Genomic DNA, 288358 nt, shown 5'->3' with positions numbered 1-288358 from the left:
TTTGCCAGTCTTTATAGTCTAGTCCCTCCTTTTAGTGAGCACCCTCGCTCTGCATTCCTGCAGGATATACTAGTCAAAAGTATAGAGTTTTAGTTTCCTGGCAGACCTACTATTCAAGGCATAGCTTATCCAGGAAGGTTGGATTTGGCAGTTAGGGTTGAAAGGACCTGAGTCCAGTCCCTGCTCTGCCTCATTAATTCCTAGGCATCTCCAGTGAGCAAAACAGGCTTCAGTGGACACAGAACATCCTCAGACAGAGAAGTGCAAGGACTAGCCAGGGAAAACAGGCCCTGTGAACTGTTGGGGCAAGGGCGTAGGGGCGGCACTGACCCTATTTGCTTACAGTCTCACAGGAACTCAACCTTACTGAATAAAAGGAAAGGATTATCTCACCTTCCCATCCCACAGTGCACCTGACTGAGACATTGTATTGACCATCTCCTTCCAAGGCAGGCTATTGAGCTTGTAAGGGGTGGGGGAGAATTTCCTGCCCCCTTCATTGTCTCTCTAACTGGACTAAGAATCAAATTGCTGTGAGACAGATTAACAGGAGAAAATCAAACTTAATTTTGTACATATGGGAATACACGCAGACATGAAATTCCAAAGACAGGCAAAATGAGACATGTATGTCATCCTGAACTAAGGAGAAGGGGGGTAAGTGTCTGAGACTTTAACAGGAAGGAATGCAATTCGGGGGGGTGGGCACTAGATGTTTGCTAATTAGATATTTACCTGCCATATAGATGGGTCATTCAGTTAAAATTTATCTCTCATAATAACCATTATTCTGGGAAAGACCCTTCATTTAGATTCTTTTATGTAGGTAAGGGAGGGGTAAAAGTTTTTCTTGAGCCTGCAGGGTCTCAATTGCCTTCACCTCAACAAAAATCTTTATGCCAAAGTGAGCCATCTTGCGATGGTCTGCCCTTGGTGCCTACAAGCTTCAGTAATCAGGGAACATTCCAATTTTATGTGGACAACTCAGCTTCCTTTTGGTGTTCCAGCAAGATCCCCAAACATAAATGAAGCTCCTACATACTTTGTCTTTTTCATTTCTCAAGATAGATCTAGAATCTTGAAAAGGTGTCCTGTGTTCTGCAATTCCTCATTTCATAGAATCATCACATCAATGCTCTGTGGGCAAACAGCCTATTATATGATAGACTGTTTCTTGTTCCTAGGAAGGAGCCTCTAAACCCTTGGAAATTCTTGAGTAGCAAGAATGTCTTTGTTGCTTATGGTGGGGGCCCCTTGGGCCATACTTGAGTTTATGCTTATGAAGTGACTCTGGTGGACTCCTAGTTTCAAGATGGGGGCAGTCCATGCTGGAAAAACCAACCATATTATTGGAAGGTCACATGATATCAACCCAACCTCTTAGGGGGGGAAGAGGGTCTGGTCATTGAATGCAGTCATGTGGCCAATGATCCAATCAATCATAGCTACATAATGAAATCATAATAAAATATCTGGACACCCAAATCTCAAGTGAGCTTCCCTAGTTGGTGATCATACATTAATGTGTCAGGAGGGGAACATGGCCTGAGGACATGCAAGTTTCACTTTTGGGACCCTTCCAGACATCAGCCTGTGCATCTCTTCATTTGGTTGCTCCTCATTTGTATTCTTTATTTAAAAGCTCATAATTAATTATAAGTATAGCCCTTTCCTGAATCTGTGAGATATTCTAGCAAATTATCAAGCCTGAGGGCACCGTGGGAATTCCTGAATTTGTAGCCAGTTGGTCAGAAGTGCAGGTGGCCTGGGAACTCCCAAGCTTGGGGCTGGAATCTGAAGTGAGGGCAATCTTGTAGAGGAGTTTGCCATTAACCTGTGAAATCTGACCTAACTCCAGATAGTTAGACTCAGAATTACACAGTGCAGCCTGAGAAGTTACACAATTCATCTAAGGTCCTTTCAGCGCTAAGTGGGGGCAGACTGCAACACAGGTCCTCCTTGCTCTAATTACAAGTCCTTCCACTACACCCTTGCTGAATTTTAGCATATGTCAGGAGGGTTTAGGCTAGGATCAGGGAATAGTGTAGTTAAAGCTGACTTAAGATCTCCAAGAATAGGGGCGCCTGGGTGGCTCAGTGGCTTAAGCGTCTGACTCTTGATTTCAGGTGGTGATCTCAGGGTGGTGAGATAAACCTCACGTTGGGTTCAGCCTCATGTTGGGCTCCACACTCAATGGGGAGTCTGCTTCAGCTTCTCTCTTCCTCTCCCTCTGCCTCTGCCCCCTCCCCATTGTCTCTTTCTCTCTGTCTCAAATAAATATTTTTTTTAAAAAAAGACCTCTAAGAATATGATGTGATATTTCTAAAAATATACAAAAATAACTATAAAACATATAAAATTTCTTTCAACAAATAAATCTATACATGCAGTTACAACAATGCCAAATCTGTTCTTAAACTGCTATAGCCTGAAACTTAATCCGGGAAACTGGGACTGATATTGCTCTAAAATTAAATATCAAAGCATCTAGAGTTTTTCCTTACAGCGTCCCTGCCGTCATATTTTGGAAGTTTTCCAGGTTCACTAATTTTTGTTCACTTTCTTTAGCAAAAGTACAGGAAGTAAAGTCATATTTTTGCTCACACTAATCACAAGTGTGCAGAAAAAAATAGGCATTTTTATTTCTTTATGATTAGCTTCATGTTTTTCCCAAGCTGCTGGGTGTGTGTGTGGTATTTCATTTTGTGGGGTAGAGTGTAGATTACTTGTATAGATTTTTTAAGTCATCTTTTCTTAAAGTATAATATGAATACAGAAATACATAGAAATTGATGTGGGGCCGGGAGTGAACGGTCAGGAAAGAATTCTTGAGACGTTTTTGGTGCAAAAAGGTGTTTTTATTATAGCACAAGGACAGGGCCCATGGGCAGAAAGAGTTGCACTTTTGCTGTGTGAAGCTGGTGATTATATGCTTAGTGCTCAAAGAGGTGGGGATGTACAGGGAGCATTCGATCATAAATGTTTTCTTCGAATTTCTACTTGTAAAACTACTTCTGCAAGATTTCTCTGGTGCTTATCATTCAGCTCAGTATTAACTACCAGTGAGATGCACAGGCTGTCATGAGACCCTTTAAGAATGTAACAGCCAGCACCTATTTGATCCTTATTGGAACTATGAGGCTATAGGGCAGCCTTCTGGGCTAAAGGTGGACATTTTTCTGCTTCTATCCCTCATCACAAATCATAGTGAATTTTCAAGATTCTTACTTTGTGGAAAGGGTGAGGGGACCCTGGATTTCATTCAAGGGCTGAATATTACTTTTTTCTCTTTAAATATCCGCTATAATTCTAATCTTAATTTCTGTTTTCCCCTGCCACCTCTCTATTTCCCTCCTTTGAATAAAAAACAAACAAAAAACCCCTGCCTCGGGAATAAGAGAGAGGTGTCATTTACACAGAAACATGCAATCAAAAAACATATTCAGATATTTCAAAGTATTAATAAGAGATGCAAAGATTAATTTGGGCATATTTCTTCCAATACAGAACCACCCTTGATAACTAATGAGTTCTAATTCATCAACTGCAGAAGGATTGGGCCAAGTAACTCTGAAAACAAAAGGGAAACAGTAGTGGCTTGCCTTTATAGTGTTTGATAGTTTGCAAGATGCTTTTTAATACCTTCCTTATTTTAGCCTTAGGAGACTTTGTGGGAGATGTTTTACTACCTTCAGGTAGAGGCCTGGAGCAATTCAATTGCTTGCCCCCAACGTACAGCCATAATTCAAGAAAAAACAACATATTTTAAGCATGCCTTTCTTGTGGTTCTAAAGGTAGAAATGAAAGGTGTGTTTGGGGCGAACTTCCTAGGTTTTCAGAGGAAACATTTTTAACACACCCTGTCTGTCGTTCAAATGGTTATCAGACACAAGCCAGGGCCAGTGTCCTGGAGAAACACTCCATAGGTGAAGTCAAGCTAGACGCAGACTGTGTGTCCTGGGAAAGAAGTGTCCGGTTTAGAAACATAAAGAGCCACCATCTTTACAGTACAGTACTCCCCTTACAGGTTATTATGATGGGAATATGTTTTGTTTTCTGGTCGGGAGTCAGCAGTCTTGCACTCTGAAACAGCTTGAAAACTTGGACTCTTGAGGTAGGAGGGCAGAAAGGGCCCCAGAGAAGAAGCAAGTTGCTGAATTCTAGAAAAAGGGATCTGGTATTTTATTTTGTTTCCCTTTTCTGCATCATAATTTCCTTATATTATCTTTAAATGTTGAACTCAAAAGCCATGTGTTAGTCGTTCTTTGGGAAATCATCGCTGTCCACATTCTTTGGCAGAATGGGCCAGAGAGAATAACTACAAGAAGGAAAAGGGATTCACAGCCCTACAAGGGCAGAAAGAAGGAGGAGGTGAGCCTTGGTGTGCAACATGAGGTGCCCAGGGCACAAGTGGGCCTGAGGAACATTCTGGTACTCCTCAGGGTTCTCAGAAACACCTGCTATTACCCAAAGGGGACTCCGACTTGGGACCACTGGACAGTAAAGGAGAGAGGGCCTCCCACAATGCAGGGAAACTGAGTACAACTACAATTAACAAAAGGGACTCAAATACCTGATCTAGATCCCTGTCCACCCTTCTTGCTTGCTGTGGGGACCAAGGGCAAGTTGTCCCAAAATGCACCAGTTTGGCATATTGGTTATTTTAAACAAAAGTTACTTAAGAGAGCCTGTGTAAGAAGAACACTCAGACCCTCCTCTGCCCCCTGGAAGCAGAAAATGAATCTCCCATATGGAAGGTACCCTCTCTGTACCAGGAAGTAAAGAGCCATCCTCATCACCAGAGATGGGAAATTCAGGGCCGAGAAGGCTTGATAACCCTCGTGACTTTTTACTAATTCAGTATCCCAGCCCAAATTCTGTTTAGGATTCCTTACCAATTGAAGCTCTCTAAGTTAAGTTTCTTTTAACCTGTCAATTCCTCACAGATCTATTGTCTCTCTATTTAAAAAGTACAAAAACTATCTGCTGTGGTCATTTCTTGGGGTCTCAATTTTATTACTGGGGCTTCATGTATACATAAGAAAACTGGGGTTTTTTGTCCTGTTAATCTGTGTCATGCCAATTAAGTTTAAGAATTAATTAAGAATTAAGTTTAATTCTTAGTCTAGCTGGAAGACCTTGAAGGGTAGAGGAAGAATTTTTCCCTCCCTTCATTACCAACTACCACAGAGGGAAAAGGACATTTTTTAAAATATCAGAGTTGATATTTCATTTTACTACAACAAAAAAATAAGGTAAATACTATGAATATGTCTAAACTCAGATCCAGTTCTGTCCCTACAACCCTGGACAGACCACCTGTCCTCTAGTAGTCAGATATTTCATCTGTAAAATGGAGATATCCATATACCTCATGGGTGTTTTATGGGGATTAAATGAGATAATTTAGAAACAGTGCTTAGCATGGGCTCTCGTTGCCTGACAGTAATATTCTGATTTGTAATAAATATGTATTTAATCTTCATCTCAGTTGTTTCTGGCACAACTTTCCTAAAACCCTTAGAATTTCCTGAGTGATAAAGGTGTCTTACTATTCGTTACAAACCCCTTTCAACCACATCTGCGTTTATGTCAATGCAGCAACTTCTGGAAAGCACTTGAGGATGGGACTGGTTGCAACAGAACCAATCCTGTGATTAGAGGATTGGAACTTTCAGTCCCACCCTTGATTTCCAGGGAGATGAGAGCGGCTGGAGATTGAGTTTAATTGCTAATGGCCAATGATGTAATCAATCATGCTTATGTAATGAAACCTCTAGAAAAACCCAAAAGGTTGGGGTTCTGAGAGTTTCCTTCCCAGTTCAAGAACACAGGGAGATTTGGGGAGAGTAGCCGTGGAAGCTCCCCACCCTATCCCCATTCCTTGTCCTATGTATCCCTTCCTTTGGCTATGAATTTGTGCCCTTTAATACCCTTTGTAACCGGTAATGTGGTAAGTAAATTTCCTGAGTCCTGTGAGCACTCCAGAAAATGAATCAGGAAACCTCTGATGTCTAGCCTGTTGGTCAGAAGCACAGGTGATGACTTGGACTCGTGACTGGCATCTGAAGTGAAGAGCAGTCTTGTGGGACTCAGCCCTTCACCTGTGGGATCTGATGCCATCTCCAGGTAGACAGTGACAGCATTGAGTTGAATCATATCTGGTATCAGAGAATTGCTTGCTGTGGGGAAAAGAGCTACCACATTGGAATCAAGTGCAGAATTGTACTGACCTTAATTAATAAGTGCTCCATGAGTGGATTTTCTGCTGAGGACAGTATCACACACCAGTCCACTGTTATTCAAATATATTTTAGGAAAAATGAAAACTGCAAGTTAATTGGAATTAAAATGTTCTGGCCCCTCGTGTTTTGGAATTATAATAATACTGTTTTTCAAAATGATAGAGGGGGGAGACTCCTCTGTTTGCTTTAGGAGCAGCCTCCAGCTCTTCTCGGTTGGCATGTGCATTGGTCTAGTGATAAATCTGTCCAGGATGCGAGTAAACAACTGCTTGCCTCCAGTTGTATATTCAGTTACACCAGATACATAATCTGATGTCTGGGAGCCCCAGACTGCCGAGGACAGTGTTGTCTTTGTGGGGTTATTTAAAGGAGATCTTTGTTTATCTGCTCCCCAAATGTCCTCGCCTCATATATTTTTTGCAGTCTGACATGTTCCCTTTCAATCCCAAAGGCTCTCTGTGTTCAAAGCTCCTTATCTATTATAATGCAAATGTCCCTGGGAAAAAAATTAATAGCGCTTTATCAACTAATATTTCAAGGAGAACCATAGCAACAAATGCCAAAGACAATTTCTTGGGAGCCTAAGATATAGGAGAGGCGTATATAAGAAAGGGAGGGGAGTGTGGGAGGAAGGAAAACAAGACAATGGATAATCTCGAAAAGTGGAGACAGATGACAAGGATGGGTTTTGAAATAGGCCAAGGCTCAGATTCCCATACAGCCAACGTCCATGACCCTCAGTTTTGCTTCCTCATTTGTAGAGTGGGCATAACATTATTTATCTTACGAAGTGGTTTTAAAGATTAAATGAGGCAACGTGCAGACCTTGCCTGTCCTACCCATTGGAAGGAAGTGATGACCATTAGCTCCACCTCTGGGCTCTGGGGTCTGAGGGACCTTCGTTCAAGGCCTCATCTACCACCTGCTGGCAATGTGACCTCAGGCATTGCTGCTAGGTTCCCTCTAGGTAAAATGGGAACAGGTCTTGCCTGCTGGCCTACTCATGAAGAAGGAAATGTATGAGGCCCATTTTTTAACATCTAGTTAGCTAGCTATACAAATCACTCACGTCAGCTGCATTATGTTGGCCATCTGAAGAAAGAGGTCATCTAATGACACTAGGTGAGTGGCTTATTAACTGAAGCAGAAATAGCCATAATAATAATTTATTATTAGCCAGAAATAAGTTTATCTGTGGTCACTAAAGTTAAAATATTACTTTCTTATAGCTATGCTGAAAAGGACTGCTGAAGAAATGTGACATATAATAATAAAGGGGATGAGTAAAAATGAAGGTGGAATGAGCGGTTCAAGTTTCTTGTTCTCAGACTCCAGGCCACCGCCCCCCATCCCCCCCACCCCCCGCAGTTGCCCCAAGGGCTCCATTTCTTTCTTAGTGGAACGCCTTTTTCTGTCTCAGCCACAAGATGTCAGCCTAAGCTTAGTCATTTCTGTATTTTCATTTCTGTATTTTTCCAGGCCATATAGAATTTCTTCATCCCTTCCGTTCCTCTTGTTTTCTTTATGGACTCTGACCTTTATGGACAAGTGCTCTTTGGCTTGTGGACACTGACAAATCACAACTGATTGCCTTGAGTTCTAACAATTGCAGAAGGGCCTCTGCTAAGAGCAGTGTCCCGCCTCCGAGGGAGCTGCCTTTCCTTCCCACCGCAGGCCCCAGGCCTGGGAGGACACTGACCCCTTGCCCAGTGTGTTGGCTGGAGCTTCCTGCATAAGGACAGGAAACCAGTGTCCCTGATTTCGGAGAAGACACCATATACCTGCCTCCCGCCAGTGCATGAAGGCAACTCTGGAATGACTTGGTAGCTCAGTGCCTTCATGGACGAAAATGCTTTCCCAGCCTGTCCTCCCCAGGGTGTCAGCAGAACCTTCCCTCATGGGTGTGAGATGCCTGCAGTAGCTCCAAGAACCACGTCCTTACCACACAACAGAGGAGAAAAAAGATGGTTTTTCCTTCCTTCCCTTGTGGATTCCTGTGAGCCCCCTGCCGCCCCCCACAAGAAAACCTCTTCCAGACACCTTCCAGCAGATGTAGGTGTGCAGCTCACTGGCCAGCCTGTCCCGGAAATGGTCACCAGCAAGAAGAGTGGGGGACCCCATGATTGGTTCCGATTGGTTAGACTCATTCCCTAGGTCTGGGGAAGGTTTACCTTCCTTAAACACAGTACTCATACCAGAGATCCATATTCCTGGGCTGAATTCTAGGGCCTGGGGTGATGAATCTGAAGTCAGGACACTGACCTATCTCCCAGGGGCCCGGTAAGTGGCCGCCCAGGGAGGTCTGCGGTATGCTAGAGCTTCCCCAAAGCAGAGCAAAGAAACCACCAGCCATGACAGTTTATATATAAACAGCTGCCCTTTGCTGAAGGAAGGGGGAAAAGAAACATGCTGCTGTGACCTGCCAGGACCCTGACATCAAGAAGCCCCCCAGGGTCAGTGCAGGGAGCACTGGGCCAAGGGTCAGGAGCTTGGGACCTGGGACTCGCTCTGCTCAGACTGAGAACTTGAGAAAATGCCTCTTCTCTCTGGGCCTGTTTCCTTCAGAGAAATGCAACCTGTTCCAGGAGGTGCAGCCTTGCACAGCATCCGCCTGGGCTACTGCCCCTCCTTGGGAACAGCTGGGCTCGGACCCCTGTTTGTTGGTCTCTGTCGGTGCCCTTAAGCCACAGAGTCATGGTAACCCATACTGTCCAACCAAATGATCTTCTCTGCTTGTGTAAATATTGTGCACCACTATCGGCAGGCATCCTTCTGTTCCCTTTCCTATAGCTGACCAGTGGGGATAAAATACCCAGACAAAGGTAGGATGTCCTGAGGAAGTGGACCTGGAAGGGACATGAACTGTGAGGCCATTGATGTGCAGGCCTATAAAATGGGAGACAAGCTGACATTGTTCACTGGACAGGGGTGTGTAATAAAGAGTATTCAAGTACCAAGTCATAGTGTGCTCCGCCTTCAAGATCAAGGTCAACTCTGGGAAAAGGATATAGGAATGGTGATTGGATTTTGGTTACATGTGTTATGATTTTTCTCCTGTAAACCACTTTTTTTTGGCAGAGAAACACAAGTTGTTTGTCAGGATGCTGATGTCACACGAACAGTCACTACACCCTCGCCTTGGTCCAGCCCCTGCTTGGGGCTCAGGGTCTCAGAAACACTAAAAGCCACAGAGAACCAGGCTTCCTGCAGACACACTCTAGGAATCAACCCCATTGCAACTTCCATGGGTGGAGAAAGATATTAATTACATAGGGCTCGACCAGGAGCCATCCAGCGTCCCCTGGGACCAGGTAGATAAGTCCGTGAGAAACTCCATTACATTCAGAGGAATTTCAGGCTCCACCAGGAACAAGTCAGGCATGTGAGCCACCCTTGGCTTCAGCCTTGCTCTTATCCCATAGCTTTGTGCAAAAGAGAACTTGGCATCAAGGAGAAATGTCACATTTTGAAGGCGCCTCTGCCAGGGCTGGACAGTACAATTTTCTGTTCCACTCACTGCGCTCACCTTGTTCTGTCTCTTCCCAAGAGGGGAATTCAAGAAGAGGAGCCGACGGAAAGCTCTGTGTGTGGAAGGACAGGGATTGGGCCAAGTTCGTGCTGGGACCCAGATCATGGTGTGTAAGAGCAGGGATCCTGGACCCAAATGCCCCAGGGCCCAGCTCCATACTCCCCTCCTAGCTCAAAGACCGGGGGCAGGTTTCCCGAGTATCTGTATAGCTCAGTCTCCCCCTTGGCTAGCAGTGTTAACAATAGTACCTGCTTCTGGGTTGTGAGCTTAAAATCATAAAGGATTCAGAAGAGTGCACAGCACAGTGAGTTCTTAGTGTATGTTAGTTCTTATAATTTTTACTATGATTTACCAACTACTCTGATTTTGAGCAGATGATTTCTCTGAGCCTCGGTGGTGCTCCTTAGACCTTAAAGCACTATCCTAGGGCCCAAGGAGATAGTGGGTAAAGATTTTACAAGGACCACCTACTGCAAAGTTGTAATGAAATCCAGACCCTCACCTGAGTCCCATTGGCACAGATAAGGGATTTCCAACCTGATCTCTGCATCAGAATCACATGAGGATTTTATAAATAAAAATATTTTTTAATAGAATGACACCACCATAATATTTTAAATAGTTCATGTTAATTATTTATACAACAAAGGGAAATAAACAGTTCAATCAGTGGGAGGTTACAACTTGATCTTGTGACTTGGGATCATCCTCTTTGGTGATAGTTTTAATTTTTTTTTTTTAATTTTATTATGTTATGTTAGTCACCATACAATACAGCATTAGTTTTTGATGTGGTGTTCCATGATCCATTGTTTTCGTATAACACCCAGTGCTCCATGCAGTATGTGCCCTCCTTAATACCCATCACCGGGCTAACCAATCCCCCCTCCCCCCTCCCCTCTAAAACCCTGTTGTTTGTTTAATTTTTTTGAAACCAGTCCTTGGAAGTGTGTCTAACTGTTGCAGAAAAAATAAAAATCAGACCGGCGAGAGACCAAGTGACACTCGGAAAAGTAGGAGAACTCGGATTTATTTTACGCCAGCAGACCTAGATGAGCTCGTGCTCGAAGTTCTGGGTCCCGGGCAATGGGGTTATATATAGTGCTTTTATAGAGGACTGCAGGCAGTCAGGTTCCAAGAGCTATGCGGACTGCTGGTAGATGGGTTTAAACTGGGGGAGCAGGGGCTGTTTTAGGCGGGGACAGTAGTGCCGGGACCCTGTGGTGGGAAGCCTGTTTACAGAAGCAGAAATGGCTGGTTATTTCTTGCTCCCAGTAGGGCTTCTGGTTATCTCTAGCTTATTGTTAGTAACTTTCCATCTTCTGGGGCCTCCTGGCCTGGGCCTGCTCTGGGTAATTTTCCTCTTCATAACCAGTTACCCAAGGATGTACCCTCAGAAGAGTTCTTTATTCTACACTGTCAATGTCTTCCAGCCAAAGACCATCAGGAACAGACCTGTGATTGAACAAGTTGAATTTATTTCTCATCAAAATGAGGGACAACACCAAGGGGAAATGTGGAGTCTCTCAGTAAGAACATGGTAGAGAGGATACGATATTTGGGGCTTGAGTTCGGTGCTTCAGGGGCAGGCTTGAGGAATCAGATCTTTGCTCTGCAGTGGATGCTGTCAGGAAGTAGAGTTTAATCTATGACCGAGTAGCTTGAAAAATCTTATGTACAATTTGGGAAGATGTGAGACTAAAGCTATGCTTGGTAAAGCAACTGTTAAACGTATTAGCCAAGAGGGGTGTTTGCTCAGTTTTATGGTTTGGACTATGTTCATGTTTCTGACTGCGTTCAGACATGACTACGGAGGGGTTTTCTTTTTGCCATGACCCATCGGAGTTGCAATGTGACCTTCTCTAATGTTAGTATCGTGTGAAATTATTTCTACTGAACAGGAGAGTGTTATGTCCTAGCTGTGAGGGCCAGATCTGCTCCTGGCAGCACTGAGCCTAACAGATGGTGCCAGGCCAGTTCCCAAATGTCAGGGACTGTGTCTCTCTTTCTCAGTACCTCTTTCAGCCAAGGCCAGACTGTCAGGTTTCAGGACATAAATTGATGATCTTCACCATTGCTGAGACGTTGCTAGTCATGTGTTTTTCCAGAGTGTGCTGCCTATAGATGATCTCTCCTGCTGCTTTGTTGCAGGATGAGTCATTGTATCATCGGACATGGCCATGACTGCCCAGGAGCATTTAAGACTCTGGATGGGATGTATCAGTTGACTGCATTGCCAGCAGTTACCGGAAACAGAAATGGTTATTAGTCCTTTCAACAGGCCTGTGCAAGGGGCCTAATCATCAAACTGAGGCCAGGAAACTCATCCTGGAATCCAACAAGGTCAGTGGTGGAGAGCTGGGTATCTTTTCCTTTAGCCTAATCACAGGCTATGTTATTGCCTGGTGTACGGAGGTGCAGTAAGAAGTGTTGGCTACAGTACAAACTCTCTAGTGGCTAGTTAAGAGAAAATTCACGTCTTTATGATTATCCATGATTGTGACTAGTAAACTTAAACTAGTTTGTAGGGTTTCCAGAGAACAAATTGTGTAACTCGTGACATCTGCTAGACATTAATATCTATTCTTCTGAAACTGTTCCAAAAAAATAGATGTCACGAGTTACACAATTTGTTCTCTGGAAAAAAAGTAACTTTTCTAGTTGCATTATCCCTACCATGGGGGTTGCTGTTCAAATACTATGCATGGAAAAGTCACTTATGCTTCTTGGAGTTCTCCCCAAGTAGATTCTGTTTGCCTCTTTCTGGAGGTTTCTGGATATATTTTTTGTTCAGAGAAACATGATCCACTGGAGGGGTAGTAGTTTTAAATATATGAAAGTCGATAACAATTATCCTGAATATGCAGGATTAGTATGTAGTGGTCAATACACACTAAGTAATCTTTGTACTTAGGATAAGCCTGATGGCCACATAAGCAGCAGATCCTAATGGGGCATGAACTGTATTGAGATTATAAGTATTATTTTGCAATGTTATTGACCAAATACTCTATTCCCCAAGGAATTCATCAGTTCCTGCAAAGCAGCCAAGAGTGTATCAGACTATTGGACCAAACTCAGTCCAACATTAGTCCCCACTGGACTAGGCTTTTCTGAGAGGGTGGTAATGGCTTTCACAGAAGCATTTTGTTGACATGGGTCAAGGTCCAGTTTTCAAAAGACTAAATTTGGAATCAGTTATGTGAGAGAAGCTCATGTACTGGAAAGATCAGTATAAGAAAATTTACCTTGAGGGGGGTGGAGCAGGATGGCAGAGGAGTAGGAGACCTGGATTTTGTCTGGTCCCAGGAATTCAACTGGATAGGGATCAAACCATTCTGAACACCTACAAACTCAACAGGAGATCGAAGAAAAGACTAGCAACAACTCTCTGAACAGAAAAGCGACCACTTTCTGGAAGGTAGGACGTGCGGAGAAGTGAATCTGAGGCGATATTCGGGAAGATAGATGGTGGGGGAGGGGGCCTCCGTCGGCCACTTCTGGCAAGTGATAGAGCCCTGGAGCACAAAATCAGAACTTGTAGAAGTCTGCTCCGCTGAGGGACATCACTCCAGTGGCTAAGCGGGGGGTGGAACCCTCGCTGGGACAGTGTGGTCTCAGGACCCTCGGGGTCACAGGAAGACCGGGGATGCCTGAGTGCAGCAGAGCTCCCAGGTATCAGAGCGGGGAAGGCGGCTGCAGAGACGGAGCTGAGGAGTGGACTCTCAGCTAGGGGTTGCCGTAAACTGTGATCCACAGTACAGTCAGGCCACTGCTCTTCCAGCAGGGACCCAACAAGCGGTAGATCTGGGGAGACTACCCTTCGTCCCCCAGGAGGAGTGGCGCAGGAGCACACTGCAGGGATCTGCTGGGTTTGGGGACTCCACACGGGGTCAGGTGCCAGAGATAGAAATGCTAGGTCACAGGCCGGGTGAGCACGGAGTGCAGCCAAGACCTGGGAGATGGGAGTGACTGACTGCTTTCCTCTGGGGGCTCACTGAGGAGCGGGGCCCTGAGTTCTCAGCTCCACTGGAAAGGAGATTGGGAGGCCGCCGTTTTCACTCTTGTCTTCCAAAGCTGCAAGGAAAGCTTGCAGGGAACAAAAGCTCCCGAGAGCAAACCCGAGCAGATTACTTAGCTGGGACCCAGCAAGGGCGGGGCAATTCCGCCTCCAGCAAAGACATTTGGGAACCACAGCAATAGGCCCCTCCCCCAGAAGATCAGCAAGAACAGCCAGCCAAGACCAAGTTTACCAATCAATGATAATGGCAGAACTCCAGCGCTAGTGGAATACTGCACAAAGAATTCATGGCTTTTTTACCATGATTCTTTAGTCTTTCAAAGTTATTTTTTTTAACTTTTTTTTTCTTAATTTTTCTTTTTCCCTTTTTCAACCAACATCTTATCAATCCCCTTTTTAAAAAATATATTTTATTTTTCTTTTTTAGAGTCATGTTCTATCCCTTCATAGAAGTTACCCTTATTTTTGGTATATATATATATATATATATATATATATATATATATATATATATATAAGTTGTTCTCTCTTTATAATTTTGAGATACAGTTTCTTCTAACAGATCAAAATATACCCTAAATCTCTAGTGTATGGCTTTGTTCTAGTCTCCTGCCTGATCACATTCTCTCCTTTTAAAAAAAAAAAAATCCTCCTCTTTATTTTTCAACCAACTTCTTATCTTATCGATTCCTTTTATAAAATCTTTTATAATTTTCATCTTTACAGTCATATTCTATCCCTTCATCGTATTAACCTTATTTTTGTACATATATAAGTTTTTCTTTCTTTAAAATATTGGGAGGCACTTTCTTCTAACAGAAAAAAATATGCCCAAAATCTAGTGTGTGGCACTGATCTATGCACCAGCCTGATCATATTTGATCATATTCTGTTTTGTTTTGTTTTGTTTTTGTTTGTTTTTATCTTTATCTTTTTCTTTTTTTTTTCTTTTTTCTTTATTTCCCTTTCTTTTCCCCCGGTTTCAGGTCTTTTCTGATTTGTTTAGTGTATCTTTTCTGGGGACGTTCTTACCCTCTTAGCTGTCTCATTCATCTATTCTCCTCTGAACAAAATGACAAGACAGAAAAAATCACCTCAACAAAAAGAACAAGAGGGAGTACCGACTGCCAGGGACATAATCAAAACAGACATTAGTAAGATGTCAGAACTAGAGTTCAGAATACTGATTTTAAAGATACTAGCTTGGCTTGAAAAAAACATGGAAGTTATTAGAGAAACCCTTTCTGGAGAAATAAAAGAACTAAAATCTAACCAAGTTGAAATCAAAAAAGCTATTAATGAGGTGCAATAAAAAATGGAGGCTCTAACTGCTAGGATAAATGAGGCAGAAGAAAGAATTAGTGATATAGAAGACCAAATGATGGAAAATAAAGAAGCTGAGAAAAAGAGAGATAAACAACTACTGGATCACGAGGGCAGAATTCAAGAGATAAGTGATACCATAAGACAAAACAACATTAGAATAATTGGGATCCCAGATGAAGAAGAAAGAGAGAGGGGCAGAAGGTATATTGGAGCAAATTATAGCAGAGAACTTCCCTAATTTGGGGAAGGAAACAGGCATCAAGATCCAGGAGGCACAGAGAACCCCCCTCAAAATCAATAAAAATAGGTCAACACCCCGATATCTAATAGTAAAACTTACGAGTCTCACAGACAAAGAGAAAACCCTGAAAGCAGCTCAGGACAAGAGATCTGTAACCTACAATGGTAGAAACATTAGATTGGCAACAGACCTATCCACAGAGACCTGGCAGGCCAGAAAGGACTGGCATGATATATGCAGAGTACTAAGAGAAAAATATGCAGCCAAGAATACTATATCCAGCTAGGCTGTCATTGAAAATAGAAGGAGAGATAAAAAGCTTCCAGGACAAACAAAAACTAAAGGAATTTGCAAACACAAAACCAGCCCTACAAGAAATCTTGAAAGGGGTCCTCTAAGCAAAGAGAGAGCCTAAAAGCAACATAGACCAGAAAGGAACACAGACAATATACAGTAACAGTCACCTTACAGGCAATGCAATGGCACTAAATTCCTATCTTCCAATAGTTACCCTGAATGTAAATGGGCTAAATGCCCCAATCAAAAGACACAGGCCATCAGATTGGATTAAAAAACAAGACCCATCGATATGCTGTCTGCAAGAGACTCATTTTAGACCCAAAGACACCCCCAGATTGAAAGTGAGGGGGTGGAAAACCATTTACCATACTAATGGACACCAAAAGAAAGCTGGGGTGGCAATCCTTACATCAGACAAATTAGATTTTATACCAAAGACTATAATAAGACATGAGGAAGGGCACTATATCTTACTTAAAGGGTCTATCCAACAAGAAAATCTAACAATTGTAAATATCTATGCCCCTAACATGGGAGCAGCCAATTATATAAGGCAATTAATAACAAAAGCAAAGAAACACATCGACAACAATACAATAATAGTGGGGGACTTTAACACCCCCTCACTGAAATGGACAGATCGTCTAAGCAAAAGATCAACAAGGAAATAAAGACTTTAAATGACACACTGGACCAAATGGACTTCACAGATATATTCAGAACATTCCATCCCAAAGCAACAGAATACACATTCTTGTCTAGTGCCCATGGAACATTCTCCAGAATAGATCATATCCTAGGTCACAAATCAGGTCTCAACTGGTACCAAAATATTGGGATCATTCCCTGCATATCTTCAGACCACAATGCTTTGAAACTAGAACTCAATCACAAGAGGAAAGTCGGAAAGAACTCAAATACATGGAGGCTAAAGAGCATCCTACTAAAGAATGAATGGGTCAACCAGGAAATTAAAGAAGAATTAAAAAAATTCATGGAAACCAATGAAAATGAAAACACAACTGTTCAAAATCTTTGGGATGCAGCAAAGGCAGTCCTAAGAGGCAAGTATATAGCCATACAAGGCTTTCTCAAGAAACAAGAAAGGTCTATATACACAACCTAACCCTACACCTAAAGGAGCTGGAGAAAGAACAGCAAATAAAGCCTAAACCCAGCAGGAGAAGAGAAATAATAAAGATCAGAACAGAAATCAATGAAATAGAAACCAAAAGACATAGAACAGATCAATGAAACTAGGAGCTGGTTCTTTGAAAGAATTAACAAGATTGATAAACCCCTGGCCAGACTTATCAAAAGAAAAAGAGAAATGACCCAAATCAACAAAATCATGAATGAAAGAGGAGAGATCACAACCAACACCAAAGAAATACAAACAATTATAAGAACATATTATGAGCAACTGTATGCGAGCAAATTAGATAATCTAGAAGAAATGGATGCTTTCCTAGAGATGTATAAACTACCAAAACTGAACCAGGAAGAAATAGAAAACCTGAACAGACCTATAACCACTACGGAAATTGAAGCAGTCATTAAATTCTCCCAACAAACAGACGGCTTCCCAGGGGAATTCTACCAACCATTTCTTTTTTTTTTTTTTTTAAAGATTTTATTTTTATTTATTTGACAGAGAAGGACACAGTGAGAGAGGGAACACAAGCAGAGGGGGTGGGAGAAGGAGAGGCAGGCCTCCCACCGAGCAGGGAGCCCTATGTGGGGCTCGATCCCAGGACCCTGGGATCATGACCTGAGCTGAAGGCAGACGCCTAATGACTGAGCCACCCAGGCACCCTCTACCAAACATTTCAAGAAGAATTAATACCTATTCTTCTGAAACTGTTCCAAAATTAGAAATGGAAGGAAAACTTCCAAACTCATTTTATGAGGCCACCGTTACCTTGATCCCCAAAACAGACAAAGACCCCATCAAAAAGGAGAATTACAGACCAATATCCTTGATGAACATAGGATGCAAAAAATGATGCAAAAATTCTCACCAAATACTAGCCAATAGGACCCAACAGTACATTAAAAGGATTATTCACCACGATCAAGTGGGATTTATCCCTGGGCTGCAAGGTTGGTTCAACATCTGCAAATCAATCAATGTGATAGAATATATTAATAAAAGAAAGAACAAGAACCATATGACTCCCTGAAAAGATGCAGAAAAAGCATTTGACAAAGTACAGCATCCTTTCTTAATCAAAACTCTTCAGAGTATAGGGATAGAGGGTACATACCTCAATATCATAAAAGCCATCTATGAAAAACCCACAGCGAATATCATTCTCAATGGGGAAAAACTGAGAGCTTTCCCTCTAAGTTCAGGAACACGGCAGGGATGTCCACTATCACCACTGCTATTCAACATAGTATTAGAAGTCCTAGCCACAGCAAGCAGACAACAAAAAGAAATCAAAGGCATCCGAATCAGCAAAGAAGAAGTCAAACTCTCACTCTTTGCAGATGATATGATACTTTATGTGGAAAACCCAAAAGACTCCACCCCAAAACTGCTAGGACTCATACAGGAATTCAGTCAAGTGGCAGGATAGAAAATCAATGCACAGAAATCAGTGGCCTTCCTATACACCACCAACAAGAGAGAAGAAAGAGAAATTAAGGAGTCGATCCCATTTACAATGGCACCCAAAACCATAAGATACCTAGGAATAAATCTAACCAAAGAGGCAAAGGATCTGTACTCAGAAAACTATAAAATACTCATGAAAGAAATTGAGGAAGACACAAAGAAATGGAAAAACTTTCCATTTTTTCCAATCCATGCTCATGGATTGGAAGGACAAATATTGTGAAGATGTCAATGCTACCTAGAGCAATCTACACATTCAATGCAATCCCCATCAAAATACCATCACCTTTTTTCAAAAAAATGGAACAAATAATCCTAAAATTTGTATGGAACCAGAAAAGACCCCGCATAGCCAGAGGAACGTTGAAAAAGCAAAGCAAAGCTGGCGGCATCACAATTCCGGACTTCCAGCTCTATTACAAAGCTGTCATCATCAAGACAGTATGGTACTGGCACAAAAACAGACACATAGATCAGTGGAACAGAATAGAGAGCCCAGAAATGGACCCTCAACTCTATGGTCAACTAATCTTTGACAAAGCAGGAAAGAATGTCCAATGGGAAAAAGACAGTCTCTTCAACAAATGGTGTTGGGAAAATTGGACAGCCACGTGCAGAAGAATGAAACTGGACCATTTCCTTACACCACACACAAAAATAGACTCAAAATGGTTGAAAGACCTCAATGTGAGACAGGAGTCCATCAAAATCCTAAAGGAGAACACAGGCAGCAACCTCTTCGACCTCAGCGGCAGCAACTTCTTCCTAGAAACATCGCCAAAGGCAAGGGAAGCAAGGGCAAAAATGAGCTATTGGGACTTCATCAAGATGAAAAGCTTTTGCACAGCAAAAGAAACAGTGAACAAAACCAAAAGACAACCGACAGAATGGGAGAAGATATTTGCAAATGACATATCAGATAAAGGGCTAGTATCCAAAATCTATAAAGAACTTATCAAACTCAACACCCAAAGAACAAATGATCCAATCAAGAAATGGGCAGAGGACATGAACAGACATTTTTCCAAAGAAGACATCCAAATGGCCAACAGACACATGAAAAAGTGCTCAACATCGCTCGGCATCAGGGAAATCAAAATCAAAACCTCAATGAGATACCACCTCACACCAGTCAGAATGGGTAAAACTAACAAGTCAGGAAACGACAGATATTGGCGGGGATGTGGAGAAAGGGGAATCCTCCTCCACTGTTGGTGGGAATGCAAGCTGGTGCAACCACTCTGGAAAACAGTATGGAGGCTCTTCAAAAAGTTGAAAATAGAGCTACCATACAATCCAGGAATTGCACTACTGGGTATTTACCCCAAAGATACAATTGTAGGGATCTGAATGGGTATGTGCACCCTGATGTTTATAGCAGCAATGTCCACAATAGCCAAACTATGGAAAGAGCCAAGATGTCCATCGACAGATGAATGGATAAAGAAGAAATGGTATATATATATATATACACACACACACACACACAATGGAATACTATGCAGCCATCAAAAGGAATGAAATCTAGGCATTTGCAATGACGTGGTTGGAACTGGAGGGTGTTATGCTGAGCGAAATAAGTCAATCAGAGAAAGACATTATCATATGACCTCACTGATATGAGGAATTCTTAATCTCAGGAAACAAACTGAGGGTTGCTGGAGTGGGGGGGGTGGGAGGGATGGGGTGGCTGGGTGATGGACACTGGGGAAGGTATGTGCTATGGTGAGCGCTGTGAATTGTGCAAGACTGTTGATTCACAGATCTGTACCTCTGAAACAAATAATACATTATATGTTAAAAAGAAGAAGAAGAAGAAGAAGAAGATAGCAGGAGGGGAAGAATAAGGGGAAGAAATCAGAGGGGGCGATGAACCGTGAGAGAGGATGGACTCTGAAAAACAAACTGAGGGTTCTAGAGGGGAGGGGGGTGGAAGGATGGGTTAGCCTGGTGATGGGTATTAAAGAGGGCACGTTCTGCATGGAGCACTGGGTGTTGTATGCAAACAATGAATCATGGAACATTACATCAAAAACTAATGATGTAATGTATGGTGATTAACATAACACAATAAAAAAAAATTTACCTTGAGTGTTTAAAGGAACAGAAGCCATGGTCTGAGAAAAATATGCCAAAGTTTTTTGTTTTTTTTTCCTTAAATGGTAAAAGATCATGGCATGGGGAAGGGGCAGTCAAATTTAACAGGATGAAGATGAGGGAGATCATATTAAGAGAATGACATAGGACAACACTGGGTGTGATTTGATTAATGTAGAGAGAGAAAAGGAAAGGGGCACTGAAAAACAGAAAATTTTTCTGGTTCTGACATCTTGGGTCTTGGCTGAAAGCCGTCCACCTCTGCACTCAACATGATCTAGAAAATTTCTAAGAACCTTCAGTTTCAAGTCTCCTGATGGAGTGGACATCCAGTGGACAGGAGTAAGTCTTTTAAGTTGGGAGACATGGCCTGAAGACCCACATCTTGGAGTTTCACTGTGACAGTCATTCACAGTACTTGATAAGGTCTTTTCCCATTGAGGTTCAAGAGCAGTTTTTCTCTGGTGCCTTTGTCAGAGGCCCAAACTTCCAGGTCTCAGATCATGCAGCAGCTGCTTCAGTGGTTGTTAAAAATTGTTTGTACCTATTGGTGATAAAGTCAGAGGTATTGTATGAGTTCCCTAGAGTAATTATTCATATCAGCATATAAGACAATAGAATCTAGAATGGGAAGTAATTCTCAAACTCATGAGGCAGCCTGTTATTAATGCAGAAGGGGATAACTTCTGAGCCCTATGAGAAATGGATCTTATTGCCATCAAGGCTAATGGGAATAAGGCCTTAGAAGTTTGAGGGTTTTTGAGAGCTTTGATCATTATGCTTTTAAAATTCTGTTACTTTTTATTTTCCCTGAGGTTTATGGATGATAAAAGGAAGTTTCTGAATAAAAGGTAAGGCTTACAGAGTTCTTAACAGTATTGTCTGTGAAATATGTGTCCCCATTACTGCAGAGACAGGTTAAGATTCTCCAAGCCCAAAATACAAAATCAAACAACAGTTTTCCCCCTATCATTACTGCCATAGCTTTCCAGAAGGATAAACCTCAACCATGCCCATGTCCTACCTTTGTGGTCTTCCTGGGGTTGTGTCATCAGCAGGTGGGACAATACCAGAAGCATCCTCAGTAATACCTTATGCTCTTGTGGATAATATCATGAAACATTTTTTTAAAACTCTATTTCCATTACAACTTATTATAACTTTAGATAAGACTAAAGCATCCCAGTGTCTCCAATGCACTGTCCTATATTGGCCAGGACATCTCTGTTCCTAAAGCATTTTAAAATCATGAGCTAACCTAAAATCATACCTACTCTCAGTATAAATGTTTACCTCTTTATGTTCTATCAGCCAACAAGTCTGGGTAAGGGCAATTAATTTAGCCATCTGGAATATTTTATTTCTGGGTGAAGCTTATAAGTCAAGGGCAAATTCAAGTTTCTGATGGCATACCCAGCTTTGTTACTTTTTTTTTTTTTAAGTATGAGCCATATAAAACCACAATAAAATCAAAGTTATCTCATCTAGAAGATCTATGCCAATGGTAGATAGTTCCCAAAATGATGTTATGTAATTGTTTAGTTCTCTTTCTTCAGGTAAAGAAAAGAGGGTGGTCAGATTTTAAAATGATGCAGCAGTGGATAGAGATCTTTGAAGAGCAAAGTAGGTGGTCATGGCTACCAGAAGAGTGTGGATCCAGTGGTTCTTTTATACCAGGTCCTTTGTGAATCTTTCCATGGGGCATGGTATTACCAGCCTCCAAAACAGAAGAGGCTCCCAGTGCATATAAGATGTCATCAGTGTGTTACATTGCCTTTGACATGAGAGAGAGAAAAAGAAATTTGTGCCTCCATTAGGTCAAGATTATCTTAAATTAAAGAACCAAATCATAAAGGCAAAGAGACTCACTGTCAAAGAGCTGGGTTTCTGTGTCCATGTGAATTACTCTCAAGATAATCATTACATGCCTTCAGGTGTTAGACTGTGAACAGTAACCAACCCCTGGTCCAGACCTCATGGGTAGCCTCTGAGCATAAGTGAGTGACTAAGACTTCTCTGCTGTCCAAGCGCTTTGGTGTGGGGACAGGAGCATTTTCAGCCAGGACAACCCAGGCTCTTCACCAAAGGCTGCTCTAGGCTGGTGGTGTGCCCACAATAATATAGTGATGGCCAACTGCTACTTGTGTTTCTCTGATGATTGTGCTTCTTATTAATCCTCTGCCATACTTTGGTAATTGTACCACTTTGTAATTGTAACCACTTTAGCTCAGATGTTGTTCTTTCAAAACCTTTGTACCTATACAATAAGTATGCAGTGTTTTTCTCTTCAAAAAAGTTTCTATGAAAAGCTGTAAGAATTGGCTGATGGAAATTCAAACTCTCATGGGATTATGTTGTTCTTTCTGGAAATCCTGAAGTTGCTCTTTTCATCAACTAAGCATTGACACATTTTACTAAAAAGTATAGGTCTTCAAGTTATTCCATGGACACTTTTTTTAGATTGTAACTTATTTCAGATACAATAATAATTTTGAAAATGTTTTGAGAACTTCTTCTGTCTCCTGTCAGGGACTTAAAAGTTAATGCATAATATTACTATCACTATTTGAAAACTGAAAAAAAAAAATTTAGAACCAAAACAAGTTACTACTGATGATTATGTGAACTATTCACTTGCAACTGCCCTAAAGCCATGTGGCCATAGCACCCTACCACATAGGCATTTGCTTCATTACCTCTTGATGCCTGGAGCAAGAGTTTCCAGAGCCAGGTGCTACTATTAGGCATCTGCAGAATTTATCACAGAGAAATCTCTGAAGGGTTTATATGTTGTCTTCTCTGGAGTTAAGTGCAAAGGAGGGGTGGGTGTTGTAGCATTCAAATCACAGCATGACTTGGCTTGCCTATGAATGCTTGGCTCCAAGGCTTGCCATAATTGGATATGTTAGGGGCAGTAAATATATAACCTAGTTAACTGTTTTCTTTGTTTTTGAAAGGTTGATAAACCTGGTATGAGGTCTGATTTTAGTCTATTAAATCTTAGAAAAATATATCAGAAGGAACATGTTGAAAATGTAGCCAGTTTTAAAACCTTTTAATTTTTTTAAGTGCTAATGTGTATTTTTATATCTTCTAAAGTATGATAAAGCTTTAAACTGTAAAAAAAAAATAAAAAAAAGAGAGAGTCTCTATAGAATGAGAACTAATTAAATGTAGTGGGGAACCTGGAACTAAATCAATGGACGTTTTCTTTTTTCTTTTTTCCTAAATCAATGCAAGTTTTCATGCATTTTGCTGTTGTACATATTAAACAAGTTAGATATGGCTTGGCCACTGGATCTAACAAAACACTGAAATAAGCAGGAGGTCTCTAATGATTCTTACGTAACTGAGTCAATACTCCTACCACTTGTTCAGAATTTTCATGAGCAAGAAGCAAAAGGGATTTGTGAATCTAGAATCCTGGAGCAAATTTTTTTAAAAGATTTTATTTATCCATTTGAGAGAGAGAGAGAGTGCCACAGGAGAAACAGAGAAGGAGGGAGAAGGACAAGCAGAGTCCACGCAGAGCACGGAACCCGAGTCGGGGCTCGTTCCCAGGACCCCGAGATCATGACCTGAGCAGAAACCAAGAGTCAGACATTTAACCTACTGAGCCACTTAGATGCCTGCAAAATTTTTTGATAAACAGTTATTGTTCCAGTTTTTGTGCTTAAACATGAGCCTGCTGCTTATAAATTGAAAAGTATACAATTATTAAAAGATAGTTCTATTAATACATTCTACTTATAAACAATTCACCTAGGAAGATCAGCTCTCTTTTGGATTTGTCTGGTTTTATGGGGTTTGTTTTGGGGGGGGGGCTGTTTTTATTTATTTTATTTAAATTCAATTAGCCAACATATAGTACCTCATTAGTTTCAGATGTAGAGTTCAATTAATTCATCAGTTGCATATAACACCCAGTGCTCATGACATCACATGCCCTCTTTAATGCCTACCACCCAGTTGCCCCATTCCCCCACCCATCTCCCCTTCTGCAACCCTCAGTTTGTTTCCCAGAGTCAAGAGTCTCTCATGGCTTATCTCCCTCTCTGATTTCTTCCCATTCAGTTTTCCCTCCCTTCCTCTATGATCCTCTGCACTGTTTCTTATATTCCACATATGAGTGAAACCATATGATAATTGTCTTTCTCTGGTTATTTCACTTAACATAATACCCTCCAGTTCCATCCATGTCGATGTAAATGGTAGGTATTCATCCTTTCCAATGGCTGAGTAATATTCCATTGTATATATAAGCCACATTTTCTTTATCCATTCATCTGTTGAAGGACATCTGGGCTCCTTCCACAGTTTGGCCATTGTGGACATTGCTGCTGTGAACATTGGGTGCATGTGTCCCTTCTTTTCATTACATCTGTATCTTTGGGGTAAATACCTAGTAGTGCAATTGCTGGGTCGTAGGGTAGCTCTATTTTTAATGTCTTGAGGAACCTCCATACTGTTTGCCAGAGTGGCTGTACCAGCTTACATTCCCACAAACAGTGTAAGAGGGTTCCCTTTTCTCCACATCCTTGCCAACATTTGTTGTTTCCTGCCTTGTTGATTTTTGCCATTCTAACTGGTGTAAGGTGGTGTCTCATTGTGGTTCTGATGTGAATTTCCCTGATGGCTAGTAATGTTGAACATTTTTTCCCTCTCTGTTAGCCATTTATATGTCTTCTTTGGAGAAGTGTCTGTTCATGTCTTCTGCCCATTTATTGGCTGGATTATTTGTTTTTTGGGTGTTGAGTTTGAGAAATTCTTTATAGATCTTGGATACCAGCCCTTTATCCATAATGTCATTTGCAAATATCTTCTCCCATTCCGTGGGCTGCCTCTTAGTTTTGTTGACTGTTTCCTTTGCTGTGCAGAAGCTTTTTATCTTGATGAAGTCCCAACAGTTCATTTTTACTTTTGTTTCCTTTGCCTTTTTTTTTATTGTTCTTAAATACCAAGGTTGGAGGACAAAGTCTCATTGTAGTTTTGAATTAATTAAAATCTGAAGATTTTTAACAAACCTAATTATTCCTATTTCCCCTTGCTTTGTACAGCAAAATAATATAATTATTATTCTGAATTTTGGAAGGGCAAAATAAAGACTAATAGCACAGAAGACAATATAAATCATAACTATCTAAAATCGGAAATAATTTTAGAACATTGTAAAAATACACAATAATAATTGTAAGAACAAAATTAAGAAAAACACAAAGAATTTTAAAAAACTGATTAAAGTGTAAAGAAAGCACTGATATTTAACAGAATAATTAAGTTACAAAAGGAAACTCCACAATCTAAGCATACAAGTTTATTCCTGTTTTACACTACTTATGTAATAATTTGGATCAAAAGATTTATTATTGTACTTTTATATGTATATACTTAAGCATACATAGATCTATAAAGAGGTAATTACTTAAGCTTTTACCTGTAGCTTTAAAATATAATTAATCTATAAGTATATTAAAAATGTAGATATATTAAATTTATCCTATGAATAAGCTGTTATAAATTTCTTAAGCAGAAATTTATATGTATTTTATATATATTATTTATCTTATATAGTTAACCATTTATATTAAAATCATCTTTTTAAAAATTTTATTTTATTATGTTTAAGTTAGTCACCATACAGTACATCATTAGTTTTGATGTAGTGTTCGTTGTTTGCATATAACACCCAGTGCCCTCCTTAATACCCATCACTATGCTAACCCATCCCCCCCACACCCCCTTTCCTCTAAAACCCTCAGTTTCTTTCTCGGAGTCCATAGTCTTTCATGGTTCGTCTCCCCCTCTGATTTCTGCCCTTCATTTTTCCCTTCCTTCTTCTAATTTTTTTTTTTTTAAAGATCTCATAACCCTGAGATCAAGACCTGTGCGGAGACCTCGAGTCACACACTTAACCGACTGAGTCACCCAGGCGCCCCTATATTAAAATCATCTTTAATAAAATTAACCAACCCAAAAAAGAACTACAGGACAAAAAACAAGAATTGTTTCACTATTTTTTCTTTATACACATATCATTTTAACAATTGAAGTGGATGGATTCTCACACATATAAAAACATACATATTTATTTCTGTCTGTATAATTTGAATGAGATAGATGTCATCCAAAGACAATTGTATATTTTGTTGTTAATCTATTGCAATTTAAAACAGTAAGAGTAGAAATTATGTTTATTAGTAAGTGTTTTGTGTCTGCTTTTAGAAACTTCTCTAGCTTTCAAAATTTAATTAACTGACTCATTTGTCTAAGATCTTAAGATTAAATAAGGATTGGGAAATTATAATTTTGTTAAATCTGTAGCTTTATAAAAATTTAATAAAGTTTAAAACTTTAAAAAGACATCCATTGTTATCATTTCATTTCACTACGTATATACATAAATTTTAATTTATACACATAGTTTTTTTATTTTAAACTGATTGTGTAAATAGTGGTAACTTATCTAACTCATAAATCCAATAAAGGAAATTTATAGTTTAAATCATGGGACAATGATCTTGAACAAACAAAAATACTGTCCTGACATTATATTTATATGGTAAGCTAGTTTTTTTTAAGCATACCAATTCCAGTTTAGTTGGAGAATATACTCTGATTTAGATCATCTAAACTTAGTGTTATTTTTTGGCATGGCATATGGTATATCCCAAAGAATGTTACATGTGCACTGGAAAATAATCTGTATTTTGTAATCATTGAGTAGTGTTCCATCTATCTCAAGTTAGTTGATTGTGTTGTTCGAGTCTTCCATATCTTTGTTAATTTTTTGTCCAGCTATTCTAGCAATTATTCAGAATAGGGTATTGAATTTTCCAACTATAGCCAGTGAATTTTCCATTGCTCCTTTCAATTTTAACAGTGTTTGCTTCATGTATTACAGACTTTTTTATTAGATATCTATGCATTTATAATATATATTCTTGATGTGTTGAATTTTTATTGTTGAGATGTTTCTCTCTCCAATAATATTTCTTGTCTTAAGATCTATTTTATTTTATTTTTATTAAAGATTTCATTTATTTATTTGAGAGTGAGAGAGGCAGAGAGAGCTGGGGGAAGGGGCAGAGGGAGAAGCAGACTCCCCCAGACTTCCCACTGAGCAAGGAGCCACAGGTAGGGCTTGATCCCAGAACCATGGGATCATGACCTTGGGATCATGATCTGAGCTGAAAGTAGACGCTTAACCACTGAGCCACCCAGGCACCCCTTAAGATCTTTGTTATTGATATAGTCATTCCACCTCTCTTATGGTTACTATTTGTATATCTTTTACTTTCATTTTCAGTCTCTTTGAGTCTTTAATTTTTTTTTCGAATAGACAAATGCTTTTTATTTGTTGCCATTATTGCAAATATTTTTCCTGTTTGTCATTTATCTTTCCCTTTTACTTATGGGTTTTTTTGTGTGTGTATTGTAAGTATTTTATTCCTTATTATGTCCAAGTATTTGTTCTTCAAATAAAAACCAATATATTTCACTGTAGATAGTACAAAAAATATAAAATGCAAAGAAGAAATTTAAAGCACTTGTAATTATACCACTAAGATATTAACAAAGGAATAGAACTGAAGGTTTCTATATGTATATTTATGCATGCATGTATGCATATATATAAATTTTCATTTCAAAATAAATGTCTTACATTGAACCTACTATTTTGTAGCCTAATTTATCAACTTTGCAAACTTATTAAATATTTTCCCATGTTATTTGATATTCTTACAACATATTTTAAAATTACTTCATACTATATGATTTCACTCATATGTGGAATTTAAGAAACAAAACAGATGAACATAGGGGAAGGGAAGGAAAAAGAAAATAAGATGAAAATTGAGAGGGAGGTGAACCATAAGAGATTCTGAACTCTAGGAAACAAACTGAGGGTGCCGGAGGGGAGGTGGGCGAAGGGAAGGGACAATTGGGTGATGGGCATTAAGTACAGCACTTGATGTAATGAGCACTGGGTGTTATATGCAACTGACTAATCACTAAATTCTACCTCTGAAACTAATAAAAAAAGTTACTTCATAGCATTCCATAGTACAGATGTACTACAATTTATTTCACTGATCTATTTTTACATATTTAAACTATCCTTTATTGTTTGTTTCAATTATCCTTTTCTTTAACTTTTTGTTGTTATGTTAATCACCATACATTACATCATTAGTTTTTGATGTAGTGTCCCATAATTTATTGTTTGTGCACAACACCCAGTGCTCCATGCAGAACATGCCCTCTTTAATATCCATCACCAGGCTAACCCATCCTCCCACCCCGCCCAGAACCCCCAGTCCACTCTTCAGAGTCCATCGTCTCTCATGGTTCGTCTCCCCCTCTGATTTCCCCCCTTCATTCTTCCCCTCCTGCTATTTTCTTTTTTTTTTCTTAACATATATTGCATTATTTGTTTCAGAGGTACAGATCTGTGAATCAACAGTCTTGCACAGTTCACAGTGCTCACCATAGCACATACCCTCCCCAGTGTCCATCACCCAGCCACCCCATCCTTCCCACCCCCCACCACTCCAGCAACCCTTAGTTTGTTTCCTGAGATTAAGAATTCCTCATATCAGTGAGGTCATATGATACATGTCTTTCTTTATTGACATATTTCGCTCAGCATAACACCCTCCAGTTCCATCCATGTTGTTGCAAATGCAAGATCTCATTCCTTTTGATGGCTGCATAATATTCCATTGTGTGTGTGTGTGTGTGTGTGTGTGTGTGTGTGTGTGTGTGTATACACCACTTCTTCTTTATCCATTCATCTGTCGATGGACATCTTGCTTTTTCCACAGTTAGGTTATTGTGGACATTGCTGCTATAAACATCGGGGTGCACGTACCACTTTGGATCCCTACATTTGTATCTTTGGGGTAAATACCCAGTAGTGCAATTGCTGGATCGTAGGGTATCTCTATTTTCAACTTTTTGAGGAACCTCCATACTGTTTTCCAGAATGGTTGCACCAGCTTGCATTCCCACCAACAGTGGAGGAGGGTTCCCCTTTCTCCACACCCCCGCCAACATCTGTCGTTTCCTGACTTGTTAGTTTTACCCATTCTGACTGGTGTGAGGTGGTATCTCATTGAGGTTTTGATTTTGATTTCCCTGATGCCGAGTGATGTTGAGCACTTTTTCATGTGTCTGTTGGCCATTTGGATGTCTTCTTTGGAAAAATGTCTGTTCATGTCTTCTGCCCATTTCTTGATTGGATCATTTGTTCTTTGGGTGTTGAGTTTGATAAGTTCTTTATAGATTTTGGATACTAGCCCTTTATCTGATATGTCATTTGCAAATATCTTCTCCCATTCTGTCGGTTGTCTTTTGGTTTTGTTCACTGTTTCTTTTGCTGTGCAGAAGCTTTTTATCTTGATGCAGTCCCAATAGCTCATTTTTGCCCTTGCTTCCCTTGCCTTTGGCGATGTTTCTAGGAAGAAGTTGCTGCCGCTGAGGTCGAAGAGGTTGCTGCCTGTGTTCTCCTTTAGGATTTTGATGGACTCCTGTCTCACATTGAGGTCTTTCAACCATTTGGAGTCTATTTTTGTGTGTGGTGTAAGGAAATGGTCCAGTTTCATTCTTCTGCACGTGGCTGTCCAATTTTCCCAACACCATTTGTTGAAGAGACTGTCTTTTTCCCATTGGACATTCTTTCCTGCTTTGTCAAAGATTAGTTGACCATAGAGTTGAGGGTCCATTTCTGGGCTCTCTATTCTGTTCCACTGATCTATGTGTCTGTTTTTGTGCCAGTACCATACTGTCTTGATGATGACAGCTTTGTAATAGAGCTGGAAGTCCGGAATTGTGATGCCGCCAGCTTTGCTTTGCTTTTTCAACGTTCCTCTGGCTATGCGGGGTCTTTTCTGGTTCCATACAAATTTTAGGATTATTTGTTCCATTTTTTTGAAAAAAGGTGATGGTATTTTGATGGGGATTGCATTGAATGTGTAGATTGCTCTAGGTAGCATTGACATCTTCACAATATTTGTCCTTCCAATCCATGAGCATGGATTGGAAAAAATGGAAAGTTTTTCCATTTCTTTGTGTCTTCCTCAATTTCTTTCATGAGTATTTTATAGTTTTCTGAGTACAGATCCTTTGCCTCTTTGGTTAGATTTATTCCTAGGTATCTTATGGTTTTGGGTGCCATTGTAAATGGGATCGACTCCTTAATTTCTCTTTCTTCTCTCTTGTTGGTGGTGTATAGGAAGGCCACTGATTTCTGTGCATTGATTTTCTATCCTGCCACTTGACTGAATTCCTGTATGAGTCCTAGCAGTTTTGGGGTGGAGTCTTTTGGGTTTTCCACATAAAGTATCATATCATCTGCAAAGAGTGAGAGTTTGACTTCTTCTTTGCTGATTCGGATGCCTTTGATTTCTTTTTGTTGTCTGCTTGCTGTGGCTAGGACTTCTAATACTATGTTGAATAGCAGTGGTGATAGTGGACATCCCTGCCGTGTTCCTGAACTTAGAGGGAAAGCTCTCAGTTTTTCCCCATTGAGAATGATATTCGCTGCGGGTTTTTCATAGATGGCTTTTATGATATTGAGGTATGTACCCTCTATCCCTATACTCTGAAGAGTTTTGATTAAGAAAGGATGCTGTACTTTGTCAAATGCTTTTTCTGCATCTTTTCAGGGAGTCATATGGTTCTTGTTCTTTCTTTTATTAATATATTCTATCACATTGATTGATTTGCAGATGTTGAACCAACCTTGCAGCCCAGGGATAAATCCCACTTGATCGTGGTGAATAATCCTTTTAATGTACTGTTGGGTCCTATTGGCTAGTATTTGGTGAGAATTTTTGCATCATTTTTTGCATCCTATGTTCATCAAGGATATTGGTCTGTAATTCTCCTTTTTGATGGGGTCTTTGTCTGTTTTGGGGATCAAGGTAACGGTGGCCTCATAAAATGAGTTTGGAAGTTTTCCTTCCATTTCTAATTTTGGAACAGTTTCAGAAGAATAGGTATTAATTCTTCTTGAAATGTTTGGTAGAATTCCCCTGGGAAGCCATCTGGCCCTGAGCTTTTGTTTGCTGGGAGATTTTTGATGACTGCTTCAATATCTTTAGTGGTTATAGGTCTGTTCAGGTTTTCTATTTCTTCCTGGTTCAGTTTTGGTAGTTGATACAACTCTAGGAATGCATCCATTTCTTCCAGGTTATCTAATTTGCTGGCATACAGTTGCTTATAATATGTTCTTAAAATTGTATTTCTTTGGTGTTGGTTGTGATCTCTCCTCTTTCATTCATGATTTTGTTGATTTGGGTCATTTCTCTTTTTCTTTTGATAAGTCTGGCCAGGGGTTTATCAATCTTGTTAATTCTTTCAAAGAACAAGCTCCTAGTTTCGTTGATCTGTTCTACTGTTCTTTTAGTTTCTATTTCATTGATTTCTGCTCTGATCTTTATTATTTCTCTTCTCCTGCTGGGTTTAGGCTTTATTTGCTGTTCTTTCTCCAGCTCCTTTAGGTGTAGGGTTAGGTTGTGTATATAGACCTTTCTTGTTTCTAGAGAAAGGCTTGTATTGCCATATACGTGCCTCTTAGGACTGCCTTTGCTGCATCCCAAAGATTTTGAACAGTTGTGTTTTCATTTTCATTCGTTTCCATGAATTTTTTTAATTCTTCTTTAATTTCCTGGTTGACCCATTCATTCTTTAGTAGGATGCTCTTTAGCCTCCATGTATTTGAGTTCTTTCCGACTTTCCTCTTGTGATTGAGTTCTAGTTTCAAAGCATTGTGGTCTGAAAATAGGCAGGGAATGATCTCAATCTTCTGGTACCGGTTGAGACCTGATTTGTGACCTAGGATGTGATCAATTCTGGAGAATGTTCCATGGGCACTAGAGAAGAATGTGTATTCTGTTGCTTTGGGATGGAATGTTCTGAATATGTCTGTGAAGTCCATTTGGTCCAGTGTGTCATTTAAATCTTTACTTCCTTGCTGATCTTTTGCTTAGATGATCTGTCCATTTCAGTGAGGGGGTGTTAAAGTCCCCCACTATTATTGTATTGTTGTCGATGTGTTTCTTTGCTTTGTTATTAATTGGCTTATATAATTGGCTGCTCCCCATGTTAGGAGCATAGATATTTACAATTGTTAGATATTCTTGTTGGATAGACCCTTTAAGTAGGATATAGTGTCCTTCCTCATTCCTTATTATAGTCTTTGGTATAAAATCTAATTTGTCTGATGTAAGGATTGCCACCCCAGCATTCTTTTGGTGTCCATTAGCATGGTAATTGGTTTTCCACCCCCTCACTTTCAATCTGGGGGTGTCTTTGGGTCTAAAATGAGTTTCTTGCAGACAGCATATCAATGGGTCTTTTTTTTTTTATCCAATCTGACAGCCTGTGTCTTTTGATTGGGACATTTTGCCCATTTACATTCAGGGTAACTATTGAAAGATAGGAATTTAGTGCCATTGTATTGCCTGTAAGGTGACTGTTACTGTATATTGTCTGTGTTCCTTTCTGGTCTATGTTGCTTTTAGGCTCTCTCTTTGCTTAGAGGACCCCTTTCAAGATTTCTTGTAGGGCTGGTTTTGTGTTTGCAAATTCCTTTAGTTTTTGTTTGTCCTGGAAGCTTTTTATCTCTCCTTCTATTTTCAATGACAGCCTAGCTGGATATAGTATTCTTGGCTGCATATTTTTCTCATTTAGTGCTCTGAAGATATCCTGCCAGTCCTTTCTGGCCTGCCAGGTCTCTGTGGATAGGTCTGTTGCCAATCTAATGTTTCTACCATTGTAGGTTACAGATCTCTTCTCCTGAGCTGCGTTCAGGATTTTCTCTTTATCACTGAGACTCGTAAGTTTTACTATTAGATATCGGGGTGTTGACCTATTTTTATTGATTTTGAGAGGGGTTCTCTGTGCTTCCTGGATTTTGATGCCTGTTTCCTTCCCCAAATTAGGGAAGTTCTCTGCTATAATTTGCTCCAATGTACCTTCTGCCCCTCTCTCTCTTTCTCTTCTTCTGGGGTCCCAATTATTCTAATGTTGTTTCGTCTTATGGTATTGCTTATCTCTTGAATTCTGCCCTCGTGATCCAGTAGTTGTTTATCTCTCTTTTTTCAGCTTCTTTATTTTCCATCATTTGGTCTTCTATATCACTGATTCACTCTTCTGTCTCATTTATCCTAGCAGTTAATGCTCCCGTTTTTGATTGCACCTCATTAATAGCCTTTTTGATTTCAACTTGGTTAGATTTTAGTTCTTTTATTTCGCCAGAAAGGGTTTCTCTAATAACTTCCATGCTTTTTTCAAGCCCAGCTAGTATCTTTAAAGTCGTGATTCTGAACTCTAGATCCGACATCGTACTAATGTCCGTATTGAGTAGGTCCCTGTCAGTCGGTACTACCTCTTGTTCTTTTTGTTGAGATGATTTTTTCCATCTTGTCATTTTGTCCAGAGGAGAATAGATTGATGAGAGAACAAAATGCTAACAGGGTAACAACATCTGCAGAAAATATACTCTAAACAAATCAGAAAAGACCTGAAGCTGGGGGAAAAGAAAGGGAAAGAAAGAAAAAAGAAAAAGAAAAAGATAAAAACAAACAAAAACAGAACAAAAAAAAGAAACAGAATATGATCAAATATGATCAGGCTGGTGCATAGATCTGTGCCACACACTAGATTTTGGGTGTATTTTGGTCTATTAGAAGAAAGTGCCTCCCAATATTTTAAAGAAAGAAAAACTTATATATGTACAAAAATAAGGGTTGATATGATGAAGGGATAGAATATGACTGTAAAGATGAAAATTATAAAAAATTTTATAAAAGGAATTGATAAGAAGTTGTTTGAAAAAAGAAAGAAGAGGATTTAAAAAAAAAAAAGAAAAAAAAAGGGAGAGAATGTGATCAGGCAGGAGAGTAGAAAAAAAACATACACTAGAGATTTAGGGTATATTTTTATCTGTTAGAAGAAACTGTATCTCAAAATTTTAAAGAGAGAACAACTTATATATATATGCCAAAAATAAGGGTAACTACTATGAAGGGATAGAATATGACTCTAAAAATGAAAAATAAAAATATTTTTTAAAAAAGGGATTGATAAGATGTTGGTTGGAAAAGGGAAAAAGAAAACTTAAAAAAAAAAAAAAAAAGACAGTTAAAAAAAAATTAACTTTGAAAGACTAAAGAATCATGGTAAAAAAGCCATGGATTCTATGTGCATTATTCCCCTAGTGCTGGAGTTCTGCGGTTCTCATTGATGGGTAAACTTGGTCTTCGCTGGCTGTTCTTGCTGATCTTCTGGGGGAGGGGCCTGTTGCCGTGATTCCCAAATGTGTTTGCCGGAGGCATAATTGCCCTGCCCTTGCTGGTCCGGGCTAAGTAATCTGCTCAGGTTTGCTCTCAGGAGCTTTTGTTCCCTGCAAGCTTTCCCTGCAGCTTTGGAGGACGAGAGTGAAATGGAGGCCTCCCAGTCTCCGCCCCAGAGGAGCTGAGAACTCGGGGCCCTGCTCCTCAGTGGGTCCCCAGAGAAAAGCAGTCAGTCACTCCCGTCTCCCCGGTCTCCAGCCGCATTCCGTGCTCACCCGGCCTGTGACCGAGGGTTTCTCTCTCTGCCACCCAACTCGGTGTGGAGTCTCCAAACCCAGCCGATTCCTGCGGTGTGCTCCCGTGCCTCTCCTCCCAGGGGAGGAAGGGGAGTCTCCCCTGATCTGCCACTTGTTGGGTCCCTGCTGGAGGAGCAATGGCCCGACTGTGCCACAGATCACGGTCTATTGCAACCCCGAGCTGAGAGCCCATGCCCTGGCTCCATCTCTGCAGCCGGCTTCCCTGCTCTGATACCTGGGAGCTCTGCCGCACTCAGACACCCCCGGTCTTTCTGTGACCCCAAGGGTCCTGAGACCACACTGTCCCACGAGGGTTCCACCCCCTGCTTAGCCACTGGAGCGACATCCCTCAGCGGAGCTGACTTCTAAAAGTTCTGATTTTGTGCTCCACTGCTCTATCACTTGCCCATAGTGGCTGACGGAGGCCCCCTTCCCCCGCCGTCTATCCTCCCGAATATCGCCTCAGATTCACTTCTCCACACATCCTACCTTCCAGAAAGTGGTCGCTTTTCTGTTCAGAGAGTTGTTGCTATTCTTTTCTTCGATCTCCTGTTGAGTTTGTAGGTGTTCAGAATGGTTTGATCCCTATCCAGCTCAACTCCTAAGATCAGACGAAATCCAGGTCTCCTACTCCTCTGCCATCTTGCTCCACCCCGAGTCTTTAAATTTAAGGTGTGTCAGCAACACAGGTTGGGTCAATCAGAAGCTCCATTCAAAGCACAGTATAATCATTCATCCTTCAAAATCTATTTTCTTATTTTATTTATTTATTCCAGTTCCTCACTCCCTTTCTTCCTAAGCTTCCCCAAAGGAAATCATTATATATTTATTTTCTCTTTTATTTTGTATGAGTTCATATAAAATGTAGTTTTATAATGTGTACATGTTTTAACTTCAGTAAATGCTACTGTATTCTTCTTCATTTTGTTTCTTGCTCTTTTATTCCGAACTTCCTCTAGACCACGCCAAGAATGTGGGCCTTGCTGGCACATTCGTGATCCTTTTTATTAAAAAAAAAAGGATCCAACTAGATTAGTCATCAGCAACTACTGCTGGCAGGCCTGATCTGGCCTGTGCTTTTTTATGAAAATAAACTTTTACTGGAACACAGCCATGCCCATTCGTGTGTGTACCATCTATGAATATTTTCATGCTACAATGGTCAAGTCTAGTAGTTGCCATAGAAACCATACAATCTACAGAACCAATGATATTACTATCTGTGCCTATACAGAAAGTTCACCAGACCCCTGAACTGGATGATCCATTACAGTCCTCATACTCTCATTTGCCAAAATCTTCCTTTCTCCTGCCATTCTTACTGAGCTAATGGAGGAAGGCAAACAAGCAAACATTTACCATGACTGCAGAGATTTTCCGAAGGCAACTTTCCACTTCAGAAATCCCACTTGTGGTTACATGATGAGGCCTTAGCACTGGCAGAGCCTGTCACACGTTGGAAATGTTCCTTCTACAAGCTCCATGTTAACTCCTCTGGATATTATGGACTTGAGCAATTAAGTCTTGGTGTTTAAGACTGCTTTTTAAATCAGTCCCTTAACTAATGTTGAGTAAAAAAAGAAACTGATTTCAGTGAGAACTGTTTCTCACTCTTTATACTGACAGTGTGCCCTTATATTTTTTAATATTGTTACCCATATTATAGATTACTGTAAAAGGCTCCAGGCTTTGGGAAAAAAATTAAAAATACAGAAGGCACAGACTCTTGGGGATTAAAGTAAGGCAGGTGGACAGAGGACCCAAAGGTCTTTCAGAGCATTATTATTACTGTTCTTTGTTCATTATTACTCTTTTGTCTTTCTATCCTAGTCTAAACATCATCTCTTACTGGTGAAGTTTAATAAAAACTCAATTGACAGAGGTAAGGTTACTGTGTAGTACACTTCTAGGCAGATAGTAGACACTCATTAAATATCTGTTAGATGAATGAGTGGCCATGATGGGTGCTTTCAATGTAATCCAAGCCCTCTAGAAGCTTTAAATGTTAAAGAAAGTACTGGCACAAGCATTCAGTGATGGGCATCCAGATGGGCAACCATAGCATGAGAGGAGTCCAGACCTGAATGGACAATGAATTATGCTAAAGACATACACAATGGCCACAGGTTGCAGGGGGAGCAGTGTAGGGGGGACACCACAAAAAATTGAAATGACTAGCTTCACTGCAGTTATATTTACACTCAGTTGATGTAATTAGCATCAGGTAAACTGTCTTGCCATTATTACCCCTATGAGTGTCCTTTAGTAGTACTTGCTACATGAATTCTCATAGTGCCTTTGGATTTCACTTGTCTTCAATTCCTTGGCAAGTGTTCAAACTGAATCAAGACCTCACCATACAAAATTTATATATTCAAGGCAAAGGGCCACCTTACCAAGTTAACAAATAAACATTTTTCTCAATAAATATATAAATACCTGGTTCATGAATATGTTATTCATTCTTTACTTCTGTTATTTGGTGCTTTTGTGCTTGGTTGTGCAATATTTAATATTTACTGAAAGACATAAAGAATAATATTGCAAACATGCATTTACACACTACCCGACTTGACAAATAAAGCATTTTCAATCCAATCGAAGCTCCTAGTGGTCTCATCCCTGATCACAGAACTCTTTCTCCCCACTAAATGTAACAACTCTCTAGACTTTGGGGATTATTTTCATGTGTCTCTCTATACTTTTCTACATATATTTTCATCCCTAAAACATCCAGTATTTTCTATACACTTATAACCTACATGTAATTGTTATCACAATTTAAGTGTTTTGGGTTTTTGTTTTTTGTTTTTTTTGCAAATCATTTTACTTCAATCAGTATTATATTTTTGAGTTCCATCCATAGTGACACAGTTAGCTCTTATATAATGTTTTATTGTAGGAATACAGCATTTTTTTTTATCAATTCCATTTTTTATTATTTAGGTTCTTTCCAACTTTTTTTTTTTTTGCTATTACAAACAATATTTTTGTGAACACTCATATACGTGTCTCCTTGTGGACATGTTCAAGAGTCTCTTTAGGGTGATACCGAATAATGACAACATTGAGACTACTGTTACTAGAAATAGAACCTGCAACTTACTGAGAGTTGCAAAATGTAACTTCTAAGTATGTCAGATATATTAAATCATTTCATCCTCACTTCAACCCAATAAAATAGATCATTATTATCCTCGTTTTATGCATACAGAAAACATAAATGGACAGTTGATGGGTCATGTGATGTGTAAATTTTCAATTTTACCAGACATTGTAAATTATCCTTCAAAGTTTTATAATAATTCCCATGTCCATTAGAGATGTATGTCAGTTTTTATTGGTCTATATTCTTGCAGCACTTAATAACATCAGACTTTCAAAAATCACTCTAGAGATAAAAATATATATTTGTGTGTTATATGTTATTTATTTGTGCCGATAGCTCAGATGAGAAAGAGAGAGATCAAAATAAATTCTGTCTTAACAGTATAGATGAGTAAGGAAACCCAGAGCCTGGGAGTTTGAGAACACAGTAAAATGCCCCACAGAGAGTCAAACATTATTGATTGTTGGCACACGCCTGTCCGAAGGATGGAGCCATACACTAGTGACAGCTCTGTTTTCCTAACACTCGCAGGGCTATTGAACGCAAAAGGGAAAGTCTCAATAAAATTCAGAGTATAGAAAGTCTCACCTCTAACTTTCAATTCTCTCCCAGCTTGAACATATATAACTTTACAGTGACTGAGGTATCCTAAACACCCCCACATTCTCTTTCCTAGTTGTGAGTGATTCAAATAGCACAGAAAAAATCACTACCTTTGTTTAGAAAACCTAAAATGGCCGTTTCTCCCCAGAATTGGTTAATTTTTTTATATTTCCTGCAAAAGGAAAGAATGTTTATTATGGATGTTTGATTGATGGAGAGATATACTAAAATTATGAACATAAGGAGATTAAGGATCTTTAAAATTGTGGTGAAAGCAGATAAAAATAAAAGTTTTCCAGTTCATGGAGGTTGTGGAAAATGCCATTTTCAATGAACACACTTACATTAACACTTCAAGTGCACCGAGACTCAAAATCCCACCAAATGGAAAATTCCCACGTTGTGGGAAGTGGGCTTCTTACCACATGGGCTGCTGATTCCCTCCTCATCAATGGGCCCTTCTGTATTCAGCAGATTTCAGAGATTCTAGTATTTTTGTGAGGGGGTTATGCAAACATACTTGACTGAGTAAAAGCATAAGATATGTTTTGCAAAGAAATGAAGTTCAGACCATTAAATTTAGGATATGCTCACAGCAGCAAAACAAACTATATTTTAGTCACACAGCCTATGTTTTTGTGGCAAACTCCTTTCCCCACAGAAAATTTAGAGGTACTATCTCCTCCATAAAACAGCAGCCCCTCCTCCTCAAAGGCAGCATTTCAGAACTCTGAAAATTCTGATTCCCTATTGAATTTTACAGAAGAGGTTTTAGGACGCCATGAAGCACCCCCTTCTGGTTCTGCAATTCCAGAGAAAATATCAACAGTAACAATAGAAGCTTCCTTCTTTTGTTTCTCCGTCCCACCCATGTTGAAAAGATCTCTGAGTTCTTCAAACATCAACCTGGATTATCTAGTAGAAAAAGCGAGAGAAATAAATATCTCTTCTGGGCATTCCAGTTAAAAAGAGAAGCCTGGGCTTAATGTCTCTATTATCGACCAAATCCCCTCAGCTCAGGGATAGAACGTCTTCTCTTCCTCTTGCTTGGAACTAAGAAAACATATTTCATGGTAGGATCTTGATTATGAGGGTTTGGTTTCTAAGTGATTTAGTGGTTACAAGCCAGTCCTTATTTTTCCGTGAAATTACTTGAAAGTAGATGGAGTCTGCTATGATATTTAAAAAAAAAAAAAAAAGTAATTCCTTTGAAAATAAATATTACCCTTTTTCTGTGTTTTGATTTAGCCACAGTGTGTCTATTCTCTATTAGGAAATTTGTTCCTGAGCTGTCCTAAGATATCTGAGATCTCAAGCTCTATATAACATATGACTGCCGGAGAGCCCATCCTACGAAAGAGCATTCTAATTAGCAAGGCTTTTGCTAATGAAGTACTCAGAAGCCAAAGTCTTTTAAATTAACTTAATGCCAAACAAGAGATATTACAAGGCATGCTGTCATTCAAGAGTATGTTTGTACTATTACACGTTTCCAGAGGAGTCATAAGTGAGGTGGGTAGTTGGGGTCCCTGGGAAGACAAAAGATTAGGGAAGGAATGTGAAGAGATAAAAGGAAGGGAAAGAATGGGGAGGTGATTGATGGGAGAGACAGAGGAATTACACAGTAGAATGAATCTCATCTATTAAAATAGTTCATGGCTCCCTGATAAATCAGCACATTCGGAAATCTCTTTTCCTTAAGGAAATCTACATTTTGTTATCTTGAATACAGTCTAAAGTTATTTCTTTGAAGTTATACGGAACTCCAAAGAATCATATTTGGGGAGGAGGAGCAACCTAGATGATACTAAACAATAATGATTGCTGGCTAATTGAACATAATAATAAAAAAATAAATTAATAAAAAATAACGATTACTTTTAGAAAATATGCTCTGGATACATGCATGTATCTACCAAAACAAACCAATACCCCATTCCCAGCTCAGTCTTATAACCTTTGATCCATGGCCCATGGCATGGACAGTAAGGAAAAAAAGCCATAAATTAGGCAATAAACTCAATTTCAAGAGTCAAAAATTAGAGCCAATATTGTTGGTCTTTGTCTTAGTTTGGGATCCACCAGAGGCAGATGTTAAGACAGGGATTTGAGACTGGCTTCTGAAGGAGAGGAGGGGAGAGGTTGCCAAGAGACTGGAAAGGGGTGCTGAAGAAAAATGGTGGGAGGCAAAAGGTGGGGGAAGGGAGAGAGGTAGAGCTCCGGGGAGTTAAATACCTAGAGAAAAGCTCTAAAGAGAGCCTTGAGGACAGCCTACAAATGATGAACTAGAGAGGGAAGCTGGGAGGAGCATGGGTGGACCCAATACTAGGGTTTAGGGAATTTTAGGTGAAGAGGGGCAGGCAAGGTCTGCTTCCCAACTAGGCATCATCAATTTTAGAGCTCACATAATATTAAAGGGTCAAGTTCAGAAGATCAGAGTCATCCCTGGAATTGGGGTCGGGTTCCATCTCTTGAGATCATGAGCTCAGGTCCCTTCTTAGCTCAATCCAAAAGCCATGGGCAAATACTTGGCAGCAGCCGACTCTTGAGAGAAAGAACTGGGATGCTACCTGCTTATGCTTACATGCCAAGGGAATGAGAGACAGGACAGGCAAACCCAGAGGAAAAGGTGGGCATTAGAAGTACTTTTACCTCTCCCCGCTTCTTAGTGGTTCCGTGACTGTTTCCCCTGACCCTCTTCTGAAATTATGGTGAATGTAACCTCTTCATGATTCCCTATTAACTTCTTCAGGAAAATAAAGTCAGATACTAGTTTCCCTTGCTGCTTGAAACATCTACCCCAAGTCTAGGCTTACTCCTTCGATTTATAGTTGAAGCATAAGAATCAGAGTAATGATGACCATTAATGTTTTTAAGAGCAGAGAGGATTTTTTAAGTTATTTTTAAGTTATTTTTCCCTAGGTCTTCAGCTTTTCCTTTGTGCACAATGGGGGATGTTCTTTCATTCTTTCATTTTGGCTATTCTGGAGACAACTCGGGGCAACAAACTCAAAGAGAGGTTGAAAGGAACTTGAGTTGGACTGCTGCCTGATGCCCCCACTGTGGTAGGATGAATGTGGGGGTGGCACACAGTGAAGTAAACCCCAGCACTCGAGTGATGAATAGCTGGGGCATCTGGCTGGTCTAGACCATCTTGGTAGGACTGCTGCATGTGGTTCTACTCAGCATCCCCTTCTTCAGCATTCCTGTTGTCTGGACCCTGACCAATGTCATCCATAACTTGGCTATGTATATTTTCTTACATACAGTGAAAAGAACACCCTTTGAGCCCCTGGCCGAGGAAAGGCTCAGCTACTGACACACTGGGAACAGATGGACTACGGGCTCCAATTTATGTCTTCCTGCAAATTCCTCAGCATCTCTCCTGTTGTCCTCTACCTCCTGGCCAGCTTCTACACCAAGTATGATGCCGCTCACTTCCTCACCAACACAGCCTCATGGCTCAGCGTACTGCTGCCTAAGTTGTCCCAATTCCATGGGGTTTGTCTCTTTGGCATCAACAAACACTAAGGGATGGGGCTGGGGATGACACTGGACCAAAGGACTGTAACATCTTTCCTTCTCCATACTGTCTTCTGTATCTTGAAAGCCTGAGAACTATACAACATTTCCCAATTCTGGGAAGAGAATAGATTGGAAAATGGGGTTCTCTGGGCCCAGTCCAGCAAAGAGCAGGTTTCTGTGAAACAGGAAAAGTGGGAAAGATAAGGGCCAAATCACTCTCCTCCACAGCAAGAAGCCATGTTTGGGCAGCTTGTTTGGTAATTAAGTTTTTCCAGATCTTCCACCCCACCACCTTCCAGCTCTGTTTTACTGTGTATTTTCCCTATAATAAAGAAATTTTTTTAAAAAAAAGAAAAAGACAGGGATTTGAGGCAATTAGTGTACCTGAGAGGCAAAGGAAACAGGGAATAGGACAGTGGAGAAATAAGACAGACAAGTGAAGCCACCCTATAATGGTTATGACATCAGGCCAGCTACCACTGAAGTACCTGGAGCTTTAGCCTATTGGAGAGCCCAGAGAGTCAGAGTAGAACACAGCCTCAGTGTTATCTCTCTCCAGGGGGTAGGGAGCTGGGATATTGATTGAGTGCTGCTTCAAGGGGCATTAATTCTCTGACTCTGCAGCACCTTCCATGAGCAGGCAGAGCCAGCCTCACTGGCCAGAAAAAAACCCCAGCCCAATGACACAGGAGCTGGGAGTTAGATGCTACGGGTGTGTGGTAGCAGGGAGAAAACTGGGTGAGCACTAACATGTCAGCTGCAGGGGTGCAGGGCTGAATATAAAGAAAGAATTATCCTACTCCCAGTTCACTTCCATGCAGCACAAGCCATTAATATATATATATATATATATATATACATATATACATATACATATATATAAAATTCACTACATGTGGCAGATTATTAAGCACCATTAATCAAAGGCCAATTGAATTCTTACAGTTTTCCAGTTTCATAGAGAAATAATTGACATACATCACTATATAAGTTTAAGGCATACAGCGTGATGGTTTGATTTACATATACTGTGAAATGATGACCACAATATTCAGCTGACATCTGTCTTCTCACATAGATACAATAAAAAGAAAAAAAAAAAAAGATCTTGCAAGGGATGTTGTTATCCAAGAGTAAGTAGGTTCATCCTATGATGGGTTTCTGGAGGAGTCATCGGATACTTCTTTTAAAGTAGGAAGCAAAGTCGAATTTTCTCCTTGTGATGAAAACTCTTTCATAGTTATTCTCTTAACTATACATAGTTCCTATACATCATACAACAGTGTTAGCCATGGTCATCATATGGGTCACATACCTAGTACTTCTTTATCTTATAACTGGACTTTGTATGTTTTGACCACCTTCCTCCAGTTCCCTTCCCCCCACCCTCCTCTGTCTCTGGTAACCACAAGTCTGCTCTCTTTTTCTATGATTTCTTTTTAGTTTCCACATATACGTGAGATCATACAATATTTGTCTTTCTCTGTTGTAAATGGTAGGATCTCCTTGTGTTTTATGGCTGAATAACATTCTACTGTGTATATATATATATATATATATATATATATATATATATATATCTCACAACTTTTTTATCCATTCATCCATCCATGAACACCTAGGTTGTTTCCATGTCTTTGCTATTATAAATAATGCTGCTATGAACATGGGAGGTGCAGCAATTGCATTTTGCCAATACTGCTTCCTTGAGGCCATCTAGCAAGGACTACATTCCCAGAAATATGAAGCTACCGTAAGAGTTATGGAACATGGACATGTTCGGTCTTTCATTTCTCCACACAGATATGCAATCATCAAGAGATATCTTGTGAATGAAGATTTTGGAGGACTTAAACGTGTAGCATTTCCTTTATTCTCACTGCCAGGCTGTAGGGTCGTCAGATGCGAAGATTTTCTCACTGGAGAGAAAGCAGCTTGAGAGATTATGTGGTTCATCTGACCCGTTACAACAGCTGAAAGGTATGGACTTGACCCACTTTCTCCTTTCCACTATACCTGGCTGTATGTATTATGAGACTACTGCCAATGTGGAGAACATTTTAATTAAAGTTCTTTAAGACCTCCAAGAATATTAGAAAGTATGTGGTATTTCCAATAATACATCAATATAACACTAACTACTAACGTAGCTATAATGATAGTATGCAGCTATAATGACAACTAAATCTCCTCTTTAATTTCTGTCACTTGAAATTGGTTCTAGATAACTTCCTACTTGGGAGAATATTAAACGTAGAACTAGCCTAAGTGTTTTCTAATGGTGCCACTGTCATTGTATTTGGGAAGTCTACCGTGTTTATAGATTTTTGACCTACTTTCTTTAGCAAAAGCACATAAAGTAGATTTACACACTTACACTGTGCTCAAATGTATGAAGAAAGGTGGTATCTTTTTTCTCTAAAATTGATTTTTTTACTTCTCACAAGTGCTACCTGCTGCATTGTATGTGTGTTTCCCTGTGAATGTGCCTGGAAGTTCGGAGGCATTAGAATTTTCATGCAAATTTTTTTGGTGAAGAATAACATATATAATGAAATGTGCAAATATATTTCACAAAATAAACATGAATATGGAGTCAGCACCTAGATTAAGAAATAGAACATTACCAGTACCCCAGAACCACCTGCCATGCCACTTCCCAGATACTAAACCTGAAGTGGGAGACAGGGGTAATTGATTCAATCACCCCTTTCTCCCTTCTCTGCACTCATGATCTGGGTGCATCACTGCAGAACTTAATATGATGTGAATTATTGCTTTGCTTCCTCAGAGAGGAATCAGAGGCAGGACTTGCGTTCTTTCACTCTGGAAGACGTTAAAAACTTGGACCCTTTTGGGAGCAAAGCACAGACCTTGGTAACATGGCATCATGCTAGGAGCTATGGCCAGTAGAGAAATCACAGGGAAAAGGTAGCTGACAAATTCCAGGAAAATAAAAGTTCGAGTATTATTTTTAAGTTTCCCTTTTATGCACTGCAGTTTCCTTATGTCATCTTCAAGTGTCAGAAAAGTCTGTTTAATCCACAGCCCTTTTGTTAATTATGATTGGAGGGATCCTCTTTGTCTACATTCTTCAGCAAAACGGACCAGAGGGAATAACTAGAATGTGAAAAAGATGTCAGACCTGCAGAAGGAGACAGAGGAAAGGGACTGAGCCTGAGCCTGAGCCTGGAACATGAAGCGACCAGGGGCACAGGTGGGTTTGTGGAAAGGTCTAACGCTCCTCAGGGTTCTCAGAAATACCTACCAGCACCCATAGGCTGCTCAGATTAAGGACCACCAAACAGTAAAGGGAAGAGGATCTCCCATATGCTAGAAATTAATTCGATGTAGAATTCGTCATTTTTTTAATAACTTCTACCTGTGTCATCAGACTAGCAAATATATATATGACATATATATAATATATATATATTCTTAATATTCAAATACATATATTCTTAATATTATCTTTTCATAGATATCCTTTAAAATGCAGTTAAAGAATATCATCAGACAATTAGAAAATATGAATTGGTCTTTTTTTTTGTTTTTTGTTTGTTTTTTAGTTAATTGTTTTTTATTATTTGCTGTTCTCAGGGCCCCTCTCTTCCCACTCATTCCCTGGCTGAGGGAATTTCTTCCTGAAGCGCCTATTTCACACCCAGCCACAAGATGTCAGCCCAAGCTTAGTCATCCGGCATTTTCCCGGCCCACAGAATAAGCTTTCTTTTTTTCTCACCAGAAGTAATTTGGAGGCCCTCAAGACCCTCAGGGTCAGGAACAGCAACCACAGTGGCCGATTGCCCCGGATGCTCTTCATGGGTGAAACCCCTGGCCTTCTTGGTTCTGAGCAGACCAATAATCTTTGGCTTGTGGACACTAACAAATAACAACTGATTGCCTTGAGCTCTAGCAATTTCAGAAGGGCCTCTGCTAAGAGCAGCGTCCAGTCTCCGAGGGAGCTTTCCTAACCACCGCGGCCCCCAGGGCTGGGAGGACATTGGCCCCTTGCCCAGTGTGTTGGCTGGAGCTTCCTGCGCAAGGCACGGGAAACCCGTGTCTTCGATCTGCGAAGGGGAAGCCCCATACCCGCCTCCCCACCAGCAGCATGAAGGCTACTCCAGGTCTGGTCCTGCAGCTCGATGCCTTCGTAGATGAAAATGCTTTTCCACTTGCAGCACGCCCTCTGCAGGGTGTCAGCAGAACCTTTCCTCCTGCGCGCGAGATGCCCGCGGTAGCTCCAAGAACCACCACCTTTTTGCCACACAACAGAGAAGGAGGGATGGGAGAAGGTGGCTTTTCTTGTGGATTTTTGTGAGGTCTGAAAAAACAAACAACAACAACAACAACAAACCTCTTCCAGACACCTTCCAGCAGATGTAGGCACAACCCACCGCCCAGCCTGTTCCTGAAACAGTCGCCAGCAAAGGGAGTAGGGACCTGGTCGGTTTAGATTGGTTAGACCCAACCCATGGAGCGTGGCATTGCCCAACTTGAACAAAATGGGCTCCATTATCCAGGCTGTTGGGGAGGCAGCTAGCAGAATCTACTTCACAAGGTTTAAAAAAGGAAGGAAGGAAGGAAGGGAACTGCTCAAAAAAACAAAACCAAAAACAAACGAACAAAAAACAAACCTGCCAAAAGTCCATATGAAATCTATTCTCAATAAAATTTATTTTCAGTAGGGCGCCTGGGTGGCTCAGTTGGTTAAGCGACTGCCTTCGGCTCAGGTCATGATCCCGGAGTCCCGGGATCGAGTCCCACATCGGGCTCCCTGCTCAGCGGGGAGTCTGCTTCTCCCTCTAACCCTACCCCCTCTTGCGCGCGCTCTCTCTCTCTCTCTCTCTCTCAAATGAATTAAAAAAAAATTTTTTTTTTTTTCAGTAAATCAACATTTTAAAGGTGTACTGTGCAGGTAGCTTATCATCGTGAAACCCTTTTTTTCTTTCTTTCTTTCTAAATGCCCTTTTATGTAGCTCTACTAACTACTTACAGGGTAATTTGTGAAAATTTTATTATTTTGAATGCATTGGTGGCCAGTTCATTAAGTCTCAACATAGTGGGACAAAAACAAGAAAAGGTTTTCTATTTCCCACACTGTGACTCTCCTTGGATTTCTACTGGAGTTCCCTGTCCAGTCCCTTAGGTACCTCCTGGGCAGATTCCCTAAATTTCTAGTCACTTTCAATTACCAAGATTCTATTCATTTAAATTTTTTTTAATTTAAATACATATTTAAATCTCATCTCTCTCCTTCTCCAAAGGTTGAGTTTTCAAAATGGATGAGACTGTGGTCTGCTCTTTCCTTCTGCTTTGGCATCTTGGACTCAGTAAATAGGAAGACACAGTCCATCTCTGGAATCCCTCTTTGTCCTCTTCTTTCTAGTCTCCGGCTACTCTGATGTTGGATGAGGAAGAAGGGATCAGGGAAAACGGTAAATGCCTTTTGTTTTTGTTGTTTCCCTGTGGTGGTTGTTGCTTCTGAGTTACCACCGACTGGCTACCAACACACTCCCAAGTGAAAGAGACTTTCAGACATTGCTTCACAGGTTACATGCACAAAATCTTTCCAAGGCCTTATTGGGGTTCTCCCTACCACACAATTTGCTGATGTCATGGCTCACTTCAACCCCTTTCTGCTCTCCCTTATTATATTTTCCTGGTAAAAAACCCCACACACTTGTTCCTGGTAGGCAGCCTTTGTCTTTTGAGCAACCATCTTCAGTGGAGAATTGACAAGATGACACAAAACTGGCTTTTTTCTGTAATGTCACAGGAAATTCTGCATCCCAATTGTGGATGTATGAACATCTCCACCATTGATCTTTGCTGTCTATCCTGCTTTTCTCTTCCTCCTCAGTTAGGCTGTGGGGCAGAGGGCAAGGATACTTGCCTTGGGAGATGCCTATCTGGGAAAGAGATCCAGCTTTTCCTTTTTGCAGGCAGCCCTGGTCTTTATGTGTGATTCTCTTAGAAATCCCATCACTTGGCTTTGGAGATGAGAAAGCATCTTTATCATGAACATTTGCTTCACCAGGCTGACACGCACACTTCTTATGAATCTACTACTTCTCTCAATTCTTTAATAAGATAGGAAGGGGCATTGGCTGACTCTCCTCGATAGTAGGGATGATGTGTCTCCTCCTGGTAAGCCTGGGGCAGGGCCTGGTCCCTATGGTATTTTAGAAGGTGGATATGTAACTCACGCTATCCTTAGGTTGGGTTCATTGTTGCCAATATGGGGCCATAGTGAATATCCTCCTAACTGTCTTTTAAATTTTACTTAAAGAACAATTATTAAAGAGAATTTTAAAAGTTTGATTTGTGGATCAGCATTCTGTATTAAATAAAAGAAGAAAACTCTAACATGTTTTGAGAACTTCTTTCATCTAATTGTCACAACAAGACAATGAAGTACTATCATTCTTACTTGATAAAAAAAAGAAAAAAAAGAAAGAAAATTTAAGCTCCAGAAGTATTCAGTGACTTGTTCAAGGTCTCACAGTTAATGAGGCAGAAACACAGGTATGTCTGATTCCAAAGCCCATACTTTTTCACTTCTGCTACTTTTTATACAAACAATGTCTGGTAAGTAGGTCTGATAGCCTCTCTAAATAACTAGTTTTAAATAAGCGAACAGCAAGACAAAATTCAATTAAAAAAGAGTGGCCACCACTGATCATGAACAGCACTCACATCTCCACTTACAGCACTTTCAGCTTATTCAGTCCTTCAGTGAAGAGTTATTCAGGGCCCACGGCAAACAGAGAAGAAATAGGATATGTATCCTTGCCTTCAAACTAGTTTGTAACTATGAAGGAACCTAAATACATACAGGAAATGAACTATAATAAAAGGTGAAAGTGCAAATCCTAAAACAAAGGCAAAAACTCAAATTCTAAAAGCATTCTCAAGTTCCATTTCATGTTTGGAGGAGTGGATGTCATAAAAAGTTGCAGAGTGTGCCCCTGGGTGGCTCAATTGTTAAGCGTCTGCCTTCAGCTCAGGTCATGATCCCAGGGTCCTGGGATCGAGTTCCACATCGGGCTCCCTGCTCAGCAGGGAGTCAGCTTCTCCCTCTCCTGCTTCCCTTGCTTGTGTTCCCTCTCTCGCTGTCTCTCTCTGTCAAATAAATAAATAAAATCTTTAAAAAAAAGTTACAGTATGAGCTGAGTGCTAGGGAATGGGCAGCCTAAGGGGATGAGCGATGTCAGGGAAAGGTTTGAAGGTAGGGAACAGTGTGAAGAAAATCAGAGGGAGAAATCATCTAGCAGGTTTGGGGAACAGCCAGCTATAGCTAGTTTGGCTGGAATGTGAGGTGTGTGGAATTTATGTACTAGAGATTAGGAGATAAAATTAAAAATTTATGTAAGGGTAAGATCACAGAGAACTTTCAGTGTCAGGCTAAGGTAATAACTGAAACACCATTGAAAGAAGTCGAGCTGAGTATTATCTCATTAGAGCTGAGTCTTAGGACGGTGAACCTTGGAGTACCGTGTAGAATCAATTAGAGCAGGCGAAATTGAAAAAGTCAGGGCTCCTGGGTGGCTCAGTCAGTTGGGCGGCTGCTTTCGGCTCAGGTCATGGTCCCGGGGTCCTGGGATCAAGCCCCACATCTGGCTCCCTGCTTGGCGGGGAGCCTGCTTCTCCCTCTCCCTCTGCCTGCAGCTCCCCCTGCTTGTGTGCGTTCTCTCTCTGTCAAATAAATAAATAAAATCTTTAAAAAAAAAAAGTCAAAAGAAAAGATAGAACAACCGGGTAGCTACTACAATTATCATGTGATGCACTGTCAGAGTAAATACTAGCAAAGATGTGGAGCAACTGGAACCTTTGTATACTATTCTTGGAGTAGAAAGTGGAACAATCATGTTTCAAAGTTGTTTGGCAATTTCTTATAAAGTTCGCCTTATGACCCAGTAATTTCACTCCCAGATACTTACCCAAGAGAAATGAAAACATATATTCACAAAAAGACTTGTATAAAAATATTGCCAGCTGGAGCACCTGAGTGGCTTACTTGATTAAGCAGCTTACTCCTGATTTCAGCTCAGATCATGAGATTGAGCTCCACATAAGACTCCATGCTCAGTAGGGAGTCTGCTTGAGATTCTCTCTCTCTCCCTCTCCCTCTACCCCTCCCCCTGTTCACATGTGCATGTGTGTATGCACACGCTCACTACCTCTCTCTCTCTCTAAAAGCATAAAAGGAAGGAACAAGGGAACGAAGGAAGGAGAGAGGGAAGGAAGGAAGGAAGAATATTGCTAATAATATATTGAAAAGCTGGAAATAACCCAAATGTCCATCAACAAAAAATTTAAATAAACAAATTTCAGTATATACATAATGGAATATTACTTAACAATTAAAAAATGAGCTACTGCTAGACACAATAACATGGTTGAATCTCAAAAATATAATGTTAAGGAAGCCAGGTAAGAGTATGTACCATGTGATCCCATTTATTTGAAGTCCAAATTCTGGGAAAGTTAATCTGTGGAAATAGAAATCAAAGAGTGGGTTTTGGGGGAAGGAAATAAAGGGAAGTGTGGAGAATGGACTAGAAAGTTGCATGAGGGAAATTTCTGAGGGATGCAGATGTTCTGTATATTATTTCTGGTGGTGATTACCCATATCACACAATTGTCAAAAACTCGTCAATCTGAAAATGTGGCATCCCTGCATCTTATTGTATGTCAATTATAACTTAGTTTAAAAAAATTCTAGGGCACTGAAAAGGTAACATTCACGCAACCTCCCTGGAAAAAACAAACTAACAAATCACAACACTCCCATACATTACCTGAGAAATCAATCAAAATAAAATGGTGGAAATAATGGTTGAAAAGGGCATAAGGGTGAGCAATAAAAGCAATAAAAACCTACAGTAAAAACAAAATAATAAGCTTAGATTTAAAAAATTAAGGACTTTTGTAAGAGATAATGAATGCTATAAAATTAATACATTAATAGTTGCCTGTATCTCAAAGGCTAAATTATGGTCAAAAATTCTGAAAAGTCAGTGGAAAAAGATACAGCAGTGGTGTGTTTAAAGAAATCTGTAATTTAAAAAGGCTAAAGGCCTGCTGCAGAAAAAGCCAGTATTATGCTCAAATGACATATTTATACACTTAAAACAATTTATTGTAAATTCTTTAAAGAATATTTTTTCAATTAAGTTCATGGTTCATAAAATTTGCTTTGGAAATAAAACCCATTTGGCTGCATTTATTTCTCACCTAGAGGTAATATAGTGCTTGCTGAAGCGTGTCCTCCTATCTGTCGGGGAAGTAGAGCTCATGTAAAAAAGGCAGCATGTAACTTTCTGTAATTAGCTTAGGAAACAAAATTAATTACTATTCATTATATCTTACCCAGATAAACTCTAAGAAGTATATACTTAAGGTTACTTGTTTGGGGAGTCAGAAATTATATTTCCTATTCAAAAGCAAGATAGAAATCTGTAAAATATGTCATTCTGGTGACTTGCTTAGGAAGCAAAAGTGAGTTAAGAGTAGTTGAAAGTCCATTTGAGAAGGAAAATATAGCCTTGCACCATGATAATTCATGTACTCTTCTCTAGAAGGAAAGCTAAGCTGTTACCTGGAGATGTATTTTCCAGTAATAAACAGGTCATAGTTCTGTGCAGAGATGCCAGAATTCTGTACAGATAGAGAGTGACACACAGTGCAAACCCTTAAAATACACTATGATAATTTGGATCTCACCAGCTCCCCACCCACTCTGGATACTTGTTAATTCTCTGGGTTTCTGTGACTCTAAGATACTAACACATGGTTACTAGAAATAAGTGGAATGACTCTTAATGAGCAAACAGTTGACTAAATTGTGGTTAATGTCTACAAGGAAATATTAGATCTGTATTGACATTGTATTGTTTATATGTTAAATGAAAAAAGTAAGTTTCAGAATCACACGTATTGTAAATATTCATTTTAGGTAAAACAAATCACAAGGGATTTGGGGTAAAAAGTCCCAATATAAGATAAGAAAACAGAGCAGTAAATGCCATACTAGAATATGGAATAATATTGCTCATATTTAAAAAAAAGACATCACTGATCTGTTTAAAACGTACATGACAATTACTATAAGGAAATCGCTTTGGAAATATATGTACTAAAAAAAATTCGGGAAAGATGCGTTAACATGGGTGGATGGACGGATGGATGGATGGATGGATGGATGAGTCGGTAGACTGATGGATGGAGAAATCTGGAAGCATTTTTCCATTATTTTTCTAGTATATGATGTTTCCAATGATAATTCTGTTGCCAAAATCCCTTTTGTTCTCCTTATCTTTAGCGTTCTGACATTTTTGACAGTCAGAATGTGAATAGAAATCTTTTCTATTTAAAGAATTCTATTCCCCTTCAGCTCTGAAAAATACCCTCATTGCTTCTCAAGTCATTGAGACCTGCTTTATTTCCTCTGTTCTATCTTTGGGGCACTACTACTTGCTGGCTGTTAGATCTCCTGGGTAGATCTCTGTCTTGATTTCTCTAAAACATTCCATATCCTTTTCATGTTGCTCAACATTTTGATAATTTTTTTCATTTTCCCCCTTTTTTAATGAAAGGTTCACTTTATAAGTCAATCAGAGAAAGACAATAATCATAAGTTTTCACTCATATGAGGAATATAAGAAACAGCACATAGGATCATAGGGGAAGGGGGGGAAACTGAATGGGAAGTCATCAGAGAGGGAGACAAACCATGAGAGACTCTTAATTCTGGGAAACAAACTGAGGGTTGATGGAGGGGAGGTGGGTGGGGGTATGAGGTAATTGGGTGATGGGCATTAAGGAGGGCCTGTGATGTGATGAGCACTGGGTGTTATATGCAACTGATGAATTATTGAACTCTAAATCTGAAACTAATGATGTACTATGTGTTGGCTAATTGAAATTAAATTTAAAAAGGATCATTTTGGTCTCTATTTATGAATACAATATCTTCTTAAATTGGTATGTTTCTTTCTCTCTGTGCCCTGAATTATCTCTATCCTCTTGGGTCAGTTTGTGTGTATGTGTGTGATTGTATTATCCTAAAACAGTGAAGAGAATAGGGAGTGAGATTACAGTTACAGGAGAAGAGATGTCTACAGATTTCTGGAATATAGAAGATATATTAAGAAATGCTGATGGCAGAGGAAGAGGTAAGGAGGGAAAGCCACTTCTTAGAATATATGCTGAGGAACATACATGAAAGAAGCAGCCAATTCACCTTGCAGACATGGGTGACAATTCCAGCATACTGTTTATTACTCAGATGGTCCTTGGTATTGTACTTCATTCAGAACTTGCACTATTATTTAATAGATCAAATATACAAGGTATGAAATACGTATGTATTTAAGGCATATCTGTGTTTATCATTTATAACCCTAATGTACATATGGTAGATATGTATCCTTTGTATATAATTATATTTAAGTTATATATGTTTACAATTTTGTTCTGCTTGGTTTTGAACTTACATAAATATAATTATGCTATAAATATTATTCTAAGATTGTTTCTTTCATTCAATACTGTTTTTGAGGTTCATCCACATTGAGGCATGTGGTTGTCATTTAATCACTTTCACTGCTGAATTTTATTCCATTGCATGATATATTACAATTTATTGATTCAGTCTGCTATTATGAAGATTCAGTGTTTGGCTATCATAAATCATGCTGCCATGAACATTCTTATATACATATTCGTTTATAGGAGTGCACAATTGTCTCTTGGCATGGACTATTACATTACAGAAATGCATAGGTTCAATACCACATTTGATACTAAACTGGTTTCTAAAGTTGTACGATTACACCCAAACAAACAGTGGATGAAAGTCCTGGTTCTTCTACATCTTAGTGATTATTTAGTATCTTCGAATATTCTAAATCTTATTGAGCTGGTAGTGTGCAACTATGTCTCATTTGGGTTTTAATTTGTATTTCTAGTATTGCAAATGAATGTGAGCCTCACTTTCTTGTGTATTGTGATTTTTTGTCTGTGAGCTACTCATTTTTTATCTATTTTTTTTGTGGGAGTTTTTTTAACTTGAGTTTGAATTTGAGGTTTTACAGAAAAGATATGCATTTTCATCAGCAGGCACCTAAGAGTATTATTAGAATGAGGTCACTTCAATTAAATGATCTGAATGAAATTTTCCAGACCACAAAGGTAGTGTGAATATGGACTAAAACCCATGTGAGAGCTGGCTTACATATTTTTAGAGGAGATTTCTTTTTTATCTAGTACCAAGTTCAAAAAAGACAAGTTTTATCTATGCCCCCTTCTTCAGGGTGAGATTTCTTTTTAGTTCACCTTGCCACCAAGGGCATAGCCCTTAAGAATCCCAGGCTTATGAGATGTCCCAATAGACTTCTACTTTGGGTGGACCCTAAGATTTGCCTCTGTGCCCTGTATTCCATAAAGCCAAATCAGAAACTCAATTCTCCAAGTTTCTTAGCAACTCTTGGAGAAGTTCCAGCTTCGACATTTAATCTAACTTACAGGGTTCCTTCTTTCACTTTAGTTTGAAAACTGCAGATGTCTTTTTTTAAAATATCAGCTCAATAAGGCTCTTAAATTAAAAAAAAAAATCCATCCAACACTTTCATTATTTCAATCAGGAGTGTCAATCAGCATATAATCTGGTATATTACATAACGCTGCTTCTTTAATCTTTACCAAATAGACTAGTGTTGCCCAACGGAACATTCTGTGATAAAGGAAATGTTCCATGTCTTCACTGGCCAATATGGAAGCCACTAGCCACATGTGGCTGTTGAGCATGTGAAATGTAATTCTGGTGGTTAAAGAAGTGAATTTTAATTTTTTTAAAAGATTTTATTTATTTGACAGAGAGATAGAGAGAGCACAAGTAGGCAAAGCAGCAGGGAGCTGAGAGGGGAGACTGACACAGGACTCGATCCCAGGACCCTGGGATCATGACCTGAGCCGAAGGCAGATGCTTAACGACTGAGCCACCCAGGCGCCCATGAATTTCAATTTTTACTTAATTTTAATTGTTTTCTTTTTTTTTAAGATTTTATTTATTTGACATAGAGACAGTAACAGAGGGAACACAAGCAGGGGCAGAGGGAGAGGGAGAAGCAGGTTCTCCACTGAGCAGGGAGCCCGATGTGGGGCTCCATCCCAGGACCCTGGGATCATGACGTGAGCTGAAGGCAGATGCTTAATGACTGAGCCACCCAGGTACCCCACTTGTTTTCAATATAAATTTAAATAGCCATCTGTAGCTAGTGGCTACCATCAAACAGCAGAGGAACAGACCTTTATTCACCCATACATAACTGCTCTTATAAGGTGTAACTATTAGAATTATATATAAACTAGAAGATGGGATTATTTGCTACATGACTAAGAATGCATAGCCAAAGGAAAAGCAGTATAAAATCAAGTTTAAAAGAGGGCTGGTCTTCAAACTACAAGGTTCTATAAGAACTAAGGACATGGAGTTGTAGGGTTACTTCATTATCTGCAAACTATTTCCCCAACACTATTACACATAACTCAGCAATGAAAACACTGGATAGAAGTGATCTATATGCAGGAGCACCAGCAAGTTAAACCAACAAAACCATAGCTGTGGTAAAACCGTAGCTATTTCCCTACCAGAGGTAGGTTTAAAGGCCTACTGATTTAACAGTCGAATATCGTATCTATAACTTCATCCAGACTTTTATCATGATGTATTGGCAGCTAAAAATGTTATTACTGGGGACCCTGTCATATTAATTACACTGGAGCTGGTACTAACATCAGGCACAGCAATGTTAAACACATTAATGCCCAAAGTGACCCTGGTATGCTCCAAGGTCTTTTCTGGCACAGCAACTGTCTTCAGTTTCTTCTCCCCATTGGCCATAAAGGAATTTTGGCAGCACTATGTATACAATCTAAGCAGGCTTTGCGGTTTGATAACAAGGGCAGAATTGGCCGTGGCATGTTAAGAACACTTGGATTTTGAGCAGCATGCCCATATTTACACCCTTTCTTTTTTTTTTTTTATACTGCTGGAAAATTTCCAATTTCTACATTTATCATCTCTCATGAGATCTGACATATGTTGAAGTTATGCTTTGTTTTGGCACACAGTTTGTTCAATGATGGTTATTCACCTGGTACAAGACATGGAGAAGAAACCTTTGGACACAGAGCAGATGACACCACTTTCTGTTTTGTAATGCGTCCTGATGTCATTTTCTGTGAATGTGGTCAGGTAGAGTTGTTTTTTGTTGTTGTTGGGCTTTTTTTTTTTCCTGTCTCGTTTAGTGGGGTGGGGTGAGCTAAAGTCGCAGGAAGAAAAATGTGATGTATGTGCTCAGTATGTACCATTTTGGTTTTGTTTTGCAAGAAGACTTGAACTATTTTTGATAACAAGAGTAAATGGTAGGAAATGATTCTTTAAATAAAAAAAAGAGTCAGTCTTCCTCCTGAAAGTATTAAGCTTCCAGCCTCTTTTTTTTTTTTTTTCTTTTTTGGGAAATAATACTGGATGTGTGACATCTACCTGACTACATCACAAAAAGAGTATTTAACATAGTTTGTGGATTGCACAAGTCAAAAACATAAACAGCACAGGAAATGGCATGAGGCACTCCCCAAAAGATTTCATTAGGCTAAATCTTATCTCAGCTGCAATTGCTCTGACTCAGACGAGCTTCTTGAATTAATATCAAAGCCAGTACATTCTCACAGCTGGGCTCCCACCATGCAGCCTCTTGTTTTTGTTATTTATGGCACTAGACCTCTCCTTGGAACTTCAGGGAATCAACTATTTGGCTCTAGACCCATTCATAGAGAGACTTCTCCCAATATTATTGCTACCAGACACATGATATTTATTTCCTTTTAAGAAATGGAGGAGTATTTAAATCATGCCTCTTTGCAGAGTTATATTCTGCACAGAAGAAGCACAGTCCTGTGAAAAGAGTACTGGACTTAGGGTCAGGAGAAATGGGTTCTTACCCTAACTGTGCCATTAACCACATGTGTTCTTCCTGCACAAGCAGCGCAACTTTTCTGGGCCTTGGTTTCCTCAGCTGTAAAAGGTAAGGGTTCTACCACAACAACATTAAGATCCCATATGGCAGGGGCGCCTGGGTGGCTCAGTTGTTAAGTGTCTGCCTTCGGCTCAGGTCCTGGGATCGAGCCCCGCATCGGGCTCCCTGCTCAGCGGCAAGCCTGCTTCTCCCTCTCCCACTCCCCCTGCTTGTGTTCCCTCTCTCGTTGTCTCTCTCTCTGTCAAATAAATAAATGAAATCTTAAAAAAAAAAAAATCCCATATGGTAGTTTAATTGGGAAGGCTGAGTTACCCAGAACTGACCCATGTAAACAAGTAGAAGATAGATTGGGGGTTCTATTTCCATGCTGCTGGATCCTCAGAATAGGTCAACCCCAATGGAAAGAAAGCCAACCTTTTTTGCACTTTTTCCTCAATGACCTGTTTTCTAATTTAGGAAAGATTAAATACTCATAGTTCATGAGAGTGTTTCTGGGTCAGTTTGTAGGGTCTGTGTCTTCTTTATAAGGACACTATTTTATATCCCATTACCATGCATTTCACATCATAAATGAAAACCTCTTACATTTATAGGGTATCTGAAAAGGTGGAAACCATATGATAACCTTATTTTAAGCAAGTATGTCAGTTTTATTATCAAATAATGGGCATTAAATTTAAAACAATGGGTTTAGGGGTGCCTGGGTGGCTCAGTCGGTTAAACACCTGCCTTTGGCTCAGGTCATGATTCCAGAGTCCTGGGATCAGATTGAGCCCCGCATCAGGCTCTTTGCAGTGGGGAGTCTGCTTCTCCCCCTCCCTCTGCTCCTCCCCCCACTCATGCTCTTCCTCGCTCTTTCTCTCTCTCTCAAATAAATATATAAAATCTTTACAAAATAAAATAAAACAAAGGGTTTGTTAGTTGGCAAAAAGTACAGTAAATATGCCAGAGAGTCTGGAAACAAGAGAAATGGTGTTTTTGTTGTTGTACATTATACAGATAGGAAAATTGAGTCTCAGAATTGCTAAGAGCTCAGAGTTCATAAGGAGCAGATCAGATCCAAAATTCAAGCCCATATTGGTCTGCCTCCAAAGGTATGCAGCTTGTTCTCCATTAGGTATAAGCATATCAAATCAAAACCAGCTTCCTAACATATTTATATAACTTTTCTCATTGAAAGCTTACAAATAACAATCCAAGATTCCAAACAACCCACTTTGAAGGAGACTGGATAAAGTGGTCTAGAAGCTTTTGATGTATGATGGAAGAGTCTAACTGAGCCTTGGTCACTTTAAGACAAAAAGTTTTCATTGTTTTTTCAGAACTTTTTTTTAAATTATGTTCAGTTAGCCAACATAGAGTACATCGTTAGTTTCTGATGTAGTGTTCAGAATTTTTCTTTAAGAATTTTCTGAAAATATCTGTATACTTTTCAAACAAAAACTTTTTATCCTGAAGCCCATTCTGTGTATAATGAACATTTCTTCATTTTATGACATTAAGTAAATGTGCATATCAATGTCCTCTGCTTAAAGTAGAAAACTAATTGCAGGGTGCTGTCACTTCTACCTCGTTTATACAACATATGGCACAGTACCCTGAACAGCTACGCTGAGCTACACGTAAAGTCTTCAAATGTTTGGACTGGATGAAAGCTTGTAATAGGCTACTCTAACCTCCTCACTTCACACTTGAATTGACTAAGGCTCATTCATTCAGTACACCTTTTCCAACACCTACTGTATGCCTTTCATAAGATTCAGAACAATGGGTGATCAAAGGATGAATCAGCTCAGACAAGTCCAGCGATTGCCCAAGGACACTCACAGCTCCATGCCACATCTAGGACAACTGGAGCAATGGTGATCAGAACACAAGACTGAAGTAAGTCAGCACACATCTGTCATTATTTATAAAGGTGCTAAAGGTAGGAAGCAGGATGAATGCAAACCCAGTGAACATCAAGGGAAGGAAATCTGGGGAAAGTTTTTAAATATTTATATGTGAGGACTTCAAAGAAATGCTTTAAAGCAATGCCACTTAAGTTGAGGGATATGACCTGATGGAACAATTTAGCAACTGACAGAGTATTTTTCAGAAAAAGACAGGCTTTGAGGTGTATGGTGTTCAAACAGTACAATGTGGGGGCGCATTAAACTCTCTAGCCTTCAGACATCAAAAAGTAACTTCTGGGTGGAAACAGTGGCTCCACAGACTCACATCTTTCTATCTCCACTCTAGTCTGCAAGTGAAATCTAACAGATACGGAATTACAAGTGAAATCTGGCCTCCTTGGGAAAACTAAGAGGTTACGTGGAAAAAAATAAAAACAAAATCTCTTCTATATCACCTCCCTGACAAGGCAGCAAGCCCACAATAAGAACAGAGTAATAATGGTTTCAATGAAAACCTCCCACTCTTGTTCTGGAAATGACGAAGAGACAACTCCAGTTCACTGGGATTCCCAGGATCACTGATTCTTCTAGGGGACCCTTAGCCTCTAGGCAGATCCAATTTACCCTTCAAGAAGAATGAGATCATAAGGAGACTAAATTGCCATTGTTTATCCCTCCAAAGCCTACTCACTATGAACTCTAGGGGAATAGGGGTTTTTTACCTGGGCAACTTCTCCTCTGGATTATTTAGGGCTTCAAGAAGGTTGCCTTTGGAACTGGAATGCTTCTAGTGACTGAGAAGCCAGTCTGTGTAGAAGGGGTCCCGTCTAAGTCCAAACTATATATGTTCTAAGGACTCCAGTATGTCTGGACATATTTGAAGGGCTTTTAAGATGCGACCACCAGGACAGATTTTAATGAACATGTCCCAAGGTCCAAACCACAACTTTGGTTCAAAAATAATGGTGCAGGGTCATAGAACAGTGGCAGTGTGGTGGAGGAACTTCAGTGTAGCTCCGGAGTATAGTGGAGACCTAAGCATAGATAGAGACTCTCGTAAAAGCGCAAGTGGAAAAGTAAAGTCACTTCAAGTATATTTTCCACAAGACTAAGAGAACAATTAGCCAACAGCACCAGGTCCAGCAAGACCAGGAATTGGCACCCTCAGTGCAAATGTTGGCACCCTTGTATCATGGATCTGCTGCCTCTGTGAGAACATCGACAAGCACTGGAGTAGTGGCAATGCCCCAGGACAGAATGGGGAAGTGATTAGCACAAAGAATCAGAGCATTGAGAGGAGATGGGGAGTCTGGGTCCTCACACATCTCCTTCCTCAAGACAAGAGGATTTATCTGCAGAATGCATTTGAGAAAGACTCAGGAGGAATTTGAAAGAAGTTCCTTGCCATTCTTGTAGAGACATGGGAAATAGAGCCAGAAAAGTACTGTTTAATGACTATTGTCATAAGCATTATTTATTCCTACGCTGCTGCAGCATCGAAAATACAAGTTAAGAAAGAAAAAAAATCGGTGCTTTTTTTCTTTAATGAAATGTGTAACTGTGGAATTCTCGAACTTGATAAACTATGAAATGTTAGTTCTAGCCTTTTCTTCTTCTTGTGGCTCCTCCTGCAGCTTCTCCGAGTATTGCCATGTGAATTTCCTCACAAAAAAGAACCAGGCTGGATGAGAACAATGATTTCTTGGAGTAGTGCAATGTCATGGATTCTGAAAAGAAGGTGCCACATTTCTGCTGCATTGATGCATCCCTAAAGAAGCTACATAATTTATTCTGTTACTGTCAAAACCTATCTGCTGCCCTTAAGCATTTTACTTAAAAATTATCTTTATGATTATTGCCTTTACTACAACCCTGATTAGCTTTTATGTGACGATAAATGCATATATGTTTGGGTTAATATATGCCACATATATATTTCCATTCATTTTCTTCCCTTGGTGAGTGTGTTTATGCACTCAGTTTCCAACACAAACTACACCACTAGCACCCATACATATGGATAAGAAACAGAAGGGGTTAGGTGTGGAATGCCATACCTTCTTGCTCTAATTAAGGACAGCAATGGAATAACCAAACTAGGGAGGTTCTGGGCTTTAGGCAGATAAAATTCACAACTGATAAGCGTTCAGAACTATCATCCCTTTCCCCATACACTACTGAATAGGGGAGATTGCTTCTCATACTCCCAGATAAACCTGTGCATACCTTCATTCACAAAGTAAGACCTTGGGCAATGAGCTTAACCTCTTTGGATGCAATTTTTTGATTCATAAAATAAAAAATAAAATATCTGCCTGTCTGTCCCTCATAAGACTTTCTATCACATAAAATAGAAAATTACAATATAGATATATTTTTGTTTTATTTCAATTACCTTCACTTTTTTTTTTCTTTCTTTCTTTTTTTTAGAGAGAGAGACAGAGAGCACATGTGTGGGGGAAGGGGCAGGGAACAGAGAAAGAATCTCAAGCAGGCTCCATGCTCAGCACAGAGCCTGATGCAGGGCTTGATCTCACAACCCTGAGATCATGACTTGAGCTGAAATCAAGAGTCAGATGCTTAACTGACTGAGCCACCCAGGCAACCCACAATTAGCTTCATTTTTAAAAAAAGAAATTATCACTTAAAATAAAATGGTCCCTGGAAACGTGAGTAACATCTGTAAGAGGGCAGAATAAGAAATCCCAGTCTTTGATCCCCCACAGAAACAGATATAACAATGATATATAAACCAAAGTACTTTTATGAGAGGTCTAGATTACATTAAGATGTTATAGTACTCAAGATGAGCACACCTTGTAGAATGGTTATCTTAAAAAAAAAAAAAGATAACCAGTGTTGACAAGGATATGAAGAAATTGGAATCCTTGAACAATGCTGGCAGGAATATAAAGTGATGAAACTGTGATGGAACTGTATGTGGCTTCCTCAGAAATTAAAAATAGAATTACTGTATGATCCAATAATCTCACTTCAGGGTATTTATCCAAAAGGGTATCAGAATCTCAAAGAAGTTTATGCATCTCTATGTTCATTGGGGCATTATTCACAATAGCCAAGATGTGGAAAAACTAAATATCCATTGATGGATGAATGGTTACAGGAAATGTGATATTCAGCCATAAAAAAGAAGGAAATCTTGCCATAGGCAACAATATGGGTAAACCTTGAGAACACTATGCCAAGGAAAATAAGCCAATCAAAGAAGAACAAATACCGTGTGATTCCACTTATATGAGAAATCTAGCAGAGTCAAACTCAAAGAAAGTATAATGATGGTTGCCAGGGGCTGGGAGGGGAAGTGAAAGTGGGGAGTTACTATTCAATGGGTATATAGTTTCAGTGAAGCAAGATGCGTAAGTTCTAGATATCCACAGTACAACATTGTGCTTAAAATTAACAATACAATAGTGTACACTTAAAAGTTTATTAAGAGAGGGGTGCCTGGGTAGCTCAGTTGGTTAAGTGTCTCCCTTCAGCTCAGGTCATGATCCCTCCTGGGATCGAGTCCTGCATTGGGCTCCTTGCTCAGCAGGGAGTCTGCTTCTCCCTCTGCCTGCCTCTCCCCCTGCTTGTGCGTGCACACTCTCTCTCTGACAAATAAATAAATAAAATCTTTTAAAAAAATTTATTAAAAGAGTAGATCTCATGTTATCTGTTCTTACCACAGTAAAAAATGTATTAAGCATGGGTCCTTTTAGGACAACTCCCTCTTACAACCTAAAATATTGGAATGCCAAATTCCAAAGTGATTTTTAAATAAACTTTGAAAACTAAGCTTTATCATGAGTTAAGGACAAATAGGATATTTGGGGGAACAGGAGGAGGAAGTTTAGGTCAGATGTTCCCTGAGACCCGAGGCAGTAACTCTTCTTTTTCTATAATTTGGGCACTTCATAACTCAGTGTTATGTACAACGTAAGTCCATGTCCTATGGTTTGGAGGATGAAGAGGCAGAAATCATGTCAGAGTTTTCTCACCTGAATAATAAACACTGAAAAAGAAATGCAGGTTAAGAAAAAAATCAATCAAGTTTGAGCCCATAGGTAACAATTTTTCTGGCGCATCAACAATGCTCCACCAGCCCTCTTGGCTGACTACATGAGATCCTTGGTCAGACAATCTTTTGGCAAGAGGAACATGTGAATCTTAGGACCATTGATTGCTATAGATCCTGGGGGCCAAAATGCTCTCTCTATTCTCTTAATGGTTCCTATACTGTACTTGCTGGAGGACTAAGAGCTCTTATAGCATCTTTCACCACTAAGCAGATGGTTTCTGGGGACAAGGCTGATGCGAGCCCTGCCCCTTCAAAAAAGCAAAAAAGCAAGTTTGGACACAGTGAACAGGGTTGAGAATTGGGGAATGCCAGAAGTCACATCTGGATACTAGTCCAAGTTTCTGCCCCACCCCATTCTAAGTAAACAAAGGAAGGAGTGTCAGCATTTTACCAACTGAAGGTGAGGCTCAAATATTTGTGGATGTCGGAAATCAAGAGATGCTTCTCACTTTCATTTTATCCCATGACATTGTTCTTGGATAGCATTTAGGAAAATGTCATATTTAGTGAAAAAATTAAGGATGATATAAATTCTCATCTTAAAAAAATGAAACATTAAAAATAGTTCTCATTAGCACAAAAATGAGCATTCAATAAAATGAATATTCATAATTGGTTTTTCCCTTATTTTAGAAGTGTTTGTATTCATGGAACTGAACAAGAGGAATCATATGTAGACTCTAAATGCCATTTGGTATTAGATGAAATAGCCTCATTAGTAATAATTCTATACCTAACAGTTTGTTATGTCAGAAAACTTATTGATCAGTATTCAAATATAAGTGCTTTGGGAAAATCATTGGCTTAAAAAAATATCTTTTTTATTAAGTTCCTTTTCAGAAATTATGCAATAACATCTACTCAAATTCACAGATGTAAAGATACATTATGAAAAAGCTAATATTTGCCCAGGTAACGAGAATAATTTCACATAATTCCGAATGCCGCACAAGTGTGTATGATGTTTTATAATACTTTTACAAAACAAATTTGTATTATTCACATTGATCTTTAATCTTTTCTTCTCACTTAGCAACCATTCATGAGTGTGCCTCTGAGTCAATCTGAGAAATCTCAATCATTCCTCACTATAGTTGCAAACCTTTCATTTATAGCTGTACCACAATTTGTCCAATCATTGCATAGCTAATGAACATTCAGGTTGTTCCCAGATTGGTTTGCTTGCTTGCTTGCTTGCTTGCTTGCTTGCTTGCTTGCTTGCTTGTTTTTCTACCACAAACAATGCTGTGACAAATTGATACATTTGATACACATATCTTTGAGTCCTAGTACTTTTATTTACATGGGGTAGATTTCTACAAGCAAACTTGTTGGTCAAAGGCACATGCATTTTTATTTTATCAGTTAATAACTTGCTTGTTTTCCAGAGGTTGTAGCAGTTTTATACCCACCACCAATGTATGAGAGTACTCATTTCCTTGAAGCATTGCCAACATTGGAGTTTGCTGGACTTTAACATTTTTGTCATTCTTATAGTTGTTGGGTGACTTTTAGATTAAAAAAAAAATAGGTTTGTGGTTTCTTTTTGTACTCTAAAAGTCCTGACTGTACTGTTATAAAATGTTCATTTTAAATAGAAAAGCTTACATGTTCTTATTTTGCCCATTGGATTTTTATTACAGTAACAGTTTTACAACATAACAGATATAGAAAGCAACCAACATCACTCCATAACTATTTTTCCATTTTAGTCCATGTACATTTGAGGTTCATGAAGACAAGATTCTGTATACTGCAATTTTATACTTTCAATTTTTACCATGCATTACAAGATAAATATTTTCCTTGTTATTACAGAATCTTCCCTTTTAACAGCTGCTTGCTGTCCCATGGTTTGTATCTATACACTAATTAATGCTTCATCTGTTACTGAGTGTCTGACATCCACAAAGCTATTTCTGGTCTAATAATTACAGATAACTGAAGTGAAAATATACATAAATATAAATAATCCCTGTTAAGCAGATTTTCCTTGGATAAAACTCCAACAGAATAGAATAAACATGCTAACAGATCTTGAGACATTGAACCAAATTATTTTCCAAAAGTATGGTACCTATTTATCCAGGCACATTACCCTTATGCATGACATTTAGAGACTTCTAAATAAAGACCCAGCAATCTTTATTTTCAATGAGCTTTTTGACATTTTAAAAGCACTCTATGCTTTTAAGATATAATGGTTGTCCTTGGGAAAGGTAATGACTGGAAGGGGGAGCAAGTGAGGTTCTGGGCCCTCGTGAGGTTCTGTCTCTTGATGTGGGAACTAAGAAGTCAGATGTGTTTAGTTTGTGAAAACCAGAAATGCAGCACACTTAAGATTTGAGCACTTTCTCTATGTGTGTTATAGTAAAGGTTCAAGAAATGTGTTGCGGCAATTTCATGGAATATCTGTTGTGCTGCAGAAAGACATATGAACAATCTGGAACATTTTGCCAAGTATCACTTTGGACTGAAATTGGGTATTGAAATATGCTCACGTATTTTGCTATAAACCAGCAACGATGTTCCAAAGCACCAAGTCTATGGGTATTAGAAAATCACTCCAAGTCCCAGATGATCATACATTCTTTGTTTTCTAAACTTTGGCAGCAGTCTGACAGTGGCACTGTTGGGAAAACTAGGTCAACCTGGAGCTTACTGTTGCTCAAAATAAACTTTGAGGAAGTCAGCTGGTGACAGGGCCCCGGGAAGTAGTGATTGATCTGAGACACACAGTTAACTAGTGGCAGAGCTAGAACTGAACCCAGGCCTCCGGTTTACCCATAGTAGGGCTTTTCCCAATGTAGCAGGCTGCCTCCTCTCCAGCCTGAGACAAGTATCAGACAAAATAGTTGTTGATTAAAGTCTTTCTCTGGTTTTCCATAGGACCTGCTATAAGTTCTCTGATTCTGTATTTCGTCCTTCCCCCAACTCTGCTTTTTTAGAGCTTTTTTTTACATATTCTTTTTTTAAATTTTATTTTATTATGTCATGTTAGTCAACATACAATACATCATTAGTTTTTGATGTAGTGTTCCACGATTCATTGCTTTCGTATAACACCCAGTGCTCCATGCAGTACGTGCCCTCCTTAATGCCCATCACCAGGCTTATCCTGGGAAAACTATGCACTTTTATGCTTTGCACCTGTTGCCTACTTCTCCTAAAAGATGATCCTGTGTTCAGTCCTTTGTATATATGACCTCATTTTAAATAGTCCACACAATAATCTCATAAAATAGGCCTTACAAACAAAAGCTTATCCAAGAGCACACAGATACAGACTTTTCACCCAGTTCTGTTTAATTCCAAACCCCTTATCTAAACCACTCCTCCCTGCTGCCTCTGTTCTTGCATTCATAGCATTTTTGAGTCTTGATAGTTACATGCATGTTTGCATAGGCAGTGTCTCATTTACCCTTCCTTACAACCTCCTGAACTAAACATTATTTTTGTGCCCCTTTACAGATGAATAAATGAAAGCTTAGAAAGGTGAAGTGACTTGCCCAAAGTCACACCATAATTATAATCCATACCACATAATTTAATTCCTGATTCAACATTAGCTTTTAGGTAATTACATAAATATTTATTGAAGACTTACTTGTGGAGCATTAAATTGGATACTCTGAGAATTAGAGAGATTGTTCATAATTGCTTCCTGTGTTAGATATATCTGTTCTATCTAGTTTATAAGATCCTACCCAGAATAGAGCTCAGCCTGCTTGTAACAGCCTCCCATAATGCTTAGACCAGCCTGGGGCCCAGAATCACTAAGTACATATTATTAGACTGATTACTTTGGATCTTCTCATCTCGGCTGCCAGGATAACCAGATGCCAAACAGTCACCAAACATTCTTATCCTGTGGCTGATTCCAAGGTCATTCATCTCCTGGTCACCCTGATTTCCTTTGTTAGGAAAAAAATTCCATTTTATTTTAAGAAAATATTTTTTTCTCAAACTAGCCGTAGGTAGTAAGAGTGAATCCCAACCTCCCCAAAACATATAGAAAAATCACTGAGTGGTCTGACATTAGAAATTCTTCCTTAAAATGATGGTAAACATATCAAGTTAAAAAAAAAACGAATTTTTAAGCATTAACAATTCAAAAGTTCTTCAAAATCCTATTGAAGAATGAAGTTCAATGGCATAAAAGCACAAAAGAAAAAGAAAAACAGATAAATTAGACTTCATCAAAATTAAAAACTTCTGTGGGGCACCTGGGTGGCTCAGTCGGTTAAGCGTCTGCCTTCAGCTCGGGTCATGATCCCAGGGTCCTGGGATCAAGCCCCGCATCGGGCTCCCTGCTCAGCGGGAAGCCTGCTTCTCCCTCTCCCAGTCCCCCTGCTTGTGTTCCCTTTCTTGCTGTCTCTCTCTCTCTCTCTGTCAATTAATTAAATAAATAAAATCTTTAAAAAAAATTTAAAACTTCTGGTGACTCATGATGACTATACTTACTATAGTGAGCACTGAGTAGTATACAGAATTGTCAAATCACTATGTAGTACACCTGAAATAATATAACATTGTGTGTCAACTATACTTCAATCGAAAAAGAAACTTTTGTGCTTCAAAGGATACCATAACAAAAGTAAAAAGACAATCTACATTATGGGAGAAAATATTTGCAAATCATATTTATGAGAAGGGACTTATATCTTGAATATATAAAGAACTACTACAACTTAATAATAAAAAGACAAATAACTCAATTAAAAAATAGGCAAATGATCTAAATAGATATTTCTACAAAGAAAACATACACATAGTCAATAAACACATGAAAAGATGTTCGATATCAGCCATCATGGAACTGCACATTGAAGCCATAGTGAGATACCACCTCATTCTTTCTAGAATAGCTAGATAGATAATAACAAGTATGGTGAAGATGCGCAGAAATTGAAACCTTACATTGCTGGTTATACGGTAAGATGGTTTTTAGAAAACAGTCTGGTGGTTGTGAAAAATGGTTAAACAGAGTTAATATATGGCCCAGCAATTCCACAACTACATATATACCCAAGGGAAATGAAAACATATTTTTACGTAAAAACCTGGATACAAATGATCACAGCAACATTACTCATAATAATCAGAAAGCAGAAATAATCCAAAATATCCATCAGCTGATGAATGGATAAGCAAAATGTAGTATATATATATACATATACATGTATATATACATTTTGTGTATATATATATATATAAGATGGAATATATTTATTTGTGTATATATATAAATACATATAAATTTGTATATATATTTGTGTATATATATATAAAATGGAATATATATATATATAATGGAATACTATATATATACATATATATATATAAAATGGAATATATATGGAATGGAATATATATATATTATATATATATATAGTGGAATATTACTCAGCCATAAAAAAGAATGAAGTAGTGAAAGAAGCCATTGACAAAAGGACATATATTGTGTGATTCCATTTATATGAAATGTCCATAAAAGGTAAAACAATAGGGACAAAGAGTAGATTAGTGCTTTAGTGCTTGTCTACCTGGGGACAAGCAAGGGGAAGGAGGAGATTGGGGTACCATGAAGAGTGACTGCTAATGGTATAGGGTTTCCTTTTAGGGTAATGAAAATGTTCTGAAATTGTGGTGGTGATTGCACAAATCTAAGTATAGTAAAAATCATTGAATTGTATCCTTTAAATGAGTGAATTATATGGTATGTGAATTATCTATTAATAACACTGATAAATAAGGAAATAAAAAGAATAAAGTTCAGTCTTGAAAACTTCAAAAACATTGGAAGAAAATATTTGATGACATATCCCTGCATTCAAAACAAGTTAAGATACAATTGATGCACATCTTATTTGTGGTCCATTTCTGTGAATTTTTCCATCTGTCATTATGTATGAGTGATGTCTTCATATTATCACACCAATATGGCAAGAAGTATAAACCAACTAATTGGAAATGGAATGAGGGAAAGTTGTCAGGTTCCCAGAACTGGAACAACAGGTTGAATATAGATTTGGTATGTCAGCAGCTGAAGTTTCGTGCACTAGATCATCACAAGAAGAAGAAAAACATTAGCCATTTGGAGAGGAAGATGGTGGGATAAAATGCGTCAACCAATATCTTCTGGAGATTTAACACTTGTGGCTACTGGGCAACCAACACTCTGTGCAGAGGTCAAAATCAGTTAAAATACAAGCCCCACTTTCCCACCTCCTTTTAGAGTAGATTGAATTCATCACAGCGTGTGTGTGTGTGCATGTGTGTCCATGTCAGAGAAAAGATCTGGGGCAAAAGGAAATGTATTCTGATACTAGTGGTAACAATTTTAAGGTTTTATAAAATGAATGTTGTCCAGAAATAAAAGCAAAGAAATTACAATTATGTGCAATGATATGGGAAAATCTCACAATCACGATGTTGAGCAAAAGAAGTCAGACACAAAGGAATACATTCTTCATGATTCCACTAACATAAATTCAGAAAGAGACCAAACTAATCTGTGCTGTTGGAAGTAGGGGTAATGGTTACCCTTGGGAAAGTCATGGTTGGGGGAGCATGAATGAGATTCTGGGGTGCTGGTAATGTTCTCTTTCTTGTTTGAAAAAAGGGTCCACATTTCCATTTTGTATTGGGCCTGCGAAGTAGGTGGTTAATCTTGCTCTTAGGTGTACTCATATTTACTCTGTCAGGAAATTCAAGAAAGAATGTTTATGGCAGCTTCACAAAGTATCATGAATCATGAGTTCAGGGCAGGAAAAAAAAAAAAATCAAGAGAAGCCAGTCTGAAGAAAGAAAGAATTCTTATAAACATTATAAAAGTATCCCAGTAATGGTACCATTCAACTTTGAACCACACCTTCCTTTTGGTTTGGAGAAGAGAGAAAAGAGAAAATAATAAAGGTGAACTGATCAATTTTGTACCCAAATGCCAAGCTGATAGAAAACATTATCTTTTTTCCCCCAGTTTTAGTGAGATATAATTGATACACATCACAATATAAGCTTAAGGTGTACAGCATAGGGTTTGAAGTACATATATTGTGAAATGATGACTACAATAAGTGTTACTAGCATCTATTGTCTCCTAGAGATACAATAAAAATAAAAAGCAGAAAAAGAAAAAAAAATTTCCTTTGGTAAGAAGTCATAGGATCTACTCTATTAACAACTTTCCTATCTATCATGAAGCAGTAAAACTAAGTCATCATGTTGTACGTTATATTCTTTTTTTTTTTTTTTTAAAGATTTTATTTATTTATTTGAGAGAGAGAGAATGAGAGAGAGCACGAGAGGGGTTAGGGTCAGAGGGAGAAGCAGACCCCCTGCCGAGCAGGGAGCCCGATGCGGGACTCGATCCAGGGACTCCAGGATCATGACCTGAGCCGAAGGCAGTCGCTTAACCAACTGAGCCACCCAGGCGCCCTGTACATTATATTCTTACTACTTATTTATCTTGTGACTAAAAGTTTGTACCTTTTAATCACCTTCCTATAATTCCCCATTCCCCCACCATCTCTGATAACCACAAATGTGATCTCTTTTTTGATAAGTTGGGGGTTTTGTTTGTTTAGAGTCCACATATAAGTAAAATTATACAGTGTTTGTCTTTCTCTGTCTGATTTCACTTTGCATAGTACCCTCCAGGTTCATCTGTGCTGTTGCAAATGACATTTCCTTGTAAAATGTTATTTCCTATGCTCTTCTCTTTCCCGCCAAGGAGAAGAATAATTTATTTGATCTCAAATTACTAATTAATCGTGATGCCTCATTTATTACCTTTCTGAAAACTGTTGCTTAGATCTTTTAATCTTACGGGTATTTTTCATTTTTCATTTTATACATCCATGGTGGACTGGTGATTGTTAGCCTCTGTTAGCCATACGATACTCAATCATAGACTCCTTGATGCAACTGATATCTGCTATCCGAGGTCCTACAGGCCACCCTCTGTAAATTAAGGATGCAAAAGTTATAGCTAGTCAATTTTTGTATCTCACCCAATGTCGCTTTGAATTTAAACCTCCAAAATTAACATTTTGCTTTTCCTTAAAAAAGCCTATAATGAGGACCATAATGTCTTCTAATACTTTTAATTTTACAGGTAGACTGTATAGTCCTGAGCTATTTTGACTTTAAAATGGACCAAAGTAATGCAGGATAAAGGAGTTTAAAGCAAGCTCGATATTTATTAAAAGCACAGCTATATTATATAGTACTTTTTAACAACCTGGGAGCTACAATTAAACAAGTTATTCCCTGAGCCTCAGTTCTTAATGTGTAAAATAGAAATTTGATGGCCTATCATTGTGAAGATTATTTTGAAGACCACATGAAATGTGGACAAATCCTGAGAAACTATTTGGAACATTGCTGATGGACCTAACACTGTAGTAGCAATTTAGATGCCAAAGAAACAGCTTATACTACAAATGACTACAGCGTAATTTTCAAAATGTAAAAAACCTGACTTTCAAATATAAAATAAACACATATGAAAGGTTTTACGCACCTTTTTAGTTAATTCATCAACAATAATATGCTAAGACTGGGCCAAAGGAGAATTTGAAGAACAGACAAGTATATTTAGATGTACATAGATATATAGAGAAAAACAAGAATGTGGACATTAATATTCTAATAAATATAAAATGGATAGTGTCCTCTAAGGCAATGCAATTTAATGTTTGGGGACATTTTTTCAAATTGGCAGAAATCAGTTGTATCTTTACCAGGGAAAATCCATTTGCATTGCTTTTCACGAGAATCATTAGCATTTCTATCAGTTTTCTACACATTAACTTTAACCCTACAGAACTTATAAAATAGTCAACAGAAAATCAATCAAAATGTGCATGCTCTTACAGAATCAGATAACCCCTGAGTGTTCACCGGACTATGTCCTGCAATCCAACTGAAAGGACATTTTGTTATTTCTTTTGTCCATTTCCAAGTTGTGCACGTATCTATAGTGTATGTGTATAGTGTCTATAGTGTATGTGTACATGTGTATGTGTCTGTATGTGCATACGTGTCTGTACATGTATTTATGTATATATGTATGGAGCTGGATGGAAACCATTTGAAATGCCTAAACTCATGCACATTCATTTCAAATGCTATAGTGGGACGATATGTTTGCTTTCTTTCTTTGTATGTATGTGCCTATATGTCGTAAGGAAGATAGGCAGGTAGGTGAATTGTTGTTGTAGAATATTACTCTAATATAGTAATTGATGGGCACATTCTCCTCCTCACCCCTGTTCAGCTGCTCTATTCTCATCGAGCCAGGAGGAGGAAGTTACAGAACAGTATAGAGAGGAATAAAAAGAACCTGCTCTGGACTTTTGTGTTCCAAAAGGGAAGATCTTGGGGAGCACAAAAGACTCACATGAGTGACAGCAAGAGGTCTGAGAAGAGAGGGATATCCTGGGGGACTAGAAAAGAGATGCTTCCAAGTTTGGAAAAGGGAAATCAGAAAGGAAGTAGTGAGAGTAGAGACACAAGTCGAAGGCAGGGGGAAGAGGTAGTGCTCCTTAGAAGAGGGAAGTTCCTGGAGAGAGAATAGTTACAGAAGGAATCTAGGTGGATAGGACCACAAAAAAACTTGTAAGGATCCCTGATTTCTAGGCTGGCAAGGAAAGAGGAGTTTGGTTCTTTTGCCTTCCCACATGGCACAGAGAAAGCACAGAGAAATCCACTGAAGCTGAAGGGGGTAGAAGTGCAGAATGAGAAGATGCTCTGTAGCATATGTCAATGACCAAAGTTATTGTCATTCTTCAAGTCTTCTGTTTCCAGAATAATCTGAGTTCATGAACGCCACCCATAACTAGACTAATGGACTAATATTATCTCAACCGCCTGATGGAATGGGAGTGGGTCCTCAAGATTAAATTCTCAGAAGAGTTACTTTTTTTTTTTTTTTTTTGCACAGCTGAGTTGTGGGCTGTGATTTATGTGTGCTATATTTAAGATTGCTGTACTTAGAAAGATTCAGCCCTCTGACAGGTCCAGTGCTCATCATCAACTAGGATCCATAATACTGAACCTCTTGTTGTCAATATCAGAAAGGCTCAGCCACAAGCCCCTTGGAAGCTTAGAAAAATTTTCCATCCCAAGTTACTAGGTTTTACCTCCAGTGTCAGACCATCCCAGGATGGGTTTATCCTTCAAGTGTCTGGAATGAGGAGGGCTTTTTAAACTATACTGTGCACGGCAGGGGTGTAAAGTGACTCAGTCACACTTAGGAGTCCAAATAAACTGCCTAGCAAATTGAGACAGGCTACATAAATCCGCACACTGATCCTTTGCATTTAAGAAACTTAGGAATAGGTTTTAAACAACAGGCCTAAAGGCACTTTATGAATATTTTTTGACAGCCTCTGGTTTTTACCTACATTGCTTCCACAGTGATGTGGCTACAGTTATATTCCCATGAACATGGGAAAGGTTACCCTGGGTCAAGCTATCGTCCATCTGTGGCCAAGGTGGCTTAATGATTGTCAAAATCTACATTCTTCTCTTCTTCCCACACACACAGCTAGATGGCATTTCCCAGCATCCCTTCCAGGTAAGGGTGGCCAGGTGACTGATTTGCAGCAATGGAAATAGGAAGAAGTGATATGTTCTCCTTCCACACCTGGACCATAAAATCCTCCCTCAGGCACTGCTCTATGACTTTTCTCCTTTGGCCAGGGAAATGTGATAACCATAGTGGTTTTGGAAGACATGGTCTGAGATGACAGAGCTTAAGTTATTTCAGTGTGAACATCACACTTGAACTGGATAATGTAATCTTTGTCAATGTTGGCACACCCCCCTCCTGGTTTCTTGGGTAGAAGTTCTAAGAGGATCAGGATGATTTGGAGTTGTAGTCCCTCCTACTGAACTTTCTTGATGGGTGATCTTACGTCAATCAAATTTACAGCTTGTGGTTTTGAACCTTTCTTCTTAGCTCCATAAATGCCATTATGTCATCACTAACAATATTCATGGATAAAGGAGGAAGAGAGACTCTAAACTTTTGTATAAGGAGCTTTCCGATGTTCTCTCATGTAATGTTTATGATAGCCCTAGGAGACTGTTACTATCTTTTATAGATGGAAATAAATAAGCTTCAGAAAAACTAATTTGCCTAATCCCAGCAGAGCCACTTATTCATACCACCCAGGCTTCATGAGACACATATTATTGAAATAAAAGTTGAGTCTGTTTCATTTGACAGAGAACATCCAGGCCACCATCTTTTTACAAGCCAACTGTTTGTTTTGTTTTTTTTTTCACCATCTTTACTTGCAGGCAAATTAAAACTACATTGCACATTTCCTGTAGCAAGTTAAGTATGAAGCCTCAGGACCTGTGTATGTCAGGGGCATGAAGAAGAATATTTTTTAACCATGACATACATACCTAGCTGTGCATGACTCATACAGGAATATGACAAGAACCAAAAAAAAAAAAGAAAGAAAAAGAAAGAAAGAAAGAAAGAAAGAAAGAAAGAAAGAAAGAAAGAAAGAAAAACTATTTTGAAGTCAGAATGCTCTTGGCTGCAGTCTTATCACATACTTGTGGTTTGGCACCAGCAACAAGAGGCTGGAGCCAAGCAGGCAAACTCTCTTGATGCTAGACTACTATGTAATGTTACTGAGACTCAGAGACTGAGGCTCTGCCCTTCCTTTTCCTGGACAAGTGTCCCTTGGGTAAGTAGATAAATGGCTTCTCAGGTCAACAACACATACTAACTTAATCAATCCACATACTAACTCAATCCAACAGTCCACAGACCCAACTGAGTGCTTGCCTCTGCCTGAGTATTATGCCTGACACAAGAAAGAATGTGTTAGGAGCATGTAGTAAATACAGTTTTTTCTCTTCAGCCACAAGTGATTTAATTCCCCTGAAATCTTCTTGATAGGAAAATTCCCCATTAAACAGCTTGGAACCTTAAAGTTCAAACAAGCTTAAGGTTTGATAAAACTCATTCAATTGTATCCTTAGGATTTGTGCATTTCACTATTTGTAAATTCTACCTTTAAAAAAAAACAACAACAAACCACCAGGAGATACAACTACACACTAGAATGTATAAATTTTTAAAAGACTGACCATACCAAGTGTTGGTGAGGATGTGGAGCAACTGGAATGTTCATGGTACAAACACTTCAAAAACCGTTTGTCAGTATCTTCCAAAGCTGAACACACATACACTTTATGTCCCGTGATTGCATTCCTAGATACATACTCAAAATTGATGCATATATATGATTACCAAAAGATATATAGATATAGATATAGGTATATAAATATATAGATATATATTCTATAGCTATCTTATAGATATATATAGAAAGAGAGAGAGAAAATTCATGGTAGTAATAATATTAATAGCTAAAAGCTAGAAACAACTCAATGTCTACAGTAGAATGGATAAATGATGGTATGTTTATAAAATGGAATACTACATACCAGTCAGGGAGAACAAGTTCCTGTTACACACTACAACATAGAAAACTCTCTTAAATGCAATAATTGAATGAAAGAAGCCACATATAAAAGAATATGTACTGTATAATTCTGTTTATTTAAAATTAAGAGGCAGAACTGATCTATGGTGGTAAAAATCAACATGGTGTGTTCTTTTGGGGAGAAGAGAGTAATGAATGGGGCAGGGCATGAGAAGATTCTGTAGGCTAGACTGTCCTATTTCTCCATTTGGGTGATGATTCCTAGATGTGTCCACTTTTTGAAAAATTGAGTTGTACACATAGTGTTCTTTTGTCTAAGTAATTCGACTGCAATAAAAAATTCCTATAAAGGGGCAACTGGGTGGCTCAGTCAGTTAAGCGTCTGCCTTTGGCTCAGGTCATGATCCTGGAGTCCTGGGATTGAGCTACGCATTGAGCTCCCTACTCAGAGGGGAGTCTGCTTCTCCCTCTGCCTCTCACCCTGTTCTCTCTCTCTCTCTCTCAAATAAATAAATAAAATCTTTTTAAAATGTTATAAAAAGGTTTGGGATATTCAACTTGAGGAATAAACCAATGAAAGCCTTTACAAACACACATTTACTATATTCCTTTTTTTAAAAGAGTAATAAACTAAATTAAGTGACCCTCTTGCCCCTATTAGTAATAGGCAGGCAGAATAATGGCTTTCCAAAGATGTCCATACCCTAATCGCTGGAAACTGTGAATATGTTACCCTATAGAGCAAAAGGGATTTTGCAGATGTGATTGAGGTTATTCTGAGATTATCTTGGATTATCCAGACAGTCACAATCTAATCATATGATTTCTGGAAAGCAGACAACATTTCCCAGGTGTGGTCAGCACTGATGTATAACCAAAGAAAGGTGAGAGAGATGTAAAATTGCTGGCTTGGAAGATGGAGAAAGGAGGCCATAAACCATGGAATGGGGGTGGCCTCAAGAAGATAGAAAAGCCAAGGAAACAACTTCTCCCCTCAAAGCCTCCAGGAAAGAATGCAACTCTGCTAATACCTTGATCTTAGCCCAGTAGGACCCATGGCAGGCTCTTGACTTAACAGAACTGCAAGATGATGAATTTGTGTTGTTATAGCCAAGTTTAGGAAAATTTGTTACCACAGCGGTAGAAAACTAATAGAGATAATGAGCATACAATTTCCATTTATCTTCCCTGGTTAGCTAGATACAAAAGGATTTTTTTTTTTTTCCCATCAAAGCTTTAGAGAAAGGATAGAGTAGTTTTACATTTTATGCAGATAAAACACATTTTCTGAGCCCTTTCCTCATTCAAATGCTTAGTGCTTTTATGATGCTATAACTCAAAATTTAGGACTTTCCTTCGCCAACTAGGATTGTAGAGACTCTCTTTTTATATATGTCCCACAAACCTTTCCTATGGAAGACAGAAGAGTGCAGCTTTTCTGCTTCTCTTCCAAGTTTGTTGAGGTTTTACTCAATAACAACATTGAGTTTGTCCATATGCTGTCTCTCTTAATCTTCAGGGCAATCCAATATTGATCTTTCAAAAGATACATTGGATCTCTGATCAACAGATTGGTGGACTAACGGGGGCTCATTTGTCCTTCTTTAGGTTCCCCCAAACAGATTGTGAGACAAGGATTTGGGTACAAGCATTTATTTAGAGGGTGCTTCCAGGAAGACTGGATAAGTAGAACAATGAAGGGAGGAAAGCTAGTAATAGGTGTTTTCATAAGAAGCTTCCTGCTGAAGGTAATAGGGACTTAGTCCCACTGGAGAGACTTGAGAGACTATGAACATACCTCAGAATTTTCCCATAGAGAAGAAGAACACAGGCATTTATGCACCAGCTCTTGCCCTTCATTGGTTGAGGGTTGCTCCCAAGGGTCTGAGTACCCAGCATGGCTAACCACGCTGCACAAGCAGAGCACCCATCCGATGATCAGAGAACCCATGCAGTGTAGAGAGACATAGGAAGCAGTTGGCATGCAAGAACAGTCTGTCAATGCCCCAGGGGACACCGAGAGGATCTGAATGAGGCACAGACTGTCTCTGCCTCAGGGGATTTGATCTACTTCCGGGCAAAGGCCTGTGGTGAGAAAAATGATAAATAACGAATTATTCATGACTTTCCCAATCACAGTTGTACAAAAAACCCAGAGATGTGAACACTAACTTCATTAAGAGTAACAATTTCTACCCCATAGCAGACAAACTGGCATGGTCACTCTCTGGGTTTTCTCAGAGGAATGCAATAACTTCTTGGCCAATTCAGACTTAATGTTCAGTCACGTGTAGTATGTTTTCCCTTTGCTTCTCTCTTTCCCATTCTAGGATTGCCCACACAGAAGTCCACTGTGAAGGAAGTAGAAAGTGAGGGGCCATATCTCCACTCTGCTGGGTTTGCGTAGCCTTTCCACAGTGTAATGCATCCAGTCTTGCTCTCTGCAACAGTGAGGCATGGCATCTCCCCAAATAGCATCCTGGGTGTTCTGTGGCACAATTCACCACACTACTAGGCTGCTCAGTACTGACTGGTTTCACTAAGATACAACAGGGAACCCTCCCTAGCCGTCCATGCACCCATTGGCAGCTCTGTGATTTCCTGGAAGCCTTGCCAATTCTACCTCACCCTCACGGTCACTTCCCAGCCTTGCTTGGGTCCCAGTAAAATGCCTGCATTTCCTCCCAACCACTTGGGGGCCAGGGTCAATCAAGAGGGCTAGGACGTTTCCTACAATCACCTGCCTATATCCTTTCCACACGCTCGTCTAGGTCCACATATCCCACCCGCCATTTGGAAAAGACCTCAGATTTACCTCCTCACTTGGAAGAAGTTGATCTGCCTCTCCTCGCTGTTATGTGACTCTTTTGTCACATATTTTCCCACACAAGCCTCACATTTATGCTTTCTTGCCACTCTCTCTGCCTGAAACATTCTTTCCCCATCTTGTCTCCTGATACTCACCTACTCATGTACCAAGGCCTGGTTCAAATCCTGCTTCTGATACATGGTTTTCCACATTAGGCAAAATTATTTGTTCCCTCACCTGTGCTCCCTAGTTCTCGATTCTCCTCTCACATTAGACTAGAGCTCTCTGAGTGTCCCTCTTGCCCACAGTTCTTTGAGCACGGACTGTGTCAGATTCATCTGGGATGAACGGGTTTTCACAATCATCCATTTCAACCATTAAAGGGATAACAAAGTAAAGCTTTATCAAGAATTCAGGTCAACAGAATTCAAGAATTCAAGTCTCCAGTAATTTGCGTATAACATTCTACTTTCAGAATAAAAAAGCAAATGTAATTAAAATAAACTTATCTCAGAGACATAATTTTTTAAATCCAGATTATGACCCACATTTGGTTTCTATTCAATCTAGTTACACTGTTAGGAACCTCAACCTCACCAAGAGGTACACCTGTTCCTTAAAGTTGGGTAATTGTGGGGGAGGAGCAAGATGGCAGAGGAGTAGGAGACCTAAATTTTATCTGGTCCCAGGAATTCAGCTAGATAGGGATCAAACCATTCTGAACACCTACGAACTCAACAGGAGATCAAAAAAATGAATAGCAGCAACTCTCTGAACTGAAAATTGACCACTTTCTGAAAGGTAGGACGTGCGGAGAAGTGAATCCGAGGTGATATTCGGGAGGATAGATGGCGGGGGAGGGGGCCTCCGTCATCTGCTTCTGGCAAGTGATAGAGCCACGGAGCACAAAATCGGAACTTTTACAAGTCAGCTCCACTGAGGGACGTCGCTCCAGTGGCTAAACAGGGGGTGGAACCCTCGTGGGACAGTGTGGTCTCAGGACCCTCGGGGTCACAGAAAGACTGGGGGTGCCTGGAGTGCAGCAGAGCTCCCAGATATCGGAGCGGGGAAGCTGGCTGCAGAGACGGAGCCAAGGAGGGGGCTCTCAGCTTGGGGTTGCCATAAACCATGATCCGAGGCACAGTCGGGCCACTGCTCCTCCAGCAGGGACCCAACAAGCAGCAGATCAGGGGAGATACCCCTTCCTCCCCCGGGAGAAGTGGCGCAGGAGCGCACCACAGGTATCTGCTGGGTTTGGAGACTCCACACGGGGGTCAGATGCCAGAGATAGAAACACTCGGTCACAGGCCGGGTGAGCACAGAGTGCGGCCGGAGACCAGGGAGACGGGAGTGACTGACTGCTTTCCTCTGGGGGCTCACTGAAGAGTGGGGCCCCAAGTTCTCAGCTCCTCCGGGGTGGAGATTTGGAGGCTGCCATTTTCACTCTTGGCCTCCAAAGCTGTAGGGAAAGCTTTCAGGGAACAAAAGCTCCCGAGAGCAAACCCGAGCGGATTACTTAGCCCTGACCGGCATGGGCGGGGCAATTCCGCCTCCGGCAAAGACATTTGGGAACCACGGCAACAGGCCCCTCCCCCAGAAGATCAGCCAGAACAGCCAGCCAAAACCAAGTTTACCGATCAATGAGAACAGCAGAACCCCAGTGCTAGGGGAATACAGCATATAGAATTCATGGTTTTTTTTTTCCCCTGGTTCTTTAGTCTTTCAAAGTTAATTTTTTTAATTTTCCTTTTTTTTCTTTTTCAACCAACATCTTATCAATCCCTTTTTAAAAAATCTTTTTTATTTTTCATTTTTAGAGTCATATTCTATCCCTTCATAGTAGTTAACCTTATTTTTGGTATATATATAAGTTGTTCTCTCTTTAAAATTTTGGGATACAGTTTCTTCTAACAGATCAAAATATACCCTAAATCTCTAGTGTATGGCTTTGTTCTAATCTCCTGCCTCATCACATTCTCTCCTTTTTTTAAAATTCCTCTTCTTTCTTTTTTCAACCAACTTCTTATCAATTCCTTTTATAAAATTTTTTATACTTTTCATCTTTACAGTCATATTCCATCCCTTCATTGTATTTACTCTTATTTTTGTACACATATAAGTTTTTCTTTCTTTAAAATATTGGGAGGCACTTTCTTCTAACACCAAAATATGCCCCAAATCTAGTATGTGGCACTGATCTATGCACCAGCCTGATCATATTTGATCATATTCTTTATTTTATACCTTGTTCTTTTTCTTTTTTTTTTTTTTTTTTTCTTTCCCTTTCTTTTCCCCCAGTTTCAAGTCTCTTCTGATTTTTTTAGTATATATTTTTCTGGGGTCATTGTTACCCTGTTAGCATTTAGTTCTCTCATTCATCTATTCTCCTCAAAATGACAAGATGGAAAAAATCACCTCAAAAAAAAGAACAAGAAGCAGTACCGACTGCCAGGGACCTAATCAATATGGACATTAGTAAGATGTCGAAACTAGAGTTCAGAATGACGATTTTAACAATACTAGCTGGCTTGAAAAAAGCATGGAAGATACTAGAGAAACCCTTTCTGGAGAAATAAAAGAACTAAAATCTAACCAAGTTGAAATAAAAAAGGCTATAAATGAGGTGCAATAAAAAATGGAGGCTCTAACTGCTAGGATAAATGAGGCAGAAGAAAGAATTAGTGATATAGAAGACCAAATGATGGGAAATCAAAAGCTGAGAAAAATAGAGATAAACAACTACTGGATCATGAGGGCAGAATTCGAGAGATAAGTGATACCATAAGATGAAACAATATTAGAATAATTGGGATCCCAGAAGAAGAAGAAAGAGAGAGGGGCAGAAGGTATATTGGAGCAAATTATAGCAGAGAACTTCCCTAATTTGGGGAAGGAAACAGGCATCAAAATCCAGGAGGCACAGAGAACCCCCCTCAAAATCAATAAAAATATGTCAACACCCCAACATCTAATAGTAAAACTTACAAGTCTCAGAGACAAAGAGAAAATCCTGAAAGCATCTTGGAACAAGAGATCGGTAACCTACAATGGTAGAAACATTAGATTAGCAACAGACCTATCCACAGAGACCTGGCAGGCCAGAAAGGTCTGGCAGGATATATTCAGAGCACTAAATGAGAAAAACATGCAGCCAAGAATACTTTATCCAGCTAGGCTGTCATTGAAAATTGAAGGAGAGATAAAAAGCTTCCAGGACAAACAAAAACTAAAGGAATTTGCAAACACGAAACCAGCCCTACAAGAAATCTTGAAAGGGGTCCTCTAAGTAAAGAGAGAGCCTAAAAGTAACATAGACCAGAAAGGAACACAGACAATATACAGTAACCGTCACCTTACAGGCAATACAATGGCACTAAATTCCTATCTTTCAATAGTTACCCTGAATGTAAATGGGCAAAATGCCCCAATCAAAAGACACAGGCCATCAGATTGGATTAAAAAACAAGACCCATCGATATGCTGTCTGCAAGAGACTCATTTTAGACCCAAAGACACCTCCAGATTGAAAGTGAGGGGGTGGAAAACCATTTACCATGCTAATGGACACCAAAAGAAAGCTAGGGTGGCAATCCTTATATCAGAAAAGTTAGATTTTAAACCAAAGACTGTAATAAGAGATGAGGAGGGACACTATATCCTACTAAAAGGGTCTATCCAACAAGAAGATCTAACAATTGTAAATATCTATACCCCTAACATGGGAGCAGCCAATTATATAAGCCAATTAATAACAAAAGCAAAGAAACACATCGACAACAATACAATAATAGTGGAGGACTTTAACACCCCCTCACTGAAATGGACAGATCATCTAAGCAAAAGATCAACAAGGAAATAAAGACTTTAAATGACACACTGGACCAAATGGACTTCACAGATATATTCAGAACATTCCATCCCAAAGCAACGGCATACACATTCTTGTCTACTGCCCATGGAACATTCTCCAGAATTGATCACATCCTAGGTCACAAATCAGGTCTCAACCGGTACTAAAAGATTGGGATCATCCCCTGCCTATTTTCAGATCACAATGCTTTGAAATTAGAACTCAATCACAAGAGGAAAGTCAGAAAGAACTCAAATACATGGAGGCTAAAGAGCATCCTACTAAAGAATGAATGGGTCAACCTGGAAATTAAGAATTAAAAAAATCATGGAAACCAATGACAATGAAAACACAACTGTTCAAAATCATTGGGATGCAGCAAAGTCAGTTCTAAGAGGAAAGTATGTAGCAATACAAGCCTTTCTCAAGAAACAAGAAAATTCTCAAATACACAACCTAACCCTACACCTAAAGGAGCTGGAGAAAGAACAGCAAATAAAGCCTAAACCTAGCAGGAGAAGAGAAATAATAAAGATCAGAACAGAAATCAATGAAACAGAAACCAAAAGAACAGTAGAACAGATCAATAAAACTAGGAGCTTCTTCTTTGAAAGAATTAACAAGATTGATAAACCCCTGACCAGACTTATCAAAAAGAAAAGAGAAATGACCCAAATAAATAAAATCATGAATGAAAGAGGAGAGATCACAACCAACACCAAAGAAATCAAACAATTATAAGAACATATTATGAGCAACTCTATGCCAGCAAATTAGATAATCTGGAGGAAATGGATGCATTACTAGAGATGTATAAACTACCAAAACTGAACCAGGAAGAAATAGAAAACCTGAACAGACCTATAACCACTAAGGAAATTGAAGCAGTCATCAAAAATCTCCCAAAAAGAGCTCAGGGCCAGATGGCTTCCCAGGGGAATTCTACCAAACATTTAAAGAAGAATTAATACCTATTCTCTTGAAACTGTTCCTAATATAGAAATGGAAGGAAAACTTCCAAACTCGTTTTATGAGGCCACCGTTACCTTGATCCCCAAACTAGACAAAGACCCCATCAAAAAGGAGAATTACAGACCAATATCCTTGATGAAGATGGATGCAACAATTCTCACCAAAATACTAGCCAATAGGATCCAACAGTACATTAAAAGGATTATTCACCACGACCAAGTGGGATTTATCCCTGGGCTGCAAGGTTGGTTGAACATCCGCAAATCAATCATTGTGAAACAATACATTAATCAAAGAAAGAACAAGAACCATATGATCCTCTCAATAGATGCAGAAAAAGCATTTGACAAAGTACAGCATCCTTTCTTGATTAAAACTCTTCACAGTGTAGGGATTGAGGGTATATACCTCAATATCATAAAAGCCATCTATGAAAAACCCACAGCGAATATCATTCTTAATGGGGAAAAACTGAGAGCTTTTCCCCTAAGGTCAGGAACGCAGCAGGGATGTCCACTATCACCACTGCTATTCAACATAGTACTAGAAGTCCTAGCCACAGCAATCAGACAACAAAAATAAATCAAAGGCATCTGAATTGGCAAAGAAGAAGTCAAACTCTCACTGTTTGCAGAGGATATGATACTTTATGTGGAAAATCCAAAAGACCCCACCCCAAAACTGCTAGAACTCATACAGGAATTCAGTCAAGTGGCAGGATATAAAATCAATGCACAGAAATCAGTGGCATTCCTATACACCAACAACAAGACAGAAGAAAGAGAAATTAAGGAGTCAATCCCATTTACAATGGCACCCAAAACCATAAGATACCTAGGAATAAATCTAACCAAAGAGGCAAAGGATCTGTACTCAGAAAACTATAAAATACTCATGAAAGAAATTGAGGAAGACACAAAGAAATGGAAAAACGTTCCATGCTCATGGATTGGAAGGACAAATATTGTGAAGATGTCAATGCTACCTAGAGAAATCTACACATTTAATGCAATCGCTATCAAAACAGCATCAACTTTTTTCAAAAAAATGGAACAAATAATCCTAAAATTTGTATGGAACCACAAAAGACCCCGCATAGCCAGAGGAATGTTGAAAAAGAAAAGCAAAGCTGGTGGCATCACAATTCCAGACTTCCAGCTCTATTACAAAGCTGTCATCATCAAGACAGTATGGTACTGGCACAAAAACAGACACATAGATCAATGGAACAGAATAGAGAGCCCAGAAATGACCCTCAACTCTATGGTCAACTCATCTTTGACAAAGCAGGAAAGAATGTCCAATGGAAAAAGACAGTCTCTTCAGCAAATGGTGCTGGGAAAATTGGACAGCCACATGCAGAAGAATGAAACTGGACCATTTCCTTACTCCACACACAAAAATAGACTCCAAATGGTTGAAAGACCTCAGTGTGAGACAGGAGTCCATCAAAATCCTAGAGGAGAACACAGGCAGCAACCTCTTCGACCTCAGCCACAGCAACTTCTTCCTAGAAACATTGCCAAAGGCAAGGGAAGCAAGGGCAAAAATGAACTATTGGGACTTCATCAAGATAAAAAGCTTCTGCACAGCAAAAGAAACAGTCAACAAAACCAAAAGACAACCAACAGAATGGGAGAAGATATTTGCAAATGACATATCAGATAAAGGGCTAGTATCCAAAATCTATAAAGAACTTCTTAAACTCAACCCCCAAAGAACAAATGATCCAATCAAGAAATGGGCAAAAGACATGAACAGACATTTTTTCAAAGAAGACATCCAAATGGCCAATAGACACATTAAAAATTGTTCAACATCACTCAGCATCAGGGAAATCCAAATCAAAACCTCAATGAGATACCACCTCACACCAGTCAGAATGGCTAAAATTAACAAGTCAGGAAACGACAGATGTTGGCAGGGATGCGGAGAAAGGGGAACCCTCCTACACTGTTGGTGGGAATGCAAGCTGGTGCAGCCACTCTGGAAAACAGTATGGAGGTTCCTCAAAAAGTTGAAAATAGAGCTGCTCTACGACCCAGCAATTGCACTACTGATTATATACCGCAAAGATACAAATGTAGGGATCCGAAGGGGTACGTGCATCCCGATGTTTATAGCAGCAATGTCCACAATAGCCAAAATATGGAAAGAGCCAAGATGTCCATTGACAGATGAATGGATAAAGAAGAAGTGGTATATATATACAATGGAATATTATGCAGCCATCAAAAGGAATGAAATCTTACCATTTGCAATGACGTGGATAGAACTGGAGGGTATTATGCTGAGTGAAATAAGTCAATCAGAGAAAGACATGTATCATATGATCTCACTGATATGAGGAATTCTTAATCTCAGGAAACAAACTGAGGGTTGCTGGAGTGGTGGGGGTTGGGAGGGATGGGGTGGCTGGGTGATAGACATTGGGGAGGGTATGTGCTATGGTGAGCACTGTGAATTGTGTAAGACTGTTGAATCACAGACCTGTACCTCTGAAACAAATAATACATTATATGTTAAAAAAAAAAAAAAAAGATAGTAGGATGGGAAAAATGAAGGGGGGTAATCGGAGGGGGAGACAAACCATGACAGTCTATGGGCTCTAAGAAACAAACTGAGGGTTCTAGAGGGGAGGGAGATGGGGTGATGGGTTAGCCTGGTGATGGGTATTAAAGAGGGCATGTTCTGCATGGAGCACTGGGTGTTATACGCACACAATGAATCATGGAACACTACATCAAAAACTAACGATGTAATGTATGGTGAGTAACATAACATAATAAAATAAAATAAAAAGTAAAAAAAAACTCAAGAGAAAAAAAAACTAGGTAATTGTATTTTGAGTCCTGGGAATATCGAAATTAATAAGGAGGTGATAAAGAAACTCAAACTCATAGTATTAATATTTGCCTGTTAATTTAGGAATAATGCGTATGTGTGAATGACCTAAAAAATCTATAATATTAAAGGTGCTTTCACATAGCAGTCTTGTAATTTTAAGTTGAGACATCTAACAGAATACTAATTAATTCATAGACAACACGGGATAGTGAGGAGAACTTGGATTTGCCATAAGTTTATTTAAATTTATTTAATTTATATAAGCCATTTTTTTTACTTGGCAAGGTTTTGCTTATTAAGGCTAGAAGTATCTCCAGTAGCCTTTTGAAGTGCTTAAAAGAAAATAAAATACAAGTGTTGTTATGTTTTAAATTTTAAAAGGATTTAATTAAGTTTTACATATTTTAAGGCATGCATTAACTGAGTTTATAAATCGCACTCTTTGTTTCAGGAGAATTTAGCCTACTCTGCATGTATCAGTCAAATATTAGTGAATTAATAATCACAAACACAGTTTTCTTATTTCACACAAAAGTCATAACAATTTGTAGATTGAGGGAAAAAAAGATTTATAGATTGAACTTAACTAGGTTTTCAATTTGTAATTTAATATGCCAAATATTAATATAAAACCCACTTAAGTAAATTATCATTGCTTTGTGCAAAGAATTTCCTAAGGGAACTAAGAAACTCTAGTGACGAAAATAAAAAAATTTTTTTTGATTAACAATATTAGGTAGCTTTCACCCAAATTCAGTGGCTTTGAGGAGTTCATCCCCCAACATCTGGAACAGCCAGGTTATAGTAGAGGCTCTGGAGTACTTCTGAGAAGTAACTAGTTTGATGTTTTGAGAGTCTCAACGCTGAAAATCTGGCGGCTGAAAATCTGGCGGGGCGGGGGGTGGGGGGTGGGGGGGTGGGGTGCGGTGGGGAGGGGTTGTTGCAGTGTAGTTGACACACAATGTTAACATTACAATGTTACATTAGTTTCAGGTATGCAATGTAGAGATTCAACATCTTTATATATTATGCTATGCCCATCACAAGTGACAATGCTATTATAATACCATTGACTATATTCCCTATGCTGTGCCTTTCATCCCCATGACTTATTCATTCCATAACTGGAAGCCTGTACCTCCCACTCCCTTTTACCCATTTTGCCCTTCCCCCAACCCCCCCGCGCCCCCCCCCCCCCCCCCCCCGCCTACAGCAACCATCAGATTGTTCTCTGTATTTATGGGTTTGTTTCTGCTTTTTGTTTGTTTATTCATCTGTTTTATTTTTGGGGTTTCCACATATCGTATGGTATTTGTGTTTCTTTTTCTGACTTATTTCACTTAGCATAATAAGTTTTGGGTTTTCTTTTAACAGATGTTTCATAGCCAAAGACTCCAAACATCTATAGGTTGGGGGAGACACCTGTTCATTGCTAGGGGTATTCTGAAGGTAACTGCTGCCCCAAAGATTCAGGCACACACTCCCCAGAAGATGATATAAATGAAGAAAAGCAGAATTACTCCACTGTTGCTGACTTTGGAGTAATAGTCATCAATAACAGGGTTTTTTCTAACTTCAAATAGCATTGCCATTCTATTAGCCAATGTTCCTAAAGAAATAAAAAAAAAAAAAACCCAAACTGACACTTGACATCTGTAACATTGGTATCTGGCCTTCTGATGTTATGGTGTTTACAACCTATTGATAAGAAAACATTTGGATCTGAATTATCTCGATACTGAAAATTTTCTAGACTGAATTCTTTAGGAAATTTAAATACTTCTCTGTAGAGGAATCCCAGACTATCAAATCCCAGGAGGTATTGAGATGTCATTTGATTTTTGCACCTATTTAATAGACATAAGATTTTCATGGATCAGGAAGGAAAATAAAAATTTATTTCTTATTTGGTCAGTTCAATAAAATGTCTCAAACCATAACAATTTCTGTTATTTCTTTTCATAGTGGTCGATGGTTGTCTGAAGGAGAGCTATCATGATGTGTGGGAAAGGGACTTGCTCCAGACCCAGAGATTCTAGCCTGAGTTCACGCCTGCTTCTGCCACATGGCCCTGGGCTTGTGGAAAGTCACTTAACGCTTTTGCATCAGCGTCACACTCCAGTACATAAGTAAAGATCAAGTCACAGAGAATGAATAGATTTCTAGACACTGGACAATTCTGACCATTTGTTTTGCTCATTTCCTCTCTTTTCTGCCAGTGTTTTCAGAACATATTACCAAGCCTCTGAACATCGCTTTCTTGCCTTCTTCTATAAGTAGGCATCTGGGCCAAAAATTCCCTTCAGAGAACACCACAAGGTCATGGTTAACTAATTTTATCTTTGCTTTTAATACACGAATGGACAGGTTTCTTTTTACTTTCACTAATGAGATATCTTGAGTAGAAGGTATGAAGGTGCTGCTAACCCTTAGTTCTGTGAGGTTGGAGACTGCTTTTGTCCCATTCATTGTTGTATGAAAAGGCTTAGCAAATAACTTAATATGTCACAGTTGTTCAAATATTTATTAAGTTTACTGGTTGATCTGAAGTGTGCTTCATTATTCAGAGACACTAAATCATACCCAATATTTAGTTGGCATTTTAGTGTTGATTGATGTCTTAGTATGATCAGGCTGTTATAACAACATACCATACACTGGGTGACTTATAAACAACAGAAATTTATTTCTTATAGTTCTGGAGGCTAGAAGTCCAAGATCAAGGCACTGGAAGATTTGAGCCTACTTCTTAAATGGCTATCGTTTCACCAGAACCTCACCTGGCTGAAGAGGCAAGGGAGCTCTAGTCTCATTTATGAGGACTCCCCCAACACGACCTAATAACTCCCAACTGCCCCACTTGCTAATCACCTTGGTGGTCACAATCCCAGCCTATGAATTTAGGGGGACACAAAGATTCAGACCATAGTAATCAATGTCCTTAAACTCAAAGCTACAACTCAACTCAAAGAGACTTCCACACTTATTTTGACTGAAGAAACAATGAGTCACCATGATTACACATATCCACAGTACCTGACGCTAAATGGTTGATGTGTTGAGATGATTTTGTGCATATTACAATTCACATATCCCAACATGACAAGTAAAGTAGAAAAGTTTCAAGAGTGAGAACATGTAGTAGATATTTCCTAAAGGTTGGTGGGTGAGTACCTAACATTGGTAATTGAGATGAGGGGGGAAGAAAAGTGATGCAGATTTCAGTTTTGTTTTAAGATGTTTTCTTTATATACAGTTTTTGTCTCCTTGTAAAAAGAAAATAAAGAAAAACAAAAAGAGAAGGAGGAAGAGACAGAAGGATAGGAAGAAAGGAAAAAGAGAAACTCGAAACATGAAAGGGAAGAAGGAAGAAGAAAAGAAAAGGAGGTGGGATAGAAACATCTAATGTTCAGAAATTTAGTTAGTTTTATCTCAAAATCTTTATTCCAAAAATAATCTTGTATGGATCATTAGAGCTGGATCAAGATAACACCGTGTCTTCAACTTGTCTTCCTAAGTAAGCTGGGGCAGTCAGGCCAACAGTTATCAGTGTCCCTCCCTACCTTTTCATCTCCCTTTTGCATAAGTCTAGAAGGAAATAGCCAACACAAATTTAGCCCCTGACTCCCAGCATAACAGCCATAGAAGAGAGAGACCAGTGAAAAGCTAGTTCTGCTCTGAAGACAAAATTGGAAGAAATGCAATAAAAAGTCTGAGCTTGAGACACAAAAGGGTGGGCACACTTGGGATTAGCCCCAGCCCATCATTTAGCCCAAAACCTTATCTTATTCCTATAGCTCTCCCTGGGGCGGAAAAAAATGGCAACCCTCCTATGCAAATCATGGTTAGAAGAAGCATTATCACCACCTCCTCCATAAACCACATCTTCCTGGAGAGGAAACAAACCTTATCCAAGAGAGCTGAAAGCCAAGAAATGAGGCTCTGACAACAGGGGCCATCTCTGTTTTTCTCTTCTTATTTTTTGCTGATGTGTGTGTCTTTGTTTTTGTGCACTGACCCAATAAATGGCTGGGGTTTTTATTCCTAAGTGCATGATGTTAAAGAAGTCTCGTTCAGGGGAACCATAACGGTGGGTTTGGGAGGACTGAACAGGCTGTAAATGATTGACACTGTCCAACAAAGCACAATGCCATCTGATGGTGATAGAAGAACACAGACGCCTAATGCACTGAGAGAGAAAGAGTTAATGAGTAAACCACAGGTGTTCAGGACTGGGACACCTAAGTCACCATCTGCCTCACAACACCTGTGTCAGTAACAAACCCAAGCCACACTTTTCTTTTCCTGCTACCCCACTGGACGTTCGCCCACCAAAAATGTTTAGTCTCTTTAGCTGAACAAACTGAGGCAAAAGGAGAGTAAATGGCTCTCCCAAAGTCACATGATAAAATATTGCAGCCTTAACAAGAAACCAAACATTCTGTCTCCCAGATTTGTGCGCTACTGGAATGCTTGATGAGTTAATACCTCTCATTATATCACTGGTTCTAACATCAGGTGGGTTCTGAATATTATTACTTTTTTGCCATTTTTGAATTATGATAAAATCCACATCACACAAAATTTCCCATTTTCACTGTTTTTAAGTGTACAGTTCAGTGGCATTAAGTACAGTCACACGGTTGTGCAACCATCACCACCATCCACGGAACCAACTGAAACTCTGTGCCCTTGAAACAGTAACTTCTCATTCTCCTCTCCCTCTGGGCAGTCCTGGCAGCCACTGCTAAGTGTTTTTTCACAGAAAAAAAAAAAAGTTGAGCTAGGTTTACAACCAAAAGTTGTAATTAGATACAGGAGGGCGGGGGTGGTGGTAGACATAAATTCGGAACTGACTACAGGTAGGAGACAGGAGACCGTGACTGTGCTGTGTGTGTGTGGTGTGTGTGTGTCTTTAAAAGATGCTCCACCTCCCAGCCCGCCTCCTCGCAGTTTGCCACTGGGGTTTTGCAGTCTCCTGATTTCCTCTTGCCCCCCAAGGAGCCAGCATGGGCAATATCCTTTGTAGTTTCAGAAGCAGGTCTGTTGCCCTGAAGGTCACATTCTGAGCCGAGGAGTATAAAGGTAACCACTTGTTTTTCCTTTCAAAGATCTGCCCCAAAGATAGGCTGTTGCTCTTCTGGAAAGCCTGATCGGTAGGATTCCTTCAGGGGCTCAGCCCAAAGTGCTTCCTCCCATCCCCTCACCAACTTCAAAACCAAAGCTTGCCAAGACCTCTGGAGGAAAACCTGCTGGATTCCACCATTTCACACAAATGGCTAATCCTGGAGGTGGTGCTGTTTGCAATGGAAATCTGCACAAGCACGAGAAACAGAGCGACGGCTCACCCAGTGGAAACTGCGCAAAGAATGGGATAGTGAAAGAAGCCCAGGTAAGAGGCAAGCCCTCTCCTGTACTCTGAATGACTTGGACATTTCCCTCTTTCTCTCTGGTGCTGTTTGGAGCTGCCGAACTGAAAGTCCTTTCTATGAAGTGTTTTATGTGTTTTGACACTTCAGCTAATTTCAAATGCTTGGCTATGAAAAAGTTGAGCTGTGGATTAAGGGGGAACATGTCTTCTCTGTACAAGAGCGGACACACAGACCCAAGAGCCTTAAACTCCCCAAAATACAAACATATCTACTAGACTTCTGTTCTCTCATGAGTATTTTAGGGGGCAAAGTGCTGAATGCTCAGACCCGTCAGCTGAATTTCTGTGCATCAATCACAGAAGGCTACACTCCTCAGGCTTCAGCAGGAAAAAGAGCGGTGATAGTAAATGTGCTGAGGTGATGTGGTGTGGGCGGCATTTTTCCCCAGTACGTGAGAAATGCCTCTCTGGCTGAAAGGCGAATTCTTTGTGCTGTTTAGTGGAGCATTGTCATGGCTTACAGCTTGATTTGGGGCCAGAGTCCTTCTTTGAAAGGACATCACAGGCATTCCTTTCTGAGACACTTCAGAAAGGGTGGCTTATTGTTCACACTGCACACAGGAACTAAACAGACTTTTCATTGTTTTCCCATTTGATACTTTTTTGTCTTACTTGGCTCTTGGCGTTGACAGAATGTTTGATGGGGATGTACTGAGGAGGAGGAGGAGGAACTTCGGAAATATTGTCAGTGTATTCAAAGAGGGAGCCCCGGTGTATGAGGTACCCATAAAAAGGCAGTGCCCTCCTTCTCACATAATGCCCTGTGCTAAAGCTGCACAGGTGAGCTCACCTGCTTCGCGAGCAAATTAGCATAGCCAAATAGGTGGCTTCGCTCTTGGGAAATGTGAAGTTGGGCAGGGAACCTGTGCAGTCCTGCGTTACACATCCCTTAGGAACCAGTATCCACCCAGGGAGAAGGTCAGGTTGTTCTAAGATCACAGGACAGGCAGAGCTGGCTGGGGGCCAGCCCACCACTCAGTAAATTAAATTTGTGCTTCCGGAAGAGGTGGGTGGGGAGGGGTGCTCTGGCACCTGGGGTGTGTGTGAAAGGCTGTGGTCCCAAAATGTGTTCCCCTCTTAACAACAGGCATTACCCTAGGCTTGGACATATCCACCAAAAACCTCAGGCCTGGCCTCTCCCAGCTGAGTATCTGAAACCTATTGCAGTATGAAGAGAAAACATTCATCTCCTATCTTCCTCATGAGGACAATCCTAATAATATCCACCATCTATTTGTCAGTAAGTGTTGATTCAGACTGCTAACCACCCAAGATGCTCCTTGACCCTGAAATGCTGGAAACACTGGCCACACACCCACTCACCCTCTCGGCCAGTCTGACGCTGAGGCCTCTCATTTGCGCAGAAGGGCCTTCAAAGCCGTTCTTATGTTTCTTCACCTCATCTTGGTTTTGTAACCACCTTCTAGTGTCTGAGATTAGAAACTTAGCTCAGTGGTTACAACCACTCCTAAGTAAAGATGAAACTCAAGATCCTAAAGATTCATTACTAAGTACTCCTGTAAGATTGAAAACACCTTGGACATCAAGGCCTCTCTTAAAGCAGCAGGAAATAGGAGGACGGCGATTGCCTCTTCCAACAGCTCACTCTGAAGGGCCATCCAGAACCTGTTGGTTCAGATATATTTAGGTGTTACTAAATTGAAATTGGCTTTCACTGAAAGTTTCAGTTATGACTTGAAAAATATTTTCCAGAAAGAATAAACCCTGCTGAGATCTTGGTGCAGGAAGACAGACAAGGGCCTATTTTCCCCTTGAGGAGGATGCAGTCATCTTTACTACATGATCTTCTGTCACTAGTTTTAGTACATTTTGCTTTGGAGACCTTTACCCGACAGGTCTTAACCAAAACCCTTGCCAGTTGACAAGAACAATTCATAAAGTCTTACAGATATTCCAGGCCAGTGGTCTTCCCAACATGGTCTGCCAGGCTTAAAGTCCTATGAAGTGGGATCTAAGATTCTACCAGCTTCTCCCAAGATCCCTTCATACTTTCTCTTCCTGCTTCTTTGCAATCATACGGCAATACCTCTGTTTCTTTTATGTGTCACAGGACCCTGTAGGGCTCTGAACAAAGGGTTGTTTGGCGTAAAAAAGAATATGAAAATCACTGTTAGGCACTCTCTCCAGAACCCTCCTTCTCTTTGTTCCAGTGTAGCCTGGTTTTGACACCCTCGCACTAGAGTCCAGCTCACATACCCAATCTCAAGTTTAGCAAGGCATCCAGACTCCTTCTGTCTGGAAAACTTCCAATTCCTTTCTGGAGCTTTTCAGAGCTTGACCCTATCACATGTTGTCTTCTCTTTAAACCCCACATGACCTAGGATGCACTGATCCTTGGTTTTCATCACTGATTAAGTCCATGTATTTGTTCACTTGTAATATGTCATCCTACCTCTTACTTCTGACAGATGGAGCCTCAGTCAGTAACAGAACACTCTTGTCCTAAAGGATTTGTTTTCCCTCCTCATGAGCATATCTGTATAAATGATGGAAGGGCCCTTAATATCTTAACTCAAACTTGATATTTCCTATTGATTTACTTAATTCCCATAAAATTAATTGGGGTTTAGTATTCACATAATTGCTTTTTCACTCCCACTATTTTTGACCTGGCTATCCATTCGTATTAACAAAGGCTAAACCTGGGGAGGTAGTCCTAGCGTCTTCATTGTTCTGAATACTACATCTCCTCCAAGTTATCCTTTCGTGGGATGGGATCTGGGATCAAGGAAAACTGTTGAACTTTTCCCTAATCATTCCTTTCCTAGAAAACAAAAATGTCCTGACATTAGAGTTATTCTAATTCACTGAGTTCTTGATCGTGAATGTTGTACTTTACAAAGTATAGTATAGACAGCCCTGAGAGGTAGTCATTCTTTCCACCATCTATTCATTCATGCACCAATATTTATTAAGAATCTGTTGTCCTTGGGACATATAAAGATGTACAAGAAGAGACGATTTAGCTATTAGGAGAAAGCTTATATTAAAATTGCACAGTAAATACATTAAGTTAAATGATGGCACAGGACAAGAGCTGTCACAAAGCAAGCATGATTTAAGGACAAATGAGTGATACAGATATTAAATACCAGAAGTTCAGAGAGGAGGAAAACAATAGCATGTATCAGTGGTGTGCTACATACCAGGACTCAGCTAAACACTTTATGTAGACATCTTCTAGACCCTCATTACAGCCCCATGAAGTGGTAGCATCATGCCCAATTTACAGATGAAGAAACATAAGAGATTAAGGAACTTGTGCAGAATTACAAGCAGCATAGTCAGGATTTGAACCCAAAGCCATATTGGCCCAAAGCCAGTTCCCTTTCTGCTACATTCTAAGAAACCCCAAGTTGGGATGGTCGGTGATGGCTTTGTAGAGCCGGGAGGACTCACACTGAATCTGGAGACATTTGAAATGGCAGAGCAAATGGGGAGTTTATTCCTGGGGGCCAAATAAGGAAAAGAAGGGAGAGGAGTCCCACAGATGAATGTAAGCATTGCTAGGTGAAGGGCCAGGAAGCATAGGTCATAAATCATTCCAGAAAGGAATGGGGGGAAAAGCAAAGGCTGTGAGGCATGACAGAGTGCAGAGCATTTGAGAGATTTCTCAATTTGGTGAGGCTTCAGCGTAAGAAGGAGTGGGAGTGCCATGCCCAGCTGGTGCTCAGTAAATGTTACATAAAGGGGAAAGATTAGGCAGGTTCGTGGAAACTCTTCCTAGCTCTATAACCATTGAATATGAGCCTTCTGTTCTCCTCATTTTTCATATCCTTCTGAGGCCCACAATGTCCTGGTACATCTGCTTTTCTGTTACAGTATAAATGTCTGGACAGTGAGAACCATAACTTACAGTTTAATTGCACACAGTGGTAGCTGTCTGACAGACCCTTGTAAATATTCATGTCTGTGGGGGCTGTCTAGGCTGCACACTGATGGAAACAGAGGTCAATAATCTCACCAATTATAAGGAGAACTCATAAACTCCAAGTTTTGCAGATCCCTTGGAATTGCTCTGAATGTTCATCCACTCTTGTCTTCCACAATCATTCTCTAGTACCTTTTGTTTTTTGGTTCTCATTTCCTTTAACAAATCCTCAATGTGACAAAGTTTCTCTGTGATCTCCTTAAAGAGTCCTATTTTTTCATGGGCTCATCATTCTAAAGCAATCCCATATGTCAGGTGTTACAGCTATTCGAATGAAAATATTCTGTCTCCATTTATAGTAGCTCACCAATGTGGCAGATAAGTAAATAAATAATTATAATATTTAATGACAAGTTCTATAATAGATGTTGCAATTATCTACTACTGTGTAACAACTACCACAAAATTCAATAGTTTTAAACAATTGCTGATTATTTCTGTGGTCTAGGAATTCAGGAAAGGTTTGGTAGGGATGGCTGTCTGTGCTCCATATGGTGTTTAATGAGCATCCAATATGGACCCACTGAGACCTTGGTACTGGCTGTTGTCTGGGAACCTTATATCTCCTTCACAGGAATACCCTCTCCATGTGGTCTCTCAGTATCAACAGAGTAACTCAAGCTTCTTTAAATGAAGGCTGGTTTCCAAGAGAGTGAAAATGGAAACCACACATCATCTGAAGGCTTAGGCTCACTTCTACCACATTCTGTTGTCAAAGTTAGTCACAAGGCCAGCCCAGATGCAAGGGGAACGGAAATGGGCTCTGCTTCTTAACAGGGCAAGTTTGCAAAATCACATTACAAAAGGTTGTGAGGGATTGGAGAATTATTGTGACCATCTTTGGAAACAGTCCATCACAGCAGAGATCTATGAACCATGTTTGGTAATACAGAAAAGGAGGCATCTGACCCAGGATAAGAAGGCAAAGAAATCACTCTTGGCCTGACTCTTAAAGGCAGAGTAGCCAGGCACACAGTCATGGAAAGGCATTCTAACAGAAGGAAACACTCTTAGAAAGATACAAAACATCAAGACATGATGTGTTTGGTCATTGGATGTTGGGTAAATGGGACTAAGTTTAGGATGTTTAATGAAGATAAACAGGTAATAAGCCTGTAGAAGTAGGTGGGATAAGATCATAAAATATCTTTGTCTTAGTTTATATTCCCCAAGAAACAGACTCAGACATAAGGATTTGAGGCAATAAATTTATTTGGGAGGTGAACCCAGGAATTAGGAGAATGGAGAAGGGAGACACAGAAGAAAAGAAAGTCAATACATTCGTGAACAGGTTACCACTGTTGGCAACCAGAGCTCAGATTTGGGGGGGGAGGGGGCAACTCAATAATGGTGTAGAATATGCCTCAAAGTTGTCCCAACTAAGTCACAATAAAAAGAGGTATGTGTCAACTAACTACTGTCCATCATCAGTTGAGGGATTCTCCCAGGAACATCAACCACAGAGCACTACATATGACCAGAGAAAGCCCTCAAACTGAGCTATAGGTGCTTGCAGTAAGAAATCATCAGAATGCCAGAGGATCTGGATAGCAACAAGAGCGTATAGCCATATATATTTGTAATGAGGGAGCTTTGAGAAGAGAATTGGCAAGATCAGATGTGGCTTTCTTAGGCTGTGTGGGTTTTATCTCTGGCAACTTTTAGAATATGGCATTATGGATTATCTTTGGCCTAATGGACTAGTCATCATGGAAGACTAGATTATGCTATTAAGCAACATAAATAGAACCTCCTCCTACTGTAGCTGGCAATGGAGAAAACAAGTGGAGTATGTCAGGATTGAATATCATTGCCACGATTTTCTCCCTTTGCACTAAAAGAAAGTGAAAAAGTAGAAACTATGAAGAAAAATTTAGTGAATTTTATCTACATAAAATAATCTAGGGGCACCTGGGTGGCTCAGTCATTAAGCGTCTGCCTTCGGCTCAGGTCATGATCCTAGGGTCCTGGGATGGAGCCCCGCATCGGGCTCCCTGCTCTGCAGGGAGCCTGCTTCTCCCTCTCCCAATCCCCCTGCTTGTGTTCCTGCTCTCACTGTGTCTCTCTCTGTCAAATAAATAAATAAAATCTTAAAAAAAAAAATCTAAAACTCTGTATGGGAAAAAACATAAAGAACAATGAATAAAAATCAATTGGAAAATGTAATTGAAATAAAACTCTATTTACACTAGCATCAGAAATATGTTGTACTTGGGAATAAATGTAAGAAGTGAAAATCAGTTTGAAGAGAAAATCAATTTTGAAGAGCAGTATTTAAATGCTGCTGAGGGACATAAAAGAAAACTGGAATAAGTGAAAAGACATACAATCTTCATGGATAGGAAGACTCAAGATGAAAGCTATGTTACTTCTGCCTAAATTAATCCATAAATTTCATGTGAGCCCAATAAATGAAACATCTTTTTTTGAACCAGAAGAATGACTTTTAAAAATAATATGGAAAAATTAACAAGCAAGAATAAACAGTAAATTTATGAAAAAGAATGGTATTGAGAGGGAACCAGCACTACCAACTAATAATGCATGTTATTCAGCACAAGAATTAGAGTGGTTTTATACTAGCACATGGAACACACAGATAAATATTATATTTAATTGCTAAAAATATAAATTTTAATAATATTTGCATGTAGAAACTATAATATAATATTCAGAAGCCATAAAAGAAGACATTGAAAATTTGGCTACATAAAAATCAAATATTTCTTTCTGCAAGGCAACAAAACAAAAATAGCACCATAAAATAATCAGAAGGTAAATTACAGACTGGGAAAAATGTTTACAATTCATATCATGAAATGCAATGTCTTAGTATATAAAAAACTTTTATAAACCAATACAGAAAAATGTACAAAACCAAAGCAAAAAGTATAGGGAAAGATATGAAAAAAGTCCAAGTGGAAATACGAAAGGTAAGAAATGGGAAGAGAAGATCAGGGAAGTGAGGAAAGGGAAGGAAAGAATATACTAGAATCAGTTTCCATGAGAAGGGAAAGAAAAGATCATTTTTCATGTTGTGTCTGTAAGGTACAAAAGCAAGTTAAAACTTAATTGATATAATCATTTTGATCACTTCGATAATAATAGTAAGGCCAATAAATAACATTATTGGTAATCGCTCTCTGCCAGGTCCTTTTATAAAATTTGCCTCATTTAATTCTCATAACCATACTGCCAAATGGATATATGAGCCATGTTGGTATACATGAGAAAATTGAGGCTCTGAGAACATAAATAACTTCTCAAGGGCACACAGCTAGAAGAAAACTGCGACATAATCTCTAGATCATACCCCTTCGCCAATTTCTTTTTACTCCAACACTTTGCCCTGGACCCCATGGTATTATCTGCTTTCGATTAAAATAAGCCTAGAAACCTTTACTTTAAGAACAGACCTGTACCAGGGCGCCTGGGTGGCTCAGTTGGTTAAGCGACTGCCTTCGGCTCAGGTCATGATCCTGGAGTCCCGGGATCGAGTCCCACATCGGGCTCCCTGCTCAGCAGGGAGTCTGCTTCTCCCTCTGACCCTCTTCCCTCTCATGCTCTCTGTCTGTCATTCTCTCTCTCGCAAGTAAATAAAATCTTAAAAAATAATAATAATAATTAAAAAAAAAAAAAAAAAGAACAGACCTGTACCTCTGAAATAAATAATACATTATATGTTAAAAAAAAAAAGAAGAAGATAGTAGTAAGGGTAAAATGAAGGAGGGGAAATCGGAAGGGGAGACAAACCATGAGAGACTATGAACTCTGAGAAACAAACTGAGGGGTCTAGAGGGGAGGGGGATGGGGGAATGGGTTAGCCTGGTGATGGGTATTAAAGAGGGCACGTATTGAATGGAGCACTGGGTGTTATATGAAAACAATGAATCATGGAACACTACATCAAAAGCTAATGATGTAATGTATGGTGATTAACATAACATAATAAAATTAAAAAAAAACAGAAATAGTAAAAAAAAAAGTTTATACTTATATAAGAGGACAAGCATATAAGATTGGAAACACACAAACCAAAATTCTAAAAAGCGATATAATGTGCAAGCATTATGGGTGTTTTTTCTTCTTTTTAAGGTTTTAGTTCTAATATTTCAAAATGAAAAATATAACCTAATGTAAATAAAAAGCTTTATCATAACTATTAAAAAAAAAGAACTGAAAATAGTTCCAGTTGCCTAAGTTATCAAAGAAAAGAAAGAGGCTTATGCTTTCATTGTAACCACAAATAGTCTAGAATATCATTCTCCCACTCCTAATACATATTGGTCTATAGTTAAGAACTTTTGGAGGTAACCAAGAAAATAATAATTATGATAATCCCCAACATGTATTGAGTCTTTCTAAATGCCAGGCATTCTAAGTGCTTTGGATTCATCATCTTGCGACATTCTTCTAAGGTAAATACTATTATTATCAGACCCATTTTATTTTATTTTATTTTTTAAGATTTTATTTATTTATTTATTTATTTATTTATTTATTTATTTGATAGAAAAAAAGCACACAGGGGTGGGAGGAGCAGGGAGGGGCAAAGGGAGAAGTAGAGGGACAAGCAGACTCTGCAGTGAGCCTGGAGCTGAGGAGGACTCTATCCCATGACCCTGAGATCATGACCTGAGCTGAGATCAAGTCAGATGCTTAACCCACTGAGCCACCCAGGCACCCCTATCAGACCCATTTTAGAGGTCTGATAGAGGAAACAGAAAGTTTAAATAAGTTAACCATGGTTCTCAGCTCACAAGTATCAACTCTGGGTTTGGAAACTAGGTTTGTCTAATTCTAGAACCCAAGTCCTTAGTCTACACTGCTTCTCTAACCACAAGATATTAGTAGAAATGGGATTCATACCTCCTTCCAGAGGGAAGGGGCAAACTGAATTCAGCCTTCAAGGGTAGAGCCAGTGTGGGTTAAAGGTATTGTGGATTGTTTTGCTTGCTTTCTTTATTGTTCTTAATGAGAATTTAGCTTAGCACCAAACAGTCACATACCAGAGCTTTCAATATGCAACACAGTCCACTCATGGACAAACTACATCACTGCACTGGCCACCCCCCACCCCATTCTTCACTTTAAACAGCTCTGAATTTAAAGAAAATCGACCCATATAACTCTAAGTCATATGGATTCAGACTGAACCCCAGATGGAGCTCTGGAGATAATTTGGTTTTCAGAAGCTTCTTTAAGGGCACATGGCCACCCTTGAATAGGCAGTTAACTTAGCACAGGATTTCCTTGTAATAGTGATACCTTGGACATGTGATGTGATAGATGGAGGATACTTGCAAATTCTTTGAGGTATTTCCCATTGAGAGATGAAATCTATTCCACTCCCTTTGAATCTGGGCTGGACCTAATGACTTACTTGGCCAACAGCATGAGACAGAGGGGATAATATGGAACTTCTGAGACAGTTACAGGAAGCCTTGTGGCTTGAACCCAGTCCTCTTAGAACACTCACTCTTGGAACCCAGCCACCATGCTTGAAGAAAGCCCAGGCAGTCCCAAAGAGAAGCCCAAGTAGAAAGAAACCAAGTGTCCTTGCTGTGTCCCTGGCTAAGATGCAGCACCAATGTAGACTGTGTGAGTAACCTATCTTGGAAGTAGGTCCTCCAGCCCCGGTGTCTATCTGCTCCTATTGATACTTCATGCAGTATAGATGTGTTGTCCCTACTGAGCCCTGCTCAAATTATAGATTCCTGAGCAAACAAATGACGTTTTAACTGTGACAATGGTTTGTTAAGCTACAATAGATAAATGAGCATGTGGATATTCTATTTCTTTAAAATGCCTAGAAAAAACACTCTGCAATCTCACTTAATAACCATTTTTAGTGCTGGCATTTGCATTTTGAGGGAAGAGTTTGTTTGGGCCATCCATTTGCATTTAACCTGTGGCAAAAATGTCTTTCCTGAAGCTGTACACTTTTATTTTGTTTTGCTTGTGTTTTGAAATAAGGACTATATGCTTTAAGATGAGTGTCTGGTGGGTATATCCAAATACCAGATACAATAAACTCAAATATCACCAGTGCAAAAACACAATCATTTGGACGCTATTAAGTCTGATGTGTAATTATTCAACCTGAGGGGGCTGTAATTTACTGCATTATCTATGAAGAAAGAGCTGACTCAGGACCACGTGTGTGTTCAGGTGCAGATGTTTTTTATTAATTAAAATAATACATGTTTTTAATTAAATATATTTAATATCTGCCAATTAAGTACTAATTTTATCTATTTGTTAAAGTTTCCTAGAACAACTTTCCCTTTGGAACTACTGCTAGAGATAGATTAATATTAACTTAATTACGTGTGAGAGATCAACTACATTTATTTTTAAATACACTTAATTTTTTTACTAAGTATTGCCACATTTGTCTCAGTAGGCCTGAACTAATGTAGTTTTTCTGGAATTCTGAAGTATCCCAACCTATAAATTCATGTGAGAAGGAGCTGTTGCCGCCAAATTAGAAACAAATTAGATTAACCATTAAAAAAAAAAAAAAAAAAAAAAAACACTGTAGGCATAGCTCTGAGTATTCAAAATCCTTTTCCACAATCTACTTTATCCATCACACTGCCAATCTGAATATTGCTGCCTCAAGAGTTTTACCATATTGGTTGACCTACCATATGATTTTCAAAAGAAGCTGGAAATCCAAATGGAATGGAAAGAGATGAATCCAAATGGGATGGGAAGAGGTGCCAAGGAGAAAAATATCCTGATTTTTAAGTATTGGCATCTAATCTTTAAAAATTCAAATAGTGTAGATTTCAAAGAAACATTGCTACTAGACAAAAATCTGTAACCTCCGAGCAATCAGCAAATAGGATGAGAAAACTAAGAGGTCATTAATTGAGTGTTCTTTTCTCATATACATTAGGGAAAATGGCTCAGGGAATTTGGCTCTTCTTAATTTAGACTTTATATATTTTTTTATTTATTTATTTGACAGAGAGAGAGAGAACGAGAGAGGGAACACAAGCAGGGGGAGTGGGAGAGGGAGAAGGAGGCTTCCCGCTGCGCAGAGAGCCCGATGTGGGACTCGATCCCAGGACCCCGGGATCATGACCTGAGCCGAAGGCAGACGCTTAACGACTGAGCCACCCAGGTGCCCCTAGACTTTATATTTTTAAAAAGCAATAGATGAGTCGCACATCTTCATTTTCCTGAATTGTTATATCAACATTTGATCCTGGGATGTGCAATTTGAGGAATAATTATGACCAACCACACATACTTGATTTCCCTGACCAAATATTAGGTCCCATTTGTTGAAATGTCTGAGAACTGACAATATTTTACTGGTCAAATCTCATCTCTCAAGCTTCATAGGAAGCGACATACAAACCTTTTGTTAGATAATGCAATCATAAGGCCTGGTCACTATTATTGTTCTCTATATATGCTATAACTGGGCCTTCAAAAGTTGCCTCAGAAAAAGGTTATGTGCAAGTCATGATTATCCTCATAACTACAAGTTATACCTGACTGTTTTTTCTCTGCCATGTTGGGCTTAGGCTCTTGGAAGTCAAGGATCCTCTTGAGAAGCTGATAGATACTTCCTATGGAAAGATCAATTATGTCCATAATCACAAAGCTTTCCACGTAGAGAATTCATGCCTTCCCTGACTTTCTCAGATCCCCAGGTTAAGAACCTCAGTCCTGGAGTGCCTTTATTAATTACCCTACATCTGCTCTCACAACCCAACCAGAAAAACCAGCAAATCAACCTCTCAGGAGAAGATAGGGTAAGGGATTCACAAGTTGATTCACCAAAGAGAAAAACACACTTAACCCAAAGCCATTCAGGTGACAAGCCCCACATGTGTTATTTATTTATTTATTTACTTATTTATTTATTTATTTGGAAAATTTATGTTAGAATTTTGCTTTCTAAAATACTACAATGCATTCATATTTCTTTTACTATAAAACCACTTTTAAATCCTCCACTTAAAACCTTGAGTAAAACTGAACTCAAAGTTAAAAAGGCATTTTCTTTTCTGGTGGCTTTTCACACCCCAGCACTCATCAGGATTTCCCAGGTATCCTTACAGAGGAATGGATAGCAGGAAGACCAATATTCAACATCGCGTGGAACCGGGTTTGAGTCCCAGCTCTGGGCCTTACTAGCTCTGCCACATTGGGCAGATAACTTCGTGTCTCTGATCTATACCCCACAAGGCAATGGTGAAGATTAAATGAGATAGAATATGTAAGGCTCCCCCATAACTATCAGATATATAGTAGATAGTCAATAAATGATAGATATTATCTATTAAAGTTAGGCTAAAGCCATCTCTTTCTCCTCTGCTGCTATTATAAGAGTGTTTGGTACAAAGCCTGGTATATATATATATATATATATATATATATATATATATACTCAATAAATGATAGTCTTAAACCCTCAAATGCCATCATCCAATGGTGCCTCCTCAGACCTCATTTTACTTGACCTGTCAGCAACATCTGACACAAGTAATCACCCCCTCCTCCTTAAATCACATTCTTCTCTTGGCTTCTAGGATACAACACTCCTATATCATTAACTATTCCTTTATAGTTTCCATTCCTGGTTTCTCTTCATCTCCTTGACCTTTATACAATGGAGCGACACAAGGCTCAGTCCTTGCACCTCTTCTCTTTTCTGACTGTGTTTAATGATAATCTGATCTTGTCTCATCATTGTGTGTGTGTGTGTGTGTGTGTGTGTGTGTGTGTGTGTGTGTTTCATTTCCAACTACCTACTCTCCATCTGGGTAATCAAAAGGCAACTCCAACTTACCATGTCCAAAACTGAGCTCCTGAGACTCCCACCCTTCACCTTCAAACCTGCTCCCCTTATAGTGTTTCTTGTCCCAGGAAATGGCAACTCTGTCCTTCCAGTGGCTCAAATCAAAACTCAAGTATCGTTCATGACTTTTCTCTCTCATTTGACATTCAGTCAGTCAGCAAATTCATGATCCTACTTCCACAGTATATCCAGAATCTACTTCTCACCTCCCCACAGCAACCACCCTGGTCTTAGCCACCATTACCTCTCACCTGAATTGTTACAGGAGGCTCATCTCTTCTCTCTGTGTTCCAGTTACCTATTGCTTGCATAACCAACCATCCCAACACATAGTGGCATTAAACAATAATCATTTTATTATGCTCATAGATTCTGCTGGTCAGGAATTCAGAAAAGACACACCAGGACAGCTCTTTTTCTGTTCTATGATATCTGGGGCCTCAACTGGATGACTCTTTTGGTTAGATAGATCTGGAACAGCTGGGCCAGAAGGATCTGTCTCCAAGATGGCTTCTTCACTCCCAGGTCTGACATCAGGGCTGGAATAACTGAAAGAAAAGACAAGTAGGGATTACCAACGTGGCCTCTCTGGCAGGAGGGCTTTAAGAGTGTTTTCTAGTAAATGGAGTAGAAATCTCATGGCTTTGTGTGGCCTAGCCTCAGAGGTCAGCTTCACTTCTACCCTACTCTATAGGTTGAAGTAGTGACAAGCAAGCCCACGCGGTTCAAGGGGAAGGGACCTCCTCCCACCCCAACTTCTTAATGGGACGAATATCAAAGAATTCATAGATAAATTTTACCTTGCCTTCCCTTCCACCACCACCAGCAAGATTGTTTTCAACAGAACAGTCAGAGGGATCTTGTTGAAATAGAATCCAGAGATTTCACTCTTCTGCCCAAATACTTCCCATGGCTCCCATTTTATTCAAAAGACAAAATCCTTACAATGGCCTAATAAGGCCCCGTGGCTTGGTCCTCTTCCACTCACCCCCTGCTCTTTTTCCCAGTGCTTAATCTATTCCAGCCACACTAGAGCAAGCAGGCCATACATCCTCCCATTTGGGGACATTCACAATTCCTCTCCTGTATGCACTTCCCAGATGTCCACATACCTGCACCCTCCCTGCCCTCAAGTCCTCACTCAAATGTTAGCTTCTCTGTGAGATATAAGCTCACGACCCTATCTAAAATTGCAAACCTTCTCACCCCCTCCCTTACTTCTTGATTGTTTCCATTAGTCCGTAACACTGTGTACACACACACACACACACACAAATTGATTTCCAATCTCTTATCTGTTTCATCTTCTAGAATATAAGCACCATGTGGGCAGGGATTTCTGTCTTATTTATAGCTGAATCCCCAGCACCTAGACCAGAGCCTGTACATAGTAGGTGCTCGATAATATTTGTAGAATGAATAAAGACCACCTATTTGTGTTAATCTATTGTTTGTAAGAATCTCATTTCAGTTTATTTTGTTTGCTATTTCAATTGCTATTTGCTTTCCATATGCCTACTTCTTTAAAATATGGGGAAAGCCCCACTTAATGTGATATACAGGCTTCTTTGTAAATTTCAAAGTGTACAACCTCTTACTGATTAATTTATAGGTCTCTTAACCTTTGTTGGAGAACGTGGCTACTATTCATTGTCCTCTTTAAAAATCACCAAATCACTAGATTATTTTGTATGACCAGGTAGCTACATGCTTTTATACTGACATCCAGATACTATATATACTCTAGGCCTGGGGTCAGGGAACATGCTTTAAGCAAGTGGAACTTTTTAAAGGAAATGAAAACAAATTAAATATCACTGACGCATCCTGATGATTCCTGCCTCTTAGTAGGAGATGAAACATACCTGGATTAGAGAGAAAATGACAAATACCTCAGGGTATATAAGCCTGTCATCTGGTTTTAATAAAACTCTGCATTCTTAGGGTTGAATGTCCAAATTTTCCCCTACCAATGTCCCTGTATATAAGATGATTTTTAAAATATCATTTAACAAACGTTTACATCACACTACATGCTAAGAACCTTACAAATACTACTAACTCACTTGTTCCTCACAACAAATTTATGAGTTTGATACTCTTACTCTATCCCATTTTTTAGATGAGTCAACTAAACATACAGAAATTAAGTAAATTTGCCTAAAATTAAACCTCTAGTTAGTAGTGCAGGCTGGCCCCAAGTTCTGTGTTTTTATCACTAGAAAAAAAAATGCCTTTGTCTCAAACATCTTACTGTGAATATTTGCAAAATCACATAAAAATTAAAGGAGTTCTACAGTAAATATTCATATGCCTACCACCTAGATTCTCCAATTGACATTTTACTATATTTGTTTTATTGCATGTCTATCCATCTATCCATTCTTCTATCCACCTATCAATCCTTATGTTTTATGCATTCCAAAGAAAGTCATAGAATCCGTACACTTCACCCCAAATCCTTCTGCATGCATATCATGTGGCTTCAATAGTTGTCTACAATTCTTTTCTTTCCCCTTTTGAGGTAAAATCTACATGTAATGAAATGAACAAATCTGAATTACACCACTCAGTAAATTTTGACCTACATTGCCTTTTGATTGTTCTTATTGGGAAAAGTTTCATAATATAGTTTTGACTGTGGAAAGATGTTATAAAACTGTCCACTTAACATTGGAGAGTTTAATCTCTGGACAAAATGTAACCAAACTAAATGAGAGTTCATCCACCCGGTGTGCAGCAAGCCAAGAAAAACTGACACGGAGCTTGCCTGTGAAGGAAGATGGGCTATTTATTGGGTGGTGTCACCCAGAAGAACAGGGAGCTAAGGCTCAAAAATCCCAAGCTCCCCAATGGTGCACAAGTCAGGGTTTTTAAGCACAAAATTGCGGGCAGGTGTCTTCTGAGAAGGTGGACACTGTTTATCGGAGGCCCATGAAGTCATGTTAATAGATGTTACCTACTTGCTTCTGGTGCCCCTCTTCTGGTCCTACAGAAGTGTATTGCCTCTCAAAAGACTTGGAATCTGAAAAATACCTTTGTTCTTCATGTTGGATATTCTATTAGGTACATCTGGTGCCCGTTTGTTCAGGATAGTGCTGCCTGTATGTGCTCAAACTAACTACTTGTACATGCATAAGCTAGTGAGGTTGCATTTCTGTATGTTTCTTTGAATGACAAAGAAGCATTCCTATCTCTTGAGCCTGGGTCTGCATGTCCCCTGGCTGGTCCATTCATGCGTGGGAATGATATCACCCCTATGTTCATTCTTCCATTTGAACTAGCAAGATGAACTTATCATCAACTGATATAGCCAGCAGCTTCAAAAAGAAGCAAGTAATGTGTAAATTGGCATCTCGTGAGGTAAAGGAAGGGCTCAACAGAAGGCTTGTCTAGAGAAACTCCCCCATTGTACACATAGAATTCCAAAGGGATCAAGAGTCATTTTCCTTTTTTGACCTTAGTATAATCCATCTGGCAGAAAGGGAATTTAGTTTAGAAATCCCTATAATTCCACTCCATTTTTGTCTTCTTACAGATGGAGGAATGAAGGTCAACAAAGCTAAGTGATTACCTCCAAGTTCACACCAGTGTGAGGACCCCTCCTCAGCCACACACTGCTAAAGCAAATAGCTAGGGGCCACAGTATTTGAAGACTTAAAATGATATCTGTTATTTCAAATTCATTAGCTTCCCCTTTAAAAATTAATATCTCAAAATGGCATTTGTCTAATGTAAGAAGTAAAGGTGTGCAGCAAGCCAAGAAAAACTGACACAGAGCTTGCCTGTGAAGGAAGATGGGCTATTTATTTCCTAATTCCCAAAATAAAAGCCACACGTGGAAAGCTTTTTTTTTTTTTTGCGTATCTGAGAACAGCATGTCAAAGAAATCAATATTAATTAGAGTGAATGATTGCTACCACATGTGTTTATGCTTTTTTAAAATAGTATTGTTAGTCCTCACAATGGGTTTTCGAATTTCACACGTAAGGATTCAAGGTTTGAAGAGGTCAGACAATCACTCACATGGCTGGTAAGTAGTGGAACCAGGATCATCTGACTCCTAAGGTCACATAACCTGTTGCCACACCCCACAGCCCTGCTGCCCTAATAAGCTGAATCATCACATAGAGATCGGGAGTAGGGCTTCCTGTTGGCACTGTGTAGGCTTGAATTCTAACTTCACATTGGTAGCTCTGTGACCTTGAGCAAGGGCATAAAAAAAAATCCCTTTGTGCCTCAGTTTTCCCATCTGGAAGTGAGGACCAGTTGCCCACAATAGTAAATGGCTTGACAGCAAACTCGTCACTGGTTTCCTTCCCTTCCCTATCTCATTCCCCTCTCTACCAGTGCTTCCTGGGGTCACCTTCTAGATAAGCAACTTGCATTTGAATCCTTTCCTCAGGGTCTGCTTCTGGGGAACCCGAAATTAAGACAATGGTTTCTTAAAAACTTAACCAATTCTTTGCCCTTTTAACCCTCAGCAACCAGTACCCAGATCCTTATAACTGTACAATCAACCTATATTCAGGATCTTACTGAATCCGTACATCAATGCTGTAAAGCAGACAGAATGACTGTTATTGGCCCATTTTAGGGATGAAAAAACCAGGGCTTAGAAAAATAATGAGACCAAAGCCACATGGATGATGGGAACAGAGCCAAACAACAGTCCCAGACATTCTGACTCTAAAGTTCAAGGATGTCTCAAAGGACTGGCTGCAGCAAACATTTATCCAGCCCTTATTCAGTGCATAACTCCATCAACTGCTTCTAGCAAGAACATGTGGGAAGTGAAAATGATCAAGGCATCTTTCCTTCAGTAGTTTAATTCACAAGGAAAAAGAGTGCTATTTTTGTTATTACACTTACTCAGAAGAACAGCTTTAGGGGTCAGTCTTAGTAAATTAAAAAAAAAAATCCACAAGATTCTAAAAGCCTTGAAAAATGTTAATTTCTACCCTAGCTGTCCATAGTCAGATAGCAAAGTGATTTTACATGGTACGTCAGATAGCACAACTTCCTATAAATCTTTCTTTTAAAATCATTTACCTTTGTCTTCACATCCTTATGTTATATAGCGTATGTATTCCTCAAAATTACCTTTTCCTGAGCCCTTAATCAACCTCAAGTTCATTTTCGAACACTTAATATCATGAACGCTTGCTTCCAGTCAGTTCACTTCTTGGTTCCTTTCCTGAGCTTGCTCAAAGCAATGACATTGATGACATGGTAGGAGCTCTGGGGTTCTTGCAATATAGCATGTTTCTCAGTTACCTACTCCATCAAGTTATTCCTAAAGAAAGTAGGCTCCAGATCGTCTCAAACACTTGAATAATAATGGCAGAACTGATCTCAAATCTCAGAGAAGCACGTTATCTCATTTTCCAGATCTTATTGACACATTTCTCAATAGACAACTGAGACTTGAATAGGTGTCCTCACTTGCCCAAGACCTCAACATGGCCAATCCAGAGCAAGACACACTTCTGTCCACTGCCAGTTTCTAGCACCACTACACACTGCCTTTCACATCACAGATGTGACAAACCCCATAGGAGCTCTTGGCACGAACACCTTTTTGCCAACTCATGCAAATAATTTGGGGCACCGGGAAAAATCCCACAACTGATATACCTCAGGATTTGGTTTGTTAGTTATGCAAAAGGGGCTGGCATTTTATTTAAAGGGCCATGCTTGCCACTGGCCAATTCTTTTTTTTTTTCTTCTTAAGTAAATTCTATGCCCAACGTGGGGTTTGAACTCACGAACCCTGAGATTAATTGCATGTTCTACTGACTGAGCCAACCAGGTGCCCCACCACTGATAAGTTCTTAGCAAGACCATTGATTCAGGTGACTACAGACTGAAAACAGAAGTACTCCACATGGTGGCTTTAGAAAATGACTCAAAGTCTGAAAAAACCAGGTCATGAACAACAGGAGTTTGTTGTTGTTGTTGTTGTTAAGTGTAATTAATCTTTACACCAATCAGACAACTCAGATCTTTCACCCATTCATTATTTAAGGGCTCAGAAACTGATGACTAAAAATTCCTAATCTACTTAGTTGGTTGATATAGGAGTACAGATAAAAACTAGTCAAGATTAGGGGCACCTGGGTGGCTCAGTCATTAAGCGTCTACCTTTGGCTCAGGCCATGATCCCAGGGTCCTGGGATGGAGCCCCGCATCGGGCTCCCTGCTCAGTGGCAAGCCTGCTTCTCCCTCTCCCACTTCCCCTGCTTGTGTTCTCTCTCTCACTGTGTCTCTCTCTGTCAAATAAATAAATAAAATCTTTAAAAAAAAAAAAAAGCTAGTCAAGATTAGCCTTTCTCTTGGAGAAGTTACTTTTTTCTACATTGTATGTCACATGCTAAGAAAAATTAATCAGATAATTATAGACCATGGATATTATCAGATTTTTTGGAAGCAAAGAAATAAGTTGTTGTTGGTGGGAATGCAAGCTGGTGCAGCCATTCTGAGAAACAGTATGAAGGGTCCTCAAAAAGTTGAAAATAGAACTACCCTATGACCCAGCAATTGCACTATTGGGTATTTACCCCAAAGATACAAATGTAGTGATCCAAAGGGGTACATGCACCCCAATGTTTATAGCAGCAATGTCCACAATACCCAAACTATGGAAAGACCCAAGATGTCCATCAACAGATGAATGGATAAAGAAGATATGGTATATATATAAAATGGAATATTATGCAGCCATCAAAAAAAGAAAAACGAAATCTTGCCATTTGCAAGTGGATGGAACTAGAGAGTATTATGCTAAGCAAAATAAGTCAATCAGAGAAAGACAAGTATCATATGATCTCACTGATATGAGGAATTCTTAATCTCAGGAAACAAACTGAAGGTTGCTGGAGTGGTGGGGGGTGGGAGGGATGGGGTGGCTGGATTATAGACATTGGGGAGGGGGTGTGCTATGGTGAGTGCTGTGAATTGTGTAAGACTGATGAATCACAGACCTGTACCTTTGAAACAAATAATACATTATATGTTAAAAAGAAAAAAAAAAAAAGAAGACAGTAGGAAGGGAAAAATGAAGGGGGGATATCAGAGGGGGAGACAAACCATGAGAGACTATGGACTCTGAGAAACAAACTGAGGGTTTTAGAGGGGAGGGGGGTGGGGGGATGGGTTAGCCCGGTGATGGGTATTAAAGAGGGCACGTATTGAATAGAGCACTGGGTGTTTTACGCAAACAATGAATCGTGGAACACTACATCAAAAACTAATGATGTAATGTATGGTGATTAACATAACATAATAAAACAAAAACAAAACTAATGATCATAACAATAAAATAAAATTTAAAAATAAAAAATAAAAGAAATAAGTTGTTATGGTATCATATTCTTGGTGAATGGGTTGTTTGGAGACAGTATACTTATTTTTCCAAGGAGAAAAAGGTTTTCATGGACAATAAAATAATATGTGCTGCCTTCCACAGAAACAAGATTCCAGCCAGGAAATGTTAGTAATGTTCAACTAATCTCTTTAAGGACACATCCTGGGGGTGCCTGGGTGGCTTAGTCAGTTAAGCCTCTAACTTTTGATTTTGGTGCAGGTCATGATCGCAGGGTCATGGGATTGAACCCTGGGTTGGGCTCCATGCTAGGCATGGATCCTGCTTACGATTCTCTCTCTCCCTCTCTGTCTGCCCCTGCCCATCCCCACCCCATCTGTTGGCATGCATGTGCTCACTCTCTCTCTCTAAAAAAAAAAAAAAAAAAAGACACATTTTGTCTTCAAAGGCCAGCAAAAGATGAACCAGGTTATAGGCTCCTAAGCTGCTCTTGACATGCATAAAATGTGTGTGGTTTTATAGAGTAACAGGCAGAGAAAGGGAGGAGAAAAGCAAGGAGAATAGGTATGTGCAACCACGAACCAAATACTAATAAACACATAGAGAAGGAACACAACTGGATCCTTGGCAAGTTTCTCTCTTTCTAGGTAGCAGGGCCTTCTGCTTCTTCATGTTGCTAAAAGTCAGGCACTGTTTGGCCTTGCTTCACAGAACACGAGTTTTGGGTGCGGCCCAAGTACGTAGTTCAGCATCACTGAGGTGCAAGAAAAAAATAGATTCACTTTGATTCAAAGAGAAAAACCATTGTTTGTAATCCAAGTTCAGTCCACTGAGCTCAGCCAAATGACTCCTAGAACCACATTTTGTGCACTTCCAAAAGCCCCGCCCTTGTTAAAACTTACCTATGAGTCACTGGCTGCCTGGCGTGGTAAAGAAATACCACAGTGCACACCTCACCTAGTGTCAAAGCACAACTCTGTTGTTGGTTCATTCCCATGCAGATTAAGAGATTCCTTTTGATTTGGGGTTGTAAATTAAAAATTTCAGAATCACCTGAATAAGTTTGCTTCATTAAATCTTCCACAGTAGATACAGGAAAGACTTTAAAATTACCAACCATATGACCACAAATCACTGTGAATCACTGAATGTGGGTGCTCCCAAAGATCTGTTCTTCACCCAGCTTCCAAGGGCCTTTTGAAAACACACATCTGATCACATTCTTAAGCCACAGATTTTCTTAAACTCATCAGTGGTTACCTTGTTAGGATCAGGGCTGAAATCCTAAACTTGATTTATGAGCTCTCCATAACCTCCCTGGGCTGTTCATTCATTCATTCATTCATCAAATATTTATTGGATATCTACTACATATCTGACATCATTCTAGGCACTGATGTACTATCAATGGACAGAGTGGATGGACTCCCCCCATGCCCCAGAAATGACCCTTGACCATGCCTGCCCCCTCACTGTCCATGCCTACCAAATACTGTGCCCTCTCCCCATTTCCCACAGTTCTTCAGGCTCTTCCTTCTGCTGGGAACATTGTGCCTGGTAAACTCCTACTGATTATTCAGATCTCATTTTAAACACTGTCTTCTTTAGGAAGGTCTTTCTCTTTTCCTAAACTAGGTCAGATTCCCAACCTGTCCATCCCACAGCACTCTTATGTATTCATCATTTCCCTTTTTGTAAGTATTTGTTATGTGTCTGTATTTCCATCTAGACCAGGGGTTGGCAAAATTTTTCTCTAAAGGGCCAGATAATAAATACTTTCTCAGCTCTGTGGGCCATACAGTCTCTGTCCCAACCATTCAATTCTGCCGTTATAGCATGAAAGCAGTCATAGACAATACATAAACAAATGGGTGTAGCTGTAGTCCAATAAAACTTTATTTATAAAAGCAAGTGGTGAGCCTGATCTGGCCTGTAGACCACAATTGGCTGACCTCTGAACAACAGAATTTCCGGTGGTAATGGAAATGTTGTATATCTGCTCCCTTTCATAAGGTAGCCACCAGCCACATGTGGTTATCGAACACCTGAAACGCAGCTAGAGTAACTGAGGATCTAAGTCTCTAAATTTATTTAATTGTAACTATTTAAATTTAAATGTAAATAGCCACATGTGGCTGGTGATTATTTTTTGGATAGCACACACACACAGACCATGAGGTCAGAGGCTGTGACCCCTTTGGTCATCACCATGTCACTTGGACCTAGCACAGCAGCTGGCACAGGGTAGGTAGTCAATATTTATTTGCTGAATGAATGAATAAACAAATGTATAAGGATGGGATGACTTATCAAACTTCCTGCTTGCTTTTTACCACTGCTATACACTTGATGAGATGTTGCCACTGAATACTTCTTACTCTCCAGTCCTGAAATATTATATTTTTGTATGCAAATTTTATCTCCCCATTAGCCCATGAGCTCTATAAAGATGGGGTTATAAGAGAGACTCCCTGAATGATTCTCCTGGTGTCCAATACAGGTACATGCCCATGGTAGCCAGCCTTCCTACAGAGTGTTTGCAGCTACCAGTACTTACCTGGAAAGGGAAAAAATTCAGCCCTATAGCTATTTTATTTCTGAAATATATTTCAATATATCCCAAAGGACTAAATTCAAGCTTTTCTGCTTCAACTTTGTTATTGTAAAGTTGAGAAATTCAACTTTGCCCTGACCTGTCCTGCCTTCCCCAAGCAACTGTGGGGAAGTTGCTTAATGCCGTATGTCTCTCTTATTAAGTAAAGGTAATTCTAGTTCTATTACAGTTGTCCACCACCTACCTCTTAAGAATATCATGTAAATAAATAAGAACATGGTCATAACTCTTTGAGCACCTCAGAGAGAAGCACTCTTCTTACATGGCACATTATAAATGATCAACAAGATAATAGATGTTAGTGATTCTCAGTGATATTAAATTACTGGTATATTGTTTTCTTTGGTTTATCGGGATAATTCAGTAAAAGCTTTGTGTTCCTCAAGTAAGCCAGCTGGTTGTAAATAGAAGAATACAATCATTGCAGGGTGGTGAAGGACAGCCATTTTGTTTGAATTATGTCAAATTGATTTTAGAGCCTCCCCTCCAGCTGTCATCCCAAGTAAGATCTAAGGATCCTCCAAACCTTTCTGCCCTGTATTCCTCCTGCAGTTCTGATAATGAGGCATCCCAATGAAGGCACACCTTTCTTTCACTACTATCTGAAACAGAAATTCTAGCTTACCTTGCCATAGAAGGCTCATTCAATGCCGGTGGGCTCCATACATCTCATCTCCAAGTAGGTAACACACGAGGTCCAGCCAGAGGTCCATGCGAGGTTCTGTTTCCACCCACCAACAAGTGCCCATGCTGGTCCTCCTGTCCTAGAAGGTCCTCCTCCCCTCTCCCAGCCTTTCCCAAGCTTGGCTCTCTCCCTCTCATTCACTCATTCCTACAACAGATATTCATTGAGCACTCTACTGGGGGACTCTTTACATCCCTCCAAGCAATCCTGCCCTTTATTTTGAATCCTTCATTTCCCAATCTGGGTGTATCCTGTGGAAGCCTATGGCTCTCTTGATGGGCTGTCCTGACCTATTAGCTACCTTTTCAGATGGTGAAGAGGAAAGCCAAGACAGTGGGAAACAAATTTAACCTCACAAGAACTGAACTTGTTCATCAATAGAAAAAAAAAAAAAAAAAAAAAGGATTGAAGTAGCTATGTATAAAGATCTTATCCCCTGAAAAATTCCATCTTTATAATCTTGTCTCTCTTTCTCTCTGATGTCTGTGGCCACTGAAGCCTAAATCATATAATATACAGAGATGCTCAATGAATCAAGAATTTCATTTCCGTTAATTTTCTGGCATAAACTTCCCAGATTTAAATTTGAATTTTGGTCAGCCCAGATGGGTCCTGATACACATGTTTCCTTAGGGAGCTGACAATTCTTAGACTTCTCCCAAACATATCTAAGCAAGGGCTAGAAACAAAAACATTTTAATAGAATCCTTATAGTAAGTATTCATTAACATAATAATAGGTGTCATAATAAATGAGCCACCAAATCTCAATGGCATAACCCAATAGAAGTTTATTTCTCAGTTGTAGTAGGTCTAATTGACAGTGATAGGAAGCTGGAGGAGAATGTGGTGAGGACTCTGCTCATGCAGTTATTCAGAGAATCAGACTAACAAAATTTCTGCAATCTTTAATGTGTGGCTTTCAAGGTCACCTTGGCTATCAGCATTCAGAGGGCAACAGGAGAAAAAGAGAAAGAAATGGATAACGAGAGAGGCTTTTTTTATGGGCCAGGCATGAAAGCGGCACATTTCGCTTCCACCCATTTCACATTGGTCCACATTCAGTCACATGGCCATTTCTGTCTGCAAGGGATGAGGGCAATGTAGCACAGCTGGGAGGAAGAGTAAAGAGAAATGGGTTTGGTGAATAGCCAGTCTTTGCCACACTGGACAAACAACAGGGTTAAAATATTTGAAATATTTGAAAGGCCTGAGTGCAAGATAATGAAAGCTATTATTTTACAAGTGATCCTTTATTTTCTGTCCTTTTATTAAATGACTTGTCTTCTGAAAATATTATTGTAACACAATGTGGTGAGTATAATGTTGGTGTTATGCCGTGAGAACATCGAGCCTGGATCTTTTTACGAAGTGAAACAGCCAGAGCTGGTCTTAAACAGGGGCTATTAGGCAAGCAAAGGGTATGTGTGTGTGGTGTGGGGAGGGGAGGGGCAGTAGCAGAAGACAGTTATGGAAGGGAGTAGAAACTGAAGAAATTACAAGAAAGTGGCGGCATGAGAAAAGTTGTGGAGGAGATAAAATCAGGGTGTGAAATGAAAGTTTAATGTTGCTTAAGCAACAAATGCAAGGCAGGAAACGGGAGGACTTGAGGCAGGTCATTTCGGTGCTAAGAAACTTAGCTTTATGCTGAAAACCAACACTTCCCAAAAAGAGTTTTGTCATGGCCTGGGTAGATTTATATGAAAGGTGAAAAATACATTTGAATTACATGTGCTGGATTTCCCAAAGTTAAATGGTTTATTCATTAAGCTGATTCAATGAGCAAGTATTTATTCAGCACCTACCATGGGAAGCTGTGTGCTAGCAATAGGGAATAACAGTGAAGAACAAGAAAGATGGCTCTTATATCCTAGCTTTTGTAAACTGCGAATACCCAAGAGACACAGAGGTATATAGCCTTTCCAAAACCCTTTCTGTTAATGGCCATCTCTAGGGAGCACTTTGGAAACTCCGTGACAAATGGATTTTAGAGCTAAAGTTACCTAAGTAGCTGCAGATTGGAGGAGTCAGGATGGAAAAAGGAGAGCATCCAGGAAGTGATAGGGTGATTGCAGTGGTCCCGGGGATGGGTTGATGAGTATCTCCCCTGATGCTTCCAGTTCTAAGTTGGGGATCTTTCTCTCCATCCATTCCTACTGCCCTTATCCTTCCTGCCCTCATCTTTCAAGCCCTTGGTCAAAGACGTTCTCATTCATGAAGCCTCCCCTACCTTTTCTAGCCAAGGTTAGATACAACCTTATCCCAGTTCCCATGGAACCCTGAACATCTCTCTGTGGTAATAGCTGTCAGCCTTTAGTCTGTCTGTGGGCGCATCCTGGCAGATGCTCCTGGCAGAGCATTTGGTAACATGGGCACTCAGTAAGGCCTGGTTTAGTGTTGAAATAGAAGAAAACAACAATAACGAGGTACACTTGAGGCTGGAGTTTGAAGACTGTGTGGAAAAAAAAAAAAAGTTTTAACCTAAGTTGTCACATGTTCATGTATCTCAGTGACCTGAACAATTTGAGTTGGCTGAGCAACTGTTTCTTTTACAACAGCTATCCTCCTGGAATACACCAGATAAGAGGTTTCCACTTGGCTTTTATCATGTAAAAAAAAAATCTGGTTTGCCAGTAGTTAATGATTAATTATACCAGGTGTCTGTAGAAGTCAGAAATAAAGTTAGTAAGGTGCTTATGCCCAAATTAAACATGACTGTAAACATATAGAACCAAATGATACCTCTGAGCAGAAGAGTCTCACCTATTTGTGACAAGATGATAGGACTTAGACCAAACTGAGACATAAGAGTTTCATAAAGCATCTCTAAACATTTATACCTACCAAACACATGATATAAGGCTGTGGTTAAAGTACTCATTTGTTAATATCCCCAGACAACTTTCAGGCATGAAGTACCTTCCAAATAAGGTGGAATTGTGTATGCTCATCATTCTTGTATCATTCCACTTTTATGAGCTTTCAGGCTGTATCATTTGTATAATTGACATTCCAAAGTATTTTAGAAGAGAAATAAATGGGAACTTGGGAATCAATAAAACACTCAAATATTTTAGAGTAAAAGTAAGAGTTCTACTGAAGAAAGAGCTGCTTTGAATTTTATTACCTTAAGGATGATAATTTTTTTAAAAAAAGAAAAAATATATATATACTAGCCATACACACACACACACAAGCAATAAATAAATGTTTCTTCATTTGCTGTATGTCCTTAAGACAATTCCAGGTACTTTACATGGTTGTATTTTTTTAATTTTTACCAGTTATGCTTGTTTTACTGCTAAGATGGTCCATGGAAGCTCTTCATGGCACCATTGTGGAAATGGTCTCCCCTCCCATAGATTTTTAACCAACTCCCACATTTGAGTACAACCTAATCACTGGAATAAGTGTCCTTTTTGATATCATTCACAGTGGTTCTGTTTCTCTGCTCAAAACCTAGCAACTACAATGTAGGTAGACACTCAATCCCAAAATGCCAGTATCCTCGGAAGTTTTTGTTCTACCCAGGAGACCTCAGAGGAGGTCTACCCAACTCTCATAATGTGGAAAATTCTGCATACATTCCACTTCAGAAAGGAAGATGGCCCTCTCCTTATCCCCAGTGCTCTAAATTCCCTTTAGCATTTTGTCATCCCAGAGACTATCTTACTCCCAGACTTCCTATCCCCATAGTGACCAAAACCTGACAGTTTCTTCAAACTCATCTTGGCTCTTCTTTCCATGGACCAACCCAGCAGGATAATGGAATGTGCCGTGTTCCATGGGCTGCCTCAGTCTGAAAACAAAAGCTTGCTTGTGAGTGGGTGGTTAATCTACAGAATTAACTTGATTCTAGATTTGCTCATCCCTTTTTATCCCACTCTGAGGACTAGAGCAGAACAAAGGCCTGCAGCATGTTTGGGGTTTTTGTTTGTTTTTCAAAATTCTGGGGGCAGGGGGGGAATGCTACTGAGACTGTCCGTGTCCTTCTGGTCAAGATAGTCACATGTGCCCCCTCCCACCCCCTCAGGGGCACTGTTCTGGGAATTATACCATCTCTTCCCTTAATCTCCAGTTGTCCTTAATCTATTGGGTACTTTCTTCAATTCCTAAATATGCTATTTCTTTATTTGCAAAAAAGCAGCTCCCCTCACTATTAGTACCTAAAGCCACCACCTCCTGTCTGTCCCATCCTTCACCATCACACTTCTTCAGTGAGTAGTCACCACTCTAAGGCCTGTTGCCTCCACACCCCCTTTCTCCTTAAATCCTGCTGTCCATAAAACCACTCAGAAAATAGGTGGATAAAATCACTTGCTGAAGTTTGCTTGTGAGCGTGCCCATATGCAATGTTTTTCCTCAGCTCCAGTGTCCCAATCCTCTGCCTCTCCTCCCCCTTGAACCTCCCACTGCTTCATCCCTCACACTTGCTGTCTCCCAGTGGATTCTCCTCCTCCTGCTTCTCCATATATGTAGGTACTGGCCAGGGCTCCACAGATATTCTTTCCCTTTCTTCCCAAATATTTTAGTCTAACAGTTTGATCTGTCTTCTCTATTCAGAAGATTTCATGAAAATCATAACATTTCATGAGTACTTATTCTGTGGCAGGTACTTTGCATATATTATCTCATTTAATTTTCAAGTAACCCTTAGGAGCGCCTGGGTGGCTGAGTCGGTTGGCCGGCCGACTCTTGGTTTTGGCACAGATCATGATCTCACAGTCCAGAGATGGAGCCCTGTGACCTGTGCTGGTCACGGGGAGTCTGCTGGAGATTCTCTCCCTCTGCCCCTCCCCCCACTCATGCTCACTCTGTCTTAAATAAATAAATCTTAAAAAAAAAAAACCTTATTAGCTCCATTGTACACTTGTGGCATTTGAGGGCAAGAGAAATTAAAGGACTTGCCAAGGTCATCCAGTCAGCAAATGAAAGTGTCAGGATTTGAACCCAGGTAGTCTCATGGCTGCTGAAGAGCTCTCCACCATTCAGCTCTTCAAGACTGGGCTCAAATTCCACCTCCTTCAGGAAGCCTCTCCTGAGCACCCATTTGTGGCACCCTTATGACATTTATTTTTTGCTCTATGTTATGGTCATTTTTGCTCACTCCTCTTCCCGCTCCTACCCCACCTCCCACATACACCATAACATTATCAATTCTGGGAGAAAGGGACTGTATTTCTTAATTTCATATCCCCTCAAATGTTAGCATAGGACTTCTAAAATAGGCAGCCAGCGAAAGACCTGCTAATTTGAATGGAAGACTCGTCACCTGTAAAGTGGGTCCTCCCAGCATGCCCCAACACCCTGTTTATTTCCAGATGTGACAGGAATGCAGGAAGTGAACAAATCTCAGGGTGTCGCAGTGTTGCAAATGAGCAGGCACTCTAGGCTAGGTGGCTCAGGATCTGTTTATTTTCAAGGCTGTGAAAGAAAAGGTAGAACAGAGAAAGAAAGTGCATTATGGATTCCCACGCTGTGTCAGCCTTTGGCCAGCAAACTTATTAAGCAATATTTTAATGCTTCATTTACTTTGAAAAGACAAAATCTCATATTTCAGAATAACTATCCAACCCCAGATTGAGAAACCTTTCCCAAGAGGTATGATGGACTTCAATTTTAAATAAAGGGATGTAATAAATGAGTCACTTTCCATCTGTTAAGAAAGACCTATATATTTCCAGATAACTTTGTTCTCCATCAAGGTATCTCATTTTCTTTCTGCCAAATAAAAGTACATTAAATTAAATTAAAATAAATAAATCAAGTTATATGAGAAAAAGTAGATATTGGTTTGAATTGATGGACATTGTTGAACATTTCTTCTTTATGTTATAACTTTCTTCCAGAACAAGTCACAGGGGCAAAAAAACTAGTTACACAAGCCCAGGCTGTGCACCCAACTGAGAGTGTTACTTGCATCTAGGTAAACTATTCTGTGCAGTGCAGGTTTGCCTCAGAGCCATTTCAAGAAAAAAGTTCCCATGGATTTCAGGGGAAATGTGCTGCTTGATTTGGCCAAATATGGAGCTCAGAAATGGAAAAAAGGAAAATCTTCAGCTTATCCTCACAGGATGACCTGGCAGTGTATCTCTTTACATGTGCCATCTTAGCCATCTTCTAAGTCAACCAAAGTGGTTAATTTGTGAGCAGATTAAGTGATGTTTCTGGAAGTCACCTGTATCGGGTCCCTTTCACTCAATCTTCTTCATCTATGGTGCCCTTAAAATCAGTGGGTCTCCAAATTCTGTCTCAAACCTACTGTTCTTCTCTCTTCATAATTTGTCCTTTATCTCATTCACCTTCAATCATGGCTTAAACTATGCCTCATAGCAGTTGACTCCGTTTCAACCAGAGCCTCTCTTTTCCTGCATCTCTAACTGCCTGGCAAATAGTCCCACTTCTGTGAGCCATAACCACCTCCAATTCAGTCTTCCCCCCATTAGCAGCCCCCCCTTCTAATTCCCTCTGTCTTCTTATCAATAATAACAAAATGCTCCTTGCAGATACTTTCCATTTCCCTCTTCCTTGATGTTGTACATTACCAGTCACAAAAGTTCATCAAATCCTCCTTCATGAGGATCTCATTCCCTTTTCCTGGAATCTGACAAATCAAGGAAAGAAGGAAGCCAATGGTGTGTCCCCATGATGTGAAAGGAGCCAAGAGATGGTTCCTAACTGGGTTAGGAGGTCACTTGGAATGCAAGACACAGATGTAGTCCAAAGGTTAAGCACAGAACAAAGCCAAGGATAGGAGCCAAAGCTGACACCAGAATAGTAAGATCAGCTGTCCATCAGACCTACAGGACAGGTGGGAGGACATAGCGAGAAGGAGGTCAAGAAGTCAGGAACCAAGGACCCGGTCTGTTTTGTTCATCTTTGAATCCCCAGAACCTAGCACATAGTCAGCTCACAGTAGGCACCCAATGAATGCCCTATAATCCCAAATACAAGGCATTGTTTATAACCTCTCATTCAAGACCTCATATTAAGCAATGCTCTCTCACTGTCATTATTTAAGACACCAGGTAATGTTTGGGGAAGACATATGAGACAAGAGCAACATCCATCCACATTAATTTAGAGTATCTAGAGAAGCAACCTGATAGAATGCATAAATAAGGAGGCAAGGAATTTTAATAAGATTTAATAATATCTCATGGGGGTTTTGACTTAACAACTCACGTGTTCAATGTCATTATAAAAAGGCTTTTTAAAAATTGCTTTAAAAACAAGTGATGTAGACATAAGAAATACTCATCTACAGACAGAGTTTTTTGATTGTCATGTATCTTGTGGCTTGGGATAAAACTTGCAGTGACTAAGCCACATGGAGATTTCCAAAATACTGCAGCTCAAAAAACATAGGGGAAAGGAAGGTGACATACTCTAGAAAACTGTGTTGATGGAATTAAACAGTGTTTATAGTGGCAACAAAGATTATGACAGTAGCAAAAACAATGCTTCTAATTAATAAGATTTTATATAATGCATCATTCTAAATATATATGTGTAAGTTAAATTAATGCATTAAATATTAGTAGACATTTGACAATTTCCTGTAAGTCACTAAAAGTTATATATTCCAAGTGGTCAAAACACTTCTCATTGAGAAATGCGGAATCTGGACATTGCATTATGATTGTTGAGTGAAATAATGAATTAATGTATAAATACTTATTAAAGACTAAAAATTAATCTTATCCTTAGGAATAATTTACTCATTAATCCACTGAGCTAATATTGGTTATGTTACTATGTGCAAATCAGTTAAACAGGAATCAGAATGGTTTGGTACTAAAAGTTATGTTCCACTGGAATATTGACACCTAATATAAAGAAAGAAATACTTCCTGTAACTTTCTGTTATAAAAAATTTCAAACACACACAAAAGTGAAAAAATAATGTAACAAATATTCATATGAGCTCCACCTAGATTCAACAGTTGTTCTTTTTTAAGAGAGAGAGAGAGTGGAGAGAGGGGCAGCAGGAGAGGGAGAGAGAGACTCATAAGCAGGAACCACACTTAGCACGGAGCTTGACATGGGGCTAATCTCACAACCCTGAGACGATGACCTGAGCCAAAATCAAGAGTGGACACTTAACCAACTGAGCCACACAGGCGCCCCACAGACTCAACAGTTATTAACATTTTCCCAAAGTTGTTTCATAGATATATTTTATTTTTGATGGACCATTTGAAAAAAAATTACAGGTGTCATAACATTTAATTCCCCTAATACTTCAGCATGCACTGAAGTATTTCCTCATATAACTGTAATACTACTATCACTCCTAACAAAATGAACAATAATTTCTTAATAAGATATATATCCAGTCCATATTTGGATTTATGCAGTTGTTAAAAATATGTATTTTTTAACCAAGTTTTTACAACAAAACAGGATCCAATGAAAGAACACACACTGCATTGGTTTATGTCTTTTAAGTCCCCTCCACCACCCCTCTTTTTTCCTTCTTTTGTCCAGGTTTATTGAGGTATAATTAACAAATAAAAATATATATATTCAAGATGTAAAGTGTTATTTGATATATGTAAACATTGTGAAATTATTACCACAGCCAAGCTAATTAAACATCCATCACCTCACCTGGTTACCACTTTTTGTGTGTGGTGAGAGTGTTACTAACTGTAGTAACCATGCTGTACATTAGATCCCAGAACTTAATTCATCTTATAACTGAAGACTTACATACTTTGGCCAACATCTCCCAATTTCCCCTATTTCCTGTCCCTGGTAACCACCATTCTACTCTCTGCTTCTGTGAGTTCAGCTTTCTTAGATTCCACATATAAGTAAGATCATGCAGTATTTGTCTTTCTGTGCCTGGTTTATTTCATTTAGCATAATGTAGTCCAGATTCATTTGTGTGGTTACAAACGGCAGGATTTCCTTCTTTTTTGTGGTTAAATAATATTCTACAATATTTTATATTCTTTATCCATTCATCCATCTACAGACAGTTAGATTATTTCTGTATCTTGGTTATTATAAATAATGATGCAATGAACTTGGAGGTACAGATATCTCTTCAAGACACTGATTTCATTTCCTGTGGATATATACCCAGAACTGGGATGGCTGGATCATATGTTATTTCTATTTTTTTTAATTTTTTGAGAAACCTCATATGGGTTGTACATTTTCATAATGGTTGTACGAACTTATATTCCCACCAACAGTGTACAAGGGTTGCCTTTTCTCAACATCCTCACCCACACTTGTTATCATTTACCTTTTCGATAGTAACCACACCCTAATACGTGTTAGGTGGTATCTCATTGTGGTTTTCATTTGCATTTCCCTGATGATTAGTGATGTTGAGTACCTTTTCATATACCTATTGGCCATTTGTAGGTCTTCTTTGGGAAAATGTCTATTCAGGACCTTGGCCATTTTTAAGTCAGGTTATATAAGGGGTTTTTAGTTGTATGAGTTCTTTATTTTAGATATTAACCACTTATCATATATTTGGTTTGCAAATATTTCCTCCCATTCCATCGGTTGCCTTTTCATTTTGTTGATAATTTCCTTTGCTGTGCACATTGTGGATTATCTGATTGTTTCCTCATGAAGTCATTTGCCACATCCCCTTATCTTGATGTTTCTTGTGAAACGGAAGTTATATATAAAAACTTGACTAAATTCAGGTTAAATGCATCATTAGTGTATTGAATATTACATTATGATAAGAGCACAGATGGTCTTGTTCCAACATTGGTAATGGAATTTGATCACCCGGTCAAGGTAGTAACCTCAGATTTGTGATCAGGGAGTAACCGATGGGGTGATACTTTGGCATCTTGCAAAAACTGTATTCCTCATTAACTTTTCACTTACTGGATTTAGCATCTGTTGAGAATTTTTGCCTGAATCAATTATTTTATTAGGGGGTTGTAAAATAAAATGTACCTTTCTGATTACCCTTTTTCATGATCAACTTCCACTTTTCTTTAAGCACTTTTTATGATCCTAAACATGTCCTTTGAAAGTTAAAATGTTCAAAGTCAAAAATTTTAGATATATATTTTATTGTAATGGAAGAGAACTAACCTTCTATTTTCTTTTGCATTTTCAGCAAAATGGGAGGCCACATTTTTACAAGCCAATTGTTGAATCCTTTGAGGAAGCACCTCTTCACGTTATGGTTTTCACTTACTTGGGATATGGACTTGGAACCCTATTTGGCTATCTCAGAGACTTTTTGAGGAGCTGCGGGATAGAAAAGTGTAACGCAGCCATAGAGCGAGAAGAACAAAAAGTATGTATGTGTACCTCCTTGGATCTTTGTCAATGCATATTCTTCTCTTAAGTGTTCTCAGAAGTGTACAGATCCTAAAAAAGAGTGAGGCACTCAGGAACCACTCAGGATAAATTCTATTCATCTCCACCCCATAAACTCCATCCTCCATGTGTCACACTTTGTTTTTTTAAACAAAGATTTTATTGAGCAACTACTATTCTCCAGACACTGAACTAAGGGTTTTCTCATACATCATCATATTTAATTTTCATAACAATCCCATGAGACAGGTATTAAATTACCATTTTAAAGATGAAAAAAATCAAAATATAAGAACAAAGGTTTTTGGATAGGACTGGACTCTGGTCTTCTTGTTGTAGGATTAATATTGTTTATGTTCTAGAAAAGTGTGCCTGAGTGAAATATGAAATTTTAATTTCAGTTAGGTCATGGTTTCTCAACTTTGGTAAAATTGACATTTTGGATTGGATAATTCTTTGATGTAGAAGGCTGCCCTGTGCATTGTAGGGTTTTTAACAGCACCCCTGACCTCTATTCATATCAATGAATTAGCATTCTACCACACACTTGTGACAATCAAACATTTCTCCAGACATTGTCAAATGGTGTCATGAAGTACAAAAAACGCCAATTTAGAACCACTAATCTAGGTACTTTTGATAGTTAACCCACAAAAGTCTACATCATCCTCTTTTCACATAGAGCTACGAGGACAACCTAGAAAATATTCAGGGATCTGTAAAGAGCCTGCATTTTCCTAACAAATTCTCTGAATTGGTTCGTATGATATATGATGCCCTGAATTCCTTTTTTCTAAAAATTGCTTTGAAATACTATGATGATTATGGACATGGATCATTCCACATGATGGAGCCTTGAACACATCTAAGCAAAGAACATAGGGAAAGAAAACATGGTGTGAAAGAGGTAAGAGAAAGCATTGTACATTCAAGAAACCAAGGAATTCCAATGACTGGACTATTGTGAGTGACAGTGGGAGTATGTGGGGAGAAAGATTGTTTGAGAGGCAAGTAGGGACCAGACTATAATGGGTGTTTATAAGCCAAAGATATTTATTATAAGAACAATGGGTAGGCATTGAAGGAATTCAGGCAGAGGAATGCAGATTTGTAAATTAGAAAGACCATGTTCACTGGCCTATGAAAAAGGGATTGCAGGACAGCACAGACCAAAAAACCAGTTAAGAGACTGCTGCAGAAATCCAGCTTAAAAATTAAAAAAACTAGATGAGACCTTGCGGTAAATCCAGGATAGTTATAATAGGGGTGGTAGTAAGAGATAAGGCCAAAAGATGTTAAAGAAGATGGAATTAAGAATGATTGGCTTGACTTGGGGAATTAGGGAGATAGACAAATCAAAGATCACACCCAGGTCTATGCCTTGGGCAGTTGGGCAGGAAGAAGGTTGTGACATTCATTGAAATGGGGAATAGAGGGGCGCCTGGGTGGCTCAGTCGTTAAGCGGCTGCCTTCGGCTCAGGTCATGATCCCAGGGTCCTGGGATCGAGCCCCACATCGGGCTCCCTGCTCAGCGGGAAGCCTGCTTCTCCCTCTCGCACTCCCCCTGCTTGTGTTCCAGCTCTCGCTGTCTCTGTCTCTGTCTCTGTCAAATAAATAAATAAAATCTTTAAAAAAAAAAGAAATGGGGAATAGAGGAGGAAGAGCCAGTTGGAGGGGAAAATGGTCAGTTCGTTTTTTGACACATTGAGAATTGGCAGATATAAAGGTCTTGACTCCTGGAGAAAAGTCCCAGATGAATACTGTGTCATCTGTAGCATATCTTAAGCATATCAACATTAATCAAAGCCACAGAAGTAGATGAGATCTCCCAAGGAAGGTCTATAGGGAAAAAAGAGGAAGGGAGAGACAAGAATGAAGAACTTCAGAGAATTTAACAGATGTAAGAGATGGAATTCCAATTCAAGACTAGAAGCAAAGTGACAATTTAAAAAGCCTTAAAATAGTTTAGGAAAGAGATATTTGTCCTTAAACTGGTGAAGAGGTAGATGGAATGAAGAAAAGGGAATTATAGAGATATTTAGGAGGTAGATATAGAAAATAAGATAAAGGGAAGAAACCAGGGTAATCCCAACTTTCTACTTTGGTCAGACATGAGAATGGTGGTGGCACACCCATCACAATGGCAAAGTTTTATATTAGCAAAAATATGTGCACAGATATAGTTTTGAGGATGTACAGGTCTGTAAATGGCAAAGGATATAGAAACAGTTGAATCTAGTAGGAGCTGATAATGAAATGGGAGATTAGGATAAGAAAAGCAAGTTCTTCTTGGCCATTCTCACGAGGATCCCCACAGCCCCTCCCTGACACCAGCCGGTCTGTTCTAGAAGTTCTTATCACCAATCTGCCTGCTCCCCAAGTGTAGGTAACCGATGCACAATAGATCAGCACATTTTAGAATATTTACTGGGACAGAGGGTGAGTCAAATGTAAATTTCTCAGGTGTGGCATCCCTTAGCAGGCTTAGGCTTCAGCTCTGCCATCTATTTTCTACCCTGTGCCAATATTTTTGCTCTAGCAACCAGCAGGGCTAGTCACTTTGGTCTTTCCAAAGCATTTCTTACATTTCAAGCAGAACATATTTATATACAGGCAAATTGGTTCCCAGGGATACAGATTCTGAGATGGAGGCGTGAGGGCAGAAAGGTTTCTGTGGTGTGCTCCTGGAAGCAACACCCATACACCTGCCAGGGAGCAAAGGGAGCAAGATGAGACAGGTGAGCTGTGATGCAGTCCCAGCCAAGGCCTCAGTGGATCCCACAGGGAGCTCTGGAGATAGGAGAGCCCTTCAGAAGCATTCCTCACAGATGGCAGGGTGTGGAGCCTCCAGCGATGATAGATGGGGATTACCACCATAGAGGGATGTGATCCCGAATTAGGCAGCTCCCTTTAGCAAGCTGTCTGTCTCCAATACTCCCGGCACTGGGGGAATGGGTGCCTAGTCCCGAACAATGGGATACAGTGAGGGCGAGCAGCCTGGATTGCAACACCTGTCATCAGGGCTGCAAGCACTGCTCGAACCATCTCCCAGGAAGAAGACATTGCATCAAATAAATCAATGCCCTGTATTTCTTTACAAAATAAATGATTTCCCTCCTGTTTGATCTCTGTGAGGTAGAGAGCATCAGTCAATTGACTCACCTTGGTGGTCATACTTTTCACATGGCACACTTTTTATTATATGTTCCTTCCTTTTGAGCCCCTTTAGGCATTTATAGCCTTTCAGGGTAACTGGTTTTAATAAATTGCAATGGCTGCAGTCACTATATTCTTTTTGATGGGACTTGGTCACTAGAAACCCTACCTTCAGGCTGACCTTTAGCCTTTTACTATTTTTCCCCAGCCCTGTACTTCTGATAGTATCCTTGCTTTGTGTTAATAAGCTACTTGAGGCACATCTTGAAGTCTCTTGCTGGAAACATGCTGCTTTCCAATGACTCCTGGTTCTCCTAGCAGAAATGAGCATTATATTCTATTCTAAAAGCTGGTCACTGAGAGAGCAGAATGAATCGTCCCTTAAGACAAACCAGCCAAGAGCAAAATAACACCAGGAAAAAAAGCACATCCATAAGATGGTGGCGGAGAATAGCAATTATGTTTTTCAAAAAGATCATAAAGATATGCCTGATTCTGACTACACTCTTCTACTCTGTGTGCATTCTTTTTATTTTTAATAAAAGTTGTATATATTTGGGGCGCCTGGGTGGCTCAGTCGTTAAGCGGCTGCCTTCGGCTCAGGTCATGGTCCCAGGGTCCTGGGATCGAGCCCCACATCGGGCTCCCTGCGCTGTGGGAAGCCTGCTTCTCCCTCTCCCACTCCCCCTGCTTGTGTTCCTTCTCTTGCTATCTCTCTCTGTCAAATAAATAAATCTAAAAAAAAAAAAAAAAAAGTTGTATATATTTAAGTGTAAAGAAATGATATTTTGATAAAAATATGCAGAGCAAAATGATTGTTGTAGTCAAGCTAATTGACATGCCCCTCTCCTCATTTCTTTCTTGTTTTAATCAAATACAAGAGTTTATTAACCCAGTTTCCCTATTTTCTCCCTCACTGGGATGACTCGTCTCATATCAAACCATCCATTCAAACTAAAGTGTTGCCCCGAATTTAAAATCTTTTTGCATTCTTCTTCTTTTTGATTTCTAGCCCAAACACCCTGAAGCTGACTCCAAAACATAAAGGCTCTGACAATCCTTTTATCTAGATCACTTGGTTACTGATTCACTTAGTATTACTGATTCACTTAGTATAAACTAAGTGAAAAGAAAAAAAAAATCAAAACCTTGCTCCAGAAGAGCACTGAAAAACAAATCACAGCCCAGGATATCTGGCACATCAGATAGACTCCACTAACAATCAGAAGACACTGACAAAGAATAGGACAATACAGACAGGTACAAGGTTTAAATATTCTTGCTTAAATTCTTTTAACTCTTAATTTTGGGGACCCATGTATCTTTTATTTAAAATCAAAGGCCACTGCGCTGATGAATTGCAATTCGTTAAAGACCCCTAGATAAATCACTTTCTCAATGATGCAATGACTTAACTTTGTAAAATCCAGAAGAAGGTGTCAGCAAATATAATCATCAAATGAATGTCAAGCATCATCAGATACTTGAAAAACTTCAAGCACAGCCGCATTTCTCAATCCCTATGGTTTGATAACAGGTTCAGCAAGACCTGCTCCACAGGGTACCAGCCTGTTAGAAAACATTGCAGTGCAATTCCGTGTTCACACTAGATCCAGAGAGTCCCTGTAGCTCCCCTACAAGTACATCCCAGACATTTCTGGCCCATCCCCAGAGATTTTTACTCCCACGTGAAACAAAGAGGGTTCAGCAAGTTGTAACTGTAAAGAATTTTAAGACAAATGTCCAAACGTTTGCATGAATTAAAAATTTCCCTTTTGCATCCACATTTTGCATCCTGATATGATAGCAGGATTCATCCAGAGAGACTTTCTTCTGAGTAATTTGAAGGATGAGTTCCATTAAGGTCACTGGGTATGAGTTTTGTCCAAAGCAAACAGATCGCCCAAGCACTGGTTTTCCTGTTTGGACCTGGGTGAGTCCAAACTCAGAGAGCTTTCATTGGGGTTTCCCTGGGAACTTAACATATTAGCCAGCAGCTTGTGAGATGGTAATATTAGACCAGTGATTCTCAGCCTATGCTGCACATTGGACTCACCTAAGAAGTTTTAAAAGAGGTTGTGGAGAAAGGGGAACCCTCTTACACTGTTGGTGGGAATGCAAGTTGGTACAGCCACTTTGGAAAACAGTGTGGAAGTTCCTCAAAAATTTAAAAATAGAGCTACCCTATGACCCAGCAATTGCACTCCTGGGTATTTACCCCAAAGACACAGATGTAGTGAAAAGGAGGGCCATATGCACCCCAATGTTCATAGCAGCAATGTCCACGATAGCCAAACTGTGGAAAGAGCCGAGATGCCCTTCAACAGACGAATGGATAAAGAAGATGTAGTCCATATATACAATGGAATATTACTCAGCCATCAGAAAGGATGAATACCCAACTTTTACATCAACATGGATGGGACTGGAGGAGATTATGCTAAGTGAAATAAGTCAAGCAGAGAAAGTCAATTATCATATGGTTTCACTTATCTGTGGAACATAAGGAATAGCATGGAGGACATTAGGAGAAGGAAGGGAAAAATGAAGGGGGGGGAATCGGAGGGAGAGATGAACCATGAGAGACTATGGACTCTGAGAAACAAACAGGGTTTTAGGGGTGGGGGTGGGGGGATGGGTTAAGGTATTAAGGAGGGCACGTATTGCATTGGAGCGCTGGGTGTTATACGAAAACAATGGATCGTGGATCACCACATCAAAAACTAATGATGTATTGTATGGTGACTAACATAACATATTAAAATTTAAAAAAATAAAATAAAAAAATAAACATCTACAGTAAAGAGAAAAAAAAAAGAATTGTTAAGTTTCCCTGTTTTTGAGTTTCCTATAAATGTATTCCTAGCTTAAAAAAAAAAAAAAGAAGTTTTAAAAGCTACTAATACCTGGGCTTTACCCACAAGTATTCTAATTTAATTGATTGGTGATGCACCCTTGGTCAGGTTCATAAAAGCTTCCCAGGTGATTCTCATATGCAGAAAGTCAGAAGCCAGTATTTTAGAACAATGCTTCTTGAACTTTCCTGTGCGTACAAATGGTCACTCCCTCACTTCTTTGACTTAACTATCTACTAAGAAATCAATAGCTTTAAGTGCAGCAGAAATTGCTGGCTAGTGAAATCCCCAATCTCCCCAACCAGACTTCATTCCAAATAGCCCCTGGCCGCTTCTAAAAAACAAATGCACCCTCACAAGGGCTGAATATTTTCCACGATTGCTTCTAGCAGAAAAATATGTGCCATAGGTTGGAACAACAACTCTAAAATCATAGTTCTAGAAATATTTTTTGAAATAAGACCATCAGTAAAATCAGATCACAGCCTTAACACAGTGAATACTCACATAGGTCAATATTTATCTGGATATATGTATCCGAACATCCAAATAAATACGTATATATACATATATATATATACATGTTACACACACATACATAACTTCTGCTGTGTCATTAAAATGTTAGTTAAATCATTTTTTAGTTCTTTTACAATATAGACTTTGCTTCCCTTTGCAAGAAGGAGTCTACAAATAGGAGGCAAGCAGAGTTCATTATTTTTTTTTCATTCTACCAATTATTTATTTATTTATTTATTTATTTATATTTTGTTCAGTTAGCCAACATATAGTGCATCATTAGTTTTTGATGTAGTGTTCAACGATGAATTAGTTGCATATAACACCCAGTGCTCATCATAACACGTGCCCCCCTCAATACCCATCACCCAGTTACCCCTTCCCCCCATCCCCCTCCCTTCTGGAATCCTCAGTTTGTCTCCTGGAGTCCAGAGTCTCTCATGGCTTGTCTCCCTCTCTGATTTCTTCCCATTCAGGTTTCCCTCCCTTCCCCTATGGTCCTCTGCGCTATTCCTTATATTCCACATATGAGTGAAACCATATTGATAAGGTAGAGCTTTGCTATGTACACCAACTATTACTAAGCCAATGTGTGATATAGGTGGATTATGACAAGTACTAATGAAGAGCCCCTTCTCAAACCTGTATCTTTTTTTTCCTTTCCTTTTTGTTATGGAAATAACAAGCAAAAGCCTCCTTCCTGTCTTTTTCATGCACTTAATTACACATAGGTTCATTTGCACCCATTCTGTCTTTTCCTTAACATAAATGGGATTGTATCATTCACACTGTTGTGTAACTGACTTTTTTTTTCACCTAACTATGTCTGAAGATTTTTACATGCCAGTACAAGTTTATCTCGTTCCTTTTAATACTTTGCATGATGGTATTTCATAATGTGGGTATATGATTATTTATATTATCATTTTTTATTATTTTATTACTTCAAATAATTCTTCAATGAGCAGCACATGTATTTATTCCAAGATAATTCCTAGAAGTGGCTTTCTGGGTTCAAGGAATGTGTATTTCAACTTATGAGAGATTGGCAAATTGCCTTTCAAAAAAGCTTGCCCAACTAGACTCCAGTCAGCAGTACCTAGGAGTGCTTGCTTCCTCACTAGTACTTGATATATTGATAGGATCAACATATTTTTTACTTTTGCCAGGCTGATAGATGAACATTTTTTGTTCTTGTCTTAATTTGCATTTTCCTGATTAACAGTGAGACTGAGCTTCTTTTCATATGATTATTAGTACTTTATACTTACTCTTCTTGAATTGCCTATTCATATCTCTTGCTCTTGATTTTATTAAATTTTTTTTTCTCACTGATTTAGAGGAGCTTTTTCTATATATCCATCTATGACTAATTTGTCTATTAAATAATTTTAGGTATTTTTCTAATTCTGTTTCTTGGCTTTTAATTTTTTCTATGTTCTATTTATCCATATTTACATTTTTAATTTTTAAATCGTATGTATCAGACATTTTCTTTTGTTTTCCTTATTGTTAGTTTTTGCTCTTTGGGGAGGGACAGTTCATCATGTTTAGGAAGGCATTTTTTTCATCTTAAAGTTAAAACAAATTTTCCTACAATTTCATTCAGTACTTTTATGATCTGTGATGTATTTACGCATTAATTCATAAATTCACTTAGAACTTATTTCTATGTGCTGTGTGAGGTCGGAGGACTTTAAAAAGTTATTTAAATTCTAGTTAGTTAACATATAGTGTAATATTAGTTACAGGAGTAGAATTTAGTGATTCATGACTTACATATAATGCTCAGTGCTCAACATAAGTGCCATCCTTAATACTCATCACCCTTTTAGCTCCTCCCCTGCCCACCTCCCCTCCAGCAACCCTCAGTTTATTCTCTAGTTGAGTCTCTTGTGGTTTGCCTTCCTCTCTTTTTTTCCCTTCCCCTATGTCCATCTATTTTGTTTCTTAAATTCCACATATGAGTGAATTGGATGGTATACGTCTTACTCTGACTGACTTATTTTGCTTAGCATAATACATGCTAGCTCCATTGCAAATGGCAAGATTTCATTCTTTTTGATGACTGAGTAATATCCCTGTGTGTGTGTGTGTGTGTGTGTGTGTACCACATCTTCTTTATCCATTCATCAATCAATGGACATTTGGGCTCTTTCCATAATTTGGCTATTGTTGATAATGCTGCTATAAACATTGGGGTGCATGTGCCCCTTCAAATCAGTATTTTTGTATCTTTTGGGTAAATACCTGGTAGTGCAATTGCTGGGTCATAGGATAGTTCTATTTTTAACTTTCTCAGGAACCTCCATACTGTTTGCAAGAGTGGCTGCCCCAGTTTGCATTCCCACCAACAGTGTAGGAGGATTCCCCTTTCTCCACATCCTCACCAATATCTGCTGTTTCCTGACTCATTAATTTTAGCCATTCTGACAGGTGTGACGTGGTATCTCATTGTGATTTTGATTTGTAGTTCCCTGAAGATGAGTAATGTTGAGCATCTTTTCACGTGAGGAGGACTTTCTTTTTTAAAAGAGAGTTTTAAATTGTCTCAATATCATTAATTGAATTTTTACCCACTGATTTGAATTACTGATCTCTGTCTATTTTTTAGGTAAATTTGGAAGTTTTTAGGTAATTCTTAAAGATTTTTTCTCTGTGTACACTTTAGCATTAGCTTGTCAGGCATTGAATTTTTTTAAAGAAACTGTTACCATTTTAATTGTTAATATATATTATTAAATCTATAGGTATAGGTTAACTTTGGAAAATTTGACATTTAATAATATTTAGTCTTCCCATTTAGAAACATGATATGTCTCTCTATTTATTTAGGTATTTCTCATGTCCTTTAATAAAATTTTATAATTTTCTTTATTCTAAGGTCTTATATTTCCTTTTACGATCATTATTTGGGTATGAATTTTTGATGGTGGTACTATTTGAATATTATCTTTTTTCTCTATCCCATATTCTAATTAGTTATTGATGGCATATCTGAAAGCTATTGATATTTTCATATTTTAATTCCAAAGGCTACCACCTTAATGAATATCTCTCCTTAGTTGCCACAGCTTCTCAGATAGTTGTATTGGAATTTCTTGTAATTTTCCATGCGTGCCATGAAAAACTGAACATTGTCTTTTTAAGTCTGTTAGAACAAACCTGCTAACTATGTAATTTGGATCCTCTAGACTTACTTATTTTTTGTCTTCTCACACTTAAAATTTCTGAGAAATGTGTGTTAATGTCTTCCACTGTGATTATGGATTTGTTAGTTTTTCTTTTTCTTATGTGTTTCAGTGTAACTGTCAGATACATGGGTTATGGCTCTTACAGTTCTTGGTGGATTTGTTCCATTTATCTTACTTTACCTTGCACTCTGTCATGTCTGATATGAATATTTATACATCTGCTTTTTCTTCACCAGTCATCTCTTTATTTCAGTCTTCATCACTTTCAGAAAATATAGCCCTCTTATACGCAGCATATAGATTTATTTTAAATCAAATATGAAAGCTTCTGTGTTTTAATAAAATAATATAAGCTATGAACAATTACTTTCTTGAACCAGAGGAAATTGCTGTTTTGGGGCGCCTGGGTGGCTCAGTCGGTTGAGCGGCTGCCTTCGGCTCAGGTCATGATCCCAGGGTCCTGGGATCGAGCCCCGCATCGGGCTCCCTGCTCGGCGGGAGGCCTGCTTCTCCCTCTCCCACTCCCCCTACTTGTGTTCTCTCTCTCCTGTCTCTCTCTCTCTCTCTCTGTCAGATAAATAAATAAAAATCTTTAAAAAAAAAAAAAAGGAAATTGCTGTTTTTGTAGGTCAAAAACAAACATTGGCAACTCCTTATGGTTAAACCTAATACTTTAATTACTCATGTGTTTAAACTTATTCCTGCCTTTACATTTAATATTTACATTTTCTGGTTTTTTTTTTTTTAATTTTAAGTACTTTTCCTTTCAATACCTTTGATACATTTGATTGAATTTTCTTTGTTCTGCATGTTTTTTCTCCTTGTCACTGTTAGGAAGTTGTATATAGCATTTCTCCCTGCTATTTTTTTAATGGTCCTTTTTTAATATTTAACACATATATAAAGAATTTAGATACAGTTAGTGAAGAGAGTCTTCCCCAGACCAGGAGAAGAATTTAATAATATTTCATTCACCCACATACCCATTTTCCAGGATATCATTTGTTTATTAATTTTTAGATTCTGTTTCTTTATACCTCATATATAAAACTACTTGGGTTAAACTATAGCCCATCAGTTTGTTCACTCATTACTTTTCCTGGCATCTCCTCTTCCTCCTTAGTTATTTCATTGTTTGTTTTGTGAGGTACATGCTCAATTATTACAGAAAAGGTCTGTGGAAGTTAAACTCATGACTCCTTACATATATTGGAATGTTTTTATGTGGCTTTCTCATTTGATTGCTGGCTTGGTTGAGTAGAGGATTCTAAGTTCAAAATCATTTTCCTTCATAATCTTTTTTTACCATTGTCACCTACAAAAGTCTGAAGCAATCCATTTCTTATTCCCTTGTATGTAAACTGCCTTTCTTCCTTCTCTGAAAACACTTGAGGTTTTCCTCTTTATCACCGGAGATGTGAAATTTAACCAGTACTCAGTAGATCATTTACACCTTAGTATTCAAATCTTTCTTCCTTTCTGGAATTTCCCCTCACCCCTCCTCCTCCATCTTTTTAAACTTTTTTTTTCCTCCTCTTGCACTTCTCCTTCTTATCCTCCTTTTTTTCAATCTTGCAACTCCCATTAGAGAGATATTGGATCATCTGAATCTGTCTTACATATCTCTTGACTTCCTTCATATTTTTTTCTCTATCCTTTCTCATCATGTCCTGGAAAACTTAGTCAATTGCTATCCTAGCTTATTAATTTGCTTTTCAGCTGTCCAATATACTTTGAACTGTTGATCTTTTTAAAAGATGCATTGTTCTGTTGTTTGTCTCAAAAGACAAATATATTTTAAATTCTTTTTCTCTTTGCTCTATTAAGTCTTTTCACTAGATGTTAGTTCTTCTGCTTGTTGAATTTGGTACCTCTTATGCTAATTTTCCTTAAATAGCACTGACACTTTGTTTTATGTTAATTTCTTTTTTTATTTAAGAATCCTTATTTTCCTACATATTCACCTATCTTGAGTGATTGAAGAAGGGAAATGGAAGGAGTTGCCAAGACCAGTAGCTTGTGTTCTTGCAATGTGGACTCCCCATTTCTCTACATTGGGACATTGCTCTTCCATTCCGTTCCTGGTGCCTAGCAAGGTGATTTGTCCTGTGGACAACACAACTGCTTCTTACTTATTAACACAATAAAAAGAGGACAAAGAGATCTAGCTCCTCACTTAATCACCCTGACTATCAACTTCTTATGGTTATTGGCTCTTAGCTTTAAACTCCCCTACAGTTAGCTTACGTCCACACCAATCTTCACAGCAAATGTTTTAGAATTATGGTATCCTATGGTTTTACTTCTCCATTGATCAGATCTTATTTGTGTTCTATCTTTTGTGATGCTTCAATATTTCTGATTCAGTAATGATACTCTCGATTGTCTTTATAGGCATTTATAAATTTATTTTGTTTCTTAAACATCTTTTGTCAGTTCAGAGGACTTTTAGATGAGTGGTAGAATACTTACAAGCACTGGGTCTACCATTTTTATTCAAATCTCCCTCTATTTTCTTTTTTTTTTTTTAAGATTTTATTTATTTATTCATGAGAGACAGAGAGAGAGAGAGAGAGAGGAAGAGGGAGAAGCAGCTCCCAAGGAGCAGAGAGCCCGATGCGGGACTCGATCCCAGGACCCTGGGATCATGACCTGAGCCGAAGGCAGACACTTAACCATCTGAGCCACCCAGGCGCCCTCAAATCTCCCTCTATTTTCTTAACAGACTTAAACTTAGCCATCTTGACTTTGTGCTTCTCATACTACAAAGAACTGTTTATGATACATTGTCTTTTCCAATAAAGAAACAATAAAGAAAACATGAACATATTTTATTATTATTCAGAGCTCAACCCTGATAGGAGAAATGGCTGTTCCCAAAAGGAAATAATGACATAAAATGAAATATTAGGTGAGAACAGAAGTGTAGATGAAAACAAGTGTTAATATGAGCAAAAATTAGTAACTGGTGTTAGATAATGATTTTTTCTCTCTCTACAAATTCATGATTCTATTTCCTACTGAATAAGCAGGTATTTAAATCAAATAAAAAGGAGCATCCTTCCAAATTTGGCAGTATTTTTTCACAATGAGCCATAGATATGTTCTCTTCACTTCCTTATAAACACCTAGCCCTGTAGCATGGTTATTGAAAAGAGCACTGGTTTTAGAACTGTAATTCCCAATTTGTCCAGTCAAATTTTCTGACTTTCCACTGATTCGTCTATAAACATTGGATAGAAATATGTATAACACTTGAAAAATTATAAAGTATCCTACAAGCTTAAAGGTGGAAAAAGAAAGATTGTCATATTGCAGTAGAAACAAAGACATTTTTGTGGCTGCATTTTTAGATTTTGCTCAACCCTCCTACACCCCACCCTCCAAAACAATTTTGTCCTTATGGCCCAAGTTTCACTCTCACATCTAGCCATTTGTGTCAGGAAGAAAAATAAAGATAGTGAGTAGGCCAAGTGACAAGTTGTATCTACAGATAGATAAAGGTATGTCCCCTTGCAATGCTCCTGTTTTTGCAATATCTAGTCCAGTTTCATTTTCTGGTATAACGAAAATGCTGTGGGAGGCTTACCTGACATTAGAGGACATTGACCTTCGGAAGGTGTTGACTGCTCCTGAAGAAACCTCACTGGTACTCAAAGGAATGGGGTGGGGTGAAAATACACCCATGCAGAGGCAGGAAGCGTCACAGGTGCAGAGGAAGAGCAGGACAATGCCGCAAAAGAAGGCAATTCTTACCCAAACCAGACCTTGAATTCTAAGTAGTTCCCTCTCAGGGACACATAGACTGCTGAACTTGTGTTTCAGATCTGGGTTAGAACTCACACCACTCACAAAGAAATGGCTCTGCATGGTTAAAAAAAAGAACTGGCCTATCCCTTTGACAGAGAAGTTTCAGGTACTTAATTACTAAAAAATTATATTGAAATGAAGATCATTCCCTACTACAAAGTCTTCTCTGATCCCACAGAATAGGTTAGAATCCCTGTATCTTGCCCTCAAAGCATTTGTCTCAATAAAAAGCTGGCTGCCCATTTCCTCATAGATAGAAAATCTGGATCTCTGAGCCAGGAGCCAGAAAGTTTGGGCAAGATGGAGTATTTTCTCACCTTCCCTAAAGAGGCCATGATAGCATATCTTTATGAGGCTCAATGATGAAATGCCCTAAGTTGTTTCCTCAAGTAACTGCCAAGTTCCTAAAGATGAGTGGACATTCCTCCATGGTCTGGCAAACTGTTGGCCTTAGCTTTCCATATTGTGGGTCATGGTTTTTGTTTTAACTGGAGTTTTGGAGAGAAGCTTGCACAAGTGGGGAAGGTGCCAGCCTGAAGTCACTCTGAAACGACTGCTGGGAAAGTGAATGAAGCCAGAGGCTGGCCAGAGTTCAAGTCACTCACCTTGCTGGGTCTGATTTTCCTCACATGCCAAATGGGTGCTTGAACTCTACAACATCTATGTCCCCCATGCCCTGGTATCCTGTGCATCTTGTGGTTCTATGTTAAAATTAATTTTGGGGGGGCACCTGCATGGCTCAGTCAGTTAAGCATCTGCCTTCGGCTCAGGTTTTGATCCCAAGGTCCTGGGATCAAGCCCGGAATCAGGCTCCCTGCTCTGTTTCTACTTCTCCTTCTGCCATTCCCCCTGCTTGTGCTCTCTCATTCTCAGGGTCTAGCAAATAAATAAATAAATAATTTTTTTAAAAAAATTAATTTTGTTTTAATATTGTAGACATAGTATTTTGGTTTTCCTACCTAAAGCCAAGTGTTTTTCCTAAACCAACTGTTAACTTTATTTTGAGTAAGATTTCTCAAAAAAATCTAAAACTAAAATTCCATTCAGAGTCTAAAAATAGTATTTACAGACCTACTTCTCTATTTTTTCTTGATAGTATGAATTTATATGTCATTTCAATTAAGGAATAAGAAATTAGAAATAGAAGGACACAAATAACATTTGGGGATATGGAGTAATCCATAAGTCAGTAAACAATTTGAAAAAAAAAAAGAAGAAGAAGAAATCATTTGGAAAAGATTTTCCTAAATTTATACAATCTCCTTTTGTCTCAAAAATATGTCCATTTCCCTCTTAGAACATAAACAGATATAATTATCATAACTTTGTAGCTTTAAATCTTACTAAAACTTCTATCAGGATACTTAGCTATTAGAGGACAAATACATTTGGTATGAAATTTTCAACTTACAGATGTAACCAGTAAAGTTGCCCTTTTCATCCTCCAAATTTGCATGCAATAGATAGTCCCCAGTTATGCGCTGGGGTTGTGGTTATAAACATTCTTTTTTAAAGATAATCACAACTCCCTCCCCAGAAATGATGCCATTGCCACTGAAAACCTAATGATGTGGCAAAACAGACTGTGGCTTGGATGCAACCACCAGCCACCAAAGCCTGCAGATTCTATATATTTTCCTCTGGAATGGATCAGCTCAAGAGATGAGTAAGCCAAACCAGTAGCACAAGAAGGTCTTCCACAAAGCCTTAGCCCTGGTCCTCCTTGTTCCCTCAGGAAATTAGCTCTATTCCATAATAGGAAGGAGACCGAAGAACTCAAAAAGGATGGGAGAATAAGAAAGCTCCCTCCTGGTTATTCAGTGGTTCCCTATTGAGTCCAGGATAATGTGTGAGTTCTTCATCCAGACCCTTAAAGGTCCCACTTTCTGTGCCCAACTGGATATTGCCACCTTAACACACCACAGGGAATAGTAGTGGGGTGGGAGCCATTATAGATTAGAGCAGAGTGACAAGATCTGCCTTATGTTTTATTTTTACTCATTCTCCTCAAAAACACCCTACACTTCCAGCACAGACCCATTCAGCCTGAGTGCCCTCTCCAAGCATTCCTGCCCAAAGCAATCTCATTCCACCTTCAGTGCCCAGCTTCAAGACCCCTCCTAGGTAGAGCTACCTTGATTCCTCCAGCAAGATGTGACTCTCCCTCTCATTCTAATCTTGCAAATGCCCAAAGTACTTGGCTTAGACCAAGGTTTTGTATTTTCTGCCTTGTACTATTAAGAGTTAGATGACCAAAAGTTAGATTATGTTTTGCTTTGAGCCTCAGCTGGATTGCAAACCCCTTAAGCATGGCTTACATTTTATACAGCAGAACAGCACTGTTACTTCAACTGTGGGAGAAGCCAGGTGCCTCCACAAGTTCATCAACTCAGTTTCTAGGCCCTCGGCTATATGACAGCCAGCCAACTGCCAAGAGTTTTGTCAATAGGTCCAAGATCAAGTTCATCCACATTTCTAAAAACATGAGTGGGGATATTCATGTTCAAAAAAGTTAAGACCAATTATCATCCAACCACTTTTCTCCAGCTAAACTCCTTTGACATACACATCTATTGTTACTTTTCAGATGGAATCCTGCGGGGATTCATTGGGTCCACCACTCATTTGGGGACTTATCTTGTGTTGCCTTTATCTTTGCTACCTTTCTGTGCCATATTTTTTACTTCCTTCCTCTAAAATGTAAGTTCTTTAGGGATGGAGGCCTCACAGAGTTCTTTGTGGACCCACATGTCCCCTTACCTATAGGCCCTTGCACCAAAACTATTTGCAGGTGGACTATTTGCATGGCTCTTCCAGCCTTCAATTGCAAATAAAATACAAAAAGCAGGCGACCAAAGATAAACTACTGCCTCTGTTGTAACAGGATTTTGTGCCGCTTTATCAAAACTTTGAGAATTTTTACACGCGGAACCTGTACATGAGAATCAGAGACAACTGGAACCGGCCCATCTGCAGTGCCCCAGGGTCTCGGTTTGATGTGATGGAGAGGGTGTCGGATGACTACAACTGGACATTTAGGTGAGGCAGCCTACTGGAGGGGCTTGGTTGAAAGAAATCCTTCCCAGGAATTCTAGCATGGGCACCAAATTACAGAAATGATGAACACCAAACCATGGAATTTGCTGGTCTTCCATCACTGAACCCTTTGCAAGCCCTCATAATTCCAGTGAAGGAAGTCACGGTAATTCAGCTGCCAAGGGTGGCTATGTTAGATTAAAATAAAGCCTGTGTCAGAAAGTGCAGGATACACAGAGCCAGCCAGGAAGAGCCTTTTCAGCCTTATTGACAAATTATACCCCCCTACTTCTTGCTGAAGGAGACAGTGATGATCATGGCTCTTCCTCACCTAGAAAGTTCTTGCTGGAATTTTAACAAGAACACAGGTATCACAGAAGTGAGCACCCAAGGAAAACCAGGGCTAAATAATACTCCATGGCTTGTGATACCTTTTTCCAATGCTCTGCCCAGCTTCATTTTGGGGTTACTGTCTTCCAAGGGCAGACCATTTTGTGTTGACAGCAATTCACATCAGAAAGGAAAAAGAAAGTATATGATTGGGGACAGACCCAAGATCTCCTTGTAAGAGTCTTTTATGGGGCACTAGGATGATGTTAAATGAGAAAGCCCTTTGTGGTCTTCTCTCTGCAGGTTCACTGGAAGAATCATCAAAGATGTCATCAACATGGGCTCATATAACTTCCTTGGCCTGGCTGCTAGTTACGATGAATCTATGAGGACAGTAAAGGATGTTTTAGAGGAGTATGGCTTAGGTGTGGCCAGCACCAGACATGAAATGGGTATGTATGTTCACCATTTTGAAATTTTGTCCAGCTGGGCCTCAGATTCTTTGTGGCAACTTCTCAAACCTAGACCATATCTAGACTGTGTACCTCAAAAAGCTGTTATAAATTGCAAAATGAGAAAGGTATCTGAAGGTCTTTTTGGAAATTTCAAATATTATGCTCTTGCCAGGCAGTTTATTAATTACAGGTTTTTAATTCTCCAGAAAAAATAAAAAGAGATCTTTCTTTAGACCATATTACCTAAAATAGCAACTACTGTGCCTCTTCCATCTGGCCCTTTTCTGGATCCTTCCCACACTTTTTTTTTTTTTTTTAAACAGCTTTAGTGAAGTATAACTGATATTGTTAAAAACTGTACTTACTTAATTTATACAATTTGATGGGCTTAGACATATAAATACACTCTGAAACTATCACCGCAATCAAGGTAATAAACATGTCCATCACCTTGGAAAGTTTCTTTGTGTCCCTGCTTTTTGTGGTAAGAACACTTAACATGACATCTACCCTTTCAATGAATTTTTAAAGTGCACAATGTAGTATTAATTATAGACACAATGTTGTACAGCAGATCTCCAGAACTTACTCATCTTGCATGACTGAAATTGTATATCCATTGAACAACTTTTTGTTTAGATTTTGCTCTTTCTAATGTTGTCCATCACTGATCTTACTTTTGTATTTGGATATTGCCCATCACTGCTACTAAAACATAAGCTTCACGAAGGGAGGGATTGAATTGGCCTTGTTGTCTGTCATGTTGAATGAATGAGTGAATGATGAATGAATGGGCAAGGTGAAACAGACTGCCTATTTGTTTCTCTTTTAGCTGAAACATTTTTCTCTTATTCAAAGGAGTGAAATCTGTGAGAAGGAAACTTCTGGTCCTCTCCACCTCAGGGAGAAAGAGTGACGCAAGCTTCCTCCTATAGAGTGTCTTGCTATTCCTGACACAGTGTTTTCTTATATGTCATCTCATTTATTCCTCACAAAAGTCCTCTGCTCAAGGAGACAGCACAGGCGATGTTATTTCATCTTCTAGAGGAAAAAATAGGATCATAGTGACTAAGTGATGTCCCCCCAGTGGCTTGTTAATCATACTAACTCCCAGTCTAGCTAGCTTCTCCTAAGACAGCAGTTTCCCACCCAGAATGATATATGCATGGTTTACCATGTCAGTTTCAGGCCAGTCTAAGAACCCAAGGTAAATCTACTAAAAAGGGATTGACCATTAATGAAAAATGAGTCACGTGCCCCTCTTAGATATCCAGTTGACAAAAGAGCATTAAAAACCCATGCAACAAAGAACAATTTAAGTTCAACAAAGTAACTTTTTTAATCCATACATTCAGTTAACATTTAGCGAAAGCTCCCGAGTTTATAAGTGGTTGACCAGATTTCTTAAGAAAGGCATCTTACTTATATTCATTTTGAGGCAGGAGGGCTGCAGATATGAGCAGAATGCAGAAGGAAGGTTCTACTTCACTTAGCAGAACTGGATCATCCATGATACCCCATTTGGGATGGGGCAGAGACTGGAAGACTACCCCCAGTCATAAAAGACATGGAATCAGTAAGCTTTGGGGACATTTCCTCTGGTGCTGGTGACACCCAACACCAGGATTGTTGAACCCTCCTCAGTCACAGCCAGCAGAAGCCAAACCTGATACAGACAATGGTTTCCTTCCTATGGAAGCCAGATAATAGGAGTTCCTGATTCTGCAGACTCAATGAACCAGAGAAGCCAGGCAGAGACGAAAATCATAGTTTCAACTGCCTGCAGCCTAAGTTCTTTCTCCACTTCCTCAGCCTTCTGAATGGCTAGACTTTTAATGTTTACCTGCTTCACTTAGTCTCTGGCTCAAGCTCCAGGAAGATTTTAACAGTTTTCAAGGAAACAGTAAGAGAGCAAAATAGAAGCCACCCACACTAATTTTAAGCAAACAGAAGAATTGATAACAAGGATGGATATGAGCAGTCAGAAAATAAAGAAGTAAATGGGGTGCATTTTAAAGTATTGTGCAACATAAGCAGTAACCTTAGCATAGCATACAAGAATTAGTAGCATAATTTTGAATGCCACTTATTTCAAGACATACAAATAACTTTTAGAAAGCATAAGCTATCTAGTCTTAAGAAAATGTTGAACAGTGCCAGTGGACTGTCAGTGAAAATTTGAGAATATAGAGACTTACCAATTTAACAACCAAAAATGCTCCTTGAGGAGCCCAAAGTAAAAGTTTAGGAACATTTAATCACTTGAGTACTTTCCCAGAGCTTTTAAAAATAGTTTCCAATGTTCTGGAGGGAAAAACACACAAAAATCATATTACAAAATAGGAAATTAAACAAAAAAGAAATCAAGAGGAAGTATTTAAAGCACAGTGAAAGGATAGAAGACCACACACAGTATCTTGGCCAAAAATATGTGAGAAGAACATATTTGCCCACTGAAAGAAAAGGACTGAGATTTTGCCAAAAACCCAAACTCAGCTACATGCTTTAATCACAAACAAATACAAGTAAATTTAAGTTATTCCTAAGGATGAAAAGTAGAAAGGTAAGTCCCAGCCAGACATCTGGTTCTCGCCTCCCTGCTGCAACCACCGCTAAAATGAACTCAGTGCCCAAGAGGGAAGTCAGTTCAATAAAAAGCACAACAAACAAAGAGCTCTAGAATAAAGTTGTGTGTCCAGTCTGCATCTGCAAAGGCTAGGACTGAGCCTGAAATACAGCTGAGCTGTAAGGAATGAAACATTTCCAGAAACATACATACAGAATTGCAAATGCTGTTTTTAACATGTGGAATGATGTGCTGCTGTTATTTTCATGTACAACTAAAAAATACTGGCATACAGAATTAAGGGAGGCTTTGACTGTCTCGTGGTCAATTTAACTTTCCATAGGCTGATGGAAGGGATGGTGCATTTTTTTGATATCCTAAATATGAGGCAGAGTGAAATGGAAATTTGGAGTCATAATCAACCATTTAAAATGCCTGACACATTTTTAATTCTTATCCTCTATATTCATGGGTGCATTTTTATTAGAATTCTCCTTGATCTGGGCTGTCTCCTTCAAATTGTGTGCCATATGTCATATCTTTGGTAATTACAGCCTAGTTTTTCCTAATAACTTTCTTAATGTGCTGTGAAAGATTAGAAATCTTTGAGTATTGTTGTGTGTGATATTACGTTGTGAACTAGTGAACTCTAGACTGAACAGCTTATCAAAAGTTGAAGAGAATGCTGCTCAATATCCTCTTTTTAAGGTGGCTTGCTTCCAGATTTTTAGCTGCAAAATCACTTGAATAACTGTTCACAGATTCTAAAATTACATGGATTTTTAGATTTTCAGCACCAGGATTGAGAATTGTTCATGATGTCTGAGTATTAACAGAAAACAATAATCAGTAATATCTCCATTATGCAAGGTATTTCCACATAATTTTGATCTTTAAATTTCTTTGAATTTTTGAATTTTTGAATTTCTTTGAATTTCTTTATCTGAAAAAAAAACTATTTAATTTTTCTGTATGTGGAAGGTGTTTGTCTGAATATGTCGGTTAGACAATGAAAAATGTAATGCAGCAGCCCCTGAGGCAAAGTAAATGCATAATTGCTTGTTCTTCTTCATATTAAGCCAAAAAATAAAGAACAAGCTGAAACTTTAAAAAATAAACAAACAACATAAATGTGTGGTACAAATGCAAACAAAAAGGAAAGCAGAAGATTAGCTTAAAGTTATTAGTTGTTATTAAACATAGGAAGAGACTCACGTTATAAAAATTATGTGGAGAGCCCATAATGAAGACAGATTCAAGTCCTATATCCTCTATGCATCAAGTAACACAGTGCAGACATCGATGGCTGTTATTTTTCTGTATACCTGGAAATTAGGAGAATGAATTATGAGAGGCTTTGAAAATCATGTGGGTCAATTTAACATTCTACAGGCTGATTATAAACAAAAGCAAGACAAATAAAATAGTGATAGGAGACCACAAAGTACCTTCCAGTCCTTGAAAAGTAAAGAAGGAAAGAAGGAAGGGAGGGAAGGAGGAAGGAAGGAAGGGAGGGAGGAAGGAAGGAAGGAAGGAAGGAAGGAAGGAAGGAAGGAAGGAAGGAAGGAGAGGGAGGGGAGTAAGGAAGGAGGGGAGTAAGGAAGGAGGGTAGTAAGGAAGGAGGGAGGGAGGGAAGGAAGGGGAGGAGGAAGGAAGGAAGGAGGAAGTGAAGGAGGAAAGGAAAATATAAAACATAAAGGACACTAACAATGCAATTACTGACTTCCATTTAATATTTATATATTGAATTAAGAGCCTTAAAACATATTACCAGTATACTTCATCTTTTAAAATACCTAGTGAATTTTCACAAAAATTTACTATATTTTATGCCACAAAGAAAACCTCATTAGATTCCAAAAAGTGGAATTTACATAAGTCACATTCTTGGATCACAGTGAACTAAAGCTAAAAGTAAATAATAAAATTAGAAACAGTTCCTTTTTAAAAAATCTCTGGAAGGTTTTAAAGGCCTTTCCTAAGAGACTCTTGAATCAAAAGGGAAATGAAATTACATTTACATCATATTTAGAAACTAACAACTGTGAGAACACCATAGGGCCCAGCTAGTTGTGTAATCAGAGGAAAATATATAGTCTTACTTTACTAAAGAAGAAAGATTGAAGCTAGCAAACTAAGCTACCCATGCAGTAAGGAGTAAAAGGTAAGCAAAAGTATTGAATTATTAAAAATAAAAACAGAAACTTATTAATTAGAGAAGAATAATTTCTATTGGGCTGAGGCAACTGTGTTTTAATAAGTCACTAGAGGTGATTTCGGTGAGCGGCAACCAGAGTTGGCAACAGCTGAACAAAATTTGACAAACAAGCACTTAGTGAAAAAACGTATTAAGGAATGGACATTGCAAATCAAACAGTGTACTCAAATAACAAGATACCATGATCAAGTAGTTCATTTCAGTAACTATGAGGATAGTTAGCTCAATAATAAGGCAATTCATAACATTGAATAATCCTAGAAGAAAACATATGATTATCTTGATAGGTGACACTAAAGCATTTATAAAATTCAGTATCCGTTCCTAATACAAATTTTAATAGAATAAAAATAGGAGATTCCAGAATGCAATAAAAACACCTACTTCAAACAAAGAGACTGTACTATGGTGAGCGCTGTGAATTATGTCAGACTGATGAATCACAGACCTGTACCCCTGAAACAAATAATACATTGTATGTTAATAAAAAAAATTAAAAATAAAAACAAAGAGACTGTGCTATATTTTGTGATGAGATACTAGAAACTTTCACTTAAAGTCAGAAAAAAAGGTGAAGATGCATTTATCCACCGTTTTAATAACCTGTGGAAGTACTAGACAACATAATTTCATTTTTCATTCTTTAAGTCGATAAATATTTATTGAATGACTACCATGTGACATAATTAGAAGTATAGGCATAATAAGAGGTAAACTATTATTTGTAGATAATCTGATTGTTCACCGCTCTGGTTTTCAAACTGTGATCTGTGAGGAGCAAAGGAGACCTCTGCCGGGGCTCTTCATGGGGCCACCATCAATATGAGAGGGAGCTGAGCAGGAAGAACAGAGCTTGGGTCTACTTTCTTTCAATTTACATATTTGAATAATCAAAAATTTATTAGAAATAATAAATATCCAATAAAAAACTTAATAAAAACCTACCACATGTAGACCAACTTTTATTTTTTTATTTTTTTATTTTATTTTATTATGTTATTTTAGTTACCATACAATACATCATCAGTTTTTGATGTAGTGATCCACGATCCATTGTTTTCACATAACACCCAGTGCTCCATGCAATATGTGCCCTCCTTAATACCCATCACTGGGCTAACCCATCCCCCTACTCCCCTCCCCTCTAAAACCCTCAGTTTGTTTCTCAAAGTCCATAGTCTCTCATGGTTCATCTCTCCTTCTGATTTCCCCCCTTCATTTTTCCCTTCTTTCTCCTAATGTCCTCCATGCTATTCCTTATGTTCCACAAATAAGTGAAACCATATGATAATTGACTTTCTCTGCTTGACTTATTTCACTTAGCATAATCTCCTCCAGTCCCATCCATGTTGATGTAAAAGTTGGGTATTCATCCTTTCTGATGGCTGAGTAATATTCCATTGTATATATGGACCACATCTTCTTTATCCATTCATCTGTTGAAGGGCATCTCAGCTCTTTCCACAGTTTGGCTATAGCAGACATTGCTGCTATGAACATTGGGGTGCATATGGCCCTTCTTTTCACTACATCTGTGTCTTTGGGATAAATACCCAGTAGTGCAATTGCTAGGTCATAGGGTAGCTCTATTTTTAATTTTTTGAGGAACCTCCACACTGTTTTCCAAAGTGGCTGTACCAACTTACATTCCCACCAACAATGTAAGAGGGTTCCCCTTTCTCCACAACCTCTCCAACATTTGTTGTTTCTTTCCCTGACCATTTTTGCCATTCTAACTGGTGTAAGGTGGTATCTCAATGTGGTTTTGATTTGAATTTCCCTGATGGCTAATGATGATGAACATTTTTTCATGTGTCTGTTAGCCATTTGTATGTCTTCTTCAGAGAAGTGTCTTTTCATATCTTCTGCCCATTTTTTGACTTGATTATTTGTTTTTTGGGTGTTGAGTTTGAGAAATTCTTTATAGATCTTGGATACCAGCCCTTTATCTGTAGTTTCATTTGCAAATATCTTCTCCCATTCTGTGGGTTGCCTCTTTGTTTTGTTGACTGTTTCCTTTGCTGTGCAGAAGCTTTTTATCTTGATGAAGTCCCAAAAGTTCATTTTTGCTTTTGTTTCACTAGCTTTTGGAGATGTACCTTGAAAGAAGTTGCTGTGGGCGATGTCAAAGAGGTTACTGTCTATGTTCTCCTCTAGGATTTGGATGGATTCCTGTCTCACATTGAGGTGTTTCATCCATTTTGAGTTTATCTTTGTGCATGGTGTTAGAGAATGGTCAAGTTTCATTCTTCTGCATGTGGCTGTCCAATTTTCCCAGCACCATTTATTGAAGAGACTGTCTTTTTTCCATTGCATGTTTTTTCCTGCTTTGTCAAAGATTATTTGACCATAGAGTTGAGGGTCCATATCTGGGTTCTCTATTCTGTTCCATTGGTCTATATGTCTGTTTTTGTGCCAGTACCATGCTGTCTTGGTGATCACGGCTTTGTAATATAGCTTGAAATTGGGCAACGTGATGCCCCCGGCTTTGTTTTTCTTTTTCAATATTTCCTTGGTGATTCGGGGTCTTTCTGATTCCATACAAATTTTAGGATTGTTTGTTCCAGCACTTTGAAAAATGTCGTTGGAATTTTTTTTTTTTTAAGATTTTATTTATTCATGAGAGACAGAGAGAGAGAGGCAGAGGGAGAAGCAGGCTCCCCATGGAGCAGGGAGCCCGATGTGGGACTCGATCCCAGGACCCCGGGATCATGACCTGAGCTGAAGGCAGACACTTAACCAACTGAGCCACCCAGGCATCCCTGTCATTGGAATTTTGATTGGGATGGCATTGAAGGTATAGATTGCTCTGGGTAGCATAGACATTTTAACAATGTTTATTCTTCCGATCCATGAGCATGGAATATTTTTCCATCTTTTTGTGTCTTCTTCAATTTCTTTCATGAGTGTTTTGTAGTTCCTAGAGTATAGATCCTTTACCTCTTTGGTTAGGTTTATTCCGAGGTATCTTATGATTTTTGGTGCTATTGTAAATGGAATCATTTCTCTAATTTCCTCTTTCTACAGTTGTGTTGTTAGTGTATAAGAAAGCAACTGATTTCTGTGCATTGATTTTGTATCCTACCACATTACTGAATTGCTGTATGAGCTCTAGTAATTTGGGGGTGGAGTCTTTTGGGTTTTCCACATAAAGTATCATGCCATCTGCGAAAAGAGAGAGTTTGACTTCTTCTTTGCCAATTTGAATACCTTTTATTTCTTTTTGTTGTCTGATTGTTGTTGCTAGGACTTCTAGTACTATGTTGAACAATAGTAGCAAGAGTGGGCATCCTCGACGTGTTCCTAATCTTAAGGGAAAGGCTCTCAGCTTTTCCCCATTGAGGATGATATTCACTGTGGGTTTTTCATAGATGGATTTTATGAACTTGAGAATGTTCCCTCTATCCCTATACTCTGAAGAGTTTTTGTTTGTTTGTTTGTTTTGTTTTGTTTTGTTTTAAGATTTTATTTATTTATTTGACAGAGAGAGAGAGACAGCGAGAGAGGGAACACAAGCAGGGGGAGTGGGAGAGGGAGAACCAGGCTTCCCGCAGAGCAGGGAGCCCGATGCGGGGCTTGATCCCAGGAACCTGGGATCATGACCTGAGCCGAAGGCAGACGCTTAACGACTGAGCCACCCAGGAGCCCTATACTCTGAAGAGTTTTAATCAGGAAAGGTTGTTGCATTTTGTCAAATGCTTTTTCTGCATCAATTGAGAGGACCATATGGTTCTTCTCCCTCCTCTTATTAATATGTTCTATCACATTGATTGATTTGCGAATGTTGAACCACCCTTGCATTCCCGGGATAAATCCCACTTGGTCGTGGTGGATGATCCTTTTAATGTATTGTTGGATCTTATTAGCTAGGATTTTGTTGAGGATTTTGGAATCCATATTCATCAGGGATATCCGTCTGAAATTCTCCTTTTTGATGGGGTCTTTGCCTGGTTTGGGGATTAAGGTAATGCTGGCCTTATAGAGTGAATTTGGAAGTTTTTCTTCTGTTTCTATTTTTTGAAACAGCTTCAAGAGAATAGGTATTATTTCTTCTTTGAATGTTTGGTACAATTCCCCAGGGAATTCATCAGGCCCTGGACTCCTGTTTTTTAGGAAGTTTCTGATCACTGCTTCAATCTCGTTACTGGTTATTGGCCCATTCAGGTTGTCAATTTCTTCCTGTTTCAGTCTTGGCAGCTTATAGCTTTCCAGGAAAGCCCCCATTTCATCCAGATTGCTCAGTTTATTGGCATATAGTTGTTGATAATAATTTCGAATAATTGTTTCTATTTCCTTGGTGTTAGTCGTGATCTCTCCCCTTTCATTCATAATTTTATTAATTTGGGTCCTTTATCTTTTCTTTTGGACAAGTCTGGCTAGTGATTTATCGAATTTATTAATTCTTTCAAAGAACCAACTTCCAGTTTCGTTGATCTGATCTACTGTGTTTCTGTTTTCTAATTCATTGATCTCTGCTCTAATTTTAATTATTTCTCCTCTAATGCATGGCTTAGGCATCATTTGTTGCTTTCTCTCTAGTTCTTTAAGGTGTAGAGTTAGTTGGTGAATTCGGGATTTTTCTGTTTTTTTGAGTGAGGCTTGGATGGCTATGTATTTCCCCCTTAGGACCACCTTTGCAGTATCCCATAGGTTTTGGACCGATGTGTTTTCATTCTCATTGATTTCCATGAATTGTTTCAGTTCTTCTTTGATTTTCTGGTTGACCCAAACATTCTTGAGCAGAGTGGTCTTTAGCTTCCAAGGGTTTGAATTTCTGCCAAATTTTTTCTTGTGATTGAGTTCCAGTTTTAAAGCATTGTGGTCTGAGAATATGCAGGAAATAATCTCAATCTTTTGGTATCAGTTGAGACCTGATTTGTAACCCAGTATGTGGTCTATTCTGGAGAAAGTTCCATGTGCGATCGAGAAGAACGTGTATTCTGTTGTTTTAGGGTGGAATGTTCTGTATATATCTATGAGGTCCATCTGGTCCAGTGTATCATTCAAAGCTCTTGTTTCCTTGTTGATTTTCTGCTTAGATGATCTGTCCATTGCTGAGAGTGGAATATTGAGGTCTCCTACAATTAACATATTGTTATCAATATGACTCTTTATTTTGGTTAACAGTTGGCTTATGTATATGGCTGCTCCCATGTTGGGGGCATAGATATTTACAATTGTTAGATCTTCTTGTTGGATAGACCCTTTAAGAATGATATAGTGTCCTTCTGTGTCTCTAATTACAGACTTTAGTTTAAAACCTAATTTGTCTGATATAAGAATTGCTACCCCAGCTTTCTTTTGAGGTTCACTGGCATGGAAGATGGATCTCCATCCCTTCACTTTCAGTCTGGATGTATCTTTAGGTTCAAAATGAGTCTCTTGTAGACAGCATATGGATGGGTCCTGTCTTTTTATCCAATTTGCAACCCTGTGCCGTTTTATGGGAGCATTTAGGCCATTCACGTTGAGAGTGATTATTGAAAGATATGAATTAATTGTCATCATGTTGCCTGTGAAGATGTTGTTTTTATAGATTGTCCCTGTTAATTTCTGTTGTATATCACTCTTGGGGTCTTTCTCCTTTTATAGAACCCCCCTTAATATTTCTTGCAGGGCCAGCATAGTGGTCACATATTCTTTCAGTTTCTGCTGGTCGTGGAAGCTCTGCATCTCTCCATCCATTCTAAATGACAGCCTTGCTGGATAAAGTATTCTTGGCTGCATGTTCTTCTCATTTAGTACCCTGAATATGTCTTGCCAGGCCTTTCTGGCTTGCCAGGTCTCTGTGGATAGGTCTGACATTATTCTGATGTTCCTCCTTACATAAGGAATCTCTTCCCCCTAACTGCCCTTAAGATGGTTTCCTCGGTTCTAAGATTTGCAAGTTTTACTATTACATGCCAGGGTGTTGGCCTGTTTTCCTTGATCTTGGGAGGGGTCCTCTCTGCCTCTAGGACATGAAAGTTTGTTTCATTCCCCAGATTAGGGAAGTTCTCAGCTACGATTTGCTCAAATACATCTTCTGGTCCTCTCTCTCTCTCCACCCCCTCCAGTATTCCAATTATTCTGACATTGGAATGCTTCATGGTGTCACTTATTTCTCTGATTCTATTTTCATGGATTCTGAGTTGTTTTTCCATAGCCTCCTCTTTTCCCTTTTTATCTATTATATTGTCTTCCATGTCACTTATTCGTTCTTCTGTCTCAGTTACCCTAGCTGTTAGATTATCTAGATTGGATTGGACCTCATTGATAGCATTTTTAAGTTCTGCCAATTCAGCTTTCATTTCTGCCCTTAGAGACTCTATGTTGCCATTAATTGATTTCTCCATTCTAGCCATTGTCTTCACAATTGCTAGCCTGAATTCCATCTCCGACATCTTGGTTATATCTGCATCCATTTGTAAATCTACAGCATAAGTCATAATCTCTGAGTCTTTTCTATTTTGGGGGTTCCTCCTCCTAGTCATTCTGTTGATGGGTAGTTGAGGGAATGTATAGAGTCCAAATTATTGACCAGAACCCAAGCAAGATGCACCTGTTTTCTAGGGACCTTAGGGTTGCTGGCCTCTTGTTTTCCCAGGCTGTCCTCTGCAGGAGGGGCCTGCCGCACTTACTCAGGCAACCCTGTTTGGGTGGAGTTGCCCTGCCCCCCTGTGGCGGGGGATGGGCTCAGCGGGAATCAGTTTTGGGGGCTTTTGTTCTCTGGCGGCTTTCCCTGGCGGCTTTCCGCGTCTCTTCCATGAGTCAGAGCAGAAGAGACCGTTTCCAACCCTCTGCCTCAGAGCAGAGAGATCACAGTCTGTTCTTCAGTGAGCGTTCCAGGCCACACTGTCTCTGTTTCTGTCCGTGCTGCTATAACTGCAGCATCCTGGGTTGTGCACCCCTCTGCAGTGCCCCCAGTGCTGCCTCCAGGTCGGGACACGTCTCTGCCCTTTGTGCTTCTAAAACCGGGAGCCACTCCCAGTTCGCCCATGCGACCCCCGCTGCTCCAGGTTTCCGCCCCGGGGGCTGCCCTAAAGTCCTTTCCCCGCCCCTATGGGTCTGCAAGTCTGTGCCCCATCCCCAGAGCGCGAGGCTGTCGCTCACCGGTGGTGTAGGATCCCCACGGCCAGGCTCCCTCCCGCTGCCGTTTATCCTCCGATATCTGCCAGCGGAATCACGGCTCCTGCTTTGTACCTCAAAACCAGCCACCCGCGATATTCTGTTTGTAGAGATCCAGATCTTCTTACATTTCAGGCTGGTTTCATGGGTGCTCAGAGTGGTCTGGTAGATATCCAGCTCAATCCTGGGGACCAGTTGAAATAGGGATATTCAGATATTCCTCTGCCATCTTTCCTCTCTCCATACATCATTAGTTTTTGATGCAGTGATCCACGATTCATTTTTTTTGTATAACACCCGGTGCTCCAGCAGTACATGCCCTCCTTAATACCCATCACTGGGTTAGCCCATCCCCCCCACCCTCCTCCCCTCTAAAACCCTGTTTGCTTCTCAGAGTCCATAGTCTCTCATGGTTTGTCTCTCCCTCCGATTTCCCCCCTTTCATTTTTCCCTTCCTTCTCCTAATGTCCTCCATGCTACTCTTTATGTTCCAAAATAAGTGAAACCATATGATAATTGACTTTCTCTGCTTGACTTAGCAACTTTTAAAATTCATATAGTAAAGTCAGTAATAAGCAATCAGAAGATATATTGGAGAAATTATATTATTAATAAATATGAGCAAAACTAACAAACACCTAGGGAATTCCATTGAAGATATCTAGAAACTATTTGAAGAAAACTATAAAACTTTCATAAAAGACTTAAGAGAAGACTCGAAAAAATTGAGATAACAAATCCTAGAAGGGAATGACCTGGTGTTATATTTCTATCAATACTTCTTCAAATGAATATGTGAGTTGAACACCATCCCAATGACATTAATAAATGGGGAGAAGGAGTGGGTAGTCTAAATGGAAGTCTAGAGACAGACACAACTTAGAATACTCATTAGTATACAATAAGAACAATTTTGAAATCAGTTGGAAAAGGACCAATTATGTCATATTTAGTATTATGATAACTGGCTGATCACAGAAGGAAATAAGTTAGATCCCTACCTCACATATTATATCTTAGTAAATTCCTCTTGTGTAAATTGCAAATGCATTTGAGATTGAAATATAAAAAATAAGAACAACCACCACCAGAAATAACTACATAAGTAAAATGGAAACTGAATGAATAAGGGAAGTGATGAATGAATGAACAAATGAACAGAGTAAAATGACCTCAACAATTCAAATACAAAATGCACTTGTATGCATTCCTTGGTTAGGGCCCTGCTAAGATCGTCAGGCTGTAGCTCCTTTGATGTGCGCAACCTCTCTGTCCCTTAAGGCTGCTGTAACAAAATATCACAGACTGGGTGATAAACAACAAAGTTCATTTCTCACAGTTCTGGAGGCTGCCAGTATGGTCAGGTGAGGGCCCTTTTCCATGGTGCAAACTTCTGGTTGTACCCTCACATGGTGGAAGAGATGAGCCAGCTGTCTGGGGCCTTATATATAAGGACACTAATCCTATTTATGAAGGCTCCGTCTTTATGACCTAATCACTTCCCAAAGACCCCACCTCCTATTACCATCGCTTTGGCCATTAGGTTTCCAATATGAATTTTGGGGAGACATAAACATTCACCCACAGCATCCTCTTCTCTGGCTTGTCGCTTATAATCACCCTTCAATTCTATAACCCATAATGACTGCCAGTGGAACTCACCTTACCTAAGTCACCCTACCTGGCAGTATGTCCTCTTAGTGGGAGGGATCCATTTGAAATGACTTCTAGGCTGACTCCATGCAACACAGGCCACCCTTGTCCATGGAAAACAGGCACTCTTCCCTGTTAGAGGAAAGACAGCTTGTTCCCATTCCAACCTCAGACACAACTACTTGCCCTTCAGATTAGTCAAGCCTGATTCAGACAGTAGTCTCCTGTGTCCTCATGCTCCAGAGAACCAGAGAATGCACTTCCAGAAATCATAAGGGAAAAGAGCCAACAAAATGAAGCATTTAAACTTCTCTACATAAAAACCATGTCAACAAAGTTAAAAGTTGAGGAACAAAATTAGAAAAAGTTATTTGCAAAATATAAGACAAAATGTTAACATTCTTAACATGTAAAGACTTACAGATCAGAAGAAAAAGAACATCACAACTTAAGAAGTGGGCCAAGATTTTGAGAAAGCCAAGAGGCAAAACATGCACAGTCTGGACTGTATAATGTTTCTCAAGCTTTTCTTTATCTCTCCCTCCTGTGATATTTTAATATTGCAGATAAAGTATATATCTGTTTATGTAGGTCATGGATATCTGTACCTTATACATAGTAAGTTATCTGCCCTTCCTACAAGAACAGATTGTCAACACTTTGGGAGCAATATCATAGCTGCTGAGAATGCATAGGATAGTAATTACCCTTCAGAGGAAGTAGATGGTGACCAGAGGGGGAACAAAGGGACTTCTTGGGTGCTGTCTATATTGTTGTTGGGTTTTTTATGATGCAGTAATCTGTGTGTGTGTGTGTGTGTGTGTTCACTTTTTGAAACTTCATAGGGCTCAATACTTACAATTTATTTCCTTTTCTACATGTATGTTATAGTGTAATGAAAATTTTACATTAAAAAGTAGATCCAGTACACAAATGAACAATTAAGGGGGAAAAAAAGAAATATAAGTGGCCAATGAGCCTGTGGAAAATAATAATTAATAATCAAAGAATGATTAAGACACAGAGTTACCATTTTTCACCTAATTGGCAAAAGTTAAAAAGAAATAATATCCCATTAGAGGCACCTGGGTGGCTCAGTCAGTTAAGCGTCTGCCTTGGGCTCCGGTCATGATCCCAGAGTCTTGGGATCCAGCCCTGCATAGGGCTCCCTGCTCAGCAGGGAGTCTGCTTCTCCCTCTCCCTCTGTCCCTTCACCTGCTGGTGTTCCCTCTCTCTCAAAAAAATAAATAAAATCCTTAAAAAATAATAATATCTCATAGTTTCAAAGGAATAAAAAAAAGGGCACCCTTGGGCACCTGGGTGGCTCAGTCGGTTAATCGTCTGCCTTTGGCCCAGGTCATGATCTCAGGGTCCTAGGATCAAGGCCCACATCGGGCTCCCTGCTTGGCGGGGAGCCTGCTTCTCCCTCTGTCTGCTTCTCCCCCTGCTTGTGCTCTCTCTCTTTCTGTCAAATAAATAAATAAAATCTTAAAAAAAAAGAAAAGAAAAAAGACAAGGGCACCCTTATATACTGTTGATAGAGTACATTGGAAGGCAATTTGAAAATGTATCAACAGAAAGCCATTTAACTCAGCAATTTTGTTTTGAGAAATTTTGCCTTAAAATTTTGAGTAAGTTTTCTAAGATGTATGATCTAGAATAATCAATGCAATATGCTTAATAATAGTAAAAATTGGGGAAAAAATAAGTAAGTTTCCAACAATAGGAAATTGATTATATATTTGGTAGATCTGTTTAACATAATGTTATTTAACCATGCAAAATTATAAAGCAGTTTCTTAGCACGGTGGTTGAGAGCAAAGGCTCTGGAATTAGTTTGCTTGGATTCAAATCTTCATTCTCTTCTTTAACTAGCTAGGGCCTGAGATAAACTCTATGCCTTCCTAGTCTTCAATTTTCTGAAAACTGAAAATACATTGTTAAGAGAATAAAACAAGTTACAGAACAGTATGTTTATTATGAGTCCATTTTTAAACATATATCTTACTTGAATATTTGCATTGATAAAGATGGTTATATTTTATTTTGTAGTATCTTCTGATTTTCCTGAAATGAGCTCGTATTTCCCCAGTTAATTATTTCCTTAAAAGTCAACGGAGTCTAAAATTAAGGCACAGGCTTATGAAAATAGTTCTGGCGTTTCCAAGACTTGCCCACTGAATCAGACTGACCAAATTTTCCAGTTCCCGAAGGGAACCTGCCACAAGCTATGTGGATTCTTGAGCTTACACTAGTGGTTCTCAAATTTTAGCTTACATCAGAATCACCTACAGGGCTTGGAAAAATACAGGTTGTTGGCCCCACCTACAGAGTTTCTGGTTCAGCCTGGCTGGAATAGAACCCAAGATCTCACATTTCTAATGACTTCCCAGGTAATGTCCATGCTGCAGCTCTGGGGACTACACTTTGGGAACCAATGGATACTATCTAGCATGGCTGACTTTTTTGACCAAATTAGTCAAACATTTTCCAAAATGCAATGGTTTTTACTTTCTGTGGAGTGAATACCACATATGCCTGGGGGATGAGGTCTATAAATAAAAACTGGAAAGTAGGTAAGAGACAAGCCAGAAAATCAGTGAAGCAAGTTAGTTTTGATTGTTGAGTGCATCCTGCCACATATTGCTGCCCTAGATTTCCAAATCCAGGAAAGGTTAAACTCAGGCAAACAGAAGAGAAACTTTTGTTTCCTTTCTTCCCTCTCCTCCAACTTTTATTCTACAAGGGTGTTTAGTTTCTTGGTCGTTGTTTTCCTGGTTAAGAGCAGATGTGTACTAACAGATTATTTGAATGCCTATGCTCTATAAGTCCTTTGTGCTGCTAGCAACTGTTAGTCAGATGTTCACTTCTAAGAAAACAAACTCATGAAATGCCGCAAGACTACTTCTGTGCCAAGGAAAGCTCATCTCTACTTGAAGACTTTTCTTTCTTTGAGAAGGAAAGCCCTGTGCTTGATTCAGCTCATCAGGGAAACCTGAAGAGTAAGCACACCTCAAAACTGTCTAGTGGAGAATATTCATTCAAATTATAATTGCAATTTTCAGAAGTAGGCTTCAAATATTTTCATCCTAAAAACATCAGAAAGGACACATTAACTTAGGAATTGATATGACTGGATGTAATGGGCAATTATTTTCCATTTCCAAGTTTCAAATGTGATTTTTATGTTAGTTGTAATGTACCAATTTGCTGAAATTTCTATTTCTCAGTTTGAGAACATAGTCTTAAATCATTTGATAATTCATCTCCCTCTTTATCTTCCTGAAGTTTTCTGCTATCATTTTATTCAAATTAGCAAGGCTCTTTCTGTGTTTCTTTCTCAAATATTTGTGTCTAGATCCAGGAAATGTACAGTCTCACTAGTCTGAACTATTGAAAAGGGGGCCAGCCTGAATCTACAAAATGTCTAAATTAAAGCAATTTCAAGTAAGTATCATCTTATGGCTTTCAAGTTCCTATGAGAATAAGCAGTTTCTAAAAAATTGCTACCAAGTAGAGACCTTTTCTTTTTTTTTAAAAAAAAGCAATTTTAATTAACACAGTTTTATGCAAATCAATGCCATAAACATACTCTAAAGCAGTAGATTTGATTAAATAAGCTGTAAAGATCCCCATGTCAATTAGTTTCACCTTCTTAATTTACAACAGCAAAACTCTTCTTCATAAACAGTGCCAGCTCCTTTCTGACCAAATTATTGTAAATTCAGATTAATGAGATTTCATTCTATTTCTCTCAAGCCTCTTTATTTTCCTTTAAGAGTATTTTTAAAAGGAAACAGACTCTCAGAGGAATTGTTTGAGAGTAGGAAAATGAAAGTATATCTTTGTTTCTGAAAGCCTTTTGGCAATTTCCTGATACCCATTATAGTTCTGACAAGATAATTGCCCTTTGCTTGACAATGACAGAAATTACAGCACAGCCAAATTGCAACTAGCAGAGATATTTCTGAAAGTGCAGATTTGGCTTTGTAGGTTCAACAAAGCCAAGCAAGCATAACAACTCAACAAGATATTCCAATAATTTTATGTAAGTATAATACTTGCCAGCAAAGTAATACCTGGGATGATTGAACAAAGTTGAAACTCATAGAATTTCAGAATATGTAGATTTTCCACCATCTTCTCACCCACACAAATAGCATAATATGAGATACATGAACCCTAGAGATTTTTTAATAACCTGCCAATCAATGTTTTTGCAGTCAGTAGGCTGAGAAGTCAAAACTAGAGACCAGTTCTCCTGATGCCCATTAAAGAGCTCTTGACACTACCCCATACTGTTCATAGCTAAAATCAGAGACCATCCACATCAAGGGTGTCACCAGACTATTCCAGGTGCCTCTTGTTTTTGTACTGCCTGCAGGTCACAAATTGTTTTTACAATTTTAAGTGGTTGAAAAAATAAAAATAAGAATACTATTTTGCAACATGTGAAATTATATGGAATTCAAATTTCAGTATCCATAAATAAAGTTTTATTGGTACACACCCACAGCCATTCTTTTGTGTATAGTCTATGACTGCTTGCACTTTATAATAGCAGAGTTGAATAGTTGTAACAGAGACCATCTGGCCCACAAAGTCCGAACTATTTTCTCTCTGGCCCTCCATAAAATGTTTGCTGTTGTAGATAAGTACCTGGCCTCTTTGCAACTTGGGAGGAAGAATCCTCTAGATTTATTAGCAATTGTCCAGATTTCCAAATCCAGTGCACATCAATGCACATCAAAGTTTAGTCTCTTTTACTTCATTTAGACAAAAAAATCTTGTTATATCCAAACACACTGAGAATACAGATTAACTTTCATTGACATTGGCACCTATGTATATCCCTCAACTTGAGGAAGACCAAGGACATTGTCAATGTCTACCCCTAACTTCCCACATCCACGTCCCCAGTTCAAGCAGATGTGGGCTGATATCCATGGCACAATTGGAACCGCCAGGGGAGTCTGCTGGCAGGTTGTCATGAAATGCCAGCCTGCTCCCAGATCAAGTCTAAGAAACAATCTACAAACAGGATATTCTGGACAAAAAATGACTACAGTCACAGTTTGGATAATAGTCTTCACATGTGCTGAACAGAAAGAATTGGTGGTGGTGAAATAAGCTTGTTAATAACACCCACACTCTACTATTAGTCAGCATCAGTTTGAAGACCAGCAGTCTTTATGTTCTGACTAAAAAGTATAAATCAGTCAGTATCAATAAAAATCCAGCAGAAGCATACAGTCCATAAGCATAATATTGGTATTTTCTCCTGCATCTGATTTTTACTGATTTGACTGATGACAGCAAGCCCTGTGTTTGGCACATGAAAATACCACTGAGAAAGCTGGAAGAGGATACATCCAGCTTATATTTGTTCTTTTATTCACAAAGCAGGTTTTCAGTATCCCATTTGATAAATAAACCTCCAGGATGAGAACAAGTAGGCTCAACATAGCAATTTGGAGATCCATTGTCACTAGCCAGTTTGTGGCTGTTATTGACCTTCAGAGACTAAAAAAAAAAAAAACTAAAGTCAGAGAGAAAGAGAAATAAAAATCACTATGAATTTATTTGTACCTTTGGTTCGGACTATAGCTGTGCTTTCTTGGGATTAAAAAAAATTCCCATATTTACATAACAAAGACAAAATGTTGAATATAATTTCTAGAACCACTCAAATACTCAGACCACCAACTGCAACTTGATATGACTCAGGCACCTCCACCCAATTAGGATCTGGCCTGAATGTTTGCAGGAAGCAAGCTCATTAAGTTTTTGTGAGTGTTTTGTTTCCCCAAGGTCTTCCTACATTTTTAGTTCTTCAGTGTGAAGAGCAGGAGGAGGAAAGCAGCTCTCAATTAATACAAATGAGCCATACTTTTCAGTATTCCTTAATGAATACCCCATCCAGACAGCCCAGTCTAACTTTGAGAGGCATGGCTTCCTGATGTAGAAAATGTCCAACCATCCTGGGACTCTCTCATATCTGTTTACTAAGTTTGAGCTGTGAGCACCAAACAGAGAAATTCTATAAAAATGGGGGTTGGGAGTGGAGACTGTTATTTTCTGCAAATGAAGATAAGCCCCTAGATGCAAAACCACTCGTAACTCAGCTGTGAGACATGTGGTCATAGAAAAAAGTATATTTGAATATTAGTTTACTATCTACTTGACCACTGGAAATCCAGAAGAAGGCTGGATCTGGAGACCTAATATGGACACTAGCATTTCCTCTCTTCCTCTCTGCAAGCCAGGGCTAATGATGAAGACTCACAGAGGGCACTTTCTCAGGATGTTCTTGGATACACCCACTTCTTACTAGTTAGTTGGCTCTTTGATTGCTTACAACACATTCTACGTTATCCTAAGGACTTTTAGTGAAGCATCTGTTATAGATAAACCCCTGGATGGCAGACTTGGGGAAGATGAAAGTGGAGGAAGATATCCCAGATACTCACCGTGAAGTTCTACTCATCATTTCTGGGTGACTGGGCCAGGGCGCAGTTGTCACCTGACTCTCTGGGAAGGAAAGGCTCATGGGGAAATTTACCAAGGTGGCAATATTTGGGCACCCTCCATCCTTGCGGGAGGCCTTCTTCAAGTATGGGTGTTTTCAAGGTGAAGCTCACTACCTAATTACCTTGTTGTCCTAGCATCATGTGACCTCTTGACCTTCTTCCCTGTGACATCCCCTACTCTGGGCTTAGTCCTGTCTTTTTTCTCCATCAAAAGACAGCATACAACTCAACAAGCACCTACTATGTGTGAGTACTGCACTATACTGTGGGTGTACTCTGTGGTTGCCAAGATGAACATCCTACACACAGTATCAGCACCCCAAGGGCTCTTTCTGTAGTAGAGAAGATGGCCTCATGAAAGTTCAACTTAGTAAGTGTTATAATCATTATGTAATGAAGCTTATGTGATCTCAGAAGAAAATGACCAAGTTTGCCTGGGGAAACTGAGAACAGCATCTAAGAAAAGACATCATATGAGGTGGATGTCAAAGAATGAGTGGGACCTTAAAGAAGACCATTCTATGTGGAGGAAAGACCACCCCCAACATCAGGGAAGCCTAAAACAGCACCTCTCCCAATCTCCCTGGAAACTTCGAGGAGAGGTAGCCAGAGGCCACTCTTTAGTGGAAGAGCTGAGACCAAAACCCAAGGCTGTCATGCCCAGGCCAATGGCCTATTCACTACCTATCCTTGGGGCCATTCCCTTTGGGATGCAGTCTCCATTAGATAAAAACAAATCTGATGAGTGATTATGTGCCCGTGTTTTATCTTTAAATTTTAGTATTTCTTTTTTCTCTGTTATCTTTGATACAGAGATAATAAAGTTTTAAATGACAGTTTAAAATTTTAACTCCCCACCCCATCCCACCAAAATTGTTCTGCTAGAACACTTGTTTTACTATGGTTTCTGACAATCTGAAGGTAAATGAATTCTAGATTGAGAAGAAAGGCCACCAGCCATCTGTTGTATGAAAATGCGACCAGTCAGGATGGAAAAAGATGATCCATGAAATGTCCTCTTTCATATCAAATGCAAAATAACTCTTTGAACTCACTAGTCCATGCCTTCTCAAGTTTAACCCTTCACCATTTGAGCACAGTAAGCAAGATAATTTGCCAATTTAATAAAATTCTGGTATCACACTATGTATAGTAAAATATGTTGATCCTTAGGTTGAAAAAAGCATGTTTATAGTAGTCCCGAATATGCTAACAATATTCCTTTAATTTAAATCTGAGTTAAATCTGCTTCTATGTTCTGTGGTTGCAAGTTACAATATCTCTCCACATGTACATTTTTATGTTCTACCAAGTGTATCATGTACCCAGCACTGTCCAATAAAAATATAATGCAAAAGACATGTGGAATTTAAAATTTCTAGTAGCCACATTAAAAAAAAGTTTAAAGAAAAGAGGTAAACTTAATTTCATAATATGTTTTGTTTGACCCAAAATATCCAAAATAGTATTCTAGAACCACTCCAATACTCAGATGTAAATATATCAAACCACTCAAGATGTAATCAATATAAAAATATTGATGAACTATTTTACATTAGTTTATTATTGTTGTTGTTGTACTAAGCATTCAAAAAATAATGTATATGGACAGGGAAAGAAACAACAAATGTTGGAGAGGTTGTGGAGAAAGGGGAACCCTCTTACATTGTTGGTGGGAATGCAAGTTGGTACAGCCACTTTGGAAAACAGTGTGGAGGTTCCTCAAAAATTTAAAAATAGAGCTACCCTATGACCCAGCAATTGCACTCCTGGGTATTTACCCCAAAGACACAGATATAGTGAAAAGGAGGGCCATATGCACCCCAATGTTCATAGCAGCAATGTCACCGATAGCCAAACTGTGGAAAGAGCCGAGATGCCCTTCAACAGATGAATGGATAAAGAAGATGTGGTCCATATATACAATGGAATATTACTCAGCCATCAGAAAAGATGAATACCCAACTTTTACATCAACATGGATGGGACTGGAGGAGATTATGCTAAGTGAAATAAGTCAAGCAGAGAAGGTCAGTTACCATATGGTTTCACTTATTTGTGGAACATAAGGAATAGCATGGAGGACATTAGGAGAAGGAAGGGAAAAATGAAGGGGGAATTCGGAGGGAGAGATGAACCATGAGAGACTATGGACTCTGAGAAACAAACAGGGTTTTAGAGGGGTGGGGGAGGGAGGATTGGTTAGCCCAGTGATGGGTATTAAGGAGGGTACATACTGCATGGAGCACTGGGTGTTATATGAAAACAATGGATCGTGGATCACCACATCAAAAACTAATGATGTATTGTATGGTGACTAACACAACAAAATAAAATTTAAAAAAAATAATGTATATTTTACTCTTATAGGATATCTCAATTCAGACACTAAATATTCAGTGTTTAAAGTGAAATAAGTAGAATATAATCCTACACAAATAATAAAGTTGTGTTCAGTGGAAAATATTTTACAGTGCTTCAGTTTTTAAGCTTAAAGCTAACTAAAATTAAATGCAATTTAAAACTCTTTTGCACTAACCATATGTAGCTAGTGACTACCATATTGGACATTACAGATCTAGAAGTTAAAGTGATGGCAAACAGAAAGATATGAGGATCGTTATTATTTTCTTTTAATAAGGCATAGAGATAGTGTATAAGAAGGAATCAGAGCATAAGCATATAAAAGGTAGCAGAGTGGTAAAAACATGAACTTTGGAGTTAGACCAGATTTTCTGTTGGTTTTTATCTGTGACCTCTGTGTACCTCAGTTCTCCAATCTGTAAAGTAATGTTACTTTTGAGCTTTTTAGATTAAATGAGATTATTGGGCTTTTAAGATTAAATGAGAAAAAAAAAAGATTAAATGAGATAATCTAAGTAATGGGCTCTGAAATCTAGCACATTCCAAAGGTTCAATAAGTTATAACTAGATTTACTATTATCTATAGAAACCATGGGATCTGTTTGGATTTAAGTGTGGGGCCCCTTGGAGAGGGTTATAACTTAATTAATCACTTGAGGGAGGTAGGGTGAGAGGAGAGAAAAATTGTGGTATTTTTTTGTAGATTTTATTGCATTATCAATATTTAAATAGAAAAATGTGCCAATCCCAACTCTACAGCTCAAAGGATTTTCACAAAGCAAACATACCTGTGTAACCAGCACCCAAATCTAAAAACAAAACATTTAGAGAATCTCAAAGTCCTCTTTGTGCTCCCAAAAAAATTAACCACTATACTGACTGCTAACACTATAGGTTAGTTTTGTCTGTTTGTAAACTTTATATAAATGGACCCAGCCTGTATGAGTGTATAAGTGTCTGACTTCTTGCACCCAACAACACATTTGTGAGATTTTTTTCATTTTGTCGTGTAGGGTAATAGATTGTTCCTTCTCATTACGGTGTTTAATTCCACTACATAAATAACTCCACAAGGTATTTAATTTGTTCATTCTACAGTATGTGGACATGTGGGTTGTTTCTTGATTGCGGCTCTGGCAAATATACTGGCTACACACTCTCTGGTACCTGTCTTTTGGTGATGGGGATGCACTGGATTTTGAGTTTTCAAACTTGTTGAGAAGAGAAGATACACTCATCCCATCATTTCATGTGCAGGAACCTTGGATAAGCATGAAGAATTGGAGAGCCTTGTGGCTAAGTTCCTGAATGTAGAAGCAGCTATGGTCTTTGGGATGGGATTTGCAACTAACTCAATGAATATCCCTGCACTAGTCGGAAAGGTGAGAATTTGTTAATATAATTGTCTTCTGCTGTGTTATTCCTAAGAATCACAACTCTGAGCAGGTCCTTCATTAGAAGTATGGCAGAGAAGGTCCTTTTTCTAGGAAAATCTGATTGGATGTCCAGCTTTTTAAATAAATATTCCAGCTTAGTCCACCAAATCTGTTTATAAAGATATTCTGTTTATAGAATTGCAGTCCTAGACATGGGTCAAATTTCATCTTTGATGATAGTTTAGCAAGATCAATGAAATTTTAAGTCTCCCACATCCTCATTTACAATGTAGAAAATGTTTATGGAGCATTTATTTGAACAAAACATTTTGCTCATGCCACTCATTCATTTATTCATTCAACAGACCACTTATTGAGAAATGACTTTATCCTCATATAAAGCAAGATACAGTGCATACAAAAATGAATAAGACCTATGCCTTATAAATGTATGTTGTTTACAGTCTAGGGGGGAAACAATGCACCAAATAAAATAGGATGAATATCACAGAAAATCCAGGCACATACATGGAGAAGGGCAAAAGAGTTGCTTCCAAATTCTTCTTGGGAAAGGCTGAGATGCCTATGCAAAGTGGGTGACATAAGAACTGAATCTGGGTGGGCGGAGCAAGATGGCAGAGGAGTAGGAGACCTAAATTTCCTCTGGTCCCAGGAATTCAGCTGGATAGGGATCAAAGCATTCTAAACACCTATGAACTCAACAGGAGATCGAAGAAAAGAATAGCAACAAATCTCTGAACAGAAAAGCGAACACTTTCTGGAAGGTAGGACGTGCAGAGAAGTGAATCCGAGGCGATATTCGGGAGGATAGATGGCAGGGGAGGGGGCCTCCATTGGCTACTTCTGGCAAGTGATAGAGCAGCAGAGCACAAAATCGGAACTTTTAGAAGTCGGCTCCGCTGAGGGACGTCGCCTCAGTGGCTAAGCGGGGGATGGAACCCTCGCGGGACAGTGTGGTCTCAGGACCCTCGGGGTCACAGAAAGACCAGGGGGTGCCTGAGTGTGGCAGAGCTCCCAGGTATCAGAGCAGGGAAGCTGGCTGCACAGACGGAGCCGAGGCGCGGGCTCTCGGCTCGGGGTTGCCATAAACCGTGATCCACAGCACAGTCGGGCCACTGCTCCTCCAGCAGGGACCCAACAAGTGGCAGATCCGGGGAGACTCCCCTTCCTCCCCCGGGAGGAGCAGCACGGGAGCACACCGCAGGGATCTGCTGGGTTTGGAGACTCTACACAGGGTCGGGTGCCAGAGATAGAAACGCTCGGTCACAGGCCGGATGAGCACAGAGTGCGGCCAGAGACTGGGGAGACGAGAGTGACTACTGCTTTTCTCTGGGGGCTCACTGAGGAGTGGAGCCCCAAGCTCTCAGCTACTCCAGGCAGGAGATTGGGAGGCCGCCATTTTCACTCTTGGCCTCCAAAGCTGTATGGAAAGCTTGCAGGGAACAAAAGCTCCCGAGAGCAAACCCAAACAGATTACTTAGCCCGGACCTGCAAGGGTGGGACAATTCCACCTCCGGCAAAACATTTGGGAACCATGGCAACAGGCCCCTCCCCCAGAAGATCAGCAAAGACAGCCAGCCATGACCAAGTTTACCAATCAATGAGAATGGCAGAACTCCAGAGCTAGGGGAATACGGCACATAGAATTCATGGCTTTTTTCCCATGTTTCTTTAGTCTTTCAAAGTTAAGGGTTTTCTTTTTATTTTTCTTTTTCCCTTTTTCAACCAACATCTTATCAATCCCTTTTTTAAAAAATCTTTTTTATTTTTCATTTTTAGAGTCATATTCTATCCCTTTATAGTAGTTAACCTTATTTTTGGTATATTAAAATTTTGGGATACAGTTTCTTCTAAGAGATCAAAATATACACTAAATCTCTAGTGTATGGCTTTGTTCTAGTCTCCTGCCTGATCACATTCTCTCCCTTTCTTTTTTTTAAATCCTCTTCTTTCTTTTTTCAACTAACTTCTTATCAATTCCTTTTATAAAATCTTTTATAATTTTCATCTTTGCAGTCATATTCCATCCCTTCATAGTATTAATCCTTATTTTTGTACATATATAAGTTTTCCTTTCTTTAAAATTTTGGGAGGCACTTTCTTCTAACAGACCAAAATACACCCAAAATCCAGTGTGTGGCACTAATCTATGCACCAGTCTGATCATATTTGATCATATTCTGTTTTTTTGTTTTGTTTTGTTTTTGTTTGTTTTTATCTTTTTCTTTTTCTTTTCTTTTTTTTCTTTTTTCTTTCTTTCTCTTTCTCTTCCCCTGGTTTCAGGTCTTTTCTGATTTGTTTAATATATCTTTCTGAGGACGTTCTTATCTTGTTAGCATTTTGTTCTCTCATTCATCTATTCTCTTCTGGACAAAATGACAAGATGGAAAAAATCACCTCAACAAAAAGAACAAGAGGCAGTACCAACTGCCAGGGACCTAATCAATACGGACATTAGTAAGATGCCAGAACTAGAGTTCAGAATGATGATTTTAAAGATACTAGCTGGGCTTGAAAAAAGCATTGAAGTATTAAAGAAACCCTTTCCGGAGAAATAAAAAAAAATAAAATCTAACCAAGTCGAAATCAAAAAGGCTATTAATGAGGTGCAATAAAAAATGGAGGCTCTAACTGCTAGGATAAATGAGGCAGAAGAAAGAATTAGTGATATAGAAGACCAAATGATGGAAAATCAAGAAGCTGAGAAAAAGAGAGATAAACAACTACTGGATCGTGAGGGCAGAATTCGAGAGATAAGTGATACCATAAGACAAAACAACATTAGAATAATTGGGATCCCAGAAGAAGAAGAAAGAGAGAGAGGGGCAGAAGGTATATTGGAGCAAATTATAGCAGAGAACTTCCCTAATTTGGGGAAGGAAACAGGCATCAAGATCAAGGAGGCACGGAGAAACCCCCTCAAAATCAATGAAAATAGGTGTCAACACCCCGACATCTACTAGTAAAACTTAGGAGTCTCAGAGACAAAGAGAAAATCCTGAAAGCAGCCAAGGAGAAGAGATCTGTAACCTACAATGGTAGAAACATTAGATTGGCAACAGACCTATCCACAGAGACCTGGCAGGCCAGAAAAGACTGGCATGATATATTCAGAGCACTAAACGAGAAAAATATGCAGCCAAGAATACTATATCCAGCTAGGCTGTCATTGAAAATAGAAGGAGAGATAAAAAGCTTCCAGGACAAACAAAAACTAAAGCAATTTGCAAACATGAAACCAGCCCTACAAGAAATATTGAAAGGGGTCCTCTAAGCAAAGAGAGAGCCTAAAAGCAACATAGACCAGAAAGGAACACAGACAATATACAGTAACAGTCACCTTATAGGCAATACCATGGCACTAAATTCCTATCTTTCAATAGTTACCCTGAATGTAAATAGGCTAAATGCCCCAATCAAAACACACAGGCTATCAGATTGGATAAAAAAACAAGACCCATCGATATGCTGTCTGCAAGAGACTCATTTTTAGACCCAAAGACACCCCCAGATTGAAAGTGAGGGGGTGGAAAACCATTTACCATGCTAATGGACACCAAAAGAAAGCGGGGGTGACAATCCTTATATCAGACAAATTAGATTTTAAACCAAAGACTGTAATAAGAGATGAGGAAGGACACTATATCCTACTTAAAGGGTCTATCCAACAAGAAGATCTAACAATTGTAAATATCTATGTCCCTAACATGGGAGCAGCCAATTATATATGCCAATTGATAACAAAAACAAAGAAACACATTGACAACAATACAATAATAGTGGGGGACTTTAACACCCCCCTCACTGATATGGACAGATCATCGAAGCAAAAGATCAACAAGGAAATAAAGACTTTAAATGACACACTGGACCAAATGGACTTCACAGATATATTCAGAACATTCCATCCCAAAGCAACAGAATACACATTTGCAATACAAGCCTTTCTCAAGAAACAAGAAAGGTCTCAAATATACAACCTAACCCTACACCTAAAGGAGCTGGAGAAAGAACAGCAAATAAAGCCTAAACCCAGCAGGAGAAGAGAAATAATAAAGATCAGAGCAGAAATCAATGAAATAGAAACCAAAAGAACAGTAGAACAGATCACTGAAACTAGGAGCTGGTTCTTTGAAAGAATTAACAAGATTGATAAACCCCTGGCCAGACTTATCAAAAAGAAAACAGAAATGACCCAAATCAACAAAATCATGAATGAAAGAGGAGAGATCACAACCAACATCAAAGAAATACAAACAATTATAAGAACATATTATGAGCAACTATATGCCAGCACATTAGATAATCTGGAAGAAATGGATGCATTCCTAGACATGTATCAACTACCAAAACCGAACCAGGAAGAAATAGAAAACCTGAACAGACCTATAACCACTAAGGAAATTGAGGCAGTCATCAAAAATCTCCCAAAAACAAGAGCCCAGGGCCAGATGGCTTCCCAGGGGAATTCCACCAAACATTTCAAAAAGAATTAATACCTTTTCTTCTGAAACTGCTCCAAAAAATAGAAATGGAAGGAAAACTTCCAAACTCATTTTATGAGGCCACCATTACCTTGATCCCCAAACCAGACAAAGACCCCATCAAAAAGGAGAATTACAGACCAATATCCTTGATGAAGATGGATGCAACAATTCTCACCAAAATACTAGCCAATAGGATCCAACAGTACATTAAAAGGATTATTCACCACGACCAAGTGGGATTTATCTCTGGACTGCAAGGTTGGTTCAACATCCGCAAATCAATCAATGTGAAACAATACATTAATAAAAGAAAGAACAAGATTCATATGATCCTCTCAATAGATGCAGAAAAAGCATTTGACAAAGTACAGCATTCTTTCTTGATCAAAACTCTTCAGAGTATAGAGATAGAGGGTACATACCTCAATATCATAAAAGCCATCTATGAAAAACCTACAGCAAATATCATTCTCAATGGGGAAAAACTGAGAGCTTTCCCCCTAAGGTCAGGAACATGGCAGGGATCTCCACTATCACCACTGCTATTCAACATAGTATTAGAAGTCCTAGCCAAGCAATCAGACAACAAAAAGAAATAAAAGGCATCCAAGTTGGCAAAGAAGAAGTCAAACTCTCACTCTTTGCAGAGGATATGATACTTTATGTGGAAAACCCAAAAGACTCCACCCCAAAACTGCTAGAACTCATACAGGAATTCAGTAAAGTGGCAGGATATAAAATCAATGCACAGAAATCAGGGGCATTCCTATACACCAACAACAAGACAAGAAAGAAAAATTAAGGAGTCAATCTCCTTTACAATTGCACCCAACAATATAGGATACCTAGGAATAAATCTAACCAAAGAGGCAAAGGATCTGTACTCAGAAAACTATAAAATACTCATGAAAGAAATTGAGGAAGACACAAAGAAATGGAAAAACGTTCCATGCTCATAGATTGGAAGAACAAATATTGTGAAGATGTCAATGCTACCTAGAGCAATCTACACATTCAATGCAATCCCCATCAAAATACCATCCACTTTTTTAAAAGAAATGGAACAAATAATCCTAAAAGTTGTATGGAACCAGAAAAGACCCCGAATAGCCAGAGGAATGTTGAAAAAGAAAAGCAAAGCTGGTGGCATCACAATTCCGGACTTCCAGCTCTATTACAAAGCTGTCATCATCAAGACGGTATGGTACTGGCACAAAAACAGACTCATAGATCGATGGAACAGAATAGAGAGCCCAGAAATGGACCCTCAACTCTATGGTCAACTAATCTTCGACAAAGCAGGAAAGAATGTCCAATGGAAAAAAGACAGTCTCTTCAGCAAATGGTGCTGGGAAAATTGGACAGCCACATGCAGAAGAATGAAACTGGACCATTTCCTTACACCACACACAAAAATAGACTCCAAATGGTTGAAAGACCTCAGTGTGAGACAGGAGTCCATCAAAATCCTAAAGGAGAACACAGGCAGCAACCTCTTCGACCTCAGCCGCAGCAACTTCTTCCTAGAAACATTGCCAAAGGCAAGGGAAGCAAGGGTAAAAATGAACTATTGGGACTTCATCAAGATAAAAAGCTTTTGCAAAGCAAAGGAAACAGTCAACAAAACCAAAAGACAACCGACAGAATGGGAGAAGATATTTGCAAATGACATATCAGATGAAGGGCTAGTATCCAAAATCTATAAAGAACTTCTCAAACTCAACACCCAAAGAACAAAGAATCCAATCAAGAAATGGGCAGAAGATATGAACAGACATTTTTCCAAAGAAGACATCCAAATGGCCAACAGACACATGAAAAAGTGCTCAACATCACTGGGCATCAGGGAAATCCAAATCAAAACCTCAATGAGATACCACCTCACACCAGTCAGAATGGCTAAAATTAACAAGTCAGGAAATGACAGATGTTGGCGGGGATGCGGAGAAAGGGGAACCCTCCTACACTGTTGGTGGGAATGCAAGCTGGTGCAGCCACTCTGGAAAACAGTATGGAGGTTCCTCAAAAAGTTGAAAATAGAGCTACCCTACGATCCAGCAATTGCACTACTGGGTATTTACCCCAAAGATACAAATGTAGGGATCTGAAGGGGTACGTGCACCCTGATGTTTATAGCAGCAATGTCCACAATAGCCAAACTGTGGAAAGAGCCAAGATGTCCATCAACAGATGAATGGATAAAGAAGAAGTGGTATATATATACAATGGAATATTATGCAGCCATCAAAAGGAATGAGATCTTGCCATTTGCAGTGATGTGGATGGAACTGGAGGGTATTATGCTGAGCGAAATAAGTCAAATAGAGAAAGACATGTATCATATGACCTCACTGATATGAGGAATTCTTAATCTCAGGAAACAAACTGAGAGTTGCTGGAGTGATGGGGGTGGGAGGGATGGAGTGGCTGGGTGATAGACACTGGGGAGGGTATGTGCTCTGGTAAGTGCTGTGAATTGTGCAAGACTGTTGAATCTCAGATCTGTACCTCTGAAACAAATAATGCAATATATGTTAAGAAAAAAAAAAAAGAAGAAGAAGATAGCAGAAGGGGAAGAATGAAGGGGGCGAATCAGAGGGGGAGACGAACCATGAGAGACTATGGACTCTGAAAAACAAACTGAGGGTTCTAGAGGGGAGGGGGGTGGGAGGATGGGTTAGCCTGGTGATGGGTATGAAAGAGGGCACGTTCTGCATGGAGCACTGGGTGTTATGCACAAACAATGAATCATGGAACACTACATCAAAAACTAATGATGTAATGTATGATGATTAACATAACAATAAAAAATTTAAAAAAAAAAAAGAAGAGACTAGAGATGAAGGCATGTTGCAAAGAACCTTGTGGTCATGCTTGAGTATTGCAAATTCTTTCTGAGGAAAATGGGGAATTTCGTTGGCTCAGTTTAAGTAAGCAAGTGTCATAATCAGATTTAGGTTTAAAAAAATCTGATTCATGACAATTAAATGCAATATATGATCTTTTAGTGGATTCTGCATTGAAAAAATAGAAGGAAATAAAGCATCTATAAAAGACACTGATATCATTAGGACAGTTGGAGAAATATGAATTCAGGCTCTATCTTAGGTGATAGCACTATATGAATGTTGGATTTCTTGGGTATGATCATTGCATTGTGATTTAGCCAGAGAATGTCCTTGTTCTCAGTAAATACATGATGAAGAATTTAGGGGTGAAGTATCATGAGGTATCACTAAAAAAATATATAAATACACACACATCTAGAGTATGGAGGTATGAGAATATTGCTGGCTCTTGCCCCCAAAACTTAAAACATGTCATGTGTGAAGTTTCCAAAATATGAGCAAGAACTCAAAGATCCTGGGTGGCCACAAATGGCCATCATAATTTGTCTCTGCATTTTTGGTACACTTGAGCAATTTTATAATTTAGAAATGTTTAAATTAAAAAAGAAAACTAATTTCACAACTATAATTTATAGGCAGTAAATTTGATTGATCTTTTTCACTCGCCTCAGACTGAATTGCCATCCACACTTTTTCAAATGTGAAGTTTTTAGCTGGAAAGCAGTGATGTTTTTGTCTACAAGGATGTCAATACAGAGGAGAATGAGAATAGGAAAACAAGAGCTTGAAAGGCCCTGCAGAAAAGACCCCTGCCCTCCAGAGGGAGAACACCAAAACTGTCCCAAATAATACACCACAGGATTGAAGAACCCCAGCAAACCACAATCCACCCAAAGTATATCCACTTTCCTGTCAAAGATCAATTCTTTAGAAAATGGTAGCTGACATTTAACCAATGTCTTGAAGGATCTTTTCTGATGAAAATCAAATGCAAATGGTTAAAGATGTAATCCCTTAAAATAATCCCCATCTTTATCAGCTAATTGTCTACAGGATTTTATCCACATAGACATCAGGCAAAACTTGTCCTTTTAAAATTAAAGAGGGTTTGGGGAATGTGTGTTACAGGTCTCAAAGTGTCTTTCTGTTCCCACATGTTGTTTTTCTTTAATTTTATTTATTGGCCTGTGTTTTGTGTGCTTGCTTTCTGAACAGGGATGCCTCATTTTAAGTGATGAGTTAAACCATGCATCTCTTGTACTTGGGGCCCGACTCTCACGTGCAACCATAAGGATCTTCAAACACAACAGTGAGTATCAATGAATTTATCCCAACATGTATTGCTTGCTTCTAGAAGAAAGTAAAGATTATTGATGGGGCTTTGTCCTTGCTCTTCCAACTGGGAATTTAGGCTAATGAAACACAATTATGTTTATATTCACTACTGGCTTGTTAACCCCTCCTGACCTGAAACAAATTGTTGAAGTGCTTTAAACACACTAGATTTCTAAGTGGAACCCAAACACATTAATGTCACTGTTATTAGTGGTCTTGCAATGCAGCCTCTGAAGACATGACTGATCTCTTAGGAGACTGATGTTTAATTATCAGAAGTGTTATAACTCTTCCTTTTCTATAGTTCTGCCTTAGGAAAGTTTTTAAGACTTAAGTTCTATGTTATAGTCAGGTAAAAAGTGATGTTTTTCCTTAAAATATTGTCTCCTTTCACTATCCCCACCCAGCACATGCTTACAATCTAGTAAGAGAAGCAGATATGTCCCTATACTGTGACCCATAAATTCTTCGTCTTGGAATTTCCAGTGTATGTCCACCCAAAGGTTTGTACAAGAATGTCCATAGCAGCTTTAGTCATTATAGCCAAGACTGGAAACAACCCAAATTTCTATCAACAGAAGAATGGAAAAGATCTGTGCTGTATTCATATAATAGAATATGACTCTCTGATAAAAAAGAAATGCACTACTGATACATACAGCATAGATTACTCTCAAGAAAAATTACTTTTAATGAAAAAAATCAGACATCAAACAGTATATACTATATGAGTATGTTTATAGTAAATAAAAAAAACTATTAGATAAAACTAATCTATGGTGATAGAAATCATAATGATACTTGTCCCTAATTGTGGGGGAGAGAATTGGTGAGAAGAGGAATAAAGGAACTTTCTGGCGTGACAGAAATGTTTGATATTTTGATTGGGTTGATGTGTACATTCTTATTAAAATTCATTGAGTTTTACATTTAAAACCTGTCAATTTCCTTGTAAGTAAATTTTCCTAAAATATAATTGTTATCATACAATATCTTTGGTATTAAAGAAAAAAGTATAGGCTTTGGCCCAAGCATCTGTGTCCTTGTCCTATGGCTTATTAGTATGCGATCCTTGGCAAATTACTTAACCTTCTCGGGTCTCAATTTACCTATTCCAGAAATGAGGATAATTACAATGCCTGATTCATGATATGTTGGAGAAGGCACATAAAGTGCTTGCTTAGCATGAAGCCTGGCAATGGAAACTTCTGAGTTGCTTGTACCTGCTGTGTTAGTAGATTATTATTATCCTCATCATTTTCATTGCCATTGCCACTAAAGGACAGTAGAAAACATTATGATGATGCATAAGAATGCAGAGGTCATCTCACTTTGGGGATTGCATGAAATTGATAGTATCTGCCATAGACTTTGAAGGGTTAATAGAATTCTGATCAGAGAAAAGGGAAAGGGTATTTCCAATAGAATAATCTGGAGTGTATAAAAAGCAGCAAAACCTCTAGCGTGAGGCTGAACTACTGGAGAAGAGCCTGAAAAATAAGGTCTTGGCCAGTTAAGGTAGAGCCACTAAGATATGTATACTAGCTAAGATATATGTACTTCAAGAACCAACAAAAAGTGTTTGGACAGTTCTGCTTCATTCTGTGCTGTTCTCTGGATGAACTGTATCGGCTCAAAGCATTTAGTAGCCCTCCCCTATGTCTAGTGGCAGCGAAAACAGAGATACAAGCTTTGAGTTAAGTTAAAGCTTTGAACAGAATCAGATGGAAAAGACCATCTGCTATGGGTTGTAAAGATTAGCTGTCCCCAAAGCAGTTCTTGTACACCCTCTCTATCCTGCATTTGTTATTATATGGAATTTAGCCCAAATTCTACCATTCTACCCGAATTCTACCATTCTCTACTTTTCCCTTGAAGGCTTTATAGGGGTGATGATAGATGATGATAGATGATAGATAGATAGATAGATAGATAGATAGATAGATAGATAGATGATAGACTGTTAAAGTAGATGGAATAAAATGTTAATAGATGAATCTGGGTAAAGGGGTATGTGGGTGTTCTTTGTAGTACTCCTATTCTTGCAATTTTTTTTAGGTTTGCTATTACTTTCAAATAAAATTTTAATTCCTTAATCCTTTGCTGAAATTCTAATTCAAGAATTTCATTTTATCTTCCAATTTTACAAAGCTCTCAAAACATTCAGTAACTTATTCCTCATGCCCTCCCTTTGTACTCCCAGAACGCAGAGAATGGTTCTCATTTACATCTCTGTAATAAATGTTAGCTGTGGTTATTTTATACCAGCAACCAGCACTTACTGAGAATTTACATTGTGCCAGATGCTGAGCTAGTGGCCTTCTCTTAGGTACTTATTTAATCTCATGGACAACCTCATGAGATAGGTGCTAGTTTACAAATGAGGAGATCTGGGCTTTGAGGTATTAAACAACTTGTCCAAGATCCTACAATTGCTCAGTGGTGAAGCCTGGAGCTGTCTGTGAGCTAGGAATAAAGTAAATGGACCCCTTCCAACTAACTGAGCAGCAAGGGTCCAAACTCTATCATCTAGTGGAAATTCTCTTATGTATGAGTTGCTGTTGCTCTTAACTTTCTGTTGTAGGTAGAATAATGGCCTTTAAAGATGTCCATGTCCTGGGGGTGCCTGGGTGGCTCAGTCGGTTAAGTGTCTGAACCTCAGCTCAGGTCTTGTTCTCAGGATCCTGAGTTCAAGCCCTACATTGGGCCCCATGCTGGGTATGGAGCCTACTTAAAAAAAACAAAAAAACAAAAAAAAACAAGTCTGTGTCCTAATCCCCATAGCCTGTGAATATATTACATTATGTGATAAAAGGGAATTAAAGTTGCAGATGGAATTCAGGTTGCTCAACAGTGAACATTAACATAAAGAGAGTGTCCGCCTAGGTCCAGTGTAATCACAGGGTCCTTAAGTGTAAGAAAGGGAAGCAGGAGAGTGAGTGTCAGAGTGATGCCATGTGAGAAAGATGCTGATGGTCACTGCTGGCTTTGAAGTGGACAAAGGTCACACACCAAGGAACGCCAGAAGCCTCTGAAAGCTGGAAAAGGCGAGGAAATGGATTCTCCCCTAGAGTTTCCAGAAAGGAAAGCAGCCCCTGCCCACACCCTGATTTGAGCCGAGTGAGATGATTTCAGATTTCTAGTCTCCGGAACTGTAAGATAACAAATCTGTGTTGTTTTTGAGCCATACGTCTGTGCTAATTTCTTCCAGCCCAAAAGGAAACTAATACACTTTTATTCTCAGACACACAAAGCCCTTGTTCCCACTCACTGACATGCTTACTATTTTTGCAAATGGGCATACTTTCCCAGCTATTGTGTTCGCATCACGAAAACAGCCACTCTGAGAGCAGGGGTACCTCCAAGTTCCTTTGAATGACTTCTTCCTCGAGAGGTGAGAGAAGTAAAATTGTATGAGGTCACAATATGTAAGGCATCAGTTGCAGCTGGCTGTCTTTCCTACTTCACCATTCCCAGGAGAACACTAAATTGCTCAGTAAACGATGATGCTTTAATCCTTAATGCGCATCCACGCAGATTGGAATGATAATGTAAAGAAGATGTAGAAGATACTAAATTGCCTTCCTGTGTGTGTATGAGGCATGCAACCAACCAGGACCAAAGCTAATAACTTGTGAGACAGGTTCTTAAGAATGGCCACCTCAACCAGAATGTTCTTAAACATCAGGATGATGAGATTTCATACAACTCTGCTTCTGCTCTCCTGGGCTCTCCTCTGCCTGTGTCCTCTGCTTACACCTTGAGGATACTCCCCTGACTTTTGGAGAAGAAGAGGACCTATTTTATATAAATCAGTACTAGAGGATACCCTTTGCTATTTATAGCAACTGTGTATAAATCAGAATTCTGGGCCCTTGAATTGTTGAATTGTGCATGGGTAGAATATACCTAAGGTACAGTTAAACCTATTCAGATCATTGTAAGCTTTGAATCCTATTTGAACAAGCCTGATGACTAACTTGAAGCTATTCCTCATTTCTCTTTCAATTTCCCACAAAATCAGAATAAGGATCAAAGGAGATCAAACAGAAGGGAAATTCTGAAAGGGAACAAAATCAGGGGAAAGGCTATTCTCCAGGGAAAGGCTATTCTCCAGGGAAACTCTCCAAGGACTCAGAAGTGCATTTTCAGTGGTACTAAATTCAAAGTTGGGTACCAGACTTCTTTATCACCATAGATTAGTTCTTCCTGGATAGTGAAGATGGACAATTACTGAGACCATACCTATCATTTACTCTTCATTCACTGATGCCAAACACTATGTTAAGTCCTTTACATAATCAGCTCATTTAATTTTAACAAAAACCCATATTCATAGTTCTCTCCATTATCTCTCCACTGTTAAGAGGAAACTGATTCTCACAGTGATTAAATGACCCACCCAACGTCACACATAACAAATGGCCAGAGTCAAAATTCAAACCCAAGTCTGTTGCTCTTCTCTTGGTTCATTTCTCCCAGGAGCAGAGCCTGAGAAAAGGGTTTGAGTACAAGTGATTTATTTAGGACGTGATCCCAGGAAGCACCAGCAGATGAGCAGGGAATGGAGACAGAGAAGGAAAGGCAGCCAACAAAGCCAACAAGCTTGCTTGTTGTCAGGCTAGCTACTACAGGCAGAAATCTCATCATCCTGATGTTTAAGAACATCTACTACAGTAGATGACTGGAGCTCAATCCTAATAGGAAACTCTGGGTACCAGTATAGACATAGCTCAGTGTCATCCCACTTGAGGCATGAGGGAGCTGCATTATTTATACACAAATTCCCAGTTGTGAGTGGCTGGAGGCTATTCCCGCTCAGGCTGAGTATGGACCCCGCAGCCAGGAAAATAGCCCTTGGATAAAGAATGGCCTGTGTTTGCAAAAAGAAGTGGGCTGGGAGATATAGGCAGGGCCCCTCTCACCCACTAGCTAAGTCCAGCTACTGCCAGAGCATACATAAGACCCAGAGAGCAGTGGGTCCTTGTGCAAAAGTCAATCTAGTATGACAGCTTATCCTTTTAGTAGCCAAAATTTTAACTCAGAATCCTAAAGTTTGACCTCTAAATTCCTTTGGCTAAGTGCTAAGAATATCTCCTTGCCTTTTCTCCTTTGGGCAGCTTCAGTGAAATAGCCAGTCCTTACGTTGTCTTTGTGACTCCTCAGGTGTCACAAAACAGACTCTTGAGACATTTCATAGCCAAAGCTAAGGAGACAGCTCTAAGCAAGGACCAACAAGTCTGCTCTCCATCATGATTCTGGTACATTTTGAGGAAATGGGCCACAGCCCTTTGGGGCACCTGGATGCCTTTGGTAAACACATCCTCCAGGCTGCGTATTAACACCCTGGCATTCTAGGACTTCAAGCCCTGGATAAATTTTAACTCTCTGGAAAAGTTGACAACTTCTTCCAGAGGTTTAGAAAATTGGGACTGAGTTATTTTTTCTGTGAATCTACTCACTTTACTGATAATGACACGGGACCTAGATTCTGAAACAGTGTTTCTCAGACTTTAACATACACTGAATTCACTAGAGGGCTTTTGTTAAAATGCAGACTCTGACGCAGTCGATCTAGGGTGGGGTCTGAGCTTCAGCATTTCTGCCAGTCTCCCAGGTAACGCCAATGCTGCTGGTGTGGGACCACACTTAGTGAGGCTACAGGCAATCTCCATCTTCAAGGGCATCCCAAAGGGCTTCTTGAACTAGTCTTGGAGAATAGAAGCAGTCTTTTCAGCTAGGAGAGTTGCCATGGGGTCAGAGGCCTGGGCAGGCCAAGAATTTGGAGCAGTTGGTTAAAAAAAAAAAAAGGTGGAGAGGAAGAACCAAGGTTCTACCTAATGGCACTTAAAGGCCAAGAGGAAACAGAAGAATGAGTGCAATGTTTGTGGGGAAACCCTTGAGTTCTGCCTCTGAGGGCTCAGCAGTGCTGTTTGAGTGGAAGGTCAAACCTATAAACAGCACTGAGACTACTTTTTATAAGCCACAAACTTTTAGATCTTAGGGTCTGACTTGGACTCCTGAACTGGGTTGTTTTCTTTAATAAATAAAGCGATTGCCTCAATACGTTTTAACAACAACTAACAGTATTGAACCCTTGCTGTAATGAGCTTTTTCCATGTACTAACTCATTTGAGCCTCATAACTACACAAGACACCTGCAAGGATTATCCCCTTTTTTGCAGACAAAGAAACAGAAGCACAGAGTGGTGAGGAGACACAGAGCTAGTAAGAGGCAGAGCTGACATTTACACCAAGGAGATCTGATTCCAGTTCCCATTTTTAAGCACAACACATTTACCTCCTTCCCCAGCTGCCTCGCCCTGGCTGCCTCCCCCTGGCTTGTGAAATGCAGGAGCCTCCCTCTCCCTCTCCCATGCAACTCTCCTTGAGCAGGGCACTTGGGTTAGGCAGATGCAGCCAGGGTTCACTCTGGTTGCCCTTGACCTGAGACACAGGATCCCAACACTGACTTCTGAGCCCCCACATCATTCCCCGAATCACATCTCACCTTCCTGCATTGACCTCAAGTGTTTAGGGATCCCAACTCAGTACTGTGTTTAATTCCTCCCATAGAACCAGATCCCTACATGCTGCATTGGGCCAGAGCCTGGGGACACTCTGTCCCCATGCTTTGGGCTCTGCCTGTCCTTTATCTCATGTCCCCGAGGTCAGAAGTTGCTGGTATGATCCCCTCCCCCGGTACACAGGCCCTGCCCCTAGCAACTGCCTCACCCTCAAATCAGCTTGATGTTCATTTTAAACCTAATCCCAGGCTAAACCTGTAATATGCGTGTGACCTATTTGGTTGCCTTTGCACTCTTGCAAGGAGATTACCTTGCTTCTTGCAAACCTGCCCAAAGGCCATGCAACACCTGCCCACATACTGACAGAGCTATCAAGAAAATCTGAACCAAAGTATTTACCCAAACCGTAAAACTTAATGTACCAAATTTTCAATGCATCAGAAATTCCCTCATTGATCTCATGGGGAAGAGACTCTATAAATGTGACTTTGAGAAAAACATTTACTTTGCTTACCAAAGTTAGCCATTATGATTATGCTTTTCCCCAAAGTCTAAACAAGGCGCATGTCCCCCATCACCATTTTAAAAATAAGAATAATTTATTTATCATCATTCACAGTTACTTAAGTAATATTGCTTAATATTTCACATTCCGGCTCAATGATGAAGGATGAAATTGAGCATCTCCAAAGAAACAATAAGAATGGGGGAACAGATGGGGAGCAAGGACTTAAAGTAACAAGTAGCATTCCTTTATCATCCAACCATCCTTTCACTTCAGAGATATCTGATGGATGCCTATACGTGTGCAGGCATGAAAATATTTTTGGTGAGCAGCCCATGGAATAGGGAAGCAGAGGGTGTATCTAAATATATTCGCACCTGGAGGTGGTTTTCGTCGAGCTTTGAAGGACGAGGGATGAACCATCAGCCACACCGGGCAGCACATGGAAAGTAGAGGCTGATATTCATTACAACCACCACGACTGGCCCTGGACCCAGAGGAGGGGAAAGCCATTGAGGGATGGGCAGTAAGGGAAGCACTTATGTCTCAACAGAAGGTCAGTTGCACAAGAGTAGAGGAAGGAGGAAGCCATGGCAAAAGAAAATGTTGTCACTGTATTGGAAAGTCAGAAAGAAGCCAAATATCCACTTCTGTTCTTCAGGAAGATACTCTGAACTACAGCCAACCTCCCTTCTGAGAAGATCATGGTGTCTTTGTTTCCTTGTGCCTGCTTTTCACAGTATGTTATCTGCAGTTTGCCCAGATTCCAGCAGCTTGCTGATATTACTGGGGCTTTGAATTTAGAGATAGGCTCAGGAACAGCCTCTCAAAGTGTATTTGTCACCTAAGCCTAATCATAGTTTTTGGCACATCGTTGGATTATTCTAGGTATTTAGCAATTCAGTAATCTGATTAGCCATGCCTGTGACAGACCAGGACTTGCTTTGCACGGATCACCAGAATGTGGCCTCCATGCTTTCATTTTTAATAGCTAAATGTTCATCACCCATCATGCCAGCTAGCTCCTCTCAGCCCTTCACAAACCAAAGGAAATCACCTTAGTGAGCCAGATGGTGGTGAATGATGCTGAAAGCATTGCTGATACCCAAACTTGTGGCAAAATTACAAGCCCATAGTGTGCAATAAGTTTAGAATGATATTATACAGTAGTGCTGTGTATGTGTGCCTTCATGGCATCAAATTTATTCTTTTCTTTTAATTTCTGTATCTCAGAATTTTCTTTATAAATCAACAAGAAACTGGTTTGTTTGGGTTTGGTTCTGGGTGTTGGTTTTACAAACCTTCTGGCATTGGTTTGTTCATCAGAGAAAACAAAAACCTAATCATTCTGTCCTACTTCTTAGAGGTGTCATGAGGATTAACATAATGCAAATATAAGTGCTTTAATAAGCATCATTACTTAAAAATCCCTTGCAGATGTTAGCGTGTGCCTGCTGAAACAGGAGACTCTCACAAGGCCTGCAGAACATAAACCACAAACCCCTAAATCCTATGGGTCTGTAACCCACACACTGTGGGGTCAAGAATCCCACACTGAGTGAGGTCATCCCTTTCTCTGCCTAGCTTCTGTGTTTCTAAGAGGCCAGTGAGTTCCTGCTCACTGGAAATAAGGTGGGAAATAAGGCTGATTGATTTTCCCTCTGCTCAAGAATCTCAGTGTGGACACCAGGGGTTTTGTGAAATTTCACCAAAGCCTATCCCCATGGAACTCTCTATTCAAGTGGAACAGGATGAGCTCCCTGCCATAGAAGGGACTGGGATTCCTCTCACTTCCATCTGCAAAATGCCTGAAACACATCATGACCATTGAAAGTCTTGTTCTCTGTGCTGCTTGTTACTAAAAGACTGGGGAGAACCTTCTATTTTCTTTAGTGGTGTTCATTTTAAACCTAATCCCAGGCTAAACCTATAATATGCATGTGACCTATTTGATTGCATAAACAATAGAATAATCTCTGCATATACAGATTTTTCAAAATCTTAGAATATTCATTTTTTAAATGGCTGCTAGTTTCGTTCACTTGGGTTTGTTTTGATTACTATGGCGTTGGGACCACACTCATCATGTGTCATTTCTCTACAAAAAACTTATAAATTCCAATTCCCAGAAGGAAAAACACTCTTTCAACAGGAATATTTATATTCATCATCTCTTCATTCCATTCAGAGACTAACAGGCCTGCAGTAGATTATAGAAAAAGGAGCTGTTTCCCTCAATCACAGGGGTTCCTTCAACATCTTAGGAACCCAGCCTAAAATAAAATGTCCATACAGGCGAAGGTTTATTATCCCGGAAATTCTCAAAAGAAGAAAGCTGCTTTTCGTTTCCTTGGCTGCCATCTAGTGGGTAATGATGTCCTGTCAATAAAACTCACTCCATCTGTGAAGACAGAAGATGTCTTCCTGTCTTTAAAACAAACCCCCAAAGCACAGGTAATTAAAGAAATATGATTGCAGACATGAAGCAATTATCCTTCCTCATAACTTCTATTTAGATCCAAAGTATTATTCTCCTTCCTTTTTCCATGGGAAGGCAACTGATTCAATGATCACACATTGATTTGGCACTAATATTATGCACTAGGACTAGCACTATAAGGAAACCCTAAAACAGATCCAGCCACAGATTGGGAACTAAAAGGTAAAGTTTCAGGGATCTCCACTGAAACCAAGAACCTCAGCTAACTTGAGCCTAGACCAGTGAAAACCTAACGAATAGCTGTTTCTTTAGCACACCTGCTTCTTGTCGCAGTGGCAAAACCAATATTGACTGTGCTGTTTTAGATTTATCTCTGTTAGGTTTATCCTGTGAGCATTTTTAATGGGGTCCCTAATGCCTGGAGAACATTATGTAACAGTCAGGTCAGCTGTTCAGTAGCATCTCCATCTTTTCAAATTAAAATCAGATTCCAGACCTAAAGTACTTGGGTTTCAGATTCTCAAAAAGGGAGGGCTCAGGAGGTACAAAGAAACACAGTAGAAATATAAGGAGTCTAAACAACATGCACATAAGCCTATGCCTTTTTATCTCTCTCTCTAGGCTTTGTGGGTTAAACACACACACACAAACACACACACACACACGCAGCTGGAATGTAGACCAATCTTTCCCAATGGTCTCTCAACCAAAGCCCAGTCATCTACATGTGATTGCAGATAAATGAAAAGTCACTATTAATTATATTTGACACCACAAGTTAACAAGAATATTCTAGTAGACATCCATCCTTCCTCATTCTACATGACCATGGAGCTTGAAGGTAGTGGTTCGGAATATGGGTCGTGGTACAAGACTGCATGGGTTCAAATCCTGGCTCTGCTGGTTGTGATCATAGACCTCAGGAGATTTACCAGATTTTCCTGTGCCCTGGTTTCCTGAAACATAAAATGAAGGTGCCTCCTCTTTAGGCTCATGGTAAGGATTAGAAGAGTTCTTTTTTTTCTTTTTAAAGATTTTATTTATTTATTTGTCAGAGAGAGACAGAGAGAGAGAGAACACAAGGAGGGGGAGCTGCAGGCAGAGGGAGAAGCAGGCTCCCCGCTGAGCAAGGAGCCTGATACAGGACTCGATCACAGGACCCTGGGAACATGACCTGAGCCAAAGGCAGACGCTTAACTGACTGAGCCAACCAGGCATTCCAGGATTAGCAGAGGTCTTACAAAAAATATGCTCAGAAGATTGCCTGGCATGCAGATAGGGCTCAATAATTGTGAGCACTTACTAATGTGTACAGATGCTTCCAAATAACTTGCAAAGGAGAGCTAATTGTTCCCCTGACTTAAAGTTCTGAAACCTCCGAAGGTGGAGGATGTCAAAGGTCAGGTCTCAAAGTATAGGAAGTGAGACACCTGCCAACAAGTCCGCCACTCTGTACAAACTCAACTAAACTCTAACATGCTTGTGCCTAAACAACTGGTGAGCGTTAGTAATGATATCGCTCCGAGTTAATTTTAAGCTGGTAACAAAGCTGAAGTCACGAAGATGCATGTAATGTAGTGTTTCAATCTCTGCTGAAGCAGAAGAGGAGAGCTTTTTAAGAGCCTATGAAACCATGCACCTCCAGTGGGGGTTTATTCTGCCTGCTATACAAACCCAATGAGTCACCTTGTCAGAGTTAAGTTGTACTAAAATATAAGCCCCTCTCTCCCTCCAGGTGTTCTCTGATTCTGATTTTGCTCTCTGAAAAAGTCCAGGTCTGAGCCTGAGCCCAAGAAATCTGATGCCTTCTCAAAAAAGAAAATGGGGGAGGAAAAGGAAAACCTTCTCATGACTCAGTTTCTTTTTTGGTGTTATTTAAAGACATGCAAAGCCTAGAGAAGCTCCTGAGAGATGCTGTAATCTACGGCCAGCCTCGAATCCGCAGAGCGTGGAAGAAGATTCTCATCCTAGTGGAGGGCATCTACAGGTATGGAAATAACCAGAGAGATTTTAACACACTGGGGCCCACAGTGAGCTGACACATGAGGAAAGTCTGATCTCTCCTAGCTCAATGGAAAAATGAGTTGGATATAAGGTATTATGAAGGGACCTGAGCCAGAGCTACCAATGTGAGCTGTCAGGCCTTGGGTCACCTGTCTTTTCAATGTCTGTTCATATGGCAGAACACATCAGATGCTGGATGCTTGTGAAGGTGTTCTCAGAAATGTCCTCAGAGGGCATGGATAACTTGCACTGATTCTTTCCACTACCATTGGCTGCCCCACAGTTTCAAAGGCCTATGGGGGCTGGGTTATTCAACATGAGAATGCTTCTTGCCTGGGGTGCCTGGGTGGCTCAGTTGGTTAAGCATTGGATTCTTGATTTCTGCTCAGGTCATGATCTCAGGGTCACGAGATCGAGCCCCGCATCGGGCTCCATGCTGAGCGAGGAGCCTGCTTAAGATTCTCTTCTCTCCCCCTCTCTCTGCCCCTCCCCAGGCCCCCACTCATGCTTTTGCTCTCAAAAAAGAAAGGAATGCTTCTTGCCTTCATGGCATTGCTGATAGGCACCCAGATGCTTCTAACTGGAGAGTGCACCCAAACTCAAGTTGCTTGCTGAACTTGGCCAATTGTTGGCATTAGAATACAAAAAGCCAGCACATTTTCCACAAAGTTAAGACTAACCTCAAATGCAATTCTTGATCCAGAGCTGGGAGCCGCTGGACTTAGCATCTGAAGGTATGCTCAGTTTCCCACCGCTTTGAAGCCAAGCAGACAAAACACCCACTAAGCCACTGAGAGCTTTTACAAGGCACGTTGTGATGGAATTGGCTTCATTCTCTGTCTGAATTGGTTATCGCTGCTGAAACAGAAATTGCCTCCAAGCTGTTCTTCTGTAGAATGCCCTAGTCCCTGAGTCAAGGAAACATAATGTCAGAGTTCTCCCTCCTTAAATCAGTTCTCAAACAATCTTCATGTTCAAAGAATTGAGGGAGATGTTTCTTATAATTATAGAAAAGCAAATAATATTAAATGGAAGGGAATGAGAGCCTAACTTCCCCACAAGGAGAAGTGTGCTTGCAAAGGAGATTTAGATCTGATGGAGGTTTTCATTCAGCCAGACTGTGCATCATTTCTGTTCCATGAATGGATAACAAGTAACAGAAGAAACATGTCTCCATCCCTTTTGGGAAAAAGAAGTGCTTTCTCCTCAATTTAAAATAATAATAATGATAATAATAAGCCAGGTACCATCTTGTTTTTCCCTCGGCCTTACTGCCCCAGCGCCTGGTGTTCTGGGTGTCCCCAGGGCTACTATAGAGTTGCAAAGCTGGCATTTCAAGTTTCTAGTGACCCACTTTATGTATCACCCATCAGTACCTCCTCGGGTCAGCCCCCAGACAGTGTTTTATTTATGAAGTCTTTGGGATCACCCTAGAGCCGCGTTCTCAACCAAGGTGATTCCCTCCCACAACCCGCCCCTATCCTGGACACTTTGGGCAATTTTCAGTTGCCACAACTGTAATAGAGTACTACTGGCGTCTAGTGGGCAGACGCCAGGGATGCTGCTAAGCATCCTACAATGCGCAGGACAGGCCCCTACAACAGAGAATCAACCTGCTCAAAATGTCAACAGTGCTGAGATTGAAAGACCCTGCTGTGACATCATTCAATTAATAATTCAATTTAATGAATAATTTACTCACTGGCCTCAAACTTGCTACTTTTCGGAAATAATCTCATATTGACTCTGGGCTGTCATAACCTCAAAGCCAGGTCTTTCTCTCTGTGTGATCTGTGCCAGCTGCCAGATGGGGAAGGGCTCTTATCTAAACACCTGTCATTCAGGCCTGGACTTGCAAGAGCACGGATCAGCTCAGGGAGGGCAGACTGGGCATCTTCTTTAACCAGAGTTGACAGAATCCAACTGCAAATAAACAAAACTTGACTCCACTAAAGGAAAGTTATGTTTAAAGTACTTTGATCGTGGCTGAAATTAAGTGGACCACCAGCATTTTACTGTCAACTGTTCCCATCAGTTACACAGAGAACCCACTCCAGCAGCAGGGCTTGTTAATGGCTGGGCCTGTGTCCTACCATGATCTCAGGAGGACAGCAGAGCCAGGTGTGGACTTCTGCCTCCAAGCCTGCATGGCACCAAACCACAACCTGGGCCTCACTAGCAATGGGGGCCTGCTCTGTTATCTGATACTGTGTAATAAACCACCCAAAGCATAACGGCTTACACCACAATAAGTTATCATTTCCCACACCATGGTGGGTTGCCTGGACCCATTGGGCAGTTCTTCTGCTCCATATGGTGTTGGCTGGGGTCATTCATGGGGAGCATTCACCTGGGAGTCCAGCTGGGGTCTGGAACATCTAAAATGACCTCACTCAGTACTAGTTGTTGGCTGAAGTACCTTGTTCCCTTCTCTTCTCTGGGGTGCTCGGTCTATAGGCTCTTCTCACTCAACAATCAAGCCAGAACTTCCTTACAACATGGTGCTGTCTTCTGAGAGAATGAGAGCAGAAGCTACCAGTCTTTTAAGGGCAGGGCCCAGAACTGGTATAGCATCCCTCTGCCATACTCTATTGGTCAAAGTATGGTGAAAGCCCAGCCCAGATTCAAGGGGAAGGGAAATAGAACCCACCTCTTGATGGGAGGATTGACTTGGGTGTAGAGGGATGGGAAGACTTGCAGGCAGCCATCTTTGGAGGCAATCTACCACAGTAGTTCAATCAGCCTGGCATTTATTTGTACAATGAAACCTCCACTTGCCATGGACTTCCCTTCATAGAGAGATTTATTTTATCTCATCTGCACAGAATCTTGTCTTTTTTTTTTTTAAGATTTTATTTATTTACTTGACAGAGAGAGATAGCAAGAGCAGGAACACAAACAGCGGGAGTGGGAGAGGGAGAAGCAGGGAGCCAGATGTGGGGCTTGATCCCAGGACCCTGAGATCATGACCTGAGCTGAAGGCAGATGCTTAACGACTGAGCTGCCCAGGCACCCCTCTTGTCTTTATGTGAAACTGTGACCTCAAAGGGCCCATTCATAGTTAGGAAGCAGGGCACCTCTTAGACAAGCCTCAGTACTTCCTCGGGCCTCAGTTTCCTCATCTGTAAAATAAGGCTAACCGAGACTGGAGTTCTGGAACATAGTGGATGTTCTCATTTGCTGCTATCACCAAAAAATGAAATTATTTCCCACAAAATTTTCCAAAGGGCTAGGGTTAGGGATGTAAAATCAACAGTTCATGAATGCACTTCTACTTTTTAGTAATGTGTTATGGAAACATACCTTGTTGACATCAACACAAAGCCTTCTTTGAATTTTCACTCCCAGATTTTTTTTTTAATCTATTGCTGTGGTTTGCCACCAAGGGCAAAGTCCCCACCACCACCACCACCACAAATGCCCCAGAAATCAATTTTTTCATAATTCCTAAAAAAAGCAGTCAACCAAATCCAGCGGTTTCAGACAGGTATCAAGGTAGAAAAAGCCAGATACCAAGTCTAAGAAATCCATAAACTCCACAAAAGCAGTTATGATAATGACAATTATACCAACAATAATAACAATAGTAATGTCACCATCCATAAACCATCTAAGTCTCATTATATATAGATAATATGGAGGAGCCAAGATCTGGAGGGAGGCCTAGGATCTGGGTTCAAATCCCAGTGTTGTCACCTATGGTTCTGTGCCCTTCATAGAGTTCTTTTGTAAGTATTAAATGAGATCATAGAGCCTCGTTCTTGACAGAAGCCCAGCCCGTGGTAAGCCCACAACCAAGGGCAGCTGTCCTCATCATTAAATTTCTTTTCAGCTGAGGAAGTTGCAGCATGGAAAACAATAAGCTCTCTGCATAGTGAAGCTGTTTTCTCTTCACCCAGCTGAAGGATGGATGTCAGGGGAAGGAGTTTGCATTTATTTACTTGGTGTCTACTCCTCGCTTCACACGTGTGATCTTGAGTAAACCTCCCCAGTACCTTTGAGATTACTGTGAAGATGAAGACCCTTGACCCAGGGCAGATAACTGAGGTGAAATAAAGCCAGGATCCAAACCAGGTAGCCCTGCTGGGACAGAGGCCCAGTATCAACAGAAGACTCCACCCGTGTGTTCCCATCCGATGAAGTAAACATGGAGAATGTAAAGTCCTCCATGTGACCTTCACCATTTACCTATCCAGGGCTCAGTTTCTTCATCTGCAAAATAGGGAGAGTGAAACTTGAGATCTAAAGTTCCATGAGTTCCTGATTTGGGGCTTAAAACTACAATCATATTATTATAGTGTTCTTGTCTGCATTTTCTTTTAAGTATTGTTTTAAAGTCAGACTCTTCCAGTTTTGTGTCTCTGAAAAGTCTAGTTGGTTGACTCATTGTGGTTGAGAAATCTCAAAATTATTCAAAAATATACTAGAGAAGGGCAGGGGGTCCCAAATAACCTGGGAGATAAAGTCGCATAACTGGAGCCCAAACTTTCAAAATAAGAAGTATAGAGAAAGAGTACCCAGCCCTTCCAGAAAACACATACGAAAACAAATATTTAAATCTCAGAATGCCATTCTCTCTAAGAATGTAAGCCCTTCTCCTCCCAAAAACAGTGTAAGTTTAATGATTGAGAACTTTAACCTATGGTTTAAACAAATAGAGAAAAAAAGGAAAAGAAAGTACTTTAATTAGTCTTAGCTCTCTTCTTTTTCTCTTTTCACCCCCTTTTCTTCCCTGGATTATACTTGGTGCCCACCAAGGAGATTTTTCCACCATGTAAGTTGGCAGACCAGTGGTTTAATTCCCAATCCTGCCAATGGATAATATTGCTTTATATGTGGAGGAGAAGGTGATGAGAGGGAAATTTCAAAAAAGAGTCTTGTCACTTAGCTAATACATTATGTAACAGAAAAGATATAAAGAAATTATTCACCAGCTTGCTGGTTTAAGACTAATTCAAGTCCCTGCACAGAGCTTCAAATTAAGTGGTGGAATTATCTCTACCTACAGTTTTATTTTACTTGTTTTTCTTTTATTGAAGTCAAAAGAAAACACGATTTGCCATTCAGGAAGAAAAAAATAAAACACAGTCCTTGTTTTCTTTTTCATTTTTGGCACTGTGTTTTCTGACAGCAATTTAAAGGAATAACATAGAAACCCTTTTCAATGCATGCACCAATCTCAATATCCCACTATAGGAAAGGGTTCGATTCAAATTTGGTCACATTGAGAAAATGAAAACTTAGTGCGGGTGAATATAACACTTTATAAAAGCTGAGTTCTCCCTAGGACTCATGTGTGCCCTGCAGTAACTCCAGAAATCAGCAGTACTGTAGAGTCATTAATCTTGGAGGAAGAAATATAAACCAGGTGGGCAGACTCCCAACATCAGCTAGACCAGCCCCAGCAAAGGATGGCTAATTAGCTGCCTTGAGTGTCTTCAAACTGTTCAGCATTAACTCTGCCTCCTACCAAATTCAGTTCCAGAACAAAGAATGGTTATTTGTGACATGTCAGGTTTTCAGCATAGTTGTGTTACCAAATTATAACATGTTAAAGATGAGAAGTAGATCCTAGAATTTTGAGGGCATATAGCCATTTATTATGTATGACACCTATATGCCTCTTTCCTAAGAGATTCAACACAGAGCATTGTCAAGGGCTCCCCATTTCTCAAGTCAAGCCTCACTGCAAACATTTCCTCCTAAGCTCCTCCTAAAAAAAGGAACAACCCAATGAGAGCTCATTATGTGCCAGACACTTAACAAACATCATTTCTAGGCTTCCTTGGAAAGGCCTTATAAGGAGGGTTCCATCATCATGCTTACTTTACATCTCAGAAAACTGAGGCAGAGAACATCATGTAAGTTGCCCAAGTCCTCAGTTGGTAAGTGGTGTGGCTACAATCTAAGCTGAGTCAGATGGCCGTACCTTCTCCCCTCAATGAAAACCATGTTAACAAACAATCTAAAAAAAATACTGGAATTAACTCAGAGACTTATGTAAGAGAAGATGAGTGTATTTGGTTTTCATTTCATTAAAATCTGAAACCAGCCATTCAGAATGACCTTGTGAAAAACACAAATGCAATAAGCTGGACTTCATTAAGATTAACAACTTGTGCTTTGTGGAAGACCATCCCAAGAAAATGAGAAGACAAGCCACAGACTGGGAGAAAATATTTGCAAAAGATACACCTGATAAAGAACTATTATCTAAAATATACAAAGAACTCTTAAAATTCAACAGTAAGAAAGCAAACAACCTGATCGAAAAGACCTTAGCAGACACCCCACCAAAGACGATATGGAAATGGAAATACACATAGGAAAAGATGCTTCACATCATATGTCATCAGGGAAATGTAAATTAAAGCAATTAAGATACCACTACATACCTGTTAGGAGGCCAGAATCTGGAAGACTGATGAGGATGTGCAGCAACAGGAAGGCTCATACATTGGTGATGGGAAGGCAAAATAACAGAGCCACTTTGGAGGACAGTTTGGTGGTTTCTTACAAAGTTAAACATACTCTTACCATACAATCCAGCAATCATGCTCCTTGGTATTTACCCAAACTTGTGAAAACTTGTGTCCACACAAAACCCTGCACATGGATGTTTATACTATCTATATTCATAATTCCCAAAACTTGGAAGCAACCAAAATGTCCTTCAGTCAGTGATTGAATAAGTAAAATGTGGGATATCCAGACAATGGAATGCTATTTAGCACTAAAAAGAAATGAGCCCTCGAGCCATGAAAAGACATGGAAGAAACCTAAATGTATATTATTAGGTGGAAAGAAACCAATCCCAAAAGGCTGCATAGTGCATGATTCCAACTATATGGCATTCTGGAAAAGGCAAAACTATGGAGACAATGAAAAGATCAGTAGTTGCAGAGGTTGGGTGGGGAGAGGAATGAACAGTGGATTTGTAGGGCAGTAAAAAATAGAATGTAAGATACCATAATGATGGATACATGTTATCATACATTTGTCCAAACAGAGAATGCACAACACCAAGAGGCAGCCCTCATGTTAACTATGGACTTTGGGTTACAATGATGTGTTCGTGTAGGTTCATTTGTAACAAATGGACTGCCCTGGTGGGGGATGTTTACACGTATGTGGGGCAGGAAGTAAATGGGAAATCTTTACCTTCTGCTCAGTTTTGTTGTGACTGCTCTAAAGAATAAAGTCCTTAAAGAAGACACAAGCACAAATGCTGCACTTGATGGTCATCCTACTCCCTCCAAACCAACACTTCTTGGCCTGGGGTAGCTGCACAACCAGCCGGACTATTTTGACTGAATTGACCTAACACTTATGCTTATTCTTATAATACATTAAATTTAATAAATAAACTAATTAGGAAGAAGGGATAAGTTCAACTTTCTGTTTGCATCAATTGATTAGTTCTTGAACTAAATTGAAGGGTTGCTTGAGTTGTTTGACAAGCTCCTTTGTGTGGTGAGGATGAGAGTCTGTGTGTTTTCATAGAATTCGCCTGTCAGTGCAGTCAAAACTGTGTGTGGTGTAGACACAGCCCAGAAAGTGTAGTGAGAACTGATTAAAGCCAGAAGTCCTTTTAAATCCATTGAGTTCCAAAGGTGCCATGTAAATGTGAATGTTATTTATTTACTTCATATTTTTCCCTTTTTTGGAGGACTTGAAGTATTTTTGCAATTTACAGTACTATGAACAGTTAGGCACTTAGGGCTAAAACAAAAGGGTTCATCTATGGCAGTGGTTCTCAAAGTGTTGTCCCCAAGCAGCAGTAGGATGTCTCCTGGGAGCTTGGTAGAAATACAAGTTTTCAGCCCACCCCAAACCTGCCAAATCAGAAACTCAGGGTCATGGAGGGGAGCATAATCTGTGTTTTAACAAATCAGGGAATTCTGATGCTCCTTCAAGAATGAGAACCATTGCCCTAAAGGAACGGAAAGAGAGGACACTACCAGATGCCTCAAAATACCCTTGACTTCCAATGAGCACTGAACAGGAGATCCTAAGAACTTTCTATTGTGCTTTCTTTAATACTATGTGTCTTAAGCAAAGTTCTTTTGTGTGTTTTTAATTCTTTCCTTTACTCTTTGGCAATTCAAGCACTGAGTCTAGGTCAGATAGAATTGGTCAAATAGACAGCAGCAAGCTGACAAAGATAGATTACCATAGATCAGTTTCATTAAAACTAGCAAAATACCTAGAATCCAAAATGGTCAGTCTAGTTACACTAGCTGATTTTACAAATAAATTGATCAACAATGCTGTAAGCTAATTGTTTACTTGGGAATTAGCTATAACAACTCAAAGCACTTCAATCTATTGAACATAAATTATTTTTTTTTCAAATAAAATAATGCCAGATTAGCTTTACAAGATTGAGAAGGTTGTCTTAGCCAACTAAAATATGCCTTAAGAAAAAAGGAATTGTATGTCCCTGTCACCACTGACTGGTGTCAGGAAAGGCTGTCTAAAAAGGATTGGAAGGGAGACCATCACAGGGCTTCCCAGGAAAGTATACACAAGTGACAAGCATTTCTCCTTATGCCCTAGCATGGAAGGTTCCATCGTGGATCTGCCCCAGATCGTGGCTCTAAAGAAGAAGTACAAGGCTTACCTCTACATAGATGAAGCTCATAGTATTGGGTCCGTGGGCCCAACCGGCCGGGGTGTTATAGAATTCTTTGGACTGGACCCTCGAGATGTTGATGTGCTTATGGGCACATTCACCAAAAGTTTTGGAGCCGCAGGAGGTTACATAGCTGGAAGGAAGGTAAGCCAGGGATTCCCTGTGTCTATTTAAAACCTGAATGCTCTGGGGACACAGTCTGCAGGGTTTCTGTGGATTCCTTGAGAGCTTCAGCTCAATTCAGCACACCTCAGTAGATCATGGCAGCCTGGATACAGTGGGTCCACGGCCACGTAGGCCCAGAATGGCAAGGAACTCTCCCTCTAGTGGTGAAGAAGAGCATGTGATGTATAATCACATTATAATAAAATGACACCAGCAGTGTACCCAGGCAAAGACTTAATACAAGGAGAGGGATGGTTAACTCTGCAAGGTAGCATCTAAGGAGTCTCAGAATAAATATCATCCTTGTAGACAAATGATGGGGGGAGGGTATATTTCAAAAAGAGGGAATAATATATAGCAAACCTCAGAAATGATAAGGGGATGTTACAGAGCTATAAGTAGTTTGGGTTTTGTGGCATGAAAAACATAAAGCAGGTAACAGCAACAGTGGGCAAAGGTCAGATATTAATGAGGTTGACCCTGTGCAACAAATTCTGGATTTTAAGAGTTTTAATCAAAATCGTAGCAAGATCTGAAATGCCCTTCTAAGAGATTTTTTGTGCAAAATAATTCTCTCCCAAATTTTGGATAAGCCATAGGTCAAATTGAGTCACCCTCTAATATCTTTTTTTAAAGATTTTATTTATTATTTATTTCTTTTTTTAAGTAATCTTTATCCCCCAGTGTGGGGCTCAAACTCATGACCCCGAGATCAAGAATCGCATGCTGAACCAACGGAGCCAGCCACATGCCCCTCTCATGTCTTATCTACGTGACTTAAAATTCGGATCCGATGGGATCAGACTATGGAGTGTTATCCCTGTAGTTTTAAGCCAATATCACCAAGGGGGTTGCCAATATAAACCAATAAATGTTTAAAAGAAATTAAAGAGAGGAGAGAGGGTCCAGGGAGAAAGAGAAAGTGAAAAATTCAGCCTGGATTTGAGGGATAAGGAAGCCAGTAGTCTGCCTATATCCAAATCCTGATAGCTATCTCAGACAAGCCTACACCTGTCCCAGAGTGACTTGTGACAGTGATGTTGGCTCCAACCAAGGAGGCACACCAGGCCCAAAACCAGTGCATGCAGGTGGCATCCACAGCTTATCCAAAATTCCCAATTCCTTACTCACTGTCACCAGCAGGAACAAGATTCAGACTCCTGATAAACCAGTTAGACAAATCAGGGATTGCAGCAGAAGACAGTCTGGCCATTGAAAGCCTATGATTTAAAACAACAGATTTCACTGTGACCATGAGATGCACAAATGCTTAAAATGTTCAGGGTTTTCAATGGTCTTGACCCTTCAACAAGCATTACTTTCTTCTGAGCCCAAAGCACTGTTTTCCATCCTCCCTCCACTGGCCTGTGGGAATTAGCTGGGTAATGCTAAAAACATCGGGAATGCTTAGGATCCTACAAAATTTAGCTAAATCTGGTGAAAGGTTAAATGTTCCCTTCCCCAACTGTGGAAGCAGAGGGATCAGAGGGTCTCAAATTCAGGAGGTCCCTTATCCGGGCTACATTGCTTTGTGAGCTTGTGGTTTTGTGATTACTTTAGCAGCAGTTCTGAGCTACAAAATTTTTAACCAAGCGTAACTCTGTTTCCTGAACCAAGGGCACCTGAATAAACTGAAGTGAGCGGATCCTTGAAATGTTGTCAGATTTGGTAGATGTCACATTTTCCCCCTGGAGTTCCTTCATCAGATACCCACTTTAAACAAAAGCTCATGACTGGCCTGAAGTTAGGACCAGCTCACTCTGATTTCTCTTACTCTCTACCCTCAAGCCAGTGGGACTATTTTAAAAGTGTATTTGTTGTTGTCTATGTAACTTGTATACATTTGGGATAGATACTGGGAAATCATGGAAAGTTATTATTTACATTAGTCGCAATGCAGAAAAATGTGTAGATCTATTCATTTCCTTGCTCTTTGAAATATTCATTCTCTGTATGCTTGGATCCAGAGAACAGCATCATCCCTCCCCCACAACCTCCCGCTCCCTTTCCAGAGCCTCTGTCATTCTCCTCCCCCCCCATACTACACTGCAGTCTCTGAATTTACCACTAGATGGCAGCAAGAATTAGAGCGTCTTTGGCAGAGGTCCCTTAGCCTATTCTGAGGCTTAACTGCCCTCAAACAACAAGATGCAAAACCTAGAAAACATAGGGCAGTTTTCAAGACGTGAGGGTGAGCAAGAGACTGGAGGCCACTTGTGAAAAGTGTTTATATGCGTCGTTCCCTGACGATTTCAAAATCAGTCAAATACACACCTGTCTGGAATGGTTTTGATGAGTCTGTGGCAAACCCAGATAAACTGGTTTCCTTCCAACCTGAGAAGCCCAAGAGTTAATGGAATTTTTGCATCTGCTTGTCTGTACCTTCAATTTTTTAAGTATGTTAATTTTAAATTATGTGTAGTTTCCTTTAAATCATAGTTTTTTATTCCCCTGGATTTTGAATTATTTTTGCGAAAATTTTTCACTTAGAGTCTGTTTTAAACTATGTTTTTTAACTAAAAGGACAGAGGATTGGACAAATGCTAACAGTTTTAATTTGAAAGAGATCTTTATATTTAGCTATTTAAATAATTAGACTACAGTTTTTATAGAGTTTCATCATATTTTTTCCTGGATATTTTGGAGTGTATACCTCAACTGGGGGGTAGGGGGGGAGTAACAGCAAAACATCCAGGATTCTAACAATGGGTACAAAAGAAACAAAATGAACCATAAAAATGTTAAAGCACACACACTAGGACTTTACATTTTTCTGAAACCCTAATAATTTCAATTTTACTATGTTCATGGGGATCTTTCTTGAGATCTGAAAATAACTACTTGGGTCAAAAAATCTAGACAAAGATAAAACTGTCTGGCTCTCTTTTTAAATGTCAATGTTAGGGTTAGTAATAGAGGGACTATATTCCTAGTAACAGTTTCTAGGAGGCTCTAGAAGTTTTTCTGGAGCTGGTCAAGGTCAGGAACATGTACATTAGCAACCAGATCTGTCACGAAAGGAAAAGTGTTTGAAAACAAACAAGGGGAGAAAAAAACTGATTTGCTAAGATAGTACCACAGAGAGTAGAGATTTTGTCTTGGCCTCAGGCTGGCTGTCACAGAATGTCCGATAAATTCATCTCTGCTTATTGGAATTTACTGCCCCAGCCTCAACCTTCTCTCCCCTCCTTAGGGAAACTGACAAAATGGTCTCTCCAGAGCCAGCAAGATTTTGCTATTTTATTCATTTGAGTTTGGAGCTACTGTAGATGATCTGTGAACAACCCAACTTGGAACATTCTGTCTATTCAAGACCTTTGAGGTGAAATGTCAGAGATAATTACTTGTCTCCACCTGTCAGAGCTCCATGCCATGAATGGCTTCTTTGAAGGATACCTGAGCTGATGAAACTAGGTTTATGTTTATTTTTTACTTTGTGTCAGTCCAGTTGCTGAGAAGGTGTGGTCAACACTAAAGACCCTGCTTTGGGGAGTCCAAGTCTTTCTCAGGCATGTGTCCTGAGTGCCCTTATATGTCTGCTGCTAAACACTGGCTTTCATAGCCTCCCCAGCCTGAGCAGAGACCTGCAAATGAGTGAAGCAAAGGTAGCCTTCATGACTGACAGGTCGCAGGGCTGGAATTCCGGAGGAGGGAAGTCAGACAGGGCAGCCAAGTTTGGGGTGAGCATTAGCCCCAGAAGCCTGGGCGCCAGACAAAGGCAGGCCCCTGGCAGGAGCCAGCTCTGCCCTGTGTGCTCAGCCCCGGGCTGCATTTAACAGCCCTTTGAAGTAAATGGGGGTCACAGTATAAACACCAAGATGTTTATTCTAAGAGCCTCCTGTCTGATTTCCTCAGCAAACCACCCTTGCCCTTGAACTCCAGCCCTATGGGTAGAGAAAATAATCAGGGTTTTGAACTTACAAATGGACTTGGAAACCTCGGTATGAGGAGACCTCTAACCCACTCTGAAGGAAGACATAACCCAGACTTTCCTCGAAGAGACCAAAGCCAACTCCTAATTCATGGCTCCCCGTGCCCAATGGCAGAATGCGAGGAGGGAACCAGAAACAGGGCATCAAGACCTTCCTTGATGCTCTGCAGAAGTTACCTAAGGAGTCCCACTTTCTGAAGCACGCAAGAAAATTAGATGCGTCCATAAAATCAGACCCTCAGAGGAAGGGGACCCAGTCTAAAGAAATAAGATTGTGGGCAACATAGTCTTAATGTTAAAAGGTAATGATAACTGCACTGATGAGGCATTTATTCAAACTAAGAATGCACACAACCTTGGCTTTATGAAATTTCCCAATTTGGAAAGGAAAATTACGGGTTGGGGACATTGACAAGAACCCTTGAGGAACCCAAAGAAGCTTGGTTTTGTTTCTTTGATCTTCGCCATTGATGCCCCAAGACTAAGAGAATATTTTTATACTTGTTCCTAAGAATGCAGCTTAGTAGTTCCCTATATACTTCAGGGACCCTCACCATCCTTCCTCAGTCCCTAAAACCCTTCTGCTTTTCATTAGATCACCAGTATTTATCAGGCCCCTGCTAGGTACCCACCACTGTGGATTTTAGAGTGTGTAACCCCATCCCTGCTCTCAAGGGGGTCTCACTCACTTTGGAGAAATAAGAGCAATAGCCCCAAAGCATTTTGAGACTGATGCAATTCAGTCTATAGTTTAGTACTGTTAACACTTGAGTATATTGGGGATTCACCCCTCCTCCCCACCCCAAAAATGAGCAATCTGTGAACTAGGGAAAGCACCACAGGTGAAGTGGAAATGAAGGAGTTCGGCTCTGGGCTAGCCTTCCCCCATCACCACGTGGCTAGCCAGGTCTCTGGTCTGGAATAGAATTATATATAGTGTGGTGCTAAGGGTAGGGACTCCAGAGTTATGCTCTTTGGGTCCAAATCCTTGTTATCCAACCATGTTTTGTTTGGATAATTTTCTGATCTGTTCTGTGACTCAGTCATCCCAACTATAAAAGGGAGATAAAAATAATACCTACCTCAGAGTGATTGGGAAGGTAAAATAAATTAATCCATGTAAAGTTCTTAAAATGGAGCCTCAAGTGGCCAAGGAATATCAACTGTGGTGTTAACTTCGAGCCCTATTATGTTTTCGGGGCCATGCCAACTGTCATCAAGTCTAGGTACTCTTTTCTTTAAAATGCTTCTCTTTTCCTTTATTTTCCCTCATACCTTTACTACCCCAATAAGGATGGAGGAAGAGCTGGGCTGAAAACTTTTGGTATGCTCCCTGGGGGTACCAATGTGTAGTTCCCTAACCTTAGAACATCACCCTCTGCCAAATGAGGAGGCTGGGATAGAGACACTTCGAGGAGTTTTTGTATTTTGGTCCTAACCCATGCTCCCAGCTCTAAGAGTCTCTGAATTGACAATCCATTAACAATAACTGCCAATCTCATTGGGTGTTCACTATGTACCAGACACTTTTCTAGACACTATATATATATTAACTCATTTAATATTCATAATGACCCTGAAGTTAGTATTACCATTATCTCATCTTTCAGAGAAGTAAAGTAGAGCACAGAGAGGTTTAGTAACTTGCCAGTGGTCACATATCAGTAAGTGGGAGAGCCAGGATTTGAACCCAAGCAGTCCAGTTCCAGAGCTTGTCCTGTATATTCTCGGTCACACTTCCCTTCACGGGGATAACCTTGTCTTGGAAGCAATAGCTTCTCCCTCTACTCCCAACTGACTCCTCTATTCTTTGATGATAAGATTCTGTCCTCATTCCTAATCTTAGCACAGGTCCATGCCTCCCCCTTCCTCTGCATCTGCCCAAATCCACCCATCCTTCAAGGCCAGATCACCTCCTTGAAACAGCCCTTTTCCAGCCCTAGTCCACATGAGCCCCCATTATACTGTTGCCTGCGTCCTACCCACTCTCTCCCACTTGGCTTCCCCAGCATTGTCAGGAGGTACCAACTCTCAACAAACAAAGAAAACCCTTGTTGCTGCTCATGGAGCAGCACTGAACATAGAGCTGTGAACAGCCTGGCTGCAGCTACTCTGGAAAATGACTCTCTCTCTCTTTAGGTGCTCCTCCCTTCCCCATCCTCCAGAGTGAACTTTTCAAATACTGTGTGGCCAGTGCCTTAAGTCAGGCCATCATCATGCATATACTCTTCCAATATAGTGAAAACCTACCCAACTGCTTATATGAGATTCACTAAACAAAAGAATAGATAGAAACTTAATTTTAATTTTAATGTAAGTGGATGATGGCTGCCAGGGACTAGCCTTTCCATCCTCCTTCTCTTCTTTGACTTCCACATCGAGAACGGAGCCTGGAGCAAGTCCTTGTACAAACATGCTGGAAGGAAAAATGAAAGCAGGGAAGAAGGCCCAAGAGTAGGGAGAGAAGAGAAAAAGGAAAGGATAAGGAAGGGGGGGGGAGGGGAAGGGAAGGAAGGGAAGGGAAGGGGAAGGGAGAAAGAAATACTTAGGAATGGAGAGAAAAAAAGATTTAAATGAAGAATTTGAAACAAAAGAGGGAAAGAGGGAATCAGAGTAGAAGAAAAGGAAGAAATGAAAGAAATGAAGAGTGTGAAATGAAAGACAATAGGGAGAAAGGAAATTGGGGAAGAAGGATGCATGGAAGGGGGAATTTAGAATGAAGGTCACATTGAAGGAGGCAGGAGGGACAGAATGGAGCTGCCAGGTCCCCCATGGGCCAGGTAGATACATCACATCACCAACCACCTCTGAGACAGGCCATTCACTTTACTGAGGAAGATGAGCTAAGAATGTTTAAAATGCTTGTGAACAACCATGCCATCCATTCCCCAAGAGACAAGGAAAAGTGAAAGGTGGGCACAGTCCCAAGCTTGAAGGTAGCCAATGAAGGGGGTTTAGGAGGAGATGGGCCTGCCCAAAGCCTCCCAATCACCTTTACTACGGAATGATCAGAGAAGACACCTCAGTGGGATTCTAAACTGTCTCCTCGTTCTTGAAGAAGAGGTGGCTGATCCTTTATAGACTCACTGCTAATTCAGAGAGCTATCATTAGTCCATTAGCTTTTCTGCAGAGCATCCTGAGGGTCCCAAGCCATGAGTGAGAACAGGTGGGCCAATGGATGGTCTAGTCAGCCAATAGACAGCTGAGCACCTCCAGTGCAGCCCTCCCCACTGTGGCATTGGGTTATTAGAATGTCTTAAGTCTTTCAGTGGGCTTACCTGGCACTTTATATTAGGCCTTGGGAGTCAGGCATACAAGTGAAGAATCATTCCTACCACTGAAGACCAGCAGACTGCAGTGAGTCAGCACTCCAAATAGTGCTGCACAAAAATTCCATTAGTTCTCTACTGTCCAAGGCATAACCAAAGTTTATCAGGTCCTAACCTACACTCTGGTTTAATTTCCCACCTCTCCCTTCTGCCACTTCCTACCCCTACCCCAAGTTTTCTTTTCTTCTTTATCTGTCTTCATTCTTCAAGAGAATTCCACTTCCTCACTGAAGCCTTTCCTGTCTCCTCCAGCTAGTAATACCCCTCTCTTTCCTCGGCAGTCTTATAGCCCTTTTGCATATACTGGTCTGCATATCCTGTTACTTTTCCTCCCATTACTTTTCCATAGGCACAATCTAATGTTATACTCTCAAGGGCAAGAACCACATCCTGTATTCCTGGATACTCCTAAATACTAAGCCAATGCCTGTGCATGCTAGGTATTCAACAAATGTTTGGGAAATCATTTTTCCATTATACATATGGTTTTGCCTTACAGACCTCAACTCCAAGTTCTCAGCATCCCACTTTTGTATACCTTGTAGGTTTATAAGGGAGAGACTAAGAAGAAGAGATAGAAAAAATAAACAGTTTGGGGATGCCCCTTGAAAATCAGACCACATTCGAGAATCTAATGTCTTGTGCTATGGTGGATGAAGAGGGGACTAAATATAATTCTCACAACCAACACTAAGACTTATCTGCTTTCTTTTATGGTTTCCTCTTTTATTAAAGGACCTTGTGGATTATTTAAGAGTTCACTCACATAGTGCTGTTTATGCTACATCCATGAGCCCCCCAGTAGCTGAGCAAATCATCAGATCAATGAAATTTATCATGGGACTGGATGGTACCACGCAAGGTAAGAGGGTCTGCAGGGGGGACAACTCCCATAAATCCTTTCTTAGACTTCTCTCTACCTTCCTTCTGCCTCATCAATCTGCCCCCTTCTCAGATACACACCTTTGTCTTAATATAACCCAATTTGTAAGTCAATTTGTACAAACCCAATTTGTACATGATATATGATCATACATAGTACAAAAATGTACTAAAACTGCTGCCAACACACACACAAAGAAATGTTTTTTTTAAAAGCAAAGAAAACTTTCTAATTCACCTCTTAATGTGATCAGCAAATCTGGATAATTTTGTGTAATCAGTTGTGTTAAAATGAAGCAAACAGTTGTATGTGTTTGCCTGTGCTTGCTTGGGACCATCACTTGTGTTTCCCTGGGAACAAAGTAGGGGTTGGGGAGGGATTGGCCACCACTGCCCATTTGAGGATATGTGGACAAAACACACACATTAACTTTCCATTTCCATTTTTTTTTTTACATTGGTGCGCTACTTTGCTCAACCCAAATGAGCTTAATCTTCTTTTTGAAAAATTATTTCAGCAAAGCCTTTTGGAACTAGCCTCCTATCTTTTAGATATAGTTTATAGGGCTTCTACTACATATCACAGTGGGGATACAATGATTAATAAGGCAGTTCTTGCCTCCAGGCAATCTCGTGAGTGCATTTATGGAAGTAGTAAATTCTCCCAGCCCCAGGACTGGTCACTGGGCCATGGAATCCATGTGTTCCACCCCACCTCCCAACTAGTGGGAAGCCCTCCACTGTTTACTGCCATCTTCCAAGCCTACTATTTCAGTAGAAGCATGGGGAGATCCATTTCCCAATTTTATTAAAGCAGCAGAATACTTTACTCACATACAAATTTTACCCAGAAGTCTACTATATAAGACAGATTAGAACAGGGCTGGGCTGGTTGAAGTAGTGTGTACCCCTACCTCCGTATTGACAGCCCCTCAGGTCTTTCTCCTGAGTCCTAGTGCCCCCCAGGACACTGGTTTGAAAACCCCTGAGACAGACCTTTCCTTTTCACTAAAGCAGGAAAATGGCTTGCAGAGTGATTTTTTCCCTCCATGTAAAATGCAGTAATTTGATGGTTCCCCAAAGTCTCTTCCAACCTTGTCTTTGGAGTTTTATGATTCTGTCCCTTGTTGAATAGTCTGTGTGAAAAGGAAATAAAAATCCAATCTAGGAAGGCCATGTGGTACAATGGTTAAGGGCAGAAACTGAAAGTAAACTGGAATCCTGTTTACTAGCTCTGTGACCATAGGCAAGTGATTTAACTTGTCTGTTCAACTCTGGGCAAGTGACTTCTCGGTGCTTCGGTTCATCCAGCTATAAAATGAGGAAAATAATGTTGATGAGCTCATGCTTTTGTGAGAATTAGGTAAATTAAGATACATAAAATACTTAAAATTATGTCTGAAAACAATTATTTAGTAAGCATCATATAATTGCTTGCTACCGTTATTTGCTACTATTATTGAGGTATTTAGTTCTCGGATGAGAAGTATTTGGACCACAACTCCGGGATGCTGTAGGAAAGAGTCTTATAATGGAAGTGAGGTAAGACTAGTGTCCTCCAAGGCCCTGGATTAGTCAAGATAAGCAAAGTTATGCCACCATAACAAATAAACCCTGAAACTCTCTATGGCTTAACAGAACCAAGTTTTATTTCTTGCTCACACCAAGTCTAATACAAATCAGATAACTCTCTACACAGCTATCCTCCATAGGAGCAGTGATTCAGGCTACTTTAGACTCCATGATCCCCGTAGCAGAGAACAGGGGAACATCAGCCTTAAAGTGACACTTACCACCTTGCTTATAATCCTTTGGCCAAAACTAGGCATATGACCACACCCAGATTTGTGGGAGAAGGAGTTGGTAAATTAAAGGATATGGATATGGATAAGCAAATATCTTTCAATCTTTTAAAACTGAAGCTAGAAATAGAGCTGTATCTGTGCCCACATGAATTGTCTGGTTGTATGAAAAAGACTGGTCTTGAACCACTGGCTTATCACAAAGCCATTATTGATCTTCTTGAAATTCACTCATTTCTTTTTTTTTTAAGATTTTATTTATTTATTTGAGAGAGAGAGCACGAGCAGCAGGAGGGGCAGAGGGAGAAGCAGATGCCCCCACTGAGCAAGGAGCCCGACTCAGGGCTTGATCCCATAACCCTGGGACCATGACCAGACTGAAGGCAGGCACTTAACTGACTGAGCCACCCAGGCACCCCAAACTTCATGCATTTCTTTTTTTTATTATCATGTTCAGTTAGCCACTATCATTAGTTTTTGATGTAGTGTTCAGTGATTCATTAGTTGCATATAATACCCAGTGCTCATCACAACATGTGTCCTCCTTAATGCCCATCACCTGGCTACCCCATCCCCCTAACCCCCTCCCCTCTGAAACTCTCAGTTTGTTTCCCAGAGTCCAGAGTCTCTCATGGTTTGTCTCCCTCTCTGATTTCTTCCCATTCAGTTTTCCCTCCCTTCCCCTATGGTCCTCCATGCTATTCCTTATGTTCTACATATGAGTGAAACCATATAATTATCTTTCTCTGGTTGACTTATTTCACTTAGCATAATCCCCTCCAGTTCTATCCATGTCGAAGCAAATGGTGGGTATTCATCCTTTCTGATGGCTGAGTAATATTCCATTGTATATATAAACCACGTCTTTATTCATTCATCTGTTAAAGGGCATCTTGGCTCTTTCCACAGTTTGGCTATTGTGGACATTGCTGCTATGAACATTGGGGTGCATTACCCCTTCTTTTCACTACATCTGTATCTTTGGGGTAAATACCTAGTAGTACAATTGCTGGGTCATAGGGTAGCTCTATTTTTAACATCTTGAGGAACCTCCATACTGTTTTCCAAAGTACCAGCTTGCATTCCCACCAACAGTGTAAGAGGGTTCCCCTTTCTCCACAGCCTTGCCAACACTTGTTGTTTCCTGTCTTGTTAATTTCTGCCATTCTAACTGGTGTAAGGTGGTATCTCATTGTGCCTCATGCATTTCTTAATGGAAAACAATTATTTGCGATTTAAGCTAAAATGCAAGTTATATGAATTGTCCTACAGTGACCAGAATTATCCTTTGGTCTTATTTTAAAGATGAATAACTACAAAAGTTACCTGAAAATTAGCCTATGTCTCAATAAGGATCACTAATTTCTTAAGCCCTTTAGTGTATATGCTATCAGAAGCAGTTGATTTACATGTAGGCAACCTGACAATCTTTCCCTTCCCTCCTCTGGATTGATTTCCTGCTTCATCACAGACAGAACTCACTCCGCTTATCTGATCACAGCTGAAGATCTGCAGAAAAGTCACATTGAAAGATATGATCATTTATCCTTTGATAGTCATCTATCATCAATTTTTCTTCCTTTGAGGTGGGAGGTATCTCCCTTGGTTCTCTCTATAAGGCCTTATAATTAAAGAATTATTTGCTTATTATTTTTTTACCTCCCAGTTGAAGTTTCTCACTTTACTCCTCTTGCCACCTTAATAGGGAAAAGAAAAAAATAAAGAACAGAGAAGGCAATGTGTGAAGTCTGTTTTCTTAGAGCCAAGATGGGAGAACCCAGGGGGAAAAATAGGACAATTTCTTTTCAAATGGGTGAACAAAGGAAAGTAGTAGAAAAGAAAACTGACAGAATCATCCACCAAGTTTCAGATGGTTCTGTCTAACACATCTTTTGACTAATTCAAAAACACCAGTGAATGTTCATGTTGGCCTCATTTATAACAATGCCTGCTTTAAATAAAATGAATAGGACAGGTTGAGAATATTGCATTAACTCACCCCTCTCTGCTGAGATATATGGACTCTTGGGGTAAAGTTGCCCGGAGCTCAAAGGGATGCACTATGTCATTCCAGGGCTGCCTTACAGGGTCTGAGAAAGAGAGCATGGCTCCAAGCCTTCATCTTTGGCCCACTCCACTGCAACTGTGGTTGGAGTCTTTCAAGGCTTTGTTTTGGGTTGAGTTTGGGGAGCAGTTGGCCAGATCTGTCCCTTGATGAATATCTTCACTTTAATCTGCAATGCAAAGCCATAGGCTTCAAAGAAAGGCAAGCTACAGGAATAAGGTCAGTGTTCCTTTGAAGCCAAGGTTCAAAGATGAAATAGCAGTCTCAGTGAAATGACAACGTTTATGCACAAATAGCCACCTTCACTCTGCAGCCAGGCTGCTCGTGGAGTTCATGCACACAGGCTGAGGAGCTGTGGGCCATGCGTGCATTCCATGTGCTTCAAGGCCCTTTCAATCTCCTGGCCTGTCACATCGTGCAGCACAATGAGCCCAAGGTGGAGATTTGGTTTCTCCATCCTCATGGTTGTTGGGTGGTCCATAAGCCAAATCAGTGCTGTAAGCCCCTTAAGGGCAAGAAATGTGTCTTGAATTAATCTGGTGTTCCTCTGAGTGCCAAACCCAGTGCTCGGCTTAATAAATACATCATGATTCAACTTCCATCTCACTGGCCTACTCAATTTCAGGTCAGTGTTTCTGCTAAACAAGTTCAAGGGGATGTTTATCTCAGAGGACTGGAGGTCAGGAATGCGTTCCACACCCATGTGGCAGCTGAAGGGATCACTTAGTATTGGGGACCCTCTGTAACTGACATCACTTTTGAAGAGGCTCAGGAATATTGCAGAACAGCCTTGGCAGAAACAGCCTTGGCAGAAACAGCCACAGGAGGCTGAGCCCCAAACCATAACAACTCCCCTAAGGAAAGCACCGGCAACAGGTGTCTTATTATTATTTATTTAAATCTTGGATGCATGTTTTTCAATGAATCCTTCAATATTCTTTTTGAACTGCCAGTTTTGGCCTTCCTTCCCCACCCTCCCTTTCTGCACTCTGGGGAGAAAATAGAGGATATATCTCATGGAGGATTAAGGGTGTATGCTCTGCAGCCAGGTGGCATGGGGCCCGGTCCCCAACGGCCCTCACTCCATGACAGGCAAGCTGCTTACCCTCGCTTAGCCTCCATCCCTTAATTTTAATTGGGCTTGTCCATAGGAGTAAATGACGTGGTACAGATAACGGACTTAGTGCAACATTTGATAAATAGGAAATACTCAAAAGAAGAAGAAGAATGTAGCAGGAGGGGAAGAATGAAGGGGGGGAAATCGGAGGGGGAGAAGAACCATGAGAGATGATGGACTCTGAAAAACAAACTGAGGGTTCTAGAGGGGAGGGGGATGGGAGGATGGGTTAGCCTGGTGATGGGTATTGAGGAGGGCACGTTCTGCATGGAGCACTGGGTGTTATGCACAAACAATGAATCATGGAACACTATATCTAAAACTAATGATGAAATGTATGGGGATTAACATAACAATAAAAAAATGGAAAAATAAATAAATAAATAAATACGCAATAGTTAAAAAAAAAGAGCTAACAGTTACTATTATTACTATTATTTTAATTCATCTGCTTTCTGCCCTTCTCCAGACTGTCAATTTTACTCATCCTAGAACTCTGCCTTTCTCTCAGACCTCCACCTGCTCCATCAGCAAATCCCAAAGCACGTCCTTTGCCATATGTCCAGAATCTGGTCCCTTCTTGCCAGCCCCGCCTCGACCTCTGTCAGCTCCCACCTGGATTACTGGAGTAGCCTCCTAGATATTCTCTCCACTTCTGCTCTTATCTTTTGTAAGACTTGTTTTCCATATAGAAGCCAAAGTAATCTTTTTTTAAAAAATGTAACTCAGAATACCCCCCATGCTGAACTTTTCACTGCTCCCCATCTTACTGAGTGTGAAGTTCAGACTGTGGCCTTCAAGGCTTCTCATGATAAGGTCTTCCATTTTCCCACCATCTTTTCCTCACTTGGTCCACTCCAAGCAGCTGGCCTCCTTGCTCTTCCTAGAATGCAGGGAATGACTTCTGCAGGGACACTGTGCCCTTGACAGCCTCTCTAGACCAGCATCTCTGACCAATACTTGTGTGTCCCTATCCCTCACCTCCCTAACATCTTTGCTTAACATCAGCCTATTAGGGAAGTGACCTTATCCTAAACTACGCTCCCTCCTTGTCTCTCTGATTCTCCTTACCTCACTCTTGTCTTCATGGCATTTGTGAGCACCTGACAAATGACATAGGCATCGCCTTGTTTTTCGTTTTGGCTCCCTAGAATGTAAACTCCAGGTGAACAAGCATTTTGTCTGTTTTATTTGTTACACTGAGGACAGTGCCAGGCAATTCATTACAGGTTCTCAACAAATGTTTGTGGAAAAACAGAATCCTCTCTTTCCCTCTTAGCTCAACAAATAAATGACCCTTGTCTCCTTCACATCTCTGTGCTTGATTCTCTCCCTTCCCACCTGCTACAGCCACTGCCCCTTTTCTGAGTGATGAACTGTTCACTTCCTTCATCCCAAAAAGCTTTCCCTTACCGCTTCTTCCTCTTCAGCCAGCCAGCGAGTTGCATCTCTTCCATGGCTGCAAATCTTCCTGATACGGGGGCCTTTGCTGCCTGCTTCCCCCTCCTCCTCCCCACTCAGTGTTCAGCAACTTGAGCTTGTCCTCAGCCCATTTCCATTGCCTCTGCCCCCTGGAAGGTTACTGCTGTATACCCATGCCACTGGCCCTTCTCCAGCCAGATTTGACTGACATCTCCACCTCTTCCTCTCTTCCAAGTCTTCTCTTAGTTGTGGAGATGCTCTTCTTTTCTGGTTCTTTTTTTTTTTTTTTCTATCTGTTCTTCCTCCTGGTTTCTGTGAGGTATGTGCCCCTGTCTACATTTGCCAGAATTCCATCCTCTGTTCTCTTTAGATTTCCCTCTGTACAAGCACACGCCCCCCCCCCACACACACACAGCCCTTATCCTTTCCCTTATGTAGAGACATGAGTCTCAGATTTGAACCTGTATCAGGATCACCATGGGGGATGGTAAGAACAGATTGCTGACAGCTTCTGGCTCAGAAATGCTTTTTGCATGTCTTATAAGCTCCCAGGCGATGCTGATGCTGCTGCCCCAGGGACCAGACTTTGAGAATCACAGCTGTATGATGATCTGTAGTCAGTTCAGTTTCTCCTTCCCATCAGGTTGTCCCATCACTCCATGAGACATGAAGTGATGATTGGGAACACGTGGGCAAATTTTTCAGACATCAGTGGCATTGTAATTAGCATATAGATGTAAGAGCAAAACTAAATATAGACATAGGGCAAGAATCCCAAGAAAGAGGCTGACTATGAGCAAACTCAATGCTGAGATGGCCAATATTAAGTATTCAGAGATTCTGCTCCATCCTTTGGAGGAAAAGATGGCCCAGAACAGATACATTATCAGCATCTGTATTACAGCCAATGCATAATTGGGACTTAGCACTTTTATTTTTAATTCAATTTGGAAAATATGTATCGGAGACCTACTAGGTGTCAGGCACTGTGCTTACCACTGGTGATAGGAACATGATGGTCTCCATTCATAAGAAATCCACAACCCACTAGGGCCTGATAGCCAAGAGCTCTGCACCCTCACAAAATACCTGTGCTCACAACCGCCTCTCCCTTCAACCTGCCCTTCTGTATAACTTTTTGAAGTACAGAAAGTCATTAGGAGTTCATGATCACAGTACTGATTATATTATTTGATTTGATAGCAGACATCTGACACAGACTGCCATTTCTCTAATAACCTGTGTCTCTTGCTTGGAATGGACCAAGTATAATAATTACTTCAGTTCTTTAGGGCATCTTCAATTGGTGAACTCCATTCAGTGAGAAAGGAGATCCCCAATGGGCAACTGCTAAGTTTAAATTAAATTATGAAGAAGGAAGTTTAATAAGTTAAAATAAATTACAACAAAGTCTTTCACATTCATAACTTGAGAGAAATGGCTTTTCCTATCACTCTGTGGGGTCTGCTTGACTTTGCACTATAATTATCAGCTTCCCATTGCTACTTATTTTCCTGCTGTGATTGTTAACAATTTTGATGACATGGTGTTGAAATGACATTGGCACTTTTCTAAGAAAAGTTGGTCTGCTCAACCTGATACATCTATTGAATATCAGATACTAAGATTTTGTCATACTTTCAATTTCACATCAGGATGAATACCGACTATGCATTTTATCAAACATTTGCCTCCTTGCCAGCATGCAATTTACAGACCCATTTATTTGAATATCTAAGTTTAATCTGGACATGTAATATTTTTTTTTACTTTTATTTTTTTATTGTTATGTTAATCCCCATACATTACATCATTAGTTTTAGATGTAGTGTTCCATGATTGATTGTTTGTGCATAACACCCAGTGCTCCATGCAGAACGTGCCCTCCTCAATACCCATCACCAGGCTAACCCATCCTCCCACCCCCCTCCCCTCTAGAACCCTCAGTTTGTTTTTCAGAGTCCATCATCTGTCATGGTTCGTCTCCCCCTCCGATTGCCCCCCCTTCATTCTTCCCCTCCTGCTATCTTCTTCTTCTTTTTTTTTTTCTTAACATATATTGCATTATTTGTTTCAGAGGTACAGATCTGAGATTCAACGGTCTTGCACAATTCACAGAGCTTACCAGAGCACATACCCTCCCCAGTGTCTATCACCCAGTCACCCCATCCCTCCCACCCCAACCCCCACTCCAGCAACCCTCAGTTTCTTTCCTGAGATTAAGAATTCCTCATATCAGTGAGGTCATATGATACATGTCTTTCTCTGTTTGACTTATTTCGCTCAGCATAATACCCTCCAGTTCCATCCATGTTGTTGCAAATGGCAACATCTCATTCCTTTTGATGGCTCCATAATATTCCATTGTATATATATACCACTTCTTCTTTATCCATTCATCTGTCGATAGACATCTTGGCTCCTTCCACAGTTTGGCTATTGTGGACATTGCTACTATAAACATCGGGGTGCACGTACCCTTTTGGATCCCTACTTTTGTATCTTTGGGGTAAATACCCAGTAGTGCAATTGCTGGGTCATATGGTAGCTCTATTTTCAACTTTTGGAGGAACCTCCATACTGTTTTCCAGAGTGGCTGCACCAGCTTGCATTCCCACCAACAGTGTAGGAGGGTTCCCCTTTTTCCGCATCCCTGCCAACATCTGTCATTTCCCAACTTGTTGATTTTAGCCATTCTGACTGGTGTGAGGTGGTATCTCATTGAGGTTTTGATTTGGATTTCCCTGATGCCAAGCAATATTGAGCTCTTTTTCATGTGTCTGTGGCCATTTGGATGTCTTCTTTGGAAAAATGTCTGTTCATGTCTTCTGCCCATTTCTTGATTGGATTCTTTGTTCTCTGGATGTTGAGTTTGATAAGTTCTTTATAGATTTTGGATACTAGCCCTTCATCTGATATGTCATTTGCAAATATCTTCTCCCATTCTGTCGGTTGTCTTTTGGTTTTGTTGACTGTTTCCTTTGCTTTGCAAAAGCTTTTTATCTTGATGAAGTCCCAATAGTTCATTTTTACCCTTGCTTCCCTTGCCTTTGGCAATGTTTCTAGGAAGAAGTTGCTGTGGCTGAGGTCGAAAAGGTTGCTGCCTGTGTTCTCCTTTAGGATTTTGATGGACTCCTGTCTCACATTTAGGTCTTTCAACCATTTGGAGTCTATTTTTGTGTGTGGTGTAAGGAAATGGTCCAGTTTCATTCTTCTGCATGTGGCTGTCCAATTTTCCCAACACCATTTGTTGAAGAGACTGTCTTTTTCCCATTGGACATTCTTTCCTGCTTTGTCAAAGATTAGTTGGCCATAGAGTTGAGGGTTCATTTCTGAGCTCTCTATTCTGTTCCATTGATCTATGTGTCTGTTTTTGTGCCAGTACCATACTGTCTTGATGATGACAGCTTTGTAATAGAGCTGGAAGTCCGGAATTGTGATGCCACCAGCTTTGCTTTTCTTTTTCAACATTCCTCTGGCTATTCGGGGTCTTTTCTGGTTCCATACAAATTTTAGGATTATTTGTTCCATTTCTTTGAAAAAAGGTGATGGTATTTTGATGGGGATTGCATTGAATGTGTAGATTGCTCTAGGTAGCACTGACATCTTCACAATATTTGTTCTTCCAATCCATGAGCATGGAACGTTTTTCCATTTCTTTGTGTCTTCCTCAATTTCTTTCATGAGTATTTTATAATTTTCTGAGTACAGATCCTTTGCCTCTTTGGTTAGATTTATGCCTAGGTATCTTATGGTTTTGGGTGCAATTGTAAAGGGGATCAACTCCTTAATTTCTCTTTCTTCTATCTTGTTGTTGGTGTATAGGAATGCTAGGGACTTCTGTGCACTGATTTTATATCCTGCCACTTGACTGAATTCCTGTATGAGTTCTAGCAGTTTTGGGGTGGAGTCTTTTGGGTTTTCCACATAAAGTATCATATCATCTGCAAAGAGTGAGAGTTTGACTTCTTCTTTGCCAATTTGGATGCCTTTTATTTCTTTTTGTTGTCTGATTGCTGTGGCTAGGACTTCTAATACTATGTTGAATAGCAGTGGTGATAGTGGACATCCCTGCCACATTCCTGACCTTAGGAGGAAAGCTCTCAGTTTTTCCCCATTGAGAATGATATTCGCTGTAGGTTTTTCATAGATGGCTTTTATGATATTGAGGTATGTACCCTCTATGCCTATACTCTGAAGAGTTTTGATCAAGAAAGGATGCTGTACTTTGTCAAATGCTTTTTCTGCATCTATTGAGAGGATCATATGGTTCTTGTTCTTTCTTTTGTTAATGTATTGTATCACGTTGATTGATTTGTGGATGTTGAACCAACCTTGCAGCCCAGGGATAAATCCGACTTGGTCGTGGTGAATAATCCTTTTAATGTACTGTTGGATCCTATTGGCTAGTATTTTGGAGAGAATTTTTGCATCCATGTTCATCAGGGATATTGGGCTGTAGTTCTCCTTTTTGATGGGGTCTTTGTCTGGTTTTGGGATCAAGGTAATGCTGGCCTCATAAAATGAGTTTGGAAGTTTTCCTTCCATTTCTATTTTTTGGAACAGTTTCAGAAGAATAGGTATTAATTCTTCTTGAAATGTTTGGTAGAATTCCCCTGGGAAGCCATCTGGCCCTGGGCTTTTGTTTGTTGGGAGATTTTTGATGACTGCTTCAATTTCCTTAGTGGTTATAGGTCTGTTCAAGTTTTCTATTTCTTCCTGGTTCAGTTTTGGTAGTTGATACAACTCTAGGAATGCATCCATTTCTTCCAGGTTATCTAATTTGCTGGCATAGAGTTGCTCATAATATGTTCTTATAATTGTTTGTATTTCTTTGGTGTTGGTTGTGATCTCTCCTCTTTCATTCATGATTTTGTTGACTTGGGTCATTTCTCTTTTCTTTTTGATAAGTCTGGCCAGGGCTTTATCAATCTTGTTAATTCTTTCAAAGAACCAGCTCCTAGTTTCGTTGATCTGTTCTACTTTTCTTTTAGTTTCTATTTCATTGATTTCTGCTCTGATCTTTATTATTTCTCTTCTCCTGCTGGGTTTAGGCTTTATTTGCTGTTCTTTCTCCAGCTCCTTTAGGTGTAGGGTTAGGTTGTGTATTTGAGACCTTTCTTGTTTCTTGAGAAAGGCTTGTATTGCTATATACTTGCCTCTTAGGACTGCCTTTGCTGCATCCCAAAGATTTTGAATAGTTCTGTTTTCATTTTCATTGGTTTCCATGAACTTTTTTAATTCTTCTTTAATTTCCTGACTGACCCATTCATTCTTTAGTAGGATGCTCTTTAGCCTCCATGTATTTGAGTTCTTTCCGACTTTCCTCTTGTGATTGAGTTCTAGTTTCAAAGCATTGTGGTCTGAAAATAGGCAGGGAATGATCCCAATCTTTTGGTACTGGTTGAGACCTGATTTATGACCTAGGATGTGATCTATTCTGGAGAATGTTCCATGGGCACTAGAGAAGAAAGTGTATTCTGTTGCTTTGGGATGGAATGTTCTGAATATGTCTGTGAAGTCCATTTGGTCCAGTGTGTCATTTAAAGTCTTTATTTCCTTGTTGATCTTTTGCTTAGACGATCTGTCCATTTCAGTGAGGGGGGTGTTAAAGTCTCCCACTATTATTGTATTGTTGTTGATGTGTTTCTTTGCTTTTGTTATTAATTGCCTTATATAATTGGCTGCTCCCATGTTAGGGGCATAGATATTTACAATTGTTAGATCTTCTTGTTGGATAGACCCTTTAAGTAGGATATAGTGTCCTTCCTCATCTCTTATTACAGTCTTTGGTTTAAAATCTAATTGTTTGATATAAGGATTGCCACCCCAGCTTTCTTTTGGTGTCCATTAGCATAGTAAATGGTTTTCCACCCCCTCACTTTCAATCTGGGGGTGTCTTTGGGTCTAAAATGAGTCTCTTGCAGACAGCATATCGATGGGTCTTGTTTTTTAATCCAATCTGATAGCCTGTGTCTTTTGATTGGGGCATTTAGCCCATTTACATTCAGGGTAACTATTGGAAGATAGGAATTTAGTGCCATTGTATTGCCTGTAAGGTGACTGTCACTGTATATTGTCTGTGTTCCATTCTGGTCTATGTTGCTTTTAGGCTCTCTCTTTGCTTAGAGGACCCCTTTCAATATTTCTTGTGGGGATGGTTTTATGTTTGCAAATTCCTTTAGTTTTTGTTTGTCCTGGAAGCTTTTTATCTCTCCTTCTATTTTCAATGACAGCCTAGCTGGATATAGTATTCTTGGCTGCATATTTTTCTCATTTAGTGCTCTGAATATATCCTGCCAGTCCTTTCTGGCCTGCCAGGTCTCTGTGGATAGGTCTGTTGCCAATCTAATGTTTCTACCATTGTAGGTTACAGATCTCTTATCCCGAGCTGCTTTCAGGATTTTCTCTTTGTCTCTGAGACTCATAAGTTTTACTATTAGATGTCAGGGTGTTGACCTATTTTTATTGATTTTGAGGGGGGTTCTCTGTGCTTCCTGGATTTTGATGCCTGTTTCCTTCCCAAAATTAGGGAAGTTCTCTGCTATAATTTGCTCCAATATACCTTCTGCCCCTCTCTCTCTTTCTTCTTCTTCTGGGATCCCAATTATTCTAATGTTGTTTCATCTTATGGTATCGCTTATCTCTCGAATTCTGCCCTCGTGATCCAGTAGTTGTTTATCTCTCTTTTTCTCAGCTTCTTTATTTTCCATCATTTGGTCTTCTATTTCACTGATTCGCTCTTCTGCCTCATTTATCCTAGCAGTTAGCGTGCCCATATTTGATTGCACCTCATTAATAGCTTTTTTGATTTCTACTTGGTTAGATTTTAGTTCTTTTACTTCTCCAGAAAGGGTTTCTCTAATAACTTCCATGCTTTTTTCAAGCCCAGCTAGTATCTTTAAAGTGATGATTCTGAACTCTAGATCTGACATTGTACTAATGTCCATGTTGAGTAGGTCCCTGGCAGTCGGTACTACCTCTTGTTCTTTTTGTTGAGGTGATTTTTTCCATCTTGTCATTTTGTCCAGAGGACAATAGATTAATGAGAGAACAAAATGCTAACAGGGTAACAACGTCCCCAGAAAATATACTCTAAACAAATCAGAAAAGACCTGAAGCAGTGGGAAAAGAAAGGGAAAGAGAGAAAAAAGAAAAAGAAAAAAAGAAGGAAAAGAAAAAGATAAAGATAAAAACAAACAAAAACAGAACAAAACAAAACAAAACAAAAAAATAGAATGTGATCAAATATGATCAGGCTGGTATATAGATCAGTGCCACACACTAGATTTTGGGTGTATTTGGTCTGTTGGAAGAAAGTGCCTCCCAAAATTTTAAAGAAAGAAAAACTTATATATGTACAAAAATAAGGGTTGATATGATGAAGGGATGGAATATGACTGTAAAGATGGAAATTATAAAAAATTTTATAAAAGGCATTGATAAGAAGTTGTTTGAAAAAAGGAAGAAGAGGATTTAAAGGGAAAAAAAAAAGGGAGAGAATGTGATCAGGCAGGGGAGTAGAAAAAAAACATACAATAGAGCTTTAGGGTATACAGTGCCACACACTAGATTTTGGGTGTATTTGGTCTGTTGGAAGAAAGTGCCTCCCAAAATTTTAAAGAAAGAAAAACTTATATATGTACAAAAATAAGGGTTGATATGATGAAGGGATGGAATATGACTGTAAAGATGGAAATTATAAAAAATTTTATAAAAGGCATTGATAAGAAGTTGTTTGAAAAAAGGAAGAAGAGGATTTAAAGGGAAAAAAAAAAGGGAGAGAATGTGATCAGGCAGGGGAGTAGAAAAAAAACATACAATAGAGCTTTAGGGTATATTTTGATCTGTTAGAAGAAACTATCTCAAAATTTTAAAGAGAGAACAACTTATATATATATGCCAAAAATATGGGTAACTACTATGAAGGGATAGAATATGACTCTAAAAATGAAAAATAAAAATGAAAAATAAAAATGTTTTTTTTAAAAAAGGGATTGATAAGATGTTGGTTGAAAAAGGGAAAAAGAAAAATTAAAAAAAAAAAAGACAGTTAAAAAAAATTTACTTTGAAAGACTAAAGAATCATGGTAAAAAAAGCCATGAATTCTATGTGCAGTATTCCCCTAGCGCTGGAGTTCTGCCGTTCTCATTGATCGGTAAACTTGGTCTTGGCTGGCTGTTCTCGCTGATCTTCTGGGGGAGGGGCCTGTTGCCGTGGTTTCCAAAAGTCTTTGCCGGAGGCGGAATTGCCCCGCCCTTGCCCGGTCTGGGCTAAGTAATCTGCTTGGGTTTGCTCTCGGGAGCTTTTGTTCCCTGCAAGCTTTCCGTACAGCTTTGGAGGCAGAGAGTGAAAATGGCGGCCTCCCAATCTCTGCCTCGGAGGAGCCGAGAACTCGGGCCCCACTCCTCAGTGAGCCCCCAGAGAAAAGCCGCCAGTCACTCCCATCTCCCCGGTCTCCCGCCACACTCCGTGCTCACCCGGCCTGTGACCGCGCGTTTCTATCTCTGGCACCCGACCCCGTGTGGAGTCTCCAAACCCAGCAGATTCCTGCGGTGCGCTCCCGCACCTCTCCTCCCGGGGGAGGAAGGTGAGTCTCTCCAGATCTGCCACTTGTTGGGTCCCTGCTGGAGGAGCAGGGGCCCAACTGTGCCATGGATCACGGTTTATGGCAACCCCGAGCTGAGAGCCCGCGCCTGGGCTCTGTCTCTGCACCCGGCTTCCCCGCTCCGATACCTGGGAGCTCTGCCGCACTCAGGCACCCCCAGTCTTCCTGTGACCCCAAGGGTCCTGAGACCACACTGTCCCATGAGGGTTCCACCCCCCGCTTAGCCACCAGAGTGACGTCCCTCAGCGGAGCAGACTTCTAAAAGTTCCGATTTTGTGCTCCGCGGCTCTATCACTTGCCAGAAGCGGCTGATGGAGGCCCCTCCCCCGCCATCTATCCTCCTGAATATTGCCTCGGATTCACTTCTCCGCACGTCCTACCTTCCAGAAAGTGGTCACTTTTCTGTTCAGAGAGTTGTTGCTCTTCTTTTCTTTGATCTCCTGTTGAGTTCGTAGGTGTTCAGAATGGTTTGATCCCTATCCAGCTGAATTCCTGAGACCAGACGAAATCCAGGTCTCCTACTCCTCCGCCATCTTGCTCCCCATGTAATATTTTTAATTTCTTGTGTAACATCAATTTTTTTAGATATAAAACTTAACCAGAGACAGGAATAGTTTTGGAACAATTCTACTATATTTAACAGCTCAGTACTTACATTTGAATGACTCCACTAGCTAACTCATTTCTTATTTCACCAAAATGGCTTTAGGAAAAATCATCATATCTGTGATTTAACCATCCTTCTCCCTGCTGTTACTTCAATGCTAGGCTGTTGGGATGAACACCGACTTTTTTTTTTATCACAAAACCTCTTTTTTGCTCTCATATGCATGGAAATATTCGATGTTTGTAATTGAGTGGCCAGGAGTATCCCTAGAAATGAAAACAGTAGTGAGAATGTACTTGCAAGAGACAATAAATACAGAATTCCAATTCCTAATGTATAATATCCAATTTCAGTAGCCTAAACCTTCATCACTATTAATAAAATCTCCCAGGCTTATACAATAAAGTTATGAAAAATGAAATTCCCTATTTTTCATCAAAGTCACACTTCTCCCTCTTTGCCCTTTAACAGGGAGTTTCTGAGTAGCAGGGGGGCACATGTCTGGATATTATATCAGTAGAGGAAAAACTAAAGGTAAAATTAAGATGAAATAATGAATTGTGTTCTTCCTGGAAATAAGGCAGTTCACTACATAGGATCCTCAAAGCTATGGGAATTTGACAGGATGGAACAATAGGGTGCTTTATCTTATTAATTTGATGTTTTCTGAAGGTAGTATGCAGAGATTATTGCTACAAGAGGACAACACAAATAGCCACAGTATTACTAGGATCCTTCTTCAGTTGTCTTAGATATTACCGATCAAACTTAGATATTATCCAGATAATTGCCTCAATTCTCCACTTTCAATATGAAAAAAAGGCTTAACAAGCCTAACAGAGACAGGAAAATTTGGTTTTGGTGAACTTGAGCAATAAGGCTAAGGGAGGATGCGGAAACTGAGTCTGCAAATGAAAGCTAAGTACCCCCGGCCGTTGTGCCAATACAAGGAATTCTTCCTCAAGGTGGCTTCCTTTGCCCATTGGCAACTCAAAACCATGATGGGCCCAGGATCTGAGGAGGAAGTATTAAATAGACACACTCCCCAACAGAGGGCCTCCTCACACTAAATCTTTCTGAGATTTTATTTCCTGCTTGACTTGGGAAGTATTCAAAACATTCCATCTGTGGAGAAGTCCTACCTGGGCCCCAAAACTCTGTTTGCACATCCCATGCTGCCTTTGGCAGGGTTGGGGAATGAAGGCTCTCAGCTAATGGAATTGCTCTCCTTTTTCCCTCTGAGTATCAGCCTCTGGGATGGAGAGGCTCTCCATTCCTGAAATGAGGAGGTGATGTCTTTTAAATCTACATTTGGTTATATTACAGTGTCACTATTCTATGGTGACATTGCCTATTCTAAAATTAAAACTGAGTATTCTGTCCCTTCATTGCAAAATCCCTGGTTCTAGTCACTGAGAATATCTGAGGGGCTAAAGATGACTGGTTTCTGTGCAAAAAGGAGAAATTAATGAAAAGGGGGCATATATTGTTCGTTGAACAAGTTTAGATCACGTTTAAAATCACCAGATAAGTAAAAAATTGGCACCGATAAAATTTTTCTTAGCCTCACAGACAAAGAGAGAATCTATCTTCAAATTGAAAGAAAACAATTGGGACTTTCTCTGATTCCCCAGAGGCTTACAACCTTTCCTCATTTTGATCCCTTGACTACCACATAAGACCTTCCTTGCTCCTGACCCCAGACACAAATACCTTGTGCTTTCTGCCACTCCTCTCATCTTTCAGAACAGGCTCAGAACCAAAATCAGGGCCCAGATGAAATTTGCACTCAGGACATCTTGGAATGGGAGTTCATGCTGGAATGACCCTTCTAACTCCTGCCACCAACCCTAACCACGCTTTCTAAAATATCACCCTCTTCTTTGTGGGTTACTCTCTCTACTCCCCTGTTCTGCACCATTTTTCTTCATAGTACTTATCAGCACCTGGTACTTCCTTGGTTATTGTCTGTCTCCCTCAGGAGAATACAAATGCCGTGAGGACAGGGATACTGTCCCCAACCCCAAGCAATAAATGTTGACAGAATGAATGACCCCGTTCAATGTAATCTTTGGCCATATCCCACCAACTATTCACCAGGCATTGGTACCTCCCTTATGTATGCTTATGATATCTCCGCTATCTAGAATGCCTTCGTCTCTCCCCACAACCCATTTATACCTATTTTTTTAAGATTGTATTTATTTATTTGAGAGAGAGAGAGCAAGCATGAGTGGGGAGAGGGACAGGCGGAGAAGGGAAAATGGAGAAAGAGAGAGAGAGAGTGCCAAGCAGACTCCCTGCTAAGCGTGGAGCCCAATGCGGGGCTGGATCCCAGGACCCTGAGATCATGACAGGAGCCCAAGTCAGATGCTTAACTGACTGAGCCACCCAGGTGCCCCACACTTATATCCAGTCTTTATCTCCTAACCCCTATTTGACCTTCTAAGCCCTATCTCAATGACTGCATTCAGAAAATATTGCTTCCCACCTCCATCTCCTGCAGTGTTTCCCTCCTGTGTTAGCCACACACCTCCAACCCAGGCTTCCAAATAGTTAGCATTTGGTTAATTAATTGTGTCTTAAGTATCAAATATGTAAATGAATGAATACTCAGTGACTAGATTTGGGACTAAACAGATTTCCAGGACAAGGCTTAGAACCTAATCACCACCTATAAACAATTATGGTTTCTTTAGAGATCACTCATAGAATTATTTTGGTTCAAATACTGGAATTAGAATCCCTTCCTCGATAGATACATGTGTGGGCCAAAATCTAGGGTTCCTTTTCTATTCTTTTGATAAGTGAATGGTTTTATATTATCACATATATTAAGGCTCTGTCTAGACACCACCTAATACAGAGGTGAGTAAGCTGGGTAATTCAAGCCAATGCTACCCAAATAGCAGAAACAAAAATGGAGTTTTTCCTTTAATTATCCGAGCAGTTAGCTGAATCCCTTACTTAACGTTTCCTATGGAGACATCCAAAGCTCAAAAGTGCATGTGACTTTTTTATACACAGTAATCAGCAAGGACTGGCCACCAGCTAATCCTCTCTGTCCAAGGCAAAGTACATATCTAAAATAGGGGAGAATAGGTTGATTCTTAGGCATCCAAAATGGCATTTTCCACTGAGTATGCTGGAGTTGGGGGGGGGGGGAGGACGCTCCTTCTCTCCCCTCCTCCATCTTAATGATGATTTGCACTTAGGATCTTTTTCAATCAAGAAACTTCATGTTTTCATGACATTACTTGGTGACTAGTAATGAGAGGTTGAGAAACTAAAATTCTTGCACAAAAATTACAGTTTCCCTTTATACCATTTAGCCAATGAAAAGTAGAAGGGCATTAGGATTTTGAACCCTTGAAAGTGTTCATGGTATACACAGTCTTATAAGGCTGGTATTAGTTAAGGTAATTTGTTGCTGTAACAGACAAACTCCAATATATTAGTGACTTAACACAATAAAAAATTTATTTTTTTGGTCATACAAAGTCCAAAATGGGTGTTCCTGTTGCACAGGTAGTTCTTTTCCAGGACTCCAACCTCTTTCCATCTTGTAGCTTCTCCAGCTTCAACATATGGCTTCCAAGCTTGCCACTGAAGGGGTAGGGAGCAGAGGGGATGGTGTATGCAATGTTTTCATGGGCTGTAACTGGAAAGGCACATTTCATTTCTGCCCACATTCTATTGGCCATAACTCAGCCACATGACCTTGCCTGACCACAAAGGAGCCAGGGAAATGAAATAACTGTCTGCCTAGAAGGAAATGGGTTCAGTGAATAGCTAGCCAGGCTTTGCCACAGTACTTAACCTCAGTCCAGGACATTCTTTCCCAGACTTTTGATGGATGTATACTGTAGGAAGACATTGTATATTTTAGACAGTTTCCCAATCTTTCCCTATTGACTGAGTAAATAAACTCTTGACCTGGAATGGAATAAAAGTAGCTAAGACAAAAAGAAAAACAAAGTCCAAAGGACTGAAGATGAATCTCTCTTCCTTTTATAGAGACTCTCAGGGCTCCTAGTCTGGATTTTACTACAACCATTCCTGCTTCTTTTGCACAGAACCTAGTCCCAGGCCACAGCAGGTATTAAGATCATTATCATTACTTTGTTGCTAGAATCCCCAGTACTGTACACTTTTTGGAGGTAGAAAATGGACCCTGGGCATAATGCTTCCCCAGAAGACATTAAAATGGGACAGCTCTGGAAGTCAGGCCAAAACAGGGAAGAATGTATATTTTGGAAATAGTAACATACTCTCAGACAAGTAGGACTTTTTTTTGGAGGGGGAAATATGATGGGACAAAACATAGAACATTGCAATTTAAAACATGCAATTTATAAACAGGCACATTTAGGCTAGTTATCTGAAATGGAGGGGTTCATTTTGAACCACCCCAAACCTCACACTCAGCCACCATTATGGTCTTTGGGGATCATGGACTTAAAGGAAGCTAAGAAACTTGGAGAAGGACTGAACCTTTGATGTTCATCACACCAGCACCCAGAAGGTGACTAGTCAAGGTGACTTATCACTCTATACCAGATAAAGAAGTAAAACTAGAATTCATGTCAAGATTGAGTTCGTGTGAAGATGTGATCCTGCCCCACATCGCTTGAAGCATTTCATCTACTTTGAGAAGCACTGTTTGTTTCTGTTATATCTACGTGGGCAAGCTCACTCCAGGTTGTTCGTGCTGTCCCATATTTGAGATTTGCAAAACAAATTTTTTGAAGGCTTAACCTGTTTTTTTATTTAGTTATTAAGAGAAAGAGTGGAATACAATGGCAAGGTCTTTCAAGGAACTTCATTAATTTATGAATCTCCATCATTTTCCTTTTTTTTTTCACCCTCGGGAGAGAAAACCTAAGGATAAAAGAAAAAAAGAGTGAGACTTAAAATATAATGCACTCGAACTGGAAAATACGAGCATGCCTCATCTTTAAATCATTTTGTATGGATTATTTCATTCATCCTGGTCATTTGTGAACTTTTATCATGAGATTGGCAGGTGAGGTGTTGACCCTGCTTCTAACCCGACATGGACTTGGAGAAAGTGGCACCAGTGCCTTCCAGCTGTGACCTTGGACCTTTGCTCTGGGTCCTGGAACAGGGCACGCATATTTTTACACTTGAGTTTGATAGGTTTAAAAATGGGAGTGACTAACTGAGAAGATTTAGCGCTGGGGGGGGGGGGGGGCAGAACGGGAGGAATACGCTGGGTGACAGCAATTTGCTCTCCAGTCGAATTTTCTCACTTTCTTACTGTTTATATCTGACATGAGATACAGTCACAAACTTCCCTTGGAAGCTGTTGCTTTTCTTCAGTGCTGTGTGGGAGCTGCAGACTATCCCAATCCGTCCACATCACCAAGCTTTTCTGGGACTGTCCTTGCTCATTTACTCTTCACCAGGAATTTTGTGTCCTCTTCAAAGGGAGGAAGAGGCAGTGAACACCAAAATAACACCCAAAGAACCAAAAGAAACTAATAATGAGATATGCGATTTTAAAAGGTCTCACGTTTCTTAGCACCTACCTGGGCAGAGAGGGGATCCAAGATCAGCTTCCTACAGTTTCTTTTCTCCCCTCAAACCCAGCAACATGCTGTTCTGTTCGGCCCCTTGGAAGTCCCTCAGTGAACGTGAGCGGGGTCCGCAGAGAACCCCACCTGAACGGGTCCTCCGAGGGCCCAGGCATTGTTGAGGGAGGCATTAGCTGCTGCTTCCTGAAGATATGTGCTTGGTTACCCGCTGGGGACCAGACAGAGGCAGAGAAAGAGGCTCGGGGCTTTCTGCACTTTCTAAAGGTTTCAGGCCACTGGCATTTCAGCAACAGCTAATACAAAACAGATGGCTGGGTGCTACGCTCCGCTGGCTTTCAACTGAGGGGCTGCCTCCCTCGTGATTAATCACCTGTGTTGGGGGGAGCGGGGTGTAGCAAGTCCTACCTGGCCTTTTTTTGTATGTGTGGACCACAGGTTGGGCTGACCAGCCAAGTGACAGGCATTGACTCTCTGCCCCGTTGATGCTTCTGTGCACATAGGACAGCTTGGGTTTATCCCATCAACACAGAAATAGCCAGCAAACTGAACCCCAGCGTGGCAGGGAGGCTTGTCTGGTTGTGCAGAACTGGCTTGCCAGAACCTCCATCCCTTCATGTATTTCACCTTGAGAGTTAGGCAAGGGTGGAGGGTTAGGGCAGCTCCGTAAATTCTGCACTTGCTTTGAGGCCTTACAAAATTTCCCTAGCTGGAGTGTAAAGAGGATCTGTTTGTCTTTTAGATGGTACTGGGGCAAAAGGTGAGTGTGGCCACTTCCTTCCACCCGCCCTGCAAACAAGATATCCTTTTACACAGTTCTGAGTTCCTACAGAAGCTTCCTCTTGGCTTTTGTCTCCTCTGTGTGGATGGACGCTGAGATGGGGGGGTCCGTGATGGAACACACGTGGGATTCCATGTTGGCTCAGCACAACTGGAGAAGGAAAGAACGCAGTTCCAGCTGTAGCGTCTCAGAGGGTGAAGGGATGCCGCTGTTCCACACTGATCTGTGTTTTTCCCATCACTGGTTCATGTTCAGCTAAGCAGCAAAAACCCCAAATGCCATGGGTGCCATGCCGCAGCCCCACTCTTGTCTGGATAAGTTGTGGAGAAAACCAGCTACCGTACCGGCCACAGCTGGGGAGGATTAAGCAGGTGGATTTGTGCCTGGAGAAGCCCAGCATGTGCTCTGGGCTAGAGAGAACAAATGTATTAGTTTTCTATTTCTGCATAACAAATTACCACAAATTTAGCAGCTTAAAACAACATCATTTATTATCTCACGGTCTCCTTGGGTCAGGAGTCTGGGCACAGTTTGTTCTCTGCTCAAGGCCAAATCAAGGTGTCTGTGGCTGGCCTCTCTTCTGGAGCTCAGGCTCCTCTCCCAGGCTCACGTGTTTGTGGCAGAATCCAGTTTTGGGGGTGCTAGAATGAGGTCCCCATTTCCTTGCCAGCAGTGAGCTGGCCCCTCTCCGCTCCTAGAGACCTCCTGAACTCCTTACCACGTAGCCCCTCCGCCTCAAAGCCAGCGGATGGAGAATCTCCCTCGCCTCAGATCCGCGCTCTCTTCTTGAATCTCTTTCTTCTGGGAGAGCCCAGTCCCTTCTAAAGGCTCAGCTGACCAGGTCTTAAGTACTGGTTAATGTCCCTAAAATTCATTTTACTCTTCTAAAATAGGAGGACTGAACATAGTTAGATTTCCAGTGACCATACACTTCAACTTGAATACTGAAAATGAAAATTATTCCAGTGAACACTTAATTCTGGTGGATAAGAAGCTGTTGGAGGACATGTCCCAGACACCAAAAAATCCCACGAAAAATACAACAAACAAACAAAAAACTGAGAAGAGCACAGGAACAGCCAGATTGGGTGCAGGTGCCACAGGCTACCTCCACTGAGCTCAGGGGTGCAGCCCTACAGCGCAAATCCAAGACAGTCTGTCTGCTCTTTGGTTCAAATGAATAGTTTTCAACATTTTTGAACTGTAGAATTTTTTTTCAAATTAAATGTATATGGAAGTCCATTTTATAAGATATTTCTAGTTTTTAAATTTTACAATGCTCATATAGGGCTTATCGTGTGCCAGGCGCTATTCTAAGTCCTAAACATTTAATCCGCAGAGCAGAATGTAATGGATATTATTATTATTACATTGTTGTTATTCCCATTTTATAGGTGAAGATCCTAAGTTACAGAAAGTTGAAGTACCTTGCTCGAGATGGTAGAGCTGATTTTGGACCCAGGAAACTGGGCTCAGAGTCCTTGAGTACTTGGCCTTGATGCTATTGTTGTAGCGGGGGCAGGGCAGTCTGATCTGCCTTCTGCTGAGGCTTCCCTCAATTCCTCCCCACACCCCCTGTCTGAGGCTTCTCCAGTGCACCCTCAGCGGACACTTTGAAAGCCAGAGGTTTGAATCACGTAGGTAGCTACCTCAATGGGACTTGCTGGTGGCCACTTTAACTTGCATCGTTTCTCAGAGACCTTTCAGGGGACCCCATTAACCCAGGTGCTCAGCCCAGGACCTGTCCTTTGCTGCCTCCTTTGCCTTCCTGCCACAGATCAGAACAGTTGCTAACACACACCTCCTCACCCACTTCAGACATTTGCTGCCACTCTGGCTTCCTACTTGTCTTACCACCTCCAGTTTTTCCCTCATCCTAATCCACATGCTATACACCATGAGCTTCCTTTTCCCAAACTCCCTCAGAACATGGCATGTCCTGCTCATGATGCTACCATGGCTCCCTATTACCCACCCAAACCTTCCAAATCCTAGGGTGCCATTCACAGCTGTCAGTGGTCTGACTTCACTGATCTTTCTCATGACTGTGATACAAATATTATGGCAAGTGAGTTACCCATTTTCCAAGTGCCCCCCCCACCTCTGAACTTAGATGCACATGATGTTAACTTACCCCCTCTAGCTCTTTGCTCCAAAATCCCAGAGCATTTCTTCCATAGAGCATTCCAATAGGTGGGGCAGTTATTGCTATCATCCCTATTTAACAGATCGGTAAATGAAGGCTCAGAGATGATGAGTCACTTGCTCATCTTCATAAAAAAAAAAAAAAAAAGGGAAAGGGCAAGTGGAACCTTATGTACAGATCTGTTGACGGAGTACAAAATATTCTGGAATGAAACTGCTCTCTGATGTCTTCAGTTAGGATCAGCCTTAGTATCTTTGTAGAACCATCACCCACAATAGAAGTTATGCCTTCAAGCAATGATTCTTAACTGGTGCACAACACAGTTACACCAGCAGTCTGTCTGGAGCAGAATCTCTATGTGGCGGGGGGGTGGGGGGGGTGGGGGGGGGAGCTTTATTGTATGTATTCTAGAAAAAGAAATATTCCCAGGAGACTCTGGTGTGTTCCTCTGCTTAAGAATCACTGATTTACAAAGTTCCCAGAAAACCCCTAGCCTCCCAAATTACCCCATTTAATGTGTAAAATTCCACAATTCATGACTTGCTAAGACACTGCTCTCTATTTAAATGCAAATTAACATTAAATCTTATCATTCATTCTGTAAGGATTCAGGAAGCACCACTATGTGAAAAGCCTGCCAACTCTGTCTAGATCTTTCTTGAGGCTCTTGCACTCAATTGTATATTATTTGCTACCTGCCCTGTCTTCCATTAGATCATTTCTTTCCAAACAGCCTCAGAATGTTCTCATCTTCTACTTCACCTTCACAGCTGGTCCGGCTCCTGAACATAGTGAGTGCTTTTCATTTGTAAAACATGTGAATCCATGAATCATGGAATTCACACCTCATCAGAAATGAGTTTACCAGCTTCTCTCCAAAGAGCAGACTTGGATTAGATCGGGAGGTATGGCCAGTTTCTGGGTCAGCTGGGTAATGCATTAATGATCTCCCAGCCTCAGTTTCTGTATCTGTGAAGAGGGTCCCAAAACACAGTTTCTGGCTCATAATAGGTACGCGAGACCTGTCCATTCACACCTCTCCTTGTGGATGAAACTCCTTGTGGAGCAGTGGGTAGGGAGGTGCAGGCAGTGGCGGCCGCCTGGGGTCCTTGAAATTAGGTTGTGCAGACATCTGTCCACCCTTGATGTCCAGCCTCCCTGCTCCTGCGTGCATTCCCCGGGGGTATGACTAAGTGGCCTGAAGAGTCATTGGAACATGTGTATGTGACTATAAAACATGCTGTAACCTTGGAATCCAGACATCAAAAGGGAGAGCTTCAGTGCCTGATAAAAATGTGTGTTCCTCTCAACAAACCACTCCAAACAGTTTTCTCCATCCCACTGGGAAGCTTGTCACTGCTAATGTGATTCTTATGATTCTTGCTGCTCTGTAGCCTCTTGATCTTTGCTGAGATCACTCTGCCCCTAAGTGTGTTGCAAACAAAATGTCCTGTCTTGTGTCCAGAGCTTAAAATAACAGACCGCTGGGTTCCTGCTGTCACATTGACACTTTATTCCAAGGTCCCTCCGCAGTCCCACCACCACCCCCCTGCCCCGCCATGCCAGGGGAAGAAGCCATAAGCGAATGGACAAAGGGGCAAGAGGCAAGGAGATGAGGCATTCTCAGACCATTCAGGTATTCTTTAATATCAATGTGATATTTTTAGAAAGATTGACTTCTTAAATTTCCAAGCAGTGCTGCCTAAGAGCATGTTTGAGGTTGTCCAGTCTGTATTCCGACCATCATGGAGGTGTGCTAAATAATTTAGGGAGGGATAGCAGCATGTATTTCTTTAGTGCATTTTTAAACCTGGGAAATAATAAAAATAAGTCACTCTGTGGCATCTGGGCACATTCATGTTTCCTCTGTTACCAAGTAAGCTTGCAAAATCTGCAAAAATAGAGAGTGGCACCCGTGTTGGCTCCCAAGCTCATGAAATCAGCCTCTTTCACTTAGTCTTTCAGAGGGAAATGCCTCTCTGTTTTTTTGCATGCCGATGGTTTAGCAGACAACAAATTTTCCTTCTTTAGCTTTTGACAGGTCATTCCGGGAGTCTCCACTGTCTGCAGTGCCTTCTAGCCCTCTGGAGACTGAGTTGTCCCAAGCATATTTTTGGAAACGCCACAGACGATTGTTTTTATTAGGGGACTGCAAAGCTTTGTAGTGGGATGCTTTGTGTTTTATTTGTTTTCCTTCCCCTGCCCCAGCTGTTTTTGTTTTAACAGCATTGGAGAGAAGGTTAAAGTATTTGTGGCCTCCGTTAACCTAGCCCATCTCTCAAGTTGGCAGAGCTAGAAATCTGAATGGGTAGAACAGCAATGTACAGGTCAGCTGGATTTTTATCCAGCCTCATGAGAGGGGGGAGGTTGACAGTTGGGTTGATCTGAAGTCGAATGAGCACTTTGGAGCAGATAGCTGTCAGGGAAGCAGGTCACCCCCACAAAACGTACTCTCCAAGCACCCAAGCACTGATTAACTGCTGGGAGGTAATCGTGTCAAACAAGAGGCCAGGACATATGCTCATCTTTTATTTTCCACATCCAACTAAGAAATAAGTCATAGCCAACACAGTCAGGTACTTAACACAGACGTGGATGGCTTTGGGCTTCGACTGGCAATGGCGGCTATTTCTGAGACATCCGAGTCTCCATGGCTATAACTTGTAGAAACCAAAATTCATGCCTGGTCCCATCCAGATTTATATCGATTTAATACTGATTCAATTGGTCTGGGTTGCAGTCTGGGCATGGGATTTTGCCAAGCTATCCAGATGATTTTGAAGTGCCATTGAGGTTGCTAGGAACTACTGTCCTATGGAAAAAAAATATAATTAGACTTCCAAATACCTACTGCATGCCAGGTACATACAAATCATGTTTCTGCATTAACCCCTTTATTTCCACCAAACTTTCTGGGTGATGAGCTTATTTATCTGTATTTTACAGGTAAAACTGAGGTTTTAAGGCCTTATATTGTCCAGATGGAGTTCAGTTTTTTTAGTCCATTTAACTCCAAAGCCTCTTCCTTTTTCAGAGAACCCAGAATATAGCAAAATAAACATGTAAACTCTCCAGAACCCTACATAAGAGATCAGCTCATTTACTTAACTATCTGAGCAGAGACCTTCCCTGTCTTCTGCATGATGTGTGAAAGAAGAACCAGAAATGGTTGAATTAGAGACTTTGAGTGTTAGGTAGGGAATGTGACTGCAATGCCCAATCTCCACGCCACCCTGGCATGGCCATCCCTGTACAAAAAGACAAGTGCTAGAAATTCCTCCTATTCTTACAAAGCACTCTTCAAACAAGGATCTCAAAGCACACCATAATTAATAAAATCACCCACATCCTGCCTAGATGAGTAGCATTTTATATGTATAAATTCCTCTCTGCCCCCAGGCCCTACAAGAGTAGAATGTTTCCAATTTCAAAGAGTGAGCAATAGAGTAATTGAAAGGAGCTGTATCTTGGCCGACACAAAGGACCTCAAAGGCATTAGTAGTGATCTATATGAGAAAACATGGTGACCACAAAGTGTATCATAATGGCTTGTCAGTCATGCTATGCTAAATGATTCAAAGATAGAAAAGACAGGGCAATTCTTAAGAGTTAGCTACCCTTGGGATCAATATTCTGATCTATTTGGTCAACTCACCAAAGGATCTAGAAGCAGTAAAGTGATGACATTAGCTGATGATCCAGTTACTTGGGTTAATCAAGGCAAAGGGGACAGACGGGGCCAATTAAGTAGTTGGGCAGCCCAATGATAGATGAGTCATTATGGGCAAGCGCAAAGATAATGCCATTGGGAAAAGCAATTTAAGTCATTCATGCACTTCCAGGCCAGGAAATCCTTCTAGTCTTTGAGGGGGATCATTTAGGAATCATCAGACCCAGCCTGATGAAGTCATCTATTCATTGTGCAGCTAACGATCAACAAAAGAGCTAAACATACAAGGCGACAGGCCATATGGAATACATTTTAGTGACTGGGATGTATATCTGTGACTTCATTTGAATCACCTTCTTTAAAACAAGTCTTACCCAGTCCTTTTTCTTTCCCTTCTTCTTCCACAATCTCCCCCTACTCCTTATGCTCTCACCTCCCTAAATACACAGTTTCCATGTATAGATGAAATTTTCTTTTAAATGAAGACAAATATTCTCCTCCTCATTTCTAGTTCTGGCCTTCAAAGAGGTTGCTTTCTATACACATACAAGTTTCCAAGGAACGCTTCAGCATATTACAAAGCAAAATGTATACAAATGGTTCTACACCTCTCCCAATCCCTTACTTGTATTCATGTTGCAAATCTGGAATTTCAGGGTTGAAGGCTTATCTTTTCCTTTTTGAAGGAGATGAGTGGGAAAATAAAAGCATATATGAATTAAAATAAACCATATTTGCAGCTACCTGTTTCTTGAAAACCAAAGTCCCAACCAGGGACCCCAAAAGTAAAGGTTATCGATGACTGCCATGTTGATAAAATCAGTAAAAAATATTTCATCTCCTGATTTGTCTTCTCCCACCCTGATTGCTCTCTTTGTCTCCCTTTTAAGTTCATTCTCTTCCCAACCACTAAATGTTGGATTCTTCAATCCCTGTCCTCTTTTTTTTTTTTTTTAGAAAATCTACCCATCGCTCCAGCCTTATCTTGCCCAACACTTAACCACATCTTACCTGGTTCTCAACCACTCTTTTCTTCTACAAACCACTGGACCGTTGCACCTGTTTCCTGTACCTGAAATGCTCCCCTCTAGTTTTTTGCCTGTTAACATGGGTATACCCTTCCAATCTCAACTCACTCATCATGTGTTGACTTCCTCAGATTTGGTCCAATCTCTCTAATATGGATTCTCATAACACCACATAGCATTCTTTACAGCACTCATAAGAGTTGCAATTTTCCATGCATTTTTAGATGTCATAGCTGTCTGCCTACTAGACTGACTATATGCTCTTCCCTGTTTCTATTTCTTCTCTTCGAGTTGCTACTGACTAACTTTGCACTGCCCACTTCTCTTCTATATGGTTTATCATCGCTGCCACTGACCAGTGGCTTCCCATGTCTTATAGATTCTGATAATAAGCTTTTCTATGTCCTTCAGTTTCTAGTCTTAATACCAATTGTTGGCTTTCTCTAAATTTTTCACATTCACACTCTACCAGCAAGAGGTTCTTATTGGTTTAATTCATATTTATTATCTCTTTGGTGAAGTTCCCATGATAGACAAGTCATGACTCTCTGGCCAACACCCAAGTGGACTGGCCTTCAATCAAGAGTGTTTTGCATCCATTAGCTATGGCCAGCATGGTGGAATTACAATAACCCGATGCTTTCTCTATCACAGTCTGCTGGCAGAGTCAGAGAGGAGACATCCTTGAGAACTGGAGTTGAGTGAAGGGTAGAAACAGAAAACAAGCAGGGACAATTCAACACCCTCCTTCTTGGTTGGTGTTCCACTCAACTAAATTTCCATTCCTTAGCATATATTGTTAACACATTTAAGATGTCAGAGAAGCCAAGTAGATTTGGGCCTGGCAAGCAAAGAAAAACTCTCAGAAGAAGATCTGAACTATTTTGGGAGTGATAAAGCCTAGTGAAAAATGTCAGATGATTGGATAAAGAATGTGCCCTTTGGGAGCCTGTCTACTTCTGGTTCACCCTTACTTCTCAGGAGTAACCCTTCAGGCTCCCCACTCAAAGTGAAGGGAGTTCACCAGTCCTACCTTGTGGCAGACCTCAGACTCTAGTCCCTGATGTCCTATCCCCTTTCTCACAACATGAGGCTACTGAAAGCTTGCTCAGCCCTCAACTTCTGAACTGCCTCTACTAGAAAAACTTGGTATTGCAATGATCATAATAGCTGGAAGAGTATATTTTATTGAGCTTAGTGAAGAGTTGGCTATCATCCATTATCTAGGTAGACATCACCCATTGCTACTCTTGGGCATAATGTAGAGGTTAACAGCACAGATTCTAGAACCCAATTACCTGGGTTCAAATTCTGGCTCTGCTACCTACCAACTCTGTGAACTTGGGTGAGTTATTTGGCTTCTCTTCGTGTGTAACATGAGATTATAGCATCTAGTTCAATACAGTTGTTGTGAGGACTAAATAAATTATTAAATGTCAAGTGCTTATAACAGTGGTAACATTATGTATTTGTGAGCTACAATTACTGTTATTGTTGATATTATTATTGTCCTTTAGAAGTAACCCCATACAATAAGGGGCCACCTGTATTACTCAGAACACATTTGGTTATAGGTTGTATAAATTCAAATAGCTTAAGAAAAAGAAATGTATTGGTTCACACAACAGACAGTCCAAAGGACAGACTCACTTAAGCATGGCTAGGCCTGAGGGTTACAATGATGCCGTCATTGTACCTTGGCTTTCTGAGTCAACATCATTCTCAAGCAGGTTTCCTCCATATAATGACAAACATGTAGCTTAGGATGAACTCATTCATACACTTCTTCAGCAGATCTGAAAGACTCTGATAGGCCCAGGTTGTATTCCATCATTGAACTAATAATCAGGGGGATGGAGTATTCCAATTGGCTAGGCCTTGGTCATATGATATCCTTGTAGCAAAGAGGAAAGTCAGGGCCAACTGAACATCACGGGCCCCTGGAGGAAGGATGTTGAGCAGGAAATGTCCACTGCTCAACCTGTGTGTCAAGACACAATCTGAGCCATTTCTCCAAGAAGGAACTGGAGAACCGTAATTGACATGTTTACTGACATTTTAACCCATTTTCCAACTGCAGAGTTACAGACACCCAGGAGTGATGTTCAGAATATTGAAAAACCAGTAAAGCAAGAACTCTGATCAGTTTGAATAGACACCCAACCAATCATAATGGTGTTAGCTGTAGCAGCTGTTCCTGCTCAACAGCCACTTTACATCAGATGCCAATGTTGGACTGATTTCTAGGGGACTTAAATATCCAATTCTGTTCAATCTTCTGTATCAAGCACACACACTCTGGTTTTGGCTGATTTGCTCACTTGCCTCATTGGAGGCAGTAATGGAGTAGAGAGATTTCTTCAGAACTCTTTCCACTCTTTAATTCCCTTTGCCATCTCATATGTGTGACCTCCCCCTGGGACACACATGGAGGACAGAAGCTAAGCTTTTGAGCTGAAGTACCAATAACCTGGAAATGGACACATGTACCTTCCTTGACCTTCTGTTTGGAGCCCATGCTGTCATTTTTGGTGCATGGGGAAAACAGAGGTCCCCTTCTTCCCTTCCCTCTATTCCTCTCCCTCTATTACTCTACCACTACCAAATGCCTCACAAAACAGTTCTGGTCTCAGCTGGACCTATCTTTGTTCAGGGATGTGCTACCCCTTCAAGCTCAGGTTAGGTGAAGTGCTCTTTGATTAGAGACTTGGATGAGAAGCAACTTAATGGGCCAGCTCAGCTTGGCTGAAAAGCATCTACCAACAAGTGGTGTGGTGTGCGTGTGTCTGTGTCTGTGTCACTCCTTGTCACATTCCCTTCCCCTGTGTTAATGTCTTTAAAGCACTTAGCACAGAGTCCATACACAGTAGGTACCTAGTAAATGATAGCTCATCTCTTTTCTTCTTGCTAGACACACTCTCTGCCCACCCCACATGCTAGCCTGTCTTTAGTTGCTAGCAGAACCTAACAGCTCCTTCCCACCCCGGATCCTGACTTCCAGACTAAAGACAGCTCTCAGGCATCAGTACCCACACCTACTCACCAAGAGATATTTCCCTGCCTTATTTTGACCCCCTCCCAGCTAATGATGCAGGCCTGCAGAAAGACTTAAGAATGCTTGCCAAGTCAATCTGACCTTTGCTTCTCTCTTCCTGGTGGAAATTGATGGATTTCATGCCTGTCTTCTTTCAGGGTTGCAGAGAGTACGGCAACTTGCAAAAAACACAAGATACTTCAGACAGAGACTGAATGAAATGGGATTCATTATCTATGGCAATGAGGAGTCTCCAGTCATTCCCCTGCTCCTTTACATGCCTGCTAAAGTAGCGTGAGTATTCAACAGACTCTCAGAATAACACTGGAGCCCCAAGGTGATCTGACTAAGACAGTGCTTCTGACTCTATGAGGCTGTCTCAGCATGGGCATTGCTTATGTGCTTGGAATGGGGTGCTGAGTTCAGAATTCACTTGTACAGCTTCTTGGAAGCCAACTGCCAGCCCATCAGCAAAGAGGTCTTCTAAGAAGAGATTCAAGTGTCCACCACTTTCAAGCCCTGTGAATTTGGGTGTCACCCCCTAGGCCTCACCTGTAAATTAGGGATGATCCTTGCCTCCTTCTGCCCCACAGTCTTTTTCAGGGAGAACTTCTGGAGACCATCTCTCCCAACATTTGAAAACAACATTACCAGGCTCTGTGCTTTCTCCACTCACCTTTCATGCCCATCCTCAGAAGAAGGCAGCCTTATTTCAAGTGTGGGGGAAACTGAGGCTGAGGACAATTAAATAGTTTGCCTAAAGTCATACAAGTCGAGCAGTAGTGAAATCAAGAGAATATCAAGAGGCAAACCCAAACTTAGGCTCATGCTCTTAACACCAAATTTTAATGCCTCTCCTATAAATCTACGTAGAGTTGTTTCCCATTGATTGCAACTCTGAAATTGAGCATGAGAACAACTGCATAAAGAGAAAAAATGACTTTTTCTCAATATGGCATAGACAATTTTATACATGAGCCGTTCTCCAACCTGCCACAGACTAACTACCTCTGTTATTAAAAGGAAGTTAATTAAAGTCCTTTCTAAATATAAAATGTTTATTTGGGTGTCTGACCATGTGCATGGTGGAAAGTAATAGTCAACATATATTTATAAGATTCTAGATGTCCTAACTCTCCTGCAACATAACCCCATTGTTGGAAATTTCTGTTTGACTCTTTAAGAGTCTAAATAGATTGGTAGAGTATTTTAAGTATAGAGAAGAGATTCCGGGGCTATCAGTTGAGAACTCACGGTGGATAGGACTGTGTTAATTCTTCAGCATACACTCTTCTATCATTTCACCACAGCAAAATAACAAGCAGTTAAAACACACACGTGAGTTCTTTCACTTGCCACACCATTACCGCCAGTGGGCCCTTTGTTCACAGATCTAGGTTAGGCTAACAGTGCATGGAGTGGTCAAGAGGATAGTGAGCTACAGAAAAGTCCCACAGGATACTGCTTGGTACTTACCACAGGGAGGAATGGCTACAGGGACTCAAAGTAGCATATGATCCCAAACCCTTTACCATCCAATTTCGGAAGGCACAAAAGAAAACCTACATTTATTCAGAATGGTTAGCAAAATGGTATTTTGTAGAAGAAAGATTCCACACTTAGCACGTCTCTCTAATATGTTATCATTAGCTCAAAGGAAGACACCAAAATAAATTTGTTTTATTTTTGAGAGTCTAAAGTGCACAATGCTGGAGGGTGGTCCGAGGGAGCATGCCGTATAGTTCTGACTTTGCTGGTGAAGGCTGGAAATAGAATTTTAACATGAATCCATGCCCTGAGAAGAGTCCATGAAGTGTTAAAGCAAATGCATTTAAATTCAGGAATTGAATTTTGCAATAACAGAAAGAGAGAGGGAGTACTTCTGTGGACAACAGCTAATATGAAAACTGAAATCAGAGGGTGTTATTTGTAAAAACTGTGCTCCTTGGTGTAGTGAGGAGCTTGGAATGAAGAAGAATTTGACTCTGCCTCTTGCTAGCTGGGGGATCTCGGACAAGTTGCCCAACTTTCTGAAGCCCCAGTTTTCTCATTTTTAAAATAGGATGTAATAGTACTTATTTCATAATTGTTTCAATTAAACAAGATGAGGTCTGTCAGCATAAAGCATGTTGTCTCTTATATAGGAGCCACTAGGTGGGAGCTGTTATTATTAGTAGTATATAAGGCACTTAATATAGTACTTGGTGTACTATCAGCACTTTATCAGTGGTGGTTATTATTACTACCACTAGGACTTCTACTAGTGCAATGATTATTATTATTAGTTTCAACTGAGTGCAGGATTTGGTCACCATGGTTGCATGGCTCTCCAAAATAGTTACTGCAACCTTTGGTTGCATTAATAAAAATAGAACTTCCAGGAAAATAGTAGGTGGAGATCCTGCTATTGTGTGAATCAAATATGCCATATTGAACCCTGGATGATATGTCAAACCATCTAGTGCCTTCCAGTGAAGATGGTATTTAAGGAGGATCTGATGTGGCTGAATGCTGATTCTATGCTAAGTAAGACTGTCAGATCCAGCGATCACCCACCAAGGGTGGATGCTTGGCCCTAGTTTATAAACAAGGGCACCAAGACCCACAAAAGTTAGACTACTTTCTAAGGGTCACTCAGGTTGTACAAGCAGTAGAGCCCAGAATTCAAAGCCAGTTCCATTTGCCCCCTACACCAGAGCTCTTTTCAGTGCATAGCATGGCCTCTGAAGCTTTAGTCCACAGGGGGGGATATCCACATCTCATTAAAGCAAACACAGAGTATAAGTTTAACTCTCAGTGTCATCTTTGGTGAATCAAAAGGCCTCAATCACTGCAAATGGGGAAAAAAAACACTCTAATTGCTTGAGTTTTCTAAGGAAACTTAGAATAGGTCAGTTACAAAAGGTAATGTCATCTCTTATTGGCAGGAGTTGCTGCCAAGAGCTTCCCTGCCACCTGGCCTTGTTTTCTTCTCAGATATTTCTTCAATGGAAAGTTTATATGGAGAAAAGCTTTTGAGACAAGGAGTTAATTGTATAAGCCAGCATATGAGCACTTCTTTCATTTGCTCATTTTCAACCCTTTGATTTTATTAAAGCACTGTGATTTCTCCACATGTCCACCTACTGCAGAATGAAAATATGATCTCCAGCCAGGTATCCTTTTGAGCAAAGTTTCATTGCAACCCTACCACAGGAATCTTCTACAATGTCCAATATCATGTGATTTCACCCATAAAACATTCACTTGAATAATCAAGAATATATTGTATTTACTCTCTGGTGCAGAGTTTACATTTTCCTTCCATGGGTCTCGTCATACACTTGTAGGATGGTGGGATACAGGATGCAGTGATGCTGCACATACGCAGTGCTAACGTTTTATTATTATTATCCACGTAGTCTAGCTTCTGTCAGCTCACACTGGCTCTCATTTGTTTTGGGGAGTACAAACCCAGAGGCTCATTGTATAAAATGTTCAGGACAATCAGACACATTAACTGAAGGAGGCCAGGTTTAGTAGTGTAAATTTTAAGCCCGAAAGTGCTCCAGGGAGGCCTCAGATTAGCCTAATGAATCAACAGTCATATATTTTGCTCTACATTCTTTGGCAAAACTCGCTTCCTCTGGTACAAAGAGAAACATGCAGACAGTGAAAATGGTCTTTGGGGAGTCCCGAAAACTAGCCTGAGATCATGGGTCAGGTGGCTTGTATTCTAGCAATAAAAGCACTTGCCTTGTTTCTCAGATAATTATGAGCTCTCATCCTGTGTAGTTCCATGGGCAGCCTTCCATAGAGTGAACAAGAAAGAGAAATAACAGCCTCTGTTTTTCAAGCTTTCTCAGAAAGCTTCATCTCCTTGTTAATCTTCCTCATCCAAATCAAAGGCGAATCTTGCCTTTCCTGGGCCACAGGGCCAGAGAGGCTGTGTGTTCAGTAGATCTTGCAATCTCCATCACTTCATTTGATAGCATGCATTCTGCATGAGGCAACCAAAAAGGCAGACAGCTCCATGGCAAGAAGAATGAATAAACGAACAAGCTAGCTCTCCACGTCTAGTTCAAGAATTCTTCCTGAGTTATGACTGGAAGGTTTCTGTGGTGCTGTCAGCTTCCAGCCTAAAAAAAGGACACCAGAATCCTCTTAATGCTGAGAACAGATCTGAGGCATTTACCTTGCTTGTGGGCAGAGACATTTAGTAAGCAAGGTTTCCTGCAGAGAACAACAGAGCACAAAGTGGGGAAAGATTCAGTTAGGGGCACATGCTTTTTTGTCTGACTTTAGGTCTTAGCACAAAAAATCTACAGACTTTTTAGAGATCGATATTCTAGAATCATTACTGAGATTAGCTTTGAAAAAGAAAGTGTCTAGAAGCAGATAAGGGGAAGGAATCACAGCTGAGAAAGTTTACACCCTGTGTCAGAAAGCTTTGTAGTTATGACCTACATACTACAGGCTGCATCTACCAACCAGCCTCTCTGTGTGTACCCATTTCTTTCCCTGCGTCCCTCTTGCCTCATTTCCCCCTCTTGCCTCATTTCCTTGTCAATTGCAGGTAACAGAAGTTTAGTAATTGCAGTCATCTTCTATTTATTGTTATAAGAAATGTCAATTAGCCATATTCCTTTTCTTGCCATGTAATTTTGTCAATGGGTTTATTATCCTTGAACATACCTGGGTGGATTCATTTACACAATAAAAAATGAGAAGACCCTTACTATTTTCCATCTCCAGTTTAATGGGGAAAAAAATCTTTGGCTCTGGAGTGAGAATACAGCTCAGTGTTAGCACCCGTAGACCCTCAGATCCTGGTTCTCAAATTATAGTCACTAAGTATAGTCTTCTTGAAATTTCCATACTCAATTATTGGTATTACGCTTTTAAAACATACAAGTTTACACATACTATACGTTCTTTCTTTATGTAATTGCATTGTGTTAGCTGTTGGGTTTTTGTTCCTAGTAACTCTGCAGACGAAGGATTTTTATATCAATGCTGACTCATTAAACCAGGGTCACGTACATCAGCATTTTCTGCTCAATGTCAAAGACTCAGTACTCACAATGCTCTAATGAGTGTGCCAGGCCCCATAATATACACCCTCAGATATGGGTGCCATCAAGGAACTGCCTCATTTCCTTGTCAATTGCATGTAACAGAAGTTTAGTAATTTCAATCATCTTCTATTTATTGTTATAAGAAATGTCAATTAGCCATATTCCTTTTCTTGCCATGTAATTTTGTCACCTCTCAGCTAACCTTCTCTTTTACCCTTCCCATAGGGCTTTTGCAAGGCATCTATTAAATAGAAAAATCGGGGTGGTGGTCGTTGGATTTCCAGCTACTCCCCTTGCAGAAGCTCGGGCTCGGTTTTGTGTTTCAGCGGCACATACCCGGGAGATGCTAGACACGGTGAGTACCCCACAGGGCAACAGAACCGCCAGTGCTGGCACCTTGCATTGTGGGCACATTCTTTTATTGAGCTTGCTTGAGGGTCCCTAAATTTCTCTTGATGGTTTAGAAAACCAACACTCATAAACCTCACTGCAAAAAAATGGGTATGCCAACAATGCCCAACAATGTGATCAACTCAGGGGATAGAAAAGAAAAATGAGTTTAGTGAAGATTTGACTCGAGGCAGTGTTTTGGTTTCATAAAAAAGACTGGCTGAGTAGCCACATGTTGTGCCATTTACTTGATCTTAAATGCAAAAGCTAATCTGACATGCTATTTCAGCATGAACCGCCCGCAACCTGACACTTTTCAGAGCCACCAAACCCCTCATAAGAAAATATGACACAACTAAGCAACATGTTGGCAAAGCAATGACAAAGACAGGTCCATCATATCATCCAGACCCACACTGGCTTTTAATGATTTCATAACCACATTTCACTGTCCTTTGGTTTTGATCTTCATGTGAATGAGCGAGAGCAGAAAACTAAGCCATCTCAATCAGTTTGGGGTCGATGGAACTGTCTCCTAGTGTCAAAGCAATTTAGCAAACACATTGAGTGTCTACTATTGTGCAAAACCCTGGGGCAGAAACTCTAAGAGGAGATACTAATAAATAAGCAACTAGTGATAATACCAGACAGAATAAATTCATCTTGGAAAAGAAATATAGACAACTGTGGAACATGAAGGTGGGAATTATATATAGGATTATATGAAGTCATTCATTATATATGAATGAGTTATTCTATATGAAGATGGGAATGAATTATGTGTATATGTGTAATATACATGCACATATAACATGTATTATGGATTGTTATGTGTGCATGTATATTATGTATGTATACATATGTATGTATATATACAGACACTAGGAGACAGTTCTACAAAGAATAAAAAAGTGAATACTTTGAGCTCAAATAATAAATTATACACACACAGTGTCCGTGTCCTTCTGCTTCACCATTACATTCTTAGGACTTAAACCAGTGTCCACTACAGAGTGCATACATAATAACAATTTCTTGCATGACACACTAATAATTGAACTAACTCTAGGTTTTGAGATGATGGGTGAACTTTGTTGTTATTGTTCTTTAGAGCTTTTTATGTTGTCCAGGTTCTCCAAAATGAGTATATATTTCTAGTAATTAATTTTAACAAATTGTTTCTTTTAAATAGAAAAAGCCAAGTTTCACTACAAAAGCAAGAAAAAAAAAAGGTTTATAAATCCCTTGAAAGACTTGAGCATGTTTACACGTTAAGAGAGGAAAAAGAAATGAGAGAGAGGCAGTAGGCATGGGAGAGGAAAGGACATGACTGGGGAGCATGCTCCCAGAGATGAGAGGAATGAGTGGACAGCAGTGGGTGATTTGTATTTTTTGTGACCCCCAACAGCATTGAGGTATTCATGGATACCCAATTCTGGAGACATCAGACCTTGGGATTCTCTTCAAAAGTTCTTAATTCCTGTTGAATATCTGGTTTGGAAGGAGCACTGAGACATCATCTAGACAGATGCCTCTAAACTTTTGAAATCAGGCACCTATATCAATAAAAAAATTGTGAGCATATTCCTTAATATGCACATAAGGGAAAATGAAAAATGACCTTTGAACAGCCCGGACACTGAGGTAGTTAAATGAATATAACACTCACAGAAAATACATACTAAATAAGCCCCTTCTATGACCATGTTTGGAACAAAGCAGAGATGAGGTCACTCTACAAACACAAAATGGCTTAGAATTTCCTTCTTCTAACATGAGTGACGGCTTCTCCTTTACCAATGACCTCACCTTAGTCATCCCACCTGCCACATAAGAATTCTGCATAGAGCCAATCACTGAACTTCTCCCGCTCAAAACAGCATCAACCCAGACTGGTCCCTGCTTCCTTAGAGTCATCTAGAGCAGAAGTCTAAATGTGGGAAGAAGCCCTTCCCAGTTCCCTCTTACTAAGATGCTTCTTCTGTAATTCATGCCTACCTTTTTTGAGTACAGGTGTGCTCTAGATCATCTGATCAGTGGGCTTCAACATAAATCCACTTATAAGTTATTTATGCACTGCCAATATATTATGTACATTTTATAGCAGACACAAAAATGGAAGTTAAAAAGACTGAGATTAAAATAACTAGAAATCCTATGTTCTCCCACACCTTCCAGAATTGTCTCTCATCTCCCCCAAGTGTGCAGATGCCCCACTCTGAGCTACTCCATCCCCACTTCAGCCAAGAGCAATAGACACTATCTTGGTCTGATGTCATTTCAAGTATAACTTTTGTTACTTTGTCTTAGTGCTTAGATTTGATGTAAAAATTTAGGAAGTACATTGAAGTAAAAAGAACATTTTAACCACCCATAATGCTACCACCCAGAAATAAATGACTCTTCATATGTTGGTGGATATCGAACTTGATGCCAGTTTGAAAGACTTCCCGAAGAGGAAAGCCCATAAGCTCCGCTAGTCATTCATTCCAGAATTAACAAACATGTTCACCTTTTTCAAATCATTAGATCCTAATATTGTCCGCCTCATTTGACAGGTCAAGACAGGCCTAAAAAAGCTAAAAAGGCATGCCCAGTACCGTAAGATTAGTGATACACTAGATGGGAAAATTACATCTTGTCTATTCTGCATCTCAGTTGTTTCTTTGGAAAATTGGGGATACATTTATCTGCCTGAATTGAGAGAACTGAAACAGATGAGTTCTCTGTCCTTTCTGGTTTTAAGTCCTGTGATTCTATGGAACATAGAGATGAGTGTTTAAAAGCTGCGGATGGGGCAGTATGGGAGAGAGAAGAGGACACTAACCAGCTCCTGCAATGTTCCATTTTACCCCTGGCCAGGTTGATTTGCTGTGTCATTATGCTGTACATAAACCCAAATGTAATTTGCAACCTTACCTCTTTCTTCCACAAGGTTATATATATATGTCATTAAACTTTAAAATAAAGTCTGAAAGGGTAAGCATTGGTCAGATGCTTTTATTCCTCTCCTCACACCCCAAAAACAAATTAAATACTCATAATGTGGGGTAGACTATTAAAGAATATGAAATAAAATTAATTAGAATCTAACATTCCTCTAGGGCTGGTTTATAAGCCACACCTTAATGATTTGGATCTTTCTCCTTTTCTTTAAAATCAAAGAAGTTGGCAAAAGAAGATTGTATCTCTGCGGGGCTTAGGAGTTTAAAGAATAACTGATGGAATGCAATCTCTTTGCAGGTTTTGGAAAACCTGGATGAAATGGGTGATCTTCTGCAACTGAAATACTCTCGGCACAGGAAGTCAACACGCCCCGAACTCTACGACGAGACAAGCTTTGAACTGGAAGATTAAGTTTCCTGGTCCTGAATTGCACCTAAAGACTTTGCTCGAAAGACCCCTGTTTTGCCTCAAAAGGAATATAAATGGATTTCTTCCCCCTTTCTAAGGCAATTTTGGTTTCTAAACCAGCTTAACTGAACTGAAGGAAAGGTTGTGTTTTTAATATCTCCAGCTCGGGACTGCAGAGACAAAAATATGGTTCCAGATTTTAAGTTTCTCCTCTCCCAAGTATCCTGCTACAAATACACACACACACACACACACACACACACACACACACACACACACTTCCTAGAACATTTTTAATGGCAATGAGCCTGTGTTTTAGCTGCTACTGTGCAGACTCTTTGGTCCAGACTCTTTCAGGCATTCCAACCAAAGGAGAGGGCTTTGATTTTTAATTCAGTAGATCTCCCTATGTGTGTACTTATTTCATCCGCAGATGTGAGCAAAGGTGGTGGGCAGTAGCTGACCTCCTTGTTTCACCCATGAATGGCCCAGCTAGCACTCATCTGTATCATGGGGAGCTCCAGGCAGGAGGGTAAAGAAATGTTGCTTCTACCATTTGCCACATTTGGACTTTTTCCAAGGACAAGTGTCAAAAGCCATAGCTAATGTTTGGAGGGAGAGAGAGGGACTGGCCAGCCAGTAACTCCAGACGTCTTTGAAGGAAACTTCCCTTTTCCTCTTCCTGGTCTCCTACAGTTTTACAGCTGAGCTTTTGAGGTTTGGAAAAGTCAAGACTTTTGTTTCATAAGGAAGGGGGCAGAAAGCAAACACAAGCCAATTGTAGGCCTAGACTCAAACTGTAATGTTATAACAACTGGAAGGCTCTTGGTGCCATGTGGAGTGAATGTTTAGCTTGCATACATAACCCTTATTACTTTAAGGAATGGGTTGTCATTTTCCTATTAAAATTTGAGTAAATGGTGAGATGCAGTTTCCTTTAGAGTTGACTCTCAAGACTATACTTGAATGTATTAATTCAAAAACGACATTAAAAAGCAAATTCTATTTAACTTTTTTAAGACTGCCACCCCTGTTCAGGCCTATTAAATAGTCCTTACTGTCTGCTGGCACATGCAATCCGATTTTGGTGTAAAGTGGGCTTGCACACTATTGAGCAACGAACTGTAATTTCCTTGAGTTCTCTCTGTCTCTCTCTATCTCTCTGCCTCTGTTCTGTCTGATTGCCTGTCTCTCTCTCTTTCTAAATGTGAACACAAACTTATCTGGAATAGTAACTTTTTGCTAATTGGTTCTAGTTGGTATGGAAAAAGCCAGTGGAAAACCTTATCTTTAACAAGCTCCCAGATGGTTCCCAGATTTGGAAACTCTAAAGAGCAGTGGTGACCTTTTAGCAAAGCTTCTGTAATAGTTCGAATGAGTTACAGAACATTCCACTCCATCAAATGACAGTATAAACAAATCACTTCAAGAGAGGTTTGACTTGTGACACAAATGGACTCAAGCTTTCATGCTGTGCAGTGAGATAGAAACCCAGCCAGGAGCACTGGTGTTCGAGAGAGCAACATGCCTGGTGCTCACAACAGATTAAAAGATGGAAAGCTTTTTATGGGAAAAGTAAAACCGCTACTAGGTATATCAATTTAAAAGTGATCACAACGATAAAATTTCTCACACACATTTGTAAGGATCACTATCAGCAAAAGAGGAGAGGAAATGAGTTCTGACAATGCAGTTGCCCCATCCAGTGACTAATTTTGATAACTAAATTACAACTCTCCCCAATGCATTGGTGCACCATTACTTATGCAAAGAAAATATATGTGGTATACATGTCCCCAAGAAGGCCTTTTCTCTTGAAAATGTGCATTTAAGTGAAAATGATTCTAGTTAATTGTCCAAAATGCATAAATGTCTTCAGTCCTATAAAAGGAACAGTAGACGAAGAGGCCTTTACTGAGGTACAGCAAGCAGTAAACATCCCCTTCCTTTCTAGATGTCCATGATCTTCATACACATCTTCACACCCACCCTTTGGGTTTTAGGGTGTCTTTGTGAGCAGGAATATTCGTCTATCTTTATTACTTTTATGGAGGATCCCGAGTCTAACTCATGATAGGAAAATAATTATTTATCCACCTGGCCTGGGGAGCAAGGGGGACATTACTCCTGCTTCATCAAGATCCCAGAGTCCTAGGACAATTTCTTACATTCTCATGTACAAGATTTTTTAAAGAAAATAAAAAACTATCTCTGTCAGAGGGTCTACACTGAATACACTTACGAGAACAACTATAAACCAAATTCTATGCTTCCTGAGAACATTAGGAGGGATCCAGATCCAATAGGGCTGATAATATAGGAGTATATGTCATAGATAGAATGAGGTTGGTTAAGAGTGATTATAGAATTTTTAATTTTTATAAGAAAACATCTACCGCTAGGTTCATAAAAGCACAATTTCAAATCGATAGGGATTGTTGAGTCTCAATAACTATACCACAGCCTAAAATGTCCCTTTGGTTGGTTCTGTTGAGAAAGAGAATTTTCTAACAAAACTCTGTTATGTACCCCAACCCTCCCATGCATGCACATGTGCACACACACACACACACACACACACACACTTTCCACTTCCTTTACAGAGCAAGCAAGAGTATAAAGGTACAGAGGTGAGAATCTGGCTGGTTGATAGATAGATGGAAGATGTTTTAAAAGATGTGGCCTTCAGTGAAACAGAACATAAAGGATCCAGACTGATATTCGTAGGGGGGATACATTTGCTTAACAGGGAAATGGCACAGACACATCCCTAATCCTATTACGGAACTATGTTACCGTGGATGTTTGGCTACATTGCCTTTCAGCATGTTTTGGTTTGACAGACACCATGGGCTTCAGAATTTACTAGAAGCTTATAAAAATGCAGGTCCCTGGGCCCCCAGCCAGACTTCCACTGAATCAGAAGAGCCCAGGAACTTACATTTAGCCAGCCTCCTCAGGGGCTTCTAATCCATGCCCTAATTTGAGAACCATTGTTGGAGCTTTTGTTTGCATAGATCAGGTGTCTCTAATAACATAACAGAAACTTTGTCCTCATTCTTTGTTGATAATTAAGGTGCTTATACTACTAAAGTAAAGTGAATTATTCCAAACTTTTCTCCTCAGCGGGACATTTTGTTCCCATTTTCCAGGTACCTTCTCTTTCTACAAAATTGGATATTAAGAATAATCTGCCTCTGATTATTTATTCCAACAACAGCTCTCCAATAGGGTGAAAGTCTTAACAGTTCTTCACACGTGCAATACTCCTCTGTATTTTCTTCAGAGATAGCAAATATTGTAAGTGGCTTACTCTGACTTAAAATTTTTGATGAGGAAACCTTAATTCTCTTGGATTTATGGCAATAATAACAAAATTTATATTTTGAACTTCTCTGGTGATTTCTTGGCCATTTTTCCTGGTCTCCATATGAACAACATATTTGAAGTCTGTTTTCTCAGAACACCTTAAGCAGCTGTGTAATTTTTGGAAATTAAAAGGCGTCTGTATTTTAAATGTTTCAAAGCAATTATTATGGGACATTGTCTTACAGTATTGTGGGGTGTGTGTGTGTGTGTGTGTGTGTGTGTGTGTTTCACTGAAACATTTGAGGTAAACAATTTCATTCTGCCTGTGAAATACTAGTTTCTTTAATAGACAAATCATCAAAATAGACAATAGAAAAAATAATTGATGGTTCTTATGGTTCTTTGTTAGTTTGGATTACCCTAAATAGAGACTCAGAGATTTGCATTTAAGAATTTCATTAAGGAAAATGGGCAAAGGTGGCTGGCACTGGCTTGAACTGTGTCACAAGAACCAATTGTGTTCATCTGTTCACAACTCCTTCTGTGACATCACCTTGGTAGCTTGAAATTGGCCATGCTGAGAGTATTTACACCATGGAAATTGACAAACACTACAAATTCGGGATCTGGAGAGCCATCTGTTAAACCTTTACCAGCATAACACTGAGACCACATACAATGGAACAATATCTAGGATGGAGCGAGGAGACAGGATTGGAAAAGGGAGAAGCCTAACTACGATTTCATCATAGAAAGGCCTTAGTCATTCCCATGGGGAGGTATGCAACAGAGATGGCCCTTTAAATTATCTCAAAGTGAAGCAAGGGAGTTAGGCTTCTATGTCCTTTCTGCCATCAACTAATCACTAGATACAAGTTACCAAGGTAGAAGTGTAGGGGAGGGCATTACCTTGGCCAAGACAATTCCATTCAGCCAAAGGCACTTCTTGGGGAGGGACTCGGCTCTGAACTGACAGCAGTCCATCAACTTAAAAATAATTATTTCTAATCCATCTCCTTTAAAAAAGTTTTAAAATGGAAAACTGTAAACATAGAGTAAGAGAGAGAGAATAGTATAATGAACCCATGAGCACCTATCACCTAGCTTCAAACATTATCAGTTCACGGCTAGTCTTTTTCATCTATTTCCCCCACTCACAGGTTACTTTGAAGCAAGCCCCAGAAATCATATGATTTCATTAGGGAATATTTCACTGAATCTCTCTAAAAGGTAGAGATGTCTTCAACTGTCCCTTAATTGGTCTCAACTTCATTAAAAGTAGTCTTTAGGATAACAAAGGCATGGACATGAGTCAAATATTAATCTTTTCATTCTCTATCTCATACTCTGCCTGCGAATTTCCGGGATCAGGACTAGGAATTATTTCTAAAGTAGGTATGTGGTGTCTTGAAAGATAGCAAGTCAATCATTTTTTGGACACTTATCATGCGCCAGACACTCCACTAAGAACTCTGATATACATTATCCTCTGGACACCCTCGTAGAGATTAAGAGTAGACTCATCTTGGAAGGCCAGTCTGTTGAAGTTGTCAGGGGATTAGCAGTATGTGAAGAGGACTTCCAAAGCTCCAACAAGGCCTTGCTTTATTTTTCTGAGAATGCTATATTCCTTTTCCAGTTAAATTTATTACAAAGTTATTTCAGCTAAACTTTATATATCAGCAGGGTAATCAAACAGGAATAAGAGAACAAGTGAGCCCCACTTACCTGTTTGGAAATGGCTGATGCCTGTGACAGGGCTTAGGACAGAACTTGACATTTGTAAGTCAACTGCTCTGAAAATTATCACAGATACAAATCAGCCAAATATCCAATATCAGGAGGTCAAGGTAGAAGCAAGAGGGGATTTTTTTTTTTTTTTTTTTTTTTTTGCTGTGGCATGAAACAATGCTCCCTTTTACTCAGCCCAGATGCTGATTTTTATATCAAAAATATTGATTGAAGAGGCTAGTGATTTTGGCTCTCACCCAAGTTTATTCAGGACCTTTCTTAATTAGGTTTAGGTCAGCTGCAATGCCCATGGCCAGGGTTAGGTCTGGCTCCAATCACCACAACATGCTCTCTACTTCATCACCGGCCAAGGAATAAGGCAAGGAAATTGCTGCTTTTTTGTTTCCCCAGCCCCTGAGTATGTTTTTCCCAGATTTTAAGCATGCATGGAGCAAATCTGTAAGGAAGACCGAAAGAAGTGTAATGGCTTCACTGTGATGAGATGAATGTAGCCTACAATTTGACTGTGAGCCCCAGCAGGAACAAGGCTCCATGTGTGAAAAATGAATGGGTAGCAATGTGAGATCATGGAAAAAGATCTTGACATCTTTTGAATGAAAATTTTTCACCAGGCTGATGCAGCCAATCAGTTTAGGAGTGTTTTTAAAAAGAAAAATAATCTCTTTTGTCAACAATACATGATTTCCCCATAATGTGTCTATTTTGTAAATAATTATAGTTAAGTCATGCAACTATCTTAATAGTGTCCATACCAGTTTCATATACTTTATGCCAGTCTTTTTAAAAACATCTCTGCCCAGGGGTACCTGGCCGGCTCAATCAGTAGAGCATGCGACTCTTGATCTCGGGGTTGTAAGTTCGAGTCCCACATTGGATGCAGAGATTACTTAAAAAAAATAAAATCTTAAAAAATAAAAAATGAAGGGATGCCTAGGTGGTTCAGTTGGTTAAGTGTCTTCCTTCAACTCAGGTCATGATCTCAGGGTCCTGGGATGGAGCCCCACATCAGGCTCTTTGCTTAGCAAGGAGTCTGCTTCTTCCTCTCCCTCTGCCTCCTCCCCCACTGATCATGCTCTGTCTCTGTCTCTCTCTCTCTCTCTCAAATAAATAAATAAAATCTTTAAAAAAATAAAATAAAATAAATAATAATAAAAATAAAAAATAAATAAAAGCATCTCTGCCCACGTAAGGCATCAATACATCATGGTCACAAATTATAGATATCTATGATACAATAGGTTTTCCTATATGTGTAAAATAGTGTGTTGATATTAAAAAATATTATTCAATTTCCCTAAAAAATTTTCAACTATATATCTATGAAGAGATTTTTTTAAATTTTTTTATTATGTTATGTTAATCACCATACATTACATCATTAGTTTTTGATGTAGTGTTCCATGATTCATCGTTTGTGCGTAACACCCAGTACTCTATGCAGAGCGTGCCCTCTTTAATACCCATCACCAGGCTAACCCATCCTCCCACCCCCCTCCCCTCTAGAACCCTCAGTTTATTTTTCAGAGTCCATCATCTCTCATGGTTCGTCTACCCCTCCGATGCCCCCCCTTCATTCTTCCCCTCCTGCTATCTTCTTCTTCTTCTTGTTTTTTTTTAACATATAATGTATTATTTGTTTCAGAGGTACAGGTCTGTGATTCAACAGTCTTGCACAATTCACAGCGCTCACCATAGCACATACCCTCCCCAATGTCTATCACCCAGCCACCCCATCCTTCCCACCCCCCACCACTCTAGCAACCCTCAGTTTGTTTCCTGAGATTAAGAATTCCTCATATCAGTGAGGTCATATGATACATGTCTTCTATGAAGAGATTTTTAACTCAAAAAATTCTTAGATAAAACTTCAAAATATATATTTGTAAGATATTTTATTAATGAGACAACTTAAAGTGGGATCAACCAAATGTTATAGATTTCCTATATAGATAAATCTATGCCCTATCAATAGTCAATAATACCAGCATATTATACAGAAAAATTAAAATATTTTATTAAAGTGAGTCCATTTCTAATAAGATAACATTGTTTTTAAAATTACATTTTTAACTCTTTATACTATCTTTTATTTATAAAAGCCAAGTAAAGAAGAAACATGCCAGCTACTCAAATTAATCAACATAGACCTCAGTTGTGAATAAGATTAGAAGATCAGGGATTACCAGATATATTTGAGGAAAATCAGCAACACCAAAATGAGTGACCAACATGAAAACAGAGAAAAACATTCAGTGACAGAAACAGACAATTGTGGGAAAGATAACTTTTTAAATATTCTAATTATTATCCTTGTTGGTCAACCTAATTATATGAAGATATCACATGCACAAAACAAGATAGGTTGATATGAAAAGGAACTGGAGTTCATAAAAATTTAAAATATTTAATATTTAAATGTTTGGTGAAAATAAACCAAAAGAAAGCAAAGAAGAAAACTTTTTAAGATCTCAGTATATAAAGGAAAGGACAGGGGTGCCTGGCTGATTCAGCTGGTAGAGCATGCAAATCTGGATAGGGTGCTGAGTTTGAGCCCCACATTGAGTATGGAGATTACTTTAAAAAAAATTTTTTTAAGGATTTTATTTATTTATTTGTCAGAGAAAGAGAATGTGAACACAAACGGGGAGCAGCAGGCAGAGGGAGAAGCAGACTCCCCACTGAGCAAGGAGCCTGATGCATGCGTCGATCCCAGGACCCTGCGATCATGACCCGAGCCAAAGGCAGACACTTAACTGACTGAGCTACCCAGGCGTCCCTAAAAAAAAAATTTTTTTTAAGGGAAAAAGGAATATAAAGCAAAGGACAAAAAAAGACATAAGAGAAAATTTAAAAGCTATAATAGATCCATGCGGGAGGACCAATATCCATCTAATAATAACTTGAGAAAGAAAAAATCAGGAAAACTGAAGGTAGAGGGGGAAAAAATCAAAGAAATAAAAGAACTATTTCCCTGAGGCTGAAACAAAATAGAAGGTGGAAATGGCCCAGTATGTGCTGAACTGATAAATAAAAATAGCTTTTCACCTAAACGCATCTTTATCAAACTTTGCTACCCCAAAGATAGAAGAACTAAAAAGGTTCCAGCATGAAAAAAAAACAATCTCAGCTACAAAGGTAAAAGTAATAGATTTTATTTCTGAGTATTATGTGTCCTCCAGGGGGCCTGGGTGGCTCAGTCAATTGGGGTTCCCACTCTTAATTTTGGCTCAAGTCATGATCTCAGGGTCATGGGATCAGCCCTGCATCAGGCTCTGCGCTGGGAGTGAAGCCTGTTTCGGATTCTCTCTCCCCTTCTACTCCTCTCCCTACCCCCGCCCCCAGTGCGCGCGCGCTCTCTCTCTCTCTCAAAAAATAAAAATAAAATAAAAAAATAAATGTGTCCTCCAGAAATTTTGTTCCAGTTTCAGACCCATCAGCAGTGTATACAAGTACTCATTTTTCCAATCTGTGCCCATGCTGAGTATTACCATTTTTATAATCTTTGTCAATCTGATAGAAGAAAATGGGTTCTCATTATTGTCTGATTCCCATTTACTAGTGATTCATTCTTATTTGTGTGTGGATTGGCTATTTGCATTGGTCTTTTACCCATGTATTGCTTGAATCCCCTGACACTTTTTCTATCATAAAGTCTCGTTAGCATTACTGGACACAAAAAGACAATGAAGCGATGCCTTCAAATTCAGAGCGAAAATAGCTTTAAATTTAAAATTCTATATCTAGAAAAATCTACCTAATTAAGAGAGGCCAAAATAGGGACTTTTTTTGCATAAAAAGTCCAGAAAGTTTATTTCCTCAGTAATCTTTCTTTAAAAATTATTCGACTAATCTTCAAATGTAAATACATCCAAACTAAAGGAAGATATGGCATCCAGAAAAGAGCAGAATTTATCTAGGAGTACCATGCAAAGAAGTCTAAGAAAGATAATTTATTAATTAAAGTATGGTAAACTTTCCTAACATGAGGTGATGGGCTATTTTTTTGCTCATATAAATACAAGTCAAAATTAGTGTCTGGGGTTGGCAAGCACACTCCTCCACACACTCCTGGGTTTCAAGGACCCAGGCTATTTTCCTACCTGTGGCTCCACAGAGCCTTAAGACATAATCATTTCATACATAAATCATTTCATGTATGGTTGAGGCTCTAGATTTTGACAAGTAAGAAAGGAAAAATGAGTGCAAAGGAAGCCCACCTCTTATCTCTGTCTGATGAGTGACTTAACTCTGACTCTTTGGACACATTCTGAGGAGTATGGCAGAGCCTGATTCCACCACCCAAGGGAGTATCCAGAGATTGATAAGAAGCAGATTTGAGGCAGATAACACCCTGATATCTCAGTTCCTAGAGATCCAGCCTTCCTCCCAACCGCCTAGAGATCCAGCTGCTCCAACACCATCCCATTTACCTCTATCAGATAGATGAGAACTTATAAGCTCTAACCCTACTCCTGTGACGGAGGCCAGTCATGATCCCACAGCCAGCCAACCTGCAGGTCAGAACACCCACCTACACCATTTCTTGTTCTCATCACCTCCTTCCATTTGAATGCATTCACCTGGTTCCTCAGAAATGACATGGGCAGGGGCTGTCACATCTGAAAGCCCTCCTCAGCTAAGGCACCTTTGAGAAGCTGAGCTGGGCCAGCTAGAGGATAGGGTGTTGCAGAGCTGGGTGTCCATCCCCGTGCAGCTCTTAGGCAGTGGGACCTCTGTCCAGGCCACGAGAACTTCGGGCATGCTGAGTCTGGCCCGTATGCTCCTCAGGATGGGAAAAGCAAGGTGATAGGTTTCTCACTTCTGTGATCTTCACTCTGCCTCTCAAATTGTCACACCTCACTTCAGGACCCTCCTGGGTTTCATTAGCGATGGGGAAAGCCAGTCACCCAGGAATTAGTACAGGTTTGTTTGGGGTTGGATCTTTTAAAATTCCACTTTCACAGGGTAATAGCCTGAGGTCAACTCTTCAGTGAATGCTGGAAAAGAGAAAATATGGCTCACTTTATGGCTTGTTTATCCATCTGCATCTTCCCTGGTGCACGTTCCTAGAGTCTCTCCTCTCCTGGGTTATGACCTTTCAGGGGTTTGCAGCTTGTTCAAAGCTACTCTTCAGTGACAGTTTAAGGACTAGGAGAGGTAGCCACTAAAAATAACAGCTTGTGCACTAATTCACTCCTGCCCCATGCCTATGTAGTGTCTTCCTCTGTTTTCACCATCCAGCCTTATATGTAGTTGTGAGTGATGTGAACATAGAATTTATATATAGTAGGTCCTTGCAGAAGTAAGAATCTGGGGACAAGCTTTTCAGAAAACTCTTGTTCATCAGAATTCCATGAGCATTCCTGTTCAGCCATTTTGGATTTATATTTCCAAAGTTCATGAAGAGACAGATGTTCTGTTAAAGGGGAAAAGTACCAGAAATAAGAATCTAAGAGTCAGCTTCACACTTTGCCACTCACTTTTTTTGCTTCTTGAAAAAAAGTTTTGATAAAAAGATGCTTAATATGAAAGAGAAATAAGGTGACAGATTGAATTAACCAAGGAGCCAAGAACTTATTTCAAAGCTGTCCGTGTTCATCGTTGTGCTCTTGAGTTATACTCATAAGATTTTCCAAGGTCAAACTGCTTTCCACATTGTGTATTATCTATCAAATGTTACTGTACAAGATACATTAAAAATGTGTTCATGCCTCTTAAATTTGAAATTCTTCCTCGGAGAAATACTGCAGAAATACTGAAGACCTTTAGTTTCTGGTAACATTTCAGTCTAAACAACCAGAAACTCTCTCATTGTAAAGTGGAAATACTAGAAAAAATGTAAGATCCTTTTAGATGCAGAGCTGAGCCTGCAGGAAAGTTAGGGAAGTCGCTTGGCATAAAAAAATGAAGAGGAACCTGGAATCTCAAGATGGAATAGCTGAGCTAAAACTCTGGAGGTTCTATGGGCGTTTTCTGTTCTCATAATTTAGAGGTTTGGGTTTTAACACCCATGTAGGGGACACAGATAAGGACTCTGGCCAGTGAGAAGTAAGAAGCTGAACTAGAACAATCCACCCAAAGGCTGAGAAAAATGACAATGACATTTTTCTGTCTAGGATCTAAATGGAGAAATAAATGGTCTACTTTGAGAATTCATAACCATAGGTCTGACTTCATGGATTCGGCATTCAGATTTACGCTAGAATTCTCATGTCTATAACTTAACACAAAACATGTTCTGAGTTCATAATACCCATTGCGTGCCTGGCAGAAGCTATCAGAAAATCTCTCTCAAGGGACATATTCTTTTTTATTTTAATGATTTTATTTATTTATTTATTTATTTATTTATTTATTTATTTATTTGACACAAACAGAGAGAAAGAGACAGCAAGAGAGGGAACACAAGCAGGGGCAGAGGGAGAGGGAGAAGCAGGCTTCCCGCGGAGCAGGGAGTCCGATGTGGGGTTCGATCCCAGGACCCTGGGATCCTGACCTGAGCCTAAGGCAGACGCTTAACGACTGAGACACCCAGGCGCCCTCAAGGGACATATTCTTACACCAGGATTCCCAATGAGGTCCCACAGAAGATAAGCTCATGGCCCAAAACTGCAAAACTCATGGGGAAAGAATCCACTATGAACAAGAGCACTAGAAGTTGTTATCAGAAACAAGGACAGTAGAATCCATAAAAAATCATGTTTAAATGATTGAAGAAAGACATTTTTGAAAAATGAATGGAAAATATCAGAAGGAGGGGGCAGATTTGGAAAATGGAACTTTTAGGAATGTCAAAATATGATAAATCGAAAATAAAATCTCAGTAGTAAGGTTAAATAGACAAAGCTTAAGAGAGAATTAGTAAACTGTAAGCAAGAAAATTTTTCAGAATGCGGCCCAACGAGACTAAGAGATAAAATATATATATATATATATATATATATGAAAGAGAACTTAATAACAAATTAAGGATAATTAAGGATATCATAAAGATCTAGCAACAAGGATCAAAGTATTATTTATAACATCTAAATGTTGGAAATAACATAACTGTCCATAAATAAGAGATTTACTAAATTTTGATGCTTCATTTTTTAAATTTTTTTTTTCTATTTTAAGATTTATTTAAGGTTAATGAACTCAAGGTTAAATGACACTGAAAAAATGTATCTATTGATATTGGAAGTATAAATATTTTTACAAAACTAATTAAATATTTAAAACATATATTTATATAATGTATAAGAAAAGATCTCGAAGACTATACCTGGTTTTCTCTGGATAAAGATGATGAATGTGTGTGTGTGGCAGGGGGGAGAAATGTGATCTTCCACAATTAAAAAATAAAACAAACTGAATTTGAAGGAAAAATACCAATATACTAGAATAGCTCAGAACATTACTCTCTTGGGTTAACAATTCTTTTTGTTTCCTGTCTTGATTTGAAATCCCTACTGGCTGGGTGCCAAGCCCTAAAGATACTAGTCAAGGCTGCTTACAGGTTTATGGCTCTGCATTCAGAGACAAAAGAGAGGAGAGGTCTCTTGAGAGGCCTTAGGATCCATGCAGAGTGAAACCCGGATCACAGACATGGAATGTTCATCACTCAGAGTCAATGTCTAGCCACCATGTCCCTTATCCCCCATAGTCACCTACTCTGAGGAGCCTCTTACGAGTTTCTCAAGACAACCCACCAACTGCCTAGCAGCAAACATGGTGAGCATACTGACACAGCTGGACCCCATCCTGTTGTATAGGATGAATCTGTTGATTTCCCCGACACCACCATCCACCAAGTCTCCCTATGCTACAGAGTTTATACTCTAAGGGGACAGGATTGGCCATTCTCAATGTTCAGGGTAGGGACACTGACCTTCTCATCACTCATCAGGCTTTGGGTTGGGTTCCTCATCCTATTCTGAATCTTGATTCCTGAGATTGACAGTCACTCACATGAACCCAGATACTCACATGAGAGAAATATAAGGAAAAAGTAATGATTTCAAGGGTACCCTCTGCCTTGCACTATAAGCTTCCACTTCAGGAGTCACATCATTATATTGCAATAACAGTTATGTATCACTAGATAAAAACACTATCAATATACTCTCAGCACAACATTTCCAAACCAGGACAATCTTGTGCATAATAGCCTGATAATAACATCTTCATTTGGTTAAATGCCTGTAACCTGCTAAGCCCTAGTCTAAGGACCAGACAAATATTGTGAAAGCACCAAGTGAGTGTTTGGAGGGATTTCTTCCCCAACCAATGATATAATCTCAGTCTTCTGCAAAGTACCTAGCCTCATTTTCCCTTCTGTCTAGATTGCTGTCTGCTCTAGTTCCCCCAATATAGAAATTCTCAAGCAACCCCTGAACATTTGTTAACTTATTTGCTTCTTAAAATAATATTTGAGTCCAGCATCACTATTTCAATGTTGAAAATGAGGAAATAGAATAAGAGAAGCAAGTAACTTGTCCATTGGAAAACAATGATATAAATCACCAAGCCATGAGAGCTTACACAGTCTGTCCAGCCCCAAAGGCCAAGCTCTCTCTACTCTCCTAAACTGCCTCCCTACACCATCATTTGTTGAGTAATGGTGTGTCAGCCTCTGAACTAAATGTTGGGAAAGGAAGACAACCATTCTGTCCCTACCTGCAAGGTGTTCACATTCTGGTAAAAGAACCCAATGGTCTGGTTAAACATAACAAGTATTTACTGAAGGCCAGCTGAGTTCGTAGTAGTAATTAATAGGAAGAGTCATGACATCGTTGGGCTTATTTTAGTCTCTGCATTCCAGTACCTTCTTTTGGCAGATGTTCTGCCTATGTCTTCTTGTCCCACCCTGGAGATTACCTGCAGCTTGGTGGACATTTTCCTGCACACTGACAACTTCCTACGATAATACTTGCATCCCTCTTCCTAAGGGTTTTCTCTGTACTTAGTAGCCCAATGACCACATAAAACAGAAGTTGCTATCCCAGGAGCAACCCTCCCCAGTGAATGATGGGAGTTGGCAGGTGGGCACTTCAATCTCTTGATAATTTGGGGGATAATTTGAAGGTATGTTCTATGTAATTTCTCAGAGTGTCTTCAGCAGGTTAGAGCTCCAGCTGCCCATGGTGGTAACCTGCTCATCAATGAACACTTTACTGGCTGTTTTTTCTTTCTTTTCTCCCTTCCCCACTCTCTCACTATGCTTCTGGAATTGCCTACCAAATAAACTAACTACTGGCACCCAAATCCTTATCCCTGGTGTGCTGTTGGGTAAACCCAAGCAAAAAGACACCTTTCCCTTTCACCTACAAACATCTAACCTTGAGGTCTGTGATCACTGGAGTCACAAGATCTTGCCCAGTCAACTATAGCATTGTTGCAACCTACTCCAAGAAACCAAACATCGATATATCTATAGGATCATCCTGCCAAAAAACAAACAAACAAAAACAAAAACACCGGCTATGTAGACAGTGTCCAGTCTAGATCAGCTGAATTTCAGATAACTCACAGACACGAGTGAGAAATAAATGGTTATCATTATACGTCACTGAGTTATCACACCAACAGATGGGAAGAGCCATACGTTTTAAGATGGTAAGAACTAAAATGAAAGAAAAACAAAAGTTTGGGGAGATTATTTTCTCTCAAATATGGAAGACTTAAAAATAATATATTATATAATAAATTTTTAACAGTAATATGAACCAATAAGAATTAAAAATAAATTTAAAAATAAATAGGGCGCCTGGGTAGCTCAGTTGGTTAAGCGACTACCTTCGGCTCAGGTCATGATCCTGGAGTCCCTGGATCGAGTCCCGCATCGGGCTCCCTGCTCGGCAGGGAGTCTGCTTCTCCCTCTGACCCTCCCCCCTCTCATGTGCTCTCTCTCATTCTCTCTCTCTCAAATAAATAAATAAAATCTTTATAAATAAATAAATAAATAAATAAATAAGTAAATAAGAGACATGATATTTCACATAAATACATAAAGAAGAATATTGACTTCAGATTGCAATAAAAAGAAATACAAAATAAATCCATAGTAAGGCACCATTTCCAACTTTCTACCTATTAAATATGTGAATGATAGAAACTGAGTTTTGGAGAAACTAGTCTAGTGCTCTTAAAACAGAGTTCAAGCACTCTGCCACGATCACTAGGCCTCCCCTCCAGCATTATCGCCACCTCTTTCTCCCTTCAGCTCCACTCTCATATTTCTCTTTTTTTAAAGATTTGTTTATTTATTTTAAAGAGACAGAGAGCACCAGTGGGAGGGGCAGAGGGAAAAGAATCTCAAGCAGACTCCGTGCTGTGCGTGGAGCCTTTTGCAGCATTCGATCTCATGACCCTGAGATCACGACCTGAACTGAAACCAAGAGTCAGACATTTAACTGACTGCACCACTCAGGCGCCCCTCCACTCCCATATTTCTTAAATGTTCTTAGCTTCTTCCTGCCCCAGGCACCTCCCATCCATTGTTCCTCCTGCCTGGAAGTTTTTATTCCTCCCCAGCTTTTTACTGCTTTTTACTGCTCCTTTCTGCTAATTGACATAAGTTTACTATGGATTGACAGGCAGAACTATTTACATTGTTTAAATCATTTTCTCTCTATTAATTTTTGTTTTTAGCACATCTACTTGATTTCATGCAAGGTAAGTGTATCAAATTCAAATCTGCTTCTCTTCTTTATAATGGAATCCCCTCTAAAATGTAAATACAGAATGACATTTCATTGACCACCTGCTATGGGTATTACATTACTTTTTCACAGATTATTGCCTCACAAAATAATGGCAATAGCATTGCAAGGTAGCTATAAATGTACTCATTTTTATAGCTAAGGAATGAGAGACCTAAAGGGGAGGTAAAGGGACTTTGGGTTCAGCTCTGACATGTAAAGAGCTTGAAAGTGTCACTCCCATCCTTATAGCAAGAAATGACTAAACAAACTGAAAATCAATGACTTTCTTGGACCCATCAGAAAACTGAGGTGTGCAAAAAGCTGCTCGGAAATCTGGAGAGACTGAGCCATCCAAAAGTGATAGTCATGATCTGCTTACCTGGAACAGAAGCTGCTGGAGCCATAAAGTAGTAGGGACACTCAAAGGTAATTCTGATGAATTTCTGGAAGCTAAGTGTGAACTAGCATGAGAGTAAGAATCTCCTTAGGGCCTTGGACTTGGATGGGGGGCGGGGAGCAAATTCTCATGGGGTTTACCTCCAGGAAATCCAACAAGTTCTCACAGTGAAAAAGCCACCGGCCAGGAGGGGAGTAATCCTTATAAAAATATGTTCAGAACATTTCCATAACAAAGACATACTCTCCAAGGAAAAAAACATTGCCAGAGCCTTATCTCACTGGGAAGGGGACATGTCTCCCACTCCAGTCCACTCTAGCCTTCTTGTTTCATCTAATGAGGAAGGGGTCAACATGGGACAGGGTTCCAAGGAAATAGATTGGGAACACTGCAACCAGGGAAGGAAGTAGGGAGCAGAGGGGAAAATAACTATAAACCACTAGTGAACCAATTGTAAAAGTCACAGCCCAAAGACACAAGCTTACTAAAACAGGGAGATTTAATTGGAAGTCTATAAATCATACTCCCTCCCCAACATCTTATCATAATACTAACAGGAGTCCAGTATAACAACAGTGGACCATAGTTAAAACTGTGGACCAGACTCCCTCTGATAAGGAATACTTAGGGAAGTCCAAAGTCAAGACAAAAACAAAGACACTAGAGAAATTCTAAATTCTTGCACCCATAGCTACAGCAAGGCTTAAACTCATAGTCCTAACCAGACAAACATAAATCCTCACACTAAAGGACAATTTACCTTAGTGCTTATTACCTAATACAACATACAACATACAAAAAAATATATAGTCTGAAGACACCAAGCAATCATCAGAACCAGACTCAGATATGACACTGATGTTTGAATTATAAGACAAGGAATTTAAGATAACTATGATTAATATATTAATGGCACTAATGGAGAGTATGGACAACATGCAAGAACAGATGGTTAACATAAGCAGAGAGATAAAAATTCTAAGAAAAAAATCAAAAGGGGATTTTAAAAATTTAAAAAGCACTGTAATTCAAATGAAGAATACCTTTGATGGGCTCATCAGTAGATTTGACATGACTGGGGAAAGACAGTGAGCTGAAAGACAGGTTTAAGTTATCTTCAAGCTATAGAAATTTCCCAGAGCAGAAGATCCAAGAACTGTGGGGCAATTTTGAAAGGTGTAACATACAAGTAATTGGAGTACCAGAAGAAGAAAGAAATGATGAAGTAGTAGAAATGTTTGAAGTAATAATGGCTGAGACCTTTCCAAAACTACTGATGGGTGCTAAAACATTGTAGATTCAGGAGGCTCAGGGAATCCTAGAAGGATAAATACAAAAACAAACAAACAAACAAAAACCAGAAACCCTAGGCATATCAAAATCAAACTGCAGAAAAAGACAAAAAGAAAATCTTGAAAGAAGCCACAGGGAAAAAACACCTTCCCTAAAGAACAAGAATAAGGATTACGGTGGACTTCTCATCAGAAACCTCCAGCAAAAGGCAAATGAAGTGAAATACTTGAAGTGTTGAAGAAAAAACCATCAACCTAGAATTCTATATCCAATGAAATAATCCTTCAAAATTGAAAGAGAGGGGCACCTGGCTGGCTCAATCAGTGGAGCGTGCAACTCTTGATCTTGTGGTTGCTAGTTCAAGCCCCACGGTGGGTGTAGAGATGACTTAACAATAAAGTATTTTTAAAAAGTTGAAAGAGAAATAAGGATTTTCTCTGACAAACAAAAACTGAGGGAATTCATCACAAGTAGACCTGTTCTGCAAGAAGAATGTTCAGGCAGAAGAAAAATAATATAGGTCAGAAACTTAGATCTACATAAAGAACAAAAAAGCGTCAGAAAAGGAATAAGTAGAGGTAAAGTAAAATATTTTATTCTTATTATTCTTAGCTTAAATGATAAAAAGTAATAATTAACAGTATATTGCAGTGAGTATAACATATAAATAAGTTAAAAAAGGACATTAATGTCACAAGGGGTAGGAGAGATGAATTGGGAATATTTTGCCAAAAGGTACCTAAACTTCATGTAAAGTGTTATGATGTTATTGGAAGATGGACTTAGATTCACTTCTTTTTTAAAGATTTTATTTATTTATTTGAGAGAGAGAGAGAAAGCATGAGCTGGGGAAGGTGCAGAGGAAGAGGGAGAGGGACAAGCGGATTAATTATAATTTAATTACATCAATAATCACTTTAAATATGAAAGGTCTAAACACACCAATTAGGAGAGAAATTGCCCAAGTAGATGAAAAATCATAAGAGGTGGTTAGTGGGAAGAACCCAGATATATTCCCCAAACTGTCTGACACCATAATAGAGGCTCTTGCTGCTTTATCAGAGCAAGTGGGTATTTCTTTTATTAAATAAATTTTTTTAAAAAAGACTCAGTCAGCCACTGACATGTTTGACATATAAATATCTCCTGAATTAAGTGACAACCATCAAAACCTAAAACAAACAAACAAACAAAAAAAAAACTCCACATAAAGCAAAAATCTAAAACAACCTTAAATATTCAAAAAGTTGTTAAGGTGGTTGCATATACCAGTTAGGAAAGCTCAGAGACAACCGTTTGAAGCATGAGTTCCACAGCCCAACAGGGCCAGCTAGATTATCTCTGCCTTTTCACTCCATCTGTCTCCTCATTACCTCAAAATGGCCACAGTAGTTCTGGACTTCACGTCATCATTCAAGACAGGGAAAAGAGGTAAGAGGTATGATGGTATTAGATGTCCCATTTTATCAGGAAAACAAATTCTTTCCCTGAAATTCCCCCAGAAGACTGCCTGCTTGCATCTTATTGGCTGGAACTATATCCCATAGCCATCCTTAGCTGCAACAAGATAGGGCTAAGAAATGAGTATTTCACTTTTCTAATCTATATAAGTGAGGTAGGTGAGGGAGAAGAAAGTAGACAAACCCCTTACAGTGGCTACAGTTGCAGATCCCCCCCCCCAGAAAAGAGAAAATCTGATTTTCCAGATATTATTAGTTTTACCTATTCTTCCTTTGTTGTCTAAAATTACGATTTCTCCAAAAAAAAAAAATGTTTTCATAGAATATTCTCTATATTAGCCACAAGTCCACTTAAAACTGAAACAAGTCTTTCTTTGTCTAATTAATCCTTTTGCTGCCATTCTTGACATAGAGCTGGTCTCCAAGCTGTAACGGGGACTGTATGTTTGCTCCCGTGGATTTTGACACACATTTCAAATGATAAGATAAAATTTATGTGAACATGTTGCGCAGATGACAAATAAAACCCCTCTAGATTTTGCATATAGGAGGTTCAAGTTATTTCATTCTAGGAGGACACGGCACATTTGGTGTAGAGCACCAAATCAGGAGTCAGATAAAATGTTCTCAACTGCAAGTGTTTGAAAATCCAACCCCAGATGGTTTTCATAAACGATAAAAGGGGTTTCTCAGCTTCAGCAGAGTTTTATCCAGTGGGTCAGCAATGTCACCAAGGACCCTGTTTTTGTTTTTTTTTTGGGGGGGGGGCGGGTTGCATGTGTTTTCTTCATCTGTCTTTTCTGCCATCAGTGACATTGGTTCCCCCCTAAGGCTGGGTTGTCTCATGCTCACGTAATGGCTGCCAACAACTACAGGGCTACTTATTGTCTCATACATGTGTAAAATAAAAAAAGATATAAAAATATGTCTTTCTCTTATCCCAGCTATTTAGTTTACTATAGTCCCTCACTCTGTTCTGACTAACCTGCACCAATCACCTTATCGGTAAGGATACGAAGATCTGATTGGCCAATCAAGGCCCGTCCTTATAGGTGGGGATGGGGTCAATTTCATGCCAAGTGCCAAGTGCATAGCTGCATAGGGGAGAGGGACAATGGATGAGGGTGCTGCGGAGGCAACATAATTTCCACAAAACCCAGATCCTTGCATTCCTCCTTTACCATCTGGGAGCAGAGGTCCCCGTGAATCCATCCTGACATATGAGTAGGAAACCCTGCTCAACCCACCCTTCAGGTCCCTGTGAGGACTGAGTAAGATCACGTAAATGAAGGTCCTTTGAAACGTGCTCGATGATGTAAGGTACACTTAAATTATTAAGTGCTGAAGGTAAACTTCTGGATGAATTTCCATTATACACATGGGGCAGCTACCGTCAGTGATCTACCGGATTCACTTGGCCTTTCCAACTTCCAATTGCTGACCCCACATCCCTTTGCTGAGGTTTTTCTCTGGACACTGGAGCCCTCTCTGCAAGTGTGGGAGTCAGGTCACAAGTGCTAAGGGATTTAACGTCTTTCTACCCCACCCTGGAGCAGCATAGCCTCTGAGAGACAGAGTTGGGAAATAAATGTATTAACCCTGAAGTGAAATAATTCTGGAACATGTTCTATACAAATCCCAGAGTAGTGCAGCTTGAGTAGGCTCCAGTAGTCCACCATGGTGACTGACTTCTTAATGCACCTTGTATTGGCTTCTTTCCCTCCTGGTCTCATTCCCCTTGTCTACCCCTGCATTCTGAATTGCCCCTCGAATAAACTTCTTACATTCATATCCTTCTCTTAGGGTCAGTTCTGGAGGAATCTAAACGAAGACATACATCAAACTAATATGCAAATATGAGAATGCTTATTTGACGTCAAAAGCGTATTCCAGACGTTTTATTTTAAAATACATTCAGTGATTCTTTTTAGGTGATTTCTGTGTGAGTTCTCATTTTCTATGTATAGCAAACCTTTGTTTCTAATTAATTCATTATGTTGCTGGGCTAACAGAGGGGTCAAACACAGCCTGCCTCCAGAGAAAGATAAAACACAAGCAATGGTACACAGATGTATTTTTCACAAAGTCCTGTCCTGAAGATAGATAATGCTATTAGAACCTAGAATCTACAATTAGTATATTTATCCGTAAAATACACACTAGACTGTGATGAATTTGCATGTTTGAAGACAAAAGGAAAAAAATATGTTCAAGATGCTTCACTTAGCCATTATTTTTAAAAAAGTTTTGTTTTACCCAGAGTTCATTTCTATTACAACCAAGCTATTAAACTGAGCCAAACAGGTCATTTCATTTAAGCTCATAAGAAATGATGGCCTATTGGGTTATATGAGCATTTTGAAAGGATAATTTGGTTTTGATCATTTAGCAGGGCTACATACGAGTATTATGTCAAGTTATATTTGTTTCCTAATTTTACAATTGAAATCAAACTTGGTTAAAAATTTAATCTGCCTCAGCGCCTTTGTACTTAGTGATCCCTGTGTCTGGATTGCATATCTCTGTATGGATGTTCTTTCTCACTATTAGCGTGGTGGAATGTCCTTCTCCACTCACTATCTCAAACTGTGCCTCTCTGTCCAATATTGTAGTTACTAGCCATATGTGGGTGTTGAATGCTTCAGAGGTACTATAGATGTAAAATACACACTTGACTTTAAAGACTTAACATGGGGAAAAAAGAATGTAAAACATCTCATTAATAGTTTTTTATATTGATTACATGTTGAAATTTTATTTTGGATATATTGAGTTAAAAAACATTAAAATTTTGCCTTTTTCTTTTTTTTACTTTTCTTAATGTGATTAGAGGAAAATTTAAAATGACGTATGTGGCTCATATTTTGGCTTGCATGGTATTTCTATTGTTCAGTGCTGATCCAGAGTAATGCCCACACGACCCTCCGCACCCTGCTCTATTGTCATCATAACACTTTATCACCCTTAGAGTAAATTCTAAACTCTTTACCGTGTACTGGAATTACACAAGTCAATTCCAAAGTGTTTACTAGTACACTGTAAGCTCTAAGGGTCTTGTCGGCCAAGCTTACTCTAAACCAGTGTCTGGCACATAGTACGGTCCGAAACATATTTAGGAAATGAATAGATGAAAGAATAAAGGAATGAATGGACCATGAGCTCTGTTTCCCTGGGGGCTCCGCCTGTCAGTTGCAACTCAAGCACACTGAGTATTCAGCAGGTTAGTGAGCGGGACTAGACCCCCCTAGAGGGGGAGCAGGGGCAGTCACACAAAAGAAACAGAACTGGGACACCTGGGTGGCTCGGTCGGTTAAGCGGCTGCCTTTGACCCGGGTCATGATCCCGGGGTCCTGGAATCAAGTCCCACATCGGGCTCCTTGCTCAGCAGGGAGCCTGCTTCTCCCTCTTTCTCCCTCTGCTTGTGCTCTCTCTGTCAAATAAATAAAATCTTTAAAAAAAAAAAAAAGAACTTGCTCACTGGCCATTTCTTAATTATATTTTGTGGTTTTCTTTAGGAAATCATAATCAGAAATGAAAGACAAGTTGGTTCATCTGGTAAGAATGACCAACACACCTAAGACAGAGCTAGCTGACCAGAGGATTTGCCAATTATTAGGCAGCTAATGACTCAGTAACTAAGGTGATTGACTGGGATCAAAAGGACTGTAACTGCCCTGCTTAGCGAACAATCATTACAACAATCAAGAAACTGGAGGTACTTCTTTGGGCTAGAAGTCACCACTAATTGCTGGCCTCTGAGTCTCATAACTGCCATCAAATGGCTAACAGTGATATAATTAAACTTCATAGTTGACAACACCATTAAGATGAATGGGAAAGTTCACACTCCACTCACTACTATTATTCTTAGATTTGCCTGTCTGAACACTCAAAGACTTCGTCCAGACCGAGTCAAAATGTACCTACACTTCATTCACTGACTTGGCTCAATCCTGTATAAAACGTCAAGAGTCTGGGCTTAAGCAATCATGGTGCTTAGGTGAAAAATTGTACTTTTCCCCCTTATTATTTTATTCAAAGAACGGAGTAAGTATGTCGTATTCAACTCATGTCCAAGGAGGCTAGGGTTCAAGTTGTATCCTGGCAAATGATTTAGAAAGGTTTTAAACATATTTTTAACCTCTTTCTGTTGTTTCCTGATTTTGGACACACCCCCTGAGAAATAATTTAGTTTCCAAGAAAAAAAAGGAAGGGCTTCATTTTCATGAATATACTATTATAATTATTCCTTTCCTAAGACACAAATTACTTCAAAAAAAAATTAAAAACTTATCACCAGGATGAATATATAAATAACAAAGACTTTCTGGGGTTTTCTACTGGTCTTTGTCAAAAGCCTGAAAAATGTGAACCTAATTAATATTTCAATATTCTTTTCCAAATATCACAAATGTTCAGTTATTTGGAAATGTCTGGATTATTAACTAAATTTTTTAGTTTTTAATAAATCTTTATTATTATGGGGACATAATATTATTATGGGGACCTGATAAAGGGCAACTCTGTCTCTCTACCTTAACCTAAATGCCTATAAGTTGTCTCCACTCATCTTTCATCTTTTTTTTTAACCATTCATCTTTTTTTTTTTAACCATTAATTCTCACCTCATCCCACAAACATACTCATTTTCATCCTTGTTCTCCTTCTTTCTCTCCACTGGAATGTCTTCCTTTTCCCACTTGTTTCTCCAAGCCCTTACTGACATTTGATCCCTGTTCAATGCCTTCCTCCTCCCTGAAATTTGCACATAGTAATTGACTTCTATTTGAATAACAAACAACATGCTTAGTTTATTTCACTTCTTTCCTACCTTTCATCCTTCCTTTCTTCCATTCTCCTCCTTCCATGCATTTAAAAATCATCTATTGGGGGCACCTGGATGGCTCAGTCAGCGAGCCTCCTACACTTGATTTCGGCTCAAGTCATGATCTCAGGGTCTCAAGCAGTCTCTCCCTTTCCCTCTGCCCCTCCTCTCTCTCTCAAATAAATAAATAATTCTTTAAAAAAATACACACATGTATGGCTCTTCTACTCTGCACCAAGACCTAGACTGTGAGTAATACAACAGACCTGGGTCCTGCCCTCATAAAGCTCCTCTAGGGGAAGAGACAAATATGAATCTGTTTATCTTGTCTCCATAGGTATCTCACAAGCCCCTTGAAGGCAGGAACCACTTTTCAAGTTGTAGAGCAAAGGAGATTCCCAGGAATGCCTCTTAATTGACTATTGTCCCCTAAGTGAATTTGATATTTATGTTCATAACTGACTTGGTGTATTTGCCTCTAGGACTCTGACTCTGATTTTCAGTGACTAGTTGCCCACCATCCCCCAATCAGGGTCTTAAACCTTTGGCAGGAGGGGGTGGGGGGGGCTGGATACTAAGGAAGTGAAGGGGGTGGAGCCTGAAGAAGCTGCCAAGATGGTGCCCATATCTAAAGATTTGTAAGTCAAGCTATCGCTTACACTTCAGTTGCAGTGATTCTTCCTCTTCCAAGGGTGGCCTCTGTTGTAGATCAACTCCTTCAACCAACGGTGTTGACTTCACTCCTGCACAAACCAGTCCTGAGGCCTGATCCAGGAACTCTTACCTGGATAGCTTTATCTAGCTGTAATAAAGCCCAGTTAACAAACATGTGAATTTATCCTTAAAAGATCATTTTGTACTAAAGTTTCTCTCTTCAAAATGATTCCAAATAGGTAAAGTAGCAAATTTCTCCTGGTACATATAAATGTGAGTTGAGTTCCCAAAACTCAAATAATAGATCATTTTAAAATAAGGTCCCAAAAGGCACTGAGGCAACTTCATTGACTTTTTGCATGTACTTCCTTCATAATCTCTGAAATCAAGCCAACAGAGACAATCTGAGACTTAAACCATAGAAATGAATAAAGAGTAAGTTAAGGTTGTCAATGCCGAATGTCCTTTGTGCAATAATCTGTGTTGGGTAAACGGGTCTCCCTTGGAACACTCTCAGCTGTGCCTTTGCCACTTGGAGATGCATTTGTTCCTTTAAACTGTAATTTTCCTGGAGCAGAGACCTATGGAGAATGTCTTCGTATTACTGCAATTAGCACTAAATCTTATGTTCCTAGAAGTTGGTCAACCCCAAGACTAAATAATAAACCTCAACATCATGAGAACCATCGCTATAAACTCTAAGTCACCTTCTAGTAAAAAACTTCTCTCTCTTTGAGGCTTTTTGGATCTCACTTCCCAACCAAGCGAACAAGAGGAGTGCACCGTATGCCGCCAGAGAAAAGCGCTGTATTTGGAATATGTTTTGCTTATTTTACCATAAACACACTTGACTTAATTCATCTTACATGCAATGCAGTATGTAGTTAGAAAGAAAGAAGAAAGAAGAAAGAAAGAAAGAAAAAGAAAGAAAGAAAGAAAGAAAAAGAAAAAGAAAGAAAGAAAGAAAGAAAGAAAGGACCCTGAAAATACCAATAGAGGAACCAAAGAAGGAAAATGACATTTGACTTAAATTTCCACCTTCTCTGGATTTTGTTACCGAGGGCAGCTCCCCGCCCCCCCCCAGTGAGGGGGAGGGGTTAGCAACTAGCTTCATTAGCCATAATAATAATTACACACACTTTCAAAGAGGCTTTTATCCCCAAGGCTTGAAGTGCTCTATAAACATTAATTAATTTAAGCTCTGGGTAGTCCAGTGCCATTATGTCTTTTGTAAAGAAGGGTAAACAGAAGTGCAGGATGTTAAGTGGTTTCCACTAGGCTTAGTTCACCCAGTCACTGCGTGGCTAGGAACAACAAAATCAGGCCTGGATGACAGCCTCCAAAGCCAGGCACAGGCACTGGGGGCTGGGAGGGAGAGAAGGAAGGGGGGATTCTGCAAAGTGGGGGAAAGTAAGAAATGGCTACATTTTAACCAAAGTAACAGGCAAACTACGTCGCCTCACAAATGGCAAAAGGGATCACAGTGGGGAGAAGATAACTGTGCCCCTCTCCCCCAGTTTTTTTCAAGGCAAAGCTTCTCAAGCTTTGACTGGAGACAACTCACCTAGGCCTGCTTGCTAAACTATGGGCCCTGATTGAGGGCACTGGTGAGGCCTGAGGGTCTTCACTTCTAAACAAGGTCTCAGGTGATGCTGAAGGCTGCTCCTGGCCATGGATCACATTCTGTCATAATTGCCTGTGTCATTTTCTTATTGTGAATCTTTTTCTTTATCCAATTCTGTATTACTTGGTTTGTTTTTCAATGCCCATGTCTTATGTTTTATTTTTTCCTTTTAAAATTGTGGTCTGATGTCTATAGGGGGAAACACATAGGCCTGCCTTAAATGCTTGGTTCTATGAATTCTAACAAAAGTGTGCCTGGGTAATCCACACCCCTATCAAGATAGAGATCATTGCCATCACCCCAGAAAGTTCACAGCCCCCATTTTGTGTAGCTTGGTTAGAAGATATATCTGTACAAGGTCACAATAAAAACAAGCCCTTCATTAACTTTGAAAATGAGTGGCACATTACTATTCTTAAGCCTTTTAAGTTCAGACAATGGAGTCATCATCAACCCCACTCATTTCACCGTGACTTTCTATGGAATTTGGAGGCAGAGTTGCAAACACATTATGCTGCAAACATCAGGCTGGAATCTAGGTCACCTGCCCTTTGATCCCAGCCTAGAGAGACTGCCAGGGCTTTGAGCAGGTCTGCCTTGGCTCTTCCTACAAAATGCACAAAGGAATTTCACCTCACAATATTTATTATTCAATATTAGTATTTTTAGTGTTTCTCAGCCTTTCCTTAAAGAGGAAATGCCAAGTTTTTAAAGATTTTTTCTAAAGAGGAAGCACTAGGTGAAGGCAAATTTGCACTATTTGAGCAAAGGAGAGAACATGGTTAAGCTGATAAGAAATAAACCATGGGATTGCGTTTAAACAATTCTAAACCACAAAGATGAAAAGGAAGACGTTTAATCAGTCATTCAAAGTTTTCTTTTTTCCTATATGAAGATAAACATCTGGACATTTGGAAACATGTGGGTAATTAACTCATTTTTTTTTTCAGTTTTTCATCATAAACTAATTGAGCAACTTCTACTGAGGGCAGGGTTATCTATAAAGCATGCTGTTCAGTTCCTCGGGGTTATGGGTCTGTACAGGCTCTGGAAAAGTGTATAGTCTCCGTTACAATCACATTCAGCAAGGTAAGAGCCTTTAGGAAGGCACAAGAGAGGAGGAGGGAGGTTGAATAAAGGGCATATCCATCTGGGAAGGGCAGAGGAAAGCTCATGGGGGAGTGGCCTTTGAGATGAGACCTCAAGGACAACAGGTGACAGACGGGCAGCAGGTATGCCAGGCAAAAAAATAAAAATAAAACAGACCAGTAAAGGCAGAAAAGTGGGAAGAAGTACATGAGAGTGTTGGGAAACAAATTTTTTGTTATCCTGTCAAAAGAGAAAAAAGCAAAATGAGTGCTATTTTCTTTTTTTTTTTTTATGATTTTTATTTGACAGTGAGAGAGAGAGAGAGAGAACAAGTCAGGGGGAGAGGTAGAGGGAGAGGGAGAAGCAGAGTCCCCACTGAGCAGGGAGCCAGACATGGGGCTCGATCCCAGGACCCTAGGATCATGACCTGAACCAAAGGCAGACGCTTAACCGACTGAGCCACCCAGGCACCCCATGAGTTATATTTTCATTTGAAACTGGTAGTTACAGCAAAATGTAACTTTGGGCTTAAAGATTATATTCATGCATCTTTCATTCGTTAAATGTAACTGAGAGCCCGCTGTGTATCTGGCCCTGTGCTAGGCTTTGGGCACGCTCGGATGAAACAAGACAGACCCCAGCCCTAAGCTCTTGAAGCTCCCTGTCTTGTTGGGGAACCAGCCAAAAGACGAGCAAGTAAACAAATAGTACACATTTACAGATAATGAAAAATGCAATAAATGAAAGAGATACAGACCCATGGTAAAGACAAATATAAGAGGAGGGACCTATTTTATATAGTATGACCAAAGAAGACCTCTCTCAGGAGGTGACACTTCAGCTAAAATCTGAAAGACAAAAAGCGGCTAGGTTTTGGGGAACTGGGAAGTGCGGGGATGGTCCAGACAACAGAGTCATTGTGCAAAGACCCTGACACAGAAAAAAAATGGACGTGTTCCAGGCATGTCAGAGAAACAATGAGAAGACAAAGTGGGGCAAACAGGCAAAGACCAGATCTTGTAGATTCTTATTGGCCATGGCAAGGAATTTGCATCTTATTCTAAGTGCAATGCACAACCCCGTAGGTTCTCAGATGGGAGTGGCATGACCTGATTTGCATGTTTCAAAGATTATTCCTATGACTAAGTCCTAGAGATCTACTATATAACATAATGCCTATAGTTAGTAATATTGTATAGTAGACTTTAAAATTTGCTAAAAGGCTAGATCACAAGAGTGCTCTTATCACAAAAATGATAATAATCATAGCAAAAATAAAGAGAACGGGAAGAAACTTCTGGAGGTGATGGGTATGTTTATGGCATAGATTATGCTAATGGATTCACAAATGTATAGTTATCTCCAAACTCATCAAGTTGTATATATTAAATATGTACAGCTTTTTGTATGTCAATCATACCTCAGGAAAGCGATTTTTTTAAAGAGTGGGAACATGTAAAGTTAATGTATTCTGAAAAAAAAAAAAATCATCCCTACTGCTATGTGGAGAAAGGGATTGAAAGACAAGAGTGAAAATGAGAAGGTCAAGGCTGTTGGAGGGGCCTTGGGGCCTGAAGAAGGCCTGGCTGAGTGGCTGGGTCTGTGGGTAACAGCTTGGGGAACTTCAAATGTATTTGGGGGATAGAGAGCCAGCAAGTAGCATAAACTACTATTCCTATGCTACCAAAAGTTACCTAGCTAAATGTTTATGTGCAAAGAAAGAAAATGAGAAGAAGAAATACATGCAGATCTTCACTCTGAGCGATCAGAAATCTCACAAATACAGGTTCAGTTTTCCCTGATGTAATGACCTGTGAAAATTTAAACATGAAGAAAAATTGGGGATGAGGCAATAAAAAATTGTAAGTTTTGTTAAATGATAAATTTTTTTTTGAAGATATCCATCCCTCCTAATCTCTGCCCCCTTCAGGCTGAGCACAGTCAGAGGTGTGCTGATAAATAGTTAGTAGCTTGGGGTGGGGGGACTTGGGGAGTGGGGGGGCCCTGATTTGTAGCATTTGCCGGTTTCTACGGTGTAAATATTCACCCCACGGCTGATTTCCATCTACCAACATGAAGTACCATCACTGAACACAGAGTCGGGAAGAGATGTGTAGAATCACAGCATTATACAGTTTTCCCACCACATAGCTATGACAGATATGAATAAATGCAAGAGCAGAGGTCATCGTAAAATGGAAAATAATGAGGAAATGTTAAGTTTTGGGTATTACCTTGCTTTTAGTATAATTTATTTAATTGCACATTTAGGTAATTTAATTCTTAGTAACTGTCACGTTTAAAAGCAGCTCATGAGAGACTATTCACTCTGAGAAACAAACTGAGGGTTCTAGAGGGGAGGGGTGGGGGGAGGGGTTAGCCTGGTGATGGGTATTAAGGAGGGCACGTTCTGCATGGAGCACTGGGTGTTATACGCAAACAATGGATCATGGGACACTACATCAAAAACTAATGATGTAATGTATGGTGATTAACATAACATAATAATAAAAAATATATAAATAAATAAATAAAATAAAAGCAGCTCACAAAATTCCTGGAAATTTAACATTCAGCTCTTACAAGTCTTTCTCCAGCACTCCACTGATAACTCCCTGTAGCACAGGTTAAGTGTTGATGAAGGGAGTTAAATAAGCTTCAATGGCCTCCCTTAGCTAATGAGAATATCTGTCCTATCATTCAAATTCTAGACAAGGTCTCCCTTACCAGAAGACTCCTTAGTAAGTAGTTGCTAAGCATTAGCTACATGCTCAATAACTGGGTGCTGGGGGCTGGGGAATGGAAGTATCATGTATTGAAAGTTACCCTGTGCCAGTCACTGTCCTAGATTCTTTATTAACTGAATTAATACCTGCAACAGCCCTACAAGTAGCTCCTATTATTATCCCTGTTTTATGAGAGATATCAGAGCATAGAGAGTGGGCAGGTTGATAACATAATGATTTGAACCCTTTCTCTAAAGTTAGAGATAAATAGGGAAAAATGAAGTAAAATCTCTCCCTCAGCAATCTCATGAAGATCCATGTGAATATGTACCTTTTTCATTCGCAAATACTCATCTTAATGTCCACAGGTCAAACTTTCATATCTTGTTCAGATACTGGAAGTGTTTTTTGTATTTTTAATAACCTCAATGTACTTGAGATAACACCCTATTTTAATAAGATGAGCCTTTATGGATTAAAAAATAATTAAGTTATAGTGTAAAAGAACAATTACTTGACTCAGTTAACGTGGTCAATACTTGCATTTTTAATTAGCAGTGATTTATCATACATTTTTTATAGCCATTGACTATTTCTCTTCATGCCACAGTTTGTAGAGATTTAAGTTATAAAAATAGTTTATATGCCTATAAAAAACACGAGCTCTGTTAAATGGAAAACAAAGAAAGTAATTTGTACTATCAAACCATCTCTTTAAACTTCAGAGTGGGGCTGGGGGCTAAGGGCTTCAGATTAAGAAATGCAAAACCTGCAAGGGTAAACTCACCTTTTAAAACAATTTCTGACCCAACTCTTTAAACCTATTTTGAAACCACAATACATGTGCCTCTCAGAGGAAAAAAACTGTTTATCCAAGTGCTTGTCACATTGGCTCACACCAAAAACAGCTTTGCAAAATCATTTTGTGTATAACTTAGTAACGCCGTAAGACTTCTCAGAATCCTCATGAATATAATAAGTCAAATAATATTATTCAAGCATCTGTACATTTAAAGACAGACTTAATCAGTCTTTTGAGGATTGATTGGTTTTGGATTTCCATAGTTTTATTTTAATTTTGAGATGTCTCAGTTCCAAGTCTCAAACAACCTAATTGCTTTCACAACAGACTTCCCCACCTCTGACGGAAACGGGGTGACAGAGACTACCCTCAGTGGGCCGAGTTGTTCTGCCTGTCTGGGCCACTTTTAGTCAATTACTTTACATCTACAGCTCACAATTTTCCCTGCCATTTCCAGGATCCCTTATTGGAGGTTTCAAGGGCCCAGTTTGCCCACCTTTGTAATAGAATCTCTAATGGAAATATTGCTGGAGCCTTAATAATTTTAATGGGCTGTGGTACAAAAAGATGTTTATTCCGCGTGGGGCAAAGTGAGGGGGGAAATGCCTGTTTAATCGTGGCTCATATTTTCTTCCCAGTTGAATTAACTCCACTCTGGATTTAGCATGATGTAACTGGCAGTTTAAGGACTTAAGACAGACTAGGGCCCAAGGAGTCAGTTTAGAAAGCAGTGGGGGTACCTTCACCGCCCCGCCTCCAGGGCCACATACACCAGCCCTTTCCAACTGGAAGGAGGAACAGAGAGATGTGGTGAAAACGGAAAGCAAAGGGCAGGCATTGGTCACCGTGTACAGAGACTCTGGTCCCCACCAGGCCCGGCCTCCCCTCCAAAAGGGAGCTCACAGGTGAACCTCGTTGCACACCTATACTGTCTCTTGCCAAAAAGCATTAATGCCTTGGTCCCTGCATTTTCTTGGGATGATCTCTTATTGAACTCTAGAAACAAATCTGGTTAAATGGCTCCTCTGCTTAAGACACTTTGCTGGCCTTCCATCTTTCTTGGGACAAATTCAAACCTCTCCATAGGGATCTAGCCCATGCCCACTTCTCTAAGAGCCCTCCCCCTCACCAGACCCCCCCCCCCAGATACATACACCATTCACCCCCTTGCCACAGCCACACAGGCTTCATTTCTATGCCTTGGACATGTCAAGCCCTCTCCCACCTCCAGGGATGTTTTAAGTGGTGACTCTTTTGCCCAAGACTCTGTTCTAGCATGTCCCTCCTGACATTCAGGGCTCTGTTCAGAGGCCACCTCCTCAGAGATGTCTTCCCTCAAGTTCTTTGCCGTGTCAGGAGGAAATGAGAGGAAAAGGGAAGGAGTCCAGAGAGGGGATGTAGGTGGGTAAGGAGGGGCTCAGTCCCTCTGAAGCCCCTGCTGAAAGACTGTGTAGACCAGGCTTCAAAGGAAGGAAATGGGAGTATTTGCCCACCAGCTCCTGTGTGTGTACTGGTGGAGGGCAGTGCAGGGAACTCATCACTGCATGCAGGCAGGATGCACCCCTGTGGCCAGAGAAGAACCTCAAGCAGAGTCACAGGTGAGCAAAGAGGGAAGTCCTTGGCATCTGTCAGCAGTGCCAAGGCAATAGGGGATGTCGGCAGTATGGACGATAAACTATTGCATAATCCTGAGGGGATCAAATAGATGCACGGCATTCCTGAGCTAGAGCCAGTCTGGAACTTGGGCATCTTGGATTGAGCCTCAGCTCCTGCTCTAACTCATTGTGCACACTTGGGTGGCACCTTCCCTCTCTGGGGCTGTTTCTTTGACTACAAAATGGGAAGATGGATCATAGCAGTGTTTCCAAAGTAGGGCATATGGATCACAGGTGGGTACAGAGGTAAGCTTAGGTAATAAATCAATGGATATATTCTAATTTTAAGGGTGATGCATTTTTTATTAGACAGGTAACTCTAACTGCTAAGACCAATACGTCCTGAATTCTCAGTAGCTTAACACAGTAAGCATTGATTTTTCACTCATGAACAGTCCAGTGTGGGCTGGTGGAGTGGCAGAGAGGGTGAAGAGAGATGGGGATAGGCCTCTGATCTATAAGATAATTTAAAAATCAAGGTTCCTGGGCTGCCTGGGTGGCTCAGTAGGTTAAGCAGCTGCCTTCGGCCCAGATCATGATCCCAGGGTTCTGGGATCGAGTTCCGCATGGGGCTCCCTGCTCACCAGGGAGCCTGCTTCTCCCTCTCTCTCCCTCTGCTTGTGCTCTCTCTGTCAAATAAATAAAATCTTTAAAAAAATAAAAAATAAAAAAATAAAAAAATAATAAAAATCAAGGTTCCTTCCCTCAACTGACTCTGCCGTTTTCAAGGAATCTGGAGTCCTAAACTATGTTCTTTGCATTTAGCCAGTAGACAAGCAAAGAGAGAGGGGGATAGATAGTACAGAAGATTTCAGGAACCAGGTCTAAAAATGAGTAAATCATTACCACTGATTCTGAGCATTCTTGATCTAGCCAGTCTTGGCCAGAATGTGGTCACATGGTCCCACCTAGCTTGGAAAGGTTATCATTCTATGTGCCCAGGAAAATAGCAAGTGAAGCTTGGTGATGCACACATAGAATGATCACTACCACAGTATGTATGTAAATACACATATACAGATAGAGATACAGAGATAGATGGGAAAAATATAACAACACACCAAACTTTTGATTTCATGGATATTATTGCTTGGATATGGGTAGGTGGAAATGTTGATCTAAATGACTGATTTGAAATTGAGTCAAAGAAAGATTGGTTAGTAATAGTGGAGGAGTTATGTAGATGTGGCAATTTACAAATGTAGAATATGAATGTCTTCGACCTATACAATTCTATAGAGAATTTGTTCAAGTTTTATGTGGATAAAGGTGAACCTGAGTCATAGATGGTTCAGCTCATTTCCCTGGGAATTTTAGGACTCAGTTAACTAATTCCACAATAATGCTTCAAATCACCCTAAAATCACAATCCCCCCCTAAAACTCAGTAGCTTAAAATGATAATCATTTATTCACCTGTCTGCAGAGGAGGTGTGGTTGGATGACCTAATTTGGGCCCAGCTGGCCTTGGCCGCAGGCTGCAGACTGGCTCCAGGTCTGCTCCATACGTCTCTCATCTTCCTTAGAACCATAGCTGCCCGATGACAGAAGCACAAAACATGAGAAGAAACGGTGTCTCGTAAGACCTAGCTTCAGAACTGACACACCATTGCTTTTACCCATAAGCCATAAACCAAAAGCAAGTCACATGCCTAAGCCTCATATCAATGGGGTAGGAAAATACACTCCACTGAAGAACTGAGGAAAATAGTACAATCCACCACAGGTCCCTGCAAAGACATCCACAGGAGGAGTGAGGGATCCTAGGGAGAAAAGAAGGAGGGGATGAGAATAAAATTCACACCCTATTTGCACAATTTTATTCATTACCCAAATTTAGTCTAGTATCAATTCCTCTGATCATATAGTTTCTTACTACAGTTAATTGAATGATGACCACTGAACATATGGAGAGTTAAATTAGACCAAGTATAATGTGTCCCCTTCCTCTCCTCTCATAAGGTGCTAGTAAACAGCTTCCTCAGGGTCTCAGTGTGAGCCTGACCAAGGTCTTCGTGGGAAAAAAATCCATCATCTGGTGATGTCTTCATGGTTTTGGACAGCACCTAGTAGGATCTCAAGATAAGCAAGCCAGGGTGGGTTTTGTTTTTTTTTCCTTACATGGCATCTCTGTTAGAGAAAGGAACACTCCACAATGTGCCTTCGCATCTCTTCCCATCAGGCATTGCAGTTTACTTGCTCACGTTTTGAATCTGGACCATCTTGTGACTTGCTGTAGATAACAGAATGCAGCAGAAGTGACGCCATACAAGTTCCAAAGGCTAGCTCAAGAGCCTTGGAATCTTCCATTCTCTCTTGGACCCTGTCACCATTATAAGAACAAATGACAGCAGGCCTGCTGGAGTATAAGATGCCACATGGAAGAGAGCTGTGTTGCCCCTGCTAAGGCGACCACGGAGGGACCAGTCCACAGCCCACCGATGCATGAGACCAGCCCAGATTAGCAAAACAACCTCAACCAATTCTTAGACTGATGAGAAATAATAAATTGTTCTTTTAAGACACTGAGTTTGGGAGTTGCTAGTAATGCAGCAATATTTACTGATATAGATGGAGGGTACTCACCCCAGTCTTTTCCCGCTCCAGTGCCTGATGTTGGGCTTGGTCATGGTGCTTTGGCTAATGGAATGTAAGTAGATGTGACATAAAGCTGAGGGTTTAAATGTGCTTATGTGGCTGGGCTAGGATTCTCTGTTGTTCCTTTGCTTGAGTCCTGGAATGCAAGCATGGGGAGCAGACTTGAAACTGACTCAAGGGACGCCTGGGTGGCTCAGTTGGTTAAGCCTCTGCTTTCAGCTCAGGTCATGATCCCAGGGTCCTGGGATAGAGCCCCACGTTGGGCTCCCTGCTCGCAGGGAGCCTGCTTCTCCCGCTCCCGCTCCCGCTCCCGCTCCCGCTCCCGCTCCCGCTCCCGCTCCCGCTCCCGCTCCCCCTGTTTATGCTCTCTCTCACTCTCTGTCAAATAAATAAACCTCTTTTAAGAAAGAAAAAAAGAAAGAAGAAAGAAAGAAAGAAAGAGAAAGAGAAAGAAAGAAAAGAAAAAAGAAACTGACTCAAAACCCATACTCCATTCTGGACCAGCCAAGATCAGTGAAACCACAGCTGACCTGCAGATTTGCAAATGTAAATTAAAATATTTGTTACTGAAATCCACTGAAATGTTGGTGTTTTTGTTAAGCAGCCCTATCATAGCAGAAACCTGACTAATATGCAGAGTATTCATATATAAAGTTATTATACTCTAGGATGCATATTATCTTACTCTATAAATTAGCAACATCCTTGAAAACATAAAATAATTATTAGTTATATCATAACTGGATTATACTAGGAAATTTTACAAGACTTAGAATCCTATTATGAATCCTTTTTGTAAAATGCAGTTCATGGAGCAACATCTTTAATTATACCGAATTTTTTATTTAGATTCCTTTTTTTTTAAGTCTATTTATTTGTTTTTTAGTAATCTCTACATCCAATGTGGAGCTTGAACTCATGATCCTGAGATCAAGAGTTGCATGCTCTTCCGACTGAGCCAGCCAGGTGCTCCTGAATTCAGATTTCTTATATTCAATGCTGGATTAAATTGAAATTTATATGAAGTCTAAAGAAGGGTTCTAGTCCTGATTCTGCCAACTGATTTATTATTATCCTTTGGCAAATCTAACCACTACTAGCATTATCTCAAAAATGCTGTCCTCTATCTAGCTTATAAGAGTACCGTAACAGAAAAGGAGATCCTAGGTTTTTACAAAATAATATGCTATTTGCTTCAAAATAGCATTTTTAGAACATATAAGATTATACTGAGGAATTTATAAGAAATTTAGTCAAAACCTGTCTTCAAAGATGTATCACAGTACATTTTTATTCTTATTTTTGCTTTTTGAGGTAACTTATAAAGTGCACAAATCTGAAGTGTACTGCTCAATTAATTTTTACATATTAATGTAGTATGTAATTACCAGACCAAAATATAGACCACCTCTAGTACCCTGGAGTTCTCCTCATGCCCCATCTCTGTCTACACCTTGCCCAAGGCAGTATTCTGATCTCCCAGCCCCTTGGATTAGTTGTACCTATTCTTGAATTTCATATAAATAGAATCATAGAGAATGTGTTCTTTGGTATCTATTTTTCCATTAAACATTATGTCTGTGAAAATCATCTGTATTGTTACATGCAGCTGCCAGCCATCAGTTCTTTTCCATTGATGATTAATATTCCATCGTATGGCCATATTGAATATTTTTTATCCACTCTAAAACTGATAGACATTTGGATTGTTTCCAGCTGTGGACTATTAGGAATAAAGCTGCTATAAATACTCTCACACATATTTTTCTGTGATTTTGCTGGGTGTATCTCAGTGATATTTTAAGTGATATTTTTGCAACATAAGTATCCAAGAATAGCTAAGTACATTCTGGTATTTTCATACAAGATAATATGCTGTAGTCATAAAAAGTTTTCTTTTATATGAGTTTTAATGGCCATATGAAACATGGTTTCACTTATGTCCCCAAACTATATAAAAACATCTAAACAGGCATATAGGCTATGTATATTTGCATGTACATATGTATGTATATATTTGGTGTGTGTATGTGGTTGTATAAACAGGAAAGAACTATATCAGAAGGCAAATAGTGATCATCCTTAGGTGATAGAAATATATATAATCAATTTTCCTTTTTTATAATTTTCCACATTCTCAACAATGAAAATGTATTACTCTTAGTTACAAAAATGCTTAATAAAAAATTAAAAGTAACAAATCTTCTGCTCATTAGTAAAATCTTATAAATCTTATATTACATTTTTGCAATGCTTTTTAAAAATTTATTATATTTACTTAACCTAAATGATATATAAAATCTTACCCCTATCACACCTGCTAATGAGTCAGGATCTATATGGTCAGGCCAAGCCAACATCTTCCTACGTGGTTCTGCCTGGACTATCCCATGAATCCAGTTTCTCATTAATCTTATCCAGTTGTACAATAATCAGGAAAAGTAGAGACACAAAGAGAGAAAGGAGCAAGGAGAAAGGCAATATCTTAGTACTTCATTGATATAATAGAAGCACCAGATGAATCTCAATAAATAAATCATTACAAAGTGCCTAGAAAATTAATATTGTAATTTAGCATGTTGTAACTGTGCATTATGTTGCAGAAGTGAACTCTTTTATAATGACATATAGGTTTCCTATATTTTGAAAGATAACCTAATATTTCCTATTTATCATTCAATTTATAGTAAATATTTTTACTCAAAGGAAGGCTGCTGTTTAATACCACAGTATTGTGGTACAAGCAAACAATCATTTTTATTGTGTTAAGTCATTGAGCTTTGGGGGGGGAGTATTTGTTATAGCTGCTGATGTTACTTGCCCTGACTAATACATGTATAGGAAATTTTTCAATATTGATGTGCCTGATATCACCATCGCATATTGTTTACTCACATACACACAAGGAAGTGTGACAACAGTTTATCCTTCAGGCTTTGTGAGTAACCAAAACATCCCTTTAAAGTATTATTTGGTTTTCATATCCCCAACAAATAAAATCTTTATTCCAAAACACTACTTTCTGTTCATCACTTATGGATAAAACAACTACAATTTCAGAATTAAGTTAGACACCAGGTAAATAAAGGAAAATCCCGACCTTTGTAAAATAACAACCATCCCAAATTTGAGCTCCAAAAATGTGTAAACAAGCTCTTTCATGCTTATTCTTCCAAGGGGCTATTTCTCATCTAACTTTCATCATCCTGTTTAGAGTTTACCAAATGAGAATATTCAGATTTCAGTTTAGACACATCTGGCTCACAAATGAGGCACTACACCCCCAATCATTGTGAAATCCTTGCCATAAGCATTGGTGATGAGATCTTGTGTTTATTAGTAAAGATGTGAGAAGCACATCTTAAAGCTGTTTTGCGTGGAGACATCTCTGATGTGGCATCTTAAAGGTGTCAGTTTACTCTTTCTCTGCTGAGGAACTGCTGTCTTATTCCTTTCTAAATGCAAATTTACCAGTTTTAGCTTTCTTTCAGATATAACTCCACCAGAAGCTGTTGAAAAGATTTCCAAAACTCTTCAGTTGTTAAAAAAAAGAGAGGGCGTTTCTAGCCTGTTGGTTTTTTTCTTCATTTGACTGAGCTCTTTTTAACCTCTCTAGGTATATTTAGATTCTTCGCATTTGAAAAAAAAAAAAAGTGTGACACAAAGTTAATGTATTTATTATTTTTAAATCACTGAAGTCAATTATAATTAATAACAAATGTACTTCTCTTTTGTTTTACACAACGTCTGGTTTGCTACCCCCCCAAAAAAAGTTTGAGGTGAGATGATTAAGAATGAATTGATAATGACTTCTTATTAGACCAAACAAAAAATAACTGATTCATATAGGAAAGTCACCCTCTAATATGGTCACAGTTCACTGCCCTGTGGGGACTGGACAAGGTTGACAAACAACTTAGAACTAAATGGCATAGATTCCTGGGAAATCAGATAAACTTGTGTTTTCTCTCTTTCCACATTAAAAAATATAACCCACCAACATATCCTCAGTCAAGAATTCTTCTCACTTAACTTCACAAAAATGATTCAAGATTTTGCATCTTGAAAGAGATTCCAAAACAACTGGGCAAATGGGCTTCGTGTCCCCTGTGATGTAATCCACTAAGAACACAACATCATCCAGGTAGTTTTCCTGCCTACAGTGCATAATCTGAAATTAATCTTGGAGAACCCCAATCAGATAAGTATAAACTGAAGGTCATTTGGCCAAGTCAATTGGCCTAAGCTCTTTAAACGTGTTAATGACATGAAAGACCAAAAGAAAAGGGGGCATGGGGACTATTGAAGACAGATGTAAAAAGACATGACAATGGCAATGAAATGCAGTGAGCAATTCTCATCTGAATCCTGGATAGAAAAATAAAATAACTATAAATGATATTGTAGGGACATTAAGAAAATGTTGAATAAGGATTATAAATTAGATAAGATGATTGTATCGATGGTTGATGTCCTGAACAAAATTATACTGTGATGATGTAGCAGAATCTCTTCATTCTTAGGAGATATATGCTAACATATTTGGGGCAAAGGGTTATATCGAACAGCTTTTTCTGTGTGACAAACCCCCCATATAACAGCTACTATTTATTTAGTTCATTATTCTATTTAGGCTGGGCTCAACTGCATGCTTCCTGTCATCTCTGTTGGGTCCCCTTATGTGTGTGTGTGATCAATGACAGGTCGGTGAGGTGGCTCTGCTTCTGGGGATAGGCTGGGTGTTGGCTGGGGTGACTAGGACCCTGTCTCTTTTCCTGCAGCAGGCTAATCCTGGCTTTTTCCCATGGCGGTGGCAAAGCTCCAAGACAGACACAAAGAGAAAGGAAGCGCATGAGGCTTCTTGAGGCACAACCGGCAAACCGGGCACAACCTCTGGGTGTTGCCTTTTGTTAGTCAAAGCCAATCACAAGGCCAGCACAGTCAAGGGGAGATGCCTCCACATTGCGATGGGAGAAGTCACAAAGTCACGTTGTGAAGGGTCTGGGTACAGTGAGAGGAAAAACTGTGATCACTTGTGCAATCTACCACATGGATGTCTGGGTGTCATTCAATTATACATGTACCTTTTCTAGACATTTGAAATTTTTCAAAATAAAAAGTTGAGGACAGGGATAGAAGATAGCATAAGAAGCCAGATCCCGAAGAAAACATACTGTAAAATTCAATTTGTATTAATGCTTTAAAGGCAATTCAAATGTACTGTGATACCAGTCAGAATATTAGTAACATTTGGGTAACTGGCCTCTGGGGCGCTGGTAACAGACTGTTTCTTGATCTGGGTAGTAAAAATTCCACTGAGCTATACACATAGGATATGTACTCTCTTCTATGTGTATATCATACTTTCATTTTTAAAATTTTCCTTTGAAAAACAGAACATTGGTCTTAAAGCTGGGAAACCCCAATACTGCCACCAAGTCCCTTTGCAATATTGAAAATGTCTACTTAATTCTCTGGACCTCAGTTTCCTTGTCTAGAAAAGGAAGCTGCATACTGAATTCTAAGCTCCCCTTCCAATATCCAGACTCTGAGATTCAACTCTGAGTGAACAGCTCTCTCACTTTCTGCCTAGAGATTGTCAGAAATTAAAAAAAAAAAAAACTTATATCATAGATATATAACCTTATATATGAAGCCCTTTTCTCTTCCAGCTATAACATGTCCCTGAAATTTTATTTTGCTTCCCAGAATTTGCACAGAAATAATTATAGCAAAGCAAAGGCAATAAAGGGGTCTTTTTAAAATACAGATGAGAGCTACACCAGCTCCCTAAAGTATGAGTTACCTGGACTTCAGGACTTCATACTTTAATATCACACTAGAAATGTAGTAAAGGACCCTGCCTCATAAGGAAGAACCATCATAAACCTTTTCAAAAAGCCAATCCAATCTCCCCCACAGCTCTAGCTCATGCCTGAGAAGGACAGCCCTCACTCAGGAATGCAGTTTCTGGGCCTCCTCCAAAGGTCATGCACTCAGTGGTCGCAGGTTCTTTGTACATTTAGGGGCTCTTAGGATGAAGTGGAGAGTGCCACAAGCATCCCCTCTTCACACGTTTTGTGTGTGTGTGTTGGAGCATCAGGAAGCAGAACGTCGCCAGAGGTCCAGGTGTCCCATAAGCCTAGCTGTTGCTTCAGGGGGGTGGAGCTCCTGGGAGTGCCTCTCAGCCTCTGGGGGTGGTGATTTTCTCACTTTTGAGCACTGTGACCCCTTCATACTTCAAAGGACTCTAATGGAACAACACTTTGGGCTTTTTGTTTGTTTGTGTTTCCCTGAGGGCTTAGAGTTCATCTCAGATCCTTTCAGCTACAATTTTCAGCAGTTTTCTAAAAGTTGCATCCATTGAACAAATATTTATGGAGCATCTACTATGTAAATTCAGAAGTGAGTGACACAGAGAAGCTCTCTGTCCTCATGGACACAATATGGTGTCCTTCATCTAGGAGAGAGAAAGACCTGGGACTACTCAGCTTGCCCTGCTGTGGAAGTGATAGTTGAACTTCACAACAGCCCTAGAGCAGCCATTCTTAGCTCCGATTTACAGATGAGGGAAACGGAGACTCAGAGAAGTACAGTAACTCGCCCAAGAGGTGACACAGATGGTTAGTGGAATCCATCTGCCCCCACTTTGCTACGATTTCTTCATCTACGGCACCTGAAAGGAGGTGGTAAGGTGTGCCAATCTCTCAGAACAGGGACTAGCAAACTAAGTCATGTGGTCCAGCTGTCTGTTTTGTACACAAAGTTTCATGAAAACACAGCCACACCCATTTGTTCATGGATTTTCTTTGGCTGCTCTCCTACTAGAACAGGGGGTTTGAGTAGTTGCGACAGAAACCATAAAGCCCACAGACAAAAAAGTCTGCTATCTGGCCCTCAAAAGGAAAGATTTGCCACCCCTCCCCCTTTATTAATGAAGGTAGTGAAAACTCCTGTAACAAACCCCCAAATTTTAGCGGTTTAACACATTTTTTTCAAGTTTATTTTTCAGCCACACAAAAGCCCAACCAGTTAGGGCACAGTTAGGGGTGGGGTAAGGGCTCTGCTCCAGGGATCCAGGCTGATCATTATTCTAAGGTCACCCTGGGCAGACACATTCATTCAGCGGGCAAGGAAAAAGAGAAAGGATCATGCATAGGAGACTTTTATGGGCTAGACATGGAAGTGGCACACATCACTTCCACATTCTATTGGCCAGAATTCAGTCATGTGACTGAATCTAAATCCAGAGGATATTGGGAAATGTAGTCTACTGGTATGTCCAACAAGAAGAAGAAAAATTTTTGGTGAACACATAATAGCCTCCACTGCAATCCCTAAATGCTAATCATTCTTACACCCAGAAACTCTCTGGTTTTTACTTCTCAAATCTGTTTTATACCTCACATACAGTAAGCATATGTTTAATTTTTTTAATTGAGCCCTTTCTGAGATACAAACTGAAAGAAACAATTTACAAGTGAAATGATATGATGTCATGGATTTGCTTCAAAATAATCTGAGAGGGAGAAAGTACATGAGAATATAAGTTGAAATAAGATTGGCCATGAGTTTTCTTGAAGCAGGGTTATGGGTATGTGAAGATTCATTGTATTATTCTCTTTACTTTTGTATATACTTAAAATTTCCCATAATAAAAAAGTTTTAAGACTACTAAAACTACTCTTCACTGTCTTGCAACAGTTTTTAGTAAGAAAAAAAAAGTAACAATAATAAAATCCTGTCATAATAGACTACAAGATTCTCTTCAACAATATTTGCAAGGTGTTCTGACTTGTTAATTTCTCTTATTTTCTCCAAATATTCCAGTCAAATAAGCTTGTCTGCAAAAGAAACAGACCAAGAATACCAGATGAAATCTATGAGAGAATAGTACAATCAAAAGACATAAGAGTTCATATTTATAGGTCAGCCACCTATAGTAGGAATACTTTAAGGAGAGTGAACTTATTAAGTAAGGTCTATATAAAGACCACATTTATTATAGTCATTAAACAAACACTGGTTGAGCAACTACTCCATTCAAAGCACTATGCTCAGGTCTAGAAATATAATGATGATGAGACAGGTCTCTGTCTTTTCTAAGACAAGCTGCTATAGCAAACAGCCCTAAGTCACAGCGGCTTTGAACAACAAAGTTTTATTTCTCATTATGCACAGTTAAATGCAGACACCCTTGGTCCCATACCTCTCCTTTGAGCAATAACTCAGAGATTTGGGCTCTTTCCACTTGGAATCCTTTTTTATATAGAAAGGAAAGGTAGAGTGTGTATAGATGATCACTCATGATGTTTTACGGCCAGACCTGGAAGTACCAGAGCTCCTCACAGTCCACCTAGACCCCGTGTTGCCTGAACATGTTCTCAAACTATGAAGCCAGAAAGAAAACTGTATGCTGGAGGTGGGGAGGGGATGTGTGCTCTGGAATGTTCTACCACAGGTGGTGATCCAGGTGTGGTGAGAAGGCAGACACGCAAACAGACACATTCTACTAGGGCAAAGTAAGATCAATAATAAAGGTATGGGGTGCCTCAGTCGGTTAAGCAGCCAACTCCGGATTTTGGCTCAGGTCATGATCTCAGGGTTGTGAGATGAGGCCTGGAGTTGGGCTCTTGCTCAGCGCAGGTTTGCTTCAGATTCTCTCTCCCTCTCCCTCTGCTCCACCCCTCACTCGCACTCTCTCTCTCTCTCTAAAATAAATAAATAAAATCTATTATTAATATTATTATTATTATTATTATTATAACAACTGTAAAGGTATGAATAAATTGCCCTGAGAACTCTGAAAAAGGAGGTAGGATTTTTTAAAACTTTCATCAGCAATTGGTACAATTCCATAAACGTGCTTGCAACCTAATTTGTTTCGGCTATTAAATTTGTAATTCCTTTTCCACAAAATTATAATCCAGTTCTCCCTAACCCCTAAAAAGCAGCCTGGTTTGGTAACTTTAGTCACAGAGTATGGACATTTATCAGTACTGGCTATGTGTGCTTACTAGAACATAAACTCACCTGGAATTTGGATCTCACAGCGTGAAAGGATTTTAATAGGATTCATTCATACATTTGTTCAACATTTTATAAAGACTTCTGTCCCCAAAATTCAATTTACAATTTTTACAACATTTTACAAAGACTTTGATCTCCAACTCGCCCTTTACAAATTTACAAGAATTTACGCTCACTGCAAGGATTTCTTTCCAGAATTTTTTTAAAAGTTATT

The 288358-nt window shown here is 39.8% G+C and overlaps 1 protein-coding gene and 1 pseudogene across 2 annotated transcripts; both read left to right on the top strand.

The window, feature by feature from the left end:
• The first annotated feature begins 41757 nt into the window (after window positions 1–41757).
• LOC118545137 (ORM1-like protein 2 pseudogene) lies at window positions 41758–42218 on the top strand (annotated as a pseudogene).
• A 48925-nt stretch (window positions 42219–91143) lies between these two features.
• On the top strand, window positions 91144–247760 carry SPTLC3 (serine palmitoyltransferase long chain base subunit 3). 2 transcript variants are annotated; one of them, XM_078056932.1, is made up of 12 exons: window positions 91144–91277; window positions 125121–125303; window positions 141745–141899; window positions 142530–142678; window positions 166377–166501; window positions 175068–175161; window positions 186541–186646; window positions 195223–195442; window positions 203460–203586; window positions 235601–235736; window positions 240725–240854; window positions 244133–247760. In XM_078056932.1, exons 2-12 carry the CDS (start codon window positions 125187–125189, stop codon window positions 244244–244246), a joined length of 1473 nt encoding a protein of 490 aa, XP_077913058.1. In that variant the 5' UTR covers window positions 91144–91277; window positions 125121–125186; the 3' UTR covers window positions 244247–247760. The 2 variants fall into 2 exon arrangements, with proteins under 2 accessions (XP_077913058.1, XP_035963115.1); XM_036107222.2 differs by having other exon boundaries at window positions 91146–91584.
• Window positions 247761–288358: the final 40598 nt, after the last annotated feature.

Source organism: Halichoerus grypus, chromosome 10 (assembly GCF_964656455.1).
Source record: "Halichoerus grypus chromosome 10, mHalGry1.hap1.1, whole genome shotgun sequence".
Classification (NCBI taxonomy): Eukaryota; Metazoa; Chordata; class Mammalia; order Carnivora; family Phocidae; genus Halichoerus; species Halichoerus grypus.
This window is presented reverse-complemented; position numbering and strand designations above follow the sequence as displayed.

Coding starts and splice junctions, on each gene's coding strand:
- SPTLC3 (XM_036107222.2), top strand. CDS start 91,468: ATGGCTAATCCTGGAGGTGGTGCTGTTTGCAATGGAAATCTGCACAAG. Junction 166,502..175,067: donor TCCCTGCACTAGTCGGAAAG/GTGAGAATTTGT, acceptor CTTTCTGAACAG/GGATGCCTCATTTTAAGTGA. Junction 235,737..240,724: donor TACATGCCTGCTAAAGTAGC/GTGAGTATTCAA, acceptor CCCTTCCCATAG/GGCTTTTGCAAGGCATCTAT.